At 39.7% G+C, this 288,358-nt stretch overlaps 2 protein-coding genes across 6 annotated transcripts; one reads left to right on the top strand and one right to left on the bottom strand.

The window, feature by feature from the left end:
• Positions 1–362: 362 nt before the first annotated feature.
• ATP11A (ATPase phospholipid transporting 11A) lies at positions 363–122,532 on the bottom strand. 5 transcript variants are annotated; one of them, XM_074561261.1, is made up of 31 exons: positions 122,282–122,448; positions 62,918–63,040; positions 53,849–53,938; positions 52,599–52,679; positions 49,895–50,002; positions 47,635–47,763; positions 47,062–47,165; positions 44,330–44,380; positions 42,025–42,089; positions 40,375–40,456; positions 38,945–39,095; positions 37,574–37,771; positions 34,522–34,695; positions 32,961–33,124; positions 32,593–32,664; positions 27,924–27,997; positions 27,557–27,660; positions 25,636–25,817; positions 24,499–24,750; positions 22,978–23,152; positions 21,666–21,768; positions 21,267–21,412; positions 20,259–20,318; positions 18,496–18,623; positions 16,716–16,851; positions 16,122–16,145; positions 13,084–13,149; positions 12,687–12,790; positions 10,698–10,863; positions 8,640–8,728; positions 363–3,490 (listed from the first exon to the last, which is right to left on the bottom strand). In XM_074561261.1, exons 1-30 carry the CDS (start codon positions 122,318–122,320, stop codon positions 8,651–8,653), a joined length of 3,429 nt encoding a protein of 1,142 aa, XP_074417362.1. In that variant the 5' UTR covers positions 122,321–122,448; the 3' UTR covers positions 363–3,490; positions 8,640–8,650. The 5 variants fall into 5 exon arrangements, with proteins under 5 accessions (XP_074417362.1, XP_074417390.1, XP_074417381.1 ...); XM_074561289.1 differs by lacking the exon at positions 8,640–8,728 and having other exon boundaries at positions 122,282–122,532; XM_074561280.1 differs by lacking the exon at positions 16,122–16,145.
• A 42,775-nt stretch (positions 122,533–165,307) lies between these two features.
• TUBGCP3 (tubulin gamma complex component 3) lies at positions 165,308–221,451 on the top strand. Its single transcript, XM_074561299.1, has 22 exons — positions 165,308–165,570; positions 177,717–177,824; positions 179,679–179,746; positions 182,480–182,557; positions 183,075–183,292; positions 190,513–190,685; positions 193,227–193,345; positions 195,609–195,734; positions 199,274–199,342; positions 203,479–203,611; positions 204,717–204,883; positions 206,661–206,771; positions 207,179–207,287; positions 211,787–211,976; positions 213,267–213,402; positions 214,194–214,262; positions 215,074–215,209; positions 218,274–218,362; positions 218,497–218,628; positions 219,007–219,147; positions 219,729–219,845; positions 220,299–221,451. Exons 1-22 carry the CDS (start codon positions 165,495–165,497, stop codon positions 220,455–220,457), a joined length of 2,724 nt encoding a protein of 907 aa, XP_074417400.1. The 5' UTR covers positions 165,308–165,494; the 3' UTR covers positions 220,458–221,451.
• Positions 221,452–288,358: the final 66,907 nt, after the last annotated feature.

The raw sequence follows: 288,358 nt of genomic DNA on the forward strand, positions 1-288,358 counted from the left end.
CTAGTTTTTCCTTTTATATTTGCAAGCCAGTTGGGTCAAGACGAACAGGCTAATGCACGCAAGAAAGTGAACTGTAAGCTTCTACGTTAAGTGGCTGAAGAAACAATTATTGTACATGGTAAAACAAAAAAAGATCTTTTGCCACAAGCCACTGCAGGAATATATGAACTTCAGTGGCCAAAAAGCTTCAAATACTTTCTAAGTCTTCACATAGATTTGGTTAGCGCTTACCAGTTTCAAGACATTTACAGAAGCAGTTATGGAGACACTACGCTGTTAAAGCTGCAACGATTTAAACAAGGCAAGTTAGGAAGTTACATAGATTTTTATACTTTTCCACTTTAATTCTTTTTTATTTTTTTACATACATAAAAATCTGTCTCCTTTCGGTGTCCCATCCATAATGAAACATTCTAATGCATTTTGATCTAACTTCTGCTTTTTTATCTTTGTACTGTTGATCCATTTACAGTGAAACTCCAAGTTCCCACCTCCTGCAGTGGACCAGATTTGCGTGGCAACAGTGCCAGGGACTGAAGCAAAAACACATCAAGTGAAACCGAGGTGATGTTTCGTGTTTTGTCCATTAAACGGTCTACCTTAACAAACAAACAGTACCAACTTTTAAAGGAAAAAGTATTGCTAAATCAAAGCAGAAACTTCCACTTAAATTCAAGCGTTCTTTCTCCTGAGAGATGTTTAACTACAATTTCCCAAGCGCTTCTATCGGTGTATCAGCCTGAATAACACCGTCAGTAATTCCTAAGTGCGGGGCTACGTGAAGTTTGCAATGAACTGCTTCGTTAGGAGGCGGAACGGGAATGCAGCATTTTCAAAAACATCACGCAAAAATCTCCTTATTTAAGGCTAAAAGATGGAACTCAGAAAAGTAAAAAAGCAGGAGGCTTTCTAGAGTAAAAAAGCCAGCAGTAATAGTATAGCACTGAAAGTACAGCGCTCTAATCGCCGCTATCACAAATACCAACAAAACATCAATAGTTCGGGTGAGACTGACAGAGCAATCGACCTAGATTTCTAATTTGACATTCATTAAATTTTAACATTCAGCCACAACTCCAGTCTAAGCTAAATTTAAGTGGCCAAAACTCATAGGTATAAAAAAAGCCTTCAAAACATATACTTAAAAAAAAATAGAAATGGTGTGTTAACAAATGTATGCATAAAACAGATTTATAAATAGCTACAGTATGAAAAATATTTCAGTGCAAAGGCAATTTTAAGATTTCTAAAAAATACATTACAAATAATTTGTTAACTACACACAAGAAATTTGTCACTGCTACTGGTATAAAATTTATACCCATATTAACTTTTTAAAAATATATACACCAGTGTTTTATGTAGGGGACGGTTCTAACTGACCAACATTCATGTCTGCAATGGCAAGTACGTGCACACACACCCACACACATGTGTATGTATTTCAAAATGTTACTGCTATGAGGACATTCTTGGAAACGTAAAAGTGCTACATGTTAAGTGGTCAAAGTAACTTTGTCAGTGGTGCTCACCGTTAAACTTTTTAAAATTCTCATATCTTTGGTATACTAAAAATTTCACAACTCACTTTACAATCTCTGCTCGTCCCAGGGCTTTTTAATAATATTTCACTGTTTGTTTGATGCGAAAATCACTCGGAATATTGTGAGGAACGTTTCTTAGTAAGTCGATTTTTCTTTTATTAAAAATAAATCGATAAGTAAACTATTTTGCCTCTGTTTCCTTTTTTTCTTTTAAACACGAAGAGGGAGATAATTTTTCTCTGCCACGCTAGTCCAATCCAAAGACAGCTAGCAACGTCTTGGACAGGTCTTCCAATAAAGGCCACAGCTCTGGTTCCAAATATTTTGTTTTCACATTGAAATAAATTTTTAGCTAATGTCCTCCCAGAGGTATTTAATGACTATGGTTATTAACCAGTTCTAACCACCAGGCTGAAATTGACTGAAATCGGATTACTCCTTCAGGTATTCCTGCACCCCAAAATAAAACACTGGACTAAAGAAACCAGACAAGGACACAGCTAATAGCTGAATTAGCGCAAGGTAACATAAATGTAGCAGAGAAAACAGAAGCGCAAGTTGGCTGTCATTCTTAAAGCAATTCAAACAGAATCCTTGCAGTCAAACTAGTTTCTACATCAGAGCGACGGTTCAACTCTTCGTAAACAGCTGCCTGCCACCTCGTGGTTTGCTTGCAGAAGTTAACAGTTGTGTGCGTCCTAATACATCTCCCAAGCCAATTAGCCAGTATTTAACCATACACACACACAAAAAAAAAAAAATCAAAATTAAGAGGGTGAATCCAGGTAGTAAATGACGCTTATGTGGAAAAAAGAGCCTTTCTTCTTTTAAGGAAAAAAAAAATGTGTCAAAAAAGCTTCATATATAATACTTTCTGCTATGCCTATTTTACAGTCACGGGGTTAGGAAGTGGGAACGCCGGGTAACCTGCACCTTTGACAAATTCACAAAGACCTTTTAGGCAAAATGCTTACATTCGGTTTTTGAGTAGATATTAACATTGACGATATTTACCTATTGAACAGCCAACTTGCCTTCGTATAGCGTGTACATAATTCTACGCAAGGATTGTTTTGCCTATCTTTCTACGGGGGAAAACTAACTGAAAACCAGACATAGCCCTGATTTGGCCACTTACAAGGAAGTGAACATTAGAGAGTGTTTCTTGAAAGCAGATTTGCACAGAGGAAACACCAGTTTGTTCTACAGAAAGAGCAAAGAAAGAAAAAGGACAGAGGAAAATCAGAACCAGCACTCGTTAAATACGCTTTAGGAGACTTTCACTGGAGATAACTGAGGTCATTGCTTCTGGCTGAAAATTAAAACTGTTGATCTCAAAATGTAGGTCACTGGCTGAAACTATACAATTCAAGTAAAGAAAATGACTAGGGATGACAGAAGCAGTAAATGCACAAAAGTCTTGACACGGGATGGAGAGAATTTTTAGTGCTACCAGTCTCACAGTACCAGACTGTGCGGATTGTTCATTGCTCCAGTAGTTCAAAACATAAAAAGAGGCCTATTGGCCCGGAAGGGTTCATACTTCTAGCTCTTGTTCCTGTTTGTCTGAACATTACCTCAGACAGCAAAAGCCACGTAATAGTTTAATATATTTCTGTGACATGTTTGTTTCCTGAAAAAAGAAATAAACAAAAATACAGTTTTTAAAGGCTTGACTTGGTGTTCTGTCATACAGACGTTTCCAAACCTGACCCACTGTAGCAGTAGCCTGCACTGGAACGGCAATGCTTATTTGAATAGCCAAAGACAGACGGAAGTACTGAATAATCAACGCCTCTCCAGTGCGTAAACATCATTTTTTTAGAATGAGAATTAGACCTTCTTGCTGGGGAATTGCTGCAGTCGCTGCTCCTGTATCTTGGGCTTTTCAGACAGGCAAGAGGTGTGAATTCCGAGATGTGCTCCCGACAGTGCCTCGATGCATTCTGTTAAAAGGAAAAAAACCAAATACACAGTGAATAGATGATTTCGGAGCTAAAAGTCTACAATTGTCTTCTTTCATAGGGCCATTGTGCCCTTGGTATAACAACGCCTTTCACTAGATCACCACTCTGGGTATTGTTTCACGTAAAGGTATAAACCCTCATGTTGTTGAGCAATCAACCACTTTCAGCGTGATTAGTTTTATATTAAGACATACAGAACCAGGCATAATTTCACATATAACCCTAAACCCGATAAGGAGCTCTTTAGAGAAATCTAGATGAGGACACAGAGGACTGCATTCAAGTCGAATTGTTTACAATCGGGTTTATATTTCATTTTGCAATCTCTCCTGGTACGTTTTTTTATCTCTGAACTTTTTTAGCCAGGATTTCCTATGAGGAATTTTAAGACGGAACAGATTCAAGTACTTTGCCCTGTACTTCCAAAGAGAGGGAATTCTTTATGGTCAGTTTGTGCTAATAGATGAAAGTTCTAGAGGTTTAATGCACTTGCTTTGTACTTTTAAGCAGCATCTGATTTTGGACTTGCTTAGGTTACATGTAGCACCTGTACAGGCAATTTATACTACATATCACAATGCTATCTTGGTCTAATTGTCCATTAAAGTTTATCTGTACCACAGAATAACTCCATACTCTGGCAGAATCAGCACTTCCACTCAGGAAATTCTCAGGACTACAGTAACACCATGGTTGCGTGACAAGACCCTGGAACGTGGGCACAAACTGAAAGAAGATCAGGACAGCACCTTCCCTAATGAGTTTATCTAATTCTTCTCACTGAATGCACATATAATTTCCAGGTATAGAGGTATGGCGGTTATGTGACTTTATTTAAGATATAAATGCATTATAAGCATGATTCAAATCAATGTTATCAATCATTCTCTCCATAAATGCTATATAAACCAGTCAATCCTCTGTTTTTAATCACCCCCTTCCTCCTACCCCGTGTTAACACCACAGTAGCAAAAGGGACAAAATCACAAAATAAATATTAACTATGTAGTGTATAGAAGTTTGGCTGAGATTTAATATTACACTTTTAATGCCAATCACAAGCTTCAAACACTACTCTTGCATAACCAAGAGCAATCAGAAAGCTCTGTTACAACAGTTACTCTTGGAAAAGGCAGTAAACTGTACCAAACTGCTCACTAACAGTGAGGCCTGGGTTCTTTTAAACACACATATAGACCAAATACCAACATTAATACAGAAAAAAATGTAGATATTCAGGTAAAAGATTAGCGGACTTTGTTTTGCAAATATCAGAGGAAGTAGTCATACACTTTATTGTAACTATTTTTCCTATTCTTCCAGCTAGAAAGTGAAGCGTTTAGTTACCATATGTATTTCTAAAAATAAAATCATGTTTTTTCTACACGTATCTCCAAGGCAAGCGCTTTCAATCTGCCATGCTTGAAGATACTCAAGACAGTAGGGGTTTTCTACTACTACTTGTCTAGCAGTCAAGAAAAGTAAATCGAAAGCACCCCTCCACCACCTTGAAGGCCTACAGCCCACAGCAGCTCATTACATTGCAGGCGTCCTCCTTCACCTGTTGGTACTTGGCACCTTCACTTAGTTCTTCAGGTGCTGCTTTTGGGGTCAGGAGAGCATGATGAAAAGGGCAAGCAGATGATGTAAAGCAGAGAACTTCATTCTGCTGCCCTGATGTTTGGAGGATTTAGGGGCTCACCACTCATGCTGCTGTCTCAGGTATTTGGCAAGGCTGCCATGCTCCTCTCTTGATCCGAGGCAGGGATGCAGCGATGCACTTATCCATACAGAGCACGTTACTCTGGTAGATGCTGCCAGATACACAGCCCCAGTCTCCCAACCCAAGGTCCTACTCACAAGTAACTCGCTTCCTTGTGTATGGTTCTCTTCCTCTCTTACTGTCTGCATTTGGTCTACGTGTGTATTCAAGAGCAGGAGAGATGATGGATAAACTGCTAGCGTGTGGGAATTACTGCCGACTTTACGTATTGTACACCCTGGTGCCACGTGAGTACACTCTGCAATAATGACTGCAGTTCTCATAGAAGAAACGTCACACAACACCTATACATAACACAGTGTATTTATAGGACTCTGAGTATATTGATTCATTGTTTTGCCTTCCACGAGTAAGCGTTTGAGACAAAAAGATCTTACCTGTGGCATGGAACATCTCTTGCAAAAACTAGTCTCTCCGAGTAAAGCAGAATGATTTTGTATCAATATTAGTAAAGTACATCAAAAACTCTGGAGGAAACAGTTGATTTGTAAATAGCACAGTTCACCAATAGAAATTAATCCAAACTGGCAACACGTACAGTACTGTTACCTAGCTTTGATCTAATTATGGCTCGGAAGCTGAAAGAATTCCTTCAAGAAGTCGCCCATCGCTGTTCGCCAGTGCATTTAGGGCTGTTTTATGTCTCATACTCTTCTGCAAGGATGAGGAAAAACAGTGAGACTCTTGCTGAATGTGAAAGGGAAAGGTGAACGAGTGGTACCATTTGGTACAATGTAACTATTGTAGCAAAGTCCTGTAAAAGTGAGGGATTTTCCGATAGGTTTAAAAAGGAAAGGTTATCCAGTGCAAAACAAGGTTTCTATTTCTTGATCCTGAGACTAAATCCTTTCAGCCACTCTGAGGACGTTTTTAATTCCATTTCAAACTCTGTTAAAAATACTTAATTACTCTCAAAAGCACTTAACTGTACCATGACCGAGTACCATGGGCTGTGTGCCTTTACCCTCTGACAATAACCTGTACTGAATGGGAGAGGTCCTCCTGAGAAGACGAGGTCAGATCGATTCCAAATTAAGGAGCGGCCGTCCCGCTTCACTACTCCCCAGAACAACCGGCATGCTGAAGGGAGCGCTGCACCGGGAGGCGAAGGGGCCAGTGCTAACGAAGGCTGATTTACAACTTAGCCATTACACCACAGGGAGAGAGGGCAGGGCAGTTACCACGGTAACTTTTTCCAGGGGATTCAAATATTGCAACAGCAAGATCCATTTCTTTGTTTCCCACAGAAGAGGAGCCCGACACATGAGAAAGGCAACAGTTTGCTGGTGACCGGTTTTTTTTACGAGCCCTGCGCAGTTGCTGAACAGCAGCTAAGCCCATTGAGGAAGAGAAGAATGACGAATCCCCAGAGAGGCTCCCCCAGGCAGAAGTACCACTCTGGGTTTCCCCAAGCGCAGCAAAGGGTAGAGGCCTCATAACGTGGCTGATGGGCCCATCGTGTGACTGAAGTGAAAGTGAAGTAAACAAAAATGATCATTCAGAAGCAAAGTGAAAAGGAAAATTTTTCTTAAAAAGGAATGAAAGCACAGAAGTTATTTACAGCTCAGAATCTAAACACCTGGTATTTCAGCTGTAAAATATTTGGGATTGCTGAAACACGATCAAAGTGACAATTATAAAAATGAAAAGAGGATAATTTAAAGTGAATTCATATTTTCCTTAACAGAGCTGCTGAGCTTCTGCTATTGATGAAAAAAGAATAAAGAAAAAGAAAACATAATCAATTAATGTAGATTGGATATAGTAAAAAAATACCCTATTGCTTTTTAAAAATAGAGGCTGAAAGAAACGCCACAGCTGCGTAATTTCCAGTTAAAGCACAAAATTCAGCTTCTTTCATTGAGCCAAAGAGTCACTGGGACTGCATGTATGAGAGACATGAGCAGATTTTGTCCGACATTACTAAAAGACAACAGATTCCTCCAAAGCTTTTGCAGAATTAGTGTTTTAGCCCAAGACAGACAAGAGTTCATACGTGTGTGTATAAATATACATGCATATATATATACTTGTATGTACATATATGTATGTGTATACACACATAAGTATTTGTGTGTGCATGTATATATCTCACGCTCTCTCTCTCTATATATATATGTATATCACTGAAAAGTTCTCTCAAACAAAACAGAACTAGATCTGTAATGTGTAAAAACCTCTCCAATGATAATGATGGTAAACAATCACCCACCGCACACTGGAATGACTCTCAAATAATTGAAAAACTCAGAAGCATAAGAATTGCTTCAAAGGCTTTATGCGATCTTACTGCCTGAGCAGGCCTAACGTAGTAACCTGTGAGGTGGCTGCTGGTCCTATGTTAATCTTGTCAACCGTTCCAGAAGCCCCTTATTAGAAAGAAAGCAATATAGCTTGTAGGAATGCAGTAAGTTTAAAAATAATTGCTTACAAGCTCAGTTCAAACCAATCCTAAGGCACTTAAAGGCCAATTTTAGCCAGAATTTTCAATAGTGAAAAAAACTTTGTGTATTTTCCCTATGACTTACGTAATTACAGTAATTTTTATTGACTATATATTTTTGAGGGGGGGAAAGAAAGAGGGAATGTATATTTTATCTTAACCAGTTAAGAAATAAAGATATGAATCTGCAATGGAAACCAACAGTCTCCTAATACTAAGTCAAAACCAGTTTTCTTGCAGAAAAGGAAGCTAAGATTAACTAGCTTTTCTTTTACTTCTATATTATATTAAATGCCATATACTTCTGGATGTTGAGCTGTTTTCTTTCTAGAAAGAGCACAGAATTCCATAGAATATAAGGAAAGCTCAGTTTCAAAATGCATGCTGGAAATAACTTATTTAATTAAAAGTTGCATTTTCTTCTGTCACAGAAGAGCAGATATACTAATGTATTCCAAAGATCACTTAAATGGCTTCCAGTACCACATTTTCTGTATTCTGCTCGTAACATCAGCATAATCAGAATTATCACTTCTTTGCGTGTTAACTATTCCATTTACTGAGGTACAATGCAAGCATGCCATGCATTCACCTACAGACAGACCCATGATTAAAATGGGGATCTAGGAATCCTAGATTCTTGAGGAAGAAACACTATGTAAAATTCAGTAACAACAGTGACAAAAAATGATAGTGATAGTGACGGATTGTGACAACAACTCATACAATGTTTGAGATAAAAAAACAGGAGGAAAACACTATACTAAAAAGTATTCTTCCGAATATAGTTGACGTGAATCAGAAATGGAGATAATGAGTACAGTAAATAACTTCTGATGATAAATTTTTTACTGTCCTTTGAATGAAATGGCCAAGCATGCAGAAAGGCAGAAAAAAGTCACCTTTTGTTCCATTAGAAACTTAGACTGCTTGAAGTCTGAGAAAGCATAAAGATGGTGGACTGCTCAACAGAAAGGCACTGATGTTTAGTCTGATTTCCCCAGAAGATTGTAGGAAGGAACCGTGCACATCATTTATGTTTAAAGCAAGGTAGCAGTTATTTAGACAAAGCACATTGGAAGACAGGAAGAAACAAAGAGAGGGAAGAAGAAACACAAGGGATATATCTGGTTAAAAGTCAAAGATTTTCTGCTAAATATTAAAAAATGAATATTGCCAGTGTTAAGCCCAAAGTTTGCTTTACAATTGATTCATTTTCCAGCACTAACATACAATGTCTGTAAGAAATGCTGTAATACCTTTGTTTGAGGCTTTTGTTTGTTAGCTTGTTTCTTTGCATTAACCCATCCTCAGTCTCTCTCTTTACACTTTTAAATCAAGCATGCAGAACCTAGACTGAGATCAACTTCTTCCACAAGTAGCACATACAGCAAAAGAGACATCTACATTCAAGATATCGAAATAGAAAACCACTAAATGCTGATCTACCTGGGAATGCTTTTCTGATATTCTTTATTCTTTCCTGTCCTCATGAAGTGGGGCATTTTCACAACTGTACATTCAAGGAATACAAAACAATGGCAAGGGGTTTTACTTTGCAGATATGAAAGACGACTTTTTTACCTTTGCCAGAAGGGAAATTTTACTTTCCTTGGAAATAATGTTCCTTTATTCCTTTCCTCTTAATGCAAAGTATCCTCTCAAATAAACATCAAAATGCTAACTAATCCCTACAAACACAGTCGCTGGTAACTCATTATTTTATCCTACCAGTGGTGGCTGACGGGCTGAAAATGGGTGGGGCAATAACATTAAGTTTCAGGTTCAATGCCTCTACTGTCCGTCACCTTCTAACATACATAATATATGAAAGTTTGTTGGGATCAAAAATACAGGTAAAATTTTCTCCTGGGGCTGGTTTGATGGCCCCAGAGTAGTACCATGCATCCCACAGAACCTGACTTCCCTTTCAGCCTCACCAGAGCAAGTCTTTACGCAATAGTTTCTCCTTTTGGGCTTATCAAAAGAAAGGTGACAGTAGATTTTAAAATACTCTCGGGCACAGCAAGACACATTTACGTAGAGATAATGTATCAAAACAGGCAAAATGTAAGTTGAAATATAAAAGAGGAAAAAATTATTAATAGAATATGAATAAGTTTTAATAGAGGTGTTTTGTAACAGGCACAGCATCAGTATAAAATAGTTTGCTAAGGAAGTATTATATTGCACAGATCATGCAATACGAATTGTTGGCATGAGTTTACTACATATTCCTTACCAACATACTATATACTCATTGCATTTATTTTCAGTGTACAATTTCTAGATTTATTCAATAATAAACACACATGCACTTGTAGAGTCCCTTGGTATAGGATTGCAACTGCTGGTGCAAATCCCTACTTCAAAGGGGATTTCAATAAAATCACATGCTCCCTTCCTACTGGTTTTATGTTGAGCTTAGCTTATTTTAGCTGGTTTTCCATTTCAGATTACTATGCTCAGCTTCCACGGTAAATGCTAGAAGTTTCATTTCTGCAGTAGAATGACTTGGTATGAAAGAAAATTACTTTGATTCAGGGGTGTGGGCTCTGCCCCTGAATACTGCACAACAGCAGGAACAACTGCCACCCAGGCCAATGTAAGTACCCCTCCTACCTACCCTCACTAAGATCACAAGCCCCTTCCCCTTCTTATCTCTTCAAGTCAGGAATCATGTCGAGCCATATGTCTGTCTCCCACCATCCTCCTCAGCTGATTTCCCTGTGGTTGCTGGTAGGGAGGGACAGGGGTCGCCCCAGGGTTCAGGTAAATGCCACCATGTAAATAATAGGCAGCGTCTTCCACCATACCGCTCAGAAGTGGCTGGTGTACGACCAGGGACAGGCACCACGTAGGGAACCTCTGTTCTAAACTTGTCTCTAACCTTACAAGAGGTCTAATTATTAGAGATTTGTGATACAAAAAACTAACTTCACAATGAAAAACATTTTTACCTGGATTCTTTCTGTTGCTGTAGGCCACAACTGTCTGCATAAGACCTTCTTGAGAACATCTGGAAGAAGGCTGACAGTTATGAGCAGAATTATGCCCAGCCACGCAGGACCACTAGACAGCATTTGCATGAACACGTAATACATCCTCTGATAATTGAGAAAAGGCCTAGTAGGGAAAAGATTAAATAGATATTACACTTCAGTACACAAAAAAAAGACTGGCAATGTTAAATATAAAAATTATGACAGTGATTAAATACTTCAGGTTCAACTTCATAGTTTGTGGCTGTTGATCCATCCCAGTTTTCTCAAAAGGAGACCTAAACATTCACTGACTAGAGAGAGCTACCTTCCCTTTGTCTTCCACGCTGCAGAAAACACCATGCTGTCCCCCACTTGCTGCCTCCCCTTTGCAAAAATAAACTAAGTTATATTCTTATCCCATCTATGCTCTTCCATCTACTCCTTATCTTGCCCCAGATATTTTCCATCTTTCCTCTCAGTGTCCCACCCATCACTTTCCTCCCCTTCCCAAACGCACACCTATTTGTACGTATCCTCAGAGGAAGGCTTGTTGATCATATCTTTCTCCATACCTCTCAAGCTCCCTTAAGCATCTCTGATGGTTTCATGTTATGCTCCCTAAGCTATTCAGCACATTTTTATCTGCCCCCACTTTCACTGCCTTCACTTCCATGTTTCCCTGTATCTCCATGGCAGTGTGTGGTCATTAAAATGCCATCACTGAAGGGTTAATGGGAAACAGAGGCCATGTTTACTGACAGCAAAGATCAATAGACAGTTTGTATCAACACTGCAGTGTAAAGCCCCCCCTACCAGTACGGCATTCTCCTGCTGGTTTCCAAAATTTGATAGAAGGCATTGCATTCTAAAAAAGTAATCAAGTTAAAATAGTCATATCTCTAATACACAGCAAGGCTGGCTAGAAAATGCTAGCAGGGAAAATGGCACTTCTATAAACTGTTTTCATTCTGATGCTGAAGAAATTGAGATCTGATCTTACTGAAAAAAAAAAAAAAAAAGAGGCTACTGAATATCCAAGGAGTTGACAGGTAGTTACTAATTTGCAAAGGACACACTGAAATACAAATCCTTACTCCAAATTAAATGGCACCTTAATCACCATGCAACAGCTAGCCTCTGCTTTCTCTTTGGTCCCTCAAAATGTTTGCTTCTGTATACAAAGTAGAACAGCTCCAGAAGAAGAGGTTAGAAAACATATCTGGGTACTATCTACAGGAGACAAATGCAAATTCAAGTTCCTGTTGGCAATCAGGCATAGTAAGAACTTGAACCTTTTTCAACTTGATCTCCTTCCCAAAAACTTCAGTTTCAAGTACACAGAATTTTTAATAGAAAAAACCCACCGCTTACTTTCAATCAGCTATGTACAAGAATTACACTAATTCTTAAAAAGCTTCTTACCAACAGTAGAATAAGTAGGTGTTCAGACATCTACAGTAAACCTACTTTGATAAAGAAGGGAGCAAATAAAACACAGGACTCCTGGTCATCCACACAGCTTCAATGTTAGTTCCACGCCCTAGCTGTAGTTTAGACTGCTGCAGCTAGTTCCCCCCAAGACAAGCTGACTAGATGGGTGTCTAACCCCGAGCTGCATAGACGTGACCTACTCGGTGACATTTTGCCTCAGGCAGCCAGCCTCAGCTACTTGATTTGAACCAACCCTTGACTGCTTTTGACTGATACTACTGAGATAGCCCCAGTAGCAGCCTGAGGTCTGATATTCTTCTCTTCACAGTCTTCTCTAAGAATATTTTAGCAGCCATTCAGTGAAAGGGGAGCTGAGTATTCTGTAATCTGTGTTTAAAATGTGACTGCTATTGGGGGTTCTGCAATACATAAAAGCTTAATTTCATTCTGTTTGGGACAAAAAAGTGAAATACATAACTTTATATTAACTTTTTGAAATAACATTTGTGATGCAATTTATATTAGGGTTCATACCAAATAATTCCTCCCCAGAGCAGAGAAAAGATAATGTAGAATGCCAGTGATCCCCAGATCATGAAGTGATTTATCCACGTCCAATAGTGTGTATCTAGTGCAAGCTGAAAAAAACCCAAATGAGATTATATGGTGTTATTACTATCTAGCAGCAACAGAATACTCAGCAGGAGATGAAATAAAATGAAACCCTTTGAAAAAAACGGAAGGGTTCTACACAGAATTAGCTAAAAAACGTTTTTCAATTTTGAGCACAGTTAAGGCAGCACAGATAACAAAATCTGTATTTAAACTAATATGACAATGTATGGTCATAGAAAGAAAGCAATATAAGTAAGCAGCAATCGGAAAACAAGCTCTAAGAAAGTTTCAATGGAAAAAATACAGTATACCTTACCTTCAATGTAACCGTGAATACAAGCACAGTAAACACCAGTGTCCCAAAGGTCCAGTTTCCAAACATCTATAAAAAATGGTCCAAAGCAGTTGTAGGTAATCCTGCCCACTACTTTGTGAATTGTCCAGAACAAACCTCTTAAAGCTATATATTGCTTTATATCAGGAACTGACACTTAAGCAACAACACTGAATTCATACATGATCTATCCAGGACAAATTATTTTGATTTCTCGCCCTTGTGTGTACATACCTCAGATTTCATACAGACAGAAAAAACACAATCAATGCACTCAACCGAAAGTTCACAGGTATGTTTCTTAGTAAAAATGAAGTATAGCACAGTTAACAAATCACTGAGATTTACAAACGAACTGCAATAATTTCATCAATCTTCTTGAACATCATCTTTTCTCTGTCTCCTTCCTCTGCTGTCCTTGATGTTCCATGATTTCTTGGAGGTTCAACAGCATGTTATACAGATGAGTAACAGTACAAGAAAGAATGTGATAACCACCAAAGCCACGCGAGTACATAAGTGTTCTACGCACATTTTAAGATAAAACGCTTTTGAATTGGGGTTGATTTTCTCCCCACCTGCATCATGAAATAGAAACACTTCAGCTTTTCAAGTGGGCAGAAATGATCATTAATGCTGATGGAGGGAAGAATCGGTGGTGAATATGGTCACAGAGGATTGTGCGGACTGCAGCAGCTATGAGACAACCAAGTTTAGGATCCAGAGAAATGCTGTATTAATTTCATTTTATTCAGAGCATTGCACCCATGAATGAGAAGGGTGCCCAAGAGAGCTGAATGATTTTGAAAGAGAAAAATGGCGAGATCTCATGAACCCTTTTTTGCAGGAAGACGTGAAATTTCAGCAGAAGACGCAGTTGGCCAAGCAGGATGCCTCTCAATGAACAAGGCAAAATGGAAGCATACAAGAGATGACAATATGGGCAGGCAGCAAATGGGTAGCGTAAAAGCATTACCTGGGTACAGAGGAACAAAATCACGCAGGCTGAAGCTCAGCTCAAACTAAGATTAGTGAAGGGTGTTGAGGGTAACAAAAAGGATATCTACAGGAATCCTAGTTTCAAAGGGAAAATGCAAGTCCACTGATGGAGTGGTAAGGCATCCTAGTGAAAGGTGTTAAATAAAATGCTGAAGTATTCAATTTTCTGGACATTAAGTCTTCAAGAGCATAGCCTGCTCCTTGCATTTAACAGCAAAGCTTGGGAAGGAAAGGAACAGCCAACAGCATGGGAACAACAGGTTAAGGAGCTGTTAAGGAGGGAGAGCAATGGATACGATCTATTTTGAATTTCACAAGGCATTTGACACTTGATTCAGACAGCCCAGCCTGGGTAAACAGACTACTACTTGAGTTGAAAAGTGTCTGAACCACTGGCCTCAAAAGTTTAGTGATCAATGACTTGATTTTTGGTTGGCTGGTGGTACTCAGTGAACTACACCAGGGACTGAGCCCCCCTACACCTGGGGCTGATATTGCTGAGTATCTCTGCCAGTGGCCTGGATGGTGACACAGAGAACATCATGAGCAAACTGCCAGGTGGTACAAAAACAGAGAATAGCTGCCATAACGAATGGCAGAGTCTCAGTCCAGAAGGACCTCTATTGATCTGAGAAGTGGGATAACAGATATCTTAGGAAGTTCAATAAGGAAAAGTGCAAAGTCTTACACCTATGCAGGAGTAACGCCATATATTGGAACTGACTGGCTGAGCAATGGCCCTGCTGAAAAGGAAGCTGCAGTAGACTCCAGCTTGAATACAAGCCTATACTGTGCTTTCTCTATAAATAAGGGAAACTGCAAACTGAGCTGTATTGGGAGGAACATGGCCACTGAATCAAGAAAGAGTATCACTCCCCTCTACTCAGCTACAGTGAGGTTGAACCTGGAACACCATGCCCTGTTTTGGGCCCCTCAGTTCAGGAGGGATGTGAAAAAAATTGGAAAGGATCACGTGGCAGGCAACCAAGACGGTTAGCAGTCTGGAGCTCTCCTGTGAAGAGAGCCTGAAGGACTTATTTAGTCTGGTGGAAGGGAGGTTAAGGAACAACCTAATAGCTGTCCAGAAATATTTGAAGAACATCAGGTATTAGGAAAAATTTTTTCACCATGAAGGCAGAAAAACCTTGCAACAGGTTGACCATGAAGGTTATGAAATCTCCATCCTCAGGGATATTCTAAACAAAGTTGTCTGTGAGTCTGTTTGTTAGCATCTAGTTTATTAACAAAAAATTTTCTATGCTCTGCTCCCAGCCTATCCAAGACTTCCTTGCCTCCTTCTGCAACTGTATTTGTTGTATCTTCCATATTCCTATTTAATCCACTCTGCATCAAATATTAAAATAAATCACACAGGATATACATTTTATTATATGAGTAAACTAAGATGACACTTAGAATCTGCAATCACTTCTACAGTACCTTCTTTTCTTCTTACCTTCCTTGTGTAGCTAGTCTCTGACTATATGTTTTTACAACACCAACCATGTCATATCCAAAGCAGAATACCATACACAAAGCAGTATCACAAATAATAAGAGATAAATCTTTGACATCTTAATTTTTTTTACATGTAAGTTACATATAGGCAACAAAATTGTGCCCAGTTTACTTTCTCTCACTTTGAGGGTCTTTTCTAAAGCCATTCAAGCGCTTTCTAGCAAACTGTAACACATTTTCTATAGCAGAGAGAGTAAGCAACAAAATGTAGGTTACAGAAAAGCATAGAACAAAATAACAAAACACAAGGAAGCAAAAAGCCTACTTATTTTTTAAAGTTCGTGGCTCTCTACCACACCTCATATACCTTGATGTACCTTATATTCTATATAAGTTCTTTATATTTTAAGTACTTATAAAGTAGCAATAAAGAACGTTTCTATCTATAGGTTTAAGTGATATTTTGAAATAATTATAGGAAATATTTAACTGCTCTTTAACAGTTGAATTAAAGAACAGTGAAAGATGAAATGGATATCATGACAAATCCACAATAGTCTTACCATGTGAGTGCTGGTTGTCATTAGCTGAGGATAGGAAGAGAAGCAAGTAGCAAAAAGAAAAAAAAGCACACAAATAAAATAGACCAAAATATCAATGGGTAAAATAAATAAAATGCAAAAGTTCTTAAAATTTGCATTCCTGTGACTGCAAAGCAAGTAGAGATAGATTATTTTAAGCTGCCATATGTAAAAAGTAATTAAAATATTAAAAAGCTTGTTATATTTAAGCTCTTTCATGATCATTCATAACAACTCTACCAACAGTCTTTTGATATGTTAATCAGATATTCATCAGACTCAGGTTAGGCATGAAACAGAAAAGTTACTATGTAAATTCTGAAGGAATACTTGGAATTTACGATACATGTTTCTCCTAAATTGTATCTAGTCCTATGCTTCTGTTTACTGATACACAGAATTCCTGTTGCACAGTTCAGACTTTGCTACACAAATAACCCATCTATCTCACCATAACTCATAAAACAGTTATCATCTGTACTGGTTGACATCTTGAAGGAAACAATTAAAACTATGTTCATAGCATACTTGACATTAAAAAAAAATTACCTTTGATTGACCAAATCCAACACTAACCTGTCCATTGCTGGTCACAATTGTGTTTTCAAACAAGAAATAGGCACCAAAGAAAAATACCACAGCATCAAACACTCCTAGGAATGTCCAATAAATAAATGCACGCCAGCGCAGCAAAGCATTCTTGGCAACATCTCTGTGTAAAACAAGATATATGCATTCATTATCAGCACGTTCAAAAAGCCTAGACAAATGATGTCACTCTCGTTGGTTTCTGAAGGGAAAACAATTAAGAGATTGCATGCAAAACCACCAATATTCCACGTGACAACTGTCTACCACTTCATATCCACATCCTTCCTGAATGTCTCCTCTTTAAGAGTTTTATTTATTTTTACTAAATCCTTTCAACTGTTGCCTGTATTTCTGCCTATTTCAACCGTATGGTAAATTCTCCTGTGCTGCACCCATTTACTTTTCAATCTTTTTACAGAAGGTATCTTTTTTCCACTATTGGCTGTGCATGTGATGATCCACTGTAGATTTTAAATGGAAACACTAGAGGTCTCTGGAGACTTTGCTTCATTCCCATGGGGTACTTTTATACAGAATATTGCAACAAAACAAGATATTAATTTTATATGGAACATGCAAAACAAGGATTTTGCAGTTGAGCTGAAGCTTCAGGTTAAATTCAATTTCTTGAATGTTTTCCCACTTGGCATACATCATAAGACATCTCAGAGTAAATCAGAACACAGTTAAATGAAAACCCTGAATTACATAAACATTTACTACCAACCAATACTTTCACCATATTCACTTTAAAACCTGTCCGATGACCATATGAAGTCATTTCTCACCACAGTTACCAACGTTACCAACATATAGTGAAAACCATATGGGGCTAACAGTAGCCTCACCTGGCCTAGAACAACTGTGCTATTTCCCCAAACAGCTTAGCAATAGACTATGTTAGATATCAAAACCCAGATGTTTTTGATCAAATAACCTCTGCTAGGTTTCAGAAACCAAAAAGGTCTTCTGAATGACCATCTCTAAACTGAAAACATTTAAAACATAGAAGAGAAAAATAAAAATGGGGTGGTTGGGTTTCAACAGTAGTACCTTGTATTCCTCTTCAATTTCATAGGTAAAAACACATACCACTGCATTGATTAACCTTTGGTTATCTAATATTACCTCTCTCAAATCATCTACTGTTACCACTCTCTGAAATGTACTGGTTTTGCAGCTACAAGAATCAAAACTGGCCACTGTTCCTAATTTAGATGGCCATGTGCAGTTAATTGGCAAGAACTGTATTTCAAATGGCTAAGAATCTAAACCAGTCACAGCTGCAATGCCCAGAAGTGAGTCAACAACACGCAGAGGACAATGTTGGACACCACGCAGAATACATCCTATGATATATCGCTCTACAACTCACTCCTCTTTTCTTCCTGAATAAAAAAGTGTATATAGAAGAAACAGTATGTCTTCTCTTTTTAAAATACTTCCATTCCCCATTGCTGGAAGAAATAGAGTATATTGAAATATATCATATTTTCATTTGTAGAACAGTGATTTCTATATTGCTCTCACTCACTAATGCAGCAAATGAATGGTTTGGACCGCAGTATGTAAATATACATGTAAAAATACATGTGTATCTATCGTAGTTTATAGCCTGTGCACGTGGTCTTCAACCCTTCTTCTGCAGCATATCTGATGTTCTACTGTAACCTTGTGGTACAGAAATACTGAGGACTTTGATTATAACAGAAAAAGATCTCACAATTGAACAGTCAAACCTTGAGGCACAATGTGTTAATTTTACCTGTATAGGGAAGGCTCTCTCTTGAGTGTGTCTGCACTGACATGTTGCTCCATTAGACCATACAAGAGGATAGGAAGGGAAGTGAAGCTGATATTGTACAGTGTTAGATATGCAGTATCGTATAAAGTCTGTAGATGGAAAAGAATTAAATCAGCTAATTTTAATTTTAAAGCATGATCCACTGCATGACACTTGATTTAAAATGAATGAGTCAACCTCTTCAGAAAAAAACAAAACTATATCCCTTCAGAATGGAGGCAAATATCCACAAATAGCTGCTAAGCGATGTAAGACAGAACTCTACACTTGCACCCCATTCATCTGGAGGGCAAAAGGTCAACTAAAAGATTCATGTAATAGCCTGGTCCATATATTGGGCCCTCCTATAATTTCAATTGTAAGACCAACTCCAAACTACCCAAACTGAACAACAGCAGATTCCTGTAGAGGCAGAAATTCCTCTCTGGCACATCCATCCCCCGCTTTATCTCTTCCACCTCTACAGAATACGGAAACATGCAGGGAGAAAGGGGGAGAACTCCAGAAGTTCAGCTGTGGGTGGCTGCAACGTGCTGTACAAAGAAACACCCCAATATGTCTTTGATTCTTTTTCCCGCTGAACTATTTTTCCATGTATGTCTCATCATTATAATTAGCCCTCAAACTTACCACATCACCCCATAAAAACAGTTGCTTATTTCCCAAAACCTATTTGGTGCTCATTTATGCCATAAAAATTGCTGTCAAAACCCCCTTTTGATTCAGAATTGTATTTAGCACTTAAGTAACAGGAAGTTAAATTAAATTTTCATCAACACGTGCTTTCATATCTAAATCCTAATAATGCTTGATAAAAACCTACGAAGTTTTCAGCAGTCACTTGAAATTAAAACCAAAACAGACCAAAAAAAATAGTGCTGTCAGTTTTACTCATCCTGGAGCTTTCTTTTGAGACATTCCACAAATTCAAAGCAACAGAACTATTTTCTCCCAATTAAATCCTCCTCTTGTCCAATTTAATCCTGAAAATGTAATCCTCCTTTTGTCTAAGTCCGGTCATTCGTTCCTTTGTTATTTACCCCCTCATTCAAAAGAATGAAGAGGTGCATTTTTCTGCACAATTTAGATGAGAGCAAGGAGGAAAAGTAAATAAACAAAAATTTAGAGAGGGGAATACTGGATCATCTCCTGAGTGATGGCACTTTGGTGAGCAGCAGCTCAGTTTTCCTCTACCTTTCTGTGTTTTTTGTTTTTTGTTTTTGGTTTTTTTTTTGGTTTTTTTTTTTTCAACTAATTGAATGCCACTATTTGTCTGAATTTTGCAATTTATACCTGTATACGCTAGAGAAGACTAGTTTATTCTTCCATTTTCATTCTGAATTCTAAAAATGATCAATTAGTTCAATTACTTATCTTTCAGGATTTCCTCTGTCCATGTTCAATAAGCTTAAACCTTACAGACTCTACATTTCCCACGGACATTTCACTTTGCATTGCTGTTTCCAAATTTTGGTTTCTTGTATTCTTTGACTTTGAAAATAACATTGCTTTCATGATAATTCATAAAATTAATTTCTGTAACTTAACTGCAATTGCCACTGAAAACCATATGAATTAAAAGTGACACCCTTCTTCTCACAATGTGTAAAGTAACCTAGAAATTTTCTCAGCTTAACAGGCACAGTGTTAAAGGATCCATTTAAAAAAAAAAAAAAAAAAGCCAAACAGAAAATGTGTTAGTGAGGGGAAAAAGAACAACTAACCTGTTGTGAAAACCCACAGAAGAACTGATATAAAAACTGAGGAAAAATGAAGCAGACATTCTGAAAGACAAAGTGACACAAGTCGTTAAATGAAATATATGCACTAATTTATATGCTATAGTTATGTATATCATAGTTTTATAACACTAGTAATAGTAAACACTGCAGGAACAGTACAAGGAGCTGCATACATTAAACATCAACATTCTCATCTACAGTAGTACTGTTAAGAAAAATACTTAAGATATTTTGAAAGCAAACTTGTAAGACTACAGTTTCAAAATTCAAGGCCAATGAATTTTGTGATCCAGGAGCACAGTTCAATTAAGGCAAGGCAAATATGGCATAATTCACAGTAGGACACAAAACGTCATAAGCAATCTTGATACTTTGCACGGTTCCCAGCAAAGTAATTTTAAGATGTTTCTAGGTGTGACCCCAAACTTCATCCTCCCCTAACTACACATAGAGCAAAACACTAAGACATTGAATTATCTTCTGAGGGTTCCTTTCTACAATCTTTCACTGCTTACTGGAAGAACTTTGATTGGATCCCAACATTTAGACATAACAAAACTGTCTAAACAAGGGGATGAGCATTATAAACTTTCTCTACCTACACTATCCCAATGAATTTAGAAACTAATGTAAATTAAGTTATGCTAAATTCTCAAATACTATTTCAATCCTGATTTAAAAGGCCACTGTAGAGAGAACCCAGAAGGTACTGAAAACAAGTAGAACAGTGTGTTGGAATTTGTAAGAGAGGAAAAAAAAAGGAAAAAAAAGACAAGACAAATTTTGCTTCTAAACTGTAGACTACAGAATATATCTACATAAAAGCTATTTCGCTTTATGGTCTGGATAATAATCCCATTTCAGCTTTGCATCTGGCACTCGACAACATCTCTTTACAGAATTATTGCTTTTTTGTACCATGACTGTGTAAACTGTATATTATCATGTAAGTTTTTGAGATTTATGTAATTAGAATAAGCATTCTCCTACCTTATAAAAGAAGTATTGCACAAGTTCAGATATCCTAACATAATAAAAATGCCCATGAACAAGCAACATTTTTTTCAAATGTTTAAATTTAGGTATTGCATAGTCACTGTTTCTCGCTGCTTGACGACCTTCTTTGCCAATGATTCCTTTGGAAAAAAAGTGATAAAGCTGTTTAATAACTGAAGAACTATTTAAAAGATAGCATTATTATGTAATTGGACAAATAATTGTATGACATTGATCTAGTAAGAGAGAACCACTGTACCTCAAAATTCCTGGGGTAAATTCACTAAAAGTTGTCTATGAAATGCATAACCTGATTCTTTGAGACTGCCTATTTTTAAGAAGTCAATGTTTTTGTCGTTCCATTCAAATTAATATTCTAAAAAACACACTTACCTATACCAACATGTGCTTCTAGAATCATACTGACATCATTGGCTCCATCACCAATTGCTAACGTGATAGGATGCTCCTTTGATAATTTAATCAATTTTACAATCTGGAAAAAAATAGTGTTAAAAACTCTTCTCTGTAATCATTTGCTTATTTTGCATGAGCGTACAATTAATTAAAAATGACCAACACAGTTGGTTATAAGGAATTCTGTGAAGGCACACAAAAGCAATATCACCCAATGCAACTACTAAAATGCGTAGAGATCCCAGTACTTTCTATCCTGCCAAACTATTTTGAGAGATGGACAGGAGGAAGGAAGAGCAGAAGAAAGGAAGATGTTGAGATTGCTTAATGCTGTGTAAGTGCATTAATAATTTAAAAGGGTTCCAGAGAAAGAGTGTACAATTTCAAAGAAATCCTGAAACTAAAGACTGAAAGATTCAGCTTTCTTGACTGCGCTGAATTTCTTTTCTTAAATAGTAAGAAAAATAATAGGACTCTGTATACATCTAAACACTGTTGACACATAAGCTATCCAAAAATTGACTTCAAATCTCTCAATTATAACTCATTGCTTCTGTAAACTTGATGTCAAGTCAGCTGCAACTAAGAACTTCTACAAACTTCCAGACAGTTTAAAGAGTGCTGGCTTAATACATTTGTTAAAAAGAGTAAGGGCTACACATGCTGTACCTGAGCACTGAGAAAAAGGCATGACAGTTTGAAAGGAAAAGCGTATATTCCAATGTTTGTTTCCTTTAAAAGTTTTTCAGCTATATTGAGATGATTCAGTAATGGAAGGATGTGGTTTTACTTGATGCAAACTAGTATACAACAGTCAAGAAGTACTTAAAAATGATAATGCACACATTTTTCTGTCTGGATTCTTCTTTCTTGGCTTCCCACTTATGTTAAAAATAGAGAAGGAATATCATTCTACAGTAATAAATAATGCAGGTTCTTGTAGTATCAACAGATAGTAGACTATTCAAAGCTTGTTAGGTTAAAAAGGAAGCAATTAGTTCAGTTCATTAAATATGTTCATTTATCAGCATGTACCAACCATAAAATTTGCACAATATGTACATAAATCAAAGGCAGGTGCACAGCTGGGTGCCATTTTAGCATACCATTATCTAAATTGCTTGCCAGTAGAAATTTTTTTCCCCTCTCCCTTTTTTTTTTTCCTTTTTCCATTTTAGAAGATACAAGAGTGAATGGTAACATTCAAAGTTATCGTAAGTCATACAGAATATTAAATTTCAATATTGACATATGTGCACAGCTAACAATTATGAAATGAAATACAAACCTGTGCTTTTTGTAGAGGTGCCATTCGACAGCATAACACTGCACTGCAGTTCCTGCAAATTTCAAGAAAGAGCTCTCTGTAGTTAGCAGAGCTCCCATCTTGTCTTGGTTTCATTATTAATGATAAAGCTGCTCCATCAATAATTAAACCATAATCTTGCATATCAGTTGAAAGTCTGTTCAGGAATAAAATATAAACTAAGAGTCACTGTAAAATTCTCAGACATATTTTAAATTGGGCAATAGGTCTTTTGTGAAAGTTAATTAATGAAAAAATAATGAATATGGAATACTGCAAAATTAATACGCTTCTAAAGGAAATTCCTTGTTTAGGACTGTTACTCGTGACATTTTAAAATTCTCGATTATGTTGAAAATATTCAGTGCTTCACCAGTTCAAAGACAGAAATCTGATACCTCAGTGACTTCACCAGCGAGTATGAGCGTATAATTAATGACCTTTCAGTTTGGTTTGAAAGGACTCCAAGAACTGCAGTGAGGCAAAGTGAGTTGCCGGAATAAAGTTAATTTTGTGGCACGTTCCACAATACAGAGAAAAAAAGTTCAAGGGAAAGGCCTTTGGTACTCTGAAATCTACTTCGATGAGGAAAATAATATTCTTTTTCCCCCGAGGGTCTACATTTAAGGAAATAAACCACGCTTTGAAGAAAATGCCTAAATTAGACTTGTTGGCTCGGAGAGATAAGGCCACTGTCCACATTTACAGTATACTGTATACTACATATTTTGCATTTAGTGTGGTGGGTAAGTCTGATAGAGGTATACCTGCAATCATAATATTAAAATATAATAATTATATTTGTTATCTATAATACTACAATATTCTTTTATATATATTAATCTATTAGTGGTATATCTGTAATAATTTGGGCATTGCTGGAAGTGTAACTGTAGTCACATGAAGCACAGTTTACCACAGTAACACATGCTGAACAATGGGGGAAGACGCTCTGTACAAGAGCGGTTTTCTGCAGCATCCAAACTAGCTATTTCCCAGTACCCTTGCATTTGCCTGCATTACACAGCAGCCTCAGGCTCCAGCTCAGCGGAGTGTTGTATAAACATACACTGAGGTTTATTTGTGCTCCAGTTTCAGTGCTCCAAGGTTATACTACTGTGCGTGGGTTTTCACCAAACATGGTTTCACCAGGACCAATGTTTGTCAGGAAAAAGCATCTTTGCCTTCACTACTAGAACACAAGCTATTTTTTACAAATATTAAAATATACTGTAAACTATATTTAATAACAGTTCACAGATATTTTCAGCACTTTGTTACCATTGGCACAAAAATAGGGCAACGCCATTAGTATACAATGATAGTATAGAAGGATATCAACCAAAAATGTATTATTATGAAGTTCAGGCAACGTACTGAATGTCTGACGTATTATAGTAAAAGATTTTCAGCCTCGATTTGAACACCAGGCAGAATCCTGCTATTACTATCTTAGCATATTCTCCAACTCTGGAGCCAAAGAAAATTCAACTTTTTCCTTACCCTGAGAAAGTATCCCTGGTTAAGCTGCCATTGTGTCTTAGGACAGTTTTGCTTAGGTCAAAAAGCACATCGTGTAAACTCTGTTCCTCGATTTTCTTTGTGGTTAGCTCAAGTATTTGTGTATTTCTCCGGAAGAGTTTGCAGGCATAGCAAGTAGCTGCAGCAGTCTCCATTTTGTCTCCTGTCAGAACCCAAACTTTAATTCCAGCTTTCTGGAGTGCTTCAATAGTGTCAGCAGCTTTTTCTTGTAGTCTGTGGAAGTCAATTGACAACATACATTGACAGATTGCTCGGAAATTAGAAATTCAGGCATCCTTATTGAAAGATTTCCAGAACCAAATAAAAAATGTCAATAGAAGTTATCAGATCCAAGAATTTTCCCAAAGGTGTGAATCTAAAAATGTTTAGGGGAGTAGTACATTATAAATAACTAGTTTTGTCACTTTCAAAATGCTCAAAGTTTCACCTTTCATTTATATAGCCTGAAAGACAAGATGCTTCATTCCCCAGCAAGTACTTCAATTAAAACATTTGCAGTGCTTTCAGCTAATGACATCAAACAGTCAAGTAGTGCTGAGTTATTAAAGCTACCTCCCACTTTTAACAGACAGTTTTTGATTTTTTTTAAGACCTAGAGATTCTCCTTTCATTTCCTCAATACCCACTTTGTAGTTCTTTCTTCCAAAACTTTTTCCTACAATTTGTTCAGTAAGGTATTACATGAACTGCATGTAATGAAGGTATTACATCAACTTCTGCCCAGGGAAGTGGTGGAATCGTCATCCCTGGAGGTATTTAGAAGACGGGCAGATGTAGTGCTTAGCGATAGGGTTTAGTGATGGTTTTTGTCAGTTAGGTTGATGATTGGACTAAATGATCTGTAAGGTCCCTTCCAACCTAGGCAATTCTATGATTCTAAATAGCTTGAATATACTGATTTTTGTACAATTAGCTACTGTTACTAGCTTACTAAATTATAAATTTACCACATGTAACTTTAGTAAGCTAAGGCTATGGAATTAATTCGAATAAAGGGTTTTTCAAATAAATCTCTAATCTAGAAAAGAGTCACAAGAAGAGTCTTCAACCACTTTGGTAACATCACTAAAAACATAAGAAACTAAGAAATGTACTAACCGATCTTCAACAGCTGTAGCACCAAGTAAAATAAAATCTCTTTCTATCTTCTCATACACTTCTGCCAATTTCTTTTCCCGGTCCTGGAGGGCCAACTTTGCATTCTGGAGTAACTTCTGTGCATTGCTATATTCTTCTGCTGTGAGCTTTTTATATGCAACACACAATGTTCGCAGTCCCTCCTAAAGAATGTAATCAAAATAAACAAGATGCCTCTTAGAAAACTCTTCTTAGACTTCTTATTGGTGTGTATGCTGGAATACTTGAAAATTTTGAATGATTTTACCATTAACATGAAGAGTCCCACTATTCACTTTTACAGTGAAGTCAGTATAGTATAGAATAGCACAGTATAATCCAGACTAGAATATGGGTCAGCTTGATTCTGTGCTGCCCTGGAAGCAGTTACAACCTGAGGTACAGAGCTCAGTCCTCCAAAAGAGAAACAGCTCAGTGACCTAACTGGGTGTACAAGATTACCAGGGAAAGGAGAGTCAAGGTAGAGGTTTCCTTCCCTATGCGTATAATTAGGCAGGATGAGTCAGAATAAATAACAATAATATAAATAGTAGCTCTGCAAAGTCTGATATTGATGCTGTGTTGCAGCAGAGACAGGAACAAAACACCACAGACAGTACTGAAAGTGAAAATCCAACCGTCCCATTTCAGTCAAGTGTGGATGTTTCAGATTGGATCAAACTTCTGGACTGTGTGATGAATAAAAAAGGGAGTATATAGACTGTGTAAGGCAGGAAAAAGCTGCTATAACACAGAAAGGAAGTTTTGCCACTCAAATATATTACCTCTCAACACTCTATCTTCATAAACTTTAATCCAGAAGGTCTTTGTATAGTTACTTGTTATCAATCCAAGAAGAAGTAGTATTAAAAAAGCTCCCCGACCCTTGCTATTGAGAAGGGCAGGTGCCAGGTGGCTGCCTGTATCTCCTTGAAGCTTCTCTATGTAGGAGCCAGCCCTATTTCTAATTACCCACGATGATAAGATAGCTGTTGGTCTGGATTTCTCTCTTGACAGACATCGGATAGATATGTAAACACTTACTTTAGTTTCATTAGCCTCCTTCACTTGTAATTACCAGACATCTGTTTCTTACAGTAAAGCTTAACAAAGCACTTTGGCAACGAGTTTTGAAGTTTCCCTTCAAAACAAAAGCCGGTAACACTACTTTTCACATATCAGTAATAATACTTTGTTTTCAGTTTGAGTACGGGATGCCAGCTATTTTTATCCTATTTATAAGACTGACAGACATATTCCATTGCAATGGGTTCTGCATATTTTTGGATACAGCAAAATTCAGTATTTTACAACTCCAAATACTACCTTTTAGCTAAAACCAAGTTCTGATATTTTCTAAAGGTGCTCAGGCAGTTCATAGCTCATCTTTAGCAAGCAAAAGTGTTAAGTATAAGGCTGATCACTGCATTGTTTCCCCATAAGAAGCGCATTTGTTGCTACACTGTGCTCTAATGGATTTTTTCTTTTAAGAGCTTGTAAAGCAATCAAAGGCAGCAAATCACAATTGCTAAGGCTGGGGACTAAAAGCAGGGATGAGGTTTTCAGCGAAGTTCTTCACTTTTCTTTCATTTACTAACTAATTCAAACCACGACAGTGCCATACTAAAAAGCTAACTGATGACCTCTGGTATAACATACAGCTGTACGTATCTAATGCACTCATATCTCACCACATCTACTATTTGGAAGACGAGATGGAAGATAGATCCAAATAAGGGAGTAACACAGACTGCCACCCACACAGCCTGTGTGCACTTTGGCACAGAATAACCTCAGTGCCTGGGAAGACAAGTATGTTATCAGATCAAGCAGGAGGTCAGAGCAATCAATATTTTCTTTGACGCCAATATCACATGAACAGATCAATAAAATGGAATCTTACCACTGCATTGCGTTCAACTCTGGATCGTATTTGGTCAATTTTGCCTTCTTTAACTCTAGGAAATATGGAAGAATCTGCTCCCTTACAAAACAGAAATATATCACCTAAAAGAGACAGCATATGAAATTCAAAATGGTCAAGTATATCTTTCTTCAAAAAAACATCTAAATTACTAAGCCTTCAGAAAAATTTCTTCCAACTTTTTTTTTTTTTTTTTTTTATAACATTTGCATTCACTCTGGTACCCAGCCCCCTTTTTTATAAAGAAAGGCACAGAGACTGTGATTAATACTTAACTCTTTGGTATCTGGCATAAATTCAAGTGAAACAGAAACATCTAAAGTGAAACAGAATGTGACAGCCCTACCTGTTGAAGATTTAACAATTACACTCATTCGCCGTCTCACAGAATCAAAACTCAAAACCTCTAACAATTCAAACCTGAAACAGAAACAGAATATTTTTTAAACAACTCTACTTTTCCAGAAACCTAAACTAGTTATTATGACTTCAAGCATATCAAACAAAACATGACTTCTAACATGGAAAATTATGTTGAGTACTACGTAATATGGAACTAGTACAGAAAGAAACAACAAGTTACAAATAATAAAAAGGGGAGTCCCTCAGCTTCTAATTACTTGAAACAGAATTTGTCCGCATGACGTTCTTAAGTATCTTTGGATGTATAGTCAATATAATTTTTGTAATCAGAAGACTAGAAATCTTGCAGTAGAGCACTATATTGCTTATAAAGTAAGTAAATTCCTACCTACAACACCTAGGCATAGCCTTAGAACTTAAATGTGTAGGTGTTTACACGGAAGTATTTATTTAGTGTTTTTCTAATTTTGAATATTCCTATCTCCCAAAAGTGCCCACCTAATTTCATGAATCTTGCTCAAGTGTTGACTGACAAGTTATTCGAGTGAAAAAAACATTTTACTAGTTTTATATTTTCCATTGGTTTTATGATTTGCATTTATCCCATGTTTCTTTCCTTTCTAGGAGGAAAAATGAACACAAGCTCCTGTTGTACTGTTTCTGTATAATTCATCAGTTTATATACTTTTATCATTTACTCTCTTACCTATTTCCTTTTATCTAAGAGACACCCCCTCCCCCCTGGCCTTTTCCCACCAAAACATAAGCATCCCAATCATTAATCCAAATCTCTTCAGGATTCATCTCTGTTAATATTTTGCTTATAAAATAGATCTGCTTATTTAATTAGATCATTCAGTTCTAAGTCCTTACAACAGCCTGGAATTCAAACTTGGGCAAGGCCACCGTGTTGATTTCATTAAAAGTTACAACAGATTCTAACAAGGAATCATTGCCTAATAGGGCAATGAAGAAACATTTCAAGACCCTGGGACAACTGGTCAAGGGATCAGGAGCGCAAGTTGTGTTCTCCTCTATCCCCCCAGTTGCGGGGAACGATGAGGGGGTAAATAGGAGGAACCAGTAGATCAATGCCTGGCTCCAAGCCTGGTGCTGCCGGCAGGACTTCCGGTTCTTTGACCATGGCGTGATTTACAAAACGCCAGGCGTGCTGGTAAACAGGCGGGAATAGCTTATCTTGCAGGGGGAAAAGGGTTCTAGGACAAGAGTTATCGGGGCTCATTGAGAGAGCTTTAAACTAGATTCAAAGAGGGGTGGGGATGGTACCGGGCTTGCCGGTGAGGTGCCTAGGCATAGTTGCTCGGCACTTGTGGCAGAGTGCCCCAGTATTTCTGAGAGCCAGAAGGCACACCACATCTCAAGGGTGAAAACTACGCACACAACTCCCTCTCTGAAATGCTTATACCAATGCACGCAGCATGGGGAATAAGCAGGAAGAACTGGAGATCTGTGTGCGGTCGCAGGGCCACGATCTCATTGCAATTACTGAGACATGGTGGGACAGCTCACATGACTAGAATGCTGTCATGGATGGCTATGTCCTTTTCAGGAAAGACAGGCTAGCAAGGTGAGGTGGTGGAGTTGCTCTTTATGTGAGAGAGCAACTGGAATGCATCAAGCTCTCACTGGGGGCGAATGAAGAGAGGGTCGAGAGCTTATGGGTGAGGATTAAGGGGCAGGTGAATATGAGGAACACTGTTGTGGGTGGTTATTAGAGGCCACCTGATCAGGATGGGGAAGCTGATGAGGCCTTCTACAGACAGCTGAAGGCAGCCTCACAATTGCAGGCCTTGGTTATTCAAGTTATTCAAGTGAAAAAAACATTTTACTATTTCCCACCATTTTATGGGGGACTTAATCACCCTGATATCTTCTGGGAAGACCACACAGCCAGGCATGCACAGTCCAGGAGGCTCCTGCAGGAGACAACAAGGAGAGGAGCACTACTGGACCTCGTACTGACAAACACAGAGGGACTGGTGGAGGACGTTAAGGCTGGAGGCAGACTTGGCTGCAGTGATCATGAGAAGATAGAGTTCAGGATCATGGGCAGTATTCACAAAACAATGAGAAGTAAAATCACAACCTTGGACTTCAGGAGGGCTAACTTTGACCTCTTCAAGTAACAAGAGATCCCGTGGGCTAGGGCTCTGGAAGGCAGCAGGGCTCAAGAAAGCTGGTTGGTATTCAAACACCACTTTCTCCAAGCTCAGGATCGGTGAATCCCTAAGAGCAAGAAATTGTGCAAGGGACACAGAAGACCTGCATGGCTGAGCAGGGAGCTTCTGAAAAAGCTCAAGTGGAAGAAGGGACTGACCACTTGGGAAGATTACAGGGAAACAGGGAAAGAGGAAGACTTTCCCTTGGTTGAGGAGGATCAAGTGAGAGATCAATTAGGTCAATTAGATATCCACAAGTCCATGGGTCCTGATGGGATGCACCCGAGAGTGCTGAGGGAGCTGGCAGAAGTCATTGCTGCACTGCTCTCCATCATCTTTGAAAGTTCCTGGAGAACAGGCGAGGTGCCTGAGGACTGGAGGAAGGCCAATGTCACTCCAGTCTTCCAAAAGGGCAAGAAGCAGGACCCAGGGAACTACAGGCCGGTCAGCCTCACCTCCATCCCTGGAAAGATGATGGAACAGCTTGTTCTGGGCATCATCTCAAGGCATGTGGAGAAAAAGAAAGCTATCAGAAATAGTCAACATGGATTCACCAAGGGGAAATCATGTCTGACTAATCTGATAGCCTTCTATGACGGAATGACTGGATGGATAGATGGGGGGAGGGCAGTGGATGTTGTCTACCTTGACTTCAGCAAGGCATTCGACACGGTCTCCCACAGCATCCTCATAGGGAAGCTTAGGAAGCGTGGGTTAGATGAATGGACAGTAAGGTGGATAGAAAACTGGCTGAAAGACAGAGCTCAGAGGGTCATGATTAGGGGCACAGAGTCTAGTTGGAGGTCAGTGACGAGTGGTGTTCCCCAGGGGTCAGTACTGGGTCCAGTCCTCTTCAATATATTCATCAATGACCTGGATGAGGGGATAGAGTGTACCCTCAGCAAGTTTGCTGATGACACAAAGCTGGGAGGGGTGGCTGACACACTGGAAAGCTGTGTCCCCACGCAGAGAGACCTACACAGGCTGGAGAGTTCAGCATAGAGAAAGCTTATGAAATTCAATAAGGGCAAGTGTAGGGTGCTGCACCTGGGGAGGAATAACCCCATGCACCAGGACAGGTTGGGGGCTGACCTGCAGGAGAGCAGCTCGGTGGAAAGAGACCTGGGAGTCCTGGTGGACAACAGGATGACCACGAGCCAACAACGTGCCCTTGTGGCCAAGAAGGCCAATGGCATCCTGGGGTGCATCAAGAAGACTGTGGCAAGCAGGTCAAGGGACGTCATCCTCCCCCTCTACTCTGCCTTGGTGAGGCCACACTGGGAGTACTGTGTCCAGTTCCAGGCTCCCAGTTCAAGAAGGACAGGGAAGTGCTGGAGAGGGTGCAGCAAAGGGCTACGAAGATGATTAGGGGATAGGAACACCTCTCTTATGAAGAAAGGCTGAGGGACTTGGGTTTCTTCAGTCTGAAAAAAAGACAACTGAGGGGGGATCTTATCAACGCTTATAAATACTGAAAGGGTGGGTGTCAGGAGGATGGGGCCAGGCTCTTCTCAGTGGTGCCCAGTGACAGGACAGAGGGTAACGGGCACAAACTTCAGCATAGGAAGTTCCATCTCAACATGAGGAAGAACTTCTTTCCTTTGAGGGTGACAGAGCACTGGAACAGGCTGCCCAGAGAGGTGGTGGAGTCTCCTTCTCTGGAGGCATTCAAAACCCGCCTGGACGCGTTCCTGTGCAACCTGCTGTAGGTGACCCTGCTCTGGCAGGGGGGTTGGACTAGATGATCTCCAGAGGTCCCTTCCAAGCCTACCATTATGTGACTCTGTGAAGAAGCTGGATCAGGCCTATGCCTACAAACCATTATGCATTTTGGATAAAATTCCTAATAATTATAATGCTTTTATAAATCACCAAATTATACTGACTCCAGTTCTTATGAGTTGAGACTCAAAAGTCTGAAGTAACCTTTGAGAAAATCCCTCCATATTCCCCTTAAAGGGGTAAAAATAACAGCAGGGTTCCTATATTCATGTCCAAGAGTCCCTGTGTAGTTCGCACAGTACACATCCAGATACACAATAGACTTAATCAGGAAGGATCAACACAAGCGTACAGTAACGTTTTCAAAAGTATGTACATCCCAACAACAAATGGGGTACATACCGTTTTCTATTAAGAAAAAAATATTTACCATATAACAAAGGAAAAATACCCATAGTTCCTGAAACTTAGGAACTATTAGATTAAGTCATGAACCACTACATCACACTTTTGTTGTTGTACTAATATTTCATATTGCATATACTGTCCAACTAGCAGACTAAGTGAAAATATAAAACTACAGGGTCTATATAAAATTATCAATATTAGTAGCTCCTTTATTTTTCTACTAAAATGTACAATTTCTGAATTATCTGAATTAAAAATTAATGTATAGGGAAATAATGATTTATTAAACACAACAATAAAAATTCCTTGTCAGTCCATTTTGTTATATTTTTAACCACTCACTTCTCTAGGTTATTTTCCCGATTTAAGATCTCCATAAAATTGTCCTTCAGCCTTAGATAGGTGTAACCAAGTCTGCAAAACGAGACACACATCAAGAGAATGAATACAACAAATAAATAATTATCCAGTTTAAGCATGTCCTAAGGAGTTAAGACTGAGTTTATCTTCTGAAAGAAAAAAAACAAAGCCCCAAACTGTTTTTTATTTGATTTATGAATATGAATAATCATGAATATATGTTAAGAAAAATTATCACCTCTATATGTTTTGGTGTTTGTTATTAGGATTTCTGTGCTGAAAACAATTTTGAACTTCAGTGATTGGGATCTCCAAATTTAAAAAAGTGTAATACCTAATTACACACATACCTCTGTATTCCCTCAACTAAAGCAACTTCATCAGGTGATGATGATATATATATACAAGATCTTCTTGAGAGCTGATTTTTCTTCAATCCATCTACGCTGTCATCATCTTTTACCTGAACTGTGTGGCAAAGACAAAGAGCTCGGAAAAATAGTTCTTCCCTTTCCTAAAAAATAAAAGAAACGGTCATCATTATGTGTTATCACTTTTGAGTATTCCTTTGAAAAAAAAATTTTTTTGAAGGTTAGCAGTGTCATTGATTATGACTGTATTATCAGGTAAAGGCAGTGTCACCTGCCTTTCGGGGGAGCCAAGTCTTTCCCAGTGGTAACCACACAGCTGCTAGGCCGTGCAAGTCAAGCCACTGATGCTCAAAAAAGATCGTGCTTCTTTTGCCTCCTCTGAGTTCCCAGATGTAGCTAAAGGATTTTTGCTTTACTTTTGTTTAAACTTTAACAACATATATTAATACTAGTCAAAGAACAATTTTAGGAGCCCTGAACCCAGACAGAGGGACGCAGCACCTGGAGCACATGTGTTTGCAGATTTCAATTTCTTACACAGTTTGAACACCTCTCAGAGCTACATAAAATAAAAAAATTGTGGGCGCTTTGGCAGCTGGAGCCAACAACTTCTATGAAGTTTCAGATTATTTGGTAATAACGGCTTATCCATTTCTTTTTTCTGGCTTAGGAATCGCATCAGAAAGAGATCTCTATTTCATGGATAATTGGCTGTGTTCTAACTGTATCTTTGCATTTGAATCTTATTCTTTGCTCTTCAATACAAACTGTGTCACTGTAATTCCAAGATAAAAATGCAGTATACCTTGGGACCATCTTCTGAGGGCCACAGGTGAGAGCCATAAGGCTGTTGAATTACACCAGCATATTTTAAGAGGCGCCTTGTTTTGCTATATTGAAGGGTATGGCCAAAGTATGATTTGCAACATATTTAAAAAAATATTGGCCCTTGGCTAAGATTATCCTGCACATTTACACACTGCTCACTGGTTGACATTTGAGGTCTCTTTAACCTTCAACTAACTTATTTTGCTTTACATAGCAAAAGTGCCACAGCACATACATGCTGTCTGTAGCACATTTCAGATGTGGCTATATTCAGTCACATTTAAAAGTAAATTAATTTGATCAAAAACCATTCTCTGGCACCATCTTCACTTACTGATGACTAAATAAGTGTTTGTTTGCATTGAGCACTCATTTTCCCCCTCAAGGGGTTTCCTGCCTTGCTTTCTCAACTCTAGCTAATGTTAAATGGAAACCAGCTATAATATTTCTTTAGCTATTAACAGAGAAAGTTCTATTTTGTTTTTTTTTTTTTAATGCTGTTTTACAGCTGCACTAAGCTGGGAAATTTCCTATTCAGCATCAAAATCTTACTCTGAACTAGAAAAGGAAAACGTTTATGTCGTGATGCTTTTCTTGCAGGTATCTACTTTGATTAAATTGAAGGATGTTATATTTCTAATATTCCCTTCATTAGCATAGTTACATTTTCATGCTTCATTGTAAAAAACAAGAACCTAGAAAGTCATCATACCTTTCCACTTCCTCCTGGAGAAGAATCGATCATATCAATTCCTGTACAATTGTGGAGAATTTGGCCATTACAGATAACATGTGGTACATAAACATGCCCTTCAATGCAACATTCTACGAATTCCATGTTGTTCTCAGTTAACGTTCCTGTTTTATCTGTGAAGACATACTCAATCTGCAAACGAGCACAAATTAAAAACAGCAGGAATATGAACGGAGATTTTCCAAGGTCTCTTAATATAACTGAGATTATTACTGGGTTACACCTTCTTTTAAAGATCCTTATGCAGTCTCTTTCAGAAAAGGAACAACAATTTCTTTTGGGAATCATCTTCCATGGAAATGTGGTCACGGAAAGATTTTAGCATACAAGAGTATCAGCAAAGCTATCTTTTGCCTCGTAACATATATAAAATAACCTATTTTCGCTCGTCTCAAGCTCCTTTCTGGTTTTTAATATCTTTCCATGAATATATGTCTTGCAGCAAGAAACAAAATGCAAGCAAATTCCATTTGCCAGGGATCATTATTTAATGTATGTGTCTGGATTCAGATCCATTACTGTCAGAACAGTCCTTGGGATAATATCAGAATTCCCCACTACAATTATGTTAGCGTAAATGAGGATTCTGGATTAATGGTCACAGTTATACACATACACACTGTGATTGCCCTGGAAACATTCCTTTTGTCTCAGTATTAAAGTTTTCATTAATTTTATCTTTTACAATGAGCCCCAGCATTTAAGGATAACAACATAAAAAATAAACCCAAAACCTGAACTATAAACCAGAACAGCTAGATCAGCATAAGCTCAATTTGGATATTTGATATAGCTATTGTGTACAGACTGCATGTATATATTTGATAAACTAGGAACATTATGTAAGGTTAGAAATTAAACACTGGAAGTAAGCTAATTATTTACTATTTATCAGGTTATTTAACAAACCTCAACATTTACCAAGTGAATCAAACAAAATAAAAAAAATAATTTTTGGTCTCAGTTGGAAAAAAGGTTATTAAATATTTGAACTTTCCTCCTAGACTGACTTTTCTAATATTCATTAATCTGAAAAGGCAATTTTCCAAATTTTCCAGTGGTTTGTTATCTATGGACACAATACCCGTATTTAAGTCTTTTCAAAGTAGAGAGAATTTATATGGATTTTCTTTCACCTCAACTCCTATATTCTGTTCCATAATACATTTATAACAGATATAAAATGTTATCAAGCAAAGGTCTTTTATATTCATTCAGTGTGTTGTTTTGGGATCAACACCCATTACACACACAAAAAAAGAAATAAAGCGTCTATATGACACTATTTGCTACAAGCACAAATAATGATGCACCATCAAAAGCCTTAGAAATACAATACATAATATCTTTCAAAATGCAAATGCAAAACTTAGTTAATTGGATTGGTACTGATAATGCCAAGTACGATGAGGGTCCCATTCTTGGGAAGATGCTTAAATCAAGTAGTAGTAAGTTATTTTTTATAACAGCACCGCAGAATGGTTGAGGTCGTAAGGGACCTCCAGAGGTCACGTCATCCAACCCCAAAGCTCAGGCAGGGACACCTAGAGCCAGCTGCCCAGAACCATGTTCCAACAGCTTTTGAATATCTCCAAGGAGGGAGACTCCACAGCCCCCCTAGGCAACTCAGTCACCGCCACAGTAAAACAGTGGTTCCTGATGTTCAGATAGATTCTCCTGTTTCAGGTTGTGCCCATTGCCTCTTGTCCTGTCACTGGGCACCACTAAAAAGAGCCTGTCTCTGTCCTCTTTGCACTCTCCAGGTGCTCTCTTCAGGTATTTATGTACATTGATGATATCCTCCCTGAGCCTTCTTTTCTCCAGTCCCCATCCTGTCATCACATGAGAGATGCTCAAGTCCTTTCATCATCTTTGTGGCCATTCAGTTGGACTCACTCCAGCATGTCCATGGCTCTCATGTACTGGGGAGCCTAGAACTGGACACAGTACACTCCAGATGTAGTCTCACCAGTCCACAGTAGAGGAGAAGGATCACCGCCCTCCACCTGCTGGCACTACTTTGTCTGATGCAGTCCAGCATACCATTCATCTTCTTTGCCCTAGGGGCACATTGCTGGCTCATGCTCAACTTGGTGTGCAGCAGGTCCCTGGGTCCTTTTATGCCAAGCTGCTTTCCATCTGGATGGCCACGAGGGTACCCTATGCCCCATCATTCAGATCATTAATGATGAGGACTGAACCCAGTACTGAACTCTGGTGTACACCACTAGTTACTGGCCTCCCACTAGACTTTGCACAGCTGACCACCACCCTCTGGGTGTGGCCATTCAGCCAGTTTTCAATCCACTTCACTGTCTGCTCATCCAGTCCATAATTCATCAGCTTGTCTATGAGGACTTTATGGGAGACAAGTGTTGACTTCCATAATAATAAAATACTTGGTACCTTGTTTTATCCAAATAGATATGTGCCCCTAAAAGCTTAATTACTAGTCTGGCTGTACAAAAATGAAGAAATACACCATCTTATTTATTTTATTTGAAAACCTATGAAAACATTTTTACTTTCTAGAGATCCTAAAGATTTTCTCAAAAATGTACGTCTGTATCATTGTCAAGGTGATGACTTTCTTAAGACTGAACACTAAAGATAGAATTTCTTTTGGAAAAGGAGAGGGACAGTCAATCATTTTACTGGGTATGGAAATTTGGTGTCAGTCTAGCCAGACAAAAAAGGGTTTTTTTCCTGACTTTTAATTTAAGGAAGTTAGATGCTTATATAATCTCCCTCTACAGTCAATGGAGAGAAATCGTTATCTTCCTAAATGTTTATCTTTTACTAGTAAGCAAAGCTAATTGAATTCCACTGACTGGCTGAGAAACTAGAATTTTTGATTCTGAAAATCAGAAGATCTCAAATTTTATTTTAAAAATTCATCAGCACTAAAGAAAATGCACATTAAGCTGACAAAAAAAAATTTGAAGTGAAAATTTAAAATAAAAAATTATGGTAGAAACAGCTGAAAAATTTATCATTTGATGAAATTTACCTGTCCCAACTCTTCATTGAGGTCAGAAGTATTCACCAGTGGTCCTTCACCTGTGTCCTCATCAAACATTTCCTCATCCCATGTAAGGAAATAAGAACCAAGAAATTTCTGCATTTCCACAGTGACATACATGGATACAGGAATAATGTAGTTGAAAAGAACCATGAACGCAAGGAAGTCCGTAAAAGCTTGAAGAAACTGCCAAAGAAACAAGATGAAAATACTGATTTTTCATGTACCATCAAAAACCAAAGGTTAACTACATACATTTGCAGGTTTGTTTTTTTTTCTAGTAACTTTCAAAAAGCAAGCAACACCTTACACAGCTCACAGTTTGGCACAGGATGGATGGATACGTTCATGATTTATAACATCACAACTAATTCAGCATGAAGAAAAAAACCTTTTAAACTTTCTATTTTTCTTTACAGACATACTGGTGTAGAGTACAGGTACACATCCTTGTTGTAAAGTTCTAGAGCAAATAACGGAAGTGATTATATACGAATGGTGAACATTTGTAAGAGAACAAGGAAAAGAATAAAATGTATGCTCGCAAATTACCAGAATACCATAGAACTACAGGCAGCATTTCATTAATAAAGGGTTTCCCTTCCTTTTCTCAAGACACGTAGAATAACCTGGCTCGATTTTTTCACAAGTGGAGACTAGCTGGAGGTATAGTCAACCTGCCAAGCAGGTTGCGATAGCGTTACTGGTGGTGAGAGAAATATAGAATATGCCTGGCTAGTGTGTGCTCATCACTTAAGATAAAGAAGGAAATTTTCCCCTAGGTGGATAAGAAGGTTTTAGTGAAATAACATTATGCTTTCTGTAGTGCTGGGTTCAGTTCATTGCTTTGGATGACCTGGGAATCCGTTCTGGACTATGTCCTTGCTCCTGTAACGCCACTGGACACTGGCAACTCTGCTGCTGGTCCCTAGTGCTCATGGCAGAGTTACAGGGCTATACGAAACTAAACTTTTGAGGGGTATTTTTAGAGATCCCTACATCAGATTCTTTTGAAAACATCCATTATATAACTGCCAATAGTTATGGGACTCGTTTCAGTCCTATATTTCTCTGCAAGAGGTCAGTTCTTTCATAATTCACATCAATGACAAGAAACTCCAGAACACTTTCATGAGGCTTTCTAGACTAAGACAGATATTTTCTCATCATTTCACACATACAACTTAAGTGCAAAAATTTAATATACAATCTTTCTACAAATATACTATCACCATTGTTAGCAATAAAAGCAATAATTTTTCATTGGTAACTAAGCAGGCTGTATATACTTTTCTAGTAGGATTCTTATAAATTAAGTGTTTAGTGAAACTTTTTTGGTATTTTAATTTATTTCCATACCAAATTTCTTTTCCTTTCTGGCTCTGTTTTCTGATTATACCATGGCTCATCACGAAATGGTTCACTCTGCCAGACATACTTCAGGACAGTATTTATTAGTGCTTTACTGATGAGAATGCAGAGGTATACAATAAGGAATACATTCATTGATCTAAAAAAAAAAAGGCAACATAAAATTCCATTAGCATATTAACTACATAGTTTATTAAAAAATGTTATACTTGTGCTTCAGTCTAACGTTTTCTGCAAGTCTAACAATGCTATCATGTTAAATGACTATTCCACAGTGTTTTCCCAAAGAAGAAAAATATTATTGAGGACCGTTTTCTATTTAAAATGTTAACTGCTATAATTGTTTCCAAAATGTGTGTGATACAGTACCAAACCTAGTACATTAGTGAAAACAACAGCATAGATGGAATCATAACAGAATAACCAGGCTTGTATCTGCAGACCTTTTTATGCCATTTTCCTGAACCAATATAAAAACACTGAAGTAAGTACTTTTATAGAAATATAAATCTGTGCTATGTAGCTGTAATGGTTCAACTGTTTCTAGACGGATCTAAAAAAAAGCAAAGCAAGAAAATTTCACATTTAAAATTATATTTACATTAACCATAGGCATGAATTAAAAGCCATGGGTTATACATCGGTAACAATAGAAAGAGACACATCATCATTGCTCAGTCACTGTATAAGAGAAGGGCTGTCAGCTGGTCAGTACGCCTTGCCTTAATCAATGACACCTTTTTTTTTTTTCAAGGATGGACACTTTACTCGGACCTGATGATTTCAGATAGCAGAGTAGGACTAGAAAATAATCTCTATTTTAGAAAAGTAAGCAACCAATGTCAGCTGATCCCTTGAGGACAGCAGTGCCTTCCTTTCCCATCATCTATGCCTCTATGAAACTTTTAATTTTAACTAAACCACAGAAAACATGCCACAGACAGGCTCTGTGTTACTGCAGTTGATCTGAGGTCAAGTGCATGAATAGAATTATTTTTACTGAATTCAAGACTTAATTGCAGCAAAAAGGAATGTTAGGATATTGAAGCACACGGTCTTGAAAAAAGCGTCAGTAGGTGTACTCCAGCCAGTGAAAGAAGTGTCTTCCAGAACAGCAGCAAAACACAACATATCTTGCATAGGTAAGCATTACATTAAGCTGGCTTTTTTTTTTTAACACTTAACATTTAATAATAATTCAGTATTGAGAATATCATTTATATGACTCATTTTTATAAGTAAAAAATAACACACCAAAAAAGCAAATTTTAAGTCCTTCTATCTCTTTTTTTGATTTAAATCAATGGAACATACACTTTTTGCAAGAAAAAAACATCCCCTTTTTTTCCACCATTCAATCATGTGGTTTTCCACACCCCCCCCCCAAAAAAAAAAAAAAAAAAAAAGAGAAATTTTACTTTTCCACAGCAGATCGCTTCTGTGATTTTGCCTGGTAATTTAATGCCATCTTAGTTTCCATGCCAGTGTAGATAGCAACACCTAAAATTAGACAACTTGTTTTACTAAAGATTTCACAGTACAGTAACTTAATAAAAGTACAATTCACTAGATTATTATACTCTGTCATTTCTTAAGTCTCTGTAGTTTGAGGAAAAAGAACACAAATTTGCATGATACTCAAAAACTAGAAACGGCTTTAATACCTTGCTTCTTAGAGGGAAATTTTAAGCAGCATTTACATCCCGTTTCAGAGTCAGTTTCCAATTTCTAACATTTGCCATGTACTAAAGCCAAACCAAAGCTGGGTTTTGAATACATTCCCTTATGGTTTAAAGTTTTTTTTTTGGCTTTAATTGTAGAATCTAAGTCATACATTGTAAAAGAAAATCTAGATAGGGCTACTACAGGATACTTCCAAAAAGAATAAAAGGCAGCCATCAATTTTGTTTGCTTCAGGAAAATTTAATAATTCATGAAAACAGTGATCTTTTGATGTTATCAATTTCCTATTAATAACACAGATTGAGAGACTAAACTTCAGAAGATTAAATACACCAATTGAAAGAAGCTGTAAACAAGAAGATGGGTTTAAAATACTTATTAAACCAGCACACCTGTACATTGCTAAAATAAAATAATTTAGGTTATGAATTGTACCGGGGTAATGGCAACCACTCCATGTATTCGGCAGAGCAGAAACAACCATTCCTATTAGGAACATCTCTGCCCAATATACAAGTTAACAGATATATTAAAACCATCCTCCAAAGTTTACAGAAATACTTACTATAAATTAATTATATTAGTTCATCTATTTTAGATTACAATTAAAAGCAAAGAGAGCAAGTTTTAATTAATACATACTTTTTACACTCTTTTTGTAGAAAAAGTTGCAAGATTTTGGTATTTTAGGCTAAGTAGTTCCTGGCTATCTATGATCTTTCTTGGGAACAGGGACGTTGTATATGATAGAGGATGACCTGTATCCCTTTCGTCACCAGCAAAAAGTGACTTGTAACAGAACTACACTCCCACTACATTTTCTCAAAGAATTTCCAAAAAATATATCTCTGTTTCTGCTTCCTATTTCTGCTAAAATATTCAAAATATTCCAGGAACAAAGACAAGTCATATACACAAAATACACTGGCCAGCAGAAAGTCCAATTTTAACCAGGAACTGTTTAAGTGGATATTTTTTTTTTTATAAGCTGTATTTCTATCTGGTTGGGTTATCTATCTGTTCCAACAAATAAGCAAAACATATTTCATGTTTTTTAACAGCTCATTAACTGCTTTAAGACAACAACATTAATTCACAATGCTTGTTCAAAAGCCATATATTTACATGAAGAATTTGAGTCACCTTCACTAATCCTTGAAGACTAAACTAGAAAAATCCCCCTCCCAAAAATCTCTCTAGTCATTGTACACCACAACAACAGTTAATTTACTGCAATTATAGCCACAGTAAACCTTAAAAAAAAAGTTGTAAATCAAGTGATTTAATAGAAATCCTATGTTCAGTAGCAACTGCAGGGTTGTAACCTTGTTTGATGTTTGCTTATTACTTCAGCATCTGTTTAAATAATCAATAGAAATATTTACCAAAGATTTTTTCTGTGTTCTTTAAAGTAGCTCCTCTAAGAAGCAGATTTTCAGATCCTAATGGCCTGGAAAAGATAAGTATTACAATATAAACATTTAAAGAGAAACAGCAGGCCTTAGTGGAAGCCACATAAACCACAAGCAATTAGTTTTACTCAATTATTTTTGTGTAACAAAATTACTAGGCAGAATTCAAAGCGAAAATAAAGTAAAAATAAAAAAATAAAAAATAGATACCTAAAATTAAGCTCATAATTTCACAATCCAAGTCTTAAACCCATCTAAACCCCAAATACGTAGGTAACTAAATAAAGATTCATCATCTGGATTGTAAGGTGCTTATTTTTAAAAATACTGATGCCAGTCTTTTTTAGGCTTATATAAACTATAGTGTCCTGCATGTTAAGATTACTTACTAAGGACAATACATCCTTCCATTTTATTTTACGTATAAATGGTATACAGATTTGTTTGATACTTACCATATACTTTTCAAAGCACAAAGATGAATATAGGTAAAAAAAATTATTGAGAAGTAGGGGGAATTAACATAAGTATCCCCATGCAGTTTAAAAATAGTATTTTGGAGCATGATATGTAATACAAACGACTATACGAGCAAAAAATCAAAGACTACTTTATAGACAGTCAGAACGCACTTTATAGACAGTCAGAACACAAAATTGTCAGACTCTTATTTATACAGCTATGGAAAAAAACCCAAGCAGTAAATTCAGTATTTCTGAATGTTATTCAACATGTTGTTGTGGCATGAAACCCGCCCAAAAATCAAGAAACCCCAAACAAACAAAAACCCCAGGGCCATAACTCTGATGTAAAACCTGAAACTAGTTCCATTTAAACCACTGGAGTGATGTTATATGAATGATTTGGGTTACTATACACCAAAATAGCAAAAAATACCAATTGTTCTAATAGTGTTGTCCAAGGAATACAGTGTTATACACAAATCAATATCATGCTGTTGAGATTAAAAAGGTATTTTCTGCTTATTTTCCTTTCATCTCCCACCTAAGTCCATTTCCAACCAATATTATTAGACAAAAGAATCCTTAAAGTGAAAGAAGCAAAAAAGACTGTTCTCGCAGCAGACTGCAGCAATCTACTATTAAATGATACATCACTCAACGAGGAAAGGAGAGTAGGATCCTCAGGAAATGATGCATACTCCCTGAAAGTACAGCTCACGTGGCCAATGCTCTGCCTGACCCTCTTATCTGAGGAACCCCAGGAAGAATACAGCCCAGAACAGCTGAGAGATGTTCACTGTGGATGGTGACAGAGATTTTTGCACTGCGTTGCAGTGCAGTTAATACAGGTATTTCCTGGGAGCTATGATGCTGACACAGCCAGCAGCCAGATTTCCCCTCCTCTTTGCTTCTGAGATAGAAAATCACATCTCTACAGACACATTGAGGTTAGGAAGGCACTTATAGCCAGAATGGAGTAAGTTCCCAAATGCTGGGTTCTAGGACATCACCTGAGCAAGAAGCCTTTCTCTCCTATTGCTTTGCCTCTTTGTGGCAAGGTCCTGAACAAAATCAGGTACAGCAAGTCCTTGCTGGGTAAACAGAAGATCCGAGGCAGAAAAGACAAAAAGACTCGTGCCTCTTTTGTACTGCTTCATTTTGATTCTCTGTTTGCTGGACAAGGAACGTCCTGGGCTACAAACTGCTCCTTGAGCAGAATGCACCACATTCACTTCAGGATGGATTTGCAGAGCCAGCAGATCCTTCTAGGTGCCAGACCCGAGGTAATAGACCACCATTTCCTACACCACAGACAAAATGCATTTCCTTGGACCTTGCCTTTCTGAATACACACAGCATTGTGGACATTTTAGACAAATGTAAAAACATCTCTAGTAAAACTAAACATGATGTTTGACATGCTCATTCTCCTCTAAGATGAAGAAGAAAAATAAGCAATACACAAGTGATACTATTCATACCGTTTGGGGCAATACCAAGACCCCATGATAATGGAGCAGTATTATCAAAGTACTGTCAAAATCCTATCAACATAATTTACAAACTAAATACATATTTACATAATTACATAAAAACTGAAGTTGAATGAAGACATAAAATAAGCGAAATGTAACCCATCAAAAGATGAAATATTTATGATAATGAAATTACAGTCTGTAAACGTTTAAGAGAAAAATAGTCTATCAATAAGATAATGCAGCACAATGTTGGTGAAACAAAGGTAATTCTCACTGTTGATACTTACTTAACTCTAAAAATCAATAAATGAGTAGAAAACTCTGGATTTTTCCTACCTTGCAGTAGGCTCATTCCTATCGTGGTAAACATTTATTCGACCAACAAATCTGCAACGAAAATACACAAGTAGTTTAACAGCACTGCTAATTTGTGTATTTTTATGTACGTGTGTCACAGTATTTCAGTTTTTCAAATGTACACTACAAGGACATGTCACTCTCTCTATACACAGATGTATATATACCACACACACACTTAAAAAAGCAAATTACTCTCACTTTTAAAAATCTTTAAAAGGTATATGTGAGAATAGTTTATTTTAGAAGCATTTTGTAGAAAGTATTTATTACAACGAGCAAACAGCTTCCAATTAAACATGCTCTGATTATTCAGGAAGTAAACAAGAATAGAGAGACACCTATGGATACATTTAGAACATGTAGATAAAAAAAATACACAGAAGAGTAAGTCAGTGTAAAGTCTGCATACAAAAAGATATAAAAGGTTATAAAACTATTAATAAATCTTCTAATTACACAAGAAATCTTATTCTCTGTGCTACCTGAGATAAGTAACAGTGTGATTATTATCCTTTACAAAACTTAAAACCTACAACTGAGTTAAAAACAAAACAAAAGTATAAAGCCAGTAAGCAATTTTCCCTCTGAAAATCTCCAAGTACATTTTATCTATATTTGGTGGATTCATCCTGGATAGCAACTAAGCACCCACAAGCCCCCCTCAGCAGGACAGGGGAGACAATCAGAAGAGCAAAAGCCAGATAATGACAATTTAATAAATAAAGGAAAAAAACAAGCGATGCAAAGGCAACCACTCACCACCTCTCATAAGCCAAGTCTGGGCAACCGCAGCTGCCCTCCAAGTAACAGCTACTTTGGAAAGACTACACACCCAGTTTTATTGCTGAGCATGACATTATATGGCACAGAATAGCTCTCTGGTCAGCTGTCCCGGCCTGCGTCAACTCCCAGCCTACTTGCTGGGGGGGCAAAGTGAGAAACAGAGAAAGCCTTGACACTGTGCAAGCACTGCTCAGCAATAACTAAAACATCATGTGTTATTAGCACCGTTTTACTCACAAATCAAAACCACCACACTGCATGGGTTGCTATGAAGAAAATTAACCTCCTTCCAGGCAGATTCAGTACACTGTATTTGCAATACCACTGTCCAACTGGGTAACCTCAAACCAAACTGGACATTAGCATTCTGGATAGCAGAGGAAAATATGGGGAATTGGTGGGTCTGCTTCCCTGGAAGGGTAATGATGTAAATGATGTAAGATGACCATGTGCCTTTGGAAAGAAAGATTCACCACTGTGGTTTGTTGAGAGGTAAAGTGCCAAGTCAAAATTAGCAAAGATAGAAGCTGTCTACTGATAAGTGTTCTCATTATTTCATTGGTCATCAGTTGTCCCAATAAATTCCACCATCTCTAGTAGCACAAGCTTCAACTTCTGGCCCTTCAATTTGTAAGCCAGGTATTTAAAAAATGATCAAGCCATTCATGGAATTGGTTTTCTAAAGAATCTGTTCCCTTGCAGATTTCTAGACCAGTTCCTTGTCACTGAGATCAGGGAAAACAGATACCTCCACACCTCAGAAATAAGCAATGTTTTCTATGCATCTTCCAACAGTATTTGCCCACAAAAGCGTGCATTTTAGTTTGTAACCATATTGGCTTTTGTGTATTATTTCACCTATTTTTACTGTAGCAGGAAGAACAAGTGTTTCCCCATAGTATGTGGGTTTTTGTCTTTCACTATTAAGAAAGAAACCTCAAAAGAGGCTTCTAAAGATTTATCATTAAGTTTAGTGAAATCTCGTACAGTACTGTGTACTGCAAGACTTTAAACATTGCTAAAAAATTGTAGGGGCTTTTCTTCATGTTCTAAATGCTTAGTTTTTAAATGTCTTGCTAATAATAATGGCATCATACTATCATTAGCTAATATCTCAAAGCACGTAGGGTGAGGTTGATTGTTAATGATAACAGACGTAAATCTGAATTTCAAATAGTCTTGATATTTTCAAATTTTTTTAGCTGACTTCTTGTCACATCTGATTAAATTGGCATTGTTTTTACCTCGTAATGTGGCTGATGAAGAGCTCATACGAGGAGAAGAGTTTGCCTTTTTCTTGTTGTTCACCTGTGCTTGCATTATTAGTATCTTCAATCTGTGGTTTCTTTGCAGGCATCTTTTTAAGCCACTTGACCATTTTGTGATGGTTACTTTAGTTAGAACTAGATAATACAATCTGTAAATCCACTTAACTGGGCACACAAACTGCAATACTTTGCAATACGTTGTAAGCAAAGGAACAAGCGAGGACGCCACTGGCAACCTCTCCGCGTTGTAGAATGCCTTTTATTCCCCCAGGCACTCCTTGCAAACTGCATGTGACATGGGACACTGACATACAGACTGAGTAAGGGTGTCAGTGTCAAAAAATATATTAAATATTAGTAAAGCTTACTTTTTTCCGTATTTTTTAGATTAAAAAAATAAATAGAAGTCCTAAAATTTTTGTCACGCACCCCAATGGATCATCTTGTGCACCCCCCCTTTGTAGACCACTGCCCCCTATGGCAGACCAGTGAGCTACTTGCAGGAAAAGAGCATGGATGGAAGACTAACCTGACTTCCAAGCTCACTCTGGGGCCCACCCTAACCAAACAGATGTAGCCAGTGTCTTTTCATTATGATACTTTTATAATTTATTGCTAGGATACCTTAAGTGAAACAGGTAAGAATTATTTTCTTACTTATAAAGGTCAGGCTGAGGTTGTTCACATTCAATGGTAGCATGTAGTGCATCGATTTCTTGTTCATTGTGAAATGCCTTTGTATCTTGAACAGCATAGTAAGTCTGGAATAAATAAAAAGGTGTAAATAAAATCAAAGAGAGTAAGGACAGATATACAAGACGTTAATCCACAAATCAGTTCAACACAAAATAGATTTACTATCCTTTACAAAGCTCAAATAAGATGTACTTTAAATGCTCCTAATTGGGCACCTTCTTACATTATATGCAAGTACCTTGCAGTGTACTCACAAATCAGGTCACTATGAAAGCAGTTAAGTACAAAAAAGTTTGTGTATTATCACTATAATCTGCACATCTATAACTGGACACAAACAAAATCACAAATAAATACATTTAAAACTTTCCATAAAATAATGATACTTTAAGAGAAATGAAGTCAACTTGCAGAAATGTAAGTTACACGAGTTAGTATATCTGCTCAGACATATAACATGAAGTCATACTGCAATCTGTAAAAAAATTAAACGCAAATTTTGCCTTAAGAAGAAAACATAAAACATTTTATTACTTTATGACTGGATTCACCATCCAAACTAGCTGTTGTAACAAAACATGTTCCATCTCCTCTACTACTTGATAGAAATATTAAGTCACATGGGAATGTTTCATCTTCTTTTACCATTACGATATCTCCAACCTAGGGAAAAAACAAAACAAAATAAAATGCATTTATCATTTATGTAGCAGCCCAAATTTCAGGTTTCAAACCCAAAACCCAGGTTCACTGCAATATCTTGAAAATGTATCATTTTTTATTTACACCAGGATTTTACTACAGGAGTAAAAACTACAGAAATATCTCTGAAAAATTGAACTACACCTTGTGGAAAGACCGAGGTCCACTGTGTACTACCTTTCCTCTCAGGATAACCATTCTGCACGTACTCTCTTACTAAGTTTTGCAACATTATTTGAGACATGGAAGATACTGTAACTGTTTTAAGACTAAGTACAACAAAAAATTGTTTCAAAACCAGCTCATAAAGACAAAAGAGTCCTCTTACTTTTGATTTTCACAGATCACAGTGTTGAATGATCCTTATTATTTACAAATTATTATTAATTATCTAGCAAGATTCTCTCTGTAACCAATGGCATACAAAACACCCTGCAAGCCAGGAACAATCTATAATAAAACAGCCTATTAAAACAAAAGTTAACAACGTAAACAATTTGCAGAAGAAAAAAAAGGCAGGAATAAGAAAAAAAAAAACCCCAAACAATTAGAAGTACTAGCAAAGAGCATCTTCTGAATAAAATTTAAAAGATGTTCTGACAACATTTGCCACTGTGTCAGCTAAAGGCACAAAAAACCCAATGGAGCCAGGCTCCATTGTGCAGTGGTGTTCAGTGACAGGACCAGAGGCAATGGGCACAACCTGAAACACGGGAGGCTCCACCCCATTTTCACTGTGGGGATGACCGAGCACTGGCACAGGTTACTCAGAGAGGCTGTGGAGTCTCCATCCTTGGAGACAGTCAAAACCTGTCTGGACATGGTCCTGGGCAACCAGCTCCGGGTGATCCTGCTTGAGAAGGCAGTTGGACCAGGTGACCTCCTGAAAGGCCTGTCAACCTCAACCATTCTGTGATTCTATGAAAAATAAGTTTCTTTTAGCAATTTTCTTTTTCCTTTCTTTAATCAATGTCCACAGCCTTTAGGTGCAGAACAGTCTACCTTTATAGGAGCTAGTCTTGTTTTCTTGCATAATGCACGTCAGAGAATTTTACCTGTTTACCCATACATACAGATATCCCTTTACATGCAAATATTTCCTATGCCTGTTTCTCCTATCACTTAGTTGGTCAAAATACAACCTCTGAAAGGCAAAGAATAGGGGAGAAATTGAAAAAAATATAAGCAATAGATTAATTAATTGCATACAAATTCCAGCTATTTCGTACTTTATTGTTTTTTATTTGGAATATTCAACTGTTTAGTTGCACACATGGAATACTCAGCATGTGATATCTTCATTATTTTTATTAACAGGAAGCCCTAGGCAGAAGCTATCACACTCAAAGGGAGGGAAGGTCACAGCAGAAAGCCTGTGAATACTGTAGAGCCATTTATGTCCAGACAAGGCAGACAGAAAAAGGCATCCCTCACAAAGATACTAGAAACAAAGAAATTCCAAACAAATATCTATCAAATTGTCTGAGTTCTAAAGAGAATAATGACGAAAAGTTAATCTGCTCACAAGCAAAAAAAAAAAAATTAAAAAAAAAAAGAAAAAAGCAGCAGAAATTAATTTCTGAAAATAATCTTCAAAATACCAGGAAGGGAATGTAGCAGCATTCAGAAGGCCAATGAAGAGGCTGCAATTTGATGAGTAACGAAGAAAGTATTCTGAATGCATTGTATATGTATGTATGCATATATACATGTCGTACACATAGGAGAAATCAGCAGCATTGACTATCATCATCAGGCTTAAATAAATTACAAATGTGCATAACCACAGAGGAATAAAAATAGAGAAAAGAAAAAAGACAAATCAGAGTGAAATTCTATGATAAAAAATGAAAACTGAAAGTAACAGATATGAGAGGGGTTAACAAAGCAAAGATAAAGCAGAAGCATGTCTAGGTTCTAAAAATACTTTATTCAGAGGCATTAAATTAAAAATTAGTGTATTGTAGGTCTAATCTCCATTAAATGTAATAAGTGCTACAACATCGTCACACTACATTTCCGTATAATTGGTTTTAGAAGAAGTGTGAAGTAAAGCCTGACTCCTAAAATCTGTTCAGTCGTAGTTACTTACTCTTAATTTTCGGCTTTGCTTTCTAACCAGTTTACCATGTTGAATGAAATGAACAGGGCATTGGTTCATTGCATTGTCAGCTTTATGTCGAAGCCAATCTTCATAACCCTAGAAAACAGTGAAATGGAATGACACACTCATGCACATTTGGCTATAAAGACACAAAACAGCTCTAGCTTGCAACAAAAATTTTAAAAATTATCCTTGATCAAAATAAGGAGAAAAAAAAAAGAAAATATTCTCACTAGAACAAATGAAATTGTGACACATGTCAGTAATACAGTCATGGGTGACCTATACAAAAAAGAGCATTCAAGTTTATAATTAGTCAACAAAAATATATATTTTAATCAAGACATTTTGATGAATAGGCATGTTTACAATGTGTAGAACAACTTCTGATGTTTAAGTGATCATCTCTTGCTCCTACTGTATTGGGTCTTGAGTAAGTATTATAGACTGAGAAGATAAAAGCATAGAAAATATATTTTGGAAGACTGGGACTCCATATTGAATGATAAGGTGATGACATGACTGAAGGTGGTCATATTTCCTGATTGTCATACAATTATGTCAAACTTCTTAACATTATATGCAATATATATAGTCCTCACAAATTTTGTTTCAAGAGACTTTGCAGAGTAACCTATTTTGATTGCTCAATTATCCTATGCATTTGTGTTTTATACAAAGAGATAAAGTAAAGGACAGGGAATCTGCAACTTTCCATCCAAAAGGTCCCACCGTGGGATAAAGACTGGGACTGACAAAGACACCAGTGGTTAAGAGATGGAAAATACCACTTGTATTCCATAGCATTTTTACATCTAACTCTCTTGAGCACATTTGAAAAGTCAATGGAGAACAAACGCATCACTACCTTGGATGCTCTCAGAGACAACATGGGACCTCACAGAGTCTTTATAACTTTAACGTAATATACTTCCAGGGGCTGTTACAACTCCTCAAGCAGGTCCCAAAGTCTACACCAGTTGTCGAAGAGACAGATAGAACTGCAGTGCTAGGTACAGCACATCATAATCCAGACTTTGGTAGACCACTACCAATTATAGTAAGCCTCTAAAGTGTAACATTTAATATCTTAAGAGTGGGAAAGCCACGCATAAAATACTAGCTATTGCACGTATCACAACTTCCGCTCACCAGCAGGAGCTGAATTCTACTATAGAATATACTCAATTGTGTATAGTTTACACTGTAAAGAAATGGAAACACTGCTCCCCATAGTTTATTTGAAAAGTAATGAAAGAAAAGTCTGCATTTAGCATAAAGACTGCAAAGGTAATCAGTTATCCTATTAAGGGACCATCAAAATCACAGGGCCTGGCTGGGATGAAGTTAATGTACTTCACAGCAGCCCATGTGCTGCTGTGCTTTGTACTTGGGGCTAAACCAGTGTTGTTTACACCCCAGTGTTTCAGCTATTGCTGAACAGCGTTTGCACAGCATCAAGGCTTTCTCTCCAATCTTCCCCCACCCCAAAAAAAGGCCAGTAGGCTGGGGGTGGGCAAGAGGCTGGGAGGGGACACTGCCTGGACAGCACACCCAAACTGACCAAGGTGATATTCCACACTGTAAGACATCATACTCAGCAAGAAAAGCTCAGAGAAAGCAGGCAGAAAGGGGTCATTTGTGGTGCTGGCATTTGTCCTCCTAAGCAAATGTTACATGTGCTGAGGCCTTGCATGTGCCCAGGCCTGGGCATCTGCCTGACAATGGGAAGTAGTGAACGAATTCCTTACTTTGCTTGGCTTATGTGAATAGCTGTTGCTTTCCTTATTGAAGTGTCACTAACACGATACACAAGTCTCTTCACCTTCTCTGATAACACGTAGATCTGATCGTAACATCCCCATATGAATTAAAACATTCTATATTAATCTGAGATTCCATTAATTTCAATAAAATCTCATCTACCTTTTAAGTGCTCACGTCAACTGTGGCACTGCAGCATTTAGGGTGGCAGGCAAAAAAACCCACCTTAATCTTTTCCTTTTGGTAGTACTAACTTAAAAGTGAAATGGCAAACCTGTACAATTCCATACCTGTATTAGGCAGTTCTATTTTGACAGAACAACTTCTATTAGGATCTGTTATACTCAATCATGTAGAAAAAAAACTAATTTTGAAAAAATACTTCAATTTTATGGATTAATTTTCACATTAAAAAAATCAAGAGAATACAGTAACGCCTGTTCAATGCTAACCTGAAGAAAGCACTGCTGCAATCGTTATGAACTGCAGATTATAATTAACATATACTGAAGGCTAAGGAAACCTCAAAGGTAAGAGCAGATTTATCTTGAAAGTTTTTATAGTTCTTACTAAACTCATTTTCAGTCATTACAGAAAAACATAATAGGATGTGTACAGCTATTTAGAGAGAAACAAACAGAAGTTGAACTGTGTTGAGTTAACACAAGAATGTAAATGATTCCTTGGAACACAAGGACATAAAAATTATAAAATAATTCAGAAGCTAGTGTTGAATTGGTGAGACATCATCACAGAGCAACTAATTAAACTACAGAAACAAAAGTAAAATTACTTTGTCAAAATTCATCACAGTCATTCTTTAGGCATTGCCCTAAGACAGTCTAACACAAAAAGGCAGGGAAAATTGAAATGCAAACCAAATAATAATGTTCTCATTAGTTTTAATTTTGCTCGCTAAATTACTCACCTGTTTGATAGCAGTTACGGTGATGACAAATAAAAGTGGAAGTCCACTTGTAACTGGACTAGTAGGTGTATCAATAATTAACTGCAACAAAAGGAACAAATATTTTCTTGTTATATTTTTGAGAATGTAAGCAGTCAATTTTTCAAGCAAGATGCTTCAAGTAATCATTTCACCAATATGTTACAAAGCATCAAGGAACTTTAATTAAAAAGAACAGTACTTTAATACAATTTTAAGAATATATACTATACAAACAAAATTTTAAAAGTATCTATATGCTACATTAAGACACAATACTATATTTAGATCACATTAACATTCAGATGTTAATGCCTAGTAAAAATACACGCTTGCAAAAGGTTTAAGTACCAGACTGGAAAGTTGCAGCTTTGGAGGGAAAATTACTGAGCAGCGTTAGAAATTAGCATGGCGTTACTTTCATACGTTATACAATACAGCTGCTCTTATGCATGCAAGGAGTAAATACTGAAATATGGAGCTGTGGCTTCTGCAATTATAAACAAAGAGGCAGAATCCAGAGCGTGAGTTCAAATGATAAGAAAATCTAAATTGTCCTGGAAATCTACATAGCTTTTTTTTCCTACACAATCTGGTGTGCAAAGTAATATAGCTTTTCACTTAACTTTGTAAGATTTTTACTGTTTAATACATTTAAGTGATTGAGAAAGATTCAGAATGAAGACAGCCAGAAAGCAGCAAACTAGTTATCTGAAATAGTAATTAAAAAACCAAATATTTATGTATTGCCCTAAGCAAGCATGGTGTAAGCACCTATATTTCAGTTTTTCTACAGACTTTGATAACAGTGTGTCATGGTTTGGGCCTGACTGACCACTGAAACGAACGGCATCATTCTGTTACAAGAAATATAATATTTAGCAAAACTAACAGAAATTTATCATCAACATAATCAATAAGAATGGCTTTACTGATCTGGATGTTTGTTTATTACAAAATAAAAATAAAAGTTACACTCATTCTTTTCAATTTTATCAAGAGACATCTTGCCACCAAACCAGTGATTATGTCAATTTCTCTTTAGTTTAGATTCAGGTTTACAACATGGACATGAAATAAAACTCTTTTTGTCACATCATTAGTGTAAAAGGCTGTCCACGCTCAACCATTTACCTCATCAGTCATCAAAACCACTGCATTTTTAAAACTTTGACAACTCCTTTTTTTTTAGGACGAGTCCAGAAGTGTACTGAAAAATGGGGATAGCTTACCTGAACAAGGAAAATTATGAGAAAATAGAAGTTAGCTATTCTTCTGAATTGCTCAAACAAATTTTTCGGTATAAAGTTCCAAAACGTGTACTGAAAACAAATGTACAGATTATCAGTGTTCGCAAGAGAACTATTATACAGATCTGTGTTCTAAAAATCAAATAAATCCATAATTCACAATTCAAAATTAAATTATACAAGAAGCAGGAGTATTTTTGTTACTTTGTTTAATATTTGACTGAAATGGAATTTTAAATTGGCAATCATGTATTCTTGGAATCATATCAATTCCCTGAACTGTGATAATCTTGGTATGAGGGACTGAAATAATTTTTGACTAGCAACAATGCTGGTTGTTCATTCAGAGATTTATTACAGAACAGTTTATTTAAAGCCATCAATGGACTTTAAAAACATCTTAGTCACTTCAAACAGCACTTTTAAACAACTTCCATTTTGTATGCATGGCTTGAGGAGGTAGGTGGCACTCTAGGAGTTAACTATGCAGTCATAGCAAAGCTGACCAAATAAAACTTGTCAGTGCTTCTTCTGTTCCTTGGCTTGGACACAAACATGCTCCTCAAAATAAACTATAGCAGTGTATAAGAGTAAACGGCTACATATTTGGTGGTGCCCGGGGACAGGACAAGAGGTAATGGGCACAAACTTGAGCATAAGAAGTTCCACCTAAACATGAGGAGGAACTTCTTTACTTTGAGGGTGGCAGAGCACTGGAAGAGGCTGCCCAGAGAGGTGGTGGAGTCTGTGTCTCTGGAGACATTCAAAACCCGCCTGGACGCGTTCCTGTGTAACCTGCTCTGGGTGACCCTGCTCTGGCAGGGGGGTTGGACTAGATGATCTCCAGAGGTCCCTTCCAACCCTATGATTCTATGATTTCTCTACTGATCTTACAAATTATCTAAAGATTAATAAAATTACATAGGAAACAGTATATAAAAGTGCAAACAAAAAATGCAAAAACTTCAAAGAAAAAAAAATCATATAAAAGTGAGAGAGAAAGGACTTTATGCCACCTAGCCCCTTCCCTGCAGCAGATTCAACCATACTCTCTTTACACAGCTCACTCTGTAGCTCTCTAAAAAATTGCAAGGACTGCTTATCGGAATGCATGTAAAAACATCAGCTAAAAATGTGTGAAAAGGTGAAAAAAATGGCTTGAGAAAACTAACACTGTATCATTTTTTTATCGAAATCATCATTTGACACATAATAAAATGACAACTCCAATGTAATTTTCATTTCAAAAAAGATGGGCTAAGAAGCTTCTCCTCATTTATTTGCTCTGCTACAAATATGCCTTGTCTCTTCTTGGCAGGTTACACTGACACTTGCTGATATGCAAATTATGCCATGAGTTAGACATCTTCTGCATTTGGCCCTGAAAGCAAAGGCAGAGAGAGATCTAAAAGAAAAATACTTCTGCTACAACTACAGATGAAGAGGATCCTGAGGAAGCATGGCTTAGTTGTACATGAGACCCCTATTACGTAGAGCAACTTTTTTGCCTGCTGGGGGTTAAAGCCTGGACATGCGTAAGACAAAAGAATGAGATGTTCTTGTACTATCATGTGCCAAAAATCAGTATCTACTCTAAATATGGCCTAAGTAAACACTTATCCTGCTTAATAGTTACCTCAATATTAAATCACCTCTGAGCAAGCCAAAACTCAGGCAGGCACACATGCAACAGCTGGAAAGTCAAGCGCTCTCGTCTTGCAATCAGAATACTTTTCATCAGACTGGAATGCTGCTTGCACTCCCTGCTACCCAGCTACTTAGCTTGGAATTTTGAAAGAGAACTGGTTAGACTGGATTATTTTTCCTCACACAACAGTCCTGATCATTCAAAACTGCTGTTGTGATATATGACGATATAGATTGTATTCTATGATAATAATTTTGTATTTTCATCATTAACTTTGTTTATCAGGCAAATTATCCCTGTTTTCTAATCTTACGCGCTTATTTTTATTAATCTCTGCCTGCTGAGAAGGAAAAATGAATAGAGGTTTCAGTGAAAAGCTTTTGCTTACATTTTTCTGTTTATCTTTTTTGATAGAACAAGTGTTTATTCCATGTTAAAGGGTTTTTTTGACTGTTAACGTCTGATGATTTATACAAGCTCCCCAAATCACCATTCATAATATAAAAATGTAATCTCTTACGCAGTAACTTCTTGCTTAATCTCCTAGAGGGTTATTTGACTAAAAGTGTGGTGACAGCATGTTGTTGCCAGACTAACTAGATATTTTAAACATTTGGTTGAGGAAGTCAAGTAAATTAGTTAAAACAACAGCCTATATAAAGGTCGAATGTTCATCTTTACCCTTAGTATCTGATTCTCCTCGTATTCCAACCTCAGTTCACTGCTTTCCCTGTCAAGCAGTGGTCTTTCCCACAGCTCCACCTTTGGTCAGCAACTCTTCTTACCTGAACAAAAATGAGTAACCTGGGAGCAGATCACTTTCATGGTCTGAGAGGTGTCACTTAAAATGGATGCTTCTTTAACACAAAGAACTTCTTAAAACTTTACTTTCAAAAAAACAGACAGACTTTTAGCACTTTATTACAGTGGGTTTCAGACATACAAAGTACATCTTTATTCTGCCCATTCTTCTTCAAAGTAGTAACAATTTTTGAAGGAGTTTAGGCATGAAATAAAGACCACTAAGATGTCTAGACAGACTTCCTCCTGCCCCAGCCGTCAGTAGCTCAGAGCAGTATCTACAAATGGATGATTAATATTTAACCACCATAATCACTCCCAGGAGAAACAACAGAGTGGCAGCCACTCAACAAAATTTATCTCAGGACTGCATTCAAGGCAGTTTCTCTACTCTAGTTAGGTTGGAACAAAATAAAAGTCTTCAAAGAGAAGACATTAAAAATGAAGATATTAATTACATCAGATTACCGTGCCCAGATAGAGAGTTAATACCACCTCTCTTCCTCAGATAATTTCTACTCATGCTCTTTGTAAACTCTGAAAAGCAGTTTGTGTACATTTAACTACCTTTTTTCACTGTACCTCACTTGAAGGAAATAAGGTTATCCAAATAGTTATGCATTTGAAGCTTTTAAGTTGGGAGAGGCTTAACTGATCTTTTTCAATTGCTGCAAAAGACTTAGAGGCCAGAGCACATACGAACATTTTGCATACAAGAGATAATACATCAGACAGCAAGTAGTAGTTACGTATTCATCCAAGAGATGAACACATTGTGCGAACAGATGCATCTGAAGCACTGTGCAAAGAACTGTAAAATCAGTCTGTCTCAAGTCAAAACAGCATAACTCAAGTAGATTTTCTTCCCATTTATCATCTCAATAGCACCTGCAGTGCTGGCGTACTTCTGTAATCACGTGCTTGGACTACTTACGCACACCTCCGCACTATTCCTCGCTCATGCCCTAGCTCCCTTATTAGAGCCGGTCCCATGAAATCAAAAATATAAAATAGGGTCACCTTAACAATGGTTTAATTTTTTTAAACATTGTACTTTGACTTTTCCATTTGATATCTGTATACCAGAATGCTCACGTTTCAGGCTTCTCTTTCCGTCCTAAGAGGCAGATATTTTCTTAAGTAAAAGGAGAGTTTCTTAAGTAATCACTTGACATCAAAAGCTGGAGCTATAAGAAAAAAGCACTCCATATTGCATTATTGAGTTCTGTCAACACCTCAGTTTCTTACAGTTTATTTGTTTTAAACAGTGACCTTGCTTCTAACCTGCTCTGATTTCATTCCTTGCCCTCAACCTTTTCCACTGTTTCTTTTAAATGCTTAAAATGCTATTCTGACAAAAATATCTACTATATTGCTATCTTGCTATGCTTATTCTCATCCCATGTGGAAAACAGAATCCATCTTGAGGATAATAAACTCAGGGAAGAACAGATAAAAGCTGAACAATAACCTTGTAGTCACTTCTTAAAAGTTTTTCCATGTTTTTCTTTTAACAGATCAAGACACGCATACACACAAAACTTGAACAGTCCACAGTGATTTTAGTATTTTTAATATACAGATTTCTATAGTACCTATCAATTGCCAAGAGACAATATATTCTTAAAGCTGCCAGCTTAACTGGACTGTATGTATACGCACATAATATTATATATATAATAATACCTTATTATACTATTAAAACAACCTAACTATTGCATATATTACACACATATAGTTATCCCTCAGATAACAGAATAGCTAAAAAAGGTCTGATCAAAAGTTTGACAATTTCTTTAAAATTAGTTTTATTTATAAATATTTTTTTAAACCACAATTTGCCGAACTCCAAAAGAGAGCTGACAGAGAAAACCATAGTAAAGGGGGTGAAAAAAGGAAATCAATAATTCGCTCAAATCCTAAGAACTGAGTTGAGAGTATGGCTTATCTATCTCAAGCAACTTGCTTATAACCACATAGGATGTTTGTAGCTGAACTGATCTGATCTATGTTCTTTGATGTATTAAATCAGTCTCCACTAACTTCTTCAAGCAAAAAGCTTCAGAATTCTTTGCTTATATATGACTCAATAAAATTGGAATAGTAATATCCATGAAATTTTGAAAAGTACTTTGCAACATTTAGGACAATTTGGAATTAATGTAGAAATACAGAATTAACTATGATTTGATGAAAATATTACCATGTACACCACCTGCACTCCATTGAGGACGAGACCCCTGTTTCTCCACACCACATGATGTAGGGTGGTTCACATGACAGGGATCACTGTAAACTCTGTTATGCATGGGGCTTTTGCACATGACTCAGAGCCACTTGTATGCTCAGAGAGTGCAAAAATGAAACTGATTTGGCAAAATTAGTTCAAATGGTGCCTACACATTTGAATGCATATGTATTTTGTCATAGGGTTTCTTAAAAATAATTGCAGGTAAAACAGAATTTCTACTACAAACAAAGCAACCTATCTTTTTATCAGCCCTTGTTCAGCAACCCTCAGTTTTATCAAATAGGGGCTATATCTACAGGAACTCCTCTGACAAAGACAACCCCCAGCATCTGGAAGATTATCTAATTACAATTAAAAAAAAAAATTACAGCAAGGATGACTGACTACAGACAAAAGTTGCAGAGAGCATTAGGAAAACAGAAGCAAGTCTGTACAAGAGTGAGCGAGTAATGTGAGGAGAATTACACTTTTCCTCCCTGGTGTTGAGTTTGGACCTGCTTGCTTTCCTTCCACTTTTCTCTCACTCCATGCAGACTCCACACTGATATGAAATACTTAAAGGCTCCGTTAGGGGCAGTACTGGCAGAGAATAGAAAATCGCTAATAATCCTGGTCTAAGTCAGGAGAATGGTAAATGGCTTCTCCTGGGAGCACAAGAGAGACTGCAGAGCACTTTTGTCCTGGAAATCCCACCCTGAGCAGGATCATCAAGAGCTAACAGTTCTTCCTTGTTCTCTCTAGGCACTGGCAGATGTCCACAGAAGGAAATTGTATTATCATGCCTGGAAGGAGAACTGCATGCTCATGCACTCTCATCCCATCGCAGGTATTGCTGTCCCTGAGCTGGCACCAGGCACACTCCAATTGATTCAGAAGCATTTGAGTTTGACTGCTGATCAGGCTCATTTACTCTTCTTCATTACTAACATCTCCTGTCCCTTTGACATGGATGGGCAGGCCTGACTATTTAACACTTGCAGTGTCAGATCTGACCTTCTGCTTCAGCCAGTATGGCTGTGAGTCAGTGGACTACCTGGGCAGAAGCTAGGAGCTCCATGTTTCGGCTGCTTTTAGAGCAGATCAATATGTACACACTAAAAGGCACACACAACGTTCCCTGTATTGGTACCTGTCCCATATGCATTTGTGTCTACCCATCCTCTCTGCCCCCACATGGCACGCTACACAAACATTGATCAGCTTCACAAACACACGACCATGATGGTTCCCACTGTGGGCTCTGGATGCTTTTTGACTTTCAAATGTCATTGCTTAGGGCTGTGTTTGAACTCCTCTTCTTGAAACTGTTATGGTCCTAGAGAGGCCAGACAAATCCTTCCAGTTATGAAGCATCACCTTGCAGAGGTGTGCGTTCCAAGTGGCTCATCTTGGTGGAGGCGTTTTATTTCCTTAAGCTTCAGTATTAACATTACTTCGAAAGGTGGCAATGAAATGAGAAATCAGAACGCCTCAGTCTTTGTGTTTTTATAATGACACTAAGAGTGAGTGCTGCAGGGAAGAGGTACAGCACAAGGGCATGAACTTCTGCTGGAAGAAAGGAACATTTCAACAACATCCACTGAAACATGTCAAAATTACTTAGTTTTATTTAACGATTAGTCACTGCAATTGAGATGACTCACAATTAATCGGATTAGCACTGAAGGTAGCTAAGGTCCCCCTTGCAATTTATAGGATTCTCAACATGCAGCATTATTGTTTCAGGCCATTCTCATACAAATCAATGCTTGTATCAGTATTTGATGAGAAGTCATAGAGTCATAGAATGTGTTGGGTTGGAAGGGACCTTTAAAGGTCATCTAGTCCAACCCCCCTGCAGTAAGCAGGGACATCTTCAGCTAGATCAGGTTGCTCAGAGCCTCATCAAGCCTGGCCTTGAATGTCTCTAGGGATGGGGCCTCCACCACCTCACTGGACAACCTGTTCCAGTGTCTCGCCACCCTCACTGTAAAGAACTTCTTCCTAATGTCTAATCTAAACCAACCCTGCTCTAGTTTAAAACCATTGCCCCTCCTCCTATCACTACATGCCCTTGCAAACAGCCCCTCCCCAGCTTTCTTTCACCCTTCAATACCTTCAGGTACTGGAAGGCCACTATAAGGTCTCCCCAGAGCCTTCCCTTCTCCAGGCTGAACAACCCCACAAATGATACTATCTTCTGCTTGTTTCCTTGGGACTACCAGCTGATATTTTGCCGTGCTGCATCACTGTCGTATGATAAACTCAGTGAAGGGCACACAACAGCTACTTTAAAGGCTAACACCCTGGGCAGCTGAAGTAGCTAAAAGTTAGATCATCATAAGGATCCACCTTACAAAGGTCACTACCCTCTAGAACGTAAGCAAACTGTATGCACAATCCAAAAGACATAAATTTTTGTCCCTTATTTTTTCAACACAGCTTTTTTTGTAATGCATTGTTAAAATCATTAATTGAATTAACACATCAAATCAAAACAGCATTTTTGTCTGGCCAAGGTCTGTTTAGATATAATTTTTCATGACCAGGGATATGTCATTAAGCACACAGAGCATTAACCACATTTCATAGTGACACTGCAATATACAAGAAATATCCCTCTGTACTGGAATCAAATTACTATCTTGCTGACACCAGAAAACCTCTGGTAAAGCACACTAAAGTTTACCTTTGTAAGGAAATAATATGAAGCTTAGACTTTCCTAGTTATTTCAAGCTGCCATCTTTTTTCAGGGCTTTATGACAGGACATTTGTTAGTATAGCAGAATACAGATAATCTAATTGATAAGGTAGCCTCATGGTTTTAAACTACCTTTTTTAGAAACTCAGTTTGTCTTAAATTGGTAAAATCTGTACTTGGAAGATCAGAGTTCCTCATCCTTGAAGAGCAATCATATACTTTCTTATATAAGCATTAAAGACCTATAAAAGCATAGCTGAAAGTTACTGTCTGTCTTACTGATGAAAGATGAAGGAAATATCCTTCATGGTTGAGGTAACATTACACAGCGTGCTTGCATGCATGTGTCTTTATTTTACTCTTGACAATTATGGATTTTCCATCTTAATTTTATACATTCGATCATTTTTCAGGAAGCTTACATCCATGTTTCCTAAGCTATGGCAGGTGACCCTCCAGAGCATTCATAAGGGAGCAAGTGACAAGGACAAAGTGGAAGGTTAAGAGCTAGCTAGCTTACGGAACCAGAAGGAATGCAAGTCCTTGCATAAAATGTATTTACTCTTCGATAATCCAAAAGGCAATACAAATTAATGCATAGAGCAAAGGATTTCCCACTAGTGTGACTGTATTCCATCTGGACTATTTACTGCATTACCTTTTGAATATTCTATCTAATTAAAGATGCCTAGATACTGTGCTGTTTGTTATTATACTGTCTTTGAACAAAGTACAGAAAGAATGTAGTAAAAACGGTAGTGAAGGAAGATAGTAAAATACAAAAATTTCACATAAGAAGTGAGACACGGTTTAAAAAAAGCATGGGTTTTATTACAGCTTTGCCATTATATATAATGGATGGCAAGTGTTCAGATAGACGAAGAGGAGCTATTCTTTTGAATTTATTATTATTTAATTGGTTGAAGGTGCGTGCTCATGAAGATCAAAATCTAAGCACATTAAAAATTTGTATGTTCTTGGGGTGTTAGCCATACAATAAGCTGTAAATGTTCAGTTTTCCATGCCATTGCAGTACAAACCTTTGGCTAAAGCAAGCCAGTCAGTCTAAACAGGTGGAGAGTACCAACAGCCCAACTGCTCACAGAAAGTTCCTGAAGCTTACAGAAAGATTTACTAGTTAAAGTGAGAGATAACTGGAAGGTTTCTAGAGGGCACGAATGCATCACAATACGAAGAGTTCAAGAATGATCCACTTGTACGTGGATAAAAAGAATATTATTTCTATGGGAATTTGTCAACATGAGCTTCTGAGGGGAATGGCGCTGTTATTGTGGAGATGCTTCATTTGTTGAGCACTTCTATTGATCATGCCATTTTATAGTACTTTGAGGTATTGCTTTAGACTATAAAGGACGCAGTCTTTCCTTGGGAAGATTTTCTTTACTCCAGGGTTGCCCCAAATGAAAACTGCTTTCTTACTTTATGATAGTAAACATTAGAGCAGTCATTCTATTCCTATTTATGGTGGAGGCAATTTGGCAATTAGTTTTTGTGGAAGAAACTTGAGATACCTTCATTTTACCTTTGCCAGTCATGGTAAAGGAGAAATATATAAGAAGTATAGGAAGAAAATCTTGAAGGAAATAAACAAAAGCACAAAGAATAACTTACTCTGATTTATGGAAATAAATAAAAGAAAATACTACTACCTTTGATGAGACTATTCGGTTATCTGGAAACCTCTGTGGAATGTACGCTTCCGTGCCTGGAGGTGGTTCACGATGCCCAACATAAATAGTCCGACTGTCCACCCAATTTTCTTCTCCAGCGCACTATGGGGAGAAAGAACAGCCATCATGTCAGTTCACTCAGTATTTCCGCAGTAAGATGAGCCACACACTGAATTAACTAATCATGTGTCTGATCATCAACACATATATAGGCATCACTGCATGACCCCACACACTTCTCTCTATAATCTCAAGAGCAGTAAAACAAATAAAACTAAGTAAATAGTCAAAACTTTGCCTAAATTACACCGCACTTTCCCTTAAGACAAAAAAAAAAAAGGAATCCATGAAAATTACTATTCTGACTTTTTAGTTTTATAACTTAAAAAAGAAGAATGGCTTAAGATTTTCTCAGTCAAATTAGATATTCAGTAAGTGTTGTATGTAAGTTTAGTATGTGGTTGCTATTCATCTTACCACTGACAAAAATCAGTGCTAATTAAAACATTTATATATATGACAAGTACATCTCATTTTTAAGACCAGCCAGCCATAACTTGGTACTTTATTCGCAGCACAGTGAAACTCTGTGTTCTCTGAAATACTAGTAATAACAATTTCCCCAAACACAAACAAGTTTAGGAACTCTTAAGATTGCCAGGAAAAGACCTCAGCTTATCAACTCAGATCCCTTGCTCTTCTATGAAACCTATGTCTGCAAGTAGAAAACAAGTAGGTGAGCCAAAGTAAAACATTCATGTATTTACATCATGAAACTCCACCACACCTACAGCTTGTCCAAAATTAGCACTTCTATGCTTTCAGTTAAAAAAAAAAGTCCAAATCACTGTACAAAAGTATTTAAATAAAAACGACAGATTTTTTTATTATTATCATTTAGAAGTTAGTGCTTTTTCAGGGACTTGGATTACAAAATGCTCATCCCTTAGTCAACAGTCTTCTTAATTCCCATCTACCATATGAAAAATACTTCTCAGGTACATCATACATTCCTAATACTTTGTCCTACATAGAGAAGCCCAGGCACCAGCTCTTCTAACATAATCGTTAGGTCAAGTCTGGAGTAATTTAAATATTTAAATATGTAATCAATTTAAACTCAAAAATTCTGCTTTATGTTGTAATGATGTATTTACATATACTTCCATTAAGCATATTAAAGGGAAGCTTCTTTTCTGCATCTTCAACAGCTACATCTATTTAGTATATTAAACATGTCCTGAAAGCGCACCTGGGCACTGATGCTTGATTGTCTGTCTCTAAGGGTAAACTGTCAGCCTGTTACTTAGCAAACTAACACTAAATAAATACCAGGGGCGGTTTGGTAGTGAACACAACCAAAGCATCACTTCCCAAAGCAGCTGGATGTAGCTGTGCAGTTCCTGACAATAAGAGGGAGTTTAATCATATAGACACGGTATGTTCTTTTCTAGCTAGTCTTGCTGTCAATAGTTCTGGGCCCATTTACTTTACTAGTACAGCAATGGCTAATAAGTCTAAAATAAAATTTAGTTCTCAAAAATATATGTACCCTAGCATTTCCTTCATTGGCTCATTTCATATGATTATTCTACAGCCTTAAGTGCAACCCATAAGTGAAGAACAAACTTTCAACATACATTATTGTTGAAATGTATGTATAAAATCTTGCAATACTCTGAAAATATGGATTGGTTAAGCTTATAGAACAATTATTTATGTGATGTGCATGACTTTCTTGGGGGTGGGTGGGAACATGAAAAAATATAGAAAGAAAACCTACTGGACTCAGACTATTAACTACAGAATAGCTGGGTAGTCATGAAGTAAAATGTAAAGCAAAGTAAGAGGCTTAAAAAAAAGCAATTTTTGCTGTCCCAAACATTTATACTAGAACTAGTTAAAAAGGATCCTAAATCATTACTAATTCTTGCACAATACAGAAAAATGAAGGTATTATGTTCAGAAGCTACCAAAGGCTAAAATTACAAAACTAGGCATAAAACTAAAAATAAAGGTAAACCCAAAGTTTTTCTTAGCCATTTTAATGTGGTATTCTATATTCAATAATTTGAAAGAACCACTTAATTATTATCATAGAATCATAGAAAGACAAGCTCCTTATAAAGGAAGTAAAAGTGACAGCCATTCATAAGACACACCAACAGCCAAATCACAGCTTATGCTAAGCTCCGTAACTATCCTGACTTAGCGGGAGTGCACATACAACATTTCTCACACGTCAGATCCCTCCAATATGGACCTGAAATTAGGACATGGGTTAGTTTAAAAATTACACTGATTTTCCAGGCAGACAACTTCCTCCCATATCATTGATTGTACTTGTCACAACCCAAAAAGCAAACTGCCATTCAGCCCACTTCTGAAGAACAGGTAGGATTCTTTCAGCAAGCAAAATATTTTGGAAGGAAGTAAAGCAATGAAAATTCTTCCATATTCCACCTTCCTTCTATGCCAAGAACAAAATGTGGTATCTTTTACCATTTTATTGGAACACAATATATTTTTACCTTGTCAGTGCACTTGAATATACAATGCAAAGAAGTGATTTATTGAGACTTGTGCCAAGTAATACTCTTAGAAATGCAAGAGAGTGAGATATTCTCTAGTAGGTAAAATTGTACACTGTTTATTAATTTTTCCTTAGGAAGGACATTCCAGAAATAAAAGCAACACAAAGATTACTCCTGATACCGTTAAGTGTCTGAATTCAAAGACGATTGCATAAAGGGCTAATGGGAATTCAACACATGAATGTTAAAGAATATTTAAACATAAACATCAAGAAGAAATCCCTCGGCTACTCCTTCCCTCTAACACAGGCCCATTCTGACAATTTATCTCTTATATTTATTATGAGACAATCTAAGACAGCTTGACAAGGATATTATTAGTTAAAAAAAGCATTTTTTTAGATTTCACAGTATAAACTGATTTTTATCATGACTCAGTTAAAACAGTCCTCTGTGAAATTACTTATCAAGCTAGGAAGTACAAAAGTCAGAGCTCTAAACAGCATTCTCCTGTACTACTACCAGTTTTTAAAGGTCTGATGGCCCTGGAGTATTGTGTTAACACACTAAGTAAACCAACTTAATGTCACAACCTGGAATTTGTATCCCTAAATAAAGGCTCTATAAAATGTACTTTAAGTATGGATATAAAATCAAGATGATCTTATCTGTTACCTTAATTGGATCTGGTCTTATCATAAATTGATAAATTTGCCACAAAAATACAAAATCATATCTAACATTTTTAACTATCTGCTAGCACAGAACATTTTGTTTGTTTGTTTTCAATATGTTAATAGAGACTAGAAAATAAATGCGCCTGACCTAATTCAACAGCTTCAGAACCCCAAAACATTCACAGTCCAAATATAAAAATTTAGCAGGGAAGAGTAAGGTTATGCTTTTCCATGAAGTAAAAGCACAATGCAAAAAGTAGCATGCCTTATTCAGTACCACCACAAGGAAACTCACTCGCATGAAGCTTCTGCACGAGTTGCAGAAAAAGATGCTCTTAGAAAAATAGCAGTAGAAGTCAGGACGCATGCCACAGAGAAATCAAAACACACCAATTGAACGTCTGGTAACACTAACCTACAACGCCAAATACATTGATCCAGAAATCTTTTAATGTTCAGGTATTGCACATGAGAGATCATTAACAGAATGACATCAGGGTAACTGAAAAAAAGCAATCTGATGCTGCTGCCAGAACAAGGAACTATATTCACTTTTTTTTTTAAGTTCTATTACTTAAGCCCATTAAGAATATGTCCAAGAAACCATAAATAAACCTTAGCATTATCTGCTTCTATTTATAGTATAAAGCTCAATGTACTGAGACCTAGTTTCATTGGCACATCAATGAAGAAGCATTACTTAGCTTTCAGTCTTTCAAGTAGGGTCAGCAATACAGAAAGCAAAGACCAGCAAAAGACTAAGTCATCTTTACGTAACACTAAATAGAGCCAGTTAACAGGATTATACTTTATAAGCTCAAATGTTCATGCAGCTTATTTTTCTGATTGAAAAAAAATCAAACTGAAACTAGCTTGAGATTCACCTTCACGCTACTGTGCTAATTTTTCTCTAAATTTAATTTAAATAAAAATATATTATCTAAAAAGACAAGGGGGTATTGTATTCAACAGGTGACAGCAAAAGGATGATAGGAAGATCCTAGCAGTAGGCTCCTGGAAAGGTAGCTGACCTTAAAAGCATCCAAGTATACTTTCCAAGTATTTTTAGTAAAGAGATTTGACTTATGGTTTGGAACTCAATGGAAACAATGAATGACATTTCCTGAGTCTCCAACTGAGCTGGTAATTTGGGCATAATAACTAGCAACAATCTTCAGTTCCAAATTATATTCTCTCACCAAACAATGTAAACACAAACTCTACTAAAATAAGTTAATATATCATTAAGTACAGCTGAAAACTCGGATACAATCCGGCCAGGGCAGATTTTAAGTACGCTTTGTTGAACGATATTCTCTTCTACTTTTTTGTTAAATGCTTTCTCAGAAAGAGTCATAAACGGACAGTATACTCTAACCACAGATTGACAGCAATGAATTCTCAGCATCAGCTATAGCCTTATTCATCCAGGCTGTAACTCAAGTTCTTTCACACTGAAATACTTCACACATGTAGAGGCAGGCTTTGGCAACAGCCTGGTGTTTCAAGAAAACACTACTATTTGATCTCAATAAACCAATTAGCACCATTGTTAAAAATGCACACCAAACACCCAGCTGCTCAATCACTTTGGAGTTTTAGGATAACAGATGCTGAGAAGCTATTATCACTCAAAATCTGCATGAAGAACTAATGGTGCATAGTGTGGAAGAAAAGCTTTTGCATGTAGAATATTTTGCTCATATTTAATTGGATACATTACAACAGCTCTGCACTAAAAAAATGCTCTCAGTTTCTAATTTTTCATTCAGTGGAAAGAAACAACCTCAATATCTCAGGAAGCTGTAATTCACCAAAGTGAAAAAAGGAACTAATTTTCCTTTCTAATATCTTAAGAAAACTGTCCCCTTTATTTGTCATACACTTTTTACCAAACCATGAGATCATATAATCTCATCTCTGTCTTCATTTGTCAAATGTACTGAGTACCTCCTCTTCTATACTTACTCAGCATCATTCTGCAGGTAAATGTGCTGCCTTCCCCCTGTGCAAACCCTGGCGCAGTGTGCAAATTTTTACCCAGCCTTTCCAAATACAATCAAGTCCCAGTGTCCTTTCAAAGGCAGATCTGACCTATGAATCATAAAAGGCAGAATCTCTCTAAAGAAATAAAAAAATGAATAATCTACATTCCTGTCATAATCTACATTTCCTGCCAGTAAAAGACATTAAGAATTGAAATAGCCCACTTTGCAAAAAAAACCGCATGAATTTACATTTATCTCTTTGTGGAGATAAAGGGTGAAATTCTTATCCACTCACTTAGGCAAACTCACTAAGACCTCTACAAAGCACTTAAGATTTACGTTTTGTTCACAGCATTATATCAGCCCTCCATATGAATGAACCAAGTTCAGCATGAAATATAACTTTAAAAGCTATTAAGATTGTTTTTAGAATTTTCACATGAATATAGAATGGCACAGACAAAATAACTCCAACATATCATTATCAGATAAATTCTCTATCAAGTTTTATAATCTGAAAAAGGATTACCTCAATATTAGGCACTGTAAACAGGAAGTAAATTATTTCATGCACCTATAAGCCATATGGATATACGCCATTAAACCACTAATTTAATGGAATAGCAAAATGCAGTACTTCAGAAGCAAACATATAAAAAAATATAAAAAACCAGAACTCCTCTCTCCAATAAACTCCTAATTAACCCATTTCCTATGGGAGATGCCACTGTCATGGGATCTGTCGCCTTATACTGTTGCTACAGAATATTTACTACCGTATTTCTTTACTGCAAATGCATTTTAAATCCTTGCATGGTGATTTTCATCAGAAATAACATTTGAAATTAAAACTCTCAATACAATTGCCTAATAAATCACACAATGTTAGACATAAGTATATACAGAGGGAGAAAAAAGAGAACATAATAAACATCTTTTGACTTCAAATAGGTTATTTTATTTACGAATCTCAGGTATGGGATGTGATTAGAAGCAAAGCTGGGTATACGTTAACTACAGAAAACAGTGCTAGGTCCACAAGTAAATTTCCTGACCAAGCCATACCCATATCATTTAGTGGATCCTGGTTTTCTGATCTTTCTTGCCATCTCCTGCAAGGGTCTTGTGCACGTGGGCAAAAGGGGAAGCAGCTTCATAGCAATAGGCTGCATAAAGTTTTGTGAAATTGTTGGAAATTGTGAAAGAGTTGGAAAGAGGAAATGCTGAAATATGATGGAATCATGTAACGTTCTGTAATTCACGGTGCGTTCTGATGCACTAACAAATATTCTGTAAAATAACAAACATTTCTGCATGTGTATTTAATATAAATTTATCTCAGCCTTCCAGTTCATGCCTTCTTGAGCACTGCACTTCAAATAAAAGGTTTCTGAAGCTATCCTAATACAGCTATATTCCAACCATGTCACATCAGTTTGCACAGGGACATTCCAATATAGTACTTTGTGGGCAGTCCAATTCTCCTCACTGATTTCCAGTTTAGAACATCACCTTTAACTGAATTTCACACACTCAAGTGGTTGAATCATTTGACTTTTTGGATGACAAGGCCAGTGATTTGTGTTCCTCCTAAAAAGAGTTACAGTAATTCTTTGTTTCAAATACATAAAACCTAACCTAATTTATTCAAACAAGACTAAGGTCTTTCATAAATGGTCAATTTAAACTCCAAATATTGCTGACATACAGGCTCATTAGGTATACCTATTTGTGATGCTTGCAATTTCTCTTCAAGAGAGAGAATCTCGTTTAGTCTCCCTGTTTATTTTCATGAAAAGTAGCAATAAAAGTGATACAGATAAAAGTCTCCTTTTCACAGATGCAATCTTCAACCAATTCCAAGGAATCACTGGGATGATGGTAAAAAGGTGGATCTGTGAAATAGGTGAATTACTGGACAGCTAGAAAAACGTTTTTGCTTCATTTTTTTTCCCCTTCCTCCCACTGTACTGGTTCTGACACATTTTGCTCCTTGCTGCCAGCGGGACAGGGAGACAGTGTGCCTCCTTGCATGTCTCCCCAGCCCCAGTCAAGAAGAACTGCTACACTGAAATCCTTTCAAGTGTCTCACTTGCAATTAGAAAGGCAAATGAGAAAAACTATACTGCAAATAGAAGTGATAAGAGAAGCTAGAAGGGGAAGTGTCACATTAAGACACATGATATTTGACATCCTTAGCACTTAAATCAATTATAAATCAAGTTTATATCTCAAGTTTATATCTCAGTATCTCCAGACCAACAGTGAAAATTAGGGTTTGTGGAGAAAATTTACAGCTTCCTTAGGTGCTAACAAAAGCTGCAATACAACAAGAGCAATTTTGTTTTTTGCAAGGCGACTAAACACCACTAAGATTTGCATGCAGTGCCAAACTCAGAAAGTATCTGTAAAGATACTTTTTAAAGAGTGTTACTTTAAAAAAAAAAAAAAAGAGCTATACAGATACTTCAGGATACAGGGTTTTTTTGTTGGTGTTTTTTTTTTTTTTTTTTTTTACTCAATTGCCAGGAAATACTTCTATTTGTAGTAATTCATCAAGAACATTTCTAAAGAGATCAAAATTTTTAGGTCAGAAAAGTAATTAAAATTTTTGAAAAATAGTATTTTTACAGACTCCAAAAGAAACAGGAGGATGGAGGGAGGTAAGCAGCATATTATCTTCATTCATGAAGAAAAAGTAATAAAAAACAGATACACCATACTATTTGTTTTGTTTTATATGAAGATACTAAATGATTAAGAAAAACTAAGAAGAAATACCTGCTGTCAACATTTTCAAAAGCACAAGTTAATGCATATGGAAACAATATGCACTGGCAAGATTGACAAGATCAGATGCAACTAAAAGTCATTCCTAAGTGGTGTTCTTACAGGAGCTTCAGGTTATTCAAAAGGAGACATATTCCAAAATTAACCTTTAAATTTAGAGTGGTAAATCACGCTACCGTCAGCCTTCATGTGGTCATAATCAGAACGTGCAAGAGTGACAACACCTTCGACAAGGATTTTAGCAAACAATGAACCTAATATTCAATGTATTGCCTATCTTCTGTTCACTCTCTTTGCTACTCTTCTTTAAGCAAGCACTAAACAAAACTCTTTTTTTTTTTTTTTTTTTTTTACTATACCTACCATAGCTGCAACATGGTGGCAGTCTTGCCAGACCCTCAGGCCAAAATTGTGCTATAACTACACCTAAATAAAAAAAGCAAGGGGAAGAGTCAAAATTCTGGCCTGGATTACAGAAGAAAGATAATTATGCTTCTTTACACTTACTTAGTACAAGGGCTGTCAAAATGCCTCATCGATGTTAGCCAGTTTATAAATTGTTCAGGTGAACTATTTTGTTATTTACTTTTTTTTTGTCCATAGCTAACTCTATCACTCTGCAGTCCACCGACACACAGCTGAGCAGGAGACCTCTCTATTCCTACTTTCGCTAGAGAAATATAATGCAGTTTTCCTGCCAGGAAAATATCTTCTTTCTTCCTTGTTATCCCTTGTCATCACGTTTATATCTATAACACAAGTTCACCACAAGCAGTAACTACTCACTGTCCTGTCAGTTGTTGTTCACATTTAAAAGGATTTTCATTCCTAAGTGAATACAGAGCTAGTGAAACTATGATTCTAGCAGAGAGAAGGTGGGGCTACTCTGTGGTATCATCATATATTCTAACAAGTCTAACAATTTGTAAAACGCTGGTATGCAGGCCACTGAGTCAGTGGCCAAAGAACATCCAAACATTATTACATGAACTGTTCCATCCATAACAATCTAGGGCTCTAGTCCTCAATGTTAAGTGTTTGTACTGGAGATTTACAAAAGTATTTATTGTAAACTCATGTATATCCCTATATATCTTTACATATTGATCTATTTATACTTACCTGATACCGTACTGTACTGAACTACAGCTTCTTAATGAACAGTGACTTACCATTTAACACCTTTTTGGGTTTTTCGCACGAAGACTAGTTTAAAAAATAAGCTTCCCAGCATATGTCTGTAGCTATGCTACAATAGTACTTGAGGTCAGGCTGTAACCTTATCAGAAGCAAATACCCCGAGAAAAGTGAGAGAGAGAAAACAAACTATCACATGGGTGCTGCAGAAGGCAGTACAACTAATGTAGTTACTACCTGTTAGTCTTCTACACCTACAAGGAAAAACTGTCTCTAGCAAAATTAGCAGGTGTCATGTTTTGAGAAATTTTCAATTTAAGATATTGCTCGCTTACTCCAGTCCTCAACTTATTCCCCCTGACTAATGGCAGACATAACTACACACAGAAGTAAACAGGTAAGATACAAATGGCAAGCTTTCCCTGTGTTACTGAAAAATTTGTCAACAGCCTGGAAGCCCTGGCATTAGTCAATATTAATAATCGACAGTAGACAATAAAATACACAATATTAACAGCCAAATTTCTACTGTCAGTAATTATATTTTGCCATATTCCTTGCAGCATAACTGACAAATTATATACCTCACTTTCTTTTATATGTTATTGGTTTTGAGAGCTATTTAAAAAGCCACATCATAACCCCAGCATACCTACGCTTCATCTTGAAGAAATCTTGTATTTATAGTTCAAAAATAATTTGGCTTTTCAAAATAACGGATTTACTATATATCATTAGAAGCTACCTAGCATTTTCCTTCGCCTCCGTATTTTTTTCTGCACACCAGCACCAAATCCCATGTTATACAAATTCAGTTGGTAAGCACCACCACACAGACACACACACTTTGATAAGAGAAAGGACCCTAACTACAGATGGTTATAAAAGTTAATGAAACATTTCTTTGGAGCTATTTGAAAAACATACTTTCAAACACTTATATAATTATACAATGGTATTCCAGTACAGCTCTGGCACACTAAAGGAATATAAAATATCAATCTATTAGTTCTTCCAACACTGCAAAGTTGACTGTTGAAGGATTTGAGGTAAAAGGTCAGATACCAATTCAAATAAGAGCTCACAAATTGTATTTTACAGGTTTACCTGTAAAATATCATATACAGGTGTTGCTGTATGATATCACATTCAATCCCCATGCATAATAGTGAAGATCTTTTAAATGTTCCCAAAGTAGCAGGCATCAGGATCATAAATATGACTTCAGATAAAATCAATACTGACAAAACCCAAGACTTTTAAACTTACAAAATGGCACGAAGGACATTCATCACCTTTGGGTATTCATGGCAATAGTATGAGTAAGCCTACTCATGATGCATAAAAAAAACTTTATGACACCAATAACCACAAGATTTTAGAAACCCTTTTGTTTTCACTGCACTTGAGGAACCTGAATTCCACAAAGATTAAGTATTACTTGACAATTCCTTTGATGTACTGAGCTTTTTAATATTTACTTTTACTCTGAAAGAACAACTCTAAGGATTTCCAACTGAACAATATGAAATACAGTAAATATTTCACAACTCCTTCCTTTTACAGACATCAAAAAGTTTATTTCAAGAACAAACACTTCTACAGTAACCAGTCAAATATTTATAAAAAGTAAACTCCAACAGTATTTGCTACTATTCATGGTATTTTACAAGTTAGATATTCATACCAAATGATTATTTTACATTACAGCTATTTCATTTGTCCTATATAGTCTCAGAAAAAAGTAAGTAACATTTCAAAAAATTAATCACAACACAAAATAATGGAAATTGAGTTGACTAGTCAGTTGGAAGCTAGTACCACTTGCTGTTAAAAAAAAAAATCTAAAGAGTCCAGGACATATATTAGACAGTAATTAAATAGCAAACTTCAGAAAACAAGACAGCCAGTGCACAGTAGTCAAAACTGTGAAAAGGCAATACTGTAACTAAACTCTTTGGTAACTAAATTCAGAGAAACTCCAATACCTAACTTAAATAGTTCAGTGAAGACTAGGTAAAGTTTAAACCAAAGCATCATTAATAACGCAGAGGGAACTTCTGATATAACAAAGGTCAGGAACATTTAAATGTTCCTGTAAGGTACTAGTTGTTGATCCACAAAGACTGGCCATCCTGAGTAGACATTCCATGTTTGTAAACTACTACTAATAAAAGTATTAACAATAGTGAGGGAGCTCATAGTAAAGTCAACAAGTTCCAGTATACTCAGTACAGTGTCAATGACCATCTCTTGATCAAAAGTAGAGAAGCTACAAATGCTTTTAGTAAAAACTGTAGCTACTTCACACTTTAAAATGCAAATCACACACTCTAGTGTTTATCTATAGCTCATCAAGCAAGGTCCTAAATAATGCTGGTATCAATGTAATCTTAGAACACAGGGAACATGCTTTTGAAAGCTTTCAATGCTCCATGTAACTTCCTTTTATTTATACGTGGAAGAAAAAATGTCCACATTCCACTTTAAAGCATCAAAACTGTTCTGTCTCCTTCATGCAGGAAAGAACAGATATTTTTAAAGAAAGATCTGTATAGCAACTCTAGAACTGTATTGTACGTTAAGATTAATATATTCTGAGCTGCAATGATTTTGATAATAAAGGCAAAGGAGGTTACGTAGCTTTGTCTGGGATGAGATGATAAGTGTAATCTCATCCTCCACATGCCTGCCATTCAGTGATACAGAAAAGGTTAAACAACCTTTTGATGTTGTGAGTTTCTATTCAGCAGCAAAAGCAGACATAAAAACACAAGAGAAGGCATCTACTTCCAGGCTTTGATTTACTGCTGTGATTTCTTTGATGTGGGAAGGGATGGAGGTTAGTAGTTACAATACATCACCCTCTGAAAACAGCTTGTGATGGGACAGTCTCTTTTTCTCTGTCAGGACTCCAGCAATCTAAAAAAATACACCCCACATTTGTGGGGGTCAAACATACCCCACAGCATTAACTCACATCTTTAACAAGTTGGTGAACTACTCCCAACAGAAATCTTTCTCAGACTTCGAAGACTGATCTGCCATCCCTTCCCTTTGTCAACAATAAGCAAACAAAAAATAAGAAAAAAACCAAAACACTAAACGTATTTTCTTCTCAATAGAAGACCACAAAGGAAACCAACATTAGCCAAGAGTAGCTGACAGAAGGCTGACAGTCTCACACACCCCACATATTGGGAACCCCTACCATACGTAAATTCCCAGTACAAAGTACGTGCTGTCAGGAAACACCTTTATTTAGCAAACTTGAAAAATATGCACTTGAGGACATCGCAGGCCCTACGGGCCCTTCAAGAACGAAGTCAAGAGTATCAGGCTCATGGCAGGCTCTATGTGATTTTTCCTTTTGCAACATTTTGTTGTATGTAAAATGTATACACGTACTTAAGAAATGGAGTTATTACAAGACCAAATAAAATATTTTTAATAGTATTTTTTTCTTTCTTAGTGTTATCTTTTTTATATCAGTCCAACAGATAGATTTAAAAAAAAGAGAAGATTCAGCTTTTATGCTCAATAAAACTCATATATTCCCAGAAAACAGTGTGCCCCCCGTGTGTCTCTTCCTGTTTGACTAGGAATTTCTGGGACCAGTCCAAGGAAGAAAAAACAAAACTGCAAATCCTCAGTTGCTGCAAAATTGGGTTAGGAAAAGCAGTGAGGAATTTTGAACTAACTTGTCATGCTATTTTTTTTTACATCCCTGTGTCCACAAAATAAATGAAGTCTAAAGTGAATATCCAATATTCTTATTATACTGTAGCATATATTCCAAATATTGCTTATTTGGAAAATACATGACCATAACAATTCTGTACTTTGATTCACGCTTCCTTATTCATGGATCTTCTCAAATGACTACATATTTACTGAGCAATCTGATCCTAGGTCAAAGTTCAAACTGTAAAACTGTCCATATTCTGAGCAGAGGCTTGGACCAAACAACTTCCACAGGTAAGTTTAATTGGTTGCATAAACTGCCAGACAAATGCCTACAACTCAGTGATTTTTAGGAGATGTAATTTTATGCTATGTCTAAAACCAGCTAACATGATTTTATCTCTACCAGGCCAATTTCAATAACAATTGTGTCTGTAAACACAAGCCTGAGTATTCAAGACATTTATTCTATTACGTAATTTTTTACCTTAACCCTTCAAGAACATTGAAAGCCAAAGGCAAAACCCAAATCAAGACAGAAACCATAGTTCTAGACTCATTTTTTTTTTGTTCCCCCCACAATGCAAAATCACAGAGGATAATACAAATCCGACTTCAGCCATATCACAAATATACATTCATAATGAATGAGACATATTTGGCTCCTGCAGAAGAGCGCATTATCAGTTTTGTAAAATCTGCATGTCTCCAAGTGGTTTTGGCGACATGCTGCACACTTCAGGACATGTATCCTACAGGCAGGATCAGCTGCCCCAAAGGCAGAGAAGACACGTCAAGATACCAAAATTATAGTGCCAAAAATAAAACTTCAGGCAATAGCCCAAGGAGCATTACTACAAATGAGATAACTAATCCTTGGCAGTGCCCTGGTTGGTAGCACAATGTCTTACTGGAGTTATTTCTGTCTGCTTCCTAATACTTTCCTTCCCCCATCCCCAAATATAAGAAGATTTAACCCATAAATAAGACAGGTAATTTCAAGTGTGGAAAGTCATCCACTTTTGCCTTCCAGAAACAATTACTCTTCCTTGGCTTTAGGAAGCATTCCTTAGAAATACAATTCCTTGGAAATTCACCATTTTGTCTTATAAATAAGCAGCTATAACTAAAACCAAGGAAAGCAGAAGATATCTTCACACTTATTTTACTTTTTAAGGATATGACTGCATCTGAGGCCTTGCCACAGCAAAAATATCAGTTACCATAGTCCAACAACCATGTCCCTGGAAGTGGATAGCTGCTGAACGTCTAGTGCAGAGAAAGATCATGAGGTCTACCAGTCATCCTGCTAAATTTTCTAGTCCACATGGCTCCTAAGGGGTGAATTATACACTAAGTTGAATTCAAATGGAGTATGTATGCTGATTGTAAAAGATAATTACTTTGTTTCTTAACGTAAGTTGATTATGTGCTTACGCAAGAGGCTATCCAGTGGCAGCTGGAACATTTTACTTCAGCTGAGCCACTGCTTCTAGTCAACAGGGCGCTGTGAGGTGGAAATGGCACTGGACGTTCCTTCTAATGGTAGGTTAAGTCATGTTCACACCAGTTTGACGAGTTCTGGCACACACAAGGAATAAGGATATTATGTGGCAAGTTCTGTCACAAGTGAGTTAAATATGCTATTGTTTTGAATAAAAATGAAAGCTTATAGCTCTCAGGGAGATGTATTACAGACAACATTCAAATAGTCAAAGAACATTGGGTTTTGTGTGGTTTTTGTGGTTTGGTTTTTTTCGGGGTGGTTTTTTTTGCTAAGCTTATTGGCTTAGCAGACTGAAGTACTTTCAAGGACAGAATTATTTTATACCAAAGCCTGAAACTATTTCACTGTTGAAAACATTTTGAATAGATTAATAGTCAGCATATAAACAGGCTATAATTTTTTTCAAAAATAACAAATATTACGAAGATTGATTTTAACTCTCAAGGTATTTAAATCTCATATAACACATTAATACAGAACACTCAGATAATACTCAGATCTGGATCTAAAGATGGCACATAAATTTTACTCTTGTCATAACTGTGATGCTACTTGCTTTAGGTCATGCATTATACGGACTGTACACTGCTTCAGCAGCCTGTGGTTCCATGGCATGAAATATTAGTGTTTATGCTTTTCTCAATTTAATCAGTGTAATGTAATCCTTCTAATTCTCAGATGCTATCTTTGGCTTTTTATTGCAGTCTCTCCAACATTTAAACAGATTTCTTACAATGTAGATACCAGAACAAGGAACAAATAGCATACCAATTTCATTCTTAATAGTATAGAAATCTGCTTACTCCTAGTGTTTCCATTTTAATGTTACACACTTATTGGAGGTAAGTGAAATATTATTTATAAATCCTTTTGTGCTTTGTTTATACATCTGCACAGATATGAAACTGGACAGATGGAAAAGGATTTTCCTCAAGTATAATGCTAGCTAGAAACCTTATGGGTAAAAAACAAAACCAAATTCCATCTGCTAATAAATATTTTGGTTTCAAGATGAAACTGAGCATTTTTTCCCTTTTAATCCCCTACCTTAATATCAGCCTCCTTATGATATCTCCACTCTGGAAGTCTAGGCATTTCTAAATATTGTCAAGATTAATACAGCTTTTCATTTGCCAAATATTCAATAGTTAGGAATGACAAATCTCATGACAAATACATAGTTTTGTCTCAATGTCTTGTGAGGTACACAGTCTTGGCTTACCTCAGGTACACGTCAAAGAGAAAAGGCCATGGAGAGGCCACCCACGCTGGTGAGCTTTTCAAGCTCTCCAGTTCAAAGAAAGGGAAATACCTACACTTCATACTTCTTCCTAGCCCCGTATTGCTACCCTGTTAGTCTCTCACACTTCTATTAGTGTTTTCAGTTCTAAGCTTTCTAAATACCGTGGATCTGTTCATACCACTGAATCAGTTAAACTATCAATATTGTAATAGATAACAAGAAACAACGCAGTCCCTCTCTCAGCATCTGAAAAAGGTGATGCCAATAGTAGATGTGATTTCATCACTTTCTACTTCACATGGTAAACCTGGAAAAAAAAAAATAAAAAAATCAGTAACTACTACTCTTCGAGAGTCCTTTCCTTTAAGCAGAATCACAGTTAAGTCAACTGACAACTGGACAATTTGGTTTGTGTTTTTAAAGCAACGTATTTAACCTGTATTCACGTTCTTTTAAAACTCATTTACACTGTTCTTAGATTACCTTTGTTTTTTGTACTGGTACTCAAATTGCCACAAGCCAATGAACTCCCTAAATTAAAGTTTGAAGGTATTCTGATATTGTATTTCACTTTGAAGTACTATATACCTAACTGCAGATAGTAGCTTTGATCATCTTGCAAAAATCTTAGATCTCTCCTATTTCATATAGAGCCTACATTTAGCCAGCTTTCTGTTTTGGTCTATTCAACATTAGTTAAGTAGTTCCAGTGTCTCTGAAATGATCACACACCAAAAGATCTAAGAACACTGTTATTCTTTTGAAATCTCTCCAAAAAGACTGTTCCTCTTTTATTGCTAGCTTATCATTATTGGTTGGTGCCATTTCCTTCAAAAATAAGTAGCACTAAAACCTATTGATTTCAGAAGTTCCGCTCCAGGGAGCTCACATTAAATTCAGAAAAATGATGAAATTTATTGGATTGTCCCATCGCCTTAGTTAAAAAAAATCTCTAGGTTACAGGACAAGGCTAGGCTAAGAAAGTTAATTACATTGGTGATTCCTTAGAATTAATAAGTGAAAAGGCCCATATTAAACACTCCTTCAAGTCACAGCAAGTAACAGGAATCAATACACATCAAATCTATTACTTTCATTATTTTTTCCCATTCTCCTATATTGCACTATATTGCAATCACGGCTTTTGCAAGTTAGCTCTAATTACAACAACTGCTTCCAGTGATGCAAATAACAAAGTTATGCAAGGCTGGTTTAAAGGGACTATTACTACTTGTCCAAGCCCCAAAACTGAAAAAATGACTAGCAGATGTCCGTTTTGGGACATTTTGAAACGCACACCCTCTCCAGACACTTTCCTGTCCTTGCCAAAGCCCTGTAGAAGTGTTCAAGATTTCTCTTTAGACATCCCTAGATGGACATTAAATACCAATACACCAAGATTACAGATCACCACTGTCTCGTGTAGTCCAAATATGATAACATAAAGGTGCTTCCACACACAAGCTCTCTGTTGCTGCTTCTTCCCTTCAGAGAAATGGAAAAGAAAAGCACTAAAAGGTTCCATTTGCTTAAAACTACACCAATACCCAAGGTAAGTTTTTACAGGTGTTTTCTGAGTTTTAGTAATTACTGTGACTGTGGCAAACACAATACCTTTTTTGTCCTCAGAAAAAACTCACCAATTTCATCATCACTTACATTTGGCTAAATGTACTTTCCCGTGTTTCTTCCGTTACCAGACATAGCCAAGAACCAACACTGCATATCCACTTTCTGTTAAAAAGTGCCTATAATAACCACATCAGCCGGCATCTAAAACAAAAAATAACTTGGTCAGCTCTGCCTGTTACATAGGTTTCCTTAGCTACATCCAATATGAAACCAAACAGTCAACTAAAGAGAAATGAAAAGTCAAAACAACACAGAAAAAGAACTATACATGCTGAGCAATGAAACCTCACAGCAGGATCTAAAGGTTCCCTAGCTCAGGCTCTAGAGAATTCAAGTGGATCAATTTCCAAGGTCAGAGGACCTTCAATATCCAACCTTCAAGCACAAACAGAAGTCCAGCAGAAACCAGGAAAGGAAATCATGTCTGGGGGAAAGGTTATTTCGCCAAAAATTCTTATAAAAACACAGCTAACCTTTTAAATCCAGCAGGTTGTGAGACTTGCCAAAGTACTATGCTGTCATGCAAATCCTGTCTGCTCAGTGACTCTGTTTCTACTTAAGGTTTTGAAGGTTCTGAAGCATGTTAGGCATGATAACAAATGTATTTGAAGTTGACAAAATGTGGGCAACACAAGAGTAAAGACCTACCATACACAGATGGACGGATGTGTTAGTTCATGCTTCCCTAAGGTCCTTGTATTTGGCTTGTTATGATAAACCCAGAAAAAACTACAAAGAAACACCCAAAACACAAGTAGTCTCAAGCACAGATAAAGAACTTCAGTCTTCTGAAGGTCCTCACACTTACCAGCACCACTTCTACGTTCTACTAGGGATCCATATACGGCTGTACAAAATTAAATCTGGTATCATTCTTCACTGAGAATTACTGTAAAGCCAGTCAGTGACACAATATTAATTCTCATTCCTTACTGGACCAGAGGTCATGAGAACAACTTACCTACGTAATGTCATTTTCACAAATCAAATCAGCACAGACAGCTTTTCACTGCACATCACCAAAGGCATAAAACAAGCAGTGTAACAGATATGATTTTTATGCCATATCATATCTAAGTCTATAAGCTAAAGAGACAGAAATCAAATCATTTTAGGATGAACAGTGACTTGGCAACCACTTCCTTTATCACCAACGCCTTCCTTTCATGTAAGAAACATACCAATCAGCAAAAATACTTCACTCTTCAGTGAAGTATTCTACTCAAGAACGTCAGAAGTCTTACATATCTCACGTCATTTATATAGAATAAAAAAAGACCCCATCAACTTTTTCCCCCCATCATCACTTTTCTCTCCATAACGCACAATCTCTAAGTGTAGCAATCTTGATTTAAACATGGCATGAACAAACAAACAAAAGGATTCTAGAAGAGTAAATGACTGCCTCAGTGTGCCTAACTTTACCTGGACTGATGAAAAGCAACTTGCATCTCAGATTTCTGGTTTTAGCTTGTGTTATGTATATGAATAGTTTCCTCCCTCAACAGTTAAACTACTAAGCCTGAAGCACCAAAAGGAAAAGATTTAATTCACAACAAAAAAATTTAAGTGTAGTAACTGATTTTCATATATATGATGATACTATAGAAAAAGCAACATTCTTTCCCTGGCAGGCTTTGCCACCATCCCATGCAAATTCATCCTTCACTCATAAGACTTGTTATTGTCCACATGACACTTCAATTGGTTGCCTTGCAGTTAAAAAGGCACAAGCTCATGGACGCTCTGTTTCAAGATACATGCAGTGTTATTTTATTGTGTATAGACTCTTTCCTAAATATTGCTCCATTTAGAAATCTAAAAGAAGCTTTCTACCCCTTCACTCTATGTTAATACAAACAAAATAAAAATGCTTCATTACAGAACTATGCTGACGTTTTTCTTCTTTGGAAAGCAAAGCACCTGGAATTTCAAACTTCAGTTTCTGTGTTCTGTTAGTAATCACATAATAAGAGATTAGAGGTTAACAATACACCAATTGTTACAGATAATAAGACTTACTTGTTGGAACAAACAAGGTATCTACTAATATTAATGCATAAATCCATAACAAACATTTGCAAGAGGAGAAAAAGCAATCTATTTACTTGCACGGACAAATTGCAAATACTGCAGGTTTTGCTCTAGACATCAGAAAGGCAAACTTTTGACTTGGACCATCATATTAAATATAATGCTACACCGTTTCAAGTTAAAAAAGAAAGAGAGGGGTTTATGTTTCCAATACAGCTTCACTCCTAATTGTGTTCAAAGCAACATGATCTAAGCAGCTGTGGGAATTATTCAGGATTATTCTAGAAGAAAAAGCTTTTATTAATAAAAATGATTCCTCTTTCATGAAGGAAAAGTAAGCCATAGCATAAGCTGTTAAGTCACCCATACATAATACAATAAGCAGCATCCTCTTATGTAATGTGTCACTTGCTCAATCTTTAATATAGTTTAAATTGCCATAACCTAGATACATGGAAAGGGAAATAAAGCATACAACACATCCTGAACAGAAAACCAGTTTCTTTTATAAAGACATATGAAAAGATCTCTAAACATTTTTTGTAGTTTCATCTCTACATTTTTGTTCTGTCAAGTCTGCCACACAAGAGATCTCTTTTTCCCTAAAGAGTATCAGCATTTTAATAAAATCCTCCTCTGCTTTTCCACTGTTTATATTACTCATTTCAGTTATTAGAAGTTTCTTTCTATTGTCATCCTCTTGTGAAAGCATTTTTCCACATCCACACTGATGAAAGGCTTCCATTGAGAAGTCAGTTGCACACTATGTTCTTCCAACTAAGCGGGCTCATCCCGTTCTTTACTGATATGCAACTATAATAAAAGACCCAAAAAAATCTGACCATATGAACAGTTTCACCTTGAGAATCTTTGCACTAGAGATTAGAGTGAGTCAACACAAGAAAGCAGCCTTTAGGATATCATTTAATAAAGAGTAACAGAACCACCAGCTACGTCCAAGATCAGACCAGCAGGAGGACCACACACTGCACTGTAGCATGTGTTATTTTTGTATCAGTCCCCCCAAAATGATTAAGAGTGCTGCATGAACTGTGTGTGTGGTCACAAATAAAGAATCTCAAGTCTGTTATCTTTTCTTCTGAACCACAGCAAGAAAAGAAATACGGCCTTATAGTCCTGTATTTTACTACAGCAAACCAAATGAAATTCAGAGCAGAACAACAAATTCACTTTTTTGTGGAGAACCGCTTGATAATGAAAGCCTGGAAGCTGTGATGTGTCTGGCGGATGCTCAGCATAGCAAGCACGCAGACTGGCCAGCAAAACAAAGGCTACATCTATAGTCGTGCACTAAACAGGGCTAGGGCCTGGGTAAAATCCACACCATCATTCATGAATAGCTGTGGAACTACCTTACAGAGGAGCGGTAAATTTTGATGAAAACAGAAGTTGGGCATCAAAAGAGGACTGGGATATTGTACCAGGACACCTTGAAGACCATAGAAAACAAAAGCAGTAAAATTTAATCATACAGAGTACAAGCTGAAGCACTTCTGATGACTAAAAGCAAAAGTTGTGGCTATAAACTGGCAGTTCAATAGTTAGGAAAGAGCCAGAGGATGAGATGTTGCCTGTAGAGAAAGTACTGTATCGATGTCATTACACAAGGCATGGGTGAGATCTAAAAGACATTTATGATTTTGGTCCTCCTTATTAAAAAAAAAATCAATGCAAACTAAACAGCAGGCTTATATTAATAACAAGAGAGCCTTTTTAATGAGAAGAAACTAACCTATCTTGGTCTAGGAAGATCTAGGGAACCCAGGAATCTAGGAAATTAAAGTGTGAAAAAGGTGTAGCTGTCCTCTAAAATACACTGGAGTAAGAAGTAATCAACACTAAGTAACAGTAAAAGTTTGGTTTATTAACAGATGTGTATAAATTGGGTGGTGAAACACTGGCACAGTTTGCCCAGAGAGGTAGCAGATGCCTCATCCTTGGCAACATTCGAGGTCAGGTCGGACAGGGCTCTGAGTAACCTGACCTAGTGGAAGATGTCCCTGCTCATTGCAGGGGGGTTGGACTAGATGACCTTTAAAGGTCCCTTCCAACACAAACTATTCTCTGATTCTAAATTGTCCATTAAGTTTTATTAGAAACCAAAAGAAGGCTTCCAAATGAAGTGAAGTTTGGTAGGTTTGGGGTTTTGGGGGGGAGGGAGATTGTTTGGTTTTTTTGGAGGGGAGGGGAGGAATCAAAAAGCTCGTTCCCACAGGGGGGAAAAGTTCTAACAATTCTTAAGCTTCAGCTTGATAAATTGATGACAAAAATGCCTGGATAATTCACAAACAAATGCTGTCTGTCTAAATTATGACACTTTATAATCTGAAAGAATAAAAGTAAAAAGGCATCTAAGGGGGGGAAGGTACTGCAAATCATTCACTCACAGACACATGCCCTCTCATTGAGAACTTTTTTAAGCCACCACCAATCTGCATATTTTTTTCCACAGGAAAAATGTTAATCTTCTAAAATATTTTTCATTACAGAAACATATTCACTAGAAATAGCGACACTTTCATTAAATGAGTCTTTGGAGAATATTTCAGAACAGAGCTTAGAAAAAAACCCACCTGACACATCTGTTTTACTACAAAATTCCTACCAAACCTAACATCCCAAATGGCTCGTTTAGTCTATACTTAAAATGTTCTTCCATCCTAGAAAACTTTCTGCTGACAAACACGACTAGACACATGACTACACCTATATATCTGTATTTACTGGATATACCTATTGTGCAGTCAACAGAACTGGAAATAAGTCAGAATTGAAAACTAACGCACTACTGAAACAAATGTAAGCAGCTCAGACTTTGCTTATTTCTATTATCTAAGCCTAGCAGGGTGCAGCCTCAAAGTTGAAGAGCAGTACACTTACTTACATTCTCAAAACCATTTCAACACTAAGAAGTAGTACGGCCTTTTCTAATTGCTATGGAACAGCTTTGGATACCAAGCAAGACAGCAAAACACATTAAGAGAATAGCACAATCCCAGAATTTCAAATTTTCAAGCTGCAGAACAATAACTACAGTTATTAAAATACCACTGCCTATCAGTGAGGATACTCCATTTGTGATGAGGGCCACCATAGCTAAATTTAACCTTTCTATAGAAATGATTTTTAAGTTCCTGGACAAGTGGCAATATTCAACTGAACAATAAAGCCCAGGGTTAAAAACAAGTGCAAGTGACGTGGCCTTTCTTTGCTTAAATAAAAAGCTGTCCATAAGGTACCAGTGGATTTCTGTCCAAGAAAACAGTGCCTCAGACTGGGAGTATCCCCATAGTATCATATGGGGATGACGTGGGATGTCAGAAGTCTCATAAACATCTTCCTGTAATTATACTTATGTTGTAATTACATTAGTTTTGCAATATGATTTCTGCAGAACATTTTCAGGGCTAAAAAGGTGATGAACCAGAAGAGCCCTGAAAACAGTCATCACTCTGTAAGTCAATCTGTTCTTCCCTCCCAATTCCTTGTGAAAGCATTCATAGCCTGCAACACAGATAAATGAAGCAACTTCTGTTCTTGCTCCTGCATGATCAAGTCAACATTGCGTCATGGAGTCAGTACAGACAGAAAAAGTGATCCTGCTGCTGACTACACAGCCGCTGCCCCGATATACAGACAAGGAATGAGAGGCCAAGGGCAATTCCATAGAAGTTTCTTCTGCCTCAGAAGGTGACGGTGCCTCTTGGAGGAGACATTTTGCATGTGCTGGAGTCACTGAATTTAAGTGTAGCAGGTTAATCTGGTGAAGGAAACCAGAGCAAAAAATGGCATATTTGTCTAAACTTGCTCAGCTATGGCTAATGGAAAGCTACCTACTTCAGCCTTGGAAAGACCTACAGGTAACGTGTTGGGGGGTTGCCATATCAAGATTAACACGTTCAAATGTCCCACAAGCCTCCACTGTAACAATGGCCTACCTGTAAATAAGAGGTGTAACCAGTGTACTTAAAATCAATAGCTGGCTTCGATTCACAGGCCACCAAACCCTGGTTATCTAGTGGTGTTACAGGCAACAACAACTAAAAGTTTTAGTGCTCCCTGAACTTTTAACAGTTACCGAATATGGTACTAACAGTATTACACAAATAGGCATCCTTGATGGCTCCCTGGGTATAGCAAGCCATGTACTGCAGAAATTGAACTGTGTTCAAAACTGAAAGGCAGACTATTCTTGGGTCATAGGAAATGGGGCGAGAAGATTAAGAAATGTGGGTTTACACTAAAGGATTACCTAACGTGAGTTTGACTGCACATCCTCTCTACAAAGTGTCTCAGTCAGAACTTGCCCTGAAGTGTAAAGGAGGCTTTAAACTGTATCTTAACTGCACATGTAAAGCACCCAAAAGCAAGGCATAATATCAGCATGTATGACAAAGGGAGCTGGAAAGACAGTAAGAATGCACGGAAAGTTTGTGGTGAGGACACAGAAATAAATATAAAAATTATCTTTTAGAATTTTCACAAAAGCTTATTTAGTACTCAACAGAGACAAAGTTTACGAAATGCTGCCTGATGTTATTAGCACAGTTAAGTACTCTTTAGACATGACTATTCACTAGAGATAGCCATCAGGGAGAAGAATTTCAGTCTTCTGAAACAAGAAGAAACAGACATGACATTCAAACCAAGCTTCAACAAAATATATTCTGAACAAAGAAAATAGGTTAGCATGGGCATAGGAACAAAAGTACATCATGCATAGAATGAGCCAAAAGAATTAATGTCGAAGAAGGGAATCATCTCAAGAGATAAAGTGTGCTCTGATCATATGAAGACCAGTAGGCACAGCATTCTCATTTTCCTAAGCCCTTCCAGGCAACAGTAATATTTGTGAGATAGCACCATATTACTGAATACCAGAAGCAATAGAGGCTGGAATGAAGAGAAAAAATTGCTGAAGGAAAGGAGGGGCCATGAAAAGCAAAATGGAAAATAGGTAGAAGTCCTTTGAGAAATGGCGTTTCTTCTGATTTAGATCTGGCGTATTTAGATGTAACTGAAATAAAGTTCTTTGTAAATATGATGCTATACTAAAAAGAGAATTGATACACAACACAAATAGAGAAGCTATTCTATTCCTGACAGAAATCCATTTAAGAGAGATGTGCTCTACTAGCAAATTGCTAAGTGGCACTGACAAATGATATGCAGAAAAAAGTATTTACTTCACACTCCATAAGCACCTATAAAATTATCTGTCATTTTCCAAGGACTTTTTTTTGTTCTGTGGTAGTAAATAGATAGCAACATTTCTGCCGCAAAGGAATAGATTTTCTGTTTATAAGGACTGCTACAAATACCGTAATCCAAGATATGGAAACATCAGTGCAAGTGATTTTAAAAAGGGGCCCTAGAAGTTATCTCAAAATAATATGAACACACATTATTTCCACACATTAAATGAGAGAATAATGACGACTTCAGCTTTGAGAGGATATTCTCTCACTGTGAAATACTAATCCTTCTGTGAACCACACAATTTTCCAGATAATTTCCACTGCACTGGCATGAGCAGAAAGTCATGCAAACCTACTTGCTCCAATAATAATACAGCTACATAAACTGACAGAATCACCAAGACTTATTTAGAGTTGAAGAAAAAGAGAACACTCCTAACCCTGTCTTTATAGGAAGGTATTTTGAGTTTAAATCTCAACTGTTCAATGCATCCAATACCTTAAGGTAAGGAAAAAAACCCAAGCACAAAGAATGCAAAAACTGTTGAAAACCTGCTTTTCAGGAAGTATACCAACCTTCCCCTCTTCATACATCATTCCTCCTGTTCAGATAATAATTAAGCTGTATACATCATTTTAGCCAGTGACCCATATCACACAGTATTAGCTGCTCTAACAATACTTAAATAGGAAAAGGGATTAAGTAGTTTACTGTGTAAATGGTAAACCACAAAAAAAGACAAAAGTAACAGAGCAATTTAGTGGTCATGTTTCAGTATAGTGTTAGACTTCGCAAACAAAACAGAAATAATAAGATTTTTAATTATTTAAAGAGACACATTTTGGCATTTCAAACAAATAAGGAATTACCAGGGGTTGATTTCATGAAGCATTTTGCCTAGAGATAAGACTGGCACACACGCAAACAGCAAATGAAGCCAAACATTTTTACCTTTAAATAAATGATTTCCAACAGTCATAGCCCCTAAAGGCAAACCTGTTCCAGCCCTCTGCAATCTTAATCCTGTCATAACCAATTTCCACACGAATTCTTGCACAAACTAACAAAATCTTCATATAGGAAGAATCTTTTAAAGTTGCAACAGCAGAATAGCAATTAATATTTGAACTTACAACTCAGAAGCTTTTGTAGAAAGCTTCTGCAGAAAACATAACCATTACAAAGACAACCATTTTTTTCTTCAAAAAAATACGGACCTCATATGGATTAGGCTATGTTTTAAACTGGAGTTTAATTTCCCCCTAGCAGAAAGCCTTGAAGAAATTCTACACATTCAAAGGCTTAAGAGCAGTGCTGTGCCATTACCGTTCTTGCAACTGCTCTGAAAGTCCAATCATGATTACCAACAGAGGAAACATTTGGAGGCTTTTGTAAAAGCTGAGTTTTCTTTAAACGGATAAAAATAGAATAAACTCCAGAAGAGTTCACAAGAATTTTAATTTTAGAGATAGCTGTGTCTAGCTTTCTTAGTATTTAGGTAGCTTTTCACTATTGGGGTATAAAATCCAGTGTATCAGTCGTTAAAAGGGGAGAGTGCCTAATTCTCACCTCCATATACAAAAATTGACTATTGTCTCAGTTGAATAAAAATTAAAGTGAAAAAATAAGTTTACAACAATAAACAGACATCCAATTCAATGAAGTTAGATCAGGAAATTATACCAAGTTATTTTATTGTTAAGTAATTTACTCCATATGGAAAAAAGATAGTATTTCATAGAATTACAGATTGTCCTCAGTTGTAATAGATTCAAGCATATCAGAAGTCTCAACCAGAACTTTAATTTCTTTCACAGATTTTAATTTAAGAGAGAAAAACCGTAATCTTGTAGAAGTAGTCCTCTTAGGATACAATTTCTAATGCAGTAAACAAAAATCCTCAATTTGTAACAGTTTCTCCCTTTCTGAGTTTGTGGCTCTAAACATAGCATAACATTTTAACCAGACTATCCCCGATTATGTCAAACTTTGTTTGTTTGTTGTGGGTTTGTTTGGGTTTTTTTCACTAAAAAAAAAAGTGACCTCCATTTTATTTCCCTTAGTGCATTTCACTAAAGACTGTGTTCAGAAATCTCCTTCATTAGGTTAACTATTTAAGTGCATCTGCTTTAAATAATCAGTTGCAGAAAGCATTGAAAATAAGATCTCTTCCACATTTCCAGCCCATTAAAATTATGTAAATTCAAAGTATAACTCCCTCCATTCTTTGCTGCCCTCTCTGCTCCTCCCTGTTCGTAAAAGCAGGCCATAAAAAAAAGAACAAGATTTTGAAAGATGAGGGGTTTTAAAACAGAACATTTACTATAAATGTAACTTTATATCCTGCAAAAAGTGAGGAGCACTAAATTGCTATCAGACAAGAAACAACCCTAAACAATTCCCTCAGAAACGATATAATGGTGAAAACAAAGAGGAGAAATAACCTCAAGCCAAAGGGTCTAAAAGCAGTTGCCTCCAGCTGTCTCTCTACAGCAGCCTACACCTCGGCATTTATCAGTTTTCACCCTCTCTCTGTATTGTTCTGATGTTTATGTACAACAGCTACTGGATAACTTCTCTTTTGTTTGTATTACTCACACACTCCAGCCTTGTGCTTTATAAGGTATTCCCCCTTGTGCTTGTTGTGCCTCTTGTGCTCCAAAATGTTTTTCTTTCAATCCTAAATCAATTAGAAAGTAGTGAGAGAGATACAGCAGAAATATCTATTTATATACTTAATGTTCTCAGGTTGTCTTACTTACCAGAAACAGTTACTCTCAATGAGCAAACAATATAGTCAAATGAAAGCAGATCAGTAGAAAGTTCTATGCTTATGTTAAGAGCAGTGTGCATACACATTACTTTTCACATTAGCTGCAAAAAAACAATTATCCTCCTTCCCATAACTAATACATTGCAAGTTATTTTAAAACTTGCATCTCCACTTCTGACCCCAGCTGACGTTGGGAAAGAAGGTGACAAACAGAACCGCTCATGTATGTGACAAAGAAGAACAGGTCAGACAAACAAAGAGGAAGGGCTCAGTTAAAGGATGTCTGAAGTGGAGAAGTTACATCAGAGGGGGAAGTGTGAAATAGAGATTAATTGATAAAAATGTAAACAGAGAAAATCGACAGTTTCAGAGCTGGTTTTGAAATATGAGAAAACTAACCTACCCCATTTCAAAACTCACACTATCTTGTTAGATTATGGAATTACATACTGTCAGTGGGCTTCCCATTCTGCTCAGAAAAGACTGAATATGTGAGAAAAGAAAAAAGCTTAATACGCACACTTACACAGCTCAATACAGAAAAAAAAAATCATTTCCATCAGTTTGAATTTGCATGAGATACTGATGTGTTTTAAAAAAAAAATCAACACATTTTTCTTTAAAGTGAATCATCTTGGGAAGAAAAAGAGTTTTGAGAACTGTGTTGGTACCTTGTAACGTTTACTCAATCGCTCATATGACCTTTTTTATTTGACCTTTTTTGTTCGGAATAATATAAAAAAAATGGGAGGTCTATCTGCCCCTTTTTTTGTAATGCATAAGCTACAGTTTATTCTATGTTGCATGGCACTTAAATGCAAGTACAGACAACATTAAGTAGAAAATCCAGAACTTTAAACAGCATTCCAGTCCATAAGAGAAGAGTTGCCTAATTTTTATTTTTTTTTCACTCAGCTTGCAAAGGTAGACAAAAAATAAAAATAATATCCATGAAGTTGTGGTAGATTTCTGATGGTGTTTTTGGGAAATGAAAGGAAGCGTTAATATCCTCACTTCCTTACATCAAATTTAAAAGGAAAATTAGTTTCTGGCAGTTTACATTAGATGATCAGCTTTCTCTTCTACTACCCATAATACGCGACAGCAACCTATGGCGGATACTCATCAACCACCACAACATACAGGGAGGAGACTATCCAGCTTGTCCATTTGATGAGCCATTCAATGTAACAATACAGAAAAATCTCCGTAAGTGAAGTTGTAACACATGTATTCCTCTTCACAAAAGCAACAGTGCTTAGCCATAAACCTGACACAGAAACACTCACCAAGGTCTCTGAACAGAAAACAGTATCATCCCCTTTGTGAAGGTGAAAGTTATGGCCAAAGTTGTCACTTCAGGCCTGAAGGAAGGTGACTAAATTAAAGCTGCTCTGGTTTTAAAGAGTTTTCACTACAGCCTCTGCTGTTGTAGATAGTCACGGCTGTGGGTGATTAATACCTCTATTAAGAATGCTGGTTTTCAGGTTTCAAAGTTCACAAGCCCGGGTTAGGCCACATTTGTATTCCTGTGTGTAGATAACTGAAACCAAAACTTTCAAAGTTTTACAGAGGAGACAATTGTTCACAGACAACAGAGCCTTGAAAAGCTGGCTATTTTTGCAGTGCTTTATTTTTTATATTTAGCATCAATTCTTAAACTGATCGGGACTTTTCTCTAAGATCTTCTGTAACTCCCTTCACAAAATCCACTCTGGAAAGTATCCTTCTGTACTCATACAGCAACCTATGTATTGGAAATTCCCTTGCAATAAAGTGGTGGGACTTGCTAGTAAAAAGCATGGAAGCACACCCACCCTTTGGGCCCCTTTTCCAGGAGAACCTCCTGTTTAAGTTTCACCCACAAACTTTCCTTTCACCGCTCAATACTGTTTAGCTTTCCCTCAAATGCAAGTCATGCCACAGTGATTATGCCAGCCGCAATTACTAGATTTACTCATGGTCTGAGGCAGTGACCAAAGATGCATACAGTATCCAGTACGTTAAGGAGTAACAGCAACGATGTTTTCTGTTCCATCTTCTATTACTTTCCTAAACACTTCTGCCTCAGTTTCCATTTTTTACAGCTACTGAGCAGAAAGCTTATGCCTTCAAAGAGTGACCCACAATAATAACAAAATTTCTCCCAAAGCATCACAACTAGGACTCCATTAAGGCAGCCACGTAAGTAGAACTGTTTTCATTCTCTTCTGCAGTAGGCATTACTTTGCATTTAGCAATGTCCCATCTCAGCAGCTACTTATTGTCCAGTTTATCTGTATTTTTAAATTCTTCTTGAACATCTCACAATTAATTTTGCATTGCGTGATTTTGCATTCCTAGCTGAACATCAGCACAACTCTGTTCCTTTGTCTAGAACATGTATGAATTTGCTGAGGGCACACATCCTTGAAGATTCCACTAGAAAGATCTCTGTGGAAACTGATCATTTAGTCTTACCCTTTTCTCATCTTCTGGCCAGTTATTAATACAACAGAAGGCTGTTCCTCTTAATCCACAACAGCTGATTTCCTTTAAAAGCCTTTGGCAGGAGGCCTTGTCAAATGCTTTTTATAAATCGAAGTGCATTATAACAGCCATATACTGTTCTCCCCTCAAAGGATTCTAACTGCTTTGTGAAGTACAACTTCTAGCTAAAAAAAGCCATAGTGTCTTTACTGTATTTATGTGTTTACAGAATTTTTATGATACTTTACTTCCTTGAAACTCCCAGTTCCACTTCTTTCCTAGGCCCCTGTGGTGCCATGCTTGCATCTTCCATTCCTCCAGCACGCACAACCCAATGTAAGGGATTGATTATATTACTTACGACAAAAAATCTGACACTTCCATATCTGACATATTTTACAACTTGAATGAATCTCATCTGGTCTGCATGATGTCCTCCTAATCATTTTACTGATTCACTCTTAACACATTAATTAAAAGACAGTTCCTCTTGTCCACACCTGCAAAACTCTTCAGTATGAGAATTTCTCTACAATCCTCCAAAGCAAACACTACTGCAAAGAATTCCTGTGGCTTGTCTATTGTAGCAGAACGTTCCTTGAGAATTCCCTGACATGCTGGACACTTAGTGAACTACAGCCTTCCTCACATGCTTCCCACTGTCAGTGACAGGGATATTACCTTAGGGTTTTAAGTTTGCCACTCTCTTCCTCCTATTTTCTTAGATAAGAGTTCTGCTCTTTGAAGGATTACTATCACCAGCTTTCTTCACTCTACTTAACCAGTAGATTCTTTTATTTTTTTAAGTGGGTTTTTTTTTTATACATGTTATTTCCAAGGTCCAATTTGCTGTCTTTATCTGTTCTGTGACATATGCAAGACTCACCTTCACAGCTGCACCTCTTCATTGCATCCTATTTGCCTTCACTGAGTCTATGAAGCCTGCCTATGTTTTCAGGAAGGGAGAGGCTAAATCTTATTAAAAAAATTTGGGGGGGTGTTTGTTCATACAGGAATTCCAAAAAACAGTAAAACACAGGTAACGTTTACAAGATAATTGCTGAGTAACATCTTAAACCAGACCTCCTGCATTGCTTAAGAATAAAATTTCCTCTTTCAACATTGAAGCAGATGATCGAAGAGCATTCTTGACAGTCTCTTCATCACTTTTGGTTGTGAGATTTGTTCCTCCTCCTTCCTCTTGAGAGCAAGTGAAGTTTACTGCTATTACCATAACTTTTTCCTTATGTTTTTTCATGTCTTCTGGCATTTTACAAAATTTTCAGTACCCCAATTATGTGGTCAACAGCATAGCTACAATCTCCATCTCCTACAAGGCATATTTCAATCCACATCAATTAACACATCTTACTTTATCCCACTCTTCTTCATCACAAAGCACCTTTCTACTAAAGCAACTCATCCGTAATGCAAGTCCTTCACATTTGCACCCAGATACTGCAGTCTCATTGATTATCTTCCTTCCATCAAGTTTCTCAAATGCTTATAGGATCAGCATGCTCATTTTAAAACAGGTAATTCAGTCAATTACTACTACCTGTTTTAAAAGGCACACAGCATTTTGATAAAAGCACACAAAGACTTTGCGCTTTATCAGCTTGCCTATTTTTATATGCACCATTTAAGAGGACTTAATTTGCTGGTACATTAAAATTCAGGAAAGAGGCAACGAAGGAAAAAAAGGGACAAAAGTTTTTTCCTTGGGCTTTCGTCACTCAGTGAAATATCCAAAGCAACTTTTCATCTACAGCTTTCAATTTTCTGTTTAAGAAATGATAAAAATTTATTACAATAAAGCCAGAATTCTTTTTATATTTTATTACAGCAGATTTTGACAATAGGTAGAGTGCATCTCCAATCTCAGGGACTAAAAAGGAATCCTTGCATTTTTCATTCACCTGCTCATTCACTGCCCCCTCCTACACTTCCCAGTAGTTCCTCACTGAAAAACAATTCAGCTCCTTTGCAAGTTCCTGGAAAGTCTAACAGCTCAGCGCACCTTCACTTAGCAATAGTGTCTCTCAAACACTGCCTTACCAGCTCCCTCTCAGCCAAACGTTTTTCATTAACCACTTCAGTGTCTCCACCAGCATGCTACACCCGAGCACTCTACATTCATCTTCTCCAATACTACTAGACTGCTCCTGAGGATGCCTGAAGAGCTTATTTCTTACCCGGGGCTTGTCTTTTGCTCAATTTTGGCTCCTGTTCAAGATTTTTTTTTTTAATTCCCCTTTTCTGTCATCATTGCTTAACCCTTCTCAACTGCAAGCTGAGACACCTGTTTGCACACTGGTCTGTCTTATTTAAGGTCTGTTTGAACTTTTCTGTCTCTTGAAATTACTAACACCATGGCATTAATACAAACACTCCTACTTTGTCTTAGCATAACAGTGCAGAGAAAACTAGACTTGCTTAAAACAAATCAGCAGACAAATAACTAACCACACTAACAGCCAGTGTTAGCAAATGCCTAAGGACGAGCGAGAATATGGCAAACAACAATCCTCACTTTGTCTCAAACTAATTTCAGCTCAGATGTTCTCTGGATGGAACATATTTCTACATATTTAGATGTATGTTTCCATAAAAAAATGTTACCGTACAACGAAATACTGACATTCCATTTATTATCACATCAAATTGAACTACAGTGCAACCTTTCAATTCTGTTTGGCATTTTTGATGTAGTTCACTAGCTGTCAAAGTCTCTTGGTGCCTTTTGTTGCATCCTCTTGAAATGTCAAAGTTTTATAACCTGCAGCTACTCTGTCACTTCATCTGACTTTGTATATGAAATAATGTAGTGGCCATCAGATCACTGAATTCGGTGTGCTTGAAGGGTGAAAAATTTAAGTCACAGCTCAAACTAGGTAATATAATGTGGCAGCCTTTTATTAGTAGCATGAAAGCAAGTAGAGCATGGAATGGCTTTCTTATTACACTAATAATGACATATTGGATTACAGTATGCTCATTTTTTTCAGATTATACATCATTGCTTCTAGAAGGACAGAGAATTACAATCTTTGTCTAGCTTTTTAAGCATGAAAATTTTTTCAAGAGGTTGGAGACTTCTTGGTTGTGGTTTTAAGAACTACCACGAGTAACAAACTACCTCTAATAAATACACTGCTAAACTAAATTGCTTAATCATAATTTTTCATTCTTGTTCTATTTCAGCTTTCTGTTGTGACTAGAAGAGTTATTTGAGTATTTAAAGGTTTAGGAAGCAACCAAACAGAGCCTTCAACTTCAAAATTACAAGAGTTTCATCGTTCTTGTGACATTGTGCTCAACCCTGACAGTTTCTGCTTTCCTCAAAGTACTGTTTTCCTCCCTGCTCCTTTAGAAAAAATACCTTTGCAAGCACAGGCGGTGCCATAGACACCTCAGCACACCCCAATATATAAAACCTGCACCTGAGCCTGTGAAATCATGAGGAGCCACAAGAGAAAGAGTGAAGTCTGAATATAACTACCTAGCAGGTAAGCAAAGTCAGACTGCTCATCAACTCTGCATGGTGACTGTAGTAGAGAGGAAGCAAAGGACTGCTCCCCTGCTCACACAGACTCCTCTACCGTAGATATTAAAATCAAAGCAAATCAGATGAACCTCATGTGCTCACCCAGGAAGGAGGTCTCTTAAGGAATCCTATAAATCCAAAGTTACCCCCACTCCCACAAATAAAAACAGAGCGGAAAAAAATAGCTTGAAATTGCTTTAATTTGCTTATTTAAATCAACTAGTGGATTTTGGAGAAGGGAAAACATAGTTATTTTCTATATAAGCATTCACTGCATTTCGCAGTTTCTTTTTCTGCTTCAAGCTACAGTTGAGCTGCTAAGACCAAGTGCTCAACACTTATTAAAATGAAATACTTTACTCTGTGCATTATCATACCGCCAAGTGTAATAGGTGCACATACTGCCAAGCATAATAGGTACCACACCACAGAGAACTGAGTACAGTTTAAGGACACAAACAGACAAATCAGGAAGATGTCTAAGGTCCTAGATTTACATCTTGTGAGTATATCTTCTCTTCTTGTCCATTAGTCAACATAACCTGGTTTTGTTTTGTTGTTCTAATAATATGCGAGTCATTGGCATGAATATGAACCAAAATATGAAGAAGGCAAAGTGCCAGGCAAATGCTAAAAGGATACTTCAGAAAAAAGTGCACCTAGAGTAACACATCCATTAGGTAGTAGACCAAGCCTGAAGAATCTCTAAATTAAGTTATTTCAAGTACATAATTTTGCATGGTGGCACTTTGGGTTTCACTCATTGACCAGTGCTACTCAGCTACACTATGAAAGTCAGTTTCTTGCAAGGGCAGATTTGATTTGTTATCTCTTGCTACACAAATTTTTAAAATAATACTATGGGGGTTTTGTCAAAGTTGTCATTATTGACAGCTCTCTCTGCAACAGTGAGATAAAAAAAATCCAAGATTACTAAAGACTCTGGAAGGGACTTCTCTAAGAGGCTTTTCAGACAAAAGCACCCTCAGAATAAAGGCCAACTTGGATGATGTTAATTTATCTCCTTAAGTAACATCTCACTTAAACTCAGTACATAAATTCTCAACATGGATGCAGCGTTCCCTTCAGAAGACTGCAGTTAAGTTTAAAAATAGTTTTATTTCATAGGACTACATTCATACACTTGACTGGACATAGCTTTAAAACAAGTAATAACAGAGTATGAGTTTTAGTGAGCCACGGTAAAAGCCATGCAGATGCAGAATTCTGTCTGTGACATTTCTCACTACTTACTAGTTTACAATAACAATTTAACAGATGTTGCATAGCATCATACTTCCCATCTTTGCATTAGTGAGGGGGTTGAATCTGGCAGCTCAATAGAGGGGAGGCTGCTGCAGCTCCAAGTCCCCAGGTTTAACCAGGAGCAAGGCTCAGCTCACACTCCCTGTTGGCACACACACAACACAAATACAAATTATATGCCATGGTCAGCCAGACAGATCAACACACTGAACACTTGAACACACACACACACACAGAGGCAGCACCACAGCCTCATCCTGCTCCCCTTTCCAGTCTGAACAAGATGAAGGTCCACTAGTGAGGATGTGTATATATATAGGTACAATGCAGAACCCTCCAGCAGTCTGCCCAGTAGCCAGCCCCTGGCTTGCCATCTCTCCAGTTGTTGCCACCTGGATATAAGAGCCCCCAAGACCATAGTCCTGCTCCAGTTACTGGTACAGACTGCCTCTCACGTGCCTGCGCACACAGCTGGCTGGAACCCCCTGGTCCCCCAGTAGCCAAACACCCATTGTTTCCCCCTTAGAGACAAACATACCAAAGTGTAGGTCTCAATCCTAAACACCTTCAGATCTCACCAACTCTCTGGCAGCTGGTATGACTCCCCTGGTCCCACCAATAGCAGACTTCTCTTGTCTCAACCATAGAAACAGAGACAGACCTGCCTTCCAGGCTTGATCTTTGCTAGTGCTCACACACTCCCTGGCACACCCACACTCTCTGCATCTACTGGCACTACAGACACAGGGGCCACTGCGACCTGAGGTCTGCTGGCACTTACATCCTCTCACTGCAGTGTCTGCAGGTGCTAGCACCATGGGCACATGGGCCCTTCCAGCTGTGATCCCACTCCAGTCGCGGCACTCAGATACCCATCACACACACCCAAGCAAAGAATAATTTAACAGAGACAAGACAGGCTGCAGTGATTAGGTGAAGGGCATGGACAGACTACCATACAAACCAATACATGCAACCAGCCTTTTTTTATCCCTTTATCCCTCTATTTTCCCACACACTTGTCCTCCCCAAATGACCTAGATGCCTCCCTCTCTGCACATCTCTCCCATCACTGGATGTTAGGTTCACCCCCTAAACATCCCGTACCAACCCCTGTCCTATCCTGAAATGCTCTTTTCCCCTCTCAGTCCAAAAGGTGCTCAGGCAGTGACCCACCTTGCTGGCTTTCACTTGTGGACATTAGGGCTGAGGATCTCCTGGGACAGCCCTGGGAGGGGCCTGGGCAACGTTTTCCTTTCCTCCAAGTCCCTAATTTGGGTTATGCCTGTGCACCATTTAATCTCTGTGCTCCTCCACTGGCTTGTGGACATGGGCCTTTGAGGGGCCAATGCCTCCTGGAATGGACCTCCAAATATAGCCAGGCAAGGTGCTATTCAGGCACCTCCAATTGCCATCGTCTCTCTGCACTCCCCCGTCTGCATGCAGACAAGCATTTATCACATAAGATAGCTCTTTGTTCACCTTTTGAACACTTAACCTGAAAGCTCCGGGAACATGCAAGATTAGAGTAGTAGAGTAGTGTTGATACATTGATGCAATTGCTAATAAGAGTATCACATCATTTATCTTTTAAAACCTTACAATTCAAAATTAGGCATCCTAAGCTTGAGCTGTGTAATTCGCCAGCCCCTTTTAAAGTAAGCAACAGTGGTAAATAGGAAAAATTAAGTTACTTGCAGCTGATCTGAAACCTCAGTGGGAACACAGGTTAAGAGTCATTTTAAAACATCAGGGAAATGTGTTTCCTCTTAACTTGTCTTCGAAGTACAGACTTCTCAGTGCTAACTCCTGGGTAATGGTTAAATGGAAGTCAGGTAGGGAGAAAGTGATAGTAGCCAAATAACTCTGCAGTGCTTTGACTGCCATCACCGACTTCACCCACCCTGCAGCACACTGGGCCACTTCTGCCAGTCCTGACAATGGACATATAACTTGCTGGTGCCCTGCAGAACAGATGGTGCTGAAAGATTAGAACCTTCATTCTAGTTGACCAGTTTTATCAAAAAGCCCAGTCTAGTGGGATCATTCACTAGGGAAATTCTAGGTTTCACTGTTGCCACTAAGTTCGAGGGAGCCTGGCCAAGTTGCTTATCCTGTCTAGAACTCAGCTTTCACATTGCACGTGCAATAAACTTGTCCAGCTCACACAGATCTGGAAACAGAGACACCAGTTCCCTAGTACTTAATTCCTTGGTAAGTCTTCAAGCATGCCCAGTACTGACCTTACTGATTTCCCAAGGTCAAAATTACAAGAATTCTTGAATGTATTAAATGAGTTACAAATTTGAATGTATTTGAGGGGAGGGAAGGGTGTCTGTTTCTAAAAAGCTTTAATTCATCTGATAGTAATTGTATATATGACAGCTTATCCTCTCAAGAACCAGGCATATGAATAGCTACCTTCTTACAATTCAGCCTACAAACTGTGACACAACCAGAATACCAAATTGAAGAAGATTAATAATCTTGTTTTATAACAAAACTATTTGCCTCATAATTGCTAATTAAATGTCTAACAGTTTGTTCTTTTAGTTATCCTACTCACCAGTTTTTCATTGGGAATGTAAAACTATTAGTTGTATGCAATTTTCAGCTTTAAGATACTCGGACGACCTGATGTGATACCTCAATCTTTGTTTTTGTCATTTACTCTTAAGGATTAAACCAGTACAAACTTGTTCTTGAAAAGTCTAAACTGCATGCCAGACCCCACTGAGTACCCTTCATTCATTTTTGGTGGTTTAGACTTGTCTTTGCTAAAAAGAAATTGAAAAGATAAAATAAAGAACAATTCAGATACAAACCCAAAAATTTCAATGAACAAATGTTTATTTGTCATTGGGAGACATTTGTCAAGCTCCACTTTCTCAGTTACAGGCCTGATGACTGGAGAAATGAGACCACCACGTTTCTCTTGAAGCAAACTTAGATAGTGTATAATACTAGTTAAAAGGAAGGATGCTTTGAAGACTCTATCGCTGCTGGAGAACAGAAAGGGAAGGCCATTCCATAAAACATTAGAAAGCTGTACCAATAATATAGAGAATGAAGTTACTTATCCACAATACATAACAGCAGCATACAGGATGGATTACAACATAAAAGCTTCCAACATGCACACACGAGGAGCAGAGATTACATTAGAGGCACATCCTGAGATATCTCTACAGTAAAAGGTGTTTGGTTTTTTTTTTTCCTTTTTAATACATAGAAGTAGGGTAACATCTATATGTACCACCAGAATACGTTGTGAGGGTTTTATTCTCTAAGATTAAACACAACTTTTTGAACGGTGCAATACTGAATAAAGGGCAGTAACTGCCAAGAAAATGAACAAAGCTTCATTCTAAGTTCAAACAATTTACTTAACCATACTTGAGTGAATCTACCTTTTATGAAATAGCACAGTAGTACGCAATACCACCAGATTCAGAAAATACAAAGAGCCTTAAACCGATTTTAGAAAATATTTTTTAATTCTTTATGCAGGCGACAACTTTCTCCTCCATTTATTTCTACCTCTACTGCAGCAGTATCAGATCAAGAGTCACATTACTCTAGGTCAATGTTATAAATATGACACTGTAGGAAAGAGTCATTACTATCTGAGCAGTTGCCTCTACTGATTAGGCTTTTTATCAATATCTCTGTAGTAGCAGATGACTCTAATGTTAGCACTGCAGTACACAGTAATATTGCTAATCAAGAGAACAAAACATACTTTACAGTGTATTCATCAGGGAGACATCTTTCAAACAATCTGTGCTGCAACAGAAGCCTTCAGGGACTTCGGCAGAAACAACCAGAAAAGCACTACTTACTTCTCTTAGTTTCTCACACTTCCTGACTCCTGATATCTTCCAGATTCCTAGATATCAGAAAGAGTTCTCTTCATGAAGGGAACCACATTTTTCAATAACTGTCCTAAAAATAAACAAACTGTGGAGCCTAAGCATTCGCTTGGGTTTAATTTTTAAGTTTACACTTAAACTGATTAACACTGACAAGAGTTTTATTCTTCAAACATTTTAAATAGTTGCAGTATAAAATTAAAGTCCCAGTCCACAACATGATATGCTCTGACTGTTTTATATCACTTTTACAGTTTTACTCTCTCCCTGCTTCTCCTCCAAAGCTAACTGCAGCTCTTCACTTGCCTACCACTTTTCCATGAGAATTGTTTTTATTATATTAGAATTGGAAAAGTACATGACCCACAGCCACATTAGACCACTGAAAGCATGGAGAGAGTTAAAGGACAACACAGGAGTTTGCATGTGCCTGCAACTAATCAACCAAGAAATATTCAAGAGTATTAAGACCTTCTTCAAGACAAGCATTTGCTCAATGGACAAATGGACAACCTATGTCTAGCTTGTCTGTCTTCTCTTGAAAGCACAGCTTTGATGATCATGGACCATTTTGGAAGAATCTGCTTCACCACCCTTTCTCTAGGATACTTTTTTTAATCAGAAAGCTAGGCTAGTAATTTTCCCCTCTTACTTTTCTCCCTCCGTATTTTGAGGAGTTAAACATAGCATGAACAGTACTTTATTTCAGTGTTCCTTTCTTACATCAGTCTCCTTAAAAAAAAAAAAAAGGAACAGCTCCACTAAAAGAGGAGCATATTCTGAAGTTACTCTGCATACAAACAGAGTAAAACTCCTGGAATTTATGTTTGGCTCAATCTTATGAGAGAGTTTCAATACTTCGTTCCCTAACAACAACCCCTTTTTAGCACTTCAAAGAATCACAAGTATACTCAAGGTTAAAACTCAAAACTTGACAAAGAGAGTGCAGGCCACTTCAGAGCTGAAGTCAGATCAATTCTGCTGTTAGCTTACCAAGTGATAAATGGGCTTTGAAGACAGCCCTGGACAGGGAGGCTCCTACATAAGATACAGGATTTTCTTCCAACCTGGAGGAAATAACAAGCCTTCCTACAAAAGAGCAAACTAAGCAGAGCATAATAAAAGAACTTCCAGGAGGAGGTCTCAAAATGCAGACAGGAAAGGACAGCAGAGATCTACAAGCATTTGCTTATAAAAGGCTCTTGAGCATGAAATCCAGGAAAGAAACAGGTTTCTCAGAAGGTCAGACACAGAGGCAGGAAAACCCAAGTGTGTATGCAACCAGACTGGAGTCAGAAATTGGCTGTTTGTTTTGTTAAGCCATTTGCCTTTTCTGCAGTGGACATGGGAGGTAGCATTAAAAAAAAGCAACCACACAAAGCAAAACCAAACACATTTTGTTATTTGGCAGAAGGACAAATTATTGTAGAAGCACAAGAACTGGGGCATTCAAATAAGCGAGGTGGGAAAGGCTACTCGAAGGAGGAATATGAAGACTTGAAATGGTGATGCATCTCTCTTTTGGTCACATTTCATTTCCTGCTCTGAACATCTATATCCTTGGTATCCACAACACACAATTTGTTTTCATAAAAATATTTTTATATGTATATGTGTGTAGACATATACATACACACACAGTATACAATTATATACTTATTCCCCCCAAAAAGAGACAGCTTCAAACAAATTGTCAAGTCTATTCCATGGGATGTTTCAGAACACAAAGTAGTCCTGTAACTTCTTCCAGGTCCAGAAATATTAACACACAAATCTGCTATCACCTCTTTTATTAAGGATACGGCATGCACAACAACTGTTAGAAAGTTAACTAGCAGGCTCTATTTCAGTCCCCCAAGAGACATCAGAAGTTGGCAGAAAGATTGCATATCATTGGCAAAAGTTGCTTTCAGGCCTCTTCTATTGAAGGATTACCACAATAAAAAGGTGAGTTCAATTTAATCATATTTTTTGCATCTAATAATATCGACCACTTAAATGCACCCCACCACCATATTCTGAAGCAAACCACAGTAGACTTAAGTCAAACCTAACTACCAATTAAAAAAGGAAATAATTAAAATATTTTTAATGTTGTTATAACATATTTCATGGTATTCCCGTGTTTTTATTAGGACTGGGTTATACTCTAAAATGTAAAAAAAAAAACAACACAAAACTCAATAGCAAGGATTTTATCTTCCCATCTTACCTAAAATAGAAATATAACAGGCTCAAAAAACAGGGTAACTATCAGCATTTTTAGAGGTGGCATTACTTGAAGAGCAACGTCATGTCTGTGCCTTGAACTACCATTTTGAAAGCTCACTTCTGTAGAAGTAGAAAACAGCCTGATATACACACACACTCTAATGGCTTTAGAATGGCTTGATTTTAAAGGAAAACAAAGGAAGACAGTACTGCAATCCCACTGAGATGCAACATAAAGCAGGAACTTCATTTTTATGGAGCTTAACTTCCATGGGTGTACTTTGTATCTGTCTTTCCTCATTTGCAAAAAAGTGAATTTGGATAATTTATGTTAGAAGTCGCTAGACACATTCATGTATTTTTAAAGAGAATAATGTGGTTTCACTCTAGATACACTCAAACTTATAAAAGGCAACTTATATTCTTGTTTGGGGCATAATAAGCAAGAAAGAAAATTAATACTAGTACACAAAGTAAATCCCAACATCAAAAGTAAACTGCAGAGCTGAGGCACATTTGAGCTTTTTACTTAAAAAAGGACTATTCTTCCCAGGCATATTCCTTATTTGTTTGCCAGGCAGTCTTGCTCATTCTCTTTTTTAATGCTCTAAAAACTACAGTGGCTTCTCACCAGACCAGGATTACATTTAAAAGCCTACAGTGAGCTGGGTAAAGACCATTTCAGTACATTTCTCCCATCGCTAGCACAGACTCAGTTTTGAAATAAAGATTTATTATCCCTGATGAGAGCTGTGGTTCCCAGGAAAAAAAAAGAAAAAAAAAAAGAAAGAGGGGCCAGGTAAGGGTCGTCCCAACCAATTAAACATCCAAGGGTTTGCGCTTCAAGTTTTGTGTCTCAGGACAGAGCGGTACCCACACTTGTTTTGGTTTTCTTCTGTAACAGCTTTGGTCTCCTTTACCTTATATACTTCACAATTTCTGTTCACCCCTTTCCCAGTCTCAAACAGCCTGCATACTTTACTTTTGCATTTGAACAAAGAGGAAAGAGGAGTTTTCACATGCTCAGTTGCACACCCAAAACATCAACACACTTGCTTTATGCACCTTCCACTTCCATTGAAGTTGTAGTTACATCAATAATTATTGTCATCTTTAAATACTAGTAAATCGCAAGGCAAATTCATGTTCCCATGCTAGTTGATAGCCATGTATACCATCTTAAATAAATTTTAAAAAGACAGTTCCATTCTTCAGATTTTCAAGCAACCAGTCCATGCTTTTCAGAAAAACAATTACATAGCAAGCTCTCCTAAAATTGAGTCAGCTCAAGTATGGAACAACAGGAGAATTTCCAAAATCCAACTTCTACCACAGCTACCATCCTGGATGAAAATATCACCCTCAGACATAAAAGTGGGATTACTTAGGTTTTTATTGTGTTATAAACCTACCTAAACCATTTATGTCTTAACTAAACTCAGACCATTACTCCTGCCATCTATATATCATAAACCAAACAAACCCAATCTCGTTATGTGCAGCATTTCATAAATAATTTAGAATGGCATTTTCATTTCCTTTAGATCAGGACTTCAGCCTGTTGAGAACAAGAAATCTTTACTACTCTTATTAAATATTTACTATATGGCTGTTCTGGCATCATCACAAGAAACACTGCATACAAATGTTATGCATTAGAAAAATACAAAAGCTACATTTAAAACATTTAAAAGATGCTGGCAAGCGGACAATAGCTCAGAAAGGCAAATAAAGCTGACAGCCTGACTTTCACTGCTGATTCTTTCCAGGACAAAAAGCAGCCACACAAGACAGCTTAACCCTTTGCTTTAAGGTCAACATGTGTCAAGTAGTTTTCCATAATGTAGACATTTGTAACTACCCAAAAGAAATTAAGTAAAAACATTTTTAGTGAAGCAAAAAGACCATCAACTTGTTTCCCCATGCAGCTTTCCATCAGTGTGTTATACACTTAGAAAGGTCACAAGTGTGCACCAAATTCATGTATGCAATAAAAGTATATCCACCCCCTCTGCCTGCAACATTTCTGCCTTCAGAAAAGCAAATCTAATGGATGTAACTAAGAGTGTAACATCCACAAGTCAACCCATAAGATGATGCAGAATACAGGGTCCTTAAAGTAACACACTATCTTCAGTATGCCATCCCCTGTCAAAGAAAAGCTTCAACATTACATTAAACATACTGGTTTAGACTGTTTCACCAAGCTTTTACACAGCTGTCATAACAGTAGTCATATAACCATATATCAAAGCAACAGGCAGACAGCACAATTAGGAGACTTCACAATCCCATTGCAACTTTCAGATTTAAAAGCACAACTGCCTATCCCAATCCACAGACCTACAGCTTGCACTGCAGCAATAACCACCACAATTGCTGGTTTCTGGCAGGACTCAGCACACCCTAATACAACAATTTTTCCAAGTGAGTCTCCAGTAAGACGCCAGAGGAACATGCTGCCCTCAGCCACCTGCTCTCTCTACAAAACTGTTACAAGAGAACATTAAGTACCACAGTCTCCTGCAAACCACTGCCTGTGATAGCAAGCTTCCAGACTTTGTTTGAAGTGAAGCAGTAGCAACCAGTGCCCCCACAAAAACTTCTCAGCCTAAGCACCAGAGCATTATTTAGATAAACAAAAATCTTCTGAAACAGATCTGGACAAAACTAAAATAATGCTGGCTGGGAATGTTTTCAGGTGACTCTCCCACGTATAAAGCTTGCTTTCTAGTTAGTAGGCCTGACTAAAGTTCCAAGGCCTTCAGTCTCAGGACAGCAAGGCACCTATTCCAAAAGATGCCTTTATTTTGTAACCCCTTTCCTAGCAACAAGCAACCAGGCTGCAACACTGACCATTCTGCAATCCACTTCTCTGAGAGCAGAGTGTGAACACACTAACATTTCCCCATTGTAAAGAATGCAGTCGCCCTGAGCTACCCTAAGCTAATTGCTGCTGTGCTCAGCACCAGCTTCCTTTTGCTGCCAGTCTGAACTGCCACTTTCAAATGCATCAAATCAGACAGATACCCACTAAATTAGGAACTGCACTTCTTCCTAGCACAGCCTGCCAAGACAGCTGCACTGGCTTCTGTACTAATGACTTGAGAAGGTACTAAAATAAAGTATTGGCACTGATGTCCACCAAAAGAAGGTACTCCCATCATTACTAGAGATGGCTATCATTGTGTTTTTCTTTTTAGTATAAGAGAGTCATACAAAAATATATTTAGTAACCTAGTACGGCATAATCCGTTCGATCATATGCTTCAGCTCAGTTTGAGAGTGATAACAAAAACATGTTTTGTTGGCTGTAGTTTTCCAAGCACCAAAGGCAGTTAGATTCTTCAAAGGAAGTGAGGGTCAATTTATCCCTCCTGCATGAGGTCCACCGCACAGCAACAGCTGATTTGGCTCAGCTGGGGATCAGATGACTCAGATGAGACTGTTGGGAAGGAGGGAGACAATTTCTCTGTTAGGCTAGGAGAACTCATTTGGAGTTCACTATGCCATTTCCTGTAACTTCTTAAAAGAGATGCATATGAGAAAATAGCCAAGCTAGGGCAAAGAACCACAGAGAAACCTTACTGGTGTAAGAACACAGGCTCAAGGAGGATAACTGTGGAACTATGCACCAGGAGACCTGAGCAGAAAAAGACCTATATGAAAGGCTTTTCAGAAGAGACAGGAACCATAGTAAGATTAGGTGAGGCACTGGAATAGGATGCGTTTGGGCTTAAAGTCCAGTATATTATTCTGAAGTAGTGCACGGAAGAACAGAGCATCCTGAACCACCTGCAGATGAAGGAAAGCTGGACAAGTAGTGGTTTAGCAAGCCATGTAAGGCTGTTAAGATACCATCCAGAGCAAGGGTTGTATACTTTCTGGTATTCATTATAGCTAGAGCCAGACTCAGAATTGAAGCCTTTTCACAAATGTCTCCAGTGTTTTAAAGGGCTGCTGCAAACAGACTGCATATCCATCAACTGTGCAAGGGGAGACCAGATGTTTTAACACATTTGCTAAAGAAAAAAAATTTTGTTTGAAGAGCAACAGCTCAGTTGTTTTATGTAAATGGATGGAAAGGCTGAGGCTGGTATGGAAGGAGTATCATTAATCCCCTCAGTAGACTTCTTCAGAGAGACAAAGAAAAATCTTTCTCATGGAGTAGTCTGTCAAAGCTTACAGATCCTCTTTTTAGAACGTGCACCTTTTAAGAGCACATCCCACAATTTAAACCGCTGCAGCTGGTAGATTCAATTTGCCCCCCCCTTTTTTTTAATCTAAAGAGCACACACCAATCAGAAGCAGGAAAGCTGGCCTAATTTGCTAATTTAGTGGTCAAGTTCTAAATAAAAGTTCAAGCAAACTTCAATTAACCACATAAGTGGAGAACAGAGAAACATTTATAGCTTGCTCTCCCTCAGCCACCAGCTCAGAAATCACAGAACACATTACAACACATGACATCAGGCATGTGATATCAAGTGTTCAAGCTTCTCTTCCCACCAAGGACTCTTTCTCTTCTATGGAATATTCTTTCACCTTCCTTCTCTCTTTGCTATTTTAAAACAGAGTTATAAATCCATTGCATTAACATGCCCCAAACTATTTTAAGAAAACATAAGTCAGGTACACTGAGACCAAAGGTGGTTTTACTTCCATACTTACCTTCCAAACAGTCAAATAATCTCTACCACCTTTTACTCAACTTAAGGCCTCAGAACCTTTCCAGAACTCTTGTCAGCCTTAGCCCAATAAGAAGTCCCTCAAGAATAGCTTATAGACCATTATAATGATAATATTTTTTTATGGTAATGACATTGAATAAATAAGTCTGTTTACATAGACATCCAGACTTGATGATATCTTTTATCTTCTTTCTCTCAGTCACACACTCCCCAAACTGAACACATATGTAGTTTCAACACCTAAATGCAGCTCCATAATAACTTCTCAGAGCACATGCACCCAACAGTCAGTGCTCCATGGTGACACGACTATCTTGTCATGAAAGCTGAGACCAGCCAGCTTAAGTCTCAAGGGCACAAGCGTTTTCACGCTTTTTGTTACTAATTAAAGTCTAGTAGCTTTTCTATTCCAGTCTCTCAGGTCACACTTACACATCAGCAGCTTCCAAATTAAGTTATAGGCATGTAGGGTCCTTTAGGCTCCGGAATAGTTCCCCATCCACAGCTCCCTACCCACCTAGCTACTCACTACCATCCTCTTTCAAAAAGGGTAGGGCTTCCTCAGATGTTATGAATATCTGAATTAAGGAACACAGATCAGTCAAGCTTAACAAATTACTCAGCAGTTTGAAAGTATGTGTTTTTTTAATGGAAAAAGATGTCAGAATAGTCACGTGAGCCATTAAAGCCACTAGGGAGCGATCGCAATAACTGGGTATGGGCTGACTGCAATAACTTTTCTTTAACTGGAACAACAGGAGCTAGGAGAAATACTTTAAACTGGACAGATCCACAGCTATTAAAGCCTCAGCTCCACCTACAGTAGTTTTTACTGAGCAGATGTACACAGGGAAGTTGCTGTGAAACTCTGTTATGGCAATCTTAAAGCAAGAATGAACAAATGCACCACGCAGTATAATTACTACTCATGATAACAACCTGTTGAGTCTGTAGGTTATCACTTTAAGATGTTATGTAGCTTTATCCACAGAGCCTGTTTTAAATTAGAATGTGTTATTGTTACCATCTGCTCAGAGATGAAAACCAAGATGGCTGCAAAACAGGCAAGAGAATATCTTCTCCTTTAAATTAACATTAAGCAGAAGTCAACAGTTCTTATTGTAGAATCAGAATAATGCAGGTTAGAAGGCATGTCTCCAGATCATCTCGTCACTTCTTACAGAAAGAGTTAAGAAGCATGAAGCATTTTCAGACTAGTCTGACATTATCAAATGTTTTGTTGCTTATTTTAGAAATACCAAATTTAAAAAAATATTTTCAGAACAAATTAATTCCAAATACCCTTAGTGAAACAGATCATGTACACCTTGTCTTCATGTAGAGAAAGCATTGGGTTTTAAGCATTTGACACTGGCCTTCACACTAAAACAAAGAAACTTTCCATTACCAGTCTCCTACAGTTGCCTGTGAAAGGGTTAAAGGTGCTACAGGCTTCCACAATCTTAAAGGATTCCTGTGCTGCCTAGCATCCTTATTTCAATAAAACATGTTCTAATACACAGATGGGAGGAAACGCTAAGCATATAATGGCTGTTCCATTTTCCCCTCAAGTCACTTTCTTTGATTGCACTTAGAACTTTGGGAAGATTGAGCTTGGGAAGATGACACGCGAGTGCTACAAGAGAGTGCACATCACAAGGTTAGTTTAGGGAGGAAAGGCTGGAGTTACTTCCTGGTTGGTTGGTTTATTTTTAAGTAACATTCCCTCCAGTATATAGTCCCCCAAATGCTTCTCTTCATTCCCTAAATTGTTAGGCTTCCTGACATATATGTAGAAGTTTTAACTCCCACCCCTCTCACAATTACTCCTTTTCTGATGCCCAGATGCTACTCACAAAACAAGCCAGTGTTCCATGGATGTCAGCAACTTGTTAAATCAGCCCTGACTCATCAGTCATCACTCTGGGATATCACTGCATCCCAGTTAGAAGCGCTATCTAGAACTCGGGTGTTTGGCAGCATTCTTTCCCTCACAGTGAAACTTGCTACTACTTTACCCATTTCAGTTTAGAACCCAGAGCAACAGTTAACCTTTTAGGAATGCATTCACATATACTCATTGCCCAAAGGTTTGTCACTCAGAGTGAAGTAAAAGAGATATTTTACTCTATCAACAAGCCAACAGCACATCCAAAAAAAGAAGCGGGGGAAAAAAAACAGCAAACTGGTCATCACTGCCAGAGTCCCTTCTGACAGCTCCTCTAAGATTACAAGAGCTGCATGCCGCTGCATCAGCCTGCTGCACATTTCTACTTTGGTCTTTCTACATACTACAAACTGAAGAGAAGTCCAGATCACACCTTTAATCAGTTTAAGGAAGAAGTGACATGATGCGGCTGCCTGCGGCCAGCAGCAGCACCACAAACATGCTTTTCCACTCCTGTGCTGATCTAACCACTCAACGCCAGGCAGGAAGTTCCCTATGCTCCAGTCCGGGAGCTGCAAAAACCAAGTTTCTGCTTTTCTCTTGTGCATCTCCAAGACACAGATGTGAACTGGACAGGGAAGACTGCAGTGGCACTTTTTCCCTTCATCATAACACTCTTCAGCTAGAAGCCACATAACCAAGCATCTGCTATTCTGCAGTAGAAAGAAGTCATTATAAGCAAAATTAAGTGGTGCAACTGGGGGCAGAGGGAGAAGGCAATAAGAAAAACTAATGCTACAGTCTTACCAGCCTTAAAGGTTTAGAAATATTTGCAGTTGTCTCACTTAGTGACTCAACTACAACCATGACTCAACGAAACTTTATTGGCTATTGTCATCATTTTTAACACAGAAAAAAGCAAATGCATGTGTAAAAGCATTATTGTTTTCAGTCTAAAATACTTTATAATTTATTATATGCAGGAAAATAGCAAAGGAATACTGATATTTTAATTCTACATGTCCAGCAAAAATCTAACCTCAAGTCACCTTTTTAACATATTTTTTTAAAAAAAACTTATTTTATACATATGCTGACATAAAAGCTCTTTGAACAACTTATAGCAGATACCATTAACAGAGTAAAAATGCTTATGGTAACCTTTTCACTTCTTAGGAAGCAAGTCAGAGGCTTCAGAACCTTCCTTAAAAAAAAAAAAAAGATAGGCCTTTCAAATTTGAAAGAGACCGCAGATGCAAGACCACAATCCAGATTGCCCCTTATAAACCTGTGTTTATACCTGCCTGTGTTTGCTGTGCACTGCTTCACAAAAGCATGTGAAGCTTTCCTATTGCTTCTGTGTCATTACAGACATTAAGTATGGAAGCTTAACTTCCTTATGTCAGACAAAAACTTATAGCATAAAGAAGTCAACATATTCATGAATCATGTTAAAGTGATCATGCAGTTCAGGGCTGAGGACAGATTTCCCCCCCCCCCTTCATTTCTCCCCTCCCAGTGACAATACCCAGGCACCTCCTACCAAATTAGGCCATCTGGTCACCTGACAGCTATAAATAGTAAACAGTCAGATAACACTGTTTAAGAGATTAACAATACTCCAGCATTCACAGGTTTTGTTTGTTTTTTTTTTTTAAATCTTAGAAGCTGAAAGAATGTTGTAGTTGTGCCCAATGACAATTAAACAAAATTCCTATCTCAGATTTAACCCACCTGCATCCATCCTCCGCACTATGACATTAAAAGACCAGCCATATATTTAAGTGGCTATATATCTGTTGTATAGAGAATATACATTCCTGTGAAAGAGCTTAAAGTCAACAAGAAAGAGTGGATTTGTTTAGAACCCCTAGAACTGCTTTAGGTTAAGACAGTCAGGAATTGATTGAAAATCTGGTACAAAAGGATAAAAATACTAAACATTCTTAAAAATGAGACAGTATAAAACATTTTAAAATCCATATATTGGATTTCAAACATTAGATTAACTCAGCAATGTTTGTAATAATTGAAGTTACCTGAAAAATCTGATTATTTTTTTTTTTATACCTAGATGAAAGGAGGTTTTCATTAGAATTAAGCTTTCCAGAGTTCATACTGGTGGTCAGGAGGCTAGAATGTGAAAGATTTTTAAGATGACTTAAGATCACACTTACTGTTAAGGTAATTCCACTGATAAATCAAAGAAAAGGAAACTATACGTAATTTACTATAAAGGAGTTGCAACTATTCTGTAACACACACAGAACACCAATGAGTAACAACAGTATTTCAATACATTCCATGTTTACAGAGAAAATGCTGAGTATTAAACTAAAGAAAAGCACTAACAATCCATCAAAATCTGCTTATGGTGTAAGGAGTCTTTTTGACCAAAGCAAGATGTCCAGCCTGAACTTACTTACATTATATTTCTGATAACATCAGCATAAAAGTTAAATATTCTTTTAGTTATGACTTGGTCAATAAACTGTTTTGAGCCTACCTTTGCAGTATTCTCTCTCATACATATCATATTTCACATAATGAAAGAGTCTGTTTCTACATAGGCACATTTTATAGTAAGACTGAATGGCAGCCTGGTTTTTAAGAGCTTTCATGGCAGTTAAATTCTAAATAATGTCCTCTCCCTCTGAACAACAAAAAAAATAATCACAGAATAAGCAGGACGTGAACTTTCCCAACATTTCCTCCACATTTGTTATACTCTACCCAAAATGCATCCAGTGACTGATATGCCATTTCTGTTACTGACCAGGAAAGTTTGATACTTGGCCCATCTATACAGCTAAAGTCATAATGACAGCCTAAGATGTACCAGGATTAAGACATCTGAAGATAGGAGGCATGCAAAGGCATAACATCAAGCCGAAGTCATGGGCAAAGACACCAGATGTATTTTAACAGAAGACCACAACTCTCCTTGAAGTCAGCTTTGGGATCCCAGAGCCAAACACTCCACTCATTCAGGAAATAGTGTTTATGCCAGTTTGAGAAATTACAGTTTGTTCAACTCCAAGTCACCTCATGAATAAGATTAAATAAATAGACTTCAGCTTTTTCTGGACCACCCTTCTTCAGGTGTATTATCATCCAAAAATAAGATTAGCTTAAACTTTCTAGACTAGTGTTCTGCAGGAAACAAAGCTAAAGAAACTATGATAATCAGTAACCTACCCACAACCGATAGTAATAAACTTACGACTCCAAGAGCAATTTCTCAGAGGCAAGTGTAATTCAACTATCATCTTTGGAGCTTCACAGCATACTACCCATACTTCATGGAACTCAGTCAGTTCTATTATTTACAGGATGAATTTAGCTGCCCAACTTTCTCCAAAATACCGACAGCCTTTTTTTCACCTCATGTTAATCATTATGGCATCTTACACACATCATTATGTCTCAATAGCAGTAGTATTTTTCGCAATTTTATTTTGTAATGACCTCCTGACAAGTATAGCAGTTTAATGTTAGCTATCAAATGCCATTGCTGATTTAGATCCACCTCGAGAGGGGCCACTTATATTCATTACAAGCGGCATAAGTTATACAAGCACAGATAATGGATACTAGTATTTATACTTCATTATAATCATTTGTGCAAACAACTCATTAGTAGTATTTGAAAAGATGTGAAGGGCTATGTAAAATGCTAAGCATGAACTGCAAGCTGATAATGCAATTCAGATAAGAAATCCATTTCAGTTCATCTACACGTCTACTTCACAATCTAAATTGGAAGCATTAGACATAAAAAACTACTCGGTAAACAGTTCAATTCCTTCCCTCTCCCCAGTTCATCCACACAATTCTTTCCAGACAAGTACTTCACACACTGTTTTTTTCTATTTTGATTATTAACATTAATTTTGCAAAACTTTACTGGATCATCATCAGATGTACTTTTCAGAGGATTTTGCAACATGCTACCTTAGTGGTAAAGCAGAGGAAGAGCCTAATTGTCCTTAATCCTCTATTTAAAATAGGTTAGATGAAATCCTCTTTCGACTGAAGCAAAGAGATTAGTCAGTGCCACCAGGAAAAAGAAACACTATTCCCCCCTCACCCTGACCAGTATCTAGATGAGTTTAATGATTAATGAAGGAAACAAGTTAGCCAGTCTCCTATTTCAAAAAGGGAAATGAGCCTGCAAGGAAGAGCAGAATAAATGGAAAAGTGTTCCTATGAAGTCTCCAAATTCTAAGTTTTCATGCTTGTAGTAACTTCCGTGACAACATAAATAAGAATAAGCATCCCAGAACACAGCTTCACAGCATACCTCAGTAACCAGACAGAAGAGCTAGTATGACATCCTTTTAAAAAAAAAATACCAATACACATCTGGATCCCTAGTAAATCTTGGCATAATTCTTGACACTGACAAATGAAGCACATACAATTTCAGGAAGTACATGTGCATACATCAACATGTGAACGCATGTGCCTGTAAGCAGGTGGAGGAATAAAGGGGGGAATTGGTGTAGCAGAAGGAGCAGCAGTGTAGAATACTGTTAAGTAACAAGAAAAAAAAACAATGCTAAGACACAGTCATTATAGCCTTATGTCCACACCCAGTTTTCTTCCTGTGACATAGTAATTTTATTACCTGAAAGCATTAAACTGCCCTTACAACATCTCTCTATGGAAGAGCTGGGTAATACTCTCATCCCTGTCCTAAGGAAAGACGAATGCACAAAGACATTAACATCCAGATCTGCAAAGATATTTAGGCGCTTTAACAGCCTGTGGTCTTCTGTGATGTTCCAAACAAACTCCCCAGCCACTGGCTCATCTCAGTCTCTTAGAATAATCCAGGCTAGGCTGCCAGTTTCTTCCTAGAAAGAGTGCATTTTTAATATAGCGTCACAAATACTCAACGCTTACAAAATTAAAATCAAAGTTAAATTGAAAAAAACCAACCAAACCAAAACACTTTTCATGATGACTCAGAGCACGTTTGTGCCACAGGCTTCTCAGAGTCATTACTGAGAGGGAATTAAAGAAACAACTGGTGTCTGTGTGATACAGAAAAAGAATCCTTGGTTTGCCTTGTCTACCTGCAGCTGTTGCCATGGCAATTATAGCAGAGAAGATAATAGCATTCCAGTGTCATTCTACCTCATAGCTCAGGATGAACTTCAACTGAAATGTCCCTTGACAATTATACAAATAGAAATACTACATTATCCTCTGTAATGGTAAACCAGTAGAATAAGAAGCATTATTCTGTAAAAATATAATCTGACTAAAAGACTTACATGAGGAGAGGCAGGCTATTTTGCCCAATAAAAACCCAGTAAAGTTGAATCTAGTTGCATAACAGGTGCTAAAACATCTGCTCAGTCTTTTCTGTGGCGCAGTTCAGCCTTGGTTTCCTCTCCCTGCCATACCTGCATGTGACATGGAGGATGCATCTCACTGTCAATTAGATTGCAGCTCCTCAAAAAACACAACTGTTTTCTAGTCACACTTAAACCTAGTTAGGTTAAACAAGTTTATTACCCCCATCTTGACAACACAAACAGTAGCCACCTATGATATTCGTGGAATGTTTTACTTGTCAGCTCAGTTACTGTTTTCTAAGTGTTTCAGGTTTAGAAAGCAGATACATTAGAAAATCCCATTCCACCTTGCCACTTTTCTTGTTTCAAGTACTACTGCAAAGAACGAATGAGAAATGATGATCAGGGATGTTAAGCTATAAATGCACTACGCTGTACGTTGCCCTCTTCCATTCCCAAAAACGATTTTGAAAAGGCTTCCTGCTATCAGTATTGATACTCTGGTGCTTTAGAAAAGGCATAAAGGCAGAACAATATTAAATCATTTAAAAAAATAATCAAAACACATGCTATCAAAAGACAAAAGCAACTATGCAATTCTCGTCTCAGAAGACAGGCATTTTTGATGCTAAAAATGTCAAGGTTAAGAGTTCTTGATCTATTTTAAGTCACTGAAATACTTCTACAATTTAGATGCTCCAAAAGCAATGTTTTCTACTATCAGAGCGCGTCTGATGAGTGCAGATGAGCAATATTTTGTAGTCAATAGCAACCAGCATGTATTATGTACTCTGTCTTCCTTTAAGTGAGCTGTTTTACGTACACAATGTCCTATTTTCATTTGTTTATTCTCAAAAGAAAAAGGAAATAATGTTTTTCTTGTGTAAATCAGTTAATCGATGGGGTAGGGGGGAAGGGACAAACAAAGCCCATGCAATTCTCCATGTTTATTGCCCCTCAGCAATAAATAATTGATGGGGGAAGGGAAAGTGTCTGGGGGTTTTTTTTGGCCTCAAATTATACTGAAACATCTTAAGAGTATGTTACAAAACCAGAATGAACACAAGAAGAGTCACTACTAGCACACAAGAGCTAGTTAGATTTGCAGAAGTGACAAACCCTGACAGCCACGCTCGATGTTCAGCAGAATTAACTTCCGAGGGAAGCTTTCAAACTTTGCCTTTTTTAAATGACAAGCTGAAATGTATGAAGGCAGCACACCATACAGACTCCCCTCCCCACCCCCCCACCCCAAAAAAAAAAGGCAGTTAGGAGAATAACAAAGCAATGGTGCTTGAGGAAACAGGAATTCAGAAGCTACCCATGCTATTAGACAAACTCTGTCACATCTTCCATACCAGAAAGAACTGGTGCCCACAGCGAAGCAGATATGCGAGAATGGAAGCATCTCAGGTTTCAAGAGAACATTGTGACACACTGACTTCCACAAGAGATAACAAAAATGCATTACATATCAGGTATAGACACAAACACTTCAGAAATGCAAGTTACCAATTGCTGACCTGTGAATACAGGCATAGCCCCTATTGGGAACATCTTTTGTACAGTCAGAACAGTTTGCAGACAAAGAGTCAGTATATAAACGTATTTGCATGATATTTAAAAACAGCTTAATATTTTGTCAAATTATATTCCTGTAATTAAAAACAAACAAAAAAAACCCCACAAACTGACTTACAAAAAGTGACAGCTAGGAAGAAAACAGTGTTTATTTTAGCAGGCACCCTAAGAAACATCTAGACAGTACCAGTTTGATACCAGTCAGCAAGGGTGCAGAGAAAGCTGAATGACTACAAGCAAGAACTGGAATGCAAGGGTATCCTCATATGTATTAACTGAACTTAGATTAAAAACAGTAAGTCATTCAAAACGCTTGATAAATAGACTGTTGTTTTAGACACAAATAATTCCAGACTACCAACATTTACCAAGTCTCCAACTTTCAGGTCAAAGCAGTTATCAACCTTTGCTGTATCAAAGCTAGGTAAATGGAGAAAAAAAAATCCTAAAGCTCAAAATTTATTTATTTAAACTAAGACTACATACACAAGTAAAATAATACTTAGGAAATCTAATTAGAAAACAGTTTTAGAATTATACTGCCAATAGAAATGACAAAAATGTCTAAAGAGATAACCAAAAGCCGCAGGCTGCCATGAAATTTAACAGAGAACTTGCTAAAAACTCCTAACATAACTTCCTGCTAAGGCCAATCACCTTCTCAAACTATCATCAAAGTTGACCCACTTCTATAAAAGTGAAAATAAAGCATCCATTTGTAAACTCATTTATTTCAACCTCCCAAAAAAGATTTTTTCAGAAACATCTGAAGAACTAATAGGCCAGAAGTTTCCCAGAGGCCAGAGCTGTAATAAATCACCGTTCCTTCTGGAAGCAAATCTTATCTGCTGCTGCACACATTTAGAGATATTTACACTAGCAACAAATATTTAACATCCAGATTTGTAATCCTGAAGTAATAGAAGAACATAAAAGAGAAGGGGCAATAAAGTGACAAGATCTCCAAATATAATACAGGCAAAACTGTTCATTAATACAGACCTCTGACCCACTAGTATTTGTTGTACAACCCAAAGCTATCAACCTGGGCAGGAGCATTTACTGATGAGGGCCAGCTGTCTTACAAATACAGAACAGACTGTCACCATAGGCTGCAAGATGTTTAGCAACCATTTAGTGTCCAAACAAACATATGCTAAAGAGTGACATTTTTCCATATTGCCCAGATATACTCAAATCCATGATATTCAGGAATATCCAAATCCACATTCAGCCATAAACAGCCATCGTGAAAAGACACATGCACCTGTTTTATTAAGGAAAGTAAATTTTCATTTAATGAAAGATGTAATCAAGACTTGTTTTAAGAATATTAGCCATCTCTTGACTATAAAGAGGAAGAACTTCAGAAGTCTGGCAAGAAATAAGCTACCAGAGAAAAATAATGCAACCGCAGCTATATGGGCAAAACACATTGCTTAATGATATCCACACAGTGTCCCAAATAATGTCACTATAAAACAGATGCTAATCTTGTATGGACACAGTTTTAATTATCATTGTATGTTTGTTTTTTCCCTAAATAGCGTACTGCTTAACATTACGCTAACAAGTTCCTCTCATTATTGAGCACACAGCAGGCTCTGCATGACACTTACAGGACAGTACACACCAATTCTGTATTCTCAGGCTGTGCAGCTGCCCTCCCGCGGGTAGCACACATCCTCTGGGGAACGCATAAACAATCCAAGGAGAAGACAGAGAAAAGCATGTTGTCTGATGCAAAAACAACATCCAGAAAAAGAGGTTATATTTTCACAGAGTATGTGTCAAACAGTATAGCCCTCCCAAGCCAATTTTCATGCTACCCCACATAGCTATTATTTCCATTCTCTGAGAAAGTAAATTAAACAATACAGTTGTCAAAATTGACCTTATTTATCTTATTGTAGAAGGCTTATTTAGATTCTGTGGTTATACATAATGGAAAAGTTGTATATAAAGATGTTTCTATTTCATTACTTAAAGATACCTCTTACTATAGCTCATGCTATAGTTTTAGGCAGTTAAATATAAAGAATAATCTCATTAGATGCAGTTAAAAAAAGTTACGTTGCTATATTTCAGCTTGAAGGATCACAAAGCATTTAGAATACTACACAGAACTTCATGTCAGCTGCTCTGCAGTGAAACAAACACCTTTTATATAGAAAGTTATTCTTTACCAACAGTCCTAAAAATTGTGTATGGCTGCAGTAATGGTAAGGGGAAATAAAAGCTGAAGTGAAAAAAAAAAAAAAAGAGACATTTGCAGGGTGTGTATAAAGAGGCAGAACAACAGACAGTCAAATTAGAAATTTAGTAAGAGAAAAATATCACCACCTCTGTCCTTCTAAGAGACTACACCATCTCTTGGTGAAGAGATACGAACTACAATGTAAGTAGCATGCTGAACATGCATCTTATTCAATGCACATCAATGAACTGTTCCAACGCCTGGAAGATATAAAGACAACACTCAATGCAGGTAAAACAGCAGACAAATATTTGAAAATGCTGACCAGGAAACTGACTTCAATTTGAACTGACAGCACCCAGTCATCATTACACTTCCATAGGACCTTGGAGATACGTGCTATTTTGCATTTCTTCAGGACAATGACTTCAACAACTGTAAGGTAAATGGGGAAAGGACAAGAACTTATGCTTTTTATACTACAGGGAAAGGAAAACTATGCAGAACTCTTAGAAACCATTGGAAGTCTCCATTCATACAACACATACCAACCATTTTTTATCCCAAGATCATACCATACCACTGGCAGCTCCCAGCTACCTAAAGAGTATCTCCAGCCTGCATCGGCCAGGGTTCTGAGGATAATCCAGGGACCAGTCTACTCTGGGAAGGTCCTGCAGCTGAACAAGTCCAGGACACAACTTGCAGAACAAAAACTCATAGTTCTAGGACCCTGAACATTGAATAGTTTCAGTATAAATTTTAACTGAACCCAAGCTTGAGCTTACTTTGATATAAGCACAAGATGGACTTATCCTCTCTGACTCTCCTGCAGAAGTGTCATTGCCTTGTCTCCCTTATTGAAAAGCAGCTTAGGAAGAGGGAAGCACTTGTGAGGCATAGTTGGTGTGTGAACAACTATAGAGTGATACTGCTGATGTGTGTGTGCTGCTCATATACAGCAGTCAGTTTCGGGCCCAGCATTCAAACCATTAATGTTCATTTTCACTGCTGTAGCTGTATAAAAATATCTGAACCATGCAGATAAAAAAACAAAACAACAAAAACCAAAAAACACACAACACACACAAGCATCAGCTTGTCAGATCTTAATGGCCTTACTCAAATGATAAGCACAAATTTACTTACAGCAGCTTTTTTCAAAATGATCTTCCCTTGGAAGAAAGGATTCAAAAATGATCTTCCCTTGGAAGAAAGGATTCAAAATTAAGAAACCAAAAGAATGCAAAAGAACAAGAAGTAACAGGTGAAAATATACAAGGCAGCCTGGAACAGCTAGGCAATTATCTAGACGTAGCCTATTGGCATACATACAATACAGAAAGTAGTGTGATCTAGGAAATAGGAACAATTCCTCACATGGGATATAATAATGTTTCATTTAGCTATTAGCCCGCTGAATTACTCTCATCAGCAGTGCAGGAGGGTGATGACAGCCCACAACTTAAAAGCTCAAGTGCCTTATTTTCAGCATACTGTCTTCTCATGTACATCGTCATCTTGTAAAATAACCTTCGTAGTTACTCTCAAGACTGTTTCTTTCATATTTGACGCTTAAACCTACTTTGAAAGAGAAGTTAGCAATCATGTTATGCAGAAGAGATATGGAGACCACAGTATGCTCTGTGCGCAATGAATGTGCTATTTTGTACAGACTCCACATGCAAGCACAAAGAATATCTTAAACTGAATCCAACAGTTAGATCAGCGCTGACAGATCACTACACCCAAACTGATCCTGCCTGCTTCCAAACAGAGCTCAGCACAGTTTGCCTGAGCTTTCCATATCCACAAAGACTTCTGCTTCTCTTATACCTCATTATATTCTGAGCATTCTCCTCCTTTCCTCAGGGCCACTTTCTAAGGATCCATATACCCACAGCTGCTTTCAGTACTCACCTCTCCAGTCTCTCCTCAACCCACAGAATACTCTAATGTGAGCAAACAAAAAAATCCAGTCATTTTTTACCTCTGCCGTTTTTCTTTGCCTGTACTTAAAGAAGAAAGTTCACCCTGTATTACCTGGCGATAGCTCTTGACACGCACAAAACTAAGTGTATTTACTTTTGCTTGGTCAGAGCACAAAAGTTTCCTCACTTACAGTATTTCCTCACTCACAGTACTTCCTGCATGGGAAGAAAAGGTATATCTATTTGGAAATTCCAACTATCCTTCCCCACCTTTTTAAGATTCCTTCTACACTCAGAAGCAGAAATTTGCAGTTTCCTGGTATTGGTGGTCCCCAACCCTTATATTGTGCAACCCTGCACTTACTGACATACCACCTATTTACTAAAGCCATTATCCTGAACACTTGTTAGGGGTTCAACGAAACCAGATTTGCATTGACACACCTCACCCTACACTTGGCTCCACTCTAACGCACTACTGATTTGCTTTTTCAGGCGGTACGTGTGGGGGGAAACATGCTGACCAACAAGCAACATCAACTCTCTTTTCCCAAAGTACACCAAGTTTAGCGTGCTTGAATCTTACCATGCACACCTACAAAAACCTTCGGACTATTCCAACCATTCGTCAGTGTATTTAAATTGTGCCAATTCCACAAAGCGCAGCTTGACTGACACAATATAAGAAGGAGAAAGAAGAGGAAAAAATAAAAAAAACCCTAGAGGTTTTATCCGCCCTGATAACTACGTATCTCAGCACACTGTAAATTACAGTGTTTTGAACTTAGGTCAACCCGTTCTGGTTTCGCGAAGGACAGCCCCGCAGTTGCCTACACGAGAAGGGGGCTGCAGGGAACCCATTAACAACCGCTCCGTTTACACGGAAAATCACGAGCCCCCCAGCCCTCCCCGGGCCGCCGTGCCAGTCACGGGACCGCCAAACTCCTGACCGAGTCCTTTCTGCAAGCCCGGGGGCCACAAGGCGCTGCGGAGCCTCACACGACTCCCCCTCGTTCGCAGCCCCCGAGCTTCCCCTCCGCCTCACCGGGCGGCGGGGGGCTCTTCCACCCTCTGGGGGACGAGCTGCACTTGGAGGGGTAGCCCCGGAGAGACGGCTCTGGGGTCAGGGGGCCCCGCCGGGACGGGCCCGGCCAGCGGTACTCACGTATCGGCTCACGAGGGTCCGGAGGAGGCTGCAATCCATGGCGGGCGGGCGGGCGGCCGCCACTGCCCGGGCCCTCAGGACCGCGCCGCCGGGTGCTCGCCGGTGCCGCCGGGCTCCCTGGCTCGCCTCACTTTCCACATGCAGGGAGCCGCGCTCGCCCCGCCGGACGGCTGTCACCCCGCCCCGGCGCTCGCCGCTGTCCCTCCGGCTATGCCATGTGCCCGCCGCCGCCGCTGCGGCGCGGCGCCCCGCGGCCCCTCATGCCCCCCCACCCGGCGGCGTCGCTGCCGCCGCCACAACACTTTCACGGAGGGGAGCCGGAGAAGAAAGCCGGCCGGTTCCGTGAAGGGCTCGCCCAGCTCCCGCCCCCCGCGCGGGACCGCACAGGGATTTATCCCAGCGGGCGGGAAGGAAGGAAGGAAGAGCGGGGGGGGGGGGGGGGGGGGGGTCGCCCTCGTGGCCGCTCCCCCTCACGCGCGCGCGGACCCGCCCGGTACCGGCCCGGCTCGCGCCGCTCCCGCTTTGATCTCGCCGGGCGGCCCCGGCAGCCCACGTCACGCGCGGGGCGGGCGGGCATGCGCGCGCCGATACCACCTCCCTCTCCCTCCACTTCCCCTCCCCCCGTCTTTTTTGCACATGGGGCGCCGCGCGAGGCTCCCTGCAGCCGTTAACGGCTCCCCGGTTGGGTACCGTCCGCGCTGGTGGCTGGCTGAGGGGTGAGCGGAGGGAAGGGGGAGGATAAAACCTGATGAGAGGAGAAAAGCGTTTAAAAACTTCCTTTCCCCCGCGCCTCCCTGCTGCTGCCTGCCCATGGTGACCCCCCGGCCCCGTCCCCTGCCGCGGGATGGGAGAAGGGAGGCGGGCGCCCCACGCCAGGGAAAAAGGGGGAAGGTGAGGAGGCAAAGAGCAACAGGGAGCGGCCGCCGTGCCCTTCCGGGGAGCTCCGGGGTGGAGGTGTTGGCGCCCCGCCGGCGCCCAGCCCGCCGCCGGTCCCGGGCACCGTCGGGGCGAGAGGCGGCCTCCCGCGGATGACCCGGGTGAGGGGGCGCTCGGTCTGCTCGGGCGGCCCGGCGTTAGGCGTTCCTCGTGTTAGACCGCAAATACCTTTAAATAAACTGTTACCGGCAGGTCAAAATTGTATTAAAGGTAAAATCTCCTTCGCACGGCCCTGCCCGTTTTATTTTTTAAGTTACCTGAAAGAAGACCTTTAAAGGCCTTTGTTTTCCTCAGCTGTTGTGTTTTCCTGCCATTCATACCGAAGGACTCGCTCAAGTTTGCAAGGATCTTGTAGGTAGCCTCTGATAATTTGTGTATGACTCTGTATGACTTAATAGAAAACCAAGACTTTAAGCTAAATACGTTCTCCACAGTTAATCGGAACTTAGTAATGTCATAAAATTCAATATTTTACTAAAAGAGTTAAGTTTAACAAAAGCAAACAAAATCTAAAGCGTTTTACACTTATGAAAATCCATTCCCTCATTTAGCAGCAGTCACATAAGCTGTTCTTTATCACCTAGCTCATGGCCAAGACTATGTAATTTTTGCTCCTTTGTTTTTTGTGTTGACACAGTTCAGTTGTTCTCTGGACAACATAAAATCTTCTAACCTAAAGAGTATCTGAATTTCTAATACAACTAACATACATGGAAAAAACAGATTACGCTATTTGAGATCGTCACATAAATGCTAAGGGAAAGGACATGTGACTGACTCTTTACAGGTCACCTTTAATTTAGATGCATTATATATGTTCAGCATTTTTTATTACTGGTTAGATTGCAAAATGTATAATTTAATGTGCAGTAAGTGCAGTGTGGTCAAGCTAATGTTGCTGTTCAAACCCTAAAGTGATGTTGGTCTAAAACCCAGTTTTCTTTATCTCAGTTACTACTTATAATTTATATTCATTTTGCAGCACCTTCCATTTTCATGCTCCTATTTACAGACGTAACACTTCTGTAACATAGGGGTTTGTAGTTACATTTTGCTTTCAAGAAACTATCACTGAAACTGAAAGGGAAAAAGGAATTAAAAGAGCTAGGAAACAACACAATTTTTTTCTCAGAATTTGCATTTCTGCATGAGTTAATAGAAAACTACTCTCTTATCTGTTTATTTACATGAACAATTAAATACTAAAATTACATTCTGTGTGCATATCATTACTCTTTAGGGAATTTGTTTATTATAAAAGCCATAAAGGAACCTCATTCATGAATATAAAGTGATAATATTATATCAAAATACACAGATTGTGAAGCTGAAACAAGAAATTTTTTCAGTTGCTTTTTAGGATAGTTCTCTGTCTAGCCATTCCATTTTCAAAGAATTTATGGAATATTCATACTTTGTAATATTTTTATGAGTTATTCCACTTTTAGTCAAACTTTGCCGTTTAATCAATCCAATGTCTTCAATGACATTGCTTCTTACCCAGACTTTGAATGAAAGCAAATTTTCAAATTATGCAGGAAACTGCTTTTCAAAGTTTTCTTTCTTTTAATGCTTTCAGTATGTTCTTTCACCCAAATACTGCAGTATGTTTTCCACATAATTAAGTGTCATTTCTTCACAGAAGCAGGTAATGACTCCTGGAGGTTAAAACCTGCAGTGTCTGTACACTGTTTCCACTAGAGAAACTGCGCAAGGTGCCCACACTGCTCAGTGCAACGCACAGAGCATTCCTGAAGGGAAGGACGTTCACTTGATGAGTCGGTGACAGTCAACAGCAGCTCAGCACTGAGTGTGATCATCACAGGGATATTTCTGAGCTCCTTGAAGCTCCGGTAACAAAGATGGGGCTGCAAGAACTGTTTTCTTCGGATCCAGAGCCTGGAGCCTGCTGGTGGGTGTAGGTCCCACCTGGATGCAAAGGTTGGCTGTGTTGCCTGAGGTGACAAGGAGACCACGGCTTCCGCTCTCACTGACTTTTTTAGTCAAGGGCAGGGGGAAGGGACACACAAGCTCAGATTCGCATTTGCCATTTCCAGGCTGCTGCTCAGGCTAAGCTGAGCAACATCTTTCTGCCCTTCCCGTTGAGCCTGTGGCACTGTGCTGCCGAGAAAAGGAGCACAGCTGGATCCTGGGCACATATCGAGGTAAAATCCCAGTTGTCCTTTATGCCTGTATTTCCACAAAAAAGGAAATCTAAATGTGCAGCCCAGGAAAGAGCACTGGTAAGCCCCTGAAAGTTAGCACAGCACATCCTTTGCTGACAGAGCGGTGTTTGTGCAGTGAGAACTGAGTGGCAGATATATATGGCTTTTTGGAGTGACGGGTTCCTCCAGGGTTACTATGCAACTGAACAGGGTGTTTCGGTCATACATTTAGACTTAGGTACCTCAAATCTGCCTAAATCAGGCTTAAGGTGCCTGAGTCCTTTATTGGATCTAGCCTGAAGTGACTTGCCAAAGGTCACATTGTGACTTAAGAGTCAAGCCAAAAGAGGAGCCTTGATCATATCGGCGTGGATCTGTTCTGCCTATTATGCAATGTTTCACTTTTAAGCAATTTATTAAACTAATCGTCTTCATCTTTGAATATGCCATCGCATTTATTTAACTCCTCATTTCTTGTTTTAAAAGTAAATTCCTAAAATTACCTGTATGCTGTCTCTACCTTGCATGACCTCGTTGTCTTTTCTAAATTTCTTGCATCTTTTCTGACTGCAGATTAAACCCCCTGTTCCCTTGCTCTCCGTTTCTCCTTCCTATTGTTACGGAATGATTCCTTCTGATCCATTACTGGCTTCTCAGCATACCCCTACCTGCCCAGCTGAATTACCAAATGCTCTAGATCTTGCTACTTACCACAGAGTCTCATGTCCCTTCTGATTTACTTACTGTATCAATACAGCTCTGCTTGAAATATCCTGCTCGTTGTTTAAAATAGCATTAGACATCGAGGTGAATATGTTAGTGTGGAAGAGATTTACTCTTCTTGTGTACAGGTGTATTTTCTGCTACTTTGCAATGCTTATTGAGTTAACCTGTTTCATAATTGCAGCGAAAATGTTGAGAGACTGGTCCAAGGGCAGCAGCTCACGGAGGCAGTGATGCTCTGTGGTTTAGTCCACCTCAGCTTTGGAAGGTGGGAAGGCAGGATTTAAAGCTGGGCCCCAATAAAGTTATCATAGGCACAACGCAATAGAGTATACATTTATAATTCAGTTGACATCAGAGGCACTAGAGTTCTAGATTTTAAGATGTTTAACATCTATTTAGATTCCTGCTTCCTATTGCATTAGTGACTATGTACCTCTAGTAGTTCTGGTCAAAGTGACTAAATACTTCTTGAAAAAACTGTAAGTGGTTAGAGGTGACTCAAGCATATGTGAGAACAATGTGAGGAGAGGGAAACAACAGAGATAGATTGAAAAGCCATTAGTTGTGTGCAGGTCATCTGCTTGAGAAACTGCTCTATGCTTTGAGTGAAATCGCTTATCCTGCAGCGTTCCTGGCTTTTCCCCTACAAATATATCACTTCTTAATTGTGTCTCTCCCTCTGTTGTATTTCTGAAAAGCTAATAAAAAGAACAACTTATCTTTCTTGCATCTACACCATATATTTGAACTAGTTAATTTCTATTAACAAGAGAAATTATTCCCTCAGTGGAACAGATGTTTGTGCTTTGATCTATTGCAAATAATATTTCCCCAGATCCTTCTGAATATTGTTTGTCAAAAGAGATACCATCACTAGTTTTGAAGTCTTTGTTTCATGTTAAAAACATCTCACTGCCTGGTGTTTATGACAGATGTACTTCATTTGAAGAAGAATGTAATTAATGGTTATTGTGGTACTCGGAGGACTTACCTGCCCGGGACAGTTAACAAATTGAAGGTGAAGCCTAAGTGTGAAGCCAAAACAAGTAAAATGGCCGGCATCAAACCACCGTGATGATGATTTCATTGGAAGTAGAGTGGCCAAAAGGACGGAGGATTAAGCACTGGAGATTGAAGATCACTTCACTCTTGCTTGACATTCTTTGTCTAGGTCTGTTTTTTTCCCAGAAAGTACATGTGAAACTAAGACATATTTCTGACTCTTTGACCTCTCTGTTTCTGACCGCTGGCGATAATGCATATCTTCTCTTATACTCAAAAGCTAAATGCACTGTCATTATGACAAAATGTAATGCTCACATCCTTGCTAGCAAAGGTGACCTTTGTTGTATAGTTTCTTAACAAAGTCTTCTAAAAGAACAGTTTGGCTTCTAGGTACCCAAGACGATCAAATAGATGTACGTCAGTTAAAATAATTTGGCTGCAATCTTCTGCCAGCTCAGGCAGTTCTCTGCAATTACAACCAAGATTTGTTCCTCTGCATTACCTGTGTATGTGTAACTTAATGAATCACAGGCAATTTTGGTCATTAGCAAATACATCTTTGTGAGAGATCCAGTCCCTGGCTGCTGCAAAGTAATCCTTTTCATCAGGAAAGGCACGGCATTCAGGAAGGTCTTACTAGTGACACAAAGCAGTAGAAGGTCCAGTCACGTGGACCCTTGGGAAGACTTGCCCCATCCCTGCGAAACAGTGTATTAAACTCATTAAAAGGAAACCCAGCCCCCACCAGAGGAAGCTTCTCTTGGGATGAAATGCTGCTGGCTGCCATGGTTACTAATGTGATCTTCCATTTACTCCCTTGTTCACTCACCTGCTTTCCCATTGAAACACCACAAACAAGTACCTTCAGAGATATTTGTTGTTGGAACAGTGACAAACCTCATTAGTGGCAGCCATGCATAACCAAAGAGAAAAAAAAAGATACAAATGAGCAGCGAATAAACAGAAGAAAGGGAAGTGCTGGAATCTATAGGTATCGTGAATAATATTCTGTCCTTGCTGCCATGCGAACTTTGTGTTCTCTTTGCTTTGGATTTGCATTTATGTTAGTCTTGCCTTATGTCTCTATTTTACACTTCAGTGCCTCGACCTGGCGATGAAGTCCCCACAGTCAGACTCCTGTGACTATAGAGCTGAGTGCAGTATCAGGATCTAGATAAGGAGAGTATTCTGGTTTATTTTTGGTATCTTAAAGGGACAGAACATTATTTTGCTATTTCATTTTATTTTTGGTAGCACTTTGCAGTCTGGTTCCCACCTTTACATACAATTTTTTAATATTTTTCATTGTTCTGATCAGCCTGTCTAACTGTTTAATGAGTTAGAACTCATTTAACATGGTGAAGCTGTCAAATTTAAAATAAATCACATGTCTTGGGGCTACTTTTTTTTTTTTAAATATCAAGGAATGGAGAAACAAGAGATTACTTTTTAAAAAATCACATGAAAATTCCTGTCATATTTCATGATAATAACCAGATGGACTCTTAGTACAACTAGTATTCACCATAACGTACTTCCAGGTTAGGCAATACTTTTGGACAATATTTTCTAGTGATAAAGGCAAGCATCCGATCCTCAAAAAGGATAGTAAATAAAAAGGATATCACTTTCTGGCTACTTTAATGTCATCTGTAAAATTACTTTTGTTCTGATGTAGCATTCAATCGAAGCTGAAAGAAATCTTTTAGTGGTTTGTTCTTTCCCACCAAATAAAGCTCTAAATATAACAGTATCAGCATTCTGGGCTTCAAAAAAGCTGTGGTTCAGGTTTCTCAAGAATATCTGCTTTTTCTCATGACTGTGTCCAATTTGTTTTATAACTGTTTATTTAGGAAGCATGAGTAGTTACAAATCAATACATAAAGTACCAGAAATATTAAACACTACCAAAATGAACTTTTTGCTTAGATAAAAATGCTGCAGTGATACAGTCATCAGATTTTCCAGTTTGAAAGGTACAACCAGCTGGAGGACAAATGCCTAGGAAAGGGACACAGCGCTGCAGTCTCGGGCAACCTCACTTGTCCCACAGAGCATGGCCCGGGTACCTTTGCATCGTTCTGCTTTTCCCCTCAGTCCCGGTTATTCTTAGAAGCTGCATTCTCAGGCACTGGGAGTGGACACAGCAGGGGTAGAGTGGTGGGTGGGAGGAGGGTGTCCAGGCGGAGGTCCTTTCTTCACCCCTCCAGGCCTCCTGACGGCCCCCCACAGGCGGTAGGGATGGAAGTAGGATGGATACGGTCCATATTCTTTTCTTTCCTGTAGGCGAATCCCAGGTGACAGTGACACAGGCTGCACCTCTTTCATTTCCTCTGTCCAAAAGACATCAGCATTTTCTCTCAGATTAGCAAAACTACCAATATTCCAAGAAATGTTTTCAAAATAATTTTTGGTGATGTTTTAAATATTAATGCTTGGCTTTTTCAACTGTATGTAGCTAGTATTAAAACCGGCTTCTATGGCCACAGCTTATTCGATTGTGAAGTGGTTCTTTAAGATGCTGCTATGTTTTCCCTTACTGCAGCTCTGTCTGCCTGATCTTCTTGAGCACTGCAGAGGCTTGGCGTGATGAGCATCATGTGGCCTGGGAATCTTGCTGTGAGGGGACATGGTGAGACTTAGCGTTTTGTAGACAGAGTCAATGAAGTGTATGAGATCCCTGAAGCTTTCAACCATGACAACATTCAATTCCATCATGTCACTTGCTGTGAAATGTGTAATGGTCACAGTCATTGCTATTTTTTTCCTGTGGGAGTTTGCCTGTAGTTTCAGTGAAGTTGCTGTTACAAGTTTGTTTCAACTTGTCATTTGTATATTACCAGAAATCGTTTTAGTGAAGTAGGTAATAATAACAGGAAGAATGTTTCCTCCTGACAGAGATGTGCTAACACAAACTTTTACATCCTTACAAAGGGGCTTATAAAAATAAAAATTAGAGTTGCATAAAAAGCCAAAAATAAAAATTATATTAGGGTTTCCATTGTCTTACCTTTCCTCTCCAGACTACAGCCTACATCTCTATATTATATATAATTACAAAAGTTTGAATTCCATGTTCTCCCATAACATTCCGCTCATTTAAGTCCTGTGGAGGGGAGCAGGAAGGGGAGCCAGGCTGGTATAGAGGCTGGTGTTCTCTGTGGACAGAAGTATTAATTGGTGAATCTGGGAAGGAACAGAGATCTTCTGGTCTCTTCACAGATTTTATAAGCAAGAGGAAATTTGTGTAGCTTGCTGAGAGTGCAGAGGTAGATTTGTATGACTACGAAAGTAGCTTGCTCCCACACAGTGTGTGTGCTTTTGTTGTACTGGGAATTTAGTTTTTTACCATGTCTGTCTATTTCACGTAATGGGCATATGGATTCCATGCTAATTGGAAAAGGATTAATAAACCATGGAGACAGCATTCATGCCTTTGTCATGATACTTCCCAAAGCTGTCAGTTCTGAAAGCAGGAAACCCACCTGAGTTACAGCTGAGTAGGAAGGACAGATGCTCAACAACATCTACAGGGTGCGAAAAGCCTGGTGAGGGACAGATTTTGTCAAGAGTCTGTGGTTTGCAAAGCACCCATCTCTTCTGAGATGTTAAGCCTGTGCAGACTGAGATGACTTGTTCTGAGGAAGCTCATGTTTCCATGTAACTGGGCTTAAGTTCTGGTTAAGCAAAACGAAGCTTTTCCTCACTTTGTGTTTACTCTGATTCTAACCTGAGATGTCTGTTTGCCGGAGCAGGCTGTCCTGGCAAAGGAAGTCAGTTACCATCCTGTCAGTGGGTGAAAGTCTCTGCTGGACTCAGGCAGTGGCTACTGAAAAAGATTTGACTTTCTAGTGTCCAGAAATGTGGGACAGAATAAAATACCCTTAGCTGGGAATTATTTGAGGGGAATTGATGCTTAATAGCAGTGAACTTACGGTGGAGGTAGATAATACTGCCAGAAACCATTTAAGAGGGATGTATCTGGTAGTAAGCTAAATACTATGATTAAGTGCCACCAACAGTATTTGATGCTCTATAAATAGAGACATATACTAGGGCAGTCCTGCAGCAGCCATTCAGTGTTGACTGATTTTAAGACAGTCAAGGCAACTGTTGTTTTGCCCCTTTTTGACACTACTGCTTCTGCAAAGCTGGCTGGTGCTGAAGAAAGGGCCAAAGTGCGTCAAGTGCATGATTTGTATCCTCCACAACTAATGCCTTAACAGCCCCAGATGAAAGGAGAGAACACAAACTATCTTATTTCTTGAGTATGCCTCTTTCTTTGGTTTCCTGAAATAATTGTTTACTGGCAGTTTACTGCCTCAAATTAGGCCACCATTACAAATATAGACCAACACAGCTGTAGTCACTCCTGATCTCCAGTGAGGCAACAGTCATATTATTATAGCATCATCACACAAAAACCTGGGTTCGCTTTTCTGTAATCACAGAATCACAGAATGGTTCGGGTTGGAAGGGACCCCAAAGATCACCTAGTTCCAACCCCCTGCCATGGGCAGGGACACCTCCCACTAGGCCAGGCTGCTCAAAGCCCCATCCAGGGATGGGGCATCCACAACTTCTCTGGGCAACCTATTCCAGTGCCTCACTACCCTTACAGTAAAGAATTTTTTCCTGATATCCAATCTAAATCTACCCTCTCTCAACTTCAGGCTGTTACCCCGTGTGCTATCATAACACTCCCTGATAAAGAGTCCCTCCCCATCCTTCCTGTAGGCCCTCTTTAGGTAGTGGAAGGCTGCTATAAGGTCTCCCCGGAGCCTTCTCTTCTCCAGGCTGAACAACCCCAACTCTCTCAGCCTGTCCTCATAGCATAGGTGCTCCGGCCCTCTGATCATCTTCATGGCCCTCCTCTCAAGCCGCTCCAACAGGTCCATGTCCTTCTTGTGGTGAGGACTCCAGAGCTGGACGCAGTACTCCAGGTGGGGTCTCACCAGAGCAGAGCAGAGGGGCAGAATCACCTCCCTCGACCTGCTGGCCACACTTCTTTTAATGCAGCCCAGGATGCGGTTGGCTTTCTGGGCTGCAAGTGGGCATTGCCTGCTCATGTTGAGCTTCTCATCCACGAGCACTGCCAAGTCCTTCTCCTCAGGGCTGCTCTCAAGCCATTGTCCGCCCAACCTGTATTTTTGCCTGGGATTGTCATGACCCAGGTGCAGGACCTTGCACTTGGCCTGGTTGAACTTCATGAGGTTCGTACAGGCCCACCTCTCAAGCCTGTCAAGGTCCCTCTGGATGGCATCCCTTCCCTTCAGTGCGTCGAGTGTGCCACACTGCTTGGTGTCATTGGCAAGCTTGCTGAGGGTGCACTCGATCTCACTGTCCATGTCACCGACAAAGATGTTAAACAGCACTGGTCCCAGTACTGACCCCTGAGGAACGCAACTCCTCACTGGTTTCCATGTGGACATTGAGCCATTGACTGCAACCCTTTGAGTGCGGCCATCTAGCCAGTTCCTTATCCACCAAGTGGTCCATCCATCAAATCCATGCTTTTCCAATTTAGAGACCAGGATGTGGTGCGGAACAGTGTCGAACAATTTGCATAAGTCCAGGTAGATGATGTCAGTTGCTCTCCCCTTATCTACCAATGCCGGGGCAACACCATAGAAGGCCACCAAATTTGTCAGGCATGATTTGCCTTTGGTGAAGCCATGTTGGCTGTCACCAATCACCTCCTTATTTTCCATGTGCTTTAGCAGAGTTTCCAGGAGGATCTGCTCCATGATCTTGCCAGGCACAGAGGTGAGACTGACCGGCCTGTAGTTCCCTGGGTCATCCTTTTTTCCCTTTTTGAAAATGGGGATTATGTTTCCCCTTTTCCAATCAGCGGGAACTTTACCAGACTACCACAACTTTTCAAATATAATAGAAAGCGGCTTGGCGACTTCATCTGCCAGCTCCCTCAGGACCCGTGGATGGATTTCATCTGGTCCCATGGACTTATGCACCTCCAGGTTCCTCAGATGGTCCCGAACCTGATCTTCTCCTACAGTGGGCGGTTCTTCATTCTCATAGACCCTGCCTTTGCATCCTGCAACTTGGGTGGTGAGGTTGGAGCCCTTGCCGGTGAAGATGGAGGCAAAAAAGTCATTCAGCACCTCAGCCTTCTCCATATCCTGGGTGACCAGGTCTCCTGTCTCCTTCCTGAGAGGGCCCACATCTTCCCTAGTCTTGCCTTTGCCCTGACATACTTATAGAAGTTTTTCTTGTTATCCTTGATGCCCCTAGCCAGATTTAATTCTATCTAGGCTTTAGCTTGCCTAATCTGGTTCCTGGTCGCTCGGACAGGATCTTCAGTATCGCCGCAGAAAGAAGAATGTAGCTGAATTTTCCTGTACATGCAGATACAGCTGTGATTCAAAGCCACATGAGGTATGAGTGCTGTCCTGAATTGTGCAGGCCTGCCCTGACGTATCTGATCTGGGAAGTGTATGTGCATGTGTAACATTTCCAGAACTAATCATCCTGGCAGAATGAGTTGTATAATGGATATTGATTTATAACTGGATGCGGGAGAGTTTGTTCGCGTTTTCATACTGCTGTTGGAATTGAATTCTATCAATTAGTGACCACTTTGCCTCCTTTATACTGAGAAGTACATGAGCAAAGAGCAATTTCAAATTTTTGCCTTAGTTTTCCGTATTGCTTAGAGAAGAGAGTAAGGGAAATGTCAGCTTGTTCCACTCTTCCCTGCTGTGCCCTTCCTCCCCCTTTGGAAAGAGGAGGTGGCTCAGGCTACTCATCAAAGGCAAGATATTAAGGGGAGAATCCAGTAGCGGGAGAAGTGATTTATGAGGGCTTCCATGCTTTAAGGTCATGAGTCAGGGATTCCTTCCTGGCAATACTTCACCCTTAGGCTCCCTTCCCATCTTTGCCTGCTACTGTGTAGCCCCATTGACGTCAGCGGGCTGGCATGGGTGTAACTGAAATGAATTTGCTCCTAATGTTCAGCACAGGTTATCAGCCTGAGCGGCTTCTTGGATTCCTGAGGAGCTGCTTCGAGGGTGAAGGGTGGTGGTGGTAGAGACAGAAACAAAGCCTTATGAAAAAATTTGACCCAGACTTGGGTAACTGCTAGCCAAAGAGAAGAGAGATGAGGGGAAGGGAGGAGATGAAACAGAAGAGGGATGGGTATTTGATATAGCTCTTTATTTTACCAATTAATTCCTGACCTAATTATTTCTAAATGTGTACACAGCCACATGCATACAAACTCCTTTTTTATGTTTAACATTTTGATTACAGTGAGTCTCTTTAGTACTAGCCACGACATATACACACATGGTGATACAAAATAATGGCAGCTTTCTAATAATGCATAACCCAGTGGCTGAGGCATTACATATGTGTATATATAGCATATATTCAGGATGATGAAATGCATATGCATATGCATTACACTTTTCAGAAAGCAGAACTTGCTGCTAAAAAAGAATTGGAATACAGCGGTAGCCAAAACCGTGTTACTACATTAGGTTACATATCCCTTAAGTGTTAGAGTTATGGGACATATAAGCTAATTTTAGTCAAGCAGCAGCATATGTTGTCTGAGTTCCATGACTAGAGTGCTGCCAGTACCCAAGCTAGTGAGTGTAAAGAGAATTTGGATGGCCCCATTACAGCTCTGTAGTTTTTAGACAAGCCCTTAATGGCACCGAAACCCTGGATAATAAAAGCATTTGTTAAGTCATCGTACTTTCTATTCAGTCTCACAGTCAGCGGGCAAAAAAAGGCTGTGGGAATACTATGTTACACGCAGAAAATTTTAAAAAGCAAACAAACAAAATTTTATCTCACGTCTGTGCATCTGTTGGTATCAGCAGGACCTATTTAGCTGTGTTTATACAGAAAGTAAACATGTAATTGGACTTCAGCAGTAGTCAGTGAAGTACTCTGATGGGATTTTTTTTAAGACATTTTATTTTTCAGTGAAAGCATGGTTGGTTATTCTTACTGCAAGAAACTGGAAACTGCTAGAAATATGAGTATTGAGTTGGTTTATTCTTATGTGCATCACATAAACAAAATACTGTAAAAATAACCTCACTGAATAATGCAAGAAAATAGTAATAAAACTATAGTCATGTTCAAAGGCCTAAAGAAGTATTGTGATGTGGTATATGCCAATAATGTTATACAACTGCATTAGAAAGCCTAGTTTAGAAGCCTGGATTTTTAGTTTGTGTTAATTAATGGTCAAAGAATAGCAAAGAGCAGATACCATGAGACCACCCTACTTTTATTACACTTCTAAAGATGCTCTTATTCCAAATACACAATCATTATTACTTGAAATAGATACTAGTTATTGCTGCTTTTACTGAAGTATTATTTTCAATGAGAAAAGCCTAACTGTGCTTCCTTTTTGCCCACCAATTTTCTTCCTTTTGAGACACAGTGATATGGTTCTGCATAACGTCCTCCACTACATATGGTTTCCAGGTGTTCCAGCCACTACTGACAAAATGTAACATGTCTCTTTTTTCAATGTAGCCTGCTGAGTTTGCTAGGAAAAGGTGAAGACAATGAACTTCCCTCTATGACTAAGGTAAAAAACGTGCTTTCTGAGGAAATATCATTTCCTTTTTCAATAAGCTTGCCTGTTATTCTTCCTATACTGATAGGCTGCCAAGGCTTTTTTATTAAAAGCTAGAAAATTTGGCAAGGTTTCCTTTCAGAGCTCAGTGGATTGTTCATGCATCTGATGTAGGCACATGTGAGGCAACTGATTTATCATGCTTGAGGTTTTGTGTCCTTGACATTTATACCTTAAAATCCAAACGGCCTGGAATTGCACAGCACTTCACTGCAAACAGGGAGGGGTGTCCCTGCAGGCTTCAGTTACTTAGCGTGGGCTTAATGATAACGGGCAAATAGCTGTAAAGCAGCATAATAGCACTCTTCTCACTTATGTGTTGTATTTAAAACTCTGGGGATGTATTGCTTCTGATAGGTAGGTATCAACAATATCATAATCTGATGTCAATCACACTCAGATTACTTTTTTTATGATCTGTTTCAGGGCAGGATTCAGCACCAACCTGACAAGGGGGAGGTAGGAGACTCCAGTTGTAGCAGCTGCAGAAAATGTCAAATACTATGCTACATTATTTCTTAGCTTCTATTCAACAGGTGAAGAAACTCTTAGTCTGTCCCAATCTACAGTGGTAAACTGAAACAGGAGGGGAAGGGAAAGCAGGGGCCATCAGATATCTCAAAATGGCCTGACTTCCCTAAATCTGTCCAGTAAAAGTCATCTTTTGTACTAGCGAAATCATCTCAATTGTTAGGTAATGAGAAAGGATGCTCCATAAATGCTCCAAAAGACCATTTTTGTCCTATTTGTGAAAAAGGATTATAAAAAAAATCTGTCTCCACACCAGAAAAAGGAACAGAGTGACTTTCTAGGATGCTCTTAGTTTGAGATCACAGCGCCGAGAAGCATTACAGAGCCAGGAATACAAGTTCAACAAAACTTTAAAGGACTTGGCCAGATTTACAGTATCACTTACTGAAAGTAAATCTCTGACGGAAGGAAGCACTAAGAAGGCAAAACAGTCTCCTGACATCTAATAGGCACTACAGTCCTTGGAAAAAATGTTCTTTGTGCTAATATGATTTATAGTATACCATCAGAATTGATATTGCATGCTAAAAAATCTGATGCTAAAGTTGTGATGATTCTTATGTGACAGGCAGAGGCCAAATGCAGATTAAAAATGCATCTATATATTAGGGCCAATAAAATGAGAAAGAGTCAGTTCTATAATAATATTCTAGGGACACATGGAATTTTATTAATCCTGCATGATGTTGCCAGTGCAGAAATATCACTGGAAAATACTACCGTGCTTTGTCTAGAATGAATATGCTAGTCCTGTTTAGAAGAGACAGGTGTAATGATAAGCAGTTAAACAGCATACTGGCTGTCAGATAAGAATATTACAGCATACAGTCAAGAGACAAACAAAATTTCCTTGCTTTTACAATCTTTTACCTTGTGTCCATATGGGATGCTACCAAGGTTTTGCCTTTGATTGGAGCTAGAGATACCAAGAGCTGTAAGTAACTTGTTCTATGAAGAGTGGTCAATCTTGAAGAAGACAGGAGGAACAGGAATAGACGTGTTTTTTCAGCCTCTGAACTCACTTCCATTATGGTGAGGTTTTGTCTGCCGTCTTATTTGAGGACCATTCCTTTGTGAACATCTCTGGATCAGGGAAGATTTCAGAGAATAGAGAAAGCAATCATAAAAGCAATTATTTTTCCAGAGGAAATACATTTAAAAATAATTGTTCTACATAAGAACATAGTGAATGTATAAGTGTAAAGGACAGTTCTTTTCCTCTCTGTGCAACTTCAGAAAACATGCCTATTTCTGCTCATCTTTCTCTGCCAGTGTTTCCATTGTTCTGGAAATACTTGCATCCAGTTTTGTTCCTACTGTTTCTACATATTTCAGACTAAGTACATAGCTGCAAATTTCACATATTCTGTGTTCTCTAATACCCTAGATATTAGGGTTCAAGAAAGAATTATTAGGGGACCATTTCCTTTAAGGTAACTCATTTTGTAATGTCTCATGTTGAATCCTCAATTCCAGCTGTATCAAAAATTTTGGCTGTGTTTCATGTATATGGCTTGATTTCAACCACGTTTTACTAAAATTAGATCACTGAATTAGATCAGAAACTTCTGCTTCTTCAGCCAAATGACAGCTTAGTGAAACCAATTTAAAAATATGCTGGTACTGCCAGCAAAATGAGTGTATCTTCACTGCTCTACATACTATATATACTATTCAGGCTTTTCCCTTTTTTTTTTTTTGGCTGTAAATTAAACTTTTGTGACCTTTCCACATCATTCTCTCTCAGCTAGGGATGATTTTATATGTTTACTGGGTTTAAATTGATATCATGCAGGACAGAGAGACTTCAAGAAACACAGGGTAACAATCCTTGCCTGGAATTTCATCAGATGTGTATGTCTGTTTGCACTTTGGCTTAAACACGTAACAATTGAACAAGTATTCTTTGCATAACTAAATATGCCTAGTTTTAATAACGGAAAACAAAAGAGCTACTAGTGCAGTTACTAACTTTGTTGTGGGTTAGTGCTCTTCCAGTGCCCTGTTGGTCTACATTGATAGGGAGGTAATTGGATTATGTGCTAAGAAAGCTGATTATGTTGTCCAGACCCTTAGGGATCTAAGCAGGGGGAGGGACTGAAAGATGTAGAAAAGATGTGGCCGAGAAGGATCCCCAGGTGGGAAGATACCTATGACCTGTACAAAATCTTCATTAGTTTCAAATCTACTTTTCTCATACATACTTCCATTCCCACCATGCTCCATTACCTATAAATGCCAAAGATGATGTGTACTGCTGTCTTATCTTCCAGGGAAAAGCAAATCAGAGGAACTAAATACATGTTAGAAAGGCTGAAGTCACTGGGGTTGAGCATGGGACCCAGCAGCCTGAAGCGCAGACAGAGAGAGGGGAAAATCATGGACTGTAGCCAGTGAAGGCTACAGGAAATCAGGAGGGGTCACAGTTGTGACAGATAGAGTCTCTTGTTTTCTTGATCTCTCTCTTCTCACACAGACAATTTGGAAAAGAGTGATTCTGTAAACGGTTGCCTGAAAAAGCAGGCCTGGGAACTGCTATTCCCAGCAAAGCTCCAGTGTAACGCAGAAGGAAGCCAGGCACACCTCTGCCTGCTAATTCAGGTAAGGCCCCGCTGGGAGGAATTCTTAAAGCCAATCAGGCCAGATGCTCCAAGCACAAAGAAGAGGAGGACATCTAATACATTTATATCCTAACCATTGCCCTGCTGTGACAGATAGACTTTAGTCTGTCAGTTCGTATCTAGTTAAACTGTGAAAAAAAATTCAAATCCTGTTGCTTCAAAGGCAGAGTGAACTTGATACTGTCTGATATGCCATGCTGGAATAGCTGACATGCAAATCAGGAGCCGAAACATTTGCTCTTTTATGCTTAGCCAGGTGCAGGCAAGATCAAAGAGGCCCCTAAAACCTTTGATTTTATTGAGGGGAAATTGGGAAATTTGTCCCGAGCTTATAGAAGAGCAGAGAGGATCCTGAGTAAAGAGATGGGCAAGAATGTTATAAGATGCAAAAATCATAGTGAGTAAAAAAAATTAGACACCTTTTTCCTCACCCAAATGATATCTCTGATTCAACATTGCATTACTGAAATTCTGAAGAATCTTTGATCTCACAACTTCAAAATTATTCACAAAGTATGAAGGACTGGGATATGAGGGTCTTTGGATAACATAGGCTGTAGGCTCTTTCGTTTGGTTGATACTAGATGTCCCAGAGAGTCAGAATACTACGTCTGAAAGTTGCCTAACACTGTTTCTTTCATTGATAGACCACCAAGAGAAAGACACAGGGAAGCAAGATAAATGTCTTTGTGTTATAAATTATCCAAATTTTTAATCACCTGCTCAGTTGTTATGGAGCTCAGATAGGTATATTTTGCTTACTGTTCCTTCTAAACTAACAAGATTTTCAGTCTTTTAATAAGCGTTCTCTTGAGCAAACCATTTGAATCACACTCTTGGATTTACAAGTAGAACAGTTTCAGGAGTGAAACAGCACTTGACTTCTAACAGGATCAGACCTTAAAACTTTGAATCTCAAAACCTTAGATGCTAAGCCTTGATGCCTCCCACCTGGCAACAGGCAAAAAAGTGCTCTCTCTTCAGTATCTTGTTACAAGAGCATGGGCTAAAGGACATTAATAAGGGTTTAACCATCACTAACACAGGATATTATACTAAAAATACTTTCAAGAATACTTTGATGTTTCCTAGACTGTTAGCTTTGTCTCTCCTAGCAGTGACAAGCAAGAACACTATATTTGGTTCTATGGCAGCTGCCTAAGAATAGGCTAATGGAAAAATCGATAAATGGTAACCAACAGTGTTCATTCAAATCTGTATTATATCAGCTTTTATTTAACATGCAATGACTGAGAAAATAAACTAGAAATTTCTACGACTTCTTAAAATATTCGTCCCTTTTATATATAAAGATGTAGTTCAATGGTCTACAATAATTTTATCTTTTTGTATCACTGCCTGGAATGTATTTTGTCTTAGAACAGCACTGTGAGGCAAAGAAAGAAAGTACTTTTCTCCTCACTTATCAAAGGAAACGGAGAACAGACATCCATGGTGCATTTCATGTGTCATCCAACGTCTTGATTGTAGCCCATACTTTCCAAATTATTTAAATGCATGTACACCATGGCATGAAATCTAGGGGTGCAATTAGACTTGCTCTAAGTGTCTGCTTAAGCATCTGCTAAGTTTAAGTGTCTCTGTAAGAATCTCCACCTGAACAAAATGTTCTAAACTCTTACTATAGTCAACGGAGAGCTGGTCAGTACAGGCAGGGAACTCGGAGAGGCTTTTAGTTGACCAAATGTACTTCCTTTAGGATGAGATAAATTCTCTTCTGCGTGTGTTTGACCATACTGGCTTGTTGACATAACAGAACTATAGACATATGTTTATATGCAGACATTTCTACTGTAGAAACCTAAAGTCTGATCGAGCTGAATCCTGCCCCACGTAAAATGTAGGGCAGACTGGGGAAAAAGGTACAACTAGGCTAGGCCTTAACGCAACCCCAAGTGCAGTTGGATATGCTGGCATCACTGAGTCTTGGTGAATCCATCACAATATTCAGCAACAGCCCTTTTCAGGGCATCGTGTGGCTGATCGACAACGGGCACATCAGCCAACGAGTCAGTGGCTCCCGTGGGAGTTGCGGTGGCCCTGCACCACACATGGTACAGACAGGTGGGGTTTGTAGGTGGCCAGAGCTCTGGTGAACAAGACGGTCACAGGCCAAGCACCAGGCTGGGTAGATAAAGGAATGAAACTCCATCAGGAAGTATTCTGGCCATTACCCCACTCTCTGCCCTATGGGGTAATATAAAGAGTGTGATTCAGACCAGACCCCACAGGAGGCAGGCCCTAAACTCCTTTGGGACTTTGTCTCCACATGAATTACTACAGGGTACGTAGGAAGTCTTTGAGGCAAAATGTAAACAAACTCTGGCATCTCAAATCTTAGGCTAATGTTTTGATACCTAGATCATCCATGATGAACTGTCTCATCATAACTATTTTTTATTTTCCTGAAGTATATTAATTTCATACACTAACATGAGACTAAGAAACAAAACTTGAACTGGCCATTAACTCTCTACCTCTGTTTTCATTGAACCAGGAATCATTTTGAATGCTGCCATTTTGTTAAGGAGCACTGATCTGCCACAAAAAGAAAATACTGGGTGATGGAGGGGGAAGAGAGACAAAATTATTGGCAGTTTCAGTTTAATTTCTACTTGAAAAATCTCTTTTATATTGTGCCTAAACAGGAGACTATTAGAATATACCCAAAACTTTAGAAGAGATTAAGAAAGGTGGAATTACTGATTTGTTCTCAGTGATGTTTGTACCTTTTCCTACTTACCTGATCAAGTCTGGAAGTGTATTTTAGATGTGTATTTATGTATTTCTGGTTCCTTCATCTCAAAAAGGGTATAGTGGAATTAGAAAAGGTACAGAGAAGGATGACAGGGTTGATCCAAGGTGTGGAAGAGGTTGTGAAAATGGATTAAGACACTTCAGCTTGCATGACAGATGACTGAGTAGTAAAAATTAAAAAAAAATTCATGCATGACTGCAATAATTTTGTACTTATCTTCTCACGACACAAGAACAAGGTGAAAGCAGATGACATTACCCAATAGCAAGTTCAAAACAACGCTCAAAATGCACTTTTTCACAAGGTATACAATTTAAGTGTGGAAATTATCATGATAGGCTGAAGCAAAGACCAAAAGTTCAGATTCAAAAAGTGATGCAAGAAGAATTAAGAAAGCGTATAGAAAAATGATGGAAGAAAATCCCACGAACACCTCCTAAACAAAAAGATGGAGTCTCTGATTCAAGAGGTAGGAAACATAGGGTAGGAGTCTTGCCATATGTTTGCTGTGTACACCATGGATGGTGTTTGCATCAAGGATATTGCTTGAGTTTAAATCGGGTACAGAATTGCATAGAAGAGACGGACAGGTGTTAGGTGTTCTTTATGCCTCTGAGGAAAGATGCTAAGTTTGATCAATCTCGGGAAAAAAGGCAACATGTTGCGGTATCCTGGTTGTAGCGTAGGTAGACAGAAAGAGCGTATGCCTCTGGCTTAGGTTGGGAGGGGCATGGAAAAATCATTGTGAACGGACCTTGGGAATTCAGGTCAGTAGAGGATGCCGTGGGTGGTTTGTGAAGAGTTCATACTTCTTGTATCATGTAAGGCAGATGTAAAAAAGTTTCATGCTCATAGCCCTAGAATGAGCAGCAAGGTGGAGAGAGACTTTGTAAGTAATTTGTGTTATTTGATATGATGTGTGTTCCCTAGTGTGGCACAATGCCTTAGGTGCCTTCCCCTTTCTATTGCTAAGGGTCTCCTGATGGCCCTTCTGGACGCCGTCTTTCCCTCCCAGCTGTGTGCTCCTGCCCCAGGCTGCCCCAATGCTTCCGTCCTTTTCCCTTGGTGCCCCCACACGGTTGGTGGTGTCCCTGCCCATGGCAGGGGGTTTGGAACGAGATGATCTTTAAGGTCCCTTCCAACCTAAACCATTCTATGATTCTACGATTCTCATGCTGTTATTCCCACGGCCTCACCCCAGCAAACCCACTCCTGTGGTGGTGGCAGGTTCTCCTGGGGAGTGACCAGCACTGGCCAAGACTGACCCCTTCACGCCCCGTCTCCCGCCCCTCGGTTGTAGTGGCTGGCTGAGCCCAGGAGACCCATGACTGACTGCACAAAGCTTACCAACTGGTCAGCACACAGCACTCAGTGCGCATCCTAATCAGCGCTGACACCTTCATATGCAGAAACAACCGACAGGGCCCGGGGCAGGTCCTGAGGTCACCTGGAGCATTACTGCAGGGAAAGCGGGATGGTGGGCGGTACCAGCTGTCCAGGGGAGGATGCTCATCGGAGGATCTGCCATCCCTGCTTTTCTCAGCTGGCCAGTGGGAACTATTTTTCTCCCTCTCCTCCACTCTCCTCTTTCCAAAAAGTAACATTCAATGTGATGTGCATGTGAGCCTGTCTCAGCATCCTCTGTGCAACAGACTTAATCTTTGGCAGTTTAAGGGCATTTTAGGTCAACATTATTAACAGCCTTTGGCTTTGTGTTTGGTAAATACATTTAATGATATATTGATGCCCTAATTACTGAGAGGGAAAAGTATTGCTTTTAAACCTCTCATCATATCTATTTTTTTTTTGTCCTGCACTTTTACATAAATGCATGACTACTCTCACAATCAAGTCTAATTGTCTTCTAGTTTTTCTACAGGAAGAAACATTGTCTTCCCTTAGCACTAGGAACATGGAGTTCCCTGTCTTCAGTTACAGAAGAAAGAAATGTAAAAACTCTTATTTCCTGGGTTGCTTGCCTGGCTGGGATTAGAAGACCAAGTCTATTACATTTGCCCTGGCATTGCCTTGGAAGAAGCTAAATCCCAAAGAGGTGTAAACCTACAGGGTAAGTGCAGGTTAAATCCATTTTCAAAGTAACTTCATGCTGTCAGCACTGAGTTTTCTATTTACTTCAGAAGTCAATAGATGTTTAGATCACTGCAGATTGGATTTCAAATCAGTTTCACATCACAGAAGCTCTATATTGTGCATAACAGGGTATAGAGTCTTGGACCAAGGCATCTTGATTTTATCTGCTATGTTAATCATGAATCTTTTTCTATAGAGAGCATTTATACTGTTGCTGTAGGAATGTATAAGTTGTGCCATTGTAAAGGCTGAAACGAGCCACGTTTCAGATGGATAAACTTATTTTATTAATATTTGAAAAGGATTATATTTGAAAAGCTATGATATATAAAAGAGTAGGAAATAATCATATCAATTGTTATGTAATGTGCAATCATTTTTGTATCTAATATCAAATATAATTCTTCATTAAAGTCAGGTCAGTGCTGTATTATCAAATATAAACTGACACTTGAGAGAGGGGTGTTGGCTTTTTTTAAGCACAAGTAAACATGATTATTTGGAATACTGTTTTTAACAAGATAAAAAGATTGAATTCCTCATCCATGAGAGCAAGAAGGTATTATTTTTCTTTTATTGGATATATTTTTCTGAAAACTGGTCATACCCATAAAAAATACTTGAAATCCAACACAATGGCAAATGCAACAAAATTAATTAATTTTAAGAATATGACTTTAATACAGTAAAATTGTTTAAGTTTTTGTCCTGTCTACTGCAGCTGATATGCAACTGCCCAGCATGAATAATATTCTATAGACATCTGTGGCAGTTAAAAAAATCTAGGGATTACGAAAGCTATGCCAAAATGGTGAAATTAATGGAGCCTGCTAATTCATTTTATCTAATAATGCAATGACAAGTGACAATTTGACCATGCATTTTAACTGAGTACTCATTTTTACTTGTACTTTCATGTGAATATCCATTCAAGTTCAGTTTAAAGGAGAGGACTACATAGAACAGCCTTGAAAATATTTGCTTTGCTCTAACTATATTTTAAGGAGAAGTTTTTATCTTGCATTTTAATTCATGCTGAATGTCAGACATGATGTTTTACCTGATATTTGCCACTTTTTCCTAATATACATCTTGTTTTCCTGTGTATCATAAAAGTATATATTCTATACCATTGGGCTGCATACAATCAAACAGCTTCAAGTTATTGCCCGGATTTAAGGCATTCCATTTACGACACAATTCTGCACAAGTTAGTGCTCCTTCCTGACAGCCCAGGGCAACTTTTATTTCTTTGCACTGTGAAACTCTTCAAATCTTGGTTAGCTTAAACACCAACACAACCCAAGAAAATTGCTGTAAATCCGTAAATCCTAGAGGTAAGTTTGAGCCACCCTCGAATGGTACTAGCTGTAATCAAGTCATAGAATCATGGAATCACTTAGGTTGGAAAAGACCCTTAAGATCATCAAGTCCAACTGTTAACCTAACACTACCAAGTCCACCACTAAACCATGTCCCTAAGTGCCACATCTACACTTCTTTTAAATACAAGTTATTGAAATCTTGATTAAAAGTGAAATACAAATAATGTTAGAGTTACAATAGCAAACCAGTTTTTGACACACCATGTCAAAGAGGCACCTCAACTGACCCTTGCAACGCCTTCGTGTGAAGGTGGTTAGGAAATCATAAATGTAATATAGAGGAGGAATTAAATTAGTGTTTAATTAGGAATTAAATAAGTATTCAAGACATAGCTCCACTTAGAATTATTTAACATGTGCTACTAGTGGCAGCCACCACTAACATAACAGGTGAATCTTGGTGTTAATTTAATATTAATATCATATGGTTCTCTTTTCCTCTCTTACACATTTTCCCCGTTTAGTACATGAGTAAATCCAATTAACATAATTTAGCACTCAGATAGCACTTTGCAGGATCAGAAGGCCTTTGCAAGAAATGTTGACTTTCTATGGCAACAGGGCCAAAAAGGGGTTCCCTCTCCTTGCTAAAACCTTTAGGCACAACAGTTAGGATAGTAACAGTTACGGTGACCTTCATTTGACTTCAATAAGCTCAATGACGTGCATTCAATTTGCTGATACGGAACTGTTGAACTATTAGGACTATAAAATAATCCCATATATTGAATTTGTGGATTTTCTTCTTTGAAATATGGATACTTTGCTACTGGTTTATTGGCAGTTAGATCCAATATAAAGAACTGAATCTCAAGATGCTATGAAGGACTAACTGGACAGGAATTGCATAAGTGACTAAATCTAGTTTTTCAAAGTCCAGATTAACTCCTTAAATTGATCTATATTTGGAAAAAAAAAATCATGGGAGTGTGGTTTTAGAGGAGAAAAAGAATTTGTTTCACCTTGTTCTTGGTACACAGTGGAGAATGGTCCAGAAAATTACCATATGCTGCATTTTTTTCCTTTGATACCTTTTCCACACTGGGAACTTTTTAAAGGCATGCAGTTATGCAGGTACCTGTAAGTGGATAGCTGGTACTTTTAACTGTGTTTCTAGGTAGGAGTAGATGAGTAACAGGAAGGCTTATAGCTCTTGCAAAGGTGCAGGATCTCCGTGGGATTCCACAGACTCCTGTGGAAACTCAGAGCTGGAACCTCATGTTCTTACCTGCAGTACTGCTATTCCTCCAGAAAAGGGTATAAAGTATTTAACTTGGGAAACTCCTACAGGCACTGACTCCCATGACAGAATTTTTCCTTTAGTGGAAAAGAACAATATGGTCCTTTGGGGAGTTTCCACCTTGGCTTATGAGTCATCTGGGCTAAGTTGGCAACTTGTTTCACTACATTTACAGTGCCGTTAAATAAGGTCATTCAGAAAATGTAATTGTACTGGTGTTAAGGTAAGTTAACCCTAATATTCCAGATTTAAGAATTTATGTTACTTATATCTTTACATTTAAGGACGGAAAAATAAAATCTCTGCTAAAATCATCATACAGGAAGAACTCTGCTAGATTGTCATATAAGAAGAACTGTGTAAGTTCTTCTTACATTTTTCTTCTAGATTTTAATCATAAAATGCAGTTATTCTCAATGCTAGGCTTTTTTGTGTGTATTTTCATAGGGAGGTAAATATTTCCGAGCAATGTAACTGCCTTAGTGTAGGAATGTGTCTGAGAGAAAATGATCACGTGAGCCAGCCTCCCTACTATGAGAGATTAGATTAAGAGCAAAACAGGTGGTAGAAGATGGAATTAGTACACGGGAAAAACGGGAACTGAGAAGGTAGAAAACATGTTGTGCTAATGACTAAGTAATTTACTATGTGAATTCTTGTAACCAATCTGATCTGTGAATGAACTGCATGGACAGTGCGTGAACAGAGACTGTAAGCCAATCCTATAGCTGCCGCTAGCGCGTGCTCTTATTGCCTGTCTATATATACTCTGTGAAAACTTGAATAAAGGGAGAACGATCATACTCATATTGAGATTCCATCGTTACTCCGGGTCCGTCTCCCACCCCGACATCCTCCAACACCTTAGAGTAGCGGGTGTGGGTGCGTGTGCGTGTGGCCAGGGCAGGAAGCAAGACCTACTTCAGAAGACGATTTAACACATCTTCTTCCAAAATATATAAAATAGATATATGTTGTTTCAAAAGCCTATAATCATAATCATGGGAAGACGTTCAGAATTAATTTAATGCAAAATCTTTCTTATTAGTTGCAGACTTCTAGCAGCTGGAGTCGGACATTTTCATTTTATGTGAGCAATTCTCATTCTAAATGAACGGAATGTGGATCAGTGCTTCCATATTAAGAGATGGTTCTGCCACAGCTCATCTCTTCCATCAATAATAGATACCTGCCACCCATGGGAGTTAAGAAATCCTAGCTGGTACTGGCTGCTTTCAGATGCGTTTCAAAGACTCAAGCAAAGGTTCTTCTGTTGGCAGTTTGAATCATTATTTGACTTTACTCAGTTTGCAGACGCAAGCAGGGCATGTTGTAAATACACAAGCATTTTTACACTGTACTTTATTAATTCTTTAAGTTAGAGATCGTCTGTCAGACTCTGTCAGAGGCAGACTTATTGGGATGGGCTAAAGGACTTTCTTCTCACAGCCTACCTCATTAGCACTGTCAGCCTTCATCATGATGGTAAAAAAAATACCTGTACAACAATGTTTCTCCCACAGTCACATCATGGCAGTTAAAGCTGTCTATAATAATGCTTTGATTTACTCAAAACACTTTCAGTTTTCCGTTAAAACCTAATGATACTTCTTCCAGTCTTTTCTTAGCTCTGACAACGCACAAAGCATGACTATAGTTTATCAGCTAAGCAGTTTGTAGGAATCCCAGAAATACACTCTTATATTTGGTTGGCATTGTGTGACACTGCTTTCATAATGCTGGGGAGGATGGGGGTGTACTTCCGACCACTCTAAGGTTGTTTTCTAAAGGATTCCCAGCAAATACAAGCACACATACAATTCAGAATCAGTTTTGCAAGTGTTTTCACTTTCCTTGGAGTAACCATGGTGTTGTTTTACCAGTGACTTGTCCCTAATCAGTACCATCAGGGAATAGCAAGTGCCAAGCTGCAGAAGACAAACATCTCTAGGGGCCAGAATGGAAGTGGAGACTCCAGGACACGTGTATATCTTCAGAGGTGTTCCTTAGAGGAGGACTAGGTCACAGCAGAATTTCAATCAAACGGAATGAGCCATATCCATCCATGGCATGAGTGAGAAAAACCATGCTGAAGTCCATGGAGTGGATTCAGGATTAAATGTAGACTGTGAAACAAAATGAGGCAGAGTCCCAGTGCCATAAAAAGTTAAAATAGACTTGTGTGGTATGTACCTACAGTCTTTATGGCAGCAGCTGTACATTCCCAGGAAAATGACCAAGGACTTTATAAGGACATCTCTCAACTATGCAAAACGCATGCGAACCTCTTCCTAGCTGTAAATAAACTTGCTCATCTTGTCTCTGAGTCATCAAAACCTGTCTGTCAGCAACCTCCAATTAAAGGTCTTTGAACTCTCTGTCCTTATTCTTGCCTACTTTTCCTATTAGTGAAATGTAACAAGCATATATAAATAATTAAAATAATAAAATAATACATATCCAGAAAAATGTATTCCTATTCTTACAGGGATGATCTGACAAAAGAATTCCTTCCTGAGCTTTTATCTGCAACGGTATTGTTATCGGTCAGCTTTTTTGCTTTTTCTCATGCGTGCACACAACTGCTCTTCAGAACATGATCATTTCAGATCTTCAGAAAACATTTCACCTACTTTATCCAGCATGCAGTCTGAAAATTCACATGAGAAGAAGTACGTTTCTAGTGATGTTGGTTGCTGAGATATTTACACTATGGGTTAGCAAGCATGTCAAAAGAAAGGTTTGGGAAAGACAAACGGCTGCTCTTGTGCCTTTAGATTTCTGAAAAATTTAATTATTTTTTTAACTTGTCCACCATTTTTATATACTGATATGTGTGAAAGGTTAACACTATTTCAATTGTAGAGATGAAGGGGAAAGAACAGAAATCTTGTGATGGAGAAGGACATATTCTCCAATTACTTTGCAGATCTCAAGACTAACACAAGGACATGGTATGTTACAAAAGGGAACTAAAATGTTCCTCTCCTTCCTGCCTCCTTCTCCAATTGGCAGCCAGGGAGGTTTTTTCAGCCAGAAAGTCTTTACCTGCAGGGGAACATAAGATCATGAATCTGTTTTGTCATGAAAAGCCTACGGGAACATGACTGTGCTAAAAGTTCTGAAAACAGTAGTGGATTATCCTAACTGTTCATTTAAATTTGTTTCATCCTGATCACGTCACAAACAACAGAACATTTCAGCAGAAACATACACATGGCAGATTGTCCAGATATATAGTGGGTTTGTTGAATGGAAAGGAAGTTTGCTTGACCATATCAACAGTTTGGGACGCGACTACCGCTTCACCTGTGAGAAGCCTGAGTGTTGCTGCAGAAGCTCACTGTGATAATGACAGATACAGACCAACTACACGTTTCTGTGATCTCTACTGAGATGCATGTAGCTGTTTCTCAATGCATAAAATGCATACAATGCATACCCTGCCTTGCACAACTCTGTTAGCACGGAGCTGAGCCTGGCATGATGGCTACAGAGGCTTCTCCGGCCAGAATTCCTGGCAAAAATTTTAAGGAAGGGTTTGCTTGCAATTAGTGGGTAGAAGGATGTAATCAATGATTACTTGCAGCAGAGCAATCCACTGTCAAACTGTAATGGGAAAAGAAGATGGTATTTGTGAAGAGAAACTAAATGTTGCCCAGGGAGGTTGTGGATGCCCCATCCCTGAAAGTGTTCACAATCAGGCTGGATGGGGCTTTGAGCAGCCTGGTCTAGTGGGAGGTGTCCCTGCCCATGGCAGGGGGTTGGAACTAGATGGTCTTTAAGGTCCCTTCCAACCCAAACCATTCTCTGATCCTATGATTCTATGATTGTGACTGTTCTTTATTCTCAAATGTTTACAAAATTAAAGCAAAATACAAATGCTGTGGGTGGTGGTGTTGCCCTTGACTTTCAGTTAGCATTAAGCTATGTCTTTTAACAAATGTATAGGAAATATAGGTAAAATATTGTTTAAAACTATTCTAGATTTCATTTTGGGCATCACCGTGATGAAAGTCTGGATCTATCTCTCCAAAGAGGCAGTTTGTTAGTAAAGACTCATGGTATGAAAATAATCCCTTCTGGATGCATCATTTTTTAAAAGTACTTGGCAAATCAGATATCACAGAGAGTTAGATAAAAAGTACATAGCGAGGCCTCTGGTCTGGGCTGCATCAGAAGCATGTGCCCACACTCTGGAGCTCTGAGTTCAGATACCATTGGATGTGGGCACATTATGGTAAGATAACTAAATAGTTTGTGCCCATATCTGTCTGTTCTACTTCTTTCCTGCAAGCTTGTATTTCCCTGATAAGGGGAGGTGAAGAGCCTAAAAGTGCCTTTAAAATTGCATGGGCTGAAGGTGGAGAAGGTGTCTGAGGTGTCTGTGTTCCTTTGTGAAATGCGTGTCACTAGACAAAAGGGAGGAGGCAACTGAAAACCAAACAAGGTCTGAAGTTCTGCACAGCCTTCGCTTCCCCTCTGGTACAGGCCAGATAGATCTTATTTCATTTATTATTAAAACTCCTGCTGAACCTCTGGAAATTGATATCAGGGAAGAACATATTTTCCGTGGAAAAGCGCTGTAGGATACCAGTGAGGAGCATGTGACTGCAAATGACAGTGGGAGTGTTTTTATTTCCTCTAAGTTTGAAATAGGAGAAGAGGATAGGCTGCTGAAAGCAACTCCAGCAATGCAATATCCAGTATCGGGAGAACAAAATCCTTTTGTTTCCTGACCTCGGCCTCATCAAACAAACCAAGAGAAAAGTGTTATTGAGCTGGAGGAATCTGTTTACTGGAAAGAATACTGAGGCTCTGCGATGGCATCTTACAAAACTACAGATGCTGGAACAGAACAGACCTACTCTGGAAAAGTGAAGCAGCAACGATGCACAGATGACAGCAAAGTCAATGGAAAATGAACTGGTGTGAACTACAAAGTAAACCCTGTCAATAATTTTGATTCCTTTATTTAGCTGACAGCTGTACCTAAAATTGATCTCAGTTATACTGGTGTAAGATGTTTTAAGGACTGTTTAATTGACATGTGCATTTAATTCTCTGTGAAATGTCCCAGTTAAATATGCTTGTGCCTTCAAAAATGCATGATGTGATTGAGTGAATAATGGTGAAAAATATCAAAAATTAATGGTAATTTTCTACATTGTAGGGCTAATGAAGCTGTTTCTTAGTGCTTTCCTGCAATGAGCTCTGGAAACTCCCAATGATCTTTCTGTAATATCAAAGCTTTCTTTAGTGTTTGTGCCTTGTTTTCCCTACCAAACAGGCTTTAGTATATGAAAATTCTTATACTCTTTATCTTGATGTCCATTCTTTGGTATATGCAATTAATCATTTAAGCTACATACTCTGGCTCTTGAGTAGATGATATGCTTTCAAAACAGGAAAAATATAGTGTATCATAAATAATGCATTTTCACATTATGTTCGTGTATTAATTTCCTTATTTGTATTAAGCTTTATGACTTTTTTGGTATCTGTGACTATTTTTGAATACTTATGGATTAGTGTAAGTAACAGCAGCCAAGTGAATTCTCTGCTTTTTTTCAAACTCACGTCTATTATTAGTGAAAATATAAATATATTAATTTTATTTATATATATTTATTTATATTTATTTTATATATTAATTAATTTTATTATTTATAAATATAAATATATTAATTTTAATATGATTCTACAAATTCTATTCCAATATATTATCAAGACGTTTCCATTATTTTATTCATGTTTCTAAGAAATATGTAGAAAAAGACGTAAGACAAAAAGAAATTTTTGAATAATAGCACAAAATTTGTAAAATGCACTTCTGATTTACCTTTAGTGAAAACAAATTGCTATAAATTACAAGATGGAAGCCTTTGCCTGGAAGCAACAATACATGTTGACTTTTCATAGACCCATTTCATCCTGCGGGCGAGCTACACACACCAAAAAAAAAAAATCACCAACTTCAACAAAACACATGCAATAAATCTTACGACCCTTCCTCACACCTGCAGAAAAGAGCTGGGTAAGCAGTTGAGTCTTGCAGAATGTCCTGAAGGTCACCATCTCAACCTCAGGCTCTCGAGCACCAGAGCAGTGAAAGCAGGTGTCCCGCATAGCTCGTCTTATTCACCTGAATGTGACATTGTGCCTTTTTGATTTGACATAGCTCCTTTGGCATGCCTGACAGCATCACGTCCTCTCATACACTTGGGGAATTTGTCGATCTAGGAGAAAAAAAAAAAAAGATCAGTTATCTGCAGCTCCCCTGCATATCCCCAAACGTCTGGGACATGACGCGCTGATAGACTCAGGGGCTCAATCCAGTCTAAGCAGCATGTCATTTTATCAGGCATCTAAGTAAACAGGTGTAGGAGGTGTACAGTTTTATATTTTCTATAGTTAGATCTGTCTTCTGCAAGCCCTTTGCTAGTGTCTGAAACTGAACATCCTCTTGATATTTAAATTCTAAATGTTATTGTCTCTCCTGACCAGCACAGATGATTCTTTGGATTCTGAACAAATCTTAATCCTCCAAATTTGTTTTTTGTGCTCGCTCTCTTTCCACAACCTGTTCTCCTCCTCCACTGCTACAGAGTCCTGTTATTCTGGGTTATACATGGCAAAAGAATGGAATGGCAGATGGGACTGCTCTATATTTAATGCCTTCGGGGAGAAGAAGGCGGCAAGGCCATGCGGAGCACACGTGTGGTCCAGCAGCATTCTGTCAAGTCAAACCCTCAGAAATGTGGGAGGCTGGTGCCCCAAGAATGAGAGTCACATAGACACAACACCTCAAAGAACCACACTCCTGGTGAAAGAAAACTCACTATTCTCTTATGAATTTACGAAGTATTCAATCTGATGTTTGTAAATCAGTGATTTTGCTCAGAAGGCTTGGGAAGGTTTGGAAGAAGAGGCATGTGAAGAGGGATACCATCACCTCCCTGTTTCTCCCGTGCTGGGGGGTGATACCGTGCATGGGCAATAACAATACATAAACTAGATCGCAGCTACATTGAACCTTTGAAGCTGTACTTCAATGTGACTATCTACTCATTTACAGAGACACTGAAAGCAACACACTTTGTATAATGACCTGTTTTATTATGTTCATATATCCCTTGTCCATGAGTGTTGTTGCCCTGTTTAGCATTCATCACAAAATTGGTCTTTTGCCTTAAAAGCAGTGATTTGGCTGGTGACCCAGGGTAATGCAGAGTCTTGAGCAAGCTGTAGAGAGGGAAGACCTTTTCCCCTTCCAACTGCAGGCACTGTAAGCAGAACTTCTCCTAGTCTTCAGTCTGCTCTCTCTGCCTAGCTTCACTTGCTGGGAGAAAACAAAGGAACTTAGCTTCTGGGCCAGTCATGAAGGGATGACCCGTATTCCTCCCTTAGATGAACAACAGTAGAAAGGAAAGGCAGGCATCTGTCTGCTGCACCACACTTTATTTCTTTTTAACAGCTGAGATGATTAAGCGCAAACCTGCAGAGCTGAGCTAAACTGCTGCTGTGGTGTTTGCCTGAGCAGAAGTGGAAAAGCTTTGGGAAGAGCCCATGCCCTGGGGCGTGCGTAGGGAGGTTAGTTTGGTGTCTGGACAAGTCTGAGCTGTCTCTAGAGTATGCACAAACAGCGGCAGTCTCAGACAGTGGGCAGAAACCAGGAATATGCGGTGAACAGTTAATGCATCCTGTAACAGCAAAGCAAAACTGAGCAGCCCTCGTCTTCCCAGGGAGAGATGCAGTCTGCATTAAAAAAAAAATTTAAAAAAAAATATATATAAATAAATCACATAGGCCCTTTATTAACTAGTACGTGATCTGCAACAGCCACTTGAGATAAGTGATACGGTAAGTGACGATGGCCCCCAGCAGGGCAGTGCCGCTAAGGCAGCGGCCCCGCGTGTGGCGGAGGATCCCTCCCGCGGGTGCTGGCGCAGGCTGCCTGAGCGAGCACCAGCGTTTTGACAACGGCTAAATTCTCTTGGCCTTCCCTAGTGCCACCTGGCGTCGGCTTCTTGAACGGGGATGAACTTCCAACACACTTTTTTTAGAAGACCCTGTGATCTTCTGCGTGTAGATCTTTTGACGGCGCAAAAGAGCGGCCCTGCCCGACCTTTTGGACGGATGCAGGCATCATTTATTTCCCTCTGCCACTGCAGACACACGATGAGTGATCTCCGGTGTTTGGGGGAAAAACACATGGTCCTGCAAACTGAAGCTCTCCTCCTTTCTGCCAGCCAGGTAACTTCAGCTAAATATTCCAGATAAACCAGCTCTTACGTTCTTACACCATCCTCCTTATAACGTTACCAATTTCACTGTTTCATGCTGATAAGCAGCAGCAGGTTTGTAACGCCGATTACCAATAAATTGCCATGTCAAACAGAGAAAAGGTCTCTGTGTGCTCAGACAGGAGCTGGGATCTGGTTTAGCATTGTTCTGTTTTCTACAGCAGGAGAATATTAGATGCGGAGCCTGATGCTTGTTTTACCAAATGTCATGTCTCAGCGTTTGTGTTTTACTTGTCCCATTTCTCTCTCTGCTCTGGTACTCTTCTGTTCTCGGGTTGCAGTTGTTCAGCTGCATCTTCTAAAGCTAGCTGCTAGAGAAACATAACGTGGAGAGCTCACCAGGAGAGATCTCTCCCAGCCATCTATAACTTGTTCTTATCATGCGGCCAAGTGGCCTCATGTTTTTATGAAATTACATTCTAGAAGACCAACTCAGGTTTACACATCAGAAATGCAGAGTTTGCTGATTATGTGCTTTTTCCATCATTTCCAGCTGAGAGTTCTATTTTTAAAATGTTACCTTTCTCTGGACAACTTTGCCCATTTCCAAACAATGATTAATTTATCCTTAAAATGTAATAGGTGATTAAAAGGAAAGAGAATTTATGATTAGCAGATGTCCATAATATATAAGCTGAGCCAGTACTTATTAACATAGATAGTTCCCTTACTAAATTAATTTTTTCAAACAGCCCCCTCAGAACTTCTTTCCACTACTCTGCGTGAAGACGTGGAGTCCGTCATCTGGAATTACAGTTACATTGACGTGTAAGACTCAGAGTCACTTCTCACAAGCATAAGCCTCCAAGTTCCCAACTCCGTGCTGGAACAAGCCTTGGGCACCCAATAGCCTCCTCCCTATGCCTGGCTTTCCACGTAGGAGCTGGCAACGTGCGGGACCCAGATGTGAGCGATGCTGCACTCCCGAGTAACCAGCACTGCCTATAGATGCTCTATAGGCATGCTGCAGCAAATGTCAATGGATAAGCACAGGTAAGGCTGTAATGCTGTGGTACATCATGAGGAAACACCTATTTTCTCATACTTATCTAACCTTTTAGAGAGGCAACACCAGTGCCACACAGGTAATAGGTATGGGCTAGACAGATGCAGTGGTGGTGTTGTATTGTCTTTGTTAAAGAATCGCTATAGCTCCCCATAACATAGGGCCTTACATAGTCACAGCAAACGGAGACCGAGAACCCTGAGCCAAGGTTGCATGTGTAGCGGTGCTCCTGCCTCACATATGCTGGATAGTCTATAATTACACAGCTACAGACTTTCTTTTTTTCCCAACAGCTTCAGATACTGTGAAGTCCTCCCACGATAAACATGGCTAGCTTTCTCTTAGGCAAACATAACCAGGCACTTGGAATCCTAAGGTGCCCATAACTGAATGCAGATGCCTCATGTTGTATTAGACAACTCAGGAAAATGTCTGCTTTTCAGCTAACACTGATTTTTCAAGTATTAGCTCATACAGGGTTTGTTGTTGAAATTCTTGCTCCATTCAGTAAAGCAGACTGTGTTGGAATTACTCAGTGTAATGTTTTCGGTTTTAACTGCTTGATGAACACTTCTGTCTGGTTTCTGTTGTGTTTCTGACCAGCAGAGGAAGCGACTGGGAAATGAAATGAACCTGCACAGTATCCTGGACTGGACTCTGCTTTGTCTGATTATTTGATCACAGATTTAGCTGTCTCAGAGTGTCTGTATAAGGCAGGACAATAATCCTTGCTATTCTGTTCTGTAAGAAATCAGAAACAACTGAAGGCAAATCTCATTTCTTCGAATTACCAGCCAACTCACTTTGGAGAAAAGGTATTCCTGAACAAGATTATTAGAAGTCTTTTACACAAAGATTATGCCACTGTTATTATACTCTCTCCCTCATAAAGCAGTAATGATCACTGTAGTCATAATCCAGTGAATTCCAGTCTTCTGGAACTGTATAAAAACTATTCTTTCTAAATTATTTGGAATACCATGTTCACTATTTTTTCTTATGCTGAGGAGAAGAGAGTTCTGACTTTTAAAATGCTTTTGGCATTAGAAAGCTAATAATGACTTCTTTCTTCTGGTTTAGGAAACCTGAACAATCTGTTCACAACAAATGCATGCTGCTGGTGTGCCTTCTAGAGATGTGCTGAGTACATATCCCCGTCTTTAAATAGAAAGCAGTCAAAGGATAATTGCAGCATTTAAAAACAGTGAAAGCATTCGAAGTAGGAAGGAAAGATGCTTCTGTGGTTAAAGTATACGGAAAAGAGAATATCTGGGCTATATTCCCGGGCTGGGCAGATATTTCCTTTATAACCTTGAGCAAAATGCTTCATCTGTGTCTGTCCGCATTTCCATATTATATTCCGTGTAAAATGGGGATTCTAACTCTTTTCTGCCTCAGAGAATACTAAATTTTTTCGTGCAGGGACGGACATCCTGAGATGGAAGGTGTTATCTGACTGTTATTATAAATGGAAACACGGGATATGTCTACATAGGCTCTCAGTTAAGAGCTGATCTAATTACACACAGGAAACCCAAGAAACAGAGTTAACAAACCTCATTCTCAGAGGCTCCAGTTACTATCTGATTGTATCTCTCATGCGTATTTATGTCTGCCTCTGGGACCCTGACTCTCCTAGAATATGCTTTTAACTGCCTCAGATTTTCAGGAGGGAGGAAGTGTTGAGATTAGTTTGTAATCCACCAGCTATCATATTTAAGAAACCTTTGAACGGCATAACACAAAAGAAGTTACCTGCAGCAAAACTACCCTGCCACAGGGCAAGAAAACGTTTCTGCAGTTAGGAACCAAACTTGGTTCCCCTGCTAAATCACACACCTAAGAATTGGCAAATCTTTGTAGCTCCAGTGCTGCTCTTTCTGTCTATAGCCCCTCTGTTTGCTACTGGTGCAACAGCAGTGATAATAAGCTGTACTTTGAAATTCTATAGCATCCTCTAATCTGAGCATCTGGGAGCAGGTAACGTAGGCTTTGATTCACAACGACATTTACAAGCCTAAAACCCACCTATGTTTTTAACAGCCATGGGCACATGCATTCCTACGTCCCTTTGTAAATTCAGGCCTTAAAAGTCACTGTGTTAGACCAAATTATTGCACCTCTTAACTTTAAAGAATACGGGAGCTTTTTAACCAGGCAGAGCAAAATGATTCAATAGTTTAATGCAGGAAGCAGAGAAAAATACCGGATTCACTAATTTAGATACACGGGATATTAATCATCAGGCCAGAATGTGGAAGCAGGAACACTAGGAATTGTTCTGATTCTCTTAAGAAGGCTATGGAATGAAGTTTGTTTATGTCTTTCCTTACAAATACACAGTAATACGCACAGGCTCCTCCAAACACTGCGAATTAAACCAGTAATCTTCAAGAATGGTAATGGAAAAAGGCTCGGGCTGGTATGAAGTGGACTTTAGGACATGGATGATCACTTAATGAATAGGAATTGTTCACTAAAGTGAATAGCAATTTTTCTTCCAATATTTTTAGGAAGATGAAGCTCAAGATGTATTCTGCTGGGCATATTGTTACTTTGACAGTCATTTTTGTCTGGAAGTATGGCACATATTGTTGCAAAGTGACTAATTACTGTACTCAAAATAAACCTGCAGGAAAGAAAATGAAAATGTTTTCCTCTATTTTTCAAATTGTTTAGCCTATACATTTAACACAGTTAGAGATATAGCTAGTTTCATAATTTTCTTGACTAGTTCATTGCAAAGGAAAAAATGAGTATCAGAAAAACTCTTCAAACATTGAGAGGAGAGCAGAAAAATCAATAAACACTTTAAAAAGCATTAGAGTGAAATCTTCAGACTGACCTCCTGAAGAGTACACTGTCAGAAAACCGCCTAAATACACCCAGTTTAAATACAATCACAAGATGACATTTGCTTATCAGTTTATGAATATTTTTGACATTTATAACAAAAGCATGGGAAGAATTACCAACCGGTTGCTGTCTCTTCTCCCCTGTGAGATAAGGACAAACCCAAACCTTGACCTTGAGGCTTTCAGCTCACACAGATGTGGGGGTTGCTACTGGCATGAGAAATGTGCACCTGGGGAAATGAGTAAACCAAGTAAGGCTAATAAAATAAAATACAAGAAAAAATCTCTTTGTTGCTTTATAGTGAAATGAGCTAAAAATTAGCTTGTCATTCCTGCTTGAACAGTATTGCAGTGCTCTGCAGGGCTTTGTTATTGACTTATGCTATATTTAATGAGTTACTTTTGCCTAGTGATATTATCACATTTATAGAAATAATCTTCTTACAAATACATTAGTACATCTTTTTTGATTGGTCTGCTACATACCATTTTTGTATTCAGTGTCTTAATTTGATAGTTTCTCCCCCTCCTTTGTCTAGGGCTGAGAAAGATCAAAAGCCTTTGCTCTAAAATACTGATGCCAGATATGGTCAAAGCTCCTGTTGAAAAGCTGTTGTTGTATACAAAAATAAACATATATTTGGAAATATTAACTCGGTTTTATTACAGAGCTTCATTCTCCAGGCTCCCTTCCAAAATTATTGCTCTGCTTTTTAAAATGAAATAGTTGTCACAAAGTGTCTTTAGCTTTCAAAAATATTTTGACAGCATTTTGGGGGGTTTCGACAGCATCGAAGTGTTCTTGCAAAACATTTTCAACGAATCACTTTCTGGTAGAAGATGATTTGATGTGTATTCTTTACTTCAGCTCCATATATGTAACATGACTGTGATACTACGGGCAGCACAGGAACTTAGAAAATGTCAGGCAGTTTTACGGAGCTTGTTGGAATGCCTGCCTGCCGGCTGCAGTTATACTATTCATTAGAAAGATACATAATGCTGTCTGTCCCTGTGTGATCAATAACATTTAATATTGAGTGGGCTTCAATATGTGTGTCTGTATATCTTCATGTTGGGAAGGAAATCTGTTTATGGCTAAGAAGTATTCGACCGATAAAAATGAAACTTATCGGACAGTGGAGGCACCACAGGAAGAAAGACAACTGTTCTGAGAAGCAAAACATTAGTTCTGCTTCCAGTTTATAGGATAGCCAGTATTAGTCATCTAAAATTGTTATTTTACCGCAAATGCTGAAAAAAATCCAAAATAAAAAATGAAAATGTCCTTAGTTGAGCCCTTATATATCTTAAAGCATAGTTTCTGGCATCTCTTAAGTATGTCAACACACAGGTTTATTTTTTGATATACATGTCAATTCAGTGGCCTATCTGTAGGTACATGGCGTTATGGAACACACTTCAGGCTCCTCAGTCAACAGAAGAACAGCTTAAGTCAAGAGTTTTGAAAATGGTGAGGTGGTAGTAATTTTGTGAAAGTTACAAGATGTAGGCCGCAATGCAGAACTAACACACTCAGTAGGGTTAAACTGTTATAACCTGTTTGGATGAAACTCCCTCTTCATGTGAGCCCTACGCGTGCACAGGCAAAACCTCTGTCTGCAATCAGGTCACAACCCCTCATCCTAAAATATATGGCCTTTCCAAAGTTAGATCTGTGGGCACCTTTAGTAGCCTTTTAATACTGCAGACTCAGCACAGCAGGGCTCTAGGCCATTATAGGGTTGCCTATGCGGAAAATAGATGCTTAGGTACAGAAGCCAAATGGTGCTGGAGCCAGAAGAGATCCAGCTGCTGCTCCTCCAGGGCTGCCATATGCTAAGTAAGGCACAGACAGTATCCTCTGCTGTCTCCAGCCACTATAATTCTTGACATTGGTTATATGACACAACGAAATATGTCTATCTGGCACAGTGAAACGCTGGAGGCGTCAGCGTGATGCTCTACTGATTTCGGTGTATCCCGCCAACAGCTAGAGCTATCTAAGGTATTGTGCCCTGTAGACAGAACCACAGAGGAGTTAAGAAAACCAGGGCAGTTAACCCTCAGGGTTTTTATAAGGGTAAGAGTCTTTCCTTAGTGTTATTGCTTAGATTTAAAAGCTTAAGACTGAAAGGGACTACCATGCCCTCCAGTCTGATCTTGTGCACAACATACACACAGCTCAATAGCTTCTGTGTCAGTTTGTATCTGGTCACTAAGCCTGTAACAAACAGCTGATTTAAAATGTTGGAGATATGGAGAAAGTGTCAGGCCCTTAAACATATCTCTCTACTGATTGAATATCCTTATTGAATTAAACCCGTATTTTTTTCTAGCCTTATTTTGCCAAGCTTCAGCTTCCATCTCCCGCTGGATCTCATTGTACGTTCTTCTGTTATAAAGCTATTTACTACCAGAAATATGTTCTTTATGTAGCGGCTCCGAACGCAAGTCTCTCTAAGCTTCTGTGAATAAACTAAATTCCTTGAAAGTCACTGTCATATTTTTAAAAGCATGCATTTAACTATGCTAACTGATGGATGTTCTGCACTGTGAAAAATCTGAATGGCAATTATTGGTTTTTTTATTGTCCAATGCTCAGAGGCCAAGCAGCAAGGTGAACTGAGCTTATAGCTATACAGTAAGAAAAAACAGTTGATATCTTTTCTTTCTCGCTTTTCAAAAATGAAAGAAATTAAGACATGATTCTGCATGCCCATTAAAAAGCAGGGGGATATTTTAGGCTGATTTATGTGATCATAGCTGTACTGCAGGTGGTAGAGCTATGATAACCTGCATACTCTAGTAACCTGCCTTACCAGAATTAGCATTTCTAAGAGAGGATTGCAGGATTAAGTCTTTTCATTGAGAAAAAAGCAAGGAGTTCTGTGAGCAGCAGAACTAATGAAGCTTAATTTCCTGCATTTCCCAGCAATTTGCAATTTCCCTCCTGCCTCTTTCTGACTGCTTCCCACATTACTCCCAGAGCTCTGTGTCCCTTACGCCTTCAGTTCCTGCGTCCTCCATCCGTCAGGCTGGGCAAGAAGTAGCCGGTACTGTAGGTGGTTCAGAGCTAGGTATAGCGTGCTATCCAGTGTGTGTACACCAATTAGCTGGTTTGCTAATAGCAAACACAATAGGGAGAACTAAGTTCTTTTCAAGGGGCCACTAACTTGGACCTTAGGACACTCAGCCACTGAATTCCATAATTTTTTTATTAACTCATTATCTTTAAGAACTCTATGCCTCTATTAAACTTGGTTGAAATTGACCAAGAGATCCAAAAGCTATGAGGAGGTGCTGACACACAGAATAACTGTATAAGCCTCATTTCATAGAATCATAGAATCATAGAATCATAGGGTTGGAAGGGACCTCTGGAGATCATCTAGTCCAACCCCCCTGCCAGAGCAGGGTCACCTAGAGCAGGTTACACAGGAACGCGTCCAGGCGGGTTTTGAATGTCTCCAGAGTTGGAGACTCCACCACCTCTCTGGGCAGCCTGTTCCAGTGCTCTGTCACCCTCAAAGTAAAGAAGTTCCTCCTCATGTTTAGGTGGAACTTCCTATGTTCAAGTTTGTGCCCATTGCCTCTTGTCCTGTCCCCGGGCACCACTGAAAAGAGCCTGGCCCCATCCTCCTGACACCCACCCTTTAAGTATTTATAAGCGTTGATAAGGTCACCCCTCAGCCGTCTTTTTTCCAGACTGAAGAGACCCAAATCCCTCAGCCTTTCCCCATAAGAGAGGTGTTCCAGTCCCCTAATCATCTTTGTAGCCCTCTGCTGCACCCTCTCCAGCAGTTCCCTGTCCCTCTTGAACCGGGGAGCCCAGAACTGGACACAGTACTCCAGGTGCGGCCTCACCAAGGCAGAGTAGAGGGGGAGGATGACCTCCCTCGACCTGCTGGCCACGCTCTTCTTGATGCATCCCAGGATGCCATTGGCCTTCTTGGCCACAAGGGCACATTGCTGACTCATGGTCATCCTGTTGTCCACCAGGACTCCCAGGTCTCTTTCCACAGAGCTGCTCTCCAGCAGGTCAGCACCCAACCTGTACTGGTGCATGGGGTTGTTCCTTCCCAGGTGCAGCACCCTACACTTGCCCTTGTTGAACTTCATAAGGTTTCTCTCTGCCCAACTCTCCAACCTGTCCAGGTCTCTCTGTATGGCCGCACAGCCTTCCGGTGTGTCAGCCACCCCACCCAGCTTGGTGTCATCAGCAAACTTGCTGAGGGCGCACTCTATCCCCTCATCCAGGTCATTGATGAATATGTTGAAGAGGACTGGACCCAGTACTGACCCCTGGGGAACACCACTCGTCACTGGTCTCCAACTAGACTCTGTGCCCCTAATCACAACCCTCTGAGCTCTATCTTTCAACCAGTTTTCCTTAGGAAAAAGAAGCTAGAAACGAAAGGACACATTCCCAGTAATGTAACAGAATGAACGGCTTATTACAGTACTTCAGACGCATAACGTAGGATGTGGTTTTGCTGAAGCTGAAAAGCTTAGATTAGTAATTGTACTTTTGCTTGCAGGCACACACGCATGAGCCCATTTTAACGACATGTTCTTATTGTGCTGCTCCGTAATGTGTTCTGATTCCAGAACGGTGACACAATTGCCACAGGTAAAACAGCCAGCATGACCAGAAAGAATGAGTAATATCCACGGTAACAGGATATTTGTGAGTGACTGGATTCCCTTGGAATTTAAAGATACTGTAAAGCAACACCACTTCCTGATGTTATTGCCAAAGTTTTTTTCTCCTGTGTGAGCAACCATATGTGCTGCTTGATAGATTAACACCTTCCATGATGGAATCTAAACCTGAAGTGACCGTCAGCAGCAGAGAGTCACTGGCTCTTTGTAGAAAAACAATTGCATTTGCTTCAGGTGGAGAATGGAACAGAGATTCTTCTGATGCTCGGTACAAAAAAAAAGTCACACCATCTTTGAAGTCTTTCCTTCAGAATTATTAGAGATGCAGTTTACACCCACATGAGATAAAGTTACTTACTTACTCACATGAGATAAAGTTCTGATAACTTTATTAATTTTGGGTTCTACCTTGCTTCTCAAAAGACTGTAAAGAGAGCATGACTAGGATTTGAAGAGCTATAATGGGAGTAGTAGGACTATGATGGTCCTACTACAATATTCCAAGTAACAAAAAAACATACATCCTCAATGAATTTCAGTTCTTGGCTTGCCATCATTAGTTTCTATCAGTAATGCTAGTGATGAGCCATTGTTTACATCTATAATGTTCCCATAATGAAAGGCCTGCATGTATGTGTCTGTAGACGTCATACACACAAAATTGTGACTACCCATAGATAATGAAGCCAAAACACGCTGCCAAGAAGAAATGGGTTGCACAGCAGAAATGTATTTGTTTACAGGCAATGGTGCACCAAGCCCATGTGCCTGCTGCAGCATTTCAAAGCACTTTGTATGGGACAGAGCAGAGGTGGATCAGACAGAAAGCTCCAGCAGCACAGGGAGAACAATTATTCCCTAATTATGTATTTTGGACTGGACCAAGCATGAATTTATCATAGACTCATAGAATGGTTGGAGTTGGAAGGGACCATGAAGACCATCTAGTTCCAACCCCCTGCCATGGGCAGGGACACCTCCCACTAGACCAGGCTGCTCAAAGCCCCATCCAGCCTGGCCTTGAACACTTCCAGGGATGGGGCATCCACAACTTCTCTGGGCAACCTGTTCCAGTGCCTCACCACCCTCACAGGAAAGAATTCCTTCCTGATATGTAATCTAAATCTCCCCTCTTTCAGTTTAAAACTGTTTCCCCCATCCTATAGCTACACTCCCTGATAAAGAGTTCCTCCCCATCTCTCCTGTAGGTCCTCTTTGACTACTGGAAGCCTGCTACAAGGTGTCCCTGGAGTCTTCTCCAGGCTGAACAGCCCCAACTCTCTCAGCCTGTCTTCACAGGAGAAGCGCTGCAGCCCTCTGATTATCTTTGTGGCCCTCCTGTGGACCCACTCCGACAGGTCCATGTCCTTCCTATGCTGGGGACTCCAGATTTACCAAAGAAAAGAAATGGAAGACGGACACCTTGGAAAGTCGATGCCGGTGCTGTGGGGTGATAAGCCTGAGGAGCAGCTCAGTGGGAGCAGCACGGACCAACCATGCGCCTGCCATGCCCCGCAGCCCGCTCTGCCTGGACAGATGGAGGCCCAGACCTCACCAGGGGAGCGGGGCTGAGCGGCGCAGGGAGGTTGTGGGTCGAGGATATTCACACATTTTTCCCGATCTGCATTGATTTGTAACTACTTGGTGTGGAAAAGTTACCGACATCACAGCCAGGGCAGCCGCCCCACGGCTGCGCTTGGCTTGTTCTTCTCTGGGGAGGAACGAGTGAGCCTAATCTCCCCGGCGTTTTGAGGGACGGATGGGAGGGCATTTTCCAAAAGCAGAAGGCTGTTGCCAAACGGGAATTTTCTATTTCCATTTTGGGGGACATTTTTGGCCAGGGTTGGCACGCATCACCCACCTCACCAGCGGTGGCCGAGGCCCGGTCCCCACCGCATTGCCTCAGGCCACCCTGGGGCCCTGCGTGCCGCCTCCCCGGGGTGTACCGGGCCCGGCGGCACCTCGGCTCCGGGCCCGGCCCCGGCCCCGGCCCCGGCGGGAGCTCTGTGGGGGGGGGGTCCGGCGCTTCCCCCGGAACCTCTGTTCGGCGGCGGCGGCGGCGCGGCGGAGCGTGTTGGTGGCGGCGCGCAGGGGCATTGTGGGTGCGGGGCTGCCGCCGCTGCGGCTTTCGGCGGGTTCTGTTAAAATGGCGCCCTAGGCGGCGGCGGGAGGTGTCGCCGGGTCCTTGCGCTGCTGAGCCGGGGGGGCGCCTCTTCTCCTCCCTCCTTTCCTCCCTCATCCCGCCGTGCCCCCACCCCCGACCTCCTGCCTCACGGGCGGCCATGGCGACTCCGGACCAAAAATCCCCCAACGTTTTGCTGCAGAACCTCTGCTGCCGCATCCTGGGCAAAAGCGAAGGTAACGGCTTTCTCCCGCCATTCCCTCCACCGACAGCCATTGGAGCCCCCGAGGGTGGAGGGGGGGAAGGGAGGCAGGAGGGGGCGATGAGGGTGTGCGAGCCCGGAGGGGGTGAAGAGATGCCGGGGCGGGCGGGTGCCGGCCCCTCCAGGGCGGCCCCCTCAGCCCACTCGCCGGGGATCGATCGTGTTGGTGCCCGCCCCGGCCCGGCGGGGCTTACGGCGAGGGGTGGGGGGCTAGCAGCCCGGGCCATCCGCCCTGGGCCTCCGGGCGGCTCCGGGCATGGCAGCGGTGCCGTCAGCCGGAGCCGCGGGCGGCTGGGTGGCGGGAGGTGGGCGGGGGGAAGGGGGATCGTGTCCTCCTCGTTTTCCTCCTCCCCCAGAGCGCTTCGCTGGCTTCGAACGGTGCTCGCCTCTTTGGGGAGGGGTGGGGTGGGGGCACCGCTCCCGGGGTGTTTGGGGCGAAAGGTGTCTGTTCAGGAATCTCCACCTTCCTCCGATGCCTGGTCAAGTCCAGCCATTGACATCCGCTAGGTCCTCTACAGCTCCTCTGCATCTTGGTGCTGCTGCTGTCATCCTCCAGCAAGGGAATTAATCTCTTTGCCCGTTTGCGTAAGTTTCTATCTGTTGCAACCAAGGCAAAGACTCTGTTTTTAGTAAGCAGTTGGAGAGTGGAAAGGAAGAGGTGCATCTGCTAAGTCTCCTTTTTGAATTGCTCTGTTTATAAGCATTGCTCACCAGACAAATTCATGCCATAGCTTTTGTTCTATTTTCTTGAATGAGAGATGGCTTTCTTCCTTATTAGCAGTGGCTGTAAAGTCTTTTATTTGTTCTTTTCTGGTTCCGTGCCACTCTCTTCTGACAAGTCACTCCTGGTTACCTTTAGGTGTTTCCATGACAGCAACTAATAATTCCGAGTATTGAGTTGTCGCAAAGAATTGGGGTCAAACCAACTAAAACACAGCCTTTAAGTGAATTGCTGCTATCTTAGAAGTCTCAAAAATTAGTGACAAGGTGCAAATATACTTGTTGTCTCTCTCAGACTTTGTTTACACCTCTTGGAGACAGCACCTCACGGTCTCACACACCATCCTTGTCTCTAAATGGGAAAGATACAGGTTTAATGGATGAAGTATTTGATGAATAAGGAACTGGCTGGATGGCCACATCCAAAGACTTGCAATCAATGTCTCAATGTTGAAATGGAGATCAGTAACAAGTGGTGGTCCCTCAGGGGTCTGTATTGTGACTGATGCTGGTCAATATTTCTATTAATGACACAGTGAGATTGAGTGCACCCTTGGTAAATTTGCAGGTGACACCAAGCTGAGAGGTGCAATTGGTATGCTTGAGGGAAGGTATGCAACTAGAGGGAACTTGACAGGCTTGAGGTGTGGGTCCACGTGAACCTTATGAAGTTCAGCTAGGCTGAGTGTTCCTGCATATGGGTTGGGGCAACCCCCAGTATCAGTACAGACTGGGGGATAAATGGATTGAGAGCAGCATTGCAGAGAAGGACCTGGGGATATGGGTGGCTGAAAAATTGGACACAAGCCAGCAATGTGCACTTGCAGCCCAGAAAGCCAACCATATCCCAGGCTACATAAAAAGAAGCGTGGCCAGCAGGTGGCGGGAGGTGATTCTGCTCTGCTCTGGTTAGACCCCACCTGGAGTACTGCGTGCAGCTCTGGGGTCTCCAGTACAAGAAAGACGTGGACCTATTGGAGTGGGTCCAGAGGAGGGCTGTGAAGATGATCAGAGGGCTGGAGCACCTCTCCTATGAAGACAGGCTGAGAGAGTTGGGGTTGTTCAGCCTGGAGAAGAGGAGGCTCCAGGGAGACCTTATAGCGTCCTTCCAGTACTTAAAGGGAGCTTATAAGAATGACAGAAAGACTTTTTACGAAGGCCTGAAGTGACAAGACAAGGGGTAATAGTTTTAAAGAGGGTACGTTTAGATTGGACATAAGTAAGAATTTTTTTACTTTGAGGGCAGTGAGACACTGTAACAGGTTGCCCAGAGAAGTTGTGGATGCCCCAGCATTGGAAGTTTTCAAGGTCAGGTTGCACAGAACTTCAATCAGACTGATCTAGTGGGAGGTGTCCCTGCCTATGGCAGGGGGCTTGCACGAGAAGGTCTTTGAAGGTCCCTTCCAACCCGAACCATTTTGTCATTCTGTGATTCATCTGAGAAGCTTGAAGAGCTCGTAAGAAGTTGGAATTTCTTTGTCTTCACTGAAATGTTGAGTAGAGACTTCTTCACAAAAACACTTACGTTGATCAGTTGAGCTCTATAATCTTAAGGGTTTTTTCCAACCTAAATGATTATATGATTCTATAATCAACAGCTCTTAACTGCTGTGTTTTGTTTTGTTTTCGAAAATCCTTTCCCTCTCCATTGCATGTCTTCTGCAAGGCCATAAATTTCCCATTTCCGGAATTGTCAATCTGTAGTAATTCTGTGACAGGGATTCCTGGTATGAGATTTTAGCAGGATGTGGCAACTTCCTACTCTTCCCCTGTATTCCCCAAATGAATGGTAGCTTCTAAACTGTTTAATACCTCTTGTGTTTTTATGTAACCACACGTTTCTTTTAGCAACTGGTTTAATTGTATATTAAAGGGTATTTCACATCAGCTTACAACTCTTAGGTGCTATTATAACTTTGCTTTTATAGCTGTTTATTGCTTTTTAACATCCCTTGGAAACTTCTTCTAAAACCATTGGTATATGTTCTTATTTAAGAGCATTTCAAACTTCTTGCTACCAGAAATGTCAAATTATTATGCTAGTTCTTCTTCAAACAGAAACAAGAGGGGAAAAAAAAGGTTGAAAAAGAGATTGTCTTGCTTTATTGCAGTAGTGGAGGCCTCTGTGAGGACATTATTTCTGTATTGCCTAATCCTGTTTTCTTCGTGACTCCCTTTCTTAGATTTGAAAGGGACTGCAAATTAAACTGAAGCTAAGCTTGTTGTTTGGTATTGAGTATCTTATCCACGTCTGTGACATTTGTTAAACTTAAGCAGAGCATGGGAAGAAACCTCTGCATTTATCAATGCAGGTATGAGTATTGAGGAGAGGTGGCTCACTTCCTTTTTGAAGCCTATACATCTCCATCTCCATACATCTCCATCTCCTCTGACTGGAATAATAAGTTTATTTGCAAACAGTATGTGTGAAAACATGGAGGAGAACTATGATTTGTGTTATTTTTTTAATTAAATGTTAAACCTATTCCTGTATGCTGGGATTCTACTTGTGTAACTAAAATCTCATGTCTGTGTGACTAATGAAGGGGGAAATTTTGAACCACATCATGGTAAGCTGCTGTGTGCAACCTGTAGCCCACTACATCTGTTCACTTGTGGGTTGTCTGAGGACTTCTTTCAAGAAGCAACTTAAAAAAAAAAATAAAAATAGTGTGGCTTGTCTGCCATGTTTATCATCACCTATATTTTTATGTGTGTGACAGATGGGAAGCCCATCATTACACTACTCTCTATTCCTGTGTTAAGAGGGACTCTAGCATTGAAGGCTCAGCCCTCTAACGTGAGACTTCTCTTGAAACACTCAGCTGTAGTGTGTGTGTTAGTTTGTCATCGGCTCAGCTATTGATTCAAAGTGCATAGAGACTGATAAATCAAAAAGTCCATGAAAGAAATCTCAGTTGTGACAGGTGTGTGTGGTGATTGTTTCCCCTCCCCTGGTTTCTATGTCCAAAGAACAAATAAAGACAATAAGGGAATTTTGTTAGTACCAGCCTCCTCTGTGTTGAGGCAGATGCATATGTCCCTGGGTGGAAAGGAAACTACCAGACAAGTTATTTAGCATCTCACTTGTTTTCAGGCTTGTAACTCTAATTTCCTTTCAGCACAGGATAAGTTTGAAGTACAGTATTGGTGTGTCGTTAGTGGTCTACATGCAGCTTCTCCCCTCCTTGTGTACTGATGAAGTGAGGCTGCTTTGTGTATGCCCATTCTATTTTTTGAAGCAAACTTTACAAGTATGATCACTTTAGTCTTTGGTAAGTAATTTATGATGTTCAACTACTTTTACAGAGTTTAGGGAAAAAAGCTTAGATACTTAAGAGATCTTTAAATTTATTTGAGAAATTATTAGTAAATTTTAGTAAAAAGAAGCTGAAGCTAGGTACAGACAGCCATCTTTAACATCTGTTTGTGTAGTTAGCCTGCTGTGAATTCTTGAAATCCTAGCTTTTGATATCTTCCTGGAATAAGTAAAATCTAGTAAAATACAAGGTACAAATGTAATTGGGTGAAATGTAATGGTTAAATAATAGAAAGGAGTTGAGATTTGCGGATCTAATTGTTCTTCCTGCCCATGTGTTCCCTGAGTTTGTACTTCAGAAGGTTTGGTGTACTTGGCTACATTCCTTCTCAGCACTTGTGTTTTATTATGTTTGTGAGGAAGCTATGGCTTCAGAAGGAGCTGAAGGATTCAGTTTATATAATGTGTGTATCATAATAGTGCACTTACAGCTAATGCGGGATGAGTGGTCTTACGCTGCATCTGTGTCTATGTTCTGCGATCCCATGCCTGAAATACTCTGCAAACGTGATGGAGCCTGTCGTCTGCTGGGGATTCCTCTGCTTCTGCCTGTGATGGCCTTAGAAGGCCTCCACCTTCCCTGCTTGTTAAAGATTGATGTTGAAGTGAATTTGTGCTATGGTGGAATGTGACTGCAGAGGCTCCCAGTGATAGAGCTGTCCTCTCTTCCCACTTTTTTGAGACTATCCGCTAAGTAGATGGCTTGCTTAGTTTCCAAAATCAGTCAGCCGCATAGGCCTAGTTACTGTTGTTTGGGTTTTTTTGCAAACAGCTCTGCCGCTGCAAAATTCATTACAAGGTCTGCTGAGTTATGTGGAAGAACTCTGTTTAAGATAATAATAAAAAAAAAAAAGTCTACATCAACTTTTTTTTTTTGGTAGAACTAAGGTTTGAAAACTCTTTGTTCCTGTGCTTTAGTGAATTCTCAAGTAGGGGCTCAAAGCTCGTTTTCCATGGTGCTGTGTGCGTGCAGGCACCCACTGTGGTTCGTCGGGAAACTCTGCAGTTGGAGCCATTGCTCTCTCTTCATTTTGTCCTCACAGTGTCTAAGAACTAGTGTACTAGTGTTGCGTTATCAATCTTTCTATGTTTATCCAGGCTATCCACCTCACTTTTACACTAATATCTGGTCTTGCAGAGAGCTTGCCTGCCTGTGCAGTAATTTCCATGACTTTTCTTTTCTCCCTTATTTGTGGACTCCAGGAGTTATACAGGGTTGCGTGCCTCTATTTGAACAGTGAATTTAGTCCTTCTGACAAAAAGCTTCTTGTTCTTAGCTGGCTTTCGCAAACCTCTGGTAATCTTAGTCAGAGACTTTGCAGACTGCTGTACAAGCTTGTCAGTTGTAAGAGCTCTTAGTGCATCCAATGGAATCAAATGGTTTTGCTGTAGATATTCAAGCTACATCTATTTGTTTTTGAATTCTAAATAGATTTTTATGTGACAGAGTGCTGCTGGATGTGCATGTGCTCTAGAAAGTGATATTTCAGTCTTCAGAGAGCGGTTTGCTACATAAAGTCCATAGTATGGCCATAACTTAATCTATGTAATGTCAGTGGGGCTTTTGTTACTGCTGTTTGTTTTGGCTTTTTTTTAAGCTCTGAACTATATGTTAAGATTTCATGTTGGGGGGTAAGCATAATGTTCATTCAAAAGGTGATATGGAGGGGTTTTTACATATGTTAGTAACAGAAGCAAGTGCAAATTGACAAGTTAGGCAGAAATTCACAGTGCGGGGGAATGTTCCGAGAAGGTTGTGTGACCATGTTGCTGATAGTCCAGTGGGACATTCCTTAAAAAAATGTCTTTACTGACAATACAACCAGAGCTAGCAACTTTAACAGAATTAAAGAATAGTTATGTGTCCTGTGCTGTGCTTCAAAATTTGTGGACAACTTTTAAGTAAGGGAAGGCATGGGAATCTCTGTGGTTTGGGTTTTGTCCTTTGTTGGAGAGGAGTGTGGAGACTGGAAAGATGGCTAATTAAAAATAAACTTATAATGCTTCAAATAAAAACTTGCATGAACAGAATATTTTTACGTTGACACTTTATAATTTGTTTTTACTGTTATTTTTCCTTCTGAGTGAAATGAACTTACAACTGAGAAGTTTAAGATAGTTGACTAATGAGGAAGACTGCAAAATTAATTTTTTTCAGGAATTCTTCATAACTGGTCTGGTCCTAAAATTAGACTTCTCAAAACCAATGTTTTCTACAGGAACAGGTGGTTTTGCTTACGTGTGTAGATTTTTCTTAAAAAACAAAACAGGAACTCTAATGGCATTCTAGACTAGTATTTTAGTTTATCAGTATGTGACATCATGTTAATGCAATTGCTTTTCCCGCTTGTAATAATTCATACTGACGTAGAAGTTTTGATATAGTTAAAACAGAGAAGATACAGCAGCATTACTGTGTTGATAAACTCGGTATCTGCTCGTGGTATATGTGAAAAGGTTGTCAGCTCTTACAGCTTTTCTTCCAGGCTTAGTTTTACAACAGTAGCACATTAGGTGTTTAGCAAACACTTTGCTACAGTAAAGAAGTCTGGGTTTGTGTTGGCTTTTGTTGTGTGTTTGGGTTTTTTTGCTTTTTTTTTTTTTCTTCAGCATGTGTTAGATGGCAGCATCTGTGTCTGAGTAGTTTGCGGCAATAGTTGTTAGCCGGTCAGTGCCACACATAGAGCGTTGAACGCAGTTCAGTGTGTAACTGTTTTACAATAATTTTGAATCTGCATTTGAGCAAAACTGTTTCCTGGGATAACAGACAGCTGACTGCAAGGAGAGATAGTGGAGAGAGTTTGCTGGTCTCTGAAGTCTTTCAAGAAAGAAAGTGTTTGCTGTCTGGTTGAGATAAGCTTTCTTGAGAATTGTCCTATAGTTTAGAAATTATACTTACAGACAAATTAAAATAATGTGTCTTATTTCCAGGAAACCAGGTTTATCACAATTATGATACATTAATGTTTGGAAACAATGTTTCAATGGGTACTTTTAGGACTCGGTTTTTATTTTCCTCTGTAAATTTCAATAGATCCATAGCTGATGGTGTTTGCAGAAATGTATAAGACTGTAAAGTGAATTTCAGTTCACTTCCTAAAATTATAGATAATGTCAGAAGCTTATTTTTAGCAAAAGACTTGCTGAATTTCAGCATTTCCTCTGAAATACTGGCTTCTTGGAAGTACGTTGGCCAAGTGTCTTTTTGTCATCTGAACTTTTCCTTTAAACTTCACCTTTTGTCCTGTTTCTGCCTGCATTCTTTACAACCAAATTCTTCCTGTGCATTGCTCCTGTATTTTTTGCATGTGCTACACTTGTATTTTCTTCAGCTTTAAAATGCTGTTACCTGCCTTCTGAAGTAGTTCAGTTTTAATACTGCATTGTTCATAGGAAAGTGTGAATGGCTACGTGGAGTATAGATCTTTGAATTATTGATAGACTGCTCTACTCAAAGGAGAGGGTTTTAAAAATTTTTTTCTTGGTGATTTCACAAGTGCCGTTTCTTTGTTCAGTTGTATGGCTGCTTACCAATATCATTAATTGTATATGTATGTGTGCAGTACTTAAGATATATAGTCTGAGGGGGAGTGTCTGTCTTTATCTGCATTCACTGCTCTGATCAGACTCTGTAAAACAAATGATGACCAGTGTTATTTCCCCTCTTACCCTGCAAACAGCTGCATTGATTTCACGCATCAGATATGTTGAGCTTGCTGTTACATAATAAATGCATGCTGTAATCACTTTTTGATGAAGAAGGATGTACACATATATATCCGTGTATTTTAAGCCTGTCTGCTGTCATAATGGCTGTTCTGTGAGGAGGGAAGCAATTAAATATGTCTGTTAGTTATAAACTGTGTGAATCTTTATTTTACTGACAGATATCCATATTAAGTTATATTTAATCGCTTTAGGTACTGAAGTTATTTTACAGACTTACAAGAAATAATCTGCTGAAGAAACTCCCCCAGCAGGGAGTTTTGTTTGTAAAAGAGAAGCTGGACTTGATATGAATAAAACATGAAAATCTGAATAAAATATAATATGGAAGCAGTCTTGCTATGATGCTATTGAATTGCCAGTATAAATCTGTATGTGTAAAGGCCAGGTAACTTTATTGCATGTCATTAGTAGTATAACAGGTTTGATAATCAGAATTTTTTTGATGGAATCGCAGTCTTTCAGCTAGAGATCATTTTCAGATGCCTTGTTAGGGCAGTATGGAAAGGACTATACTAAGATTCTGTGCTTTAACTAGTCTTGCTGTGGATGGGGTTGAATTAGAAGGTTATTATAGAAGGTTATATATCTTAAAATTTTCCCATTACACGAAAAAACCCTGTTACTTACTGTTAATAATGTATCTGTTGTGGTTTTTTTATTAGATTGAGGACTTCTATTTAAATCTTCAAGATTTCTGTCCAGAAACCTTCATGTGTGTTTCTTTGACTGTCAGTCTTGCCATCAATACTCCCTTGTACCACAGAACTGGAAGCATAGGTAGTCTTTTAAAAGCTGTAGTATCAGAGGCAGGTTGGAAAGCACACAAATGGCAAAGTCCATGATTTTTTTCTTTTATTTTGAGGTAAATGCTTATTTCAGCATCAGCAACCAAAATAAACCCACCCAAACCTGTGGCAACATATAGTCAGTTCTTCTGGAGAAATGAAGTTCCAGAGAGTGTCTAGAGACTTTGTACACATCTTTGCTGGATTTTGTGATTATCTCCAGTTGACTAAAGACAATAAACCCACTTGACTTCTCATTATGGATTTTGGTTCACTTGAATTTAATCTAAACCCCCCAAAACACAGGGGAAAATAGGGAGGAAACATAGCCCTCAAATCTTTTTTTGTTATGAAACATTTTGTTCAGAAACGGAAGAATTTTTTAAAAATTAATAAACACAGTAAGTACAACATTGCTTACATGAAGAACTGCGCATTGTCGTTCAGTGTAAATAAATAAAAGGTAATGCTCTGATTTTTAAATTTTTCTTCAAGTGTTAAGCTTACTGATAATCATAGTATAAATCATAGCATGAAAAGTTAGCAGAAGCAGCTGAATGAACAATGGTCAGTTGTCCAGACATAGCAGAATTATTATTTTTAATCAACTAGATATTTTCTTATTCAACGCTCTTATTGAGATAAGCATACTGTGATACACTGCACGGTCATAACTGCATAGGAAACAAGTTAATTCAGTAGAGTTAAATATGTCTTTATTTCCTGCGGATTTGTGTCACAAGTCTTCTCTTCGGTAAACCCCCTGCATTCCTCAGCTGCAATACTGTCAGCTTTACTCTCGTTCCCTGTAGCTCTCTTCAAAAATCCCTCTTCCTTTATTCTCCAGGTCTCTCTTCCTCCGTGTGTGCTGGCTGCTGTTGGGGCAGGATGCAGTACCTGATGCTGCTAATTCTGTGCTGGCAGACCAGAGGGAATGCTTAACCACTGAACTTCCCCTGCAGTCTCTCCTCCAGGGAGAGCTGTTTGGATGTTTGTTCTACCAGTCCCCAGTTTCTATGAAACCTGTTTAACTTGGTATTCCTGAGATGTCTATGAAATTTGTTGGTGTTTTTTTAAAAAAAAAAAAAAAAAAAAGAAAAAAGTTAAAGGGCAATTTCTAAGGAATAGGGTGAGGCAGGTGGACATAAAAGTTAATTTCAGAACACAATTTTCCTTGGAAAACAAGGGTAATGTATCTAATGAGCGAGGAGGGACTGTAGGGGGAGGTTCTTGTGACTTTGTTGTGGTTGGGGGCTGTGTTTCTGTCTGTTTGTTGTGGTTTTGTTGTGGATGGTTGGTTTTTTTTTTTTTCAAGATGACATCTATGTATGTGGTGTTTTTTAATTGCTTCTTTTTATATTTTTCTATAACTTGTTTTGAACTAGTTTACTGGAGATCCATTTTCTCCTGCCTTTTAGTGGATAATCAGTGAGGGAGTTTATTATTTAATCTAGATATATGTCATAATTGGTAAAGTACTTTTGGTATCAACCCTCAATCGTTCTCCTGACTTTAGTTCATCCAAGGTGCTTGACCTGGAACTCTTTTAGCAATTTTATTTTTAATTTGCAGCCCACGTTAAATCATTATAACAACATGCCAAAAATATGTAAGAATTACTAGAAAAGCCTAGCTTTTGCCTCACTGCTGCTAGGTACGCAGTTGAGAAATTAACAAAAGATAAAACTATTACTATTGTCTGGGATAACTTGGTGCCAATATTTGACTTTAATTGGCCTCTCAGAATACTCTTGGAAATCTTGAATTGTTCTGTAATGCCATGTATTATACTTAAGAATTACTCAGAAACACTTTCTCATACTTAGCTCTTCTCACCTGGTTCACCAGTTTGGTTTAAGCTGCCAGTATCTGCACTATTATTTTACATTTGTATTTACAAGTCCTTATTGCAAATGAAAGATTGCACAGTCTAACAGTAGAACTATTCTTTCTGGGAGGTGTTTAAGTCAAGCAGATTTGTGGCCTTACAGTAGTCTGGATGTTGGCATTTTCTTCCCTGAAAGCAGAACGATACTGTTGCTCCTTTTGTAGTCCAATATTTTGAAATACTGTTAAATACTAATGATTCTGTCTGAGCAAACTTTTTTCCTGCTTGTGTGAAGTACTGCTTTGTAGCAGTTGGCTAATGTTTGCTGGTATACAGTTGTATTCTAGTAGACTAGGACCAGTGGGTGGCACTTATATCGTGAGACAGTAGTCGTGCATTCTGATTTCAAATTTCTCCTTTCCATAAATTTCTGGAGATTTTCATATGTGTAATCAATAATTGACTCCTAGTATCTCCCAGGTGATTTTTTTTCAATTGTAAATATTAGTTAATTTAAGAGATGATTTAACACTTAAAATATTTCTGCTTCTAGTGGACCTTTAGCCTATTCCATTTTCCTGTTCCTTTTGTATGTATTTGTCCAGGCCAGCATCCTTTCTTTTTCCCTCAGCTGAACCGTTGCTGCATTTACTCTACAATTTTCTCTGAAAATTGGCTGCTTAACTGACTAAATAAAACACACGAGGAGTCTGATGCATTTGCACACAAATCGTTACATATAAAACAGACTTAATGTACAGAATTGCTTGGTTGTGGTGGGTTTTTTCCTTAAGTCAGGAAATGCAAGGATTCAAGTAGCTGACACAACGCGTTTACACTGTTTCTTATGTACCTTTCCATTCATGTTATTACAATTATTCCTATATGAGGAGTAGAAACTTATCTGACACTTTGTAAGGGCCCTCGGCATGTCTGTAGGGTTATTGCTTGATTGATTTTTTTCAGGTGAATAAATGGGAACATGACTATGCTGTAGAGGCATTAATACTGAGCTGGCCCTAACTCAGCGTTACCAGACTATTAATCTTCCTAGAAAGCAGAGATTCTTGCACTAAAACAATACAGTTCAGCAACAATAGTAAAAACAGAATTATTGCATGATGGAGCAGCGGAGGGAGGTCAGTGGCTTGTGACCTCTCTATTAGTATCTCTATTATGCATTGGTATATGATGCAGGTACCTCTCAGCAAGCTTTGAACATAAGTAGTGAAACCATGTAAACAGATTTAAAAACAAAACACCTAAAACAACGTGCAAACTGGTGAAACCACTGTTGTGGATATCTGAATAAAGATTCACAGGTAGGATAATCCAGTTTTAATGCCTGGTGAGAGTGTGCCTGGTGGACGCGGCTATATTGTTCTATGTGTGAGCTGAATTGCATGACTTTGTGCCAAGTCCCGCAGCATTTCAGTCTGTGGAGAAGGGCAGAGCCAGTTGAAGTGTGCTGATGCTCTCTCATAACTGGGTAGGCCTAAGTGTCTCTTCTGTCAGCACAGAATAGGAGCTTGTTCACAAATTTAAGTGCACGCACAAATTATTTTGTGGAGTGTATACAGGTGAGTGTTTTGAGGATTATAGTGTAACATTATTTGATCTAAGCCAGGTACATTTATGCCAGATTCAGCCATAGCAATGCAATCTCATGTCTAACTTTTATTTATTTTAATGGAACTTTAACACTCTGCTTAACTTAGAGTTTTCCTTTTTTCTTTCAGCTGATGCAGCCCAACAGTTTCAGTATGCAGTTAGAGTTATTGGAAGCAACTTCGCTCCCACCGTTGAACGGGATGAATTTCTTGTAGCGGAGAAAATCAAGAAAGAACGTAAGTGAATCTTTGTTTCTTTCTTAGAAATAGGAATGGAAGTTTTTCAAGAAGTTACATGATCAGTTTATTTCTTGAAAATGGGACAACTCTGCCTCACAGGTAGTTTTCTAATCTGTTATTATTGCTCACCCCCAGAAATCTCATGATGGAAATTCCATTAATTCCCCAGTTAATATTCCTGAGTGGCTGTTTGTGTTCTCAGCTCAGATTTTTCTGAATGCTTAGCTTAGACTTCCCTTACTGCCACTTTCTTGATGTTTTAGCCACCAAGAAAATAAGAGACAATTAATATTGCACTTCTTTCACTTTAATAGTACTCAGGCTTCATGAATTCATAGTTCTTTTTTGAAGACTGATATTTTTGTGATGTGCACTTTAGAAAGATTACACTTTGACACAATTAACTTAATGAGCACCTGTGTGAAATTTGGTGAATGAGTGTCCTGGGAATTGATGGAATTGTTTGTGACTTACCTGATACTTTTTGCCTTCAGTTTCTCTACAAGTTTATCTGCAACCACCTTCTCAAAACCAAAACATTAGACCATAACAGTGTAAGTTATGTTGCAGTTACATTCCATTGTGCTCTGTGCTGCTCCGAGTCAAGTGCTGCACTGTATGAATCCAAGGCGGATTGATACATTCTTCTTGAAAAGCCAAATACTGCTTTCAGCAGATTATCTGCTTTACAGTAGAATGTCCAGAAACAATTACCTGAAGTATGCTAATTAAATTAAAGCTTCATAATTGAGCTTTGAATGTTCAGCCAGGGAGATTGAATTAGGGTAACTCAAGTCAGTGGTTGTAACTGTTTTAAGGTACGTGTGTATTTCTTGCTGACGTAGAGCTTCCATGACTTGCTGAAAGGCAAATAAGCCCATCAGAATTTCTCTAGATGCCACTCCAAAACACTGTTCTACAGCATACACTTTTTGCGTGATGAATTTCTATGTGCTTTGGCTAGTACTAGCCAGCACAGCATATATTCTTTGGGTCTATTGCCAGGAGTTTTAAAGAGGGTTATCTCCCTCATCTTCTTTCTCCACAGCTTCAGCTCATAGGCTAATGTTAGCGGTCACGTAACAAGTGACTGGATATATGCTTCTAACTTTACACTTATTTTGGAGTTACCAGGCAGGAAGTGACTTACTTGGCAAAATGCACTTAGCAGTGGCTCTTGATGCTAATTAACACTTCTAACATTTAACAGCAATTTTTTTTTTTTAATTATTAAGGTTTCTTCAGAGGTTTGTTGTTGTTTTTTTTCTAACCATGACTTTCTTATGTAACATGGCTTTTCTGAAGACATTTGAAAGCTTGAAGATTTTTTTCCTGTTAGCAAAGACTGCTGTTGTGAAACTGGCAGTGATTGAGACTGTTATTTTTCTTAGTATTTAAAAGTTGTGTGACCCTGAATTCAGCTTGACTTTGAGCAAGTGGCATTACTACTTTTGTTTCTTGCTTTTATTGCTTAAAATAGGAACAATTACGCTTAGTTTTGTGAAGGGCTTTGTAGCATTCTTTAACCCGTACCTGCTTTCAGTTACGTTTTAATTCCCTAAACCTAGAGAATGGCAGACTAGTCTTTAAAAGGGCACATTTGAGGTGTATATTTTTATTGCCCTAAGAAAAACAGGTATTTACATTGCATCACTTTTGATGCAAGAGTTTTCAGGGCTGGAATGCAACATAACATGAAAACAGATTAAACTGTATGAGTAGAGTGAAATAGTTAAGCATCATTATACTTTTCTTGGGTACATTTTCTGATTTACCACAAATATGTAGTTTCAGATATGACTATTATACTTCCTTCAATTTTTTAATCTATATTTCTTCTTTTTTTAATAGTTGTGCGACAAAGAAGGGAGGCAGATGCTGCTTTGTTTTCAGAACTCTACAGAAAACTCAGTTCACAGGTAGTGTAATAAATGTATAAAGAGTGAAGAAACTGAAAGCACACATAAGCATCCTTCTGACATTATAGAGTTGTTTTGGAGAGTGCTTGGGTCATTAACAATACTTTTCCTGAGAGGATGGCTGAATACTGGAACAGGTTGCCCAGGAAAGTTGTAGAGTCGCCATCTGTGGGGACAACCAAGGCCTGACTGAACACGGTCATGGGCAGCCTGCTGTAGATGACCCTGCTTTGAGCAGAGGGGTTGGACTAGATGATCCTGAGAGATGCCTTCCAACCTCAACAATTTGTAATTTTTGTGAAAAAGTTTATAAGTTACTTTTTTTTATACTATGAGCTGTTTGCTATTAATTAGAAATTAATTTAGATTTAATTGTAAATCAGAAGAGTATAAAGGATACATTTTTTTAGTCCAGTTGCGTGAAGGGGCACTTCATATGAAGGAAGGAACTCTGTAAAAATAAACTGTTCATTTTTTGATTACATAAAACCTGTGAATTTTCTTATTGTGATTTATTTTACAGCAACACCTTGCAAGTGTGTTAATTTTATTAATCTAGGGTTTAAACAGTCTTCATGCTTCTTAATTTTTTTTAAGTGCTCCAGGTCTTTAGTGTTGAAAGTTAAGAGTTTGCTGACTTTGATTCTGCTAACACCAGTGTTACTGGTGTTGGTAATACTGCATTGGTTTGTACCGTGAAGCAAATGTCACTGGTTTGCAGACATCTGTTCCGATAACCTCAGCCGTTGGTTTCAGCCTCTTACATGTATTATACTATGTGATCTTGCTCTTTTAATACAGATTTTGTGTAATGTGTTTCTGTAGCTTATGTACTATGTTGCCATACCGTTGCATTTGGCAAGCATCATAGCTGCAGAGCATGGTAGCTGTAAGCTTTGAAACAAAATGCCTTATCTGTGTTAGTAGCAGTTTGGTTATTCTTCTGAATGTAATACAAGGTTCCATATCAGCTATCTCCTCCTATTTTGCTGCCTGCTCAAATGTTTGAGGTTCTTTTAACCTGCTGTCTCTTTTTTTTTCTTTTTCTTTTTTTTTCCTGTGCAAGCGTCTTGTGTACTTGAAATGGTGTCATCTGAATACTGCCTTCTTTAAAATTCACTCTAGCAATTCTTATTCAATCTGCTGTTTGGTTTATTACTAATGGTGGACAATCATTTCTTTTCCCTGTGAGCTTAGGGAAGGGCACAGAAGGAATATGTGTCTTCTGAATCAATGTGCCTTTTTCTTCCTCCGGCAATTCTCTTGAAAGCGAATAGGAGAAAGAAAACAGCTTGTGTGAATCTGTTTTAACTTTGTTTCATCCATTACTCTAAGGAGGGAAGGAGGTCAGTGCTTATTTTAGCGGCAGCTTGCCAGTTGAGCAAAGCCATCCTTCTTGAGGCACTTAGACTTATTCTGTCCTGGCCAGTAGAAGAAGAGGCGATGTTGCTGCTCCTTCTTCACCAGTTGTTAATGAGTTGTTGGATTAGTTATGCAGCAGAAGATAATAGACTTCTGCTCTACATAATAACGTAGAGTGTCTCTTTCTAGACCTTTGGTAGGTTTGGTTAGTGGGCTCTGTCCCGAGGAAAGAAATGTTCTATGCCAAAATTCTTATACCATGTAACATATACACACAAAAGGCATAATTTGCGGAGAAACAGGAAAAACAGAAAAAGGTGAGAATGATAATGTGTTTAAAAAAGAATTTCAAAGTGACCTTGAAAGTGCTTTTTGCAAGACTGATAGCACTGAATTACACTGCTTCATAAGGGATGCAATCTTTGTTGAATCTTGGTATGACTAAACTTTCCTTTATATTCACTGCTGCTTAGTATTTCAGACCATAGCTTGATCAATATTGTGAGGGAACTTGTATGTCAAGTCAAAGAAACTTACTCCACTACTTAATCTCCTTGATCAATTCAGGTGCAAGCATTAGTGTCACAGAACTACAGAGTAACATATCTAGAAACATCTGTGTATCTAAAATTAAACATTTAAATGTTTGCCATAACTCTTCTCTTCAAAGCATGCTTTTTGTAGCTGGGGCTTTAGCATTGTTCTGTCTTCTGCTGGTAAGCTTTTTGCTGAGATCTAAGGCTACTGAGAGTGTTATTCTAACAGTCTGTATGTATCTGCATATTTGTCTGTTTGCTAGAGACTATATTGCATGTCTCTCAAGTTTCCTGTTAACAATGTCTCTATAAAGCTGTAGAAGTTTTGGTAGCTCTCGTAATGGCTTTTAAAGCAATAGAAATTGAAACTCTCAAACTTTTGAAGCCTCACTGTAAAGGAGAGTGAAGGGAAAAGTGGAGAAAAGTTGCTTAAAATTGTACCATAAGTTTTCCTTCTTCAACTTTAGGTTAGAGTTGCACCTGTGTCTGAGGTGTTTTAAATGGTGAGAGTGTGGGGGAATGCTGGTAAAAGTTCAGTTCTGTATAAACATCTTTCTTAGTAGGTATGAATTTTAAATTGAGTGTATTTGGTGATCTTAGAGCAGGTGAGAGTTGATGGTTTGAACGTAGTGGAGAAAATTCATAAAATTAGCAATACAGAGGCTGCATTTCGTGTTCCCAGTTTACTCAAGACTGTGGCTCTGAGTTGGTCTTATTTGTGTGGAAAATTGATTTGTATGTGTACGTGTTAGTAGGCTGGATAATTAAAAAAAAAATCCATTATTATCAAGAGTTGAAACAAACTCATTTCTGTTTGTCTTCATCTTTTTTAAAGGGCATTTTGAAAAACAAATGGTCAATACTCTACCTCCTGCTTAACCTTAGTGAAGATCCACGTAAGCAGTCTAACAAGGTAGGTGAGATCTTTATTACTTCTGAGAAACAGTAAATGTGTGTCAGTTATTTTAGATGCTATTCAGACTCACTATCCAAACTTAACCAACACCTCAGGTTGTGTTTGTGGTGGTTGTGTGTGAGGCTGAAAGGAAGAACGCACCTGAAAGAAGTGTCTGCAATTTTTTTTGTGTAACTTTTTAATACTAAGTAAATGTGAAATTATGAGTTGTCTAACATTTGAGGCCGAAGTTGTGACTTTATTAGATGGGTGGGGTTTTTGTTTGCTGTCTGCTTGGTGGTGTAATATCTGCTCACGTGCTAAGTTATATTGCTAAAAGTACTTTTGCTCGCTGTAAGGGACTTGCTTTTTTGTCATTATAGTTGTAACAACAGATCTTTCTTTGCATAAACATGGTCTTCAGTTATTTCTTGCGTTCTTGAATATTACATTCCTGTTAAGTAAAGACATGACTTGAAGCAACTCACAAATCTTTTCTTTTTATTCCCTCCTTTTCAAATCCACTCCTCTTCAGGTGTCAAGTTATGCCACACTTTTTGCTCAAGCGTTGCCACGGGATGCTCACTCAACCCCTTATTACTATGCTCGGCCTCAAAGCCTTCCATTGAATTACCAAGACCGCAGTGCTCAGTCTGCCCAGAGTTCTGGCAGCATGGGGAGCAGTGGAATCAGCAGCATCAGCCTGTATGCCCTGAATGGGCCAACGCCAACTCCGCAATCACTCCTTCCAGGGTAAATTAAACTTTTACCTTAAAAATAGGTTTGGAGAAGATTAGACAGGATCTGCTTTTTTTTTTCTTCTTCTTTTTCTTTCCCCCACCCTCCCCATTTGTATACCATTGGAAATCCCACTATGGTTGCATAGAAACCGTGTTCCTTAGCTGAACAGTTCTGAATATCAAGTGCTGTCATATGACCATATGAAACCATAAATGGCTGGCCAGGTGTATCCATTCTTAAACTTAATCTTGGCTATCTGTTGAATAGCTGATATTTTACTGGATCCTCTCTTTTGGATTCTAGTGCCAAGTCCTTTTACAAATTTTTCAGTTCTCTGAAATACAAATAGTTTTTATTTTTCTTCTGTAAACACAGTGGATTTAGAGTCACTCAGGTTCCTTTTATGAAGCATTCCTCAGCCAGCATCAAATTAGTAGACTTAATATCCTCTATTGTCAAATGGGTGACCTTTCTTGCATGGCCTGACTTTCTTTTAAGTGTGTTCACAGCAGGTTGACGGTTATATTAGAGTAGTCTTGCATCTTGAGTGGGCAGGGTTGTTTTTTTTTTTTTTGAGGGGGGGGAATATACAAGAGTTGATTTAAAAAAAGTAAATTACCTATTAGAAAAAAAATCCTAAAACACTTACTGTTCAACAGTGGTTTAATTGTCTGTTCATACCAAGATGAATCTACATTTGAAACTGAAACATTCATTTACCAAATACTTCAGACTTTTGATGATTACAAGCTGGCCATTGGAAGCCGTAAGATGATTACCTGAGTATTGACTTTGTTAAATAAGCCAACACAGACAGTTACGTGCTCAAAATCTGAGCTCTTCTTGTGCCATTGGGTATCGTGTTATATTACCCCAGCAGCTCTTCAAAACCAGACAGAGATGCACTGCACAGAATCTGTGTTCTGTGGAGGGAAAATGAACGTCTTCAGTCTGTGAGAGGGAGTGGTTCAATGGTCATTCTGTAGTGTATACCTGGAAATACGTTGCTTCATAGAAGTTGAGCATGGAAGAGTAAACAGAATGTTACAGAACATATAATAGTGAAGACTGTACTTATTTATGTGCTTATTTGTTTAGCCTTGAATGGAGAAGCCTGGAAATAAAGCCTTTGTCCGAAAGCAATGGGAACATCACTTTTCAAAAAACTGTGGTTAATGTCAGAAAAATTCAAGAGACTACAATAAAAGAAAAAAATCATCTAAAGGAACGCAGAAATGAGCAAAGCCCTATTATTTTGTCCTAACAGGAGCTCCTTAGGTTATGATTTGACCAAATTCCTAATGTAAGGCTAATTTACAGAAATTTTTATTAATTTCTTTCCTTTCTCATAATCGGAAGAGAGAAAGACACCATATTCTTGTCTCTTAATTCTTCTCCCCACCTCCAACAATCACAGAACAAACACAAAATTGGAACAGCTTTATTTTGAGATATTTTTCTTTTTAATACAGTGTACTTGACATGATGCATACAATTAATATTATGGAACTACTAACCAGTGCTGACACAAATGGATTTTATTGTTATAAAAGGCTTTACAATATAAATACTTACTTGACTTTGTCGGTACTAGATTTGTACGGTGTATCTTGGATGCACAAGTAGAGGATACCATTAAGCTAGGAACACTGGGGGAGGATTATGCCCCACAATTGACTGAGGAGATGGCAGACCAGCTAGTAAGCAAAAGGTACAGGGTGAGGTACTCAAGAGAGACCTTGAAACCAACAGAGCAGGGCAGAAGGGTGTCCACCCAAGTGTGTGCACACAAATGAGGAATGGGGAGAGGACGGCCTTATAAGGGAAGTTCTCATACCTTTTCTGGGACACCACATTTGCTGGAGTGCCTACACACTAACACACGCAGCACGAGTAACAGACAGGAGAACTTAAGAGGTCTGTGTGCAGTACTAGGGCTATGATCTCATTGGGATCGCAAAAACATGGTGGGATAGTTCATACCACTACAGTGCTGCAGAGGGTGGATCCAGGCTCTGTGGAAAGGACAGGCAAGGAGAGGAAATTGCTGTTTACATGAGAGAGCAGCAAGAATGTATGGAGCTTTGCCCAGGGACAGGTGAGGTGCTGGCTAAGACTTTATGGGTTAGGATTAAAGGGCAGACCAACATGGGTGATGCTGTAGTGGGCATCTGCTGTACACTGTGTTATCAGGAAGAAGTAGATGAGGTCTTGAGATAACTGGAAGAAGCCTTACGTTTGCAGGCCCTGGTGCTCATGGGGGGCGTTAGAATCATAGAATGGTTTAGGTTGGAAGGGACCTTAAAGATCATCTTGTTCCAACCCTTGGCCCTGCCATGGGCAGGGACACTCCCACTAGAACTGGTTGCTCAAAGCCCCATCCAACCTGGCCTTTAATCACACAATATTTGCTGGAGGGGGAGTGCTGCAGGGCACAAGCAATCCAGAAGGTTTCTGAAGTGCACTGATAACTTTCTGACACAGGTGATTGAGGACATGATGAGGAGAGGTGTTTTGCTGGACTTGACTTCTTTTACAGACAAGGAAGAACTGATTGGGAAGTCAAAGGTTGGGGGCAGCCTTGGCTGCACTGATCATGAGATGGTGCAGTTCAGGATTCTGAAAGAAGGAAGCAGGGCAAAAAGCAGGATCCTCTGGTCCTCAGGAGAGGAGACTTGGGCTTCTTGTGGTATCTGCTTGGAGGAATCCCTTGAGAGACTTCCCTGGAGAAAGGAGGACTTGAGGAGATAATAGAATAGTTCAGTTTGAAGGGACCTACAATGATCATTTAGTACAACTGCCTGACCTAAGAGCTGGTTGATACTCAAGGGTCACCTCCTTCAAGATCAAGAGCAGTCCACCTGACAAGCAGAAATTCAAGGAAAAGTGGCAGGATGCCTGCATGGACGAACATTCTCCTGACAAAACTCAGACATAAGAAAGTGTACAAAAGATGGAAGTAGGAGAAGGTGCAGAGAGGCATCCACGGTGCAAGGAAAGCCCAAACTCACCTAGAGTTAAATCTATCAAGGGACGTGAAGGGCAACAAGAAAGAGTTCTACAAGTACCTAAGCAGTAAAGGAAGGTTAGGGAAAACATGGGTCTGCTGCTCAAGGGGCAGGGGCTGTGGTGACAGATGACGTGGAAAATGCTGAGGCACTCGGTGCTTTCTTTGTCTTGGTCTGTGCTGCTAAGACCAGCTCAGAACCCTGAGACCCTTGGGAAAATCTTCATTGCTCCCCATTTACCCTTGGCAGAGAATGATCAGGGCCCATGAGACGTGAGGGAGCTGACCACTGTCATTGTGAGGCTATTCTTCATAATGTTTGAAACAGGGCAACTGCGTGACGTTCCTGAGGACTGGAAGAAATCGAATGTTGCTACTTTGTTCAGGAAGAAGGAGCCAGGAACTACAGGCTGGTTAGCCTCACCTCAACACCTGGGAAGGTGTTGGAGGAGCACCTAATCATGGAAATCATTTCCAGACAGATGAAGGACAAGAGGGGGACTACAAGTAGTCAGCACAGACTTAAAAAAGGGAAGACATATCTTACAACCTTCTATGATGAGATCACTGACTTGGTGGACAAGGGGAGAGCAGTTAATGTTGTTTATTACAACTTTAGTAAGATTTTTGACACTGTCTGCTTGTAATGTCCTTATTGACAAACTTAATAAAATATGGACTAGATAAGGTGACAGTAAGGTGGACTGAAAACTGACTCACCTGCTAGGCCCAAAGGATTATGATGAGTGATACAAAGTCCACTGAGAGCCTGATCACTAATGGTGTAGCCTGGGAGCTGGATCCTGTACACCTTCATCTCACTTTATGAGACAGAGCAATTTTGCAGATGATACAAAACAGGGAGGAGTGGTTGATAAAGCAGGTGCTTTAGCTGCTGTTTAGAAGGACCTCAGTAGGCTCCAGAAATGTGCTGACAGGAGTCTGAAGTTCAACAAAGTCCTGGACCTGGGGAGGAATAACCCCAGGCACCAGTACATACCGGGGACTGACTGGTTGCAAAGCAGCTCTGCAGAAAGGGTCCTGGAGTTCCTGGTAGGCACCAAGTTGAACATGAGTGTGCAAAGTGTGGCAGAGGCGGCCAACAGCCTCCTGGGCTGCATTAGGTAGAACATCACCAGGAGGCTGAAGGAGGTAAACCTTCATCTCTGCTCGCTACTGGTGAGAACACATCTGAAATGCTAGGTCCAGTTATGGTACAAAAAAAGACACGGACAGACTGAAGAGAGCCTGGAGAAGGAATGACAAAACTAGTTAAGGGGTTGGAGCATCTGATATATGAGGGGAGGCTGGGAGAGCTGGGACTATTTAGCCTGGAGAAGGAAATGCTCGGGGGATCTTAGCTGTGTGATTATACCTGACCAAGGGAGTAGAGAAGACTGAGCCAGACTTTTCTTCGTAGTGCCCAGGGAAAGATAAAGAGGTAATTGGCAAAACTTTTAAGGCTGGGAATACCAGTTAAACATAAGGGAAAAAAAAAAACTTATGTGGTGATGTCAAAAGAATATGGATAAAAAGTTACATAAGCACTTTGTATAAAATTGTAATTGAACTTCAGCTGAACTCCTGAAATTAAAACTTAAGTGGGCCTTTTGCACCTGGACTACATGCAGAAATGATTAAATTAAACTTAATTGTGTCCTTGCACATCCACCTGGACTACATGTAAAAACAATTAACCAAAACTTAGATCAAAGAAATTGAATTGTTGAAGGATTACCATACCGAGAGCTTATTGAAGGCGAACAAGACCCACAGAGGGACTACCTTCCCCGCCTCTGATCTAAGTATAGGATGACGAGACGTATAGTCTTTGGAGTGGAGTCTAGATAAGAGTGTGTCCGAGAGGACTCTTAGGAGATTACAATGCTAAAACACACGCCCTCTTGTAAATAATGACCACTCTAATTAGGGGGATCTCACAAAATGTTTAAAACATTGACTTGAATGCGTATGTATGATGAGGGGTGGTAAAGGAACTGTAGCTCACCGATCAGCTGTATCTTATAGAATGGTTGGTTTGGAAAGGACCTTAGAGATCACCTAGTTCCAACCCCCTGCCATGAGCAGGAACACCTCCCACTAGACCAGGCTGCTCAAAGCCCCATCCAGCCTGGCCTCGAACACTTCCAGGGATGGGGCATCCACAACTTCTCTGGGCAACCTGTTCCAGTGTCTCACCACCCTCACAGGAAAGAATTTCGTCCTAATATCTAATCTAAATCTCCCCTCTTTCAGTTTAAAACCGTTACCCCTCGTCCTATCGTTCCACTCCCTGATGAAGAGTCCCTCCCCATCTTTTCTGTAGGCCCCCTTTAAGTACTGGAAGGCTGCTATAAGGTCTCCCCGGAGCCTTCTCTTCTCCTGGCTGAACAACCCCAACTCTCTCAGCCTGTCTTCACAGGAGAGGTGCTCCAGCACTCTGAGCATCTTTGTGACCCTCCTCTGGACCCGTTCCAACAGGTCCATGTCCTTCCTGTGTGGAGGACTCCAGAGCTGGACACAATACTCCAGGTGGGGTCTCACGAGAGCAGAGTAGAGGGGCAGAATCACCTCCCTCGACCTGCTGGCCACGCTTCTTTTGATGCAGCCCAGGATGTGATTGGCTTTCTCACCACTATAAATATTGGACTGTCGGAAATGTGTACTGTGCTGGCTGTTAAATGCCTGACGCCTAATTCAGCAGAACCGAAGACAAATAACTCAGTGTGTTGATTGGTTTTTGCATACTGGGTGAAGTATCCTCATTTAGGGAAAACAGCGGGATGTGTGTTTGGGGGCAGGGGGGATGTTGTGAAACACTGAAAGGGGTTGCCCAGAGAGGCTATGCTTGAAAATAGTCAAAACATGACTGGACAATGCACTGGGGAACCTTCTCTAGTTAAGCCTACTTTAAGCAGGAGGGTTGGAGAAGGTGATCTCCGGAGGTGCCTTCGAACCTCAACCATTATATAATCCTGATACAGTATAGAAAGGTATGTCAGTGAGGTTATTTCATATATCTGCTTGCTTAAAAATATCACCCTGTTCCTGAAATATTCTTGGTCTGACCTGTTCAGACTGTTCCATTTTATAGCAATTCCACTGCTCTTTAGTCCTGCAGACTATGAGCTGGGCAACCCAAATTAGATCTTTTTGTGTGCTTCATTCCTCCTGAACTTCTCTTTGTACATGTTTCCCTTTGTTTCTAGGGTACATTCTTCTTGAAGGGCAACAGCCTAAATTCAGTGTTTTATTCTAGTTGAGGTGTTACAAATGCTAAGCACAAGAGAGTTGCTCTGTCTTGCAGGCTGTGTTCTTGTTCATTAGCTACGGTCATGTAAGTACGATGTGTGACCATCCCGTGAGTTATGATGTGGTGGTTGAGAGAGGAGAGGCGTTCCTCAACTTTTTTTTCCATGGAGAGTTCCATCTCTCCCTGCAACTGTGCTTTCACAGCTTTGTGGAATTAATTTATTTTTTAAAAAATATGTGTCTATTTCCAAATGTTTATGTTCAGCTGGGGGAGCAAGGAGGAATGGTCAGAAGCAAAAATCCCTTGCAAATTTTTCTTTGCTTTATTTTTCACTGTCATGATAAGGAAATAATCAGAAAGTTAACTTCTAGTCTTAACGTTTTTCGCATTTAAGGCTATTTTTGTGAGAAGAATTGACAAATTTGAGAAGGAGTGAAATTGGAACTTGTCTAGATGTCCCTCCTTGATCACATCTTCAGGCACTTCATACAAACTATCCTAAACAGTAGACTGGCAGGAAAATGAACTTTCTCCTCTTTCTCTGTTTTCCTTTAGTTGTTTGGCATGTAACTACAGTTTCAAGTAATAACAAAACCTAAATATTTGTTGCTTATTATGACTGTTGTTTATTATTATTATAGTTGACTTCACTTTTAATCCATTTCAGCATATCTACACATTTCAGTGGGAACAAAGTCAGTCTTTGGTATGAAATTGTATCTGTCAAAATTGTATCTCCTTTCTTTTCTACAGTTGGGTTTTTTTTGAAAGTGTAGCCTTATGGGAGACAATAAGTTGCTTGTATGTTCTGCACCCTTTTTTAAGGTCCCTTCATAAACAAAACCCACAAATGAAACATCCACAAAAACCAAACTCAAACTTGGGGCATTTTTCAAACTTTGCATACCCCAAACCAGGTGATGTGTATAGAATCGAAGTTTTTAAAGGTGTTTCGTCCTTTTGTCTTTTTAGACAATCCTATCAAGCTCCAGGCGTTGGAGATTGCCTCCGTCAGCAATTAGGGTCCCGTCTCGCGTGGACTCTGACTGCAAGCCAGCCTTCTTTACAAAGCGCTACCTCAAAAGGCTTTTCAAATGCTGTCTCCCGTGGTGTGCCAAGGTCAAGGCGAGAAGGAGATACAAGTGGTGAGCAAAGATGCTTTTGTTAAAGATAACTTTTTACAATTGTCATCTGTATGCTCCTTTTTTTTTAATGATTTTGAAATAGTTTTATAGTATGTTGAATTTTTAGAGGAGCATTTTGCTAGAATGTATTCGATAGAAGGATAGAGGCAAATATGCAAGAGTAATATATTTGGCCACAGTCTCTTTGGCTGGTTGTTAATTTCTTTTTGCAGTGATTGGTTTGGTAATGTGTTCTGGTCCTCTTAAAAGACCGACTTCATTGCAGTGTTTGTCAAAATCAAGTGATTGTGGTTTGTGAGTAATGATCACTTTTTTGTTGATCAGAAGATGCTACTGCTTTTAGGAAGTCAGAAAGTGAGCTCAATGAATAGAACTTGTTGATATAGACACCCGCTTGTGATTCTGTCTTTTAAAGCTTGGAAATGTGCACTGGAATACAGAGCTCTTAAAACTATTTTTTCTTTAAGTTAGTGCACTGTTTATGGTGGTTGTATTTAGAGCAATTGACATAAAATACTGTCAATAAAATAAAAAAGATATAAATATTACTGCTTTATTTCCTTGATTAAATGGCTGTAGACTTGAAACTGCTGCCTGGAGGATCTATTCTGAATTTACACAAGTGTAACTAAGGAGAAATTATTAAACATATGATCTCTGCGGCAACTGTGCAAGTTTCAGCCCACTCTACTTTTACTGTAAAAGTGGCAGACTTTTCTAAATAAGAGAGCTAACGGCAGATGATGTCATCCTACACTCCTGTTACTCTCTGGCAAAGAAAGATAAGAGAATTTTTTTTTAAATAACTCCTATATAAAGAAGCGTGGATACCCAGAAGCTAAAATAAAGTCTATCTGCCAGCCCCTGCATCTTTGAGTAACAGTGCACGAAGCAACAGTTTACAGACCAGAGTTGTACTGGTATATCTGAGGGCAGCATTTGGCATTTAGAACCTAATTAACAATACTGCTGATGTGCAAGAGGACTGTGTATGTGTATGTGTGTATATATATAGAATACATATAAATATCTATTATTTTTATATATGATATATATAGTATATATAAATACAGAAAAATATATAAAATTATATAAAATCTAGCACTGCCTCTTATTTTTGTTGTACTAATTGCCATAAAGAACGGTATAAACTTGTTTCATTCAGTCAGCCAGCAGCTGTGATCCTGATTCTTATGTGGCTGGGTATAAGGACTGACAGTTGTCTTAAATGTAGTCACTTGTTGATGTAGAAATAGAAGTAGGAGTGCATTCAGAATATAAAAGGCTATTGTCAAGAAGATACATTTCTATGAATATGAAATTCTTTTAACTAATTAAAAGTGGGGGTTTTTCTTCTAAAGTTGGTTGCTGTTAATTGGAGCTTTCTTATTGCTACACCTACACAGACAGTATAATCAGGAGCATTGTATGGTTGATATTAAAACCTGTTGTATTATTTACCAATTAAAGAAACGTGCACTTGAGTCTTTTGCCATTTCACTAAGAGCCCCTAAAAGGGGCCAGCTACTCTCATGCACCTCTTGGTATTATAAGGGGAGTCTGAGTTTTAAACAGCATCTTGAGGTGATGGCTACTTTTGTCAAAATAAGAAGAGAATTTTTTTCTTGTATTTATTCTGGGAAAGTGAATTGTTGGGGAGGAAAGCAGTTAAGAGAGTGCTGTCAAATTTGGGAGAAGCAAGTTGTAGCATCTCAGTTTCTGGATAGTCGTTGTTGAAATTGTTTCATTCTTGATAAGTTACAAAAGCAGATGGTGCTCTTTCACTCTTAAAAGGTGGGAGTAGTTTCAGTGACCCCCACAGCACGTTTTTCAGTCTTCTGTTTCCTTTAAATCAGTGAATATCCTAAATCTCAAACATAATCTAACCTCTAACTAGAGATATGAGCCAGAACCAAACTGTATGCTGCAATAGCAAAAGCTTTACTAAATAAAAAGTATATCTGTCTTCAGAAATGTAATTTACACTTTTCTGTTTGCCAGCTCTATAGCTGTTCCGCAGCTGGCAGTCTGGTTTTGATCAATCTTTTCATTGAGCAGTAGCATATGTGATTGAAAACCAATTTTAAACAAGCAGCTCTTCCTGCAGGATTAACTCTTGTTTTCCTAGCTGAATGTTGAAGAGATTGTTCTGTAAGTCCCATTTAACAACTTCAGCTGTTTGTTCAAAGAAAGGTAAAGTTATTATGATGCTTGTTTCAGAACTTACACTGGTGATTGAATCAGAAAAAATAACAAGTTTAAGAACTGGCTGATGTGTTGGATAAAATAGAACATGCCCTGTATCATACAAGCAGACCTGCTCTGAGAGTATCCCAGGTATCAGTAGAGGCAGGTAAAAGGAATTCTTGGCTTTCAGGTTGTTAAGAGGACTTAAAACATTTCTTTATAGGTTATAAACACAGGCTTTCTGTTTTCTTTTTTTGGCTAGGCTTCTAAATAGCTTTTTGAAGTTGTAACCAAAACTAATTGTCCCAACAAATCTAAATACTGGTTGTCTTTTTTTTTCCTTCTTCTTTCTAGGCTCTGTTGAAATAACTGAAGCAAACCTTGTAAGAGATGTTTTGTATGTCTTCCAGGGAATAGATGGCAAAAACATCAAAATGTGCAATTCTGAAAATTGCTATAAAGTGGAGGGAAAGGTACAGTATGGTGACTTGTATTTCATTTACAGTTCCCTGTAATTTTACGATGACTTTAGGGATGCTTTGTGGAGGGGAAAATAGAAAACTTAAATCTTGTTAAATCAGTTACCTCTTAAAATTTTTAAGGATGTCATCTTCTGCCCCTGTAGATGCTGCAGAGTTTGTAATTCCTCAACACCTGTACTGAGCTAATTATGTTCCATATATATAGGTTAGATTACATATGGCAAAGGAAAGGTAGCATAATATATTTTTCGAGGTGTATGTGGAGGAAACTTAATCAGTGATTGCAAAATTGCACTATGAGTTTCAGTAGTTTGCTGTGTAGTTTTCATATCAAGTAGGTGAAAACCTGTTTTAGTTTGTACTCCTAATTCTGTTACTACAGTGAGTTTGATTATTCACATGGCTTGTGGATAGTATGCTTTTTCCTGAGAACTTTATGTCTTCAGTTATGCTTGTGAAGTCAGTTGTCTTCTGTCCTTTTTCCTTATTGCCACTTGTCCTGAGATACTGGACCCAGTGAAGATGAAGTTATTTGACTGACTAGAGCTGCAGCTTTTTCTGAGGAACAAGGAGGACCAAGGTCATACCTCCTCTAGCTGTGTTGACTGCATATTAGGCAGAAAAGTAGCCAAAATATGTAGTTTTCCCTCAGCTGCACAAAGAAGATGTCATTGTACACAGTCTGCTTTTTCCAGAAAGAAACACACTTTCCAAGCTCTTACTCCTGCCAGAATGTGTTCTAATGTCAACATTAATATTAGGCCTGTTGGTGACATTCAGCACTGTATAAGCTAGCGGCTTCTGATTTGATCTAGGAGATACAGGTGTAATAACACTAAGCCAATTTTGCTTGTTCCTCATTTGATTCCAGCGGATGTGTATTGTACTTAATGCTTGCCAAGCACTCTGTAGTTGCAGAATTCTAAATAGTTCTTATGTCATCTCTTTAGTTGCGGGTAGAGTTTCTCTGTCCAATTGTGCTTCTTTGGGCTAGAATTTATCCTATAGAAGTTGTTCAAGAAGTTAAACCTGTGCCCGTGTATCTAAACAAGAGGGCCAGGGACTGAACTCTGGTCTTACAACCAATTGGTGGGGCTGGTTCAAGCCCACACTGCTGTGGCTGACACACTCTGTAGCTGATTTTTATCTTGGAGAATGCCTGTACTGCTAACTAGAAGGCTGAATGAATGAGCTTGATTTCTCGTTCTTTGGCAATCTGTTTAGCTTGTTAATGCACTTCCTTGCTCTGGTTTGGACAGTTCCAGCTGGCTCTCCGAGTTAAAATTGTCTGTAGAGATGGAATAGGACCAGTTGCTGTCGGCAAGAGTCAATCTCTGCCGCTTGGCCTAATGTATCAGTCAGATTGTTTGTTTTATCAGTCGGATTGTTTTGTCTTTGCCCAATAAAATTTTGAAAACTTGATGGTGGTTGTCTTGGGTAATGTGACAACATGTTGTAGAAGCAAATCTCAAGTAAGAACAAGAGGAACAAGATGAATGTGTTGGTAATTTAAAGGAAGAAAAATGCTGATTCAGATTAAAATTGTAGTAGTAGTTAAGTAGGGTGTTGGGACTAAGGCAGGCTTGACGGGTGAAGTGAGATACCTGGCACAAAAAAAGGTAGAAACGGACTAGAAGAGCTCAGAGGGACATGTGATTAAATAGCTTATAAAAGCTGTTACTGGTGGATTGGATTTAAACTTGGAATTTGGATTCTGTAAGTTTTGTTTCCTGATACCTAGTCTGGCATTGTCTTCTGTTAAAGGTTTGTTTCACTGGTAGTAGTAACCATTTTCTTTAGGTCTCTTCATTAGTTTCAGTCCCTGACTCCCATAGCTCTATTGTTTTCAGTCTTCCTGATTATCAGGATAAGATGAAGTGTGATTCTACGTCATAAAATTTCAGATTGCTTCCTCTTTTTTGAAGACTTTTTTGTTACTGACATAATTGCCAAATGTAAAAATGTATAGGTCAAATGCCCAATGTATAAATACTTTTACATTAAGATTTCCAAAAGGGAAGGTCACAAAGTTTCCAATAGTTTGTTGCTGCTTCCTTTTCAGTGCTTACGTGTATAAATTTAATGACAGGTGCATGGTTGTCTGCTTTTTTGATACTGTCTCCGCTGTAGAACGTAAAATGATTATTTCCTGAACTGGCTTGTTTTATGAGAAAGAGGGGCTTTCATGAAGAAACAAGTATTGGCATGGTAGATTTGACTTAATTGCAAGTTATTGTTTCTGTTAACTTTGTAGGTGAGCTTGTCCAAATCTCTCAGAGATACTACAAGTAGACTTGCAGAATTGGGATGGCTACATAATAAAATAAGAAAATACACAGACCAGAGGAGTTTGGATCGTGCATTTGGACTTGTGGGACAGGTAGGTCAGCTAAAAAATTGGTTTTGCTACAATGTTTTGGTCTTGTTTCCCTTAGAAACTACTGAGTAAAATGCAGTACTAGAATGGTGCATAAACTTTTGAGCTTGGATCATTCATCCTTTGATTTACTCCTTTTATGGACTGCCTCTTTTGGTATGGGTCATAGTCTGAAGGCAAGGGAAAGGAATTTGCTCTTTTTGGTCATAAGAAGGAGTTGCCCCCATCATTTGTTGCTCAAAAGTCTCATGTATAGCTTCCTTTTCTTAATCTCCTTTTTTTTTAATTATTTTTTTTTTTAAGTACTCATGCATGTTAGTAAATAAAAATATTGCTTAAATGGGATGGTGACATCCCTGAGCTAATTAATCCCAATTCGGTTGTTAGTGACCTCTACAGGAGACACTCATGTTAGCTGATGTTGATGTTCATGTGTTAATACTGCACTAACTTACATAAAATGCAAATAGCCCATTATCTTCTGCACTTTCTTTTGAATACAGCATGAAAAGAATACTAATTTTTGTTTTTATAGGTTTCATCATCATGATTTGTAGTCTACAGTAACTTCACAGCTGCTGTAATACCCAAAACCACATTTACTGCTAAGGCATTCCCGTTTCCTCTCACTTGCTCCCTCTGTAAAACTGGATATTATCCCTTCTGAGTCGACAGAAATGTTATCCTTGCCTCTAGCCATAACATTCTACCTAATCTGCCAAGAAATTGAAGTGCTTCTCCCTTCAATCTTATTTTTCTTAAGAGGTCAGTAGAGACACTGTAGTGCTTCCTACTTTTCTAATGTTTTATTCTGTTCCCTTCTGTCTCTTATTCTAAGTAACCCTTTTAGTTACATATAAATAATTACTTTTATAGTGATCCAATGCTAATTTCCATGTTTTATATGGTAGTGCTACTGTATATGCGTTTTCTTCAGACTCTCCCCCTTATATCTGGGTGAAGTTTCCTATTCTTTATCTAGTAGTTTCCTGCTTATGCGTATTTTTACTGTTCTCTGGCTTTAATCTCCAAGTTTACTGCAAGGGGAGAACTTTAATTCTTCAGTGAATTTAAATGTGCAATATCTCAGCTACCATATGCAGGTTTTGGATCCTGTGCAGAAGGCTGTGCAGTTAGTTAGCTGAATCTGCATAGCTCTAATGCTGTTAATTTTGCTTGTGGCAAGCACTTACTGTATTTCTAGGATGTAAGCGTACAAATAAAACCATATATTCTCCTCCTGCTGTCAGTATCTGGGCGAAAAGAGTATATACCATTGGTCTTCATGGCTTTAATAGCTGACAATTTCAGGTGCTACACACCGCATTAAGAATTTAGCACAAGCTGCATTCTAAGGCAACTTTCGCTTAATGTTTTTAAAGAATGCTTGCATAAACCCTTATTCAAACTACAGGTAGGATAAACTGTCTGTCACCTTTTTTATTATGATTCTGGTGACTGTTTTCACCATGCAAAATGTCAGGTATTGACAATCATTAGGAGTAGAGATACTACACTTTAACATTATATTCTTCTACCTTTGCTGCTTAGTATTGAAGGTCTACTTTGTTCTCAGAAAGGAAAAAGTCTCAGAAATCAGCTGTGAAATATAAGTTGCCTTATAGTTTGACATTTTGCCCATTTAGATCCAGTTGAGGTAGTGGGCACTTTACTTTTTTTCTCTTGAACAAGCATTCTGTTTCCTTCCTGAATTCTCTTTTGCTGTAGACCAAATCAGAATTCTAGGATAATGTCCAGTTTTCTGTAACAGTTTGGGAAACAAAGGATCTGTAGTTTGTGATGCAGGAATTGGCACTGGTTGTAAATTTTCACTTCTAAAGCTGCTCTGAAAAGTTGATGATCATTTAGATCCTAAATCCTTTTGGCTACTAAAGTCAGTGATTGCTGTTCTAACTTTTTGAGTAGATGTATAGTGCCTTTGAATGTTTTTTTGGAGGCTCTACTCTGCCTACTATCTTGGCAAGTGCTACTTTAATAGATTCGAAAATGTACTGAAGAAGCAAGTGAGAAGAAATGAAAAGTGGCATTACATGCAAGGTTTTTTGATTCTTTTTTTCCCTTCAGTATCCTCTGGAATAAAATGAATTTCAAATTTCTTTCTAACGTATAATGTTGAGTTGAAGAAAGGAACCCTCTTTCTTTATAAAGGATACAATGGCAAGATTAATGATTTTTTTTTTTCTTCTAGGCTTCTTAGCCTCTTAACAGGTAGGCCTCTTAGCAGAAAGAAGATTTAATTTCTCCTTGTGCTTGTAGTAATGGTTTCTCCCTTGTACATACTCCAGTGAATAAATATTTTACTTTAAGCTCTTGGGTTCTTTTTGTGAAGTTTTCCATATTTTTTCCAAATTGCTTTGACTGTGATGATTTTAAAAGGCGTTGAGAGAAAAGTCCTGGGGAATTTCCTATTAAAAAAAAGTCTGTTGAAGTAGATAGCAAAATCATTAGCTTAGAATTGATTAAGAGATCAGTTCTGAAGAATTTGTTTGTGTGCAGGGAATACTTTTCAAAAAACCAACGAAACAATTTAAAAAAACCCTAAAAGTGCCTACAGTTCAAATTTTTCAACTCAGTCCAAAACTATTGAGCCATATTTTTAATCCTGTTTTATAAAATGTGTTGCACGATTTATTTTTTTTTCCAGTCTGTATGTTAGGTTAACAACATTACAAAAACAAAGCAAACCCCCAGAACCTCAAACTGTGGAAAACTATCTGTTACTAAACAAGTATTCTTTCAGGAACTGTTTTTAAAATATACCTTTATTTATTTAATTTTAAACAGCCCAAAGTAGCTGTGTTTAGAATTGTTTTACAAAGAAGAATTTTTGCTTTAGTTCAGGCCTTTTAACTTCTGCACATTTTACAGATTTCTTAGGATATACTTAAGTATTATTAATTTCTTCCAAGTCAAGTGAAGAATCATATACGACTGTCAATTGATAAAATGCCAAAAATGTAGAGTACTTAATCCAGAGCACTTACTGGGAGTAATCTTTTATGAGCATTGTGTTTTCTTGTTCATGTCATCCAGTCTATACTGTAAATACAATGATGGTTGCTTAACTTCTGTGTTCGGTTATTAGAGGCCTTCTTGAAAATGAAGCTCTATTACTTTATTACATACTGTATTTTACATAATTATTAAAGAAAATTTCTTCTGGGTCACGTTATGATTTGCACATCCCTATATTAATGTCTTTATTGAGATGATATATTTATTTTGAGAATTAAGCTTCTCATAGTTTAATCTGTTGATAGAAATGAGACAGCAAGAAACCAAGTTACTTGACAACGTGTATATATTCTTGGAAAAGGTCTGTGCATCTCTTAGGGAAGCACTTATACATTGGCCAGTTTTCTAAGAGTTTGCCTTTGTGCGGAAACTTGTAGCTTGATCCTTTTAGGAAATTTTTAACTACCTTCACGGTGTGGCGATAGGATAAAAGTTATTCTAGATTAAACCAGAAAGCTTTTCCTGATTTTTTTTCCCTTTTGTTCTCTTTTTTTCTCCTTATACAGAGTTTTTGTGCAGCCTTACATCAGGAACTTAAAGAATACTACAGGCTTCTGTCTGTTTTACATTCTCAGGTAAGTTAAGTGATTTTTATTTAACTTTCTTATTTTGCTTTACATTATCTGAATATCTCCTAAAAGATATGCCTAGGTACCCTGTTAGAAAGGGAAGAATGTACAGCAGTTTATTTACAGTGGGCACAATTCTCTGTAACTTGTACATTTCTTACTCTTGGATATATGTACCAATTAATATTTTTCCTTTAGAAATTCACCATTGTTTGGTGTATTACATAAGCAAGGAATAGAATGTGTATTTCTAAGCCTCTGTCCCTTTTTTGCATCCTTTTTCTCAGTTTCATCTTGTGTGGTATCTTTATCATTCAAATCCCAAACAGTATGACACATCTTTGGAGGGAGAAAAAAAAAAATCTTTCTGTATTTCAAGCAATGCGTGGTTCAGCAGCTAGTAACGACAGTTCCAACTTTTTGTTCTGTGTGGGACAGTGTATTTTCCTTGTCCCTTCCATTGTATTGAAAGAATAAGGTCTTTCAGTGTTTTATTGTTTTTCTGTGATGTGTAGACCAACTTAGTGCTGATAATCTTGCAGTTTGTCTGCTAGATGCTATCTTTAAAATAAAAATTAGATATGTTTTTCTCCTGCTTATTTTTTTTTATATGGGACTTTTGAGGAGTTCATTATTTGTAATTGATTGAAATTTATTCTGAGAATTGACCTAAAGTTAAATTAAAATGTCATTTAAAATTCTCACTTAAAAAAATCTGTAGTTTAAGTCATAGGCTTCTCTAAGTGTTTACAGAGCATCTATTTCTTTTGACTCACCTTGCTGTTCTTTAACATTCCTGACTTTTGGAACGTCTGACATACTAAATTTTGCTTGTTTTTCCTGGCTACTATCCAGTTACTCTTTTATAATTATTTCCTACTCAGTCCAAAATAGGTTTGCTCTCTTAGTTTGCTGGAGCTTTGAATTCTTATAAAACTTCTTGACTATGGAAATATTTATGACTTCTTTGAAATGCAGCTTCCTCTACCTTTCCTGCTCCGCTAAACCTTTCAAAAGAAGAGATGAGTCTGGTGGGAGGGGAAGCATGTAAGGGGAAAATGAAAGGAAAGTTCTGGCATCACTTATTTTCAAACTGCTTTTGCCTTTGTGGTTGGCCCTGGCCAGCAGCCAAACACCCACCCAGCCTCTCGCTCTCTCATTCCCTGTCTCTTGGGGAATGGGGAGAAAAGAGAAGGAAGGCAAAAAGACAAGTCAATCAAATTAGTGACAGTTTAATAGGGAAAGCAAAAGCCGTGCGTGCAAGCAAAGCAAAGTACGGAATTCATTCATGACTTCCCATCAGCAGGCAGATGTCCAGTCACTTCCTGGCAAGCAGTGCATCAGGACTTAACACTTGCTTGGGAAGACAAACTCCATCACCACAAATGTTCCTCCTTCTTTTCCTGAGCTTTTCTTCCTGAGAAATGTTTTTTGTCCTCCGTGTGTTTGGAAATGGTTTCCAGGATTAGTTGCTCTGTCAGCATCCCAGGGAATGAGGTGAGTGTTACTGGTGTGTAGTTCTACGTATCCTCCGTCTTGAAGAGAGGAGTGACATTTGCTTTTTCCCGGTCGTCAGGAACCTCCTGTAATTGCTATGATGTTGCAAAGATAATCAAGAGTGGTCTTGCACTGACGTTGGCCAGCTCCCTCAGCACTTTTGGGTGCATCCCATCAGGTCTCATAGACTTAGGTACATCCAATTTTTTTAATGTTCCCTAACCTGATCTTTCTCCACTCGGAGTACATCTCTTGTTCCAGACTTCCCGTCTGATCTGAGGTGACTTCTGGTATTCCCAAAGGCAAGTCTTACCAAAAACAAGGCATAGAAGGCACCGAGCACCTCAGCCTTTTCCACTTTTCCCGTCACCGCTTTCACAGCACTACTCAGTATTTGGATCCACATTTTTCCCACTCTTCGTTTTACTGCTTTCCTTGTTGCTCTTCATGTTCCTTGCCAGATTAATCTCTGGTGTTAGAGTTCATGAGTGTATTGAGCACATTGATTAAATGCATTCTGGTAGGGAACAGTCAATACAGTGTCTGTAATGTAAAGTTTTACTGCACTAGTGGACTGGAGTTTCTGGGGATGTCTCTCAGCACCTGACTAAAGGACGTCCCAGAGGATTTTCAAGAAGTCCCTGGCAAGATTCCTCCCCAAAGTCTGTGAAAGAAAGGAAGGAGGCCCAACAGTGGAGGAGAGACTCTCTTGTGACATGAAGGCTGGGAAGCACAATTTCACGTTGCAGGAAGGAGAAGGGTCAGTAGTGTGTACCAAAGACAAGTGCTGACACTGGTTTTAATTGATGTTGTTGACAAGGGTAAGGCAGAGTGAAATGTCCCAGGCAAGAGACAGTCTCAACAGGTTGAAAAAGGAGTAATAAAATTCATGGAAGGCAGGTCTTAAACTGCTATTAGAAGGGCTGAGCATCCTCTGACATCCTGAATGCTGCAACTGGGCTGCAAGGAGCCCAAGGGGGACAGGCTGCAGAGAGGGGTCAGCTTTGCTTGTCTTCTCGTGTAGGACTTCCTTTTGTCATTATTGGAGATAGAGTAGTAGTTCATCTAGCCAGGGTTCTGACAGAGGGTGGCATTTCTTATGTTCATAACTGATGGAGCAGAAATCTTAAAGAAGTTAGCATTCTCAAGACTTGTGCCAGATTATCCCAGAGGTGAGCTTGGTGTCTCATCAATTTTAAAATAAAAAGCGATGGAAAAAGTCTACTTTTTTGAAAGACACTTTCTTTACAAAACTGTAACTTTCAGTTGCATGAAAACATGTAGAAAATTATGTCTTGGAATTGAGTGCATTCTGCATTCTTGTATTCAGGAGATCGTACAGGCTGCCAGGTTAGGAGTTGTTAGCTGCAGTTCCAGTTAGCAGTTCAGGCATAGTAGTATGTAACAAGAATCTCATCAAAGGGTTCTGTGTCGTCTTTCTCTCTATAACTTCATATTATGTCTTCAGAGCTTCCCCCAAACATGTTTCTGCCTCTGAAAGAGTGTTCCTGAGTGTACTGTGTACTATTCCATAAGCTTTTCAGGTCTTTTCCTTCTGGACTGTTTTCAAATTGTCAACCTCTTTAAAACTTTCATGATGAAGATGTAAGTTTATAATCTCTTCCTTAAAGACAAATGGCAGTTCTTCCTTATATATCTTTCTTGTCATTGCCAATTTCCATCTTTTTCCAAGATGAGTTTAAAAAAACAAAGAAACAACCCCCCCCAAAACATGGATATGCAGGAGCGTCAAGAAGCTTATGAATTTTACTGTCTTTAAGGTTGAGCTAATGTGGATGACACTAGTCTTAAGTTTAATTGATACATTGTATTTGGCAAAAAAATGTGCTAGACCTGGAAGCATGGAGTGGTGGCATACAGGAAGAAATAGAGCATCTTTTGTAAGAGTTTGTCTGCTTGGACTGCTCTAGGAACTTGCTTCTGTATTCTTAGGTTGTGTTCTTGTGTTCTTGCCCATCTGTACTTGTATGAGATGTGCATCTCAGATGCAAATATTTGGCTTTCATTTTCTGTCATATTGGAAGATTCATGGTAGTCACATTGTGACAGATTTTTCTTATCATAGCTTTTGATGCTTTATTCAACGGTAGCAATTCCTTAATCTTGCTATATACCTAACTTAAGTTTTGATGGCTTCTGGAGGAAGGTATTGAACAGAATTTGTGCCATGTTGAACTAAAGTAAGCTGGCTGTGCGGTAATAGAAATTTTACTTCCTACACCCCTCCTTTCCTTTAGATGTTTTTCTTTACTCTTTTCTGACCATTTCTCTGGCGAGTATTTGCTGTCTTTCAGGTTCTCTGCTCTTTTTTCCTTTGCCCTTCTCTCCTTTTGTGACTATCTGTCTATCACCTTGCTTTCTTTAACTTTCTTGTCATTTGTGCTCTGTCTGACGTCTTACACTTCTGTTTGTCTCTGTCCTTTCACCGGCACTTGTTTCTGTATTTCCACTTGTGGGGCTCCAGGGTTTTGGCCCAATGATTTAATGCAAGAACATATAATACTTGCTATTTCAAGTGTATTAATAAAAAGCTAGCTTCAGAGCAAAAACTATGAAACAGCAGTTCTGCCTCTGTTTTGCCATTTTTATTCTTTGATATGTCTTTCTGTTTCTAATTTGATCAGTTGCAATTGGAAGATGATCAGGGAGTGAATTTGGGACTTGAGAGCAGTTTAACACTTCGCCGTCTTCTAGTCTGGACGTATGATCCTAAAATAAGATTAAAGACTCTTGCAGCACTTGTTGATCACTGTCAAGGTCTGTTTAACATTCGTTTAACATTTCTGGAGAAGTTGTGTAACTTTGAGTGGTTGTGCATGCCAAAAGTGGATCTCAGTAATATTACTGTTACGTTTTAGAAATTTTTGAGTAGCTAATCCACAGGATTCTCTCCCTGTTAGTTTAAGCAAAAATGTGATGAATTATAGGACTTTTTTGATATACTTACACTTTCTGGACTTTTTTTTTTTAAACCTGAATGTACTTGAGAAATCCTTCAAATTTTAGGCACACACTTTTTGCAGTTTCCAGTTATTCAATTTTAGTCATCTTTCCAGTAATGCTACACTGGAAAACTCCCACTGATACAGTGTGAAATTTTTGAGTCAGTTCTCTTCACTGTGTATGAGTATTGCCCTATTCCTCTCTATATGATGGCATATAGGAGTGATTTGCAACTTGTCTGCAGATTCATGTGAAGCACTGAAACTTTACAAATCTGCAAATAGTGTGTGGCTGTGTTGAGAATCCCCAAGAAAGGGCTGAGGAGTGGTGTCGGAGTTAGCCAAAACTTTGGCCAGTAACCAGCCTGTAGGCTATGCTCCTCCTTGAGGCATGCTTCAGCTTTCTGTCTTTGAAAAGTAATGGAGATTGTGGCCCTTTGGAAAGAGTATCTTGAACAAGAAAAACATGCAACATCTGTTTTATGTTGATTATTGGAATTGGTAACTATTTTGAAAAACAAATGTGTATGTATGCACACAGAGCATCTGAGAGAGACAGTCAAGTACAGGAGAGAAGGAAAACATACTGAGACTCCTTTAATGCTATTCTGGTGCGGGCGGTGGGGAAGAAAAGAAGCATAAAGTCAAACTTTTGTGTGTGAACTGATATCTTGAAATTTGCATTCCTCCAAGCTACCATAAAGTAGACAGAATAGAATGTCAGAGAACTGCGCTTAGTACTTCGGTGAGATTAATGATTCATGTCTTAAAACCTAGGAATACCCTGTCAATGTTAAAAAAAATGTGCTTTTGCTACATTTTAGAATATGACTAATTAAAATCGATGGCTGCTGAATTTAAGTGTGGTGTATATATTTTTCCTTCATACATTTCTGTTCCCCTCCCTTATGATCTTACAGGGAGAAAAGGGGGTGAACTAGCCTCAGCAGTTCATGCCTATACTAAAACAGGAGATCCCTACATGAGATCTCTGGTTCAGCACATTCTTGGCCTAGTATCCCATCCTGTACTGAATTTCCTTTATCGCTGGATTTATGATGGAGAGCTGGAGGATACATACCATGAGGTAATGTATCTCATACAATAAATATTTTACCTCTGTTTGTTTGCTTTGTGGGAGTATAATCTGTGGGAAGATTGGAGAAGAATTTGAAAAGTAGACTGTGATGGAAACATATAACATATGAGTGAGTAATGTATACAATACCAACATGAAATGTGACTCTCTTCATGGATTCAGTCAGTGTGATGTCTGGAGGTTGCAATGATGCAGTATATTGTCTTCAATGAATCATATCCTGGGTCTGTTTAGTAGAGGCAGAATAGTGGACTAACGATAGATTCTTGCTTCTGAAGAGAGACAAAATCATCTCTGTCTTTTCTTGCTTAGTGTAACCATAGTAATGTATGCAGAGTTATTTGCAAGGCTTGTATTTGGAATAAAGTTCAGAATATTCTACTTTACAGACTATCTACTGTTATCCTCAGCTTCATAAATAACTTCAGTTTGTCACAGTGGGTAGAAGAGGTTTATGGTTCCAGTGTTCCTCTAGAAACTCTACAGAGTTATTGGTTCTGACTTCTGTAACAGCAAGTTCTAGTAACTCCCTTTTCTTCTTAGAAATGTTTTTACGCCTTTTTAAGTCCTCCCAACTCTTTTTCCTGTCTCCAATCGGTACAGTCTTGTTAAAGTGACTTTTTTTCTGGTTCCCAGAAGCCAAAGAATCATTTTTTAAGATGAATTGAGCACTTCTGAGACATGTCTGAGTAACTTCACTCGAGTGTGAAATGTGCTGATTTCTGTAACTGTTTACCTGAGTCAAAATTAAAATGAGTACAAATATCACCCACAGCTGATCTTTAAGGTCAGCATTAGGAGACTTGGGTGAAATGTCTATGAACCTTTATGGCTGGAAGTGTAAAACAGACTTTACATTTTTTTCCAGCTATACCTCAGACATGCGAGGTGTTGTCTTTTTTCGTTTTTAAATCATTCATTAGCTTTCAACTCTTTGTTTAAAAATGTACATGTGGGCTGTAAGAGCATTCTTAATACTGAAAATCGCTGTTGGATGTGGTATACTGAAAGCTACAATTTTCATACCATAGACACAGGTTTTGAACAAAAGACAGCTGACCATTCTTGGTGAAAATTATATTGGAGGCAGTGAAGAAAGTTCTTGTCCAAAAAATGGTTATCTTGTTTGACAGGACGAGGACAGAATCCATCCACAAGTCACTTTAACAGAACTAATCCTGAAGTTTTAGTTTCTTACAAATGAAAGTATTCTCTTGCGTGGAGTTGACAGACCTTAGCATTTGATCACCAGTTCAATTGCAGGATTTCTTGGGTTTGGTGGTTTTTTTTGGTTGTTTTTTCTTCCTGCAATTCTGCATCTGTTAAAATAGGAGGAAATCCAAAGAGGCTTGAGTAAAAATAGAACCAGTAAAATAAAAGCATATTTTACTTATATTCTGAGCTTTATCTCCTAACTGTATAATTAATTGCTGGAAAATGCTATTTGTATCTGTATTTCATAGTGGATATTTTACAGATAGTACACTTTACCCTGAGGTAGTCAAGGTTTCCTAACATACGCAGCAGATTAAATTATGTGAGCTGTTCTTTAACTTTTTTCTTCAGAGTTCATATTGGTCAACATACAATTTACATATCAATTGCCAGGATAACTCTGTGTGTTATCTATGAACATTTTTTTTTCCTTTTTTAGTTAAAATAACAACTCAGAAATACTTTTACAGTTTTCTGAATACAGAAATGAAGCACAGTGGGAGAAAGTTTACATTCATCTCTTGGTTTTAATATTTATTTCAATCTGCAGTTTTTTGTAGCTTCAGACCCTACAGTTAAAACTGATCGGTTGTGGCATGACAAATACACTTTGAGGAAATCAATGATCCCTTCTTTTATTACAATGGAGCAATCAAAAAAGGTATGAATTCAAAAGTTAAACTTCTGATGATTTGTTGGCCCTATACTGCTGTTTAGATTTCCACTAATAAAATAGAGACCAAATTTAACAATAAATCATCTTAAGAATAGCTATATTAATAAAATTGCTTGCTGAGGAAGACTATAAGACTGTTTCTCCTTTCCATTCTCTAACTGATAAACTTTGTTTAGGGAGATGTCATGAGAGAAAAAGAAGGTTATGTTTAAAACCTTTCTATGTTTGTATTGAATTTCTGGATTGCTGTGGTTGGGATTGTGAAAGTAAGAGCACAGAAAGATGACAAAATATCCTGTCCTGGTGTTTGTGTGTGGCTTTGTTTGGTTTTGCTTTTTTTTCTTATATGCAAATCACTTACAAAACATTAAGAATAATCCTTTTGTGTTCAGGTCCTCCTAATAGGAAAATCCATAAACTTCTTGCATCAAGTTTGTCACGATCAAACTCCATCCACAAAGATGATTGCTGTAGCAAAGTCTGCAGAGTCTTCAAAAGATGGTAGAGTATCTGTGTTAGTCAACTTCTTCCCTTTGAACTGAGCTTTGTACAACATGTGGTTTAGACTGTAAACTGACATTTTGGATAGTGGGGTGGAAAGGGATAGAAAAGTCCCATTTGCCCTAAAATGTAGGTGTTTAATGGATGCTTGCATTTTACAAAAGATGTATGAAAATGCACATGTGTGGTTTTCTTTTCTTAATTTGATAGGTTTGCTGGATGGTTGTTAATGTGCTGGATTTCTGAATGAAACTAGTTACGATCAACCTGCTTTCAGCTGACTTTTGTTGGGAGGGATAGGGTGGGAGAAGGGATATTCTTGCGTGCTGCAGTAAGAACTTAATGCTTGTGACTTCTCATCAGATATACTTCATCATACGATTCCATAATAATACTGAATTAATTCTGTGATTAAAAATTAATAAATAAGCCATTAGTTGTAAATAAAAGAATGAGCAGTAAAAACAGGCGGGACAGAAGCCTTTCTGTAAATGCACTCTACCAGTGTAGTATGTCGGAAGAAAATTGAGTGTGGAAGGTTAGCAAAATTCTTTTTGAAGATTACTTAAAAGTGGGGTTGCCAGCTGTTGAACTTTAAAACAAAGCTAGACTATTAGAATTCCTTTAGATTATTTCTTTCTCTTTAGAAGAGATTTCAGTTTTAATGAATTAGAGCTTATATACCATTTGGGTTTATTCTTTGGTGGCATACTCTTTGCAATTAAGTTAGCACTGTTGTGATGAAAGACAGCAAAGAATAAACATCTAAAACAAGGAGTCTTTATGTGTAAATATTTAGCAAAGAAGGTAAGGTTTTTAAAAGTATAATGATGTCCTGCTAGTATATTCAGCTTTTGCTAAGGGAAGAATTGTCTAAACATTTGGTTTTCTGACAAGTTCTTTACTTAGTTTTCTAAGAACATCCTTCTTTGTACTTTTTCACATTTTGTATAATATCTTTTCTGTTATTCTTGTTCTCAAATATGACTTTATTATATGTAACTTCGAAGCTTGGTTTGTAGGATTGTCTTTTCGTGTTTTTCTTTTTTTTCCCCCTCCAAATTAACCTTGGATTAGTTTTTATATTAACTCTTCACAGCATGGACTTTTAGCATGAGTACCTCCATGAAAGGTGTTCTAATAATAAAATTCCATTAACATCTGCAAGAATATGTCATCTAATAATGTGATTTTTGTACCCTGCACACTGCTTGCCTAGTCAAAGATGCGTTTAAAGTGCAGAGAGGGGTCAGGGTTAAGTGAATAAGGGCTGTAAATGCATTTGAACCATCATCTTGCCGGCTACTCATGAAAAAGGTGAAAACATCCTTTGGCTACAGTGCTTTCACCACTTTACACAGTGTTTATGGCCATGCTTTTCCAATATTTTTTTTTAATTTGCACTTGTGTTTCTCTCTCCTTGATTGAATGGAAGGTCTGCACAAATACAGGTTCCCTATTATGTAGGGGATGAGAGCTGCAAAGCAAGTACATTATTTTAAGTGCTGAGAATACCAGTTCACATAGAAGTCTAGTTTCGGAAATGGTGCACTATATCTGCAGCGTGCTGAAGGCGTGCTGAGCTTATAGTCTGTAGCCTAAATACCTCGTAGTATTGCACTGCCTTAATTCTGCATGAAACTGCATTTGTATTTAGGGCATTTTACCCATTCAATCCAGAAAGAACGTTCCGTGTCTATGATTTTGGAAATGCATCCTGTCCTCCTTGTTTTTGCCATTTGACAATATCCTCAAAGTTCCTTCAGATAATTGCTTAGTGTAAGACGATGGAAAGCTAGAATGCCAGCCCGAATTCTGGATGCTTTTTTCTCATTATAGATCTGTAAGTTTCATTGGTTTGGTGGTATTTTTTATGTCATTAATTTGCTTTGGAACCTTGACTTCGTGTTTCCCCAATGTCCTTTTGATGCTGAAGTAATCAAGATGTAAAAAAACTGTCTGAACGAGTATTAAAACAGGAAGTCAGAGATGTAGAACAGTGTAGAAGTTGGTCATCTTGTCTGACGCAGGACTGTAGCAGACATTTGGGGAAGAAGGACGGTAAAGAAGGCAGATGAAGTGATCCCAGCTTCAGCCTCTAGCTGTCCACTGTATGGGAACTTCTGAACCAGGAATTGCGTGACACTACTACGTTCAGTAGCAACTCATGGATCTGTCTGTCAGTGCTTTTTGCCTGATCCTTTCTTCATCCGTTTCTAGCTTTCACAGTGTCCTGAGATAATTTTGCACAGCTTTAAAAACTTGTGCCTAGACCTCTTGTTTGTTGATGCAAGCAACCCTTTTTAGTAGTTTTGAATGTTAAAACAGGGATGGTGCATGTATGCAGAGATGATGCGTTACAGGTACACATGTACACTTGAATTTTCCTTTCTCAGAGATGAAGGGCTGTGGCCAGGTCACTTCCCTCAAGGCAAGGGGCAGTACTAAGGAGAGAGGAAAGGCTTTTTTTCTGCTTGGGTTAACAAGAATTTGAGGCTGGTTCATGTGTCTTCAGGCATAGGTACTGCCTTACACACGCTCACACCTACTTGAGTGGAGGCAGGACCAGCATGTGGGACTTGGTAGGCTTGCCATGGGGAAACTAGGCAATTGCCTGCTGCCTGTTGGCTTTGCCTGTGCCTTCAGCCAATCCTAGGCCAAACCTCTGTGGCCAGCCACTGAAGGTATTAGCTCATAACTCTTTTTGGGCTGGCTTGTTCCCGCTTTTGCTTTGCCCATTAGGCTCACAGCATCTTGTGGAAAGACACTTGCAGGAGCAGACCACTGAGGTGTTGTAACTTACTGTGTTCTGTCTGTGAAACTCCTCTTTTAGTTCTTCTTCCCCTGCTGGAAGTTCTTCCTTCTTTGTCTAAAGCCAGCAGTGAAGCCACGTGGCAGATCTGATAGCTGGTACCGCTATGCATGCAAGCAGCCACACTTGAACCCATCTTTTGAAGACAGCAGTTAAGAGGACAGGATCTGCTGACTGGGAAAGACTACATGAAAGTCACAATTGATTGGACATTCTCACTGCCCTGTTGCCCTATACCAGAGTGCATTTACACAATCTGATGTTTTTCCCTTTTTCCCAGCAGCGGGAACACTGCTGTGTGCTTTGTTGCCTGAGCAGTGCAAGAATTGCTTTATCAGATCACACCAGATCTCTGCCTTGACCAGAGTGAGCAGAGACCTTGGTGAGTTGTCTCTCCTGGTTTGCTGTCAGTGGCTGGAAAGGACACTTTGAGGATTCCTTACTACAGGCTGTATTACTACAGGCTGTATTACTACAGGCTGTATTAATTTTCACATCTCCTAAGTGCGATGCGTGTTACTTGACTAAGTAGTATTTTCCTAGTGTAGGGATTTTGAGCACAGCAATACATTACAATAATGTCATCTCTTAGATATCTCTTCATATGCTTGCACTTCGTGTCTTATGGAGAGCTTCACAGGTTGCTGAATGAGAGTTTGGAAACCTCAGGGAATATCATTGAACCAGACATTGTGAGGTTTCCCTCATTAAGGAGTGACTTCTTTGTTAGAAGCACTGTTTATTTCTTCAATGTAAAAGCATTTTATTAATTGAGGCTGAATCTCGTCAGAACAACATGAAGCTTGGTTTTAATCTTTCCTGTCTACAGTACAAGTTGAAACTAATCCTACGCTAGTTTGGTACCTGGATCTTTATTTTTTTGCTTTTAGAACAATAGTTGCATAATTAAAAATTGTTGAAAGTGGAGTGTATCCTTTAATGCTGAGGAAGGTCTGAATCTCATGATAGTTCGCAGTCCAGTATTTGGAGTTTTGCTCCACGTTGCCTGAAAAGGCCACACTTCTTGCTGTCTTGTAACAGCCTTATGGCAGTTCCTTTCTTAATAAGCTTGTAGTTGTACAAAAGAGTGAAATACGCTTCCCACTAAAGGGCAGTGTCCTACTTTCTGCCCCCAAATTGCCATGCGTTAAAGGTGGAGAAGAAAACATCAGGTTAATGTCTGTCCCCCAGATAATGCAAGCATATTCCCTCTCTCATTCTGACTTCTAGGTAGGAACTCTTTTCTGTTGAATGTTCTGACTGATGTTTTGATTTCTCTTCTCCCCCCCCCACCTTAGAGTGACTTCTGATTTAGATCCCCCCCAACAAAGCCTTTCCCTAACTCTGAGCTTTTAGGTCTCCTTCAAATTATTTGATTCTGTAAACTGCAGTATTTCAGCAAGCAAAAAAACCTTCACTTTCTATGTAAAAGTGATGAAATAATGTGAGCTCTTACTGGAAAGTACAAGCTGGGCACAGATTGAAATAATACTGTTGAAGTATGGGCTGGTTTAGACTTGCTTTCACTTTGGCTGTGCCAAATGTGTAACATAGTAGACCAGAATAAATAGCAATTTATCTGCTTGTGTATTTCAATTCCAAAGCTTGTTTGCCTCAATTTTTGAAAAATACTTATTTAATTTTAACTTTTTTCTCTCTCTTTTTTTTTTTTTTTTTTTTGGTTTAGCTGCTGATTTGTTCACAGATCTGGAAAATGCATTTCAAGAGAAAATTGATGCAGCTTATTTTGAGACCAGCAAATACCTGCTGGATGTTCTCAATAAGAAGTACAATTTACTAGAACACATGCAGGCCATGAGGCGCTACTTACTGCTTGGTCAAGGAGACTTTATCAGGCATTTAATGGACTTGCTCAAGTAAGAGAGTAGGAAGGGTAATTATGTTGAATTTGTGATGCTTGCAAATGTGCATGATCAGCACAGAAACTGTTTTGCTTTCGGAAGAGGACCCTTTAAGTATCTTGTTACTCAAAGGTTTAATTGACCAACTTTAAAATTCTATTTCAGGTTTAATTCCTTTGACCCCGAGGCTTAAACTTTGTTCTTCTTTTGGTGGGAAGTATATACAGTACCATTTCACGATGTCTTGAAAAGTTGCATTAATATAGGTATCTTTACACTTGACTCTGTGACGACCTCGAGGATGTTAGCACTTCTCTTGCTTCTGTCAGCAAGCTCAAGCAGAAAAGTTCTGCCGCTCTTGATGCCGCTAATTAGCATTATTGTGAATGTTCGGCTTCTATATTTTGGAGGTGTTTGGTCCAAAACATTGTGTCAAAACTCCTCAATGCATTTTAAAAAATTTAATTGATGCCTCACCAGCCTCTGTTTTAAGCACTCAGGTGCACCTACAAGTATCAGTTTCAATGCTTAAAGTGTATTTGCAAGCTCACTGCTTTTACATGCTGGTGCTACTGATGAAACTTAGTCTACCAAAAATGTCCTTTACAAAGCTTTCCTTTGGTCTAGAAGGCAGGCTTTGTAATAGAGCTTCCATGAAGTTGTTTGTACATCAAAATCAGCATTGTCTGGTGATGATTGTATGTGACCATGCTTTTTAAAGTGAAAATTAGTGTGAAGCAGAACAAGGTTGGTTTGGGGAGTCAGTATCATGTTTAAGGCAGAAGTAGTGAGGGGCTTTCCAGTACTGATCATGGGGGAGAGGAGCAGTGCAAGGTGCTCGTTACTTGCATGTTGCAACTCCTGGGAAAGTTTAAGTTACATAGAGGGTATGGGTTTGTGAGCTTTTGCCAGCACTTCCAAGCTTGTGAGATGGCTATCAGTAAGTCTCTCAAAGCTGAAATGAAATTACTGGTTTGATGTGTTAATGATGTAATCTGTCTCATTTTAGATACAAATGCAACTCAAATTACATAATAGTTACGCTAGCAATGCTGGTAATTTCAAATTACTGGCATTAAAGGAGGATAGTTACTCCTCATGCTGATGTTCAAGTGTATAGCTGCCCATGAATAGACATTTGAAATATTTTGCTCATTGATTTTCTTTGTGGTTAAGACTGAAAGAGTAATATGAGAGGATTTGAAAGGCTGTCAGAAAAGTGTTTCACTGTGTGCTGCAGTTACTACTGAATTTCTGATGAATATCTCAGTAATATACCATGACTGTTTGTTTCATAACCGCCAGGCCAGAGCTTGCACGACCAGCTACAACCTTATATCAGCATAATCTAACTGGAATCCTTGAAACAGCGGTGAGGGCAACTAACGCCCAGTTTGATAATCCTGAGATTCTTAAACGATTGGATGTTCGACTTCTGGAGGTCTGTTGCGTCATGGTGACTCTGACCTGAAACATACCTTTTTGTTTGTGTATATACACGTAGAGACCTATATGAAAGAAAATTTTCATATGTGTGTGTAGTAACACATTCCCCCCCATTGAAGTCTCCTTTGAATTGTGTAAACCTCATTTAATAAGTCTCCTCTTCTTTTCCCATTTCTTGCCTATTGTCTATTTGTATTTCAGGCCCTGGGTTTACAGCCGTTTAATTGACAATAGTTGAGTATTTGGGCTCTAACAGTAGTTGACATTGGTGGCCCTGATTTGAGGTTCTGCAAACACCTCCTACTGCTGTTGCTCTTACAAGAATCTGGGGGGTGGTTTCTTTGTTGCCAGTAGTTAAAAAGAGTGAAGCAATGAAAGTGCGTTTCATGAAGGAGACCTCTGGTAAGAAACTTGAGTTAATGAGAAAGCTCCAGTCCCAGAGGTGGGAGTTAACTGATGTACTGTAGCATCTGAAATAAGTCTATACCTTAGGCTGAGTCCTGCCTAAGAAGTTTTTCCTTCCCTTTATTTCCTTTACTAGCTCCAATGGAAAAATATTGACATTACAAACATCAACATTTGGGCGAGATGTATCCCACCCTTGTGTCAAACTTTGGTTCATTTTTGCTTAGTCTACTACTTTTGACAAGGAGCTCCTGTATCCTGTATGGATGTGGATGCTTGTTTTTTCATATGCTGTGGAGAATGGAAGAGTAAGCAAGAGCTGCTCCTTAGCGCTAGCGTGCTCTGGTTATACACTGAAAGTAGCATATCTTTTTGATACAGGTATCTCCTGGGGACACTGGATGGGATGTCTTCAGCTTAGACTATCACGTTGATGGGCCAATAGCAACGGTAATGTCATATACTGTCAGCTGTGAAAGTGTCTTAGATACTGAATTGAATTGCCAAATATTTTTTTATTGAAATAGCCCTTTTTTATTCTGGAGTGTAAGATCAGAGAGACTTCTCTTTTTTGGCATCTAGGATGCACTGTATAAACAGTTGAGCCAGAATCTCAATTCTTCTAAATTAACTGTGAGTGCTGAAAAGCTACATTTAAACCATTCATTACTGAAAATCAGTAATTCATTTGTTCCAGCAGCAGAGGTTTTAGCAAGTACTTAATAAATGGAGTGCTCCTCTTCTTCCATTATTACTAGTCTGTAGCTGCTAATTTGCAAGGAGATGAAGAATGTATTTGAGGAGAACCTGTTTGTACTGTCTAAATGAAATTTGATAGGTAGTGTTCATTAGAACTACTGAGAAAATAGCTGCACTGTGGATCAGAATGCATTTAGCCTCTATAAAGAACTTGTAAAGAAATTTTTTTTTTAAACAGGACATAAAAATGTGAGTCTGATGAGCAGAAGGAATTTTCATGTACATATGTAGTTTGAAAAGACTGAAATGTTTAGGCTTTGTCATATTCACCCCTTCTTCCACTTCCTTCAGTGCCCTGTGCCTACTTGAATGTTGGGTAACTCAGTTCAGGCCTTGAGGGGAGGATCTTTGCAAAAGCTCTGGGCTTTCCAGGGATTTTGTTTTGACAATATTTACAATAAACTGCATGGGTCAGATAAGAGGGACTGTGAAGAGGTTCTTGGTTCTTCAGAACACATGGTATGTCTGTTAAATTTGTGCTGATATTTTTTTTGTTTTGTAGGTATTTACACGTGAGTGCATGAGCCACTATCTAAGAGTATTTAATTTCCTTTGGAGAGCGAAGCGAATGGAGTATATTCTTACTGATATATGGAAAGGGCACATGTGCAATGCAAAGCTTCTGAAAAGTATGCCAGGTGAGAGAGGCCCAAATGAATGACATACTTGTAAACTGGATTTAAATGACTGCATCTTATTTTAAACTGTATTAAGAGGGAGGAAAAAGAGCCTGTTGGGACAGATGAATTTTATATTTTGTTGCTTCTCTTGACTGACTGTTTAATGGTAGATGATGATGAAGATAAAATAACATCATTGGAAATGGAAGTCTCCTGCTTGTTTTAATTAATCCTTGGTTATGAGTTTTTGTAGCAGTGAGCAAATGAAACATCTCTTGTCTCTGGAAAAGACCATTACTCTTCCATATCCTTTTACTCATCTTTGTTGATGCCTTCCGATCTATACCTTGTGTCTCCCTCTTTCTCATGCTGGAAGTAGTAAGTCTCATACGTGTGCACTTCTGAATTTGCTTGTTTTACCTTCTCTCAATCCCTGTGCTTTTGTTTAGCTAAGAACACAAGAGGCTAAGGTAAGACAAACATGTTTGAGAAGAAATAGGAAAGCTCTTAAGTGTAGTGGCCCTGATGTATGTTCAATGGACTGAGACTTTTTGATCCTACTTCTCAGCTGAGAATAGTCATATTTGTGAGCATCTGTACTGGCTCAATCTTGACTTTTTTTACCTATCTACATTTCTCTCAGTAAAGAATAGCTATTGAGGGCTTTGCTTCTTTGTGGCGTAGTAATATTTACAAAGATATATTTCACAGAATCACAGAATGGTCGGGGTTGGAGGGGACCTCTGGAGATCGTCTAGTCCAGCCCCCCTGCCATAGCAGGGTCACCCAGAGCAGGCTGCACAGGAACGCGTCCAGGCGGGTTTTGAATGTCTCCAGAGACACAGACTCCACCACCTCTCTGGGCAGCCTGTGCCAGTGCTCTGCCGCCCTCAAAGGAAAGAAGTTCCTCCTCATGTTTAGGTGGAACTTCCTATGCTTGAGTTTGTGCACATTACCTCTTGTTCTATTGCTGGGCACCACTGAGAAGAGCCTGGCCCCATCCTCCTGACACCCACCCTTTCAGTATTTATAAGTGTTGATAAGATCCCCCCTCAGTCATCTTTTTTCCAGACTGAAGAGACCCAAATCCTTCAACCTTTCTTCATAAGAGAAGTGTTCCAATTCTGGTTTTGTAATTAGGAACTGTTTGGTGGGTGAGAGTGGACACTTCGGCCTCAGAAGGTCGCTGGGAAACAAGCTCTTGTAAAGTCTGCTCCAGTGCACAAGGCCGATCTCTGGAACTGTACAGGATGACTAGGTTTCCTTTCTGTTTCTGTGAGATAGGCTTTAATTTACTGTCATTACCCTGTTCCAGATAAGTGCTTGTTTGACTCAAAACCAATGGTCTATTGCATTCTTGCTTTCCGTTCCCTTTGAGACTAAGGTGCAGTTAACACATTTTATTCTCATCATCTGAGGGTCTTCAGGCTGGAGGTGTCTCCCGTTGCTAGGGTTTTGTTTGGTCTTTTGTTCTCAGAAGGAAGTTCGGGGTTTCTTCCTTCCAACCCCCCCCCTTCCCCACCCCCATCCCATTTTGCGAGGCCTTTCTTATGCTTTGCCATGGAACAGTCATCTGTAAGTAAAAGCTCAGTTGCTTGTCGCCTTTACGTTTGGCTGTGTTTTAAGTAACACAGACATTTAGACATTTAAAATGCTGGCCAAGCTCTTATAGCTATTGTTGGCAGAAGGAGTCGAGTGTTGTATTTCTCAGTTCGTGCCTCTGACAAAGGAGAGTGTGCTTACAAAGACCTGTACTGACTTGTGCTTGGAGGGACAGGAGTCTTTCTTGCTCAGTGGCATGTCTAAGTCGAAAGCTGCAAGTAGAATTTTTTTCTGAAATACATGGAGAGTCCACCCCAGCACTGATTTATGAAGTAGTAGAACTTGCTTTTATTTCCTCTCTCTCCTTCCAAAATAGTGCCTTGCCCTTCCAGTCACAGAGCACCAAATGGAAGACAGTAACTATAAGAGGAAGCAGCTGCAGGGTCTTTTGGTTTTTAGCCACAAAGAGGTAGCTTTGACTTTCAAGGATAGCTTTATTCACAATTCCCAAAAAGTCTTAACAGCCAGGGATTTTAATGCTTTAAAGGAGTGCTTCTAGACAGTAGTGTCAAACTTGCTCTTTTCCTGTCAGTAATTTGAAGAAGAACCATAGATGTACCCAACTCACCAATGTTGAGGAGTTTCTGTTGTTTAGCCGACCCTGAAGGTTTTTTCCATTGATCCTACTTAAAGTAGATGCAACATAATGTGTTAGAGATAGTCTTCCAGCAAAGGTATAAGAAATAAGGAACACAGTAGCTTGTGATATCTTTCAGATCATTGGATAGTTCTGTAACATCCCAAGATACAAAAATGTAGGATTCCTTTTGTAGTAGTCTCATAGCTTGTCTGCAGTGCCAAATACTTTGGCAGCTTTTTAGAAGTTACTTCCTCTGTCTGGATATCTGCCTGATTCTGCAAGGCTGAGTATCTTCATTGCAGAGAATTTTTGCAGTTGATGGTAATCTTGATAATACCCTTCTGCAACAGAGATACCTTCTCTTACAAGTGAGCAGCTGAGGCTATTAATGACTTACCTGTGGGTCTCTGGTTGATCAGGGAGTTGAGCCTGGACCACATGAGCCACAAATTCCCTGCCTCTGTCACAACCAACCTCTCTTTTGGTCTCAGTGTAGCTAAGTAATGTAAAATATGCTGTCTGTCGTTTGAAGGCTAATGGTAAGAAGTGAGAGGCCCCAGAAGCAGCTGTAGATCTGTGGCCTCAGATTTTCAACCAAAAGAACGCATGGGACATTGAAGGTATTTTGGTCCCTTGGGATTAAGAGGGTCTTTTTTACCTGGGATACTCAGCAAGTTTCTAGCACTGTCTGAACACACAGTCTTTGGCTCACATTTTCTAGGACTTAATTGTGCAATGTTCTTTGCTCATCTGTTGCCAGCCAATATTGCTGCTGTCATCCAAGATTAGTGTCTGTTTTATGAAGTATTCAATTTTGTAGAAAAAGTTTACCAGGCTGGTTTGATGGCTTTGCCTGTCCTTGTGGTCTTTAACATGCCATCTCTTTGGATTTTTTTACAGAGCTTTCTGGGGTGCTGCATCAGTGTCACGTTCTGGCATCAGAAATGGTCCATTTCATTCATCAAATGCAGTATTACATTACATTTGAGGTATACTCTATCCACCCAATTAGCTGCTTAAAAATGAAGTACTTTTAATATTCTGTATGTGTTGTGTGTCTTAAATTTCAAAGAGCTTGTCATCTAGCAAATCAAAACAGCCCAATCCTGAATCATTGCTCCAGGTGCTTGAATGTTCGTGGGATGAACTCTGGAACAAGGTCCAACAAGCACAGGACTTGGATCACATCATTGCAGCTCATGAAGTTTTTCTAGACACAATCATAGCTCGGTGCTTGCTGGATAGTGATTCCAGGGTAAGTCTTCTCCTTTGCATTAAATTGTAGCTTTGTGATCTTGGCTTGTGTGTTAGGAACCATTTTCTCTTACGCTGTAGGAGCAAGGGGAAAAGTAATTTTTCTTCCTCTGATGTAAGACCTTATTATGGTAGGGTCTGGACATATTCCCCACTCACTGTGACAGATGCTGATGATAAAACTTGTTACAGTGTGGGCCAGTTGCTTTTGGTCCTAAGAAGCTGGGTGATCATGCAACAACTGACTTAGGGCTTTGCAAAACAGTCTCTCCAGCTGTGTGTAAAAAGATTTAATTTACTCAAGTTCTGAAGAGTAGTAGTAACTTAAAACTCCTGCTATACAACTCTTTCATTGTTTTGTTGCTTAACTGTCTCACAGGTACTTCTCAACCAGCTTCGAGCTGTTTTTGATCAGATCATTGAGCTCCAGAATGCCCAAGATGCAATGTACAGAGCTGCTTTGGAGGAGCTGCAGCTGAGGTTGCAATTTGAAGAGAGGAAAAAACAGCGTGAGCTTGAGGTACAGTAAGGATATTGCTAAACCGTGAAAATTAATTGAGGCAGATGTATTTGCCTTTTGATATACAGAGGATTTTAGGTATGATGTAGAGGTACGGCAAAAATGAGAACCGTAGTTGGGACAAATGTAAAAGTCATCATCAGTAGCTAGCGAATTCAAACAAAACTGCTAAATGGTGTTTTTTCATTTCTGTCTTGCCCAAAACCTCTAGGTGAATAGATTCTGCAGTGGGTTTTGGAGGATGAGAAATTTCAGGCTGTTTTAGGTGAAGGAAATGGGAAAGGCTGTTAGTATTCTGAGCCCTTCTGTAAAAAATGCCATAGCTCCATGACTACCTCCCTGCTGTCAGTCTGTGGGATGTGCAGTGCTGCTGTGAGACTCACCTTCTTTGCTAACCTCAGATTTCTTTCATGTGCTGTACAATCACCAAGGGGACTGATAGTTTCGATATTAGAGGCTCCATGTTTGGCTTTCTGTAGCAATTGTTGGTTTGTATAAACACGGTGGTTTAGCCAGGCAGACGGTGGCTCAATTAGCAACTTTCATCACTTGACCTCTTAACTCATTTGGTCTCTGTGTAGGGCAAGTGGGGTGTAACTGCAGCAGAAGATGAAGAAGAGAGCAAGAGGATGAAAGAATTTCAAGACTCAATACCCAAAATGTGCTCACAGCTGCGAATACTCACTCACTTCTACCAGGTGCCCCTTAGATTTTGGTTTTTTTCAATATGGATGCTGAGCTTTGATATGTAGAAATCAATTTTAAATGTGGAGTAGGTGTAACTTCTGTATTTTTGTGTGCGGTTTGTGCATCTAGGTTTTCATTTTTTGCTTCTCTATGTAGAAGTCTATATTCGCTTTTCCTCAGTAGACAGTACATTTTGTGATCGTGCTGGGGCTGTTTAAAAGACCGAGGTGTTCACACTGGAGACTCTAAAGTACATGGCAAAAGTTTGAAAAATTAAACTTCGTAAAAACCCAGAGCTTATCTAGTGTAACTCATTTGCTAACAATTGGGTATAAATGCTTGTGCTTGCCCTTTCCCGGATTCCCTCTGCCTTCTTGCCAGGCCTGGGCACCACCTGGTGTCCCTGTGCAAACCACACCACTGATGTCGTCTTATTGTCTCTTGGGTTTCTCTTTTTCCTTCAGGGAATCGTCCAGCAGTTCTTGGTCCTGCTGACAACCAGTTCTGACGAAAGCCTTCGGTTTCTTAGCTTTAGATTGGACTTCAATGAACATTATAAAGCAAGAGAGCCAAGGCTTCGTGTGTCCTTGGGCACGAGAAGCAGACGAAGCTCACATATGTGAAACAACCGCTAAGGACTGCACCTCGGTATCCGAAGGACGTTGAACCTCTTGTTGGACAAGGCAATCAGTGTTGACGTAATACAACCAAATCGTGTGTGATCGCTGTCTACCATTTCTGCAGGCAACATGTTTTCAGTTGTGTGATTGTGTGACGCTGTATAGCGGCAAGCAAAAAAAAAAAGTAGGGTTTTTTACACTGACATTTCTAGAATTACCAGACTAAATGGGCTGATTGAACCTCTTCCAATCAACTTCTTAAATCATCCTTTTAAACAGATGCCAGTTTTGTTTGAAGCTTTCTGAGCTCTCTCCACTGTAACTTATATCTGTGTCAAGGAAATCGCATCTTTTGTTTATAGAAAGCACCATTTCCTTTTTTAACAAGAAAATAAGAAGGTTATTTTTTCTATATGTACTTGTTCTATTTGAAGAGAGCTTTTGTTAAAGCCAACAGATTAGGACCCAAACCTGATGTCTTTGTTAAGAAGCTACACAGCATTTCATTATGCTGATTTTCAGTGTTGTGATGTGTTTGACTGTGTGAGAAACTTTGTATCAGGAGACATAAACTTATATTTAATTTTTTTGTTGTTTTCAAAGTTAACAAACTGAAATAAAAAAAATTAGTAGGGAAATTCTATGGTTACTGTACAGGAGAAAACTATAGAAGCAGAGCAGGACTGTATCTGTTGCACATAAGATCTAAAAAATGAAGTTAAAGCCTCAGTACTGTGAAAGGAAAGTGTTGGTTAAGATTGAATTGAATGAAATAATTGATGTTCAAAATCAGATGTGTGGAAGCAAACTGACTTGGCTAATGTTGACTTCATTCTCTTCCCTTCCCTATTTTTTCATTGTAAATATTTATATATTGCTGTTCAGATGTTGGGGAGAGGGGGATTCTTCTTTTGCAAAGTTGTCATTATTATCAGGTCATTTATTATGTTCCACAAGTGCAAGCTTAGAAAAATAAAAACACAATTATCTTTCAGACAAGTGGTTTGCTTTTTGTAATTGGAAGATTATGATTTTTCCACAGGGTTAGAAAGGAGAAGCTTCCAGTTAGGAGTGTATTGATTTGCAGATCCCTACCTGTAACAGGATTTTGGTACTAGTCTGTACTTTTTTGCCTTTACTCCACTTGAACCCCTGGGAAGCAGAGGCACCTGCCAGGCCATGCAGCCGAGGCTGCCGTGAGTCATGACAGAGGTTGAACTCACATGGGGACGATGCTTTCTGGACACCGGCATTCCTGTTACTGTGCACAGGCCTTGGAGTCCTTGCTTTTTTAAAATAAAACATGCAAAGCTTTTAACCCTGTGCCCTTAAAAGGCCTGCCGGTGCAGCTACCCTCATGGGAGTACTTGCAGGCAGCATTTCACCTGTAAGAAAATATGCATCCTGAAGCCAGTGACGTTCTGTGTGCCAAAGGAAAGCGGAAGGTTGCCGAGCTTGGCATCACAAAATCGCAAGTCACTCCATAGGCAGGAGGACTCTGTGTTTGTGGGTGTGATGGGTTTCTTTTAAAGTCTGAAAGAACTTCAAAGCTTATGTGATTGTATTTTGACCAAAAGCTCTCCTCCAGCTGAAACTGTTGGCAAAAAAAGTTTAGCCACATGGGTGCTCTTTTGGCCACTGCCTTGAGAGACACGTTACGTGATCCCATGTGTCATTAGACAATCCCCAGGCCAGAGGCGTTGCATCAATGTCAGAACTGGAGGACAAGTTTCGGAAGAATTTTTGCTCAAACCAGAGCAGAACATTGAGACTCGATGCATCTATGAATACTTAAAAGGCAAAGCACAGAATAACCCTATTAGCTCTGCAGGAAAGTCGCCTGGAAGTGGATGGGAACTCTTCCTGAGATCTTCAGTTTCTTTGGCAATGGCATCCAGTCTTCTCTCTTCCTCGGAGATTGCTTTACCCACACCTCTACCTGGGGAAGAGCCATCGCCACTCTCAGACCCCCTCTGACCACCAGGCCATGGGGAAGGTTCTGAATGCCTGCCATGGAGTACCTGGACCAGGTCTGCTGGAAGATCCCTTGGAAGTGGATGGGAGTTAGCTATGTCATATTTTATTTTTATGGCAATTTCAGCCATTTTTTTTCGCCTTTTGCTGATTTTTGCTTTGCCTTCACCTGCAGCTGGGCCTTCCCTCTTTGGGGCTCTGTGAGCATTACCCAGTGCTGCTTTTCTGGAACACGAAGCATGGCTTTTGTGAAACAAATCTTCATCGGTATGGAGGAGGAGACTGATTTTTATAAAGCGCTCCGCTCACAACAGAAATGCTCACAGTGCTGCCCACAGCGAACTGCACTCCAGGATGCTGCCACTGGAAATGCTTTGCTGCGTGGAGCAGCCATCCAACCCAAAATGCTGGCAAAACCGACTCACCCTTTTCTCTTCTTCAGCAGAAGTTTAACCAGGTTGGCCCAAAGATGGTTTTGGAAGGAGAAAATGTGGGGAAAGTAGTGGGGTAAGCAGATAAAAAGGGCTGGTTGTGTGTTTTTCCGGCCTTGCCCTTTACCTGATCAGTGCAGCGCAGCCTGTCCTGTCTCCTTATATAAATCCCTTTCCCTTTTCCTGAGTGTGTACGATGGGGGTCTGAGTGCAGCAACTGGAGTGGGATGGCGGGTGGGAGGTGTGCCTGTGGTGCCAGCAACTGCAAACACGGCAGCAAGAGGAGGTACATGGAGGCAAGAGGGTCCAGGGGTGAGCTGCTGCTGGGCTGTGTCTGAGCCCGGCTCCCCGAGGCATCCGCGTTTGGACTGTGAGCCTTGCAGGAGGTGGTGTTTTCAAGGAGGTGGTGATGTTGAACAGAAGCTTCTGCTGTGTTGAGTACCTGGCACTCGAGCAGCCTGAATGTCAGCACAAGCAGCTGCCATATTGGAACCTGAGGAGCTCCCCATGCCAGGGCGTGGGAAGAAGGAAACCCTCCACGGATGAGACCGGCACAGTGCACCGCGGGAAAATCCATGAAGGCTCTGTCCAGTGCCACACAAATGTGGGGTGCCCAGCATCTGACAGGGCATAAGTTTGGCTTGCTACCTGTGTTCCTCTTTTTATCCTATTTATGTTCTTGCTTTTATTCTGTTGCATTAAAACAGCTCTTTTGTTAAGCCATTTGTTGTCAGAACTTCTATTGAGATCCAGAAAGAACCCTGCATCCTCTCTCTCTCTCACTGACCTCCTGATGCAAAACAACATTCTACTTGTATATATATAAAAAACAGTTATTTTTATATATTAGTGGAAGATATCTCCCACTAATACAGAATATATCTGTGTCTCCCACTAATGGATCTCCATCCTGCTCAGCCAGAGAGGGGAGCAGGATGGAGCCGTAGGTGCTGCCTGTGGTCACGTGAGCGCTCTGTGCGTCCGTCTGGGCTGTCCTGTGCGTCCAGCCGTGTATGTACACAGCGGTGGTGTGTACGTGTGCTCCCTGGGCGTGTGCCTATGGGGGATGCGTCCTCAGCCCTCCTACCGGTTGGACCTGGGGCCTTGGAGCTGTGGCAGCTTCGCCTCTGTCAGGCTGCTGGGATTCAGCAATTCCTAACAAAAGTGAGGGAGGAATGATCTTACATTCCATTTGTGCCTGGAGACCAATATTGAATTCTACATAAATCATAGCATCGTAGGATGTGTTGGGTTGGAAGGGACGTTTAAAGATCATCTAGTCCAACCCCAATGTGCGTACTTTGTGTAAAAGTTGACAACCTCCTTCAGCTGGGACTGCAGGAGTGGCTTACCTTTCAGTGGGTGGCAGCAGCACCGCTCAGGTACATTTCTAAAGAGAAACATAGCAGTTTTACCTTTTTACGTTATTTATTTTTTTACCACTGAACTGCTTATCTGCTATAATCCATGTTAAAGATTATCATTATAAACAACACGTTTGCTCTTTCAGGGCTATTTTTTATTTTGTAAGGTATGTATTGCAGGCTTCTGGCTGGTGATTTCAATGTTTTTGTGTTGGAGCTACAGTGCCTGAAAATAGAAGGATGTCATACAATATGCAGAACTCTGCTAGGGTGAAGGTCTATCCACGTGGTGCTACCACCACCATAAATACATTTAAGGGAACAGAAATGGAAAGTATTTGTGTCATTCTTTTAAACTACAAGGGAAATTTGTCATGGGAAGTGACATGGAAATTATATCTTAACCAATATGAACTCTGAAGAAGAAAAAGTTAAAAATCAGCCCCTGAAAATTTAATCTTTCTCTGTAAGTTGCAACAGCTCGTCTGCCTCAGGGTACAGTATGATGCAATTTAATATCTTAGAAACATTCACTAGGAAATGCAGAAGCCCATGACAGAATGTGTTTTTCAGTGAATTAGTTATAGGGTTTGTGTAGGAGATCAAGGACAGAATACAATCTTAATTTGGTTTTGTTTTAGTGATTCTGTTTTTCACTCAAGGCCCTGTGGATTTTCTCCTCTTATACCAAATGCAGTGAGCAAATGCCAAGGTCTCTCAACTCTTCATAGGAGGATATTTTTCTTTATAAAACCCCCTAAATCTACATGATTTATTTTGTTAAAATTGGTTGCGGAAGGATTTTGTCTTCCTCCTGTCACGTGAGATGTACAATTTTTGGACAACTTTTTTCAACCCTTCAAAATAGCACTTCTATCAACAATGGCCAATTACCTTTGGTCAGCGTGAAAACTGTAGCTTCTGGTATGCCACGTCTAATAATGATTTTAAGTGCACATGTAGATTTTTAAATGCAGTAAGAGCGGAAAGTTAATGAAGGATTGAAAAAAAAAGAGAGGATATCCGGACCGAAAATCGAGGCTTATTTAAAAACCTCTAGACTTAAAAGATTGGAGTCCTCTGTGAAATTTCATGCATGTTTCCTAATGCTGACCTTAGAAACCAGCTGTGACTGTACACACATTTGTACTTATTTCAATTTTCACCTGAACGAGCAGCCTCAGAAATGGCGGAGCGTATTTCACACACCAGTAAAGGTGCTCGGGGCTTTCTCAGAAGAGTCTAATTCCTTTTGAAAATCATCTTTTGGCTGCTCAAAACCCAAAATATTGTTGCAATTTCTAATGAGATTCTCCTGATTGGAGAGAGGAAAAAAGAGTTGGGAGAGCTGAGAGAGATGTGCAAACCTCTGTAGGTAGAGCAGGGACAGATACAAGAACTTGCTGTTTCAGAAGTCGGAGGAAATAATTCTGTATGGTTTCTAGAAGGGCGTTGTAATCATCACCTGTTCTATCCAATATAACAAACCAAAATTACAGTAGACAGCCAAAGTAAGATATTCTCTTTCTCTCTGTAGTAGTTCAGAGTGCAACATCTCTGCAGCCATTGATTTAACTAGTCGTTTGTCAGCCTAAAGGGCTTGCTGAACTGCGATTTTAAAACATAATGAATGTACGTTAGTTTTATGTTGAGAGGGAATACTACAAATTTAAAATATGAGCCACTCAGTCTCTCTAAAATATTAAGACAGGCTCCCTGACATAGTATTTTAACTACTTTATGTTAGCGTGGAGCAATGCAGTCTTTAAGGCGTCAGAATCACTTGTGAGGATTAACTTGATACTTTCTGTTTCACTGGAAGAGCAGCAAAGGTGCCCTCAGCAGTATCTGTTTTCTTTCTTTTTATTCCATAAAGTTAGCTTTTTGCTAATGCATTTTAACTACCCAACGTTGAACATTCTCTCATAAAATCGCCGGGCCAAAACCTGAGCTCCACACAAGTGGATACAGAGACTCGAGTGCAGGTGAAAGGACAGAGACCAGCAGAGGTGTACGGCAACAGAGAGAATCCAGAGGTCAGGAAAGTTAAAGAAACTGAGATGATGGATAATCGCTCACAAAAGGAGAGATGAGAAGACAAGAAGAGAGCGGGGATCCTGTAAGACAGCAAATGGTGACCGAAGAGATGCTCAGGAAAGAGTAGAGAAAGAAAAACATTTTAAAAAAATGATCTGAGGAGTGTAGGAGGTGAAATTTCTATCACTGCGCGCTTAATTTACTTTAGGTCTTTGTGGAACAAATTCTGCTAAATGTTTTCCTCTAGAAGTCGTCAGAACAGCGATTAAGTTAGCTAAACGTTAAAGTATGGAAAATGCAGTTGGAGTGATTGTTACCATCAGTCTGAATATTAAAAGGTATGATAGGAAAAAGCTGTCACAAGGTGATTACCCCGTGTATGACATTTTCCAGTGCCAGGGAGAATTAAAACCAACTGTTTGCGTTTGAGATACATGCCACAGGAACAAGGTAGTTAGGCATCTAGGATCCCTCTCACTTCTACCATGGGAACGTTCCCAAAACTAGTCAAGGCCGCTTCATGGCCCTTTGAAGATTTTCCAAAAATTGCCAAGAGCGAGGCAACGAACACAGTCTTCTGCTCTGCTTTCTAACAAGGCACCACATTCAGTCTTTAAAAGAGGGTGTTTGTGCTGAGTTTTACCTCTTGTTTCTAATGAACGGTGCTGAAGGGCTTAAAGAAACAGAGGGAAATTACAGGCGGGCTTACAACAGCAATTAAAAAGGCAAATGGGAACTTCCCTTTAACAATCTGGTATGTAAAAATAAGAATTAGGGCATATTACAATGGTTAGAAAATGAAGGAAAAAAAATTCTTCAGAAAACAAGCAACTTAACCATCAGATGGATAGAGGTAAAATTGCACCGTTTAGTGGAGAAAGGAAAGCATAAAGAGAGTATAAAATGTGGGGTGAAAATAGTATTTGATAAATGAGGAAAACAGGAGAATTCCCACTCATTGTGACTTTATTAACACAGCTAAAGTTTAAGACAAAAACGGAGGATCTTTTTGACAGTTGTGATCCAGGTTATTAAAACATCCATAAATAAACTGAAATACTTCGTTTCTTACCCTGTAAAAGAGATTAATATGGTATAAATTTATATTCGTTGTGTACATATATATGTATGCACATAATATATGCACATAACTAATAAAAGTGTCAGTAGAGTGCTATGAATATAATTATTATGTCATTTTATGTGCTAAGGAAAAAGACAGGATACAGATTTTGCAGCTACAACGGAATGGATGAGCCGACACTATTTCTCTCCAAAGCGCCAGACGGGGCATTAGATGCTACAGAAAATGGGTTTCGTAAGCGCTGCAGACAATCCAAGCGCTGCCCTTCTGCAAGGGCCATTTGCCACCGAGCTGCAAGAACCACTGGAGATCAGAGTTTCCCAAAACAACTGAAGAGGAAACACGTAGTGACTTTACTGCCTAAACCTCTCATCATTCTTGTTTTAAACGAAGACTGAGAAATCAAGGAAGGGACCTTAAAGATCACCTAGTTCCAACCCCCTGCCATGGGCAGGGACACCTCCCACTAGACCAGGCTGCTCAAAGCCCCATCCAGCCTGGCCTTGAACACTTCCAGGGATGGGGCATCCACAGCTTCTCTGGGCAACCTGTTCCAGTGCCTCACCACCCTCACAGGAAATAATTTCTTCCCAATATCTAATCTAAATCTCCCCTCTTTCAGTTTAAAACCGTTATCCCTTGTCCTATCGCTACCCTCCCTGATAAAGAGTCCCTCCCCATCCTTCCTGTAGGCCCCATTTAGGTACTGGAAGGTTGCTGTAAGGTCTCGCCAAAGCCTTCTCTTCTCCAAGAAGACGGACACATTCTGAAGATAAGTGGTATCACAACTTCCCTTTCATCTTCTTTTCCCTTCCCACCAGCCTCACTTCTCCCTTTCAGAGGTCATGGGGAGCGCTGGGATCCTTGATACATTTAGGAAGGAGTGTTTAAAAGGATGTTATAAATGCAGGTCTTGACAGATGAAGTTAGTCAAGAGTTGCAAGGAAGGTGGATCCTTTAGAAAGCTGTAAATGAACGAATAATCATAACTGTGGCATTACACAAACACCCCCTCTGAATTGCCCAGGGCACCCTCCTAACAGCACTCAGACGCTGAAGAGCCCTGCACTCAGATTGCCCTTGTACTCCAGCATTATATGGTACAGGCTTTACAAGCCACATACTTTTATAGTTCTTCTATATGTCTTTTGTATTTCCATCAACCATGTTACCTCATTGCCCACAGGAGCAATTAGTTGATCAGATCTATGCTATAAGCCCCTGTGGGCAAAAGAAGCAGACATGCATTTTCCAAAACACCGAAGAAACAAGCAAAAAACAGGTTTGGCACCGTGAAGAGACACCGTTACCAGCAAGAAGTCCCATCGTCTAAGAGAAAAGTGGCAGAGCAGCTGTGAGAGGTGGAGCAGCAGAAGAATGGTATCTGCCAGATCCAGACTTATCCTAGAGTTAGAGCATGGGCACAGACTCCAGCATTTCCCAGACAAAAAGTTTTGGAAATTGAAATAAATCAAAGCTCCTGCAAACCAAAAGAGCAAACTAAACATCAATAACAGAATAGGAAATAACTATAAAAAAGAGTAATTGGATGGTAGCCAGGAAGCAAAAGACAAGAATAAATGTTACCGTTTCCTTAATTAAGACCATTAAAGGGCAATACTGTAAATGACTCAGAAGGAACAGCTGTGTAGAAGAAGTTTACAGACTTAAACTATAGGGTTTCTTAATGGGCAATTATGTAATTGTAGGCTTATTTTGAGGCTTGACCTTTCTCTGTTATAAATAAAGAACTCCTCAAGAGCACCTTATAAAGGCATAGGTAGGTACTAAGCAAGATCAAATTTTTAAGTTCATCGTGGCAAAGCTGATTTGGATGTGCATTACTATTTGCAGCGGGTGCCTAGACACACTGAGGGACTTCCAGGCCTCAGCAGCAGCGTGAGCTGGATGTATTGGGATGCAGAATAATAAAAATCCTGCTGATGCCATCCCTTGCCAGAGACAGGGATGATGCCAGAGCAGCCTCACGCACCCCGCATCCGTGGTCTCTCCGTGTCTCTGGTCAGACACGGTCTCTTTTAGCGGCTTGAAGAGCTCCAGTCTGCATAAATCTCCCACTTTTCTTCAACCCGCTGGCCTGTGCTCTAACTAACAGACACAGAGCAGAAGCAATTTGCTGCTCAAACTCCGAGGCTGAAATTCCTGAAACAGCCTTTAGAGGACAGCGGAGAATTGCAAATGGCACATTTTCAGCTCTGGCCTCATAGCCCGGGATCCCGCAGTGTTTTGATATGGGTTATGAATTCTGATTCAAAGTGCAGACAAAATGTAACTTCTGTATTAACATGTGCTATTTATGTACTGTGGCTTTCTAAGATAAGATTGGGGCTCGTAACAGCCATGTATTTTTAATTATATTGTAGCCTTTTCTATCATTAAAAATTCCAGTTTCTACCTGGCTAAACTATAACCTTGCTGAATAAACTGCTGCACTGTCAGAAGGAGCTCAGTGCTTCATGTTCGGGTCTAATGGAAGAGAGAACAGTGTCGCCAGATAAAAAATACTGATGACCGTCGTTGGAGGCTGTAGCGATCCTGGACTTTGACTTGGAGACTTTAAATCTGTGAAAAATTTGCCACCTGGGTCAAAATATTGCACTTCTCACTCCCTGGGAAAAGTTGGGCCAAATTTTTTAAGAGCTGTTAGCAATACCTAAGTGTAGTTGGGTTTTCCTCTTAAATTGGTAGAAGTTGGTTGGGTCAGCAGCACCGACTGCCCTACTGGGCAGACGCTCTGCTGTGCTGGGTCCTACTTGCTGCTGGGTAACCTATATTAGATAAGTATTTTTGAAGCAAGCAATGCTCTAAAGCTGGCCTGGCCTGCACGCTACACGTAACATGGAAACAAGGTGAGGCCTCCTGTTTGAAGATAAAACTTGCTGACAACCAGTTCTGACGAAAGCCTTCGGTTTCTTAGCTTTAGATTGGACTTCAATGAACATTATAAAGCAAGAGAGCCAAGGCTTCGTGTGTCCTTGGGCACGAGAAGCAGACGAAGCTCACATATGTGAAACAACCGCTAAGGACTGCACCTCGGTATCCGAAGGACGTTGAACCTCTCGTTGGACAAGGCAATCAGTGTTGACGTAATACAACCAAATCGTGTGTGATCGCTGTCTACCATTTCTGCAGGCAACATGTTTTCAGTTGTGTGATTGTGTGACGCTGTATAGCGGCAAGCAAAAAAAGAAGTAGGGTTTTTTACACTGACATTTCTAGAATTACCAGACTAAATGGGCTGATTGAACCTCTTCCAATCAACTTCTTAAATCATCCTTTTAATGAATGCGATACTTAATTTGGAGCTTTCTGAGCTCTCCCCACTATAACTTGGGTCTGTGTCCAGGAAATCACATGTTCTTTTGTTTAAGAAGGCGCACTTCCCTTTTTTAACAAGAAAATAGGATTCTTTTTCTATATATACTTGTTCTATTTGAAATCCTTTTGGTTAAAGCGAGAGTTTTGGACTCAGACATAATGTTTTGTTAAGAAGCTATATAAAACATGTAGTTATTCTCATTTTCAGTACTGTGATATATTTATGACAAGCTTCCATACTTTTTCTGTGTTTGTTTTCAAGGTGAATATTACAAATAAAAATAATTTGATAGGCAAATTCTACAGCTACCATACAGGAGCCAACTGTAGAAGCAGAGCAGGAGTGACCTTATTGTGTATGAAATATCCCAAGAACTGAAGTTAAAACCTCAATACTGTCAAAGGAAAGTGTAGTTTCTTTTCAAAATCGGATGTGTTAGAAAGAAAATGGCTTGGGTAATCAAGACTACTTTATTTCTCCTTCCATGCCTAATTTTCTGTTGTAAATATTTGTATATTACTGTCCAGATAGTGGGGGAGGGAATCCTTTTTTTTTTTGGTTTGCAAGGATGTCATTATATCAGGTAGTTGAAGTATCTGTATATTGTGTTCCAGAAGTACAAGCTTAGAAAAAGAAAAACACAGTTACCTTTCAAACACTGGTTTTGCCTTTTTCAACTGAAAGACACTATTTTTTTGTGCAGGGTAAGCAAAGAGAAGCCTCCAGTTTGGAGTGTGGTTGGTTTACAGATCTCTCTAGCAAACAAACCCATTACAAGGCTTTGGTGCTAGTATTAACTATAATTACAGTTGCATGCAATTCATCAATTAACCATTGCCCTCAAATAAACTAAGTCTGTGGCCTTTTTTTGCCCTTTCCTTTATTCTGCTTGAACAGCAGAGGCCCCTGCCAGGCTGTGCAGGTGAGGCTGCTGTGAGGCATGATGGAGGCGAACTCCCGTGGGGAGCATGCTTCAAACCCACAGGTCCAGACTGAGGGTTTTTTGTCCTCTGGACATCCAGACACTGCTGATGGTGGAAGCGGTGCTCCCCAGCACGTTATCCTGCAGGATAACCTGCCTTTCCCAGGTGGGACAGACACAGACAGTTACACTGTGTGGTGTCAGATGGACAGACCCCTAGAGAAGAGCGAAAGTTCAGGCAGTGAGCGAGTCCTGGGAATGGGGGTGGCAGAGGGCGAGGGAGGTGGGGATTCAGCCGCAATGTCATTTTCTTTCTGAACAATTAGTTATATCGCTCTCAAGAGGAAGCCTTTTAAATTGAAATCAAAAGGGGCAGATTAACTTCTTAGCAGGCTGCCAATCCCTTGAAACAAATCTGCTGACCAAGACGTTACAGATTCTGTAGTTGAAGCAAAGACACTGTTTTGCCTCCTCCCAGCTCCAATATAACGTGCCCTGTATTTTTCACCAGGAGAAGCTGGGTGATGCGACCTGCAATTTGCACGGCCAGTCTGTTTGATGTGTCTGTCATTTTGCTGTCTCACAGAGGAGGGTAATCTCTCAGCACCGAGGAGCTGACTGAGGCCAGGGAGGAGCAGCTCCTGGGTGATGCAAAGGTCTGGAGTGGTACAGACTTAGGCCAAATTGGCATTAGGCTTCTGAAGCAGTCGGAGGGCAACCTCTAAGGTTAAGTAAGCAGCTTTACTACCGGGAGAGTGACCTGCCCTACATCAGCCTGCTCACCCTGCCCATAGGGGTAGCTTCTTCCTCACCTGCATTACAGGATGGCTGAGCTCTGTCCTGACCTAGGTAAGCTCTGCTGAGATTCTGACCTTTGCTTGGAAGTGGTTATTTTTAGCAAGATAAAATGTAAATCTCCAAGTTTTGCCACAGAAACATCCATTATGGCAATGTATTTGATAGGACTAACGTGACCTATGTAGAGGATGGAGACCTGCAATAACAAACCATTGTGTCTGTCAGTGTCGCTTGCAAATGTTGTGCTACTTTAATGAAGAGAGTTTGTCTCATCTTTTTTCCTACTCCCTTACCTTTGTTTTGCCCCTTCTTCACTTCACTGAGCTACCTTTAACTGAGTTGTTGCCATGTGCTCCCTCCGGCAGCAGCGCAGCCCTCTGCTCTTCCCCTGCTCCTTGGAGATCTCCTGCAATGAGCTCCTGGGACTTGCTTGGTGCTTAGCTGAGCCTTTTGGCTGAGATCTGGGGATGGACTTCAGAAAGCCTTACTTCCCATTCTCTTCTGGGGTCTAGTTTTATTCCTTTTAACTATAGTTAGAGCTATGTTTCTCCCTTAAACCAGAAGTCAGGCTTTTTGCTGCTGCCTTCTCACTCTTCTCTTCTCCCAACTAACTAAACCCATGCATTTTTAAGCCATTTCAGCAACTCTCTGGCTTCACCAATCACAGTTGTGAGTTCAGACATGTTTTAGGGATTGAAACTCCAGTGCAATAAAACATATAAAGTTTTTATTTCTGTTCCGCTTAAGGGCCCTGCCAATGCAGCTTCATGGGAGCACTTGCAGGCATCATTTCAGCCAAAAGAAAATTTGGTCCATGAGGCAAGTGTTGTTTGATGTACAAAGGGAAAGCTGAAGGATTCAGAGGATTCTGGTTTAAAGAACTGCCAAAGTAAGTTGCCTCTGGAAATCAAAGTGCACTTACAGACCTTTGGCAAACATCCTTAAGTGACTGTCTCACTCTCCAGTAAAAGCAATTTCTGTGTATCGCTGTTACGGTAATTGTGTTGCCACATCAGCTCTGGCCATTTGTAAAAACTCAATATTCATTCACAGGCACGTTTAAGTAATTTAATGGTCTCTGTATGTGCTAATGTAACTGTTGCAGAAGTGCCTCTGGAGCCCCAAATATTTATTCCCTGCCAACTGATCCCATATAGCCAATGCTTGCAACAAGTTCTATGTTGGTGGACCCAAATACCCAAACAGAAACCACTGCAGACACCGAGAATGTGCTCTATTTTAGCCAGAGGAGTTTATTTTGGAGAGGAAAAGGGGAATTTAGTTAGTTCATTCCTCACTGCTACTTAAGATGCTCTTAATATGCAATTAGTTCTAATATCAGCAAGTACCCAAGCCTAACAGAAAAACCTTTTTTTTTTCATTAGTATGATTAGAAAAGAAAACTTGACATTCAGGAATTGTAGGACCATGCTGCAATCACACCAGGTAAAATTATGGATGCTGAGCTCTCATGGTATGTACTGGTACTAGTACTAGTACTAAAATGATCAAGCAAGACTGCAACTTCACTGTTGTGAGGCAGGCACTGTGGTCCGTGCAAGTTTTCAGCTGTGGATTAGAGGTATTTGTGAAAGCTGCTCATGGTTTTGGGGTACAGTAGAACTGCAGAAGTTCTGGTCTTCTCATCATTTGTTTTTGGTGCTGAGTTAGCGTTGGACATCTCATGAGCAGGCTGCTCTTCAGAACCTGCTGAGTCCATACCTTTGCTCTAGGATTCCTCTGCTGGCAGTCACGGACAGTTTTGTCTGTGCTTTTCTGCTTTTGATCCTTTTCTTTTATAGGCAGTGTCAGTATTAGTTAATATTCATAATAGTAAAAATGTTTCAGAAAAGGACACTCACTGGTATGCATTAGGAGGTCAATTTAAAAAAAACACCCGTCTTTACAACAAAGATCTCAGTAGATTATTGTTAACAACTTACGTCGCACTCCAGAATTCAGTGGTGAATGTTATGACTATAAACACTTCATTGCTAATACCAACCATCTAATAAATAATTATGTGCGTGGGGGGGTGGGAATCAACTGCTTTCTCTTCTCCATCAGTGAAGTAACTACTGAAGTCAACAATGTCCCAACCAATATGAAACCAGAGACTGCTGCAGAGACTATCATATGGTATTTTCATACAACTTTATGATCTGCAGCTTCGCGTTCCTCCTGCCTGGAGGAAATCATGCAATCCATATGTTAGAGGAGGAGATCCTGCATTGCTGATAATCTCACAGTGTTTGACATTCTTGTATAATCTTGTGTAACCTGTCTTGACATTGACAGGAAATTTTCTTTTTCACTTTGTTAGTGTCTCTGAATGAGTGAAAATCCTGGAAGAGCAACATTTTCGTGGTTTCAGTAGCAACAAAGGGGACTTCCGAGTGATGCAAATTAATGTGCTGTGGAGCCTCTCTGTAGACTGTCTCTAGAACTGCTTCTATTGCTATAGCAGTTTTGACTGTTTTAATGATCTGATTCAGTGAGATACAGCCACATTCCCTCTTGTCCTTACGGCCTATCCAAGCACTTACAGAGAGGGTCAAACATCGCTGTCTTCCTACATACCTCATTCCTGTGTCAGGTGCTAAAAGCTTTCCTACTTAACAGGGAGGAACCGGGCCCTTAATAAGCACTGGTTTGGAGAGCCGTAATTTCAACATTCAAGGGATACTTGCCAAGCTTTGCTAACAATTTAAATTTGCTGTTGTTTTTGATGGTTTTTATCTCTGCACATGCAGTCTGGGCTCTGGAGCGCAGGCCTGGGCTCAAAGCTGGTACCTTATCATCTAGATTGGGAGGCTGTAGGAGGAAAGAACTTGCTGGTGCATCCATCCTATTGATACTGCAGTGTTAAAGGATCTTTATTTTTTTTTTTTTTTAATTTTTTTATAAATTGCATTTAATTATTTATTATATTTAATCAATTAATTAATTTTATTTATTAGTTTAAATTCCATCAGCGGACTCAAGAGTTCAAGGAGCATCCAGACAATGCTTTTAGTCATATGCTTTAGTTTTAGGTAGTTCTGAGAGGAGCAGGGAGTTGGACTCGACGATCCATATGGGTCCCTTCAACTTGAGATATTCTGTGATTTTATGACCCTATGAGCTTGACCCTCAGAGCACTGAATGCCATTTCTCCCCACCGCTCCCACTGGAAGACCCATCTGCCACTGAATTACTTTCATGGTTACACATCACAGGTGTTAAATTTTTCCATGGACAATCTATACATATGGGTTCCTATGCCAGCATCAGCCTAAAGGATAAGTTTCTCTTCTTCCCTCATTGTGTTCATGCAGGACCACATGAAGCCACAATTACCCTTGGCCCACATTTGGCCCTTAAAGCATTTTTGGGCAATTGTAAATAAGGAAATATCTTTCTTTTCATGCCCAGGTTGGTACAACTTCCATTCCTTCAATGCAGCATTACCCTTGCTTTGCAAATCCAGAGACTACAGTAACAAATTCCCTCATTTCCACTTTCATGTTAATTCATTCTTCTTTCCGTATCTGTTGTTTCCTGCTTTCTTGTTCCTTTCTATGCCATCTGTTATTTTGGTATTGCCTTCCTTCCCCTTTTCAACACTTTTTAAAAGCAAAAGAAGTGAGAGACCTTATAATACTCTTTTTCTTGGGTTGATGTGTTTCTTAAAGAATAATTACTATCCTTAAGAACTTGGTACAACAGACCTAAAGCACTCACTTTTTTGCAGGATCTTCCCTGCTGAATTAGGCATCCTCGGAAATAATCCCTGTGTATGGAAGTTGAGACACTAACTCTGGCTTACAGAAAAAAAAAAAAAATTGCTTGGGTCTCTTAGGCTAATTCCGGTGCGAAAACCACATGTGGCGGGATAGCCACGGCTAACAACCAAACTCCCACCCAGCCGCTCCCTCACACGCCGCCTGAGCAGGATGGAGGGGGAGCAAATAGGAAGAACGGAAATTAGAAAGCTCATGGGACAGGAAAAAAACAGGGCCATCACCTGCCGATTGCTGCTGCAGGCAAAACAAGCTCGAGTGGGGGAAAATTAATTTATTGCCAAGGAAAATAAATATTTAATTACTGAATCAGGTGGTGAGAAACAAAAAGTCAAGAACTAAAGCAATGCCTTTCCTTCCCCCTTTCCCATGCTCAGGTTCACTCTTTCACTGCAGACTCCTCTCCTCCCGCCCTTGATACCACTGCAGATACACTCCGTCCTTTCAGCGAAGCAATGAGCGGTGCAAGGCAGGTGGTTATAGTCAGTACGTGGTGGTTTCTCTCTGCCGCTCCTTTCCTCCCACATCTTTCTGCTTCAGTGTGGGCTCCCCATGGGCTGCAGCTTCCTTCAGGAATATCCAGCTGCTCTGGTGTGGGGTCCTCTCTCCACGGGCTGCAGCGTGGATACCTGCTTTTGTGCCTGGAGCGCATCCTCCTCCTCCTCCTCCTCCTCCTCCTCCTCCTTCTCTGACCTTGGTGTTTGCACTGCTGTTTCAGACCTTTTTTTTTTTTTTTTTTTTTTTACTCCTCTGCCTGTTCAGCGGTTTTTGCCCTTTCTTAAATATATTGTCACCAAGGCACCACCAGCCTCACCGACAGGCTCGGCTGTGGACAGCAGTGGGACCACTAGAGCTGGCTGGAAACGGCTGTGTCTGGCATAGGGTAGCCCCTCGCAGAGGCCACCCCTGCAGCCCCCCCGGCTGCCAGCCCCTTGTCATTTATACCCAACGCACCGTTTTACTTTGGCATCCAAAAATCAGCTTCAAAATGTATCTCTATGGGGGGAAAAAAAAGGAGTATAAAAAAAGATATCTCAATGCAGTAGAAGGAGACTTCTGGGATAAGCAGCATTTCCACTGGGCTCTTCCTCCCTCTGTCCAAAAAATACTGTTCCTGCCCATCTCTCCATAGTCTACTACCTACAGAGAAAAAAATGTAGGCTTCCCACTGAAGTTGTGCTGCATGAGGAAATCATGTATCATATGCTTTTACTGCATTATTATTATTATTATAAGAGCATTACTGCACTTACTTAACTTTCTTTGTTCTGTAGAATACATTTCAGCTGAAAAATACTGCTCAGCCAGACCCATTAGTGAGCTTTAATTTGTAAAGTGTTTTCTTAGGGTCTGTTTGATGAATTCTCCAACCAAATTTGCACAGCTGGATTTCAAAATTAATGCAGCAAATAGACCATCAGTTTTGTGCAGTGTCTCATTCTGAATTCTCACGTCTTGTCTTACTGGAGTTTTTCCTTGTATTCTAAATGACTCAATAACAACAACAAAATCTGCCCTCGTATTTCTGTAGCTGAGGTCATATAGCAATAGAAAAATGCTTGCTGTCGTTCAGCCGAATAAAACCCCAAAACTTTAAGCCCCAAAGCAAGGGTTCAAAACCAGCATAAGGATAGCTGTATTTTGCTAAATTAAGAAATACAGGGCCACAAGGCCAAAAAGATACCTCTCTTGTATTAGACAAAACTCAGTTTAACTACACAACCCTACATTACGGAGAGATGGTCAGGAAGAGCAAACTGAAGTTCACCAACTCAGTCTATTCATTAGTCTGCGTGCCAGTATGCAAACAGTCTTGACTGGATGACCTTGGGGAATACTCTGCCTGGTGAAATGCGAGGAGTATCTCAAGCAGAAAGACCTTGAAAAAAGAAGGAAGATGAATAACTTTAGTATTTTAGCTGGGGTGAATTGCACTTGGAGGTATCTCTGGTGACCAGTTAGCTGGGACAGCACAGCTGAAAACCTGGAATGAGGTTGGACACCAGAATGGGCAAGAGGTGTTGAGGAGCAGAGGGTGCCTAGCACTACGCTAGGGCTCCAGAGTCTTTCTTACTGAAACTTCACCTGGGCTGCTGTATTGGAATTGGCATTTTTGGGTGTGTGTTTGGGTGCTGTTTGGGTGCTGCTGCTCCTTGCACTGAAGTGATCTAATTGCTTTTATTTAGGACTAGGCAGAGCTAGTTAGAAGCTCCCAGCAGCCCCTTTCTTCCCCCTGTCATACTGAGGTAGAGGCTTCTGGTGGGCAACAGAGAAGGAGTTCTCTGTGTTCTTCAAAATGCTCGGAGAACCAGAGGGTAGATCTCTCCTCTCAGGCCTGTCAGGGGGAAAAGGAGCAAAGAGGGTAGGTTGCCCTAGTTCTTTCTCCTCCTGTCTCGGACAGATGGTTTAGGTGCAGCTGCTTTGCTAACATTTGGCCTCCATCCACTGCTGAAGTTTCCATCAGAGAAGTGCACCATCATGTGCCCATGTACAACTTACTGCCGTTTTCTCTAAGGGAAGATCCGTTTGGAAAGATTTTGTCTGGCGTGAATTTAACTGACACCAAGTCAAAGACTTCTGTAAGAACACAAATCATCGTTTCACTTTATGCAATGGTGCTTTAAAACACAAATCAAAGGACAAAACATTACTTGTGCAAATGATGCTGCTTCTGCAAGTACCCCTTAAAACCCGTATGTAGTATCCAGTCTGCTGGGAAAGCCCTTAAATCCAACAGAGATGGGGATAAATAACCACCAGTCCATGTCGCTGCAGTAAGCCACAAATCACGCTCCAAGTCCGCGCTAAACTTTGCTTTCAAGGGACATCAGCAAACCATCCCTTGGAGCATTATAACCACCACCTGCACCACAAACAGTGATGTCAGGCAGTGACATCTCTTCCCCAGACACCGATGAGTGACAGAGGCTGCAACTCTGCAACTAAGAGTCAATGTGTTAGTACCATCTGGATTGGGGATCTGTTTTAACAGATTTCTTCCTATGTAACAAAAAAAAAAAGTCTTTGAGAAATCATGTGATACGAATGGATGACTTGCATCAGTAAATCTCGAAAGAAGAAATAGTTGAAAATACTGGAAAATTCCTTGGTGCTTATTATTTTGGCTGTGCTTTGGAAGCCATGGTGGAAAAAGAAATCTTGTTGGCAGTAGGTTTCAGCAGTCAAGAACTACTGTAATTCCATGCTTGCTAAAATGTAGGTCAATTTTTCCTCAGTTGTACTATGAGTTTATATTTCCCTTAACTTTATCAGGTTTTAAATGCTCACATTTCCCAGGGACAAGGCTAAAAGCTAAAAGGAGAACAAGGCTAACATGCACGGGGACAGGATGTGGAACAGGACCCAGCCTGGCAAGCCAGCTCTTGGCTCCGTGTGCTGCCTCTCTTGCTTGTACTAGACCCTCACACTGGGGCAATGGGTGGGACAATTCCTTCTAGCAACCACTGCTTGCTGGCAACCACGCATCTGAGAAGTATGAAGGCCCCTGCAAATGCAAAAGCAGATAAAAGCCAAAAAAGCAGTAGGGGATCACACATCTTTGACATGGCAGGCTTCTTTAACCTGGGCCACCCAGTGCAGGTGCACGGGTAGCATCCTGCTCTGATGTGTTGACGAAGGTCCTCAGAGGCAGTGGAGAAGAAGGGGGCTGGGCCAGCCTGGCTCGCTCCAGTTCAGGCTGGGAGACTGCCGGCAGGCCAGGCAAAGTCTGCCAGTCTCAGCAACCCAAACCTGGCTGTGCATCTTCTCCGAGGCCCAAGGGCATTCTCCCTTTGGGCAACTGGAAGGCTGCTTGTCCTGTGACAGCTAAGAAGGAGCTAGCCCCTCATCAAGTCCCCGGTGCACCTCAGTGTAAGCACCATCCAGAGCCACATTTGTCCCACTGCAATTATAGAATCACAGAATCATAGAAAGGTTTGGGTTGGAGGGGACCTTCAAAGTTCATCTAATCCAACCCCCTGCCATGGGCAGGGACATCTTTCACCGGACCAGGTTGCTCAAAGCCCCATCCAGCCTGGCCTTGAACACTTCCAGGGATGGGGCGTATGACAGTCTGCAGACTGAAAATTAAGCACTGATAGCAATGCCTGCAGAGTCAGCAGCCTCACCCGATTTCCTGCATTGGGAAAGGGCAGCCAGTATTGTTTTCAACATCATTCCTGCCTTGAACTTGCAGGACTCATGCATGAGCTGAAGACACTCACCAGTTCCGGACAGTTGGATACCAATGTCTGCAGAGCTCAACTCTGAGCAGTAATTGTAAAACCGGGGTAGGAACAGCCTCTGGGGCTCAGCTTGGACTGGAACTGGTAGAAGAGGCTCTGGACCAGCTCTGTGCCTCACCAGCAAATGCAAAGTGTGACACTGGGTGTCACTGGAGTGTGGCTCCGATTGATCCCTTCCCACTGCGTAAGCTGTTTATCCACACGTGCTTCCAACCTACAGTTCACACAGACTGAAGCAGACCCATCGCACTTTCTCCGATTCCTACAGTAGTTTCTCCACCCTTTCAGCTGGCACATTGCTTTTATATCTTCATCATTTGCACTTTGAGTGTCTTAAGAGAATATTTTAAGTTAAATCTCACCTTAATAAAATGTTTAAAAGTAAATTTTTATTCTTTTGAATAAATAGGTTTTTATTACTTTACTATGGAATTGCCCCAAGGCAAGTAAGTACAGAAATTATTCCCAATGTAATTTTACTTTGGTGAATTGTACAGCATTAAACATGCCTTTGCAACACTGAAATGGAGAAGACTGCACCTTCATATAGTGATGTGTTGAGGCTATTTTAGAATACCTTTGAATAAATTGATGGTCCTGTACTGGTTTCCTCAGTTATAGGAATAACATGACACAAGTGTGGACACTGACAGCAGCAGGGATGTGCGTGAGGTATGTTATGGGTCTCTTACACATCTAGAAGACCTCTGTGACAGAGAAGCAAATCTTAAAATATGTTACTTAATGAAACTGCAAGGGCATGCGGTAGTTATTACCAATGAAAATACTTGCACTGGAATGGCAAGACGGCCCAAAACTCCCTGTAAATAATTCTGAAGTGGGTATTTGGGAGCCTAAGCAAAATGCAACCTTGTGACAAGAAATAGGTCTGTGTAGGAGGTCAAAAAGCAAGAACTGCAAAGGTCTGACATCTGACGTAGCATGTCCTCAGTGCTACAGGGCCACGTGGTACCACCTACTCTGCAAGCAACAGAGAATGTGGGAGGCAACACACCCAGCTGGAAAAGAAGCTGGGACATCGAGACACGGGAGATCTTGCTATTCAACACCACCGAGGGCAGATCACTTCCACAGCTTCTGCTCTGCGTAGTGTCAGAATTACTGTGACCAGCCTATACTTTCTCACTGACCAGAACATCCCGAGTTTCCAGCATTATCATACTGTATTATTCCTAGCATAATGAGCGATGACTTCTTCAGCCTTTGCAGTATTTTATGAGCATGTGCCTGTTTTGGTTAATTTCTCCTTGAGGGAATGAGAAGAGAATCTCTCCAGACAGAATCTCTATGGTGAATGGGCATCTGGACTAGTGCGTGTAGGAATGTAGCCTTCTCCTTAAGTAATGCTGTACTTTTTCAGGGGACACTTGGAGGTGATTTCCAACTCCAGGAGTGTATTTCCATTAAGTCACTTTCAATGGCTGTTTATTTGCCTAACTTAGATTTTTTGCATAGTTTACATTCTACTTTGCCATTACTGTTGTGGAAACCATAGAAATTACAGAAAAGTCTGGGTTTGAAGAGGGTTCTCTAGATCATAGAATCATAGAATTGCTAGGGTTGGAAGGGACCTTAAAAATCATCTAGTTCCAACCCTCCTGCCATGGGCAGGGACACCTCCCACTAGATCAGGTTGCTCAGAGCCCCGTCCAGCCTGGCCTTAAAAACTTCCAGGGATGTGTTCCAGATCATCTGCTCCAACCTTCTGCTGAAAGCAAAGCCTTTGGTTAAGTCTTCCAGGGCCCTAACAAGACGAGACTTGACTATTTCCAGTGAGGGAGATTCTACCATGTGCCTGGCCAGTCTATTCCAAATGTTTAATTTTTCTTGCAGTGAAGGCTTTTTTCTCATATCCATACAGCATTTCCCCTGAAGCAACTTCTGCCCATTGCTTCTTGTCCCATCACTCTTCATCCCTGGGAAGAGAGCACCTCCACCTTCTTTATAACTCTGTTTTAGGTACTAGAAGACTGTGATTAAATCTCCCCCGAGCTTTCTCTTCTCTAGGCTGAGAAAAGTCAGTTCTTTCAACCTTTTTTCATATGAGGTTCTCCAGCCCTCTAATCATCTTTGTAGCTATCGAATGGATCCTCTCCAGTTTTTCAGTGTTGTTCTTGAACAAGGGGGACTGAAACTGGACACAATATTCCAGGTGCCAACAGGAGTGGAACAATCACATCCCTACATCTGCTGACTGTGTGCTTGGTGATAAAGCCCAGGAGGCTGTTTGCTGCCTTTGCTGCCAGGGCACACGGCTGGCTCTTGTTCAGTTTGCTGTAGCCTAGGTCCTTTCAGCAGAACCACTTTCCAGACAGTCCAGTCCCCACCTGTACTGTAGTTTGGGGTTATTCTGTCAGGTGCAGACCTTTAAATTTATTATTCTTAAATCTGATGCAACTCTTGTTGGCCCAATCTTCCAGCCAGTTGAGGTCTATCTGTATGGTGGCTTTTTCCCAGTTTGGTGTCATCTGCAGTCTTGGCAAAGCTGCGTTTGATTTTGTTCATCTGTATTGTTCATAAAAACTTTGAGTAGTGTTGAACCCTGTATTGACTCCTGAGGAACTCCACTTATGAGTGGCTGCCCATTTGACTTTGAACCATTAAACAATGACACGGTTTGGGCTGGACTGGCCACTAAGATGATCAAGAGACGCTCTCCCCCACCTCTCTCTACAAGCAGAGAGAAAGAGACTTATGAGTTTAGAAGAAATTAAACTACTTAAATGAAAATATTAGTAGAATAAAAAGGAAATAATGAAATATATACAATATATACGAAACCGTACCAAGCTCCCAGAATGACAATCACATCACCAGCAGGCACTGGGAAAGTCCCAGACTGGACTCAGCAATAGACAGAAGCTGGGTTACCGATCTGGATGCAGGAATGCATGGATCAGGATCAAAGGCAGACAAACAGACAGAGTTCTCCTCAGATGCCAGCCATTGAAGAAAGAGGGCTGACCCTGTGATCCCTCAGCTTTTATACTGAGCATGTTGCAGATGGGATGGAATAAATACCCCGTTGGTCAGTTTCGGTTCACCTGTCCTGTCCGCCTCTACAGTCTTCTGCTTCCGACCCTGCAACAGACCAAGTAACAAAAAGTGAGTTGACCTTGGTCGTTGTAGCAGTAAGTATAAGCAAGAACCTCTCTGCATACCATTCCTTGGCATAAATTACAAATAGTCAGGTTTTACCACTCTGAGAACAAACAGTGTCTCCACAACATGCTGTTAATTTCAGAGAGTTTAGTTAGCTAGAAGAGGCTTAGCTAAAAAATAAAATTACTGAACAGAAACATTTTTGATCACAGCAGTTCAGACAGTTTTCCATCCATCTTCTGGTCCGTCTGTCCAGTCCATAACTTCCAGCTCGTCAGCAAGGATGTTTTGGGAGATGCTGTCAAATGCCTTGCTAAAATCAAGGTAGCATCCTCCACAGTGGTCCTCTTGTCTACCAAGCAAGTTAATTCATCATAGAAGGCTATCACCCACTATATGGCTTTTTTTGGTCACCTTCTTCTCCTTCATTTGCCTGGGAATACCTTTCATGACAGCTTGATACAGAGTTTTCCCAGGCAAGGAAGTGAGCCTGACCAGTGTGTAGTTTCCCAGATCTTCCTTTTTGTTCTTTTGTAGATGAACATAATATTAGCCCTCTCCTACTTGCCTGGGACTCCCTGACCTGCACGGTCTTTCAAAGATGATGGAAAGTGGTTTTGCAGTGAGGTCAGCCAACTCTTTTAGCTCCCTCAGCTGCATCTCATCAGGTCCCATAGACTTGTAAATACTGGGTTTGTACAGATGGTCCCTAATGCAGCTCTCCTCTCCTATTGGTAAGAATTGTATATCTACATTTCCTGTTCTTTTAAACCCCCTGATAAATTGCACATTGTTAAAATGAACATTTCTTGTCATTGAATCTTTATATAAATGTAGTTTTTAATTTTTACTTTCATTTTATTCTGATTATGATTATATAGTTCACTTGTTAAAGAAAGAACACTTTTATGCCATTTGACACATCTACAATGCAGCTGCAAATAAAAATACTTCTTTTTTTTTCTCACATAGAAGTCATTAAAATATTTTTTGTAGACAAGTGAATCCAGGTTCTGCACCAAGTGCTTGCGATACCTGAATATGAACTGCCAAAAAAACCCCAGAGGAAACACTCAATAACTGTGTGAAGATAATAGATAGAAAAGGCAAGTGGCCTTTATTTTTTGAAGCACTGTTTCTTGCCTGAAGCTGAAATTCAATAGCAAAAACAAAGCAGAGCAGTCAGCCATGGGTGTGCATGAACTTTGGATCCTTATAGATGATGGTGTGGGCTCAGTGCCATCAGCGCCGGCGTAGGCAGTGCCTGTAGCTGTGGAAGACGTGCCACCTGCTTGAAACTGGGGACCAGCTCTGGGGTTGGCACCTCTTCCAAGATGACTAGGAAAAACTTTTGCAGCCTTTTAGATAAAAGTGTGCAGACACGGAGGCAAACCACAACGCAGTGAATAGAGGAGGAGAGGGAAAGGCACAGGCACCGATACGGCCACACGTAGCCTTTGTGGTTTGCAAAGAGAAGGCAGTGTAGGCAGAAGACTTCAGCTTGCAGACTTGTCCCAGGGAAAATTTCCCTTCAATTCAGTGGAAGTTCTGCCAAAATGAAAACCAGGACCCGTCTCACGTGAGGTTGGCGCAACCACCTCACCGCACCCATGCAGAGCAACACATTACATTCAGGAAGGGTATGCAAGATCCAACGCTAAACCAACGACAAAGCTGATTTTGAAATGGTTTTAATGATAGACAATCTGCATACCAATTGACTCATTTGCGTATACGATAGCTTGGAACAATACCAGAGAAATATGTAAAAAGTCTGCAATGCTGTATGACAATAGCTTCCAAGTATGCTGACCTTCGGTAAATGAAACAAACGGAAAGTACAGTAGTCTTTTGATGAGGCATTAATGAAGGATTAAGAGCGGATACAGCTGCATCACACGAGCACTTTGTTAGACACACTGTTTTCACTCCGTGCCTTTTCCGTAATTACAACAGAAACACTGTGCGAGGCCGGCAGCGAGCCTACGCTGTAACACGTTTCTATCTTACAACAACCAGGCAGCAGGGAGCAGCGCGGTGCATCCTGACCCCCACACCGGCCCCACACCAACTGAAGAATATGCAGCCTACAGAAAAAAATGTATTCGTAAGTGAACGAGAAGGACACGAACACTCGTGCAGCTGCTTTGTCACCAGGGCTCTGACGTTGCTTGTAACAGCTGCAGAGAACAGGACCCACGGAGGAGTTCATAGGCTGGACCAAAGCCTTTCTATGTGCAAAACAATCTTCTAGCGTGCAACTGCCCCCATCCATTTCAAGAGACTCTAGCTGTTTGAAGTGGTGCTCAAATCCTCACTGGGTGAATAGCGACTACTTACATTTTTGCCCTTACCTTGTTGCCTTCCCTTGGTATTCACCTCCAGAGTAGGGAGGCATGACATATAAGTATGAAAAATGAAGTGTATCTATATATATATATATGTTTCCTTTTTTATATCATCATACTGTGTTTCTTCCAAAGCTTATTTGTAAGGAATGAGTTGAATAAAACTGAAGCTGCTAACATGCTGGGAGGCTTTCTATTTTAATGAATTGACTTCGAGTGGTTCAAGGCAGACATTGCAGGACGTCTTCCTGACTCTTCCCACTGCCACATACCCAGGATAACTCCCATGCAGCAACTGTTCCAGGGAAAAGGTTGCCCTTTCTTCTTTTTTTTTTTTTTTTTTTTTTTATTTGTCTGTAGAGGCATATGCACTGATTGGGTCCCAGGTGTGGCTCTAGAGTACACCACCCAGACTAAGAATCGTTAGTCCTACTTTTCAGCTTGGTTAGTACTTGGTGCTTCTGATTCCATGCCTTGATGTTGTTGTTTTTAAAAGACTATTAGGGGTCCAGCTGGGAGCTTAATTCTCACTGGCATTTCCATTCTCCCAGTACCAAGAGCGGATGATGCTTGCTCTGGCACCAAGTGCAAGCTTTGTCAGCCTCATGGTTCTGCCATTTTTGTGGCGGAGCAAGGGTACTTGCCCTCTCTTCCAGGGAGTCCTGACAAAGATTGCTGGGATGGTGCGGCGAAAATAATTTTCAATGCAGGTCATTTTAGTCGTCTGCCTTGGAGCTTATCCAGGCTACCAGCGATGTTGGCACAACTGCAAGTGAGTACAGCAAAGAGGCAAGAACAAAAAGGTATACGCCTTAAAGGTGTATGTTTGAAAGTTAGTTTTGATGTGGATGAAAACATTAGTAGCACCATCAGGAGCCATTTGAGCCACAACCACAACAATATGCTTTGATCGGGTCTTAAATATTTATGTTTGAGCCAGCAATGTTTTACTAGACCTGTTTAGGAAAGGATTTCTTATAGCCTACAGACTTGCCCTGAGCTGGTTGCAGATCCAAGATAAAATCAGATCACTGAGATGCGAGTACTCAGCATGTTTAACATGTTTGAGGATTTCTGAGCAGTTTAACCTTTCCATGGCTGTTATTAAATAAATTCCTGGTGAATTTTTCAATAGAAGCCATTCACATACATCTTTTCTATGTCAGTGACTACTAATTAGTGCAACTCAAAAAGTGCTAGAATTTGCTGAAAATGGTCAGGGGAACTGAATGCTTTATATTGCTGCATAAAGCTATATGGAAAGATACACATTGTAGGCTTTCCTGTGTTGAAGTTGTGCACAGTTTTTTCAAACTGTTCAGTTATATTCACGGACAACATTCATGCAATATTTCAATCAACTGCCTTGATATTGAAAGACAACCTGTGAGTAGAAAATTTTTGTGAGATGAAATCTGGGGCAGTCTGTCAAGCACTTTGGAGGACAATGATTTTGACAAACTGAGAGATGACCTGATGTTAAAAAAAGAACAAATTCAACGAGAAGTGCGTAACACTACGTGTAAGAAGAAATCAATGCACAAATGTGGAGAATATGTGTTATCTCTCGAAGCAGCAGCATCGTAGGGAGGGATCATGGGTTTCCAGGAGATCAGAAGCCTAATCTGAATCAGTCACATGATCCTCTTCCAGAAGCACCTAATTCTGGGTTGTCTTAGAAGAAACATCAAATGTGAGACATGGGAAAATGCTGGTGAAGCTTGCGGTGGAATCCTCTGACGGGCTTTGCACCCTAGACTTCAAAAAAGCGGCAAGCAAGGAGGACTGCCATGACAGTGGTCTTGCAATACCTAAAAGGACAGATGATTATCCTGTCCTGTCCTGTGGAAAGTTATCAAGAAGTTAATTTGTCATAAAAACTTCATAGGCTGATTGTAAAGAGAAGATTCTGAAAATAATTTAGGTAAGTTAATTTTCTGAGAACAGACCAGCTTGGCAAACTGTGGACTGCTGGTGATGACAGCTGAGTTGAACCCTGCTCTGAAGTGGACTGAGAGGTCTCAGTCTCAAACCCTTGCCTGCTGTTGCTTCATTTTTATGTGCTATGTCCATGCCTGAGCAATGTCTGCCTGGAAGTCCCATCTTGATCTCTCAGCAGTCCATGGGAAATGGATGAGATGACTTCTTGAGGCACCTTCCAGCCCAACACATATATTTCTAAAACATCCTTCTCCCAGTCCTCAGTTACTGCACTAGATCAGAAGTCTGTACATCGTTATATAGTCTATGCTTACCCTGATAAATGTTAAGATGGTTGCAGTCAATGTAAATTCTTCCAGAGCCTTTAAGAGAAATGCGAAGCTTAAAACAGTTCTCAACTGAGCAGGTAGCAAAAGGTGAAGAAAATTTACATTTTCATTGGGTCCTGTAGATATAATTGTCTTATCTTTGTACCCACCTATTTTAATAATAACAACAATAAAAGACCCTCCTACCCTACTAACTTAGAGCATCTACAAGTCTCTGGCAGACAAGCTTTCTGGCAGACAGTGTTAGCTCTCAGTTAGCTATTGTTGTTACTCCTGAGATGTGTGCAGGGTGTGAGGTTACACCTGGCAACTATTTTCAGGCCTTCTCCTCCTTTTTCAATTGTTTGGTTTTTGGGGTTTTTTTATTCATCCTTTTGTGTTACCTGCTTTTCAATTCTAACACCACCTCTGTACAGACCCATAGTTCTGCACAAGAAAACAAAAATGCAAAATAAACCGGCAGTAAATATCTGTCATTGTCTTTAAGAAAGAGAAAAACAAGCTAATCTCTCTCCTTTGATAATGGTGCTCTTTCCTGTAGAGGTGGTAGAAGTGGACTAGAGTCAGGTTCAGTTGCCTTTTGCAGGTCACCGAAACGTGTTAACTTTGTTCATGAATCTGTCAAGCTTTACATTTCCTCTTCTTTCCGTTTTTTAATCTGCTTTATCTCAAAGGAAACTTTGTCCGGTAAGGCTTTTTAGCACACTAAAAGCTCTTTGGTAAGAAGTGTGTTGGGTGCTACCAGGATAATACTGGATAATCCACCCCAGAGAGAGTTTACAGGCTAGCAAAAGTGATCACTAGAAACAGTAGGAATGTAATTTCTGATTTTGTCTCAGTTACGGGAGTAGTTTAAAAATACCTTGTTGTGAAACCCATTGGAAAATTAGTAAATGAACTAGAGTCATATCAGTGGATAGATTGACAATAAAGACCCTGCAAATTGTAAGCTTATAGGAGTTAAAAAAGTGAAAGGGGAAAAAATCATATAGATCTAACCTATTTGAGCTTTCTTGGTAGGAAATTTAGGATTAGCTGTATCGATTATGAAGACTGGTCCAGAACTTTCGTGGTCTGTCTTAGTAAATAGCCAATACCTGGTATTATAGAAGAGCATGGAGAAATATTAAAATACAGTCTTGCTTCTATGATGGTGAATAAATCATGCTTCAATAGCGGGAATACACAATTAAGAAGAAAAGGGAAAGCAGTTATCTGCAAAGCAGACTACCTTTGTTCTTAACGGATGCTTCCACCTAGGCTACCTTTTGTGAATGAGTATCACCTCTTTTCAAACAGCGTGATTTAAAAAGACTGGGCTGATTTTCCTCCGCGCTTTGCACACCCTCTGAAACACATAAATTGCTGTACTGGCTCAGCCCCAGGCTTCATTTACCACAGCGCTCTGTACTCCGAAGGAATCATGGAAATGCAGCAGATGATGGAGTCTCACCTGGTGCACTAAAACAGGGCAGAGTACACCCAAACCGTTCCTGAGAATTGTTTGTTTATCCTGTCCTTAAAAAGCTCCAGCAGTAGAAATGCTACCGTGCACTGAGTTGCAGCTTTCCAGTGTTTTGCCATTGGGTTGGAAAGTTTGTTTACTAGCTTAAATCTCCAGACCAGAATAATCTTCAGGGTCTCTCTTCTCTTGACTCACTTGGGGGATTTTCAAATTAATGAGGGGTTTCCAAGTAATTCAAGCAGGAGGGCAGGCCTGGAGCTTGGTAAATTACAGTTGTTGAATGTCCCAGCAAGAAGAGACAGTGAATTGGAGAGCTGGAGGTGGATGGAAAAGAGAAGGGGTAGAGGTGGTTGATTAGAAAAGGTGGTGAACAGAGATTGCTGTGACTGAAACCAGAGGCCTTGGCTTTCCGTGGTTGTTTCCAAGCCACCGCAGGCTTGTTTCAAGTGAACGGAACAGAAGCTAGACAAGCTGTGCGGACGTGGATCTGGTCAGGCTCGTGTGTTTTGGTAAATGTGAGGGTGCTGCTGTTAGGTATCGGTCGTGCTCCAGGCAACCTCTGGTAAGAAAAAGGAAAAAGGCCTGGGAAAAGTGTCCAGTGTGACAGGAAGCAACAGTTTGCTGAAGTTTAAACACTTTTTCATAGAAAGCCAAGTTAAAGATAACTTACACTACCAATTACAGATTTTATTAACTTTGAGAGTATACTTAGATATATATAGAAAGAGACCTACAATTTGGCAATATACACTGCATACAAAGTAATCGCTTGTTTTAAAACACAAATGATGCTGACTATTATAATGTGAACTGTTTTCCAGATGAAAAGAATTAAAGGGATGTAATTGGAGAAGTATGCAACAGTGGCTAATATGCTATTATTTGCAAAGAGATATTACAACTTATAATCTTCTTTCATGGGTTTATGTTGTTAGTGTTTAATCAGGCGTGTGAGTGTATTCAGGTGTTAAACCATTCTATTAGCTAGGAAAATTGCACTATTATTTACTGAGCTGTTTGTGATATATTGTTGTTGGCTTTTTTACTTTCTATTTCTTGTCTTCGTGCAGTTTATATAATTGTCCTTTCTACTTTTGTCTTGTACAAAGGCTTGTAAAGTGTCACTAGGGCAGATTAACCATGTCAACAATCAGGAATTAAAAAATTAATTTTTTTTTGTTACGTTGTATGAATTAGTCTTATTTCCTATCTTGTTTTATTGGAAGGCACCACAGCTACAAGATGGGGCCTTGGAGCTTCTATCACCTTTCCTCTGGCAAACTGAAGAACCTCTGGCATCCCCAGTCATCTCCAGCGCTCAACAGCGGTGGCAGAGTGAGAGAAGAAGGGCTTGGTGAAATAGTGCTTGCTCTAGACCCAGGTCATTGGGAAGTTTGTGGTGATGAGGATGGGCCAAGGTCAGCCCACAGGTTGGGGTCCAAGTGTGGGCCACCAGCAGCGGGGCAAAAATGCAGTGCGGGAGGAGAGATGTGCTCAGGGGGTTTCTAATGCAGGGCATCGGTCTCATGCTTGGAGTTGGGTGGAAGGTATCCACGGCTACCTCAGCACCATGCTGCATGCAGGGATAAGAGAAGAGAGGTGGTGGAGGCCCCGTGCCTGGAGACATTCAAGGCCAGGCTTGATGAGGCTCTGAGGAACCTGATCTAGTTGAAGATGTCCCTGCTTACTGCAGGGGGGTTGGACTAGATGACCTTTAAAGGTCCTTCCAACCCAACACATTCTATGATTCTATGATTCTAAGATTCTAAGACTTTGGGCAGCCTATGGATCCGAGCAGCCTTCCTGGAAGAAAGGTGATGGGCTGGATGGACCAGCCCTGTGAGCCACATCCTACTGCAGGACAGAGGCTGATTTGCAGTGCTGTATTTGGGACAAGCTTGCCTGTCAGTTCCTGAATAGGAATAGCTTCAAGCATGTGTTAAATGCTTTTCTGAATCAAAACTGGGCCCTGGGAATTTGTGAGTTCAGCAGATGACAACACTGCCTGCCCTTGTCCTGGATGCGACAGAACAACTTCTAAGCGGACTTGAGGCGTGTTTAAAAACCCTAAACCAATCCTGTTCCTCATCAGACTCTTAGGTCTTTCTTTATCTTGAAGGTTGTCTAGACACCTGCAGTTTTACTGGGTATCACCCAGAGTTGCCCTGGCCCTGTTACCTGCCTGTGTCTGATCTAGCTCAAGGGGAAGCTCTGTCCAAATCCTTTGGAAAGCCTAAATGGGTAGTTGCAGTCTAAACACGTTTGCTGAATCAAGATGCAGTAACTACAAATGCGTCTGTGTCCGCTTTTTAAAAAAAATGACCTGGTACAAGTTGTTCCTGAGTTATTTTAAACTGAAATGAGAAGAATCAGTCTAATCCCTGGATGAACTCTAAACACCACTCTGTAAATCAGCACCCTAAAGTTATGTGCAGCTACTTGACTTGTAGGTACTTGTCCTCGCTTTGGAACCAAAGCCTAGTTAAACTCTGATTTATTATTTTTTATTATTTTTTGACTGGAAAGTATCCCTCTTGCCTGTTCTGTGAACTCAGATTGTATTTGTGGCATGTCTTTCAAACTAAAGTTGTGTCGTGTCACTTCCATTCTAGACTACAGTGACTGAGTGATTTGGTCTGAAGGGAAAGGCAGGGGCAATACATGCAATCTGATATAAAAAGGGTCTCTACACCTTCTCTCTGGTTGCGGTCACTGCGGTTTCCTCTGTTCTGCTTGGGCAGCCTGTGACTGTAGCGTGAGATTTTTCTTCTAACCTTAAAAAGAGAATGAAATTTCCAGTAAAGACCCTGCTATACTGGAGACCACATTTCTGTGAATTATTGATGCAGCCCTATTCTTTTACACCATCACACATTACAAAATCCAGGATTAACCCTGTAAGAGGTGGGAGAACCCTAGTACTAACCCCTGAATTTCCAACTTTCCATCCCATCCCTCTAAAAGACAATAAAATTGAAAAGAAAGGAAATAAAAAATTCACTCAGAGCAGAGATTTTTATTTTCCAAAGGGAGAAAATTCCATGTTTCTAGTAAATCTGCTCCTCTGTGCTTATACATTTCTGGTGCAGAATGGAGGCATGCACAGATTTTCTTCATAAGCTCATCACTGTATTATAGTAAAGCACAAAGGATGGGACCTAACTGTAGATGCTCATAGGACATGATATCATTTATGTGTCTTCCGAAGAGCTAGTCACTCAAGGCAGCTATATGGTCAACAGAGGGAAACAGTCATAGACCATGACTCACCTTATGCACTTTAATAATTGACATGAGCATAGATGTACTGGGGCCCAGGTAGCCCTCTTACTTTCCTTTTTCTGCCTTCTTTCTTTCATGAAGTTCATAGATGTCCATTTTTGCCTCAGTGTTACCTTTCTGTACCTTGTTCATCATCAGGCATGTGCACATTGTAATTCCTGACACATATAAGAAAATACACTGGTTATTATTTACTAACATCCAACAACACTTAATTAAATCCATAACGTTTTTTAAAATATGTGGAAATGCATATTATAGAAAGCACATGCTCCTCTCCATTGTTCTAACACAGGGTGAAATGTAGAGGCCTGGTGGTAGATTCACCCTGTGTGGGTGGAAGAGCCGGCAGAGCAATCTGACTGTAGAGCTAACCGACTTTAGCTGGTGTTTTGTAGAGACAGTCTTGGACAGACCAGTTCAAGAAATTCTGTCAAGAACAGGGAAGGATCAGTGTCCCAGTACACAAACAGATTCAGGAGCCCATAACCTTGCTGGGGGAGTACTGGGAGATAGGGCACCTCCTACAGTACCCATCAAAGGCTAGCAGCATCCATGAAGGCAGTGAGGATAGAGTTCCTCTCCTCTGCCCTTGTTTCAGGTCTTGCCTTGCACAAGGAAGGATGCATGTCACCTAAGTGAAATATCTAGTATTTACTAGACACTACCATCAACTACTTGGAGACCAATTTATTTCCCTTCTAGTATTGTTCGTAAAAAGCAACGCCTCCTTGAGGGGAGCAGTACTGCTGCTTGGAAGGGAAAGCAGAGGGGAAAATCCACAGGACACGGAGAAAAGAAGCAGCAATGTGTGGATACAAGAGCACACAACTTGGTTGCACAACCTATAAATATGGGGACAGCCCCATTCTATGACAAAGAAAAGAGAAACCCTATGGTTAATATGACAACATGTAGTTAGAATATTTAATGATTACCGGTCATTTAGCTCACTTTTCTCGCCATTTAAAGATATCACTTTTTTTGTACATAGCACTGAAGCCCAAAAAGAACTTCCTTCTAAAATTATTTGGTGATGTGGATTGAAAAGGAGCAAGCGTGATGGAAAATAAAGGGAGATCTTGATAGATTCAATATAGGGACATTGAGTCCCATACGGTAAGATTAATTTTCGCTCAAAAAGGGGAATTCTTACCTCACTGAAGTCGATGGGAAGACTGTTGCCTTTGATTGAGTGAGGAACTCCCATAAAGTGACTGGATGCTCGTTAGGAACCCATGTGAAGGAGAAATGTTATGACTATCTCTTGTGGAGTTTCAAGGAAACTCTTGCGAAGGCACACCGAGTGAAGGTGCACTGAGTACACAACCCCTTCTGTTTACATCTCAAGACTTGCTGTAGAACACTTTTTCAGGGTTGGTCTAAAATCTTTGTTCTGATAAAACTTTTCAACGGAGAACAAGATTTTTATATTTTCCCTGTCACTGTGATTTCAGATCAGGTGATTCTGGACAGAATAAATAGAAAGGGTTGGATTGGCTGGATCACATGAAGTCTGGGGACAGGGCTCAGTAGGTGAAGTCAGGGTACCCCACTACAGAGCCTTAGGTCATGGCGTATGCCTCTTCATTTCGCCCCTGTGGCTGCTATGAGAAGGGAAGTAATAATAGATGGAAGCTTTACCTCCAAAATTGCTCACAAGATGAACAGGTCTACTACACGGCTTGCAGGCTGCAAGAATCACAGGTAAGAGGAAAACAGGAGAAAGTGTAAGGAACGACATCTTCAAATGATGAGAAGAACCATCTCAATGCCTGTACTACACTTACAGGAACCATTGAGGCTCGTTCTCACCAATACAAGGATCTCAGGGTCAGAAATACCGTTGCTTGTCTCTTTGCTGTGGAGAAAAAGACCTGTGAGAACATTTTTAGTTTAGTAAATACAGTCTTTTTCTGACCATAATGGAAACAAACCTTCAAGTCTATGCATTTTATGTCTGAAAGGGCAACAAACATTTTGAGACAAATGAGAAAGTGTTGGTCAAAGTTCAGTATGTCCTTATGGAAAGTGTTTTAACAGTGTTTTAACAGAATGAGATTATAGGAGTCTTGAAAATTGATTTGTATGAATTTCAAGCTTACCTTTGCTGACAGAGTTCCATCCTCATCTGCTTTACTAAGAAAATCTACTGAAAGGCAGACATTTCCAGAAGTTACTGCAGCATTCTCTATAAACTTTAGGTTTCTTTGCTAAACCTCTGTTCTGTCAAATGTGATCCTAATTGTCTAACGTTTAATGTCACCCATCAGACCAATTTTTCATTCTTCACATGCTGTTTCGAGAATTCTGATCCCTGATTTAATTAATGAATCATTGTTTCCTGAGTTATTAGCTGCATCTGTTCCTCTTCATTTTTTAAAACAATTGCAATATTTTTTTCACTTGTCTCCTTGAAAATAAATGCTGCAAATTGGTTGTGATACTCAAAAGTGCTGTTGCTTTTAAGCCATCCTTCCCTTCCCTCCCCTTCCCTCCCCTTCCCTCCCCTTCCCTCCCCTTCCCTCCCCTTCCCTTCCCTTCCCTTCCCTTCCCTTCCTTCTTCCACATGGGGCTAAATGTGACTCCTTTAATGCTTTCAAAGCTCCCATGGGGTGAGAGCTTGTTGCAAGCTATTCTATCTGTAGGCTTTCTTCTATGTAATGACATCCAGGCCGCAATGAAATCTGTGAACATTTTGACATCTAGTGTTTTTACTCATATTACAGCTAATTAATTCATGCCTGCGAAGCACTTTGAAACTATACAAACACTTACTTAATATTGTTCTTTTTTGTGATTTACCATTCTTAACTCACATGAACTTTGAATTAGAGGATTTCTCTCTTTGTAGTCTGAAATCCATCTTATCAAAGATTGACAGACTGTTTCCACTTTTCAGAACATGCCTCCTCAGTTTTGGCTTAACTTTGCTACTCACTGAATGAAAACTGTGAAAGCGTGACCTCACCAAAGCCATCAGGGACCACGAGCCCATCCAGAAAATGTCACTTCAGACACGACTGAACTCCTGAAGTGCGTGCAAGAGAGATTTTAGGAAGTTGTATGAAGAGCCAGGGCTTAATTTCCCACCTATGGGATCTGGTCAGGCTTCCTGCCGTTGCTTGATCAGCCTCTTACTCCAGCACTGGGTGGCGAGAGGGAACTCAGTCAACTTAGACTGCCAACTGCATTAAGGCAGCCAGAGTCAGTGATCATGGTTTTAGATTTACACTTAGTCTAATTGCGCTTAACACTACAGTATGAGTTTGGGCAAATGGTATTTTCATCCAGAACTTCCAAAAACTTATTCTATTTCTACTCAGTACTTGAGGAGATGCCATGGATCACCATTATCTAAAAAAAATTATTTTGCAGGAATAAGGCTGAGCTCTTTAGTAAAGTAAGACAAGGACTTAATAATTTCATCCAAAAGCTGTGGGTTTCTTTTAACCCATTTAAGCCTTAGTTGTGCTCCCAGGAGAAACCAAAGTGAAGGTGGTGGGATGAAGGAGGACACTGTGCTTAGGTCTTACCCCTGACTGGGCACAGGACATGGCCACACTGGCACTTGAGATCATACCAGCATTCCTGCAGAAGCTGGTTCAGACAAGGCTGGGATAAACAGGCACTTCTCAAAAACTATATTTAGAAATCACCTTAATTGTGTCCTTTGATAAAATAGATGTTTTTATCTTAAGCAGTGAAATATTATTATTATTTGTTATGTATATTACCATACTGCCAGCTTACACTTGCATGTTATTTGGAAGTTAATTATGCCTCCCATCCTTTCACAGTCTCCACTAACGTTCAGTTTTAATGCACTAATATGTTCTTCTTGGATGACGTGTACCCTGCATGCAAGAATAAAAATTAAATTGAAATCTTAAGGTAAAAAGAAGGTTCATCTCAGGTAATTAATATTTACCTCCAGCGAAACACTGACTAATTACACTGGTGCTGTAGGTGGAGAGAGACCTGTAAGGAGCTGGTTACCCATTATCTGCCCAGCTTAAGGAGCTCTCCCAGCCCCTGTGAGCTGATGAGGGTCCTTGAGAGACTCCCAGCTGCATTAGCAGGAGAACAGCTGCTTTGTCCCTCCGTACCACACCTGTGCTGCTGAGGAACAAGAGCAGAGCTGGCACCAGCAGCTAGAGGCGAGCAGCCCGAGGCTGGCGAACACACAGATTTTGTGTGGCACCCAGCGACGCCACAGAAGGGTGAGCACCTCTCTGGTCCTGGCTGCCACCGCGCCCGGATCGCAGTGTGGGCTGGGGTCGATGACTAGGGGAGGCGGGTCAAGGTAGCGCAGGTCATGCAATTCATGCTTCTCTTGAAGGGGTCGTGTGCTCCTGCTGAGTGTCTACCAACGCACTTAGGTTGAAGAAGGATATGTCAGACTGGCTCCTCTCGACAGGTTACTGACTCTTGGGGTAAGGTAATAAGAAATAACACCGTTAAGTGGTACCTGCCAGTACGTCCTGGTGTCCTTCAGTATTTGTTGGGCCTTACCCTTATTCCCTGGGAAGGAAGAGTGGGATGGAGAGTGCGGGTGCCACAGACCAGGTGATGGCTCTGCTGCCTGTTTGCTGTGATCCTCCAGCATCACAGCACAGCAGCACCGTGGTCCAACAGCGGTCCAGCTCAGGCCTGGGAAAAGTGGGGTTCAGCTCCCAGTGACACTGCTTCCCTGCTGACATTATTTAGGGCAAATTATTTCAGCTTCTTCTACAACTACAGCTTGCCAGCTGTAAAATGAGATGCTTGTGGGTCGTTCCAAGGTCTGCTGATAAACAGTTTGATGATAGCCCTAGGGACAGGGAGTTTCTTATGCAGATGGTCTTATAAGTGCCATTGAGAAGCTGGCTGTCACTAAGAGAAGACCTGAGTCCACAGCTGTGAGATTCCTACAGCTGGAACAGGGGGAAATGGCTGCAATCTTAACATACTTTCCGCTAGCACTGCTGGGATGGGGATTCCTTCCCCCATGCACATCCCCTCGCCAGAACAAGGCCATGTAATCGTTACACAGCTGAAACAAAATTCACCTTATTTTCCGTTGAAAAGATCATTTTATATGTATCTCAAGTAGGTTTTCTGACTTGGTGGCCTAACGAACTCACAGGATTGAGTAGGTATCATTTCTATAAATCACTTTCAACAGATCTTCTCATTAATCATTACTGATCTAAACAGTTTGATCCCACTGATGTATGTAAAGTGTGCATTCAGTGACTGACTTGGAGTCACCATTTAGTCCAGAGGTTAAATGCAAAGTTGTATTACACATAGAGTATTGCAAAAATAACCCCAGGCTTTTAGTTTTGATTTCCACTTTATTGATTTGCACTAGGTAAATTTAATTCCAAATCTTACAGATGACTGAGATAGTCATTCAATTTTGTCATTGTAGTGAAGAAACCATTAGGAAAATGGAGAAGTAAAGGTCACAGTAATCTTCTCTCGAATGAAGAATGAAGAACCAATTTTATTCAGAGGTCAGATTTGTACCAAAAACTCCGAAGCACTCACACTATGCAATTGTTTAAGCATTTATAACGTTTCGTTGATATACAACATTTGTGAAACACAACACTGCTCAACTTAGGATGGAAAAGTGGGAAACAGCTTCTGTCCTTTCACACATGGATTGTGAATTTCCCATGTTATGCAAGCAAGGTAATTATCCATAGGCGTTTTTGTACTCCTTCATCCTACGGAGGTGTTTGTATTGGCCCTGTGATCTCTGACTGTGATGTGGAGAAGGACCTTGGATCTGCCTCAGACACAGACCCATAGGCTTATAAATAATCACTTTTTTTCTTCTGAGCAGTCACTTTTTTCCTCCAGGGATACTTAGAGGAAATACTTTCTGCTATATGACATAAACTGAATTTGTTGACTTTAATTTTAAATTTCTTCTTTTTGCACAAGAAAGATACTCAATGTGTTTTAATAAATCCTTTTCACATTTAAAAGAAGGCAGCATAAGTATGAAAATTATATGTTTGTTTCTTGGAAGAAAGACTGGCTTTTGCAACCACAAGGTATCGTTGAGCGCCTGAAAACACCTTGTAAGGCCTTAGCATGTAAATGTTGGCAGAAATTCAGATGCCTCAACACAGGGGTCTAGAGCCACTGCAGATGGCCTCGGGGTACCTGACTTGACAGCTATCCTGTAAGGGCAGGAATAAGTCTCCAGTAGGTCCTGGATCAGATCTGTCAACCCTCAGGTGTCTCAGCTGCACAGGGCGCCCAATGGCATGAGGCACCTGTACCACTTTCCCTGGAGTTTCTGTGCTAAGAGGCGAGGGATGGCGGAGAGCAGGCGGCCTCGAGTCAGGGCTGTCAAAATCCAGAGGTCAGGCTGTGCAGAAACCTGTGTTTCTGAATCCCATTAGTTTAAGGCTTACCCACAGCTGTTTGCCTGCATTAGTGTGCTCCACCGCTCGGGAGCAGCCACTCTGGGAGCAGAGTTTGGACGACTGTATTAGGAGACAATATTCACTCCGGCCGCAGCCCACAGCTCCTGTTCCATCTCATTACCAGCTAAAACATCGGCAGCAACCCAGCTTCACAGCCACATCCAGGTTGCGGTGAACCATTTCCACCCAAAGCCTGGTACCAGCCATGCCATGTAGAAGAAGGATGTGCAGCACCAGCTGCTACAGTATGGGGCCTGTTCTCCTCTTGGCCACAAGGACATAGCCTTTCTGGATTAACAAAGCGTGGTTGCAGAACATGCAGTATTTGAAGTCTCCTCCTTGTTGTGGGACTGCACAAAAGTCCGCTTGCTACTAAATTATTTTATTTGTTCTTCTTATAAAAGTCCTCACCAGTAGCTCAAGGTATCGTTGGCTACCGGGGCTAGAAATGGAACTGAGTAAATGGAGCATCTTCTGCATAAATTCCTGTCTCGCGCTGTCGGTCTTACAGGAATTACATTGATTTCCCACTTGCTGTTACTTTAATTTCTTTCACTACGAACATAACGCCCTTTGCCTCCCTTAGCTGTTTCTTACACCTTTTTACTTTCAATCAAAGTGCTGATTTCCTTCCTTGTACTCCTTACATTGCGTCCCAAGTGCCAACAACCTTGGACCTGTGGCACACTGAACACTCACCAAACACAGAGACAGGTTCGTGACTATTATTATAAGAAAATATAATATTGATATATATTTCATAAATATATATGAAAGTCATGGACTTTTCTGCAGGATTATTTTCTTTGGAAGAAAATAATACAGAGAAAAGGAGTGGATTTTTGAACCACGAGCCTTAAGTTTTAGTCCTATTTATTGAAGTATGATTTAAAAACCAACGTGGACAGAACTAAAGGAAGTAATGAGCATCTTTGAGGAAGCCCTCCCAAATTCTGCTCCACATGTGTCAATGGAAAAGTGTGCTATAATTGCACTGTATGAAAGAAAAAAAAAAACAAACAGAAAAAAAAATTAGCCTTTTACATTTGGTACCACAACAAGGTGACCAGCCTTATTAAATTTTTATTTACATATTACAGTCCCTTGACTCTGTTCCAGGCTAACACGGGGGAAGTTGGAGAAGGGAAAGCCCCTGTTCATACAGGAACCTCAGGCAAAGGAGGCACCTGGGTTTGGAAGAAGCGGCACATAGCTGGGGATAACAAGCTCGGTGCCAGCTGCTCACAGATTGCCTTTTTACCCTGACCTAGTCAGGGTTTGCATCACTGTTGACCATTGCAGCGTCCTGCTATCTTGCTTGTGCTCTCAAATTAACTATGTTGGACCTCTTGGCCACAGAAATCTTCTATTTGATCTCAGACACATTCCCAGGCACAGGGTTAAGACTACATGTGTTAAAAAAAGGGGACTGAATGAGGATTGGGGCTCCTCCTGGCTTTTTTGCAGACTCCTTGTGTAATTCCAGGTGAGCCCCATGGAGGCTTCGCTTCTTCATCAGCCAAAGCAGAGCTAACAATGTACCTGTATTTCCTGTTGTTGTGATAAAGATTATTCTTTTCTAAAAAAGACTAACTACAAAGTGTCACACATGAAAAAAATACCTGTCGCTGTACCTCCTCCTCCTTTTTTCACACTGAGCTATCACCAAATCCTCTAATTTTAATTCTTCTAAGGCTTATTATTATGGATGGGCAGCAGAAGTAATGATTATTTATTAATTAAAAAATGCCGTATGTTAAGGATTTCACTTTCTGCTTACTGTCCCTTCTGCCAAGGCCCCTGTCCAACCTTGTATCCCACAGGATGCCCTCCTGATTTCCATATTCACTCAGCACTGAGATAAATGCTCCTGTTTATTTCATTTGATGTGTCTTTTTAAAGGGAATGATGTGTGTAAAGGCAAATATTCTACAAAAGTTTGATGATAATTTTTTCAGTGGTTTGTGCGAGTGCCAAGATCAAGTGCCTAGAAGTGTGTGAAAAAGTGTGTTTTCCTAAAATTTCCTTAAAAGTGGACTGTACCTATGGTACAGTCGATATACTAATTTCTTCAGTTACTTCTACTGAATAAAAGCAAAAATACTTTTGCATTATGTGAATGCCTTTTAATTAATAACATATTGCATTAAATTTTCTGGTGTAGATTTTAATCCCTTTTATGTCACTGATGTGCCAGTGATTTTCAAATGTTACTTTGTCTGAAATATGCAGTAAAATAGGAAATGGCTTCAGAATCCCGGCTTAGCTGTCACTGATGGCATAAGTCTGTCAATAGCAGCCAGTAAATGCGGGAGACCGACTTTTTCCTCTTATTTTTATTTATAAATTCCATTTCAGAATAGCAATGAGACACTGCAGGCTGTGCATTTTGAAGGGATTATTGCCCTTCTCTTATGACTGAAGTTACTTGCCCTTTAGCCTTGTGTCTTCTAACACCTCCTGAGGTGTTCAGTAGTAGGCCAGAAATGCATGGCATGCTGTGTCTTATAGCTCAAATATATTTAGCTTGATCATACAGAAAAATAATGATAAAGTAAAAGAACATTCAAGGAACCCCATCCCCCACCTATTCCATTTTTTTTCCCATTCTTTTTTAATCAACTCATAGGTAAAATAATTCGCAGGTTGCCAACTGTTTGCTAAAATGCACATGAAACATAGAACTGTTTCCCTGTTACGGTTATGGTATCTTGCAGTATATATGAAACGCCAACCTTTTAATACAGTTTGGATTGTTGCATAATATAGAAATACAGCTAAATTCTTAAAAGGGTTAAACAGTTCCATTCTGCCTTAAATTACCACTGTCATTCAATTCATTAGATGAGTTTATGGAGTTACAATATGTCTGTAATTTATAGCCTGCTTACTGACAAAGCTTAATGCTAACATATGCCTAATTTGCCAAGGTTATCTCAAGCCCCATTCATCTCCCCCACTAACAATATGCTGCTGATTCCATGCTTCATGGATGAGGTACATGCGGTTTCATATTTAGTGCTATCAATCACAAGTAATTGCCTCCAGCTCCCCGCCTCAGTGTTCAAAGTGATTTCTCTTCAGCCTCCGAGGCCTGATGAAAAGGGGATGAGTAGCCAGAGGAGGGCATCCTCCTCCAGCCTTAGCAACTGCAGACCTGAAGGAGCTGGAAATCAGAGAGGCGAGGCGTACCTACAGCTGGCATTTCCAAACTTTTCTCTCCTGGGGCACGCGGTTTTTGCAGTCAGGAAAATACATTCCTGGGTATATGCTTGTGCAGCAGTGGCAACCCTCCACGGGAAGTGAGCTGGCTTCTGGATCGGTGCCTTTGGGATTTTCCCAGTGATATTGCTGGACTGACCTGGGACACCTCCAGCCCAGCTCCCCCACGCCCCGAATCGCAGCCTCATGATGCCCCACTGTGCTCCGGGGCCCTTGGTGTGGTTGCACGGACACATGGGACAAGGCAGGACCAGGGTCTGCCAGAGGAGATCGCAGTTCACATGTGTATTTCCAGTATCTAATGAGTCTTCTTGGTGGGATTGTTATTCCACAAACAAGTTGTACTTTATGTAGGATAATATTTTTAAATTGTAATAGTCCCAGTCCTACCAACTCCTAAACCTGTGCCCAGCATTGTTCCTGGGAAGGGTCCCGTTGGGTTGCCTAGCAGAAGCATTTACAGTACCAGGATCTAAGGAGACTGACCAACTCACAGTTCCCTGTTCTCTTCCTCTTTGTCTGCTCGCCGGTATTTTCTGCAACTTCGTGTTAAGCTGTAATGGTCCCTTGTGGCAGCACCTACCTACCCCTCTCCCTGTCTAATTAGGTTTCTTTCGTATGGCTGTAGTCACCCTAGAAGCTGAACACTGAATGGAAAATTCAGCTGCAGTGTCTGATCCTGATCTCTTTATGCCTATTCTTACCGCAAGTCATGGGGATTGCTCACATTCCTGTATGAGTACTACCGTTTGTATTTATAGTACGTGGATCAAAATCTTTGATTTTATGAATGTGAACAAATTCATGCACACACGTTGTCTATCAAATGAGCTGCTGAGCCACGTATCTTCCTAAGCCTTTAGATACATTCCGGAGACCTCTTAGATCACATTAGAAAACATGGAGAATGAGTCAGCAAATATATTTTACCTACAATACATCTCCCACTTTACTTTGGGATTCAACAATCAAGAATATTGAGGAAAAAGTTTGTTCTTGGATACTCTACTATCAACCAGCGGTAACTTGTCTAGGATGTTGTCGTGCCTGTTATTCTAAAACTTCCCCAGGATAACAGAGGCCATTTGGCAGACCCAGTGAAACTCTCTGTTCATGTGAATTTACTATGATCAGTACTGAAAGAAATGACTGCAGCTAAACCAAACCTGAATGGATGAACAGGTGTATAGGATTTAAAATGAGAGTGACATTCACTAGTTTCACTGCATAGGGACACTGTAATTTTAATGTTTACTTGGAAAATAAAAATCTTTCTGAAGCAAAAAAGTAAGTTTAATTAAAGAAACTGTTATTGCTGATACTGTTTTTAATATGAAATTAAAATCACTGTCCTGTATGGAAGTGACGACTGATGATATGAAAAACAGCGTTAGCTTCTCTTAGGGGCTTGGGGGTTTTGGTTTTTTTCTGTGTTGTACCATTACTCCGGAGCGTGCCATGAAAGGATAGCAGTCATGGGCGTCACATAAGTTTACTTAAGAAAGAGCTAACTCCTGTAACAATTAGAAAAACTGTTGCACTTGCAGGAGAAAACACTAACTCTGTGTCCATGTGGTTAATTGTGGTTATGCTTGTTATGAACTGACATTCGGGTGAATTTACAATTGTAGTGATTCTTGCTTGTACTTAAATAGGCTTTTATTTCGAAAGAGTCTGACAGGATAAAGTAAAAAAATCTGCTAAAAATTTGTATTCATTTTACTTGCCGCCCTCACGTACAAGGCCAACCATTTTATTTTTATAGTATAGTTCTAACTTTTTAGGTTTTCTTTTTAGTCAAATCAAGTGTGTGAGAGAATGTAACATTGTAACACTCTTTTCCATATAATTTGTATTAAGGTGCCTTAAAGTTCAAGAGGACTGAGCTGTATGGGTACAAAATACATTATATTTAAAGAATACAATATTAGCTATTAATTAATACAAGGGTTGTGGTTTTTTCTATTTGGAATATCTGAAATAAACATGAAAACAAATAAATCAGATAATTTATAGAAAACTTTTCTGAAAGAGAAGAATTTCTAAAGCTTTTTTTGAAATGCAAGCGTTATGTGGTGAGGCTTCAGGAAGATGCGTGTTTAACTAAATATAACTTAAGCGGTACTAGCCAGTAAAAGAAGTATTCAGAAAACTTATCTTTTTGTTTTAAAGGCTGTTTCTTATTCAGTGGCTGGAAGGAAATGTCTCTGTGGATCTTTGCATATATTCCAAAGGGCTGGAAGGCTAAGTGGCTGCACTTTGCGTTGTGTCTGCTGACTTCCCATTCAGAGCCCCGCTGACAAGTGGGGGGTGGAGGGGTGCTGTGCTGTGGTTTGTGGGAATAGGCTCTTTCAGTTCTGGTTTATTACATGGCTAATTAACCAAGGTCACCGAGCTCTTTTATAAGTCTGCCAATAGAGACATCACTGGTGCTTTAACAGATCTGTTTATTATATTGCGTGCCCTGATAATATGACAATGATAAAAAAAACTATGGGGGAACATTTAGTCGGAGCACTGTACAAACATGCAAACAGGGGAAAAAAAAGTAAAACTGAAATAATAGGCACCACAGTGTTCTGGATTTTGACATGTTTAATCTTAAAACCATTTATTTTCTGTGTTATTCTACAGTGGTTATGTGCAACAAATATGAATAATGACTACAGGAATTTATAAGCTGTAACAGTAACGTGTCACAATAATAACCTGGTTTACCTGTGACACAGGATCTTTGTGTAGATTACCACGCCATATACCAATTAACAAGGAATGCACAGTGGTGCATAATTAGGGAGTAAGACAAGGAACTTCACCTCAGGATTGTGCACCAGGCTAAGATAAGCCTCAGTGTCCCCAGACTGGCATGAATGCAGAACAGAGCTGATTACCACTGGCTCTGCACAGAGCCATCTTGCAGGATGTTGTCGCCTTCATTTCAGTAACTCTCTTAAAACTAATGAGACCAGTGCTGTGCTCTGGTACAAAACTTCAGTGGTTGGAGGCCTCCTTTGGCCATCCTTGGCACGCACAGCGTCCTCGCTGCCGCTCAGCCCGGTGTATGAAGCCAGACATGTGTAAGGCTGTCCCTGCATGAACGCCAGGTTACAACGCTTCCCCGGGGAGCTTTGGCCACCGCTCATCAGCCCCACAACACCCAGCTTGTACCTGCCGGCTGGGAAACCCCACGGCAGCTGGGAATTGCTCCCATTGGCCACATCCAGCTCACGGAGGTGAGCTGCTACATGTCAGGATGCCTAAAGCTGGCATGGTATTCCCGTTCGTCATGGCAGCCTCTCCTCGGCAGTGAGATGAGCTGCAGCCCCCATGTCTGAGACTGCTGGGTCACTGGTGGTTATTGGTCCTGCCTCTGAGCTGATCTGTGTGGAGTGTGTTTGCCAGTGGCTACGTGTACATGTGCTTGTGCCTCCAAAAGTCACATCTGGATGTCACCCGCGGTGGTTTGGCCCCCACAGTGCCACTGACTGAATCGGAATGGTTTCAGGATGATCTTCAGGAAGGCAAGGGATGTGCAATCCAATCTTGAGTGATGGTGAAGGGGACAGTCTGAGCAGTCTTACCTGGGGAATGCTAATCTGCACTTGCTATCATGACGGATCTCCATAGGGTTGCTTTTTCCATGAGAGGTCTGGCAGGGCCCAGTGTGTACCCAAAGACCCCTTAAAAACTTCTCTAATATTCACAGGGGGTGGGGGGCTGTACTTTCTGTTCTTGTCCCCAGCTGCAATCTTCTGGGCTGTGGTCTCAGAAGCTGGGTGCCTCGGTGGCCCCAGTTGCATGTGTTGTACTTCCAGGGGGCTCCAGGGCAGGTGGGCGGCTGTGATTCTCTACTGACCTTTCCTGTATTTCCTCCAGAGGCCTCAGGTGCACTATGGCAACCAACTCTAGGTTGACCTCCTCAGTTTCTCTCTACATGCCATTCCCATCCTGTCTTGGTACCAACAGGTGAGCTGTTTCCCTGCTGTGGAAGGCAAGAATCCCAAAGGGTGTGTAGCCTACTGACAAGGTGGACTCTTGGACCATGACATTTCTCCACTGACTTGCACTTTCTTCTATGGCTATTCCCTGTCTTATTTGTTGCTGCCAGAAAAACTCCTACCCCCATTACTCTCTTACTCTGCATTCAAACAAGCATCTTCTTGTTCTCTCCAATTTAGAAGAAAGTTCTTCCTAAAAATTTCATCTTGTTCTATCAGATCTCTTCTTGAGGCTCTTCTGTTATGCCTACAAAGATCCTGAAAGTGGTTAGTCTGCTGGTGTACAGAAACCACCCCTCTCTCTTCATCCACTTCTCATGTCTATTGTGTTCTCCTAGACTTACAGGATTGGACCTCAGCTCTGAATCAAGATATTCATACTTAGATATGTGTGTGTAGGTGCCACATATGGGCTAGGAGCCCGGGCCTCCCTTATGGTCAGCTGTGTGTATTTGATAGAGTGGAAATGGCAGGGTGATTGAGCTTCCTCAGGCATGGACACTGGGGGCTTGATTAATCTACTAGAGCTCCTTCTTGGTGCACAAGGAAGAAGCCTACAGTAACACATGTAACAGATAATTATAGCCATAACGGGATCCTAAAAGTGGAATGGACAAAAAAATAAACAAAATGGGAATTCTTCCTATAGTTATCTGGCTAGAAGTCTTTGCTCCTTAGGAAGCGTGCGCTGCCTAGAGAAACTAAAGAATGGTTATGAGTGCCTTTTAAACCAAGTAACATCACCACCGAAGCTGGTACTGGTCATGGTGGACCACATCTGCAGTACTCACAACAGGCAACAGTCATCACCAGGATATAATGCAGCACTAGGCAAGATGCAAAGAATGACCAGGACTTTTCATAGTCTTTTACAGTCCATCAGGCAAATCGCATCATTGTAAATCACACCTATACAACTTGGTTTCTATTCCTTCCTGAGACCATTTCTAGTCTCGTCTGACACAAGTATGGTTTGTAAATATACGTTGTCAGAATGAAAAGAGAAAAAGCCCAGAACTGAAAAAAACCCCACCCTAAAACCCCCAAACCCAAAGAACTACACCCTGTCAGAGTGAAGGGTCAGAGGAATCGGAGGTCTGACTCCATGAAGATCGGGCAAGGAGAAATCTTTTTACTTTCTGCCCCCTGCACTTTACCATTCAGTAACCTTAGTGGATGAATCTGGAACAGTATTTTGTTCTTCAGCCATTTAATGTCCTGTTACAGTCCTTGGAACATGGGTCAAAATACTGTCCTTTATTTAATACACTCTGTTTTAAGCTAGTGTTGTAGCCAGCAGGCTATAGGGTCATGCTAGCAACTTGGGTTGGGTTACAGAGAGACACTTACCAGTTTGCAGCTCTTGTGTCACACATAGATTTGCTTCCTCACTGCCAAGAAAGAAATTCAAGCACATCGTTCATGTCCTGGGTGAGTGAAAGGATAGAACAACTACCTCTCACATTTCTAAAAGGGAGAAGAGTGATGGGTTCTCTATTTTTTATGAAACAAAATGAGACACATCTTATTTGGTCTTATTTTATTTCAGAATTAATGGTATTATTACTCATAGGGGCCCAAGTATTTCCACATGTAGTGAGGCCAAACGGGTTGTTCTTTTGGGATGAGTGTTACAGGGAAGTTCCCCACAGACTTGTATCCTGTCACATCCATGCAATCATACAAAAAGCTTCACCCTCCAGTGATGACTGTGTTGAAGGGAAATTTATGCATGGTTTTAATTGGGAGTGACCAATTAAATGTGTTAGTCTTACCAGGATAATTTTTTCTATGATGTGCCATATTTTTGACTGTGGAGCCTCGGACACAAAGACTGAATTGGCACAACTTTGTTGATATAAGTACAAAAGCTCAATAGTAGCACCAAATGCATCCAGTTCTTACTCATGAGTATAATTTGAAAGGGAATCTCACTGTTGCTGCCACTCTAGTTGTAAGGGCAGTGTATTTGTAAACACTTAATTGCCTACTTTGTAAAACCTGAACTAATGCTTTATAGAAAAAACCTAACTGTGATGTTTCTGGAGAGAAGAACGTTAAAACTTCCATTGTTTTTATTTTCTTCCAGCAGTGCCTAATATCCAAATGGCATAGATTTAAATCTCTTCCACAAAGCTGTTGAATTGAGTAGGCCATGCCAACCATTTTACGAATAATCGCATTTACTTTCACACCTATATTTTTTCCATGTGAAATCTGCTCTGTTTGGTATTAACTTTCTGTAATTCTTTGGGTAGAAAGAGCAAAAACCTTCTTATCCTCATCATCTTTTATCCTGAACACGATCGTTTGTGCCTGAGTAATAACTTCATGCGGGATGAAAATTTAATCAGTTAATGTCTGTTCCCGGTGTTTTTCAAGAGTCCTTTTGGTTTTAGACACCCACACGTCATCTCCCTTTGTAAAAAGGGGTGCTATTCCTTTAAGCCCCCATACTCTGCTTGCTAAATCCTCGGTGAGCTGAGGGGTTTACACCAGCAGGATTGGTACACATAGTCCTCTGAAAGCTGCCATTAGAGCCCTTCATAAATGTGGGTAACAGTGTAGTAAAGGCATTGTGGGTTGTAAAATGTCTCCACATCTCAGATTTTAAAGTTCTGTTAAAGCACTCAGTTTTGACTTCATTATCGGTAAAAAACAGTGAACATTATGTTATCTTTAACTGCTGAAAGACCTGTTTGGAAAGTTCTTTAAGCCTCGCTGTCTGTAACGTCTGAGCTTCACTTCCTTCAGGAAAAAATGGTTTGAAAGGCCTCTGAGCCTTCATTGCCCATCTTATCTGCTGATCCTAAAGCCCAGGCACTTTATATATATGTATATATATGTATCTACCTCACATCCGTCATTGTTGCAGCGTGCTTGAAACTACAGCTGTGCTTGGAGAACTGCTGCACGCTCAAAGTGGGCTTCCCATTGTGGAGCCCCATATAATACTTTTGTTTCTTTTACAATGTATTTGAGTTGCCTTGTGCAAAGTGGAGGCCAGCCTTCTGCTTGTTGGCTGCAGTCAGTTGTTGGCTTGTAGAATGCACTACATTCATTCGGCTTCTTTTGAAAAACAGAGCTCACCCCTCCCAAAATTGCAATCAGGTCAGTACAAAATTTTCTTTAATATCCTAACATCCCTGTAGCCAACACTGAGGTCTGTTGGGGCTCTGTCTTTATCAGGGAGGGTAGTGATAGGACGAGGGATAACAGTTTCAAACTGAAAGAGGGTAGATATAGATTAGATATCAGGAAGAAATTCTTTCCTGTGAGGGTGGTGAAACACTGGAACAGGTTGCCCAGAGAAGTTGTGGTTGCCCCATCCCTGGAAGTGTTCAAGGCCAGGCTGGATGGGGCTTTGAGCAGCCTGGTCTAGTGGGAGGTGTCCCTGCCCGTGGCAGGGGGTTGGAACTAGATGGTGTTTAAGGTCCCTTCCAACCCAAACCCTTCTATGATTCTTGAAGGAAGGTGAAATATCTGCTGAGAGGAACTTTCCTGAGACATCTGTGAGTTTGTTGAAAACCTCAGAAAAGATCCCTGGAGCTTCTCTTCTTGCAGCCAGAAGAAAAGAAGAGCAGGAAGTGTCTATATACAGCTTGAGGAACAGGAAGGACACTTGGGACTTTGTTTGCTTTGATCCAGCAGGCAAAGGCCAGTGGGTCTGTGGTTTAACCTTGAGACAGGAGGATTTGGGACTCTAGTTTTTCTTAATTGGAAAGAAAGGGAATTTAGGACTAGATAAGCCTAAAAACATGCACAAAGCCTTTATTTTTAACCCAAACTTTCTTGAAAAGGAAGCTAGTGGTTAGGAAAGGGAACTGGCTGAAGGAACGTTTCAGCTTCTGAAGCAGATTCCACTTCATGAGGTAGAGATGTCTGTACTACCTCTTACGATTGCCCGGTCCTTTCCATTATATGACAATATTCTCTTCTGTCCATAATTCCATCGAGCTTCTGTGACCTGAGATGAAATTTTCTTTGCTTGTACTCTGCCAGTCCCTGAATTTCCTTGGTACTTGTAAAGAGAGGCAAGACTTCTCTGTGAACAAAGTTAGAAAATTTTTTTGTGAACCCTTCCAACTCCTCTATATAAATCTTCACCATTTTCATGGTTTTGAGCAGGTATTTGAAATTTGTCATGAGAGGTGACCTGGAAATAAGGGGGATTTTTGCTACCCCATGAAAGTGCATGTGGATTTGAACACTACAGGAAGAACTTAACTGTTTTTTTCTGTCACGGGCCCAGTCTCTCAGAAGTGGCGATTCATCTTAGGAGTCTCAGATCTTGCAGTTGTTTAACAGGACCACTTACCACTTTTTTAAATCTTTATTTAATGTAAAAGGAAACTCTTCCAAAATATTTCCACATTCTCTTCTTTGCTACATTTTTAAAATTTAATTTTTGATGTAGGTATTTACCTACCTATTTAGGTTTTCCCTTTAGCCATTTTTATTTTAATTTTATCCGTCCCTTCCCATTTTCACGTGGAAGTATTTTACACTGTGAAAAAAACCCATATTTTCACTTAAAGCTTTTCCATCTCAAATTACATAGGAGCATTTATCTCTGTATATGTGTGCTTACTTTAAAGTTAAGTGTCTTAAATGACTTAACAAGACTACTTTTTAAGAATTCTAAGCATGCCCATCTTAATACTTGACGATAAAAAATTTTAATACTTTTTGTTCGTGTATTAGCTCCAGAAGTGGTACGTTCCACTCCTTTGTCTGGAAGTGGAAATATTGCTGGGCCCGCAAAGGGAACATTCCAAACCCCAGCCTGAACTCTGACAGAAAGAAATAAAAGGATAGCAAATCCTTTACAAGGTGGTCTGAATCAGCATGGTTTAAATTTTTTTCTGAATGAAAAAGCTTGCTTCAAAACTAGCATTCAGTTAATACATTTTACCATTGACTACATCATCTTCTTGTTCTTAAACGACTCTTCTGACTAGCAAAACCAATGTTTAGGCTTGGAGAAGAAGGATTGCAATTATATAAAAGTTTCAATACATATAAATACACCCTCTCTTCAGAGGCTTGTTAAATCTCTCCCAGTTGCAGAAGTGATGCTCATCCCGCCAGGAAATAGCTATAACTTTATGACGAAACTCAAACTAAAACTCACGGTTCAAACTCTGACTATGGGATATGAAGCATTTTATTAAAGATGTCACAAATATTTTAGAATAAACATAAACAATAATATTAAATATTTATTAGTTGAAATTCTCAGATAAACCTGAAATAGTGCAAATATTCAGTGAAAAGAAAAACAGGTATGTCATTGTGTAACCAGTAACTGTGAATTGCTCATCTCCATGAGGTACATAAGAACATCTGAAACTTGTTTTCGTACTCTTTTGGTGATCTCGAGTAAAAGGCCCTTGCAGGCTTTATGAAACTTTTTAGAGAGGGGGTGTTGTACTAACAACTGAGACAGCTGGTTTTGAGGCTTTTATTACACAATCGTGTTGAGAAAGCTTCAAAAATGGCGCATGGAATATTTTTATTGTGTCACCATTTTGTACATCATCTCCATTCTCAGTACTTCACGCGTGGCATTGGTGTCTCTCTATCTTGTGGCCTGAAAGAAATGTTTATACTCTGGATGCTTCAGAGCTGCCATTCTCCAAAATTGCCTGTAGCTCTATTTGCTCAGTTCTACATGCAAGGGGAGGACGGACTCTGATTTTCACCCTGTTATGTGTACATTCACTAGTTGTTTGTATTTGTTGTACTCCTATTCTGGGCTTTCATCCAATACCTTTTATTAACATTTTTTCTTGGCTGTCTTTCCCATTCCACATCCTAATTTTTATTTATTTATATTTTTAACTTATTCCCACTCTTGTCTTCTTTTCTTTTTTTCTTAGCATCTCCTGCAGTTTTTTCTGCTGTTTGCTGGAGCTGTTTCCTTCATGACATCCATCAGCAAGGGCACTGCATCTCAATAACAATGTTCCATTTAAGCTCTCTGAATAACCTTAGTTGTGTTGTCATCCACTGACCCAGGATCTCCCTATCCTAATGCTTTGAAATGGAGTGTGTCGTGGTATTCAGTTTAATGGTGATCTTCAGTGGCCAAAGATTTAGTTTGCATTGTACAGAAATAACCTACAAGCAGAAAATTTATTTTTTAAAAAATGCTAGGCTTCTTTAATGGAGGTCTTTCCCACTTTCTGGTAGGGCACTGGGGAAACATTGCAGCCAAGCCTGATACATTGATAATGCATTTTTGCATTTGTACTACTGGTCTGAAAGGTTTGGTTTGGTTTAGTTTAGTTTCTCTTCAGATTTAGAGGGCTGGAAAGATCAGTCCAATATCAACACTTCTAACCATCTGTGGTTAACCTCCATCCACTATTAGGCTCTCTTTTGATATCCCTGTGGGCTAGGAGTTTATCAGAAGAAACCAAAGGGATCTGAGACCCTGTAAGCTGGGAGACATCAGTGCATAGGCCTGGAACGATATGAGGTCTCTGGGTACTGGGGGTTGTCTCATCCTGACATTTGTCCAACCCACCCTTCTTCATAAAGATGGCCTTCTTGGGAGATGGCAACCATGGAGGCTGCTGTCCTCCACAAAAGCACCATCTTTGTGGCCTGGTTGGCTCAGGTGTCTTTTTAGGCTCTGGAGACCTTTTCAAGGATGGGAATGCAGACAGCTGGTTGGCTTAGGTGCCTCTTCTGTCCCAAATCCCTCTTCCGTCTTGCATGGGGCTCTCTGACTTGCAGAAGCTGCAGTCAGATGCCTGGCCAAACCTGGGCCTGGCTGCCTGAGCCCACGTAATATCAGCATTACAGAGACTTTTGGTGTTCATTCACTCTTACTGTGAGACTAGGGCCCACAAACCACCTGGGTGTCCAACTCCTACTCCACGTGTGAACACAAGCACCCACACTTATGTCAGTCTGCCAGGAGCCATGCTATGCACACCTCCAGATAGAAAAGCACTTGGGAGCACTAGGTGGCAGGGGCCATTTGTTTTCTCTCACAAAAGATGTTATTTCAGAGGTTGAGTACAGTAAACACAGGAAAGCATAGTTTGCTGCTAAATTTATGTTGATCTAAGTTCAAACAGTTATGAGTGGTGTGGGGCACAGCAAAAATGGAAGCAGCATTGCCATCAGCCCCAACAGATCTGCCAGCTTGGCTGGCGTTATGTTTCCCATGTTCAGAGCCTACAGGAGCATGCAAAGTATCCAGAGTTTTGACTAAGACCCTCCCACTTTGTTTCTTTTAAAAACAATTTACAATGTGTTAAACCCAGTTCAAGTTTGAGCAAAAAAATGTAGACAGAGAGTTGCTGAATCTTATGGACTTAGGAAGAGGCTGGAAGGTTTCTAAGGAGGATGGAGACATCTCAGGTGAGGTAAATAATCTGTTTGTATCTGCCTTCCATCCAGAAGATATCACAAAAGTATCTGTCTGTTCAAATAATAAAACAAGTCAAGAGGTGTTCAAGAGAAGATTCTGGAGCACGTTAAGTAGAAAGAGTTGCTCAACATGCATTCCGCAACCATAAGCAACTAAAACAGGAGGTAACCGAGCTGGTAGCCAAACCCTGGGTTTCTGTCATTAAAATGTATCTGAGAGTGGTAAAGCCGTATGTTTTTAAGAAAACCTTTTGACTGGGCCATGTGAATTGTAAACCGTTCTTCCTTCAGTACCGGATAGGGTACTGCGTTAAGCAAGCAACATTATGCCAGGGATCTAATATCTGTCAAGTGATAAAGAAACCTGGCATAGTTTCCCTGAAATAAATATTGTGCTATTCAAATTTGAGTCTATAAGGTAATAAGAAAATTGACCAATAAGAAAAATGACCAACAAATCTGCTTAACAAGTATTTGGACTTCTTAAAAATGCTCCTACAGAGTACAAGAAACCAAAAACCACAGTACTTTCATAGACATCTCACACAATAAATAAAGAAGGTGTAGACATGAGGGGGATAGAATAAATATTGGCATTAATTTTCTGCACTAGTGTTCTATTCAAGAGTTTTCTGGGCATGCACAGGACCATCACTTGAACACGGTGCAAAAATGAATTTCAGAGAAGGGGATTCTTGCCTTCAGATTCCCGATTTCTGGTGCAGCAATTCCTCAGCTGCTTAGCAGTCCTCCGCCTCATGCCAATAAACCATTGCCGTCCTTCTTTAGGTGAAACACCTATTTCTCTGCAAAATCTAAAGTGCTCGAGGGGCTTGGCTCTGCTTTTAGTGTGAGAATTCTCATATTCCAACAAATATAAACACTATGTCCCCTTTGTAGTCTCCTTGCTTACTGACCAATTGGTGAGATACACTGCATTTTCCATAAAGGTGAGCTCTACAGTTTTTGACTCTGAAGTCATTTTAACTTCACGTAACATGGTCACAAAGTTTGGAGTCAGGATTTAGCATTTTTATTGTTGTCTGCTTATGTATGCGAGATGTAAACTGGGCAGAAAATAAATCTGATTTTTTTTAAAGTTCTTTGTAAAACGTATCAGCTTACAAAGAGTTTTTAAATTAAGATGAGCTTTTTCTTTCTTTTTTTTTTTTCCATTTCACCTTTTTTGTTCTGTATTTCTATTTTGTATCTTTCTTGTAGGAGCCTGTCCCCCAGACTGGTCCAAAGTCCAAGATGTACAGGGACAAATCATCATCCCATGTATATGATGTGTAGACTCTATTTTTTCACCTTTCTCTGTCTTTCATGATTCACTCTGCCCTACTTCTGGTAGGGGAGGTGCTGAAACAATTTGGGCCACCGTGGCAACATTGTCCTGCTTAGAGGCTAGTCCGGGAGCAGCATTGTTGTCCATCAAAAGCCTGACTGAGCTTGAGAGGGAGGTATGAGCAAATTCACTGAGTTTTAATCTGAGCGAGACAGAGCTGATGCTGAAGAAGGAATGTGCAGGAACATATATAACTTGGGGGAATGAAGATTTTTTTTCTCAGTGGTTATGTTTCCACAAAGCACTGGCAGCACAGGAGTGTGTTCATTACCCTACATCCAAACTGAGTGAAGTGTGGCCAGATAGACGTTGCCTTCCCAATTTCTAGAGTGGTGTATTTCCTCTTCCTAGGCATATCCTTGGAGCTGGCAAGACATGCCCCCCCGGGACAGAGCATTCCCCAGGACTATGTCTACACTAGCACAGTTCACCAGCACTCCTGATGGAGCGCAGCAGTTGAATGGTTTGAAATCTACCTCCTTCATTTCTTCTTCCTCACCAGGACAGAAGAGGTTAACAGGCCCTTGAGCAAGAAGTCCCTGGGTTTAATTGTCTAGCAGTCGCTAGTGAGACATTTTCAGTGGAGGACTCTTGACTCTGGAGCTCTCTTCCAAGGAAGCCCAGAACAGATTCATTGACCTGTGGGGCACAGCCAGGCTTTCACCTGAAGGAGAAATGGGAGAGCTGGTTTTGTTTTGGAATTATGCGTAGAGAAAAGAGAAAACTATTGTGCGGGGGTGATTTGGTGAACTTTGTGCATCCGTTCTGAGTTAGGCACATATTATACGTGAAATGGAAATTGAATAATGGTAACACAAGCCGCACATTAGCTCCCCATCTCCGTCTTCTAGTTTGTTTTGACCCCACAGTTTTCAAAGGTGGGATTAATTTACTGTTCCCTGAATTCATTCACCCATCCTACTACCACCCCCAGAGACTCACCCTCTCAAAAATGGAACAAAAACCAGCTGAATGTCTTATCCCTAGTGGCCATTCCATTAGTTTACAATTTGGACAATGGTATTAAAAATCACTCTTCAATGTAAAAGTTGGTAGACAAATATGTTTTCTTAACCTGGGTGGCCATGAGTCCCAATTTGAACAGAACCTTCTGAAATCCACTGGTATTTCATGGACTCCAAATGGCAAAGAGTGTAAGAAAATCTATTCCTCCTCTTCTTCCTCAGATTTTTCATTACCTCAGCTAACCCAGAGGAGAGTTATTCAGTGTAATTTCCTCTGTGATGGATAGACTACACAAATCTGCTAGCACGCTCTTCTGCTGTGGATCATTATTGAATTAGACATGAAGGGAGAAGAATCTGAATGTCAAGCAATGCCAGAATTTATAATCCATCATTTCATCTTGGTTTGCACTTTACATCCCAAGCTTGTAAGTAGGTGTATCTCCAGTGACTTCATTTTTTTTCTGACTTCATTAAAGATTTGTCAAAGAGAAATCCATCTCTTTCACTCTGGCAGGAGCTTACAAACAAGAGCAATCCCGTGGTAACACTGATGATCAAGAATTGGAATCTAACGCAGAATAACCCATGCGTGTGCCAAAATTCAAGCGTAAAATAGAACTTCAACTTTTATTGTCTACAAAGGGATAAACCTGTGTGGAATACAGAGGTATTTTTCTTTTTATCTGTTTATGTTTTTATCCGAAATTTTATTTAAATTATTACAGTTGGCCTTGGTGAAGAGTACAGACATTTTGAGAGCTATTTGAGGGCTATGGTTGAACTGGATGACCCGGAAGTGTTTCCAGTCTCCTAGGATGGGATGGAAACCATAGCTGCATTTTCACTCAGTGTTGGAGTGAGGTGTATGTGCCCACCATAACATCGCTCCTTCTCTAGTGAGGGAACTTTTGTGTATGGGCTAAACAGGAGCTACACCAAGTTCTGCAAGATGCCCTCTATGGACAAGAGGCACCCAGTCAGTATGCAGAGTTTGTCAATGCAAATGGTGCCGAGATGCAAGTTGTGGCTGCTTTATTCACAACACGCTCCTGGGATAGTAATGTTATTTTCAACCTGTTCAGCCCCAGTAATTTGAAGCAGTGCGGGAGGTGGGATTAAGAGAGAGTTAGGAAGGGAGAGAACACTTCAAATGACTTCACTGATGATTTTGGATTAGCAGATATTGTCAAGTATAATGCCAGCAGTGTTGCTTCACATTTATAAGACTGTTCATATTTTACATGTCACAGTACAAAGAAGTACGTGGAGGGACTTTGAGATCTTATGCAGGAAAGGACATGGTGTGTACAAATCAGAATGCCCCCAGGCTCATGCCTGTAAATATGCACCCTGGGATTGATCCTTTGTCCTTTACTTTCACACTGAAACTCCAACTTGCCAAGACCCCCAAAAGCCCCATCTAAATGAAGGGATGAGGCTACAGAGGTTTGGTTCTGGATGTCAGCAGCTCCTGGTTTGGTAATCTCCACTGATGCCTGTTCTTGGAGCAATTTGCATTCCTGAGTGATTAAGGGATGCTTTGTCCTTCAGGTTTTGTAGGTCATTTCATTATTAGAAGCTTGCAATATTTTTGCCAGACTCTCTCTCTCTTTCCTTCTCCCCAGAAAAAAAAAAGAAAAAAAACTGATCTTTTTATCTAGGACCTTATAAGAGTCATTGGTGAGCTCAGAAGCTTTAATGGAGTTGTTTATTGTAGTTCAAATAATCTCCAGCGGCAGCTTCCTGGAGCTATAACAATGGAAAGGTATTTTATAGCTTTGAGCATAATAGTGTCCTATGGAAAAAAAATAAATCTTTATTATCTCAAACTCTCTATTCCAGACTTAAAGAGCACACTAGAGAGACATTTTTATATACCTTTAACTCGATACTTAATAAGAACAGAAATAGACCAAAGAACAATCTTTACCTAAATTACTGAGCCTACAGGAGTTCTTACCTCTCTGCGTTCGAATGCATGCAGACAGTCTGAAAACAAGCCACCACTCCTGAGAAGAGTAATTATTTTAATCTTTGTCCTGGAAACCTACCACATGTACTCTTTGGCTGTAGAGGAGCCAGTCGGGAAACGTGGGCAGCTCAAGTTTGCTTTTTAAGAAGTCCTCACGTCCTTCTGGTAGGGTATGCTGGTCTTTGGCAGGAGCCCATCAGACACCTGTGCTCCCCAACCTGGCCTGCTAGAAGTGCCCACTACAGATGTCAGAGCTCTTTTGTTGACTTCCTATTAGTCGCCACTTAATGGATGTGAGCCGAACACGGCTTTGCCTAAGCACTTATCAATAGACAGCAAACATTCTTCTTTCAGTGGGCAAAGGGTCAAACTGTTTCGCCTGGCTATAAAGCTGTGCCAGATAATTGCTGGTGATTAGCAATTTTAATTACCAGGTGCTAGGGGTCGTTGCTTGTGGAGCTTTTTTTTGCTGTTGTTGTAAGTGGGCAGGCTGTTAATAGGTATGGCTTATTGTACGCATGGTGTATATTTTACAGATACATCGTGCATGCTTTTAAAGCAAGTAAAATAAAGTCAGTAACATAACCCGCTTCTGTTTGCATCTGATTAGCCACATAGTGCTCCAACAGGTTTTTCGATAAAACTTGTCTGATAAAGGAATCTTTAATACAACTCGCTAAAGCAGCTTTTAATCCTCTTGTAAACACTTGTATGTACTATTGTTATTGAAGAGAGGCAATGATTTTAAAATCTTTTCCTGCTACATCGGTCATGTTGGAACTAAGCTTGTCAAACATGTTCTACCTCATTGGTTTTGCATGCAGACTTTTAGGGGGTTTTCATAGAATCACAAAACCAACAGCACAATTAGCAGTGAACTAATCTCTTCCCATATTCAGCAGCAAAATGGGTTCAAAATAAAACTGACACAAAAGACTCTTCTCTGATCTTCCTCACAGCAGTGAGAGAGTAAGCAGCTATAATACTTCAGCTTCTTTTTTTTTCCCCCTAAAATTTCCATTTATTTCCTTTACTTATATTATTTTACATCACAAGCCCTGCAGACATACTGAAGGTCTGTGAAAGCTGAATGTAATGTTTACTAATCTACTTGGGTTAGTAGATTAGGCTTGTTCTTTGAGGGAATACAAAGGATGAATACCTCTGCAGTACGGAGTTCTAGCTCTGTTTTTATTTGTTCTGCAGTAATAGCTTGTGTCTCAGCTCAGATCACAGCTTCATTTATTCTGGCAATAGCCAGGCTGTCGGTCATGGGCTGCTTCTCAGCCAATGGAATAGGGTTGTCCAAACCGCTCCCCGGTATCTTCTCTCCTGGGGAGCAAGGAGACAGAGGCTGTCGCTGGGCTGAGGGCTTGTTCTGACCCCTCAGCTGGGCAATCTCCTTTCCTGAGTGCTCCCCAGAAATGAGGGTACACATGCAGCCCTGGGGATGGGATGCTGGAGTGTTGGATGCTGCTGGATTCACGCCTGGGTTATGAGAGGGGGGAAGTGCTGCAGTGTAAGGTCTTGCCTGGGTCTATTCTCAACCACACAGCCCTGCCTTGTAAATACAGGAGTGGAAAGGGGACAGACTTTAGTCTTCTTGCAGTCGAAAAGGCAATAAGCCCCCTAACTCCGTTTTGATGTGATAAAGTCTCACTCGAGTCTCAGGACCCACTGCTTTCACTCAAGAAGGAAATTGCTGGGGGACAAGTGTGTGGCAGTGTGGGCTGGTGCAGGTGGCCTCCCCAGCACTGCCCCAGCCTCTCCTCAAGGGCAGTGGCAAAAATTACAGCTCCCTTCGTCTTTTCTTCATCCCTGGGTATGGATGTTTATGGGCCCTTGTCATTATGGCCAATCCCAGCAGAGGAACCTGGGAATTCCTTGTGGGGCACAGAAACACACAAGAGCAAAAAAATACAATGCATGAAAAACGGGATTTTAAGCCAGCTATGAAAGCATCAGCAGAGTCCTGCACGACCTTGCAGCTTGCTTCAAAAGCAGCCCCACCAACTCTGAAGGCACCATTTGAGCCATCAAGCACTATTGACTATTGAAACTGTTACTGGTCCCTATCCCTAGGTGCACATGAACCATAACTCAGCTGCTAGGGATTTATGCATTCAGGATGTGCATTTTCACTTTAAGAAGTGAAACCATTTTGTAGATTTTTCCTCAGGAACTGCCAGACAAAATCCTGTGGTGGCAGCTGCCATTGAAATTGAGGGCAAAGCTTTGCCTGGCTCGAGGAGCTGATACGCAGTAGCGTCAGGTCCCTTTTGTGTCAAAAAAATGAAGATGTCTTGATGCTTGAGATTACTATAATGGTGGTTATGAAGCTCTTCAATCTGATGCATTCTGCAGCTACAGATTAGCCATACAGGTTCACCTTCCGCTGCTAGTTAAATTAATCAGAGCTTTGAAATCATTGAAACCTGGAGGGGCGGGGGGGTTGGGAAGTAGTTAAATAGTTAGTGCACGTAGAAAGATGCTGCTGGAGAGGAGGATGCAGTGCTTAGGGTGCTCCCATCCTGCATTTCCATGGCACAAATACAGGCCTTGCCAGAGTCTTCTCCTTTGTTGACCCCAAAACCTGCAGACAAGCTGCAAAGCCCCAGTGCCAGGCTTGACACCACTCTGGAGAAGACTGCAAATAACTCATATTCTTGAGAAGTGGGGCAGCCTGGGGCAGAATTTGGTTTCCTGAAATCAGTCTTTGAGCAGTGGGTGATGTAGGGCCCTCATAGTGTCTATTTTTGGCAGGGGATAATTTTTTTTTTTTATAGGACTAACACATAGTCATTATGGGTTGGTGGGTTTTCGCAAGCAATGCTGTTTTTGAAGTCTGAAATCTTCATTGTAGAAACAAATTTCTTAGCTCAGCTATGTCTGTGTTCATTATGTTTCCCTCTGCACATTCACCTGGAAACAGATTCTTTTCTTTCCTATTCTGTATTTTAGTTTGTTTACAATGACAGGCTGAAGTAAGAGGTTCTTAATATTGAATACCACTGACGCCATTTCATTTTGGGTTCAACACGGACTTAGATCCCCTCCTTTTTCAGGGTCCCGGTAACTACAGTTCAAAAAGATGCAGAAACCAATGTCGGATGGACTGTTCCTATTGTCAGAAGACCACAGTTCACAAAATCAGTGGTTCCCCACCTCTGCTGTCACAAAATTCCAATATGCCTCAAAGAGCAAAGAGAAATCTGCAGTCGTCTAAACCCCACTCATCCCAAACACCGTGCGCAATTATCACAGCCTGCCCCCAAAGTCCCAGGATTCGGGTTCAAGGAAATGCAAATGCCGGTAGACGAGGTCTTTACCCGATAGAAATCTGCATGTAAGTATAACAGTGGGTTTGCTTTCTCTCACCGTCTGTGTGGCAACACGTAGCTGCACAGACTTGAAATGAGAGTTCAGCTGCATTCATAATGCAATTCCTAAAGAGAGTGGATTATGGATAGAGTTTAAGCCCTAACTTTGAATTGCCTTGCTTTTGTGGATTGAAGTTAGACCCATACAACGGTATTTGAACATAGTCTCTGGTACTTTGTTGATATTAGTTGCCTGCTGTGACACGCAGCACATGGCAGTTTCATTTCTGTGCTCAGTAAAATACAGGTATTGTACACCTGAATTATAATCTTGCTGTGATAATACGCCTCTATTGATTCAACAAAACAAGTTGTCTATTTCGTCTTCACTCAGACATCGCTATGAAGGAAAGACTGACAATCAGAAAGGTAAATATTTTGGACTTCACATCTCCTGGCATGACGAAAAAGATAAAAGTGCAATAATTTTGAAATGAGACCTCGCAGACAATGCCACTCCATTAGAACCAGTGAGATGAACTTCTTAGAAAAAGTGTTTATTATACAGCAGTGTTAAAATCTTGTAGATCAATCATTTAAAAATTTATACAGTAAAAAATGGGCTATTTAGTGATGCACCACCGTCTGAAGTATAAATATGCAGGAACTGAAATGTAAAATAAGGCTGAATTTTGAACTTTCACAAAATGGATGCTTCCTTAACCAATGAACTGCAACCCTCCACTTTCTACAAGGATTTTGTATTTATTGTAACACACTAAACTTAGATAACATGGAGGTTCTGAAGAGAGAATTGTATTCATAGACCACTAATTTTAGTGTGTTCCATGAAAATTAAAGTTAAAAAAATAAAAGCCGTGTAGTTTTCTTATGAAAGATTTCAGTCTCATTTTGCAGTGGATTAATTTTAAATTTTTATTTCCATACTTTCACAATAAATGCGTTGCAGTCCTGATGGAACTGTACCCAACAGGGTGCCCTCGGCAATGCCTTATATCCAGAGCAGGCGAGTTGTACTGTAAGAAGCCAGAATTCATCCTGGACCAGTACTGTTGGACAAGAAATATTGGAGTGCTTTTAGAAAAGACCTGTGGAGCCAGGAAAGGATGTGTCTTGGACCACCTTTTCAACGCAGAACTTTTACTGCAGGGCTGGTGGGTGGCTGGAGGCTACAGAGCAGCACAGCTGGAGGCTGCACAGCACATCTGGCTGTTCCCATAGTGGCTACATGTGCGGAAAAGGGTACTGCTGCAAGGCCCAGGGCACTCAGATTTCTGCATGGGGTTGCCAGGTCCTGGGTCCACAGGCCAAGCAGGAGCGAACTGGACAAGCATTTGATTTGGCCCTCCATTCACCTCAAGGGCCATCACTGGGTCTGCATAGCCACAAGAAATGCCTTTTTTTTTCTGTCTGGCACCACTCTATTCACATGTCGTCTCTGTTACTAACATTTCACTGGTACTGCACGGAGACTGCGGGGCAAACTAATTAAGTGCATCTTTCAGTGGATATTCCTGTAGTGTTTTACTGACTTTTTTAAGAACAGGTGTTATTTAAATTACATTAATTCTGGAACAGGTGTTCCTGAACTTGAGAGGGCAGACCAGGAAAAAGAGTCCAATGAAGACATTTATAACAAAGCAATGAATCAATTGCTGACGGTCTTTGAATATCTGATGAAAGTGATATTCAGGTCCCATGCAGATAAAGAGGGATCAAGACCTCTTCAGAAACAGAAAGAAGCCCAAGGCATGCTTAGGAAACTAGAGGAGACAAAGTGCTGAGACATACTTTGACTTAGTAAATGTCTGATGAAGTTCAGTTATGGTCCTCAAGCTCTTCACTTCCTCACGGCTGCTTGGTACTTATGCCTACAGAGCAGAAGGAGAAGGCTGGATCATGAGGTCTCCTCCACGTCCTTCAGAGTGAATCCTGGCAGCCTAGTGGCAAGCCCAGATTTTTGTGCAAAGCTTGAGGAAGGGGTAGAGGGGTGACTACCTCTGTTGTGCTGTGAGAATGAGGGGAATGGTAATCTGTGGCGGCACAGTGTATGCCAAGAGGACACGGAGAGGCATTTTATTTTTCGTTGCTCTATGCATCTCTTACACCATCCCAAACAGAAAGGTAATTCCAGTGGGACATGTATACTACATGTTTCCACCACTGTATATCGCCCGGTATGCGAATTGTTAACTGGAGTGCTCATGGGGTAAAAGCTGGGAAAGAGAGTATGTACCAGCAATTGAGGTGCTTGTACAGGGGACTGAACCCTAATTCCTGGCCTTGAAAGACTACGCCAGCGGGATGACAGGACTGTACTTCTGTGTATGGTTAGCACACTCTGGGTACTGAAAGCGTGCTGAAGGAGAAAGTGCTGTTTCGTATACATGCCAAAATGAGATAAAAGCATCCAAACACAGTGCAGTAGTGAGGTATTCTGGAGAAGACCATGATGTGGCGAGTTCCACTGTATGAAATGGCTTAGAGAAATGAGAGATGCCTTCTCTCTCATTCTTTATGATGAAGGAAATGATATATCACAACTGGTCAGGGCACCAGCCACCAAAGGCAAGTGATTTGAGAATGATGCCTGGATCCACAGCAGGAGAAAACCAATAGAAATGAGTTGATATATTAATAGGACCTTCAGGGACTAGAGGAGGAAGGAGAGTTTGTGGAATGCAAGCATAAAAGTAATGTGATGAAAGAGGTTAATGTGGTAGATGTCTGAGAGAAAGAATAAAGGAAGCAAGTCTAAAATGAAATAAATACAAGATGAAATTGTGATCAACGTCCTCCAAATAACATTTGCTTTTCTAGCCAAGTCTTTTTCCTGAAATGATATAAGGAGCGCAGAAGTTTGTATACAAAGATAGTATATCAGTGACTTTTTAGAGCCTCTTACATGTGGTGTGGAAAGAGTTGCCTTAAGATGTACCCACCATATATGTCAAGGAGATAGTGACATTCATTTAAATCGAGACCTACCTGTTGCCCTACCTATTGCCCTACACTGGTCCTTATGTTTTTGAAAACTGTTGATCAGTGCCCTCAGTCATCTTTTCTGGCCATTGCAGTTCCTCCAACTACTCCTTTGCTATGCCCCTGATCAGGGGTCATCTCCCCTCTAGACTCTTTCCAACTTCAGTGAAAATCAGTCCCTGTAGCAAGCCTCAATGCTTTAGCTGAGGTTTACCAGCCTCAAGCAAAGCAGAAGGATTACTTTGTATGTCTTACAGGCGACCCTCCTATTTACACATTCCAGCATGTTGGGATTTTTTTTTTGCTGCCACATGATGTCTTTGGCTGACATTCAGCTTGTGATAACTCCAGATCCTGCAAAGCTGTTAAGTAGTTAGTCATTTCCCACTCTGTATTTATGCAGCTGAAATACAGAAATGAATGCAGAACTTTGCATCCAATTTTTTTCAGACGATTCCAGTTTCTCAAAGTTCATTCAGACTCTGTCCTGACTCCTGTCCTCCAAATCGCTTCCAGCTCCTCCTGGCTTAGAGTCGGATGTCAGTTTACAAAGTACGCTCTCTATTCCGTCATCCAAGTTGATAATGCAAATCTTGAATAGTGCCAGACACCGGACAGACTCCTGGGAAACCCCTCTCAATACATCCTTTTAATTTGATGGTGGACCATTGATAACTAATTTCTTAGCACAGCTTTCTGGCTAGTTTTGCATCCACCCTATGGCTGCTCTTTTGTTACTGTCCTGCAACTGGGGGCTGTTCCTGTAAGCACCTGCTCTTTTGTCAAAAAATGCTTTTTTTTTCCCCCCTCCCTGTACTCGCATGCTGGTGATCCCAGGGAACAGTAGCCGGAGAGGCGGCGAGCACACAGCGTCTGAGGGGCTCCTCCGGGCCCTTCGACAGCCAATTAGTACAGGATAAAAAGTTGGGGTGCCCGTGGGCAATTTGTCTTTTCATTCTGTCAGTTCACTTCTATTCAGTGCTCCAAAGAAATGCCCTCAGTGTTTATGCAGGGTTGTTTTTTTTTTCATATTACTGCTCTTGCGTCCCTTGGAGGAAAGAAAGTATTTGTCTGAGAGCCAGCTAATGTTAAACCCAAGATTGTGGTTGGGTTTTTTTCTACCTCCTAGTGCTTGATGGCTTTTTCCTTAATATCAGTATTCTAATACCATCTTTGCTATCAAAAAAAGGATGTAAATAAAGTCTGTGTGATCCCTGATAACCCAAATACACTTTGGTCTGCAAGCCTCAACTGCATGTTTGTAACTCTGATTGCTCAGGTAAAGAGCTAATACTTTGGAAATTAGAAGAAAGATTTTGCTTGGAAAAATAATTAGCCATGTATAGTATCAGAATTTTTTATTATTCAGATCTTTTTTAACAAAGTTGACAGTAATTTTTCTGGGTGTTTTAAAACCCTGGATTGAGTCCTACACTTCATTAAATGAAAGTACACTGTAAGTTAAGTAAAAGACAGTACTTCCCAGAGAAGACCGATAATATTTTTTTAAATAAGCATCAAAAGTTTGGATATGATTCAGGGATAATGGGCATTACCAAAGGTCAGACTGTTGCTATAACTATCAGAGCAAGTGGAGACGGTGAATCACAAAATCTGTTACATATTCAAAGAAGCACTGCTCAGAAGGTTGGATCAAGGCACTTTATTTCCACATCTTTTACAAGAGGAGCAGGCGTGAGGTGACGAGAGATGTTCTGAGACATAGTTCAGGAGTCCTTCACAGTTTGCAGAGTAGCCTGTAAGAACACAGCCCGCTCTGGGCCCCACCTTGAGAAAATAAGTGTTTGTGAAATGGCTTGATGTTTAGAAGTACCTCAGATCTTGCCATTACAACATTTTAGATGTCAAAAGCACGGATGGATAAATGTGAAGAGCCTTTAAAAACGGAGTCTTTCAGCTACTGACGTTGCAATCCCGTATTGAATGAATAATCCACTCTAGAAATGTGGAAAATATTTAGTGAACAGCTGGAGTGACTGCAGTCGATTCATCACTGTTTTAACGGGGGATAGAGGTCAGCAAATGCTAACTATGTTTAAGTGGGGATATGAAAATGAGTATAATCAAGAATTTTTAAAAATATAAACCATCTGGTTAAAGCAAGAGAATTAGAGGATAATTTTCCAATATCAGAAGCTAAGCTAAGGGATAATTAGGAGAGCAAAAATATGAATTTTAAACCGCTGAGAACATTTCAGCTATCAGCAGAACACACAATGAGGCTAACACAAACCCTAGCTCCAGTTTTAGCAGAGTGGGGGACTGCCATACTCATTTTCACCTCAGGCAGCACAGTGCTCCCCTGGAGTCGGTGAAGCCGCTGGTATTATCCCACTGCTGGAGAAGTGGCATCCTGCAAGCATCCTTCTGGCACATTGCTTCAAAAAGGAACAATGCAACACTGGGACTTTACAGAGCAAACCTTCAGCTGGGCTGTGAACACCAGTCAGATACACCTGCCTGGTCGAAACCGGCTCCTCTGACATTTTTACTGTAATTTATTATGGGCTTTCCTGTTTTCCCTCTGCAGTAATTTGGCCCTAAACGAGTAATATAGAGTTTTGCACAAAATCAGCACAGTTGTAAATAGAGTTTTGCACAAAATCATCAGAGTTGTAAATCACCACCAACAAAAATAATGAAACCACTTCTGGCATCTTTAATTTCCAATCAATGAACAAATGAGGTTATTGGCTGAATAAGGGGTAGAGGATTGTCAGGCTTTTTAATTCAACCATTCTTCTGGTCTGACTCAGCTGTCAGAGATGACTTGAAGGGAATGGTTGAGACAACACACAATCTGAGTTGTTAGAGGGCAAGGAAATCTATAGAATGAAAGCAATGATTATGACTACCCAGGAACATTGATATGCTAAATCTGTGAGCGAGAAAGATATCTTGGAGAAGAGTTTTAAATAAATTCAAGATTTTTGTAAAAAATTAGCTTTTGAGGCCCACGAGAAAAGCTTGCATTTGAAATGTTGGCTGCTTGGATACACCTCACCTACATGAATTGTCTTGTGCGATTTTTTGGTTGCTAAGGATGCTATCGCAAACAGACGGAATTTCAATTGGAGCCTGGAGCAGGCAGCCTGATATTTCTGGCGGGGTGCGGAGTAGCCTGTTCTCATCTATTTATTATTACTTTTGTAGAAAGGTACCAGTTCTTGGAACTGGCAAAGTAATCTTTCTTGGCATAAAATATCTTCTTTTTCAAATGGGGGAATTCCGAATACCACCATGTGAGTTGAATTATTTACCAGACTTGTATGAAAACTCAGAGCACAGTGTGTTTCCCAGGTCCAGGTTTTGTTAGGATATGTCCACATTTGGGCCACAGCAGCTCAAAAAGACATACTCCGACATAGCAGGTTATTGCTGACAGTGGAATTGAGGCATCACAAAGCTCAGAAATAGTGTGGCCAGCAGCATTAAGGAAGTGATTGTCCCCCTGGTGAGGCCCCACCTCCAATACCGTGTCCAGTTTTGGGCCCCTCACTGCAAGAAAGACATTTTGGTGCTGGAGTGTGTCCAGAGAAGGGCAACGAAGCTGGCGAAGGGTCTGGAGAACAAGTCTTGTGAGGAGCAGCTGAGGGAACTGGGTTATTTTGCCTGGGGAAAAAGAGGCTGAAGGGAGACCTTATTGCTCTCTACAACTACCTGAAGGAGGTTGTAGAGAGGTGGGGGCTGGTCTCTTCTCCTAAGTAACAAGTGATAGGACAAGAGGAAATGGCCTCAAGTTGCTCCAGGGGAGGTTTAGATTGGATATTAGGA

This window comes from Larus michahellis, chromosome 1 (assembly GCF_964199755.1).
Source record: "Larus michahellis chromosome 1, bLarMic1.1, whole genome shotgun sequence".
Lineage (NCBI taxonomy): Eukaryota > Metazoa > Chordata > Aves > Charadriiformes > Laridae > Larus > Larus michahellis.

Excerpts from the sequence above, each read along its gene's own strand:
- ATP11A (XM_074561289.1), bottom strand. The coding sequence starts at position 122,320 with ATGGATTGCAGCCTCCTCCGGACCCTCGTGAGCCGATAC. Across the intron at positions 37,772-38,944 it reads CAGAAAGGAAAAGAAATTTG|TTTCTTCAAGCTTTTACGGA; the intron begins GTATGGAAATAA and ends TTTCTTTGGCAG. Across the intron at positions 34,696-37,573 it reads TCAATGAAGAGTTGGGACAG|ATTGAGTATGTCTTCACAGA; the intron begins GTAAATTTCATC and ends GCTCGTTTGCAG.
- TUBGCP3 (XM_074561299.1), top strand. The coding sequence starts at position 165,495 with ATGGCGACTCCGGACCAAAAATCCCCCAACGTTTTGCTGCAGAACCTC. Across the intron at positions 199,343-203,478 it reads TGTCTGTTTTACATTCTCAG|TTGCAATTGGAAGATGATCA; the intron begins GTAAGTTAAGTG and ends TAATTTGATCAG. Across the intron at positions 207,288-211,786 it reads TGCAGAGTCTTCAAAAGATG|CTGCTGATTTGTTCACAGAT; the intron begins GTAGAGTATCTG and ends TTTTTGGTTTAG.